The sequence below is a fragment of the Tachysurus fulvidraco genome, chromosome 1 (genome assembly GCF_022655615.1).
Source record: "Tachysurus fulvidraco isolate hzauxx_2018 chromosome 1, HZAU_PFXX_2.0, whole genome shotgun sequence".
NCBI lineage: Eukaryota > Metazoa > Chordata > Actinopteri > Siluriformes > Bagridae > Tachysurus > Tachysurus fulvidraco.
Genome location: NC_062518.1, coordinates 44389290 through 44674406, shown reverse-complemented (window position 1 = coordinate 44674406; position 285117 = coordinate 44389290). Strand labels below are relative to the sequence as shown.

At 38.9% G+C, this 285117-nt stretch overlaps 39 protein-coding genes, 4 long non-coding RNA genes and 5 pseudogenes across 56 annotated transcripts; 24 read left to right on the top strand and 24 right to left on the bottom strand.

The window, feature by feature from the left end:
* The first annotated feature begins 852 nt into the window (after window positions 1–852).
* LOC113662261 (golgin subfamily A member 6-like protein 2) lies at window positions 853–3327 on the top strand. Of its 2 annotated transcripts, none has more exons than XM_027177001.2 (2): window positions 853–1169; window positions 1252–3327. In XM_027177001.2, exon 2 carries the CDS (start codon window positions 1259–1261, stop codon window positions 2735–2737), a length of 1479 nt encoding a protein of 492 aa, XP_027032802.2. In that variant the 5' UTR covers window positions 853–1169; window positions 1252–1258; the 3' UTR covers window positions 2738–3327. The 2 variants fall into 2 exon arrangements, with proteins under 2 accessions (XP_027032802.2, XP_027032803.2); XM_027177002.2 differs by having other exon boundaries at window positions 1145–1276; window positions 1460–3327.
* A 5425-nt stretch (window positions 3328–8752) lies between these two features.
* LOC113662262 (myocilin-like) lies at window positions 8753–12747 on the bottom strand. 3 transcript variants are annotated; one of them, XM_047820292.1, is made up of 4 exons: window positions 12592–12747; window positions 11272–11512; window positions 10492–10587; window positions 8754–10316 (listed from the first exon to the last, which is right to left on the bottom strand). In XM_047820292.1, exons 1-4 carry the CDS (start codon window positions 12619–12621, stop codon window positions 9517–9519), a joined length of 1167 nt encoding a protein of 388 aa, XP_047676248.1. In that variant the 5' UTR covers window positions 12622–12747; the 3' UTR covers window positions 8754–9516. The 3 variants fall into 3 exon arrangements, with proteins under 3 accessions (XP_027032804.1, XP_047676248.1, XP_027032806.1); XM_027177005.2 differs by having other exon boundaries at window positions 8755–10316; window positions 11137–11512; XM_027177003.2 differs by lacking the exon at window positions 12592–12747 and having other exon boundaries at window positions 8753–10316; window positions 11137–11690.
* A 1002-nt stretch (window positions 12748–13749) lies between these two features.
* LOC125138709 lies at window positions 13750–20343 on the top strand. Its single transcript, XR_007137924.1, has 2 exons — window positions 13750–14438; window positions 18057–20343. It is a non-coding gene; the product is annotated as an uncharacterized LOC125138709 (long non-coding RNA).
* On the bottom strand, window positions 15095–18208 carry LOC113662259 (phosphoacetylglucosamine mutase-like). The gene is given in 2 exon segments (XM_047800875.1): window positions 15095–17325; window positions 18078–18208. A coding segment is annotated over 1 exon segment (1638 nt). The 5' UTR covers window positions 17129–17325; window positions 18078–18208; the 3' UTR covers window positions 15095–15490.
* Window positions 20344–21970: 1627 nt separating the features above from the next.
* LOC113662269 lies at window positions 21971–24897 on the bottom strand (annotated as a pseudogene).
* A 13187-nt stretch (window positions 24898–38084) lies between these two features.
* Window positions 38085–42022, bottom strand: LOC113662293. Its single transcript, XR_003445233.2, has 6 exons — window positions 41898–42022; window positions 41167–41260; window positions 40629–40952; window positions 40251–40309; window positions 38986–39052; window positions 38085–38138 (listed from the first exon to the last, which is right to left on the bottom strand). It is a non-coding gene; the product is annotated as an uncharacterized LOC113662293 (long non-coding RNA).
* A 3435-nt stretch (window positions 42023–45457) lies between these two features.
* LOC113662316 lies at window positions 45458–55638 on the top strand (annotated as a pseudogene).
* Window positions 55639–57067: 1429 nt separating this feature from the next.
* LOC113662270 (histone H3) lies at window positions 57068–57646 on the top strand. Its single transcript, XM_027177008.2, has one exon. It carries the CDS (start codon window positions 57189–57191, stop codon window positions 57597–57599), a length of 411 nt encoding a protein of 136 aa, XP_027032809.1. The 5' UTR covers window positions 57068–57188; the 3' UTR covers window positions 57600–57646.
* A 1548-nt stretch (window positions 57647–59194) lies between these two features.
* Window positions 59195–59666, bottom strand: LOC113662287 (histone H2B). Its single transcript, XM_027177021.2, has one exon. The coding sequence runs from the start codon at window positions 59616–59618 to the stop codon at window positions 59244–59246; it is 375 nt and encodes a 124-aa protein (XP_027032822.1). The 5' UTR covers window positions 59619–59666; the 3' UTR covers window positions 59195–59243.
* Window positions 59667–60156: 490 nt separating this feature from the next.
* Window positions 60157–60546, bottom strand: LOC113662296 (histone H4). Its single transcript, XM_027177031.2, has one exon. It carries the CDS (start codon window positions 60515–60517, stop codon window positions 60206–60208), a length of 312 nt encoding a protein of 103 aa, XP_027032832.1. The 5' UTR covers window positions 60518–60546; the 3' UTR covers window positions 60157–60205.
* A 3119-nt stretch (window positions 60547–63665) lies between these two features.
* LOC113662274 (histone H3) lies at window positions 63666–64244 on the bottom strand. Its single transcript, XM_027177012.2, has one exon. It carries the CDS (start codon window positions 64121–64123, stop codon window positions 63713–63715), a length of 411 nt encoding a protein of 136 aa, XP_027032813.1. The 5' UTR covers window positions 64124–64244; the 3' UTR covers window positions 63666–63712.
* An 854-nt stretch (window positions 64245–65098) lies between these two features.
* LOC113662285 lies at window positions 65099–65557 on the bottom strand (annotated as a pseudogene).
* Window positions 65558–80313: 14756 nt separating this feature from the next.
* On the top strand, window positions 80314–153769 carry LOC125138359 (ubiquitin carboxyl-terminal hydrolase 14-like). 4 transcript variants are annotated; one of them, XM_047810426.1, is made up of 4 exons: window positions 80314–80345; window positions 81547–81613; window positions 152432–152539; window positions 152950–153769. In XM_047810426.1, exons 1-4 carry the CDS (start codon window positions 80319–80321, stop codon window positions 153075–153077), a joined length of 330 nt encoding a protein of 109 aa, XP_047666382.1. In that variant the 5' UTR covers window positions 80314–80318; the 3' UTR covers window positions 153078–153769. The 4 variants fall into 4 exon arrangements, with proteins under 4 accessions (XP_047666382.1, XP_047666391.1, XP_047666389.1 ...); XM_047810435.1 differs by lacking the exons at window positions 80314–80345; window positions 81547–81613 and adding exons at window positions 150306–150347; window positions 151552–151618 and having other exon boundaries at window positions 152980–153769; XM_047810433.1 differs by lacking the exons at window positions 80314–80345; window positions 81547–81613 and adding exons at window positions 150306–150347; window positions 151552–151618 and having other exon boundaries at window positions 152974–153769.
* On the top strand, window positions 89739–90438 carry LOC113662266 (histone H1-like). The gene has a single exon (XM_047810306.1). It carries the CDS (start codon window positions 89780–89782, stop codon window positions 90416–90418), a length of 639 nt encoding a protein of 212 aa, XP_047666262.1. The 5' UTR covers window positions 89739–89779; the 3' UTR covers window positions 90419–90438.
* On the top strand, window positions 90930–91527 carry LOC113662277 (histone H2A-like). The gene has a single exon (XM_027177014.2). The coding sequence runs from the start codon at window positions 91087–91089 to the stop codon at window positions 91471–91473; it is 387 nt and encodes a 128-aa protein (XP_027032815.1). The 5' UTR covers window positions 90930–91086; the 3' UTR covers window positions 91474–91527.
* On the top strand, window positions 95337–95726 carry LOC113662295 (histone H4). The gene has a single exon (XM_027177030.2). It carries the CDS (start codon window positions 95366–95368, stop codon window positions 95675–95677), a length of 312 nt encoding a protein of 103 aa, XP_027032831.1. The 5' UTR covers window positions 95337–95365; the 3' UTR covers window positions 95678–95726.
* On the top strand, window positions 97059–97502 carry LOC113662289 (histone H2B-like). The gene has a single exon (XM_027177023.2). The coding sequence runs from the start codon at window positions 97078–97080 to the stop codon at window positions 97450–97452; it is 375 nt and encodes a 124-aa protein (XP_027032824.1). The 5' UTR covers window positions 97059–97077; the 3' UTR covers window positions 97453–97502.
* On the bottom strand, window positions 99886–100291 carry LOC113662301 (histone H4). The gene has a single exon (XM_027177037.2). It carries the CDS (start codon window positions 100244–100246, stop codon window positions 99935–99937), a length of 312 nt encoding a protein of 103 aa, XP_027032838.2. The 5' UTR covers window positions 100247–100291; the 3' UTR covers window positions 99886–99934.
* LOC125140754 (histone H3) lies at window positions 103641–104161 on the bottom strand. The gene has a single exon (XM_047810313.1). It carries the CDS (start codon window positions 104096–104098, stop codon window positions 103688–103690), a length of 411 nt encoding a protein of 136 aa, XP_047666269.1. The 5' UTR covers window positions 104099–104161; the 3' UTR covers window positions 103641–103687.
* On the bottom strand, window positions 105066–105677 carry LOC113662284 (histone H2A-like). Its single transcript, XM_047810358.1, has one exon. It carries the CDS (start codon window positions 105504–105506, stop codon window positions 105120–105122), a length of 387 nt encoding a protein of 128 aa, XP_047666314.1. The 5' UTR covers window positions 105507–105677; the 3' UTR covers window positions 105066–105119.
* Window positions 106179–106870, bottom strand: LOC113662314 (histone H1-like). Its single transcript, XM_047810298.1, has one exon. The coding sequence runs from the start codon at window positions 106823–106825 to the stop codon at window positions 106187–106189; it is 639 nt and encodes a 212-aa protein (XP_047666254.1). The 5' UTR covers window positions 106826–106870; the 3' UTR covers window positions 106179–106186.
* A 5441-nt stretch (window positions 153770–159210) lies between the features above and the next one.
* On the top strand, window positions 159211–159903 carry LOC113662268 (histone H1-like). The gene has a single exon (XM_047810301.1). It carries the CDS (start codon window positions 159257–159259, stop codon window positions 159893–159895), a length of 639 nt encoding a protein of 212 aa, XP_047666257.1. The 5' UTR covers window positions 159211–159256; the 3' UTR covers window positions 159896–159903.
* A 417-nt stretch (window positions 159904–160320) lies between these two features.
* On the top strand, window positions 160321–160919 carry LOC113662280 (histone H2A-like). The gene has a single exon (XM_027177017.2). The coding sequence runs from the start codon at window positions 160479–160481 to the stop codon at window positions 160863–160865; it is 387 nt and encodes a 128-aa protein (XP_027032818.1). The 5' UTR covers window positions 160321–160478; the 3' UTR covers window positions 160866–160919.
* Window positions 160920–161764: 845 nt separating this feature from the next.
* On the top strand, window positions 161765–162348 carry LOC113662273 (histone H3). Its single transcript, XM_027177011.2, has one exon. It carries the CDS (start codon window positions 161891–161893, stop codon window positions 162299–162301), a length of 411 nt encoding a protein of 136 aa, XP_027032812.1. The 5' UTR covers window positions 161765–161890; the 3' UTR covers window positions 162302–162348.
* Window positions 162349–168115: 5767 nt separating this feature from the next.
* On the bottom strand, window positions 168116–168559 carry LOC113662299 (histone H2B). Its single transcript, XM_027177034.2, has one exon. The coding sequence runs from the start codon at window positions 168538–168540 to the stop codon at window positions 168166–168168; it is 375 nt and encodes a 124-aa protein (XP_027032835.2). The 5' UTR covers window positions 168541–168559; the 3' UTR covers window positions 168116–168165.
* A 1321-nt stretch (window positions 168560–169880) lies between these two features.
* Window positions 169881–170295, bottom strand: LOC113662298 (histone H4). The gene has a single exon (XM_027177033.2). It carries the CDS (start codon window positions 170243–170245, stop codon window positions 169934–169936), a length of 312 nt encoding a protein of 103 aa, XP_027032834.1. The 5' UTR covers window positions 170246–170295; the 3' UTR covers window positions 169881–169933.
* Window positions 170296–173552: 3257 nt separating this feature from the next.
* On the bottom strand, window positions 173553–174068 carry LOC113662275 (annotated as a pseudogene).
* An 871-nt stretch (window positions 174069–174939) lies between these two features.
* On the bottom strand, window positions 174940–175409 carry LOC125140761 (histone H2A-like). Its single transcript, XM_047810378.1, has one exon. The coding sequence runs from the start codon at window positions 175378–175380 to the stop codon at window positions 174994–174996; it is 387 nt and encodes a 128-aa protein (XP_047666334.1). The 5' UTR covers window positions 175381–175409; the 3' UTR covers window positions 174940–174993.
* Window positions 175410–183835: 8426 nt separating this feature from the next.
* LOC113662292 lies at window positions 183836–192394 on the top strand. 3 transcript variants are annotated; one of them, XR_007140013.1, is made up of 5 exons: window positions 183836–183965; window positions 188840–188898; window positions 190129–190195; window positions 191074–191181; window positions 191621–192394. It is a non-coding gene; the product is annotated as an uncharacterized LOC113662292 (long non-coding RNA). The 3 variants fall into 3 exon arrangements; XR_007140012.1 differs by lacking the exon at window positions 183836–183965 and adding an exon at window positions 183985–184405 and having other exon boundaries at window positions 191615–192394; XR_003445231.2 differs by lacking the exon at window positions 183836–183965 and adding an exon at window positions 183985–184405 and having other exon boundaries at window positions 191621–192393.
* A 5276-nt stretch (window positions 192395–197670) lies between these two features.
* On the top strand, window positions 197671–198370 carry LOC113662267 (histone H1-like). Its single transcript, XM_027177007.2, has one exon. The coding sequence runs from the start codon at window positions 197724–197726 to the stop codon at window positions 198360–198362; it is 639 nt and encodes a 212-aa protein (XP_027032808.1). The 5' UTR covers window positions 197671–197723; the 3' UTR covers window positions 198363–198370.
* Window positions 198371–198768: 398 nt separating this feature from the next.
* On the top strand, window positions 198769–199385 carry LOC113662279 (histone H2A-like). Its single transcript, XM_027177016.2, has one exon. The coding sequence runs from the start codon at window positions 198947–198949 to the stop codon at window positions 199331–199333; it is 387 nt and encodes a 128-aa protein (XP_027032817.1). The 5' UTR covers window positions 198769–198946; the 3' UTR covers window positions 199334–199385.
* Window positions 199386–201258: 1873 nt separating this feature from the next.
* Window positions 201259–201824, top strand: LOC113662290 (histone H2B). The gene has a single exon (XM_027177024.2). It carries the CDS (start codon window positions 201400–201402, stop codon window positions 201772–201774), a length of 375 nt encoding a protein of 124 aa, XP_027032825.1. The 5' UTR covers window positions 201259–201399; the 3' UTR covers window positions 201775–201824.
* A 5243-nt stretch (window positions 201825–207067) lies between these two features.
* On the bottom strand, window positions 207068–207622 carry LOC113662291 (histone H2B-like). The gene has a single exon (XM_027177025.2). The coding sequence runs from the start codon at window positions 207575–207577 to the stop codon at window positions 207203–207205; it is 375 nt and encodes a 124-aa protein (XP_027032826.1). The 5' UTR covers window positions 207578–207622; the 3' UTR covers window positions 207068–207202.
* Window positions 207623–208020: 398 nt separating this feature from the next.
* LOC113662294 (histone H4) lies at window positions 208021–208401 on the bottom strand. The gene has a single exon (XM_027177029.2). The coding sequence runs from the start codon at window positions 208383–208385 to the stop codon at window positions 208074–208076; it is 312 nt and encodes a 103-aa protein (XP_027032830.1). The 5' UTR covers window positions 208386–208401; the 3' UTR covers window positions 208021–208073.
* Window positions 208402–210566: 2165 nt separating this feature from the next.
* LOC113662300 (histone H2B) lies at window positions 210567–211010 on the top strand. The gene has a single exon (XM_027177036.2). It carries the CDS (start codon window positions 210586–210588, stop codon window positions 210958–210960), a length of 375 nt encoding a protein of 124 aa, XP_027032837.1. The 5' UTR covers window positions 210567–210585; the 3' UTR covers window positions 210961–211010.
* A 2656-nt stretch (window positions 211011–213666) lies between these two features.
* Window positions 213667–214178, bottom strand: LOC113662271 (histone H3). Its single transcript, XM_027177009.2, has one exon. The coding sequence runs from the start codon at window positions 214122–214124 to the stop codon at window positions 213714–213716; it is 411 nt and encodes a 136-aa protein (XP_027032810.1). The 5' UTR covers window positions 214125–214178; the 3' UTR covers window positions 213667–213713.
* Window positions 214179–215101: 923 nt separating this feature from the next.
* Window positions 215102–215702, bottom strand: LOC113662281 (histone H2A-like). The gene has a single exon (XM_027177018.2). The coding sequence runs from the start codon at window positions 215531–215533 to the stop codon at window positions 215147–215149; it is 387 nt and encodes a 128-aa protein (XP_027032819.1). The 5' UTR covers window positions 215534–215702; the 3' UTR covers window positions 215102–215146.
* Window positions 215703–218196: 2494 nt separating this feature from the next.
* LOC113662317 lies at window positions 218197–218666 on the bottom strand (annotated as a pseudogene).
* A 3156-nt stretch (window positions 218667–221822) lies between these two features.
* LOC113662288 (histone H2B-like) lies at window positions 221823–222322 on the top strand. The gene has a single exon (XM_027177022.2). The coding sequence runs from the start codon at window positions 221898–221900 to the stop codon at window positions 222270–222272; it is 375 nt and encodes a 124-aa protein (XP_027032823.1). The 5' UTR covers window positions 221823–221897; the 3' UTR covers window positions 222273–222322.
* A 7703-nt stretch (window positions 222323–230025) lies between these two features.
* LOC113662278 (histone H2A-like) lies at window positions 230026–230595 on the top strand. The gene has a single exon (XM_027177015.2). The coding sequence runs from the start codon at window positions 230155–230157 to the stop codon at window positions 230539–230541; it is 387 nt and encodes a 128-aa protein (XP_027032816.1). The 5' UTR covers window positions 230026–230154; the 3' UTR covers window positions 230542–230595.
* Window positions 230596–231735: 1140 nt separating this feature from the next.
* On the top strand, window positions 231736–232219 carry LOC125140764 (histone H4). Its single transcript, XM_047810467.1, has one exon. It carries the CDS (start codon window positions 231859–231861, stop codon window positions 232168–232170), a length of 312 nt encoding a protein of 103 aa, XP_047666423.1. The 5' UTR covers window positions 231736–231858; the 3' UTR covers window positions 232171–232219.
* A 582-nt stretch (window positions 232220–232801) lies between these two features.
* On the top strand, window positions 232802–236771 carry LOC113662286 (histone H2B). Its single transcript, XM_027177020.2, has 2 exons — window positions 232802–233282; window positions 235119–236771. Exon 1 carries the CDS (start codon window positions 232907–232909, stop codon window positions 233279–233281), a length of 375 nt encoding a protein of 124 aa, XP_027032821.1. The 5' UTR covers window positions 232802–232906; the 3' UTR covers window position 233282; window positions 235119–236771.
* Window positions 236772–237615: 844 nt separating this feature from the next.
* LOC113662276 (histone H3) lies at window positions 237616–238201 on the bottom strand. Its single transcript, XM_027177013.2, has one exon. It carries the CDS (start codon window positions 238071–238073, stop codon window positions 237663–237665), a length of 411 nt encoding a protein of 136 aa, XP_027032814.1. The 5' UTR covers window positions 238074–238201; the 3' UTR covers window positions 237616–237662.
* Window positions 238202–238525: 324 nt separating this feature from the next.
* On the bottom strand, window positions 238526–239159 carry LOC113662283 (histone H2A-like). Its single transcript, XM_047810350.1, has one exon. It carries the CDS (start codon window positions 238964–238966, stop codon window positions 238580–238582), a length of 387 nt encoding a protein of 128 aa, XP_047666306.1. The 5' UTR covers window positions 238967–239159; the 3' UTR covers window positions 238526–238579.
* Window positions 239160–239345: 186 nt separating this feature from the next.
* On the bottom strand, window positions 239346–240348 carry LOC113662264 (histone H1-like). The gene has a single exon (XM_047810295.1). The coding sequence runs from the start codon at window positions 240279–240281 to the stop codon at window positions 239643–239645; it is 639 nt and encodes a 212-aa protein (XP_047666251.1). The 5' UTR covers window positions 240282–240348; the 3' UTR covers window positions 239346–239642.
* Window positions 240349–242907: 2559 nt separating this feature from the next.
* On the top strand, window positions 242908–244704 carry LOC113662302. Of its 2 annotated transcripts, none has more exons than XR_007138666.1 (2): window positions 242908–244121; window positions 244527–244704. It is a non-coding gene; the product is annotated as an uncharacterized LOC113662302 (long non-coding RNA). The 2 variants fall into 2 exon arrangements; XR_007138662.1 differs by having other exon boundaries at window positions 244246–244704.
* A 279-nt stretch (window positions 244705–244983) lies between these two features.
* Window positions 244984–245884, top strand: LOC125141153 (histone H1-like). The gene is made up of 2 exons (XM_047813129.1): window positions 244984–244990; window positions 245302–245884. The coding sequence occupies exons 1-2, from the start codon at window positions 244984–244986 to the stop codon at window positions 245745–245747; spliced, it is 453 nt and encodes a 150-aa protein (XP_047669085.1). The 3' UTR covers window positions 245748–245884.
* A 9449-nt stretch (window positions 245885–255333) lies between these two features.
* LOC113662256 (ubiquitin-protein ligase E3C-like) lies at window positions 255334–283430 on the top strand. Of its 5 annotated transcripts, XM_027176993.2 has the most exons (27): window positions 255351–255410; window positions 259101–259185; window positions 259292–259397; window positions 259485–259538; window positions 260592–260666; window positions 261518–261664; window positions 262763–262878; window positions 263263–263420; window positions 263512–263665; window positions 265605–265825; window positions 266005–266156; window positions 266429–266616; window positions 269612–269698; window positions 269840–269997; window positions 270510–270718; window positions 271949–272053; window positions 272566–272635; window positions 273280–273335; window positions 273422–273524; window positions 275629–275693; window positions 275888–276011; window positions 276396–276640; window positions 277802–278014; window positions 278413–278601; window positions 280270–280336; window positions 280663–280793; window positions 283045–283430. In XM_027176993.2, the coding sequence occupies exons 3-27, from the start codon at window positions 259332–259334 to the stop codon at window positions 283213–283215; spliced, it is 3324 nt and encodes a 1107-aa protein (XP_027032794.2). In that variant the 5' UTR covers window positions 255351–255410; window positions 259101–259185; window positions 259292–259331; the 3' UTR covers window positions 283216–283430. The 5 variants fall into 5 exon arrangements, 4 of the variants coding, with proteins under 4 accessions (XP_027032795.2, XP_027032794.2, XP_027032797.2 ...); XM_027176994.2 differs by lacking the exon at window positions 259101–259185 and having other exon boundaries at window positions 255334–255410; XR_007137931.1 differs by lacking the exon at window positions 259101–259185 and having other exon boundaries at window positions 255353–255410; window positions 278413–278612.
* The last annotated feature ends 1687 nt before the right edge of the window (window positions 283431–285117 follow it).

Here is a 285117-nt window from a genome sequence, read left to right as displayed (position 1 = left end):
TTAGTTGATGTTTTTTCTATAGTAAAAGACATTTTAAAAATAGGTCATATTTATAAATTGTAAGTTGTACAATACCCTGATATGGTTTATTAATTATTTTTAAACTGTAACTCGGCATATGTAAAGATTTAAATAATTATATTTAGTAATTATAGAACAATGAGGAACAAATAAATCAAATAAAATTATATTTCAGTCTAAATCACGGAGAGTAGATGAAGCATGAACAGGCCTAGTTACAAACACATACAGGCTAATGCTGACTAGCTTGTTAGCAACGCGGCTACTGGTTTACATAAACATAATGTTTAGCCCTGATGCTAACTAGCTTGTTAGCAACGCGGCTACTTATTTACATACACAATATTTAGCCTGATACCAAGTAGCTTGTTAGCAACGCGGCTACTGGTTACATAAACATAATATTTAGCCTGATGCTAACTAGCTTGTTAGTATCGCGTCTACTGGTTTACATAAACATGACATTTAGCCTGATGCTAAATAGCTTGTTAGCATCGCGGCTACTGGTTTACATAAACATGTTTAGCCTGATGCTAACTAGCTTGTTAGCAACGCGGCTACTTATTTACATACACAATATTTAGCCTGATGCTAACTAGCTTGTTAGCATCGCGGCTACTGGTTTACTTAAAAATATTTAGCCTGATGATAACTAGCTTGTTAGCATCGCGGCTACTGGTTTACATAAACATGACATTTAGCCTGATACTAACTAGCTTGTTAGCATCGCGGCTACTGGTTTACATAAACATAATATTTAGCCTGATGCTAACTAGCTTGTGATTCATTCAGAGATCTGAACAGTTTATATCATGAATGACTTTTATTAAACAACACACCAGATCCGTCTGAGGTCTAATGAATAAACCCCGTATTATGGTGACAGAATTAAATAAACTGGACAATCTGATGTCTGAAAGCATCCTTTAAACCTGTGCTGTGTTTTCTTTATAGTTTCGTGTGTTTCAGACAAACAGCTTCATGAGACGGATTAAAAACCTAAATAGCCACAAGTCTCTGAGGGCCCTCTAGTGGCTGAGTTACGGAGCTGCAGCTCCTCTGGTCCTTTGGACCTACTAATTCTAATTCTAATGATGGTGAACGGTGACGTCACATGGACAGAACTTCCACAGAACTTCCACACGACGGTAAAGCACAAGGTTTTGGACTAAACCTCATCAGAGATCTTCACAGTTTGTATTGTTTATTCATCCTGCATTTCTATTCCAGTGTAGAAATGGCTGATTTGGACAAAAACCCTAAACGGGAGGGAGAGCAATCAGAGCCAGTGGCCTCCTGCATCAGTCAGGAGCTTATGGAGAAAGACAGCATGCTGAAAACAATGCAGGAGGAAAAGGAAGTGATGGCTAAAAAGTTAAGAGAGCTTGAGGAGAATAAAGAGAGAATGGAAGAGATCAGAAAGGCAGAGCAGAGAAATAATCTGCGTGAAGAAATGAAGAGAGCTCTCGCAGATTTTAAGCAGGAACAGATGGAGAGAGATCGAGCTATTCAGATGCTCTTGGAGGAATTGATGAGGATGCTAAAGAATCTGAAAGAAACTCAGGCTCAAATAAATAAAGGGAAAGACACAAAAGCGAGAGACAGATCAGACGACAAGAATAAGGTAGTTACTCTGAAGTTGGGGCATGTGGAAACCATGTTTTTTGTAAGCAGAGAGCAGCAGGACAGAGAGGAGGCCGAGCTGGGGGACGAGAGGATACAAGAGCTTGAGAAGGAAAACCAGAAACAGAAGGAGCTCAGAAAGGTGGAGTTGAATAATCTGCAAGAAAACATGCACAGAGAATTTAGAGGATTAAAGAAAGAGCTGGAGGAGAGAGAAATGGTTCACCTGGTACAGACAGAGGAATTACTGATAAAGATAAAGAATCTGGAGCGAAACCAGTCTCAGATAGAAGAAGATCTGTCTGATGCTATGATGGACTCAGAAAAGCAGACTGGAGAGATGGAGGAACAAGACAACACAAAGGCGCGAGAGATGGAGGAGCAACTCACCCTGAAGGTGCGAGAGCTGGAGGAGAGGAACTCTGCACTTCTGCAACACATCTGTGAGCTTCAGGCTAACATCACACTCTTTGTGGAACGAGAAATGATAGCTGACTCGATGATACAGGTCTTAGAGAAAGACAAAATGGACCGAATGAAAGAGAGAGAGATCTGGAAGAAACAGAGAATGTTATGGAAGGAAGCGGCAGAAAAATGTTTGGAGGGAAGAAAGAGCTTAGAGAAAGAGAGGGAGATCTGGAAGAAGAAGCTACGTGAAGCTATGTTGGAAATTCAGTCTATGAAGTACACAAAGAGCAAAACGGATAAATGCAAGTTGAAGGAATTGGAACAGAGGAACGCTGAGCTCCATCAAAGCAACAGTGAGCTTCAGGCTTCCATCAAACAACTTCAGGAAGGAGCAGACATGGCAGTGATCGAACACATGGACAGAGAGAGAAAGAGCTGGGAGAAAGAGAGAAAGAGCTGGGAGAAAGACAGAGAGAGCTGGGAGAAAGAGAGAGAGAGTTGGGAGAAAGAGAGAGAGAGCTGGGAGAAAGAGAGAGAGAGCTGGGAGAAGAAGAAGGCCAGTGAGGATGAGTTGGGAAGTCACAAAGACGCAAAGAAGCAGACAGATCAGGGCACGCTTCAGCAAAATGTAACCGAGCTCCAGGATTCTTTCCAGCAACCTAAGGAAGTAACAGAAAGGCAGTGAGACAGAGAAAGACAAACAGAATGGAAAAGGGAATCTGAGGAAGTCATATTTTGATTCAAAAGAGAGAGAGAGAGAGAGAGAGAGAGAGAGAGAGAGAGAGAGAGAGAGAGAGAGAGAGAGAGAGAGAGAGAGAGAGAAGCAGCCGGCTTTGCATATCAATAAAATGTGTTTTTGTTCCTTTTATCAAAAACAAAAAATAGTGAGCAATCATCATTATCAACATCGTCATCATCATCATCGTCAGGTGTCATTTCGGATCATTGTTTTGTTTTTGTTTTTTTAGTATTTAGTGCCGATTACATACAGAGAAAAAAGAACAACAGTTAATTACAGGAGAAAACACGTTAACATCAAATCAAAAATTTAAACCAAATTTTTGTAAAGTTGGAAGTTTAAACTTGGATCTTAAGTGTAGAAATGTCACGGACAGTGGTTGCAAGAGTGGGGGCTCGGGGGCTTGAGCCACTCATGTATTGTCAAGACTGAAAACATTTTACATCACAAGGTCGTTAACTCAACTATACATGGAGAAACATGGAGTATATGTATCACATCGTGTGAGTTTATATTAAAAACAACTGTTCTCTGTGTTTCATGTAAAGATTTCTATATGATTTACTGTAGTGACTCAAACACCAACCTCAACGCATCAACGAATTAAAATAATGCTGACGCTTTGTACTCCATAAGGCTAAAGTTAGCCTTTGCATCCTCTACTCATAGGTATATAGCAGGGTTTTTAAGTATATAAAAGCATAACAACAGACGACCCAACTGTTACGGATCTCTGGGACATTTCCCTGCTAAACCACTAGTAGGCAACCTTGTACATTTTAACCGTACCCCTTTTTTTGTTTTGGTTGTTTCATTCTCTCTGTTAATAGCTAGCTGTTTTAAGCTCCTTAATCTGTACTATTTAGCTGTTTAGCTTCAGTTTGTAGTTTTGCATGAAACACATGGAACACTCAGCCACACAGACTGTGATATTTAAACGGGCACACGTTCCCTCCAGGCCCTTGTGTCTACTGTAAAGCTGTGAAATATAAGACAGAACTAAAGGTCAAAGATTTACAGCCATAACATTTGGTTAATGTGTTGTGTTGTAGTGTTGTGTTCATACTGACACTCTATAGCACTGGTCCCCAACCTTTTTTTTGCTGCGGACAATGTTTGATCATTTTACCGCGGCCCGTGGGGGGTGGGGGCTATACAATTAAATTAAAATAAATAATTTTTATTTAACTGTATTTAAACATGCCTTTTTAACTCACTACAACGCTAAATCAATGAGAACCCTGAGCTTGTTTCTTTGCAACGAGATGGTTCCATCTGGGGTAATAGGAGACAGTGACACCCGAAGTGTGTCGCTTATGTCCAGTTTATTCCGTTGTTTTGTTTTGGTTGCCGTCACTGCAGAAAACCCCGCTTCACACAGATAGCATGTCGGAAATGGCAATAGGGATTTAAGTGCTGTGGTGGCAATCTCAGGGTATTCCGCCATGACTTTAATCCAGAACACCGGCAGAGTTTCTAACTTCCTAAGGACGTCTGTTACGTACTCATTTTTGCTAATTTGTGGGTTAAATTTGAGCAAACACAATATACACGTACACCAAGCACTGTTAAACATGACAAAGTACCGGTGAACAGAGAGAAGAGCGATACACACCTCTCCACCAAAGCTACAACGCCGCAGCCGCTTGCAGCCGCTTGCAGCCGCTCAGCTCCAGATTTCACCTAAACCCGGCCCAATATCATGATATTTTGCGCATGCGCGGTATTGGTACGACTTTAGGTGACGTCTCTCAGCTCCCGGTTAACCTCTCATCCATGGTAAGTCGCACAAACCCGAGAGAATTACACCTCAGTAAATAAAATGGAAATAATTTAATGTTCCTTGGGCGGCCTGGTACCATTTGGTCCAAGGCCCGGTACCGGTCCGCGGCCCGGGGGTTGGGGACTACTGCTCTATAGTCTATTAAAAGTCATGGCACATCTTTACAGTGGGTCACTTCATAAGCAATGTGCTTCTACTGATCTTTCTCTTGTGTTTTGTAGTTACGCACATTGTTTAAATATACACATCAGAATGTCACATGTTGGATGGTTTGTTGTCTGTTTGGCCTTCTTACCCTACTGGGTCATGGGGAACCTGGAGTCTATTACATCGTACAAGGCAGGGTACAATTTAGAGATGCCAATCAGCATATAATTCCTGTCTTTGGACTGAAGGAGGAAACTGGGGAACCCTGAGGAAACCCTTAAATGGTGGAGGTAGAAATCAAACCCCCAAGGTGTGAGGCTGATGTGCTAACCACCGAGCCACCATGCCTCATTTACCTTCAGTCCACATCCAAGCTGTTTAAGCAATACAAGAACTGTAAAGTAAACCTACGCTATTGCTTGTGTGTTTGTATCTTTACACTGATTCTGCAAGACTAGTAATAAAACACAATTACACAGAGCCACACTGCTTATTCATGCTGAGAACACAATCTATACAGTGAAGCCCGGAGGTGGCAGCATCATGCTTTGGAGAAGCTTTTCATCAACAAAATGTTGTTGCAGATGTAAAAGTTGTAAGTGCATAAGTTGATTTAATTTAGTCTCAGCGTAACCAGTTATGTGCTATAATAAGCTTAATTCAGTGTGTTTTTTTTGTTGTTTGAATTAAATATCACATGATCTCACTACAGATACATGTTTATGGTTTATGGTACCCAGTTTATTTAACTAAACAAACAAGATGAATTCCAAGGAGCAATAAAAAAAGTCAAAGTCCTGGAAAAGTATGAATTGAGGTTTGATTATAAAACAATTGTACATTTTACACACACACACACACACACACACACACACACACACACACACACACACACACACACACACACACACACACACACACACACACACACACACACACACACACACACAAATAATTAAATAAAAAAATACATCATTAAAAATGTAAAAAATATGGTTCAACCATGTGTAGGCTAAATCAGTAAATAGGTAAAGAAGGGATTAGTTTGAGAAACCAAGATGCTACTTTGAAGACTCACTAATGAGATGTGAGAAGCTGTTCTCTGATTTTCTGACTGTAAATCGGAAAATCCACAAAGCTACACCTGAGAAGAAAAAGGTTTCTATAAGGCACTTTGGAGTCTTGGCAAACATTTTGCAGATGTTTGGCAGAAAAGCCTCTCTGCTCATTTGATTCAGTTCAATTCTATTTTATTTGTATAGCGCTTTTAACAATAGAAATGTCTCAAAACATTTCTAAAAAAATAAAATAAAATTCAGAATAAAAATGACTAAAACTGTTAAAATTTAGGTTTAGAATTATACCTAATGGACAAGCAGGAGACAACAGTGGCAAGTAAAAACCTCCAGAGATGATGAGAATAAAAAACCTGGAGAAGAACCAAACTGGAAGGGAATCCATCCTCACCTGGGTGACAGCGGAGAGCATCATTAACTAATTTCCTTCATACTCAAATGGAATTGTGTAACCAGGAGCATTTTGAGAAATATGAGCGTCGGCATGATTTCTGAATTCAATATAGAGTTAACGTGAATGTATTCATCCAGTGAAGCATGGTGGTGGTAGCATAATGTTGCTTATCATCTTTATGGAATTGTAGACTGTTCAGAGTTTGGGGCAAGATTAGCTGCATGATGTGAAAATCATGAAAGTCTTAGAAGAAATCCTTACTCGAAAAAACGACGACGGCCCTCAGCATATGGCCCAAACCTGCATGGATCACATTCAGAAACCTCATTGAGTTAAAATGGACAGACCAATTGATTAATCCTGTTAATAATCTGTGACAAGAGCTTTAGTCTGGCCATCCAGGCTGATAGAGGCTGAGGAATATTTTTAATTGATGAAGAAGAATGGGTAAAACTATCATCCTCAGGATGTGCAAACTTGATAAAGAGGACTAGAAACTGTAGAAAAGTTTCAAATTGTAGCAGATACAGTCACTTAATCAGCTTTAGCTACGTACACAGATTTTGGTGTGTTTTGATGCCTCAGAAGAAAAAAATCTCAGAACTTCATGTTCTGCTTCAGGAACTATTTGTGGATCTACAGTACTGCTCTAAATATCTGACGATTGTGTAATAGAAATAAAGCTTTATATCTAATGTGGCATGGCAGAATATCTCTAAATCTTCAAAGGTCATTGCAGACAATACCAGGCTTCTTAACCACCACTGCTTTCCTGTCAAGAAAACATTGTTTTTAAACTTTCTTTGATTCATGTCGATAGCAGACAAACTGAATTCACTATTTATGTGTCTTTCCTTCAGGGCTGGAGACAGATGTATAAAACGTTTTTCAGGATCCTGTTTACGTCCAGCCGAGTGACTATTAGCATTTCAGAGACCTGTATTTATGGCACAATGTTCCTCAAGGCCAAATTATATACTATTAGAAGCCGTTAAAGTGGAATTCCAAAACTTTAAGGAATTACCCCAGAGCTTGCAGTCTTGTGCTCAAAAAAAAAAAAAAAAAAAAAAACAAGATGGATGTAGAAAGATGAAACATCTTTGCTTGTCAATACCTGCATCATTGACACTTGATTACAGACAGCGGAGTAACCGCAAGCTGTCCGAGTAAAAACAAGCTGTCCGAGCTGCACCATCGCTCCCCTCCTTTACCCAGATGCAAAAGAGAAACCTGTTTACATCTCCTGCTGAACTTTACCTTTACCTCAAGCACGAACAAACCAGCAGGCTCATTCAATGTCCAGTGCTTACACATGCTCTGCCAAGGAGTAATGAACATGCCAATTAGCAGATCAGTGTATATGCTGTGACATACAATTGAAGGGACTGAGGGAAAATTTGTGAAAAGCCAGCAACAATCTCTCACCGTGTGAAAGCAAAGAGAGGAAATGAGACGAAGGATCAAAGAGATCCAAGCACAACCTGAAGCGACAGTAAATCAAGGGTCATCGTTTACATTTGACCTGTGACCTGACTGTTGCAAATAAAAAAAAGGCAATTTTGTCTTTTACACACACACAAACACACATACACACACACACACACACACACACACACACACACACACACACACACACACACACACACACACACACACACACACACACATATTAATAAACACGCTTCATCAATGTGTGTGTGTGTGTGTGTGTGTGTGTGTGTGTGTGTGTGTGTGTGTGTGTGTGTGTGTGTGTGTGTGTGTGTGTGTGTGTGTGTGTGTGTGTGTGTGTGTGTGTGTGTGTGAGAGAGAACTTGAACTTGTTGCATCACATTTTTCCTCCAAAACATTTAGATTATTTTTGCGAGTAATGAGACAGTACTGTATTTAAAAGTATATGAATGTGTGAGTAGAAGTAAATAAATTTATTGGGCCTTAATTGTTATTCTCTCTGGACACTATGGATGAGTCTGAGATGGAGAAGACTCACCTGACAAAACACATAGAGGAGCTGAAAGGATCATTTGAGGACATGGAGAAACAGCTCCTTGATAAACTATTGCAGTGTGTTGAACTTGTGAATGTAAGTGAGAAAAGCCTTGCACCGATCATCTCCTTTATCAAGACCATGAGAACTTTACTTCTGTTTAAGCATTAAGTGCTCAAATTAAACCTCATGTGTTTTCTGTATGTGTTTTAGGAGCGAGAGGCTCACAGCATCCTTCATGCAGAGAATGATGAGATGAAAAAGACCATCACTCAACTGGAGGAGAAAAACAGTGAGATGAAGAAGACTCTAATTCAGGAGTTACTGAAGGTAAATATTTCTTCTTATGAAACAATGATACTGTATTGAACCCTTTGTAAAAACTGTGTGTGTGTGTGTGTGTGTGTGTGTGTGTGTGTGTGTGTGTGTGTGTGTGTGTGTGTGTGTGTGTGTCGATGAACTGAAAAACGAGTTTGACAGAGTCTGATAAAGAATATGAACTAATGAACATAAGTGAGAAAAAACTTACATTAAGCATCTCCTTTTTTTTAATTCTTTAAAAAAATATATTATTAAATGATGCATGTATGAGGCAGGTAAAGAGTCCTACAGTAAGTGCAGGTAAAGGATTATTATCATAATTTGCCTTTTGTTCTCCTGTATTTCATGACGTCTCCTCTCCTTGTTATTTGGTCAATTTTCTTGGTAACACATCAATTTACAGCAAAATCCTTGCTTTCTGCTCAATGTTTTGCACATTTCCAATTTCATTAAATATATAAATTTGTATATACATTTATGGTTGTCGTTAATATTTTAAATTGTTATTCATTAACATAAATTTCCCTTAGTTCAGATGTTCATCAGATGCTTAAATGTTTTTCAAATGAAAATGTTTCATTTATTTCTAAATCTATATATTTGTCTTTTATTATTTATTAATTAATTATTCTAATGCATATATTTAATTTTCTTTATTTTAAAATTATAGGTTTATTTATTTAGATACAGAGGTGCATTTAACGCACTTATACAGGTTGTTAACATCAACAAAATACACTTCCATGTGAAGTTCCCTGTGGGATTCCTTTATCTGAAATCCACCTCTGTCTTTATTCACCGATTTTTTCTAAGCACATTTAGAGAACATACCACTTTCGTTAAGATGCTGGATCATTTTCATGAAGGATTATCATGGTGGAATGAAGGAGGCACCAGTAGAAGTTTTGGAAGCGCTTATGTTATCACTGTATTTACCAGAAAATGCCGCTAAGTTACACAATGTTATAAGAGTTGGGTTGTTTTCCCCCCTGCTGAAGAACAAAACCGAAAACATCTCTATTAGGGTGAGCTGCTGGTTTTGGCGAGTTTCACATCGTAGGTGACCATGTGGAAGTTGTCCCAGGAGTACAGCTTTCTTCTTGCAGCATTATAGTCGATCATGCTGTTGTAGCCGTAACGGTTACGAAACGGCATGTCCACCGCTTTGCTCTGCCCGCTAGCTGTGTCAAAAGTTAAGTTAATAGTGGTGTTGTTAGCTCTGTAACTTGCCACCGTGTACAGTCTTCCACACACCATGAAAGCGTTCGCCACTTTGTTCTTCTGGATGTTGGTCTCCCAGCTTCTGATCACTCTCAAGTTTTCAGGATCCAGCTGTGAGATAATGATGGCTCCACGAGCCTTTTCTGTGCTGTAAATGGCCCACAGTCCCTTCTCGTCCACAGCCAGGTCGATGTCGGTGTAGCCACCCCAGGAATAAGGATACTGGCCATGGAATCCTGGGTGTGGCAGCTCTCTCCGGGCCACGATGTTCTCAGCAGCAAGGTCATAACGCAGCAGCGTGGGGCTCTGTTTGTGTTGGTAGTAAAGCGATCCATGGTACACGGTGGCCCCGGTACTCTCCATTGACTCGGGTAAAAGCAGGACCTTTGTGGGGTAGCCACGGGCGAGCTGCTCCAGGTTTTCATAGGCGTACAGTTCTCGTACTTCACTGCTCACAGTGTCTATGCGCCACACCGTGTCTGGCCCATACGGAGCTCCTGGAGACTCTGGGTCCTGGAACCACATCCCATATTTTCCTGTGATGCTGTTGGCCTTCTGATGGGTCTCAGGCTCACCGACAGAAACAAGCTCCCCACAGCCTTTTATACACAGAATAAACAAAACAGATTATTATCATAAAAATCAAGTTGTTTGTAGGCACATTTCAAATGTCATGTCTATTTCATGTTTTTTTTTTTTTTTTTTTTTTTAATAGATTATAGATTTAAAGCCATTTTTTTATTGAAAAATCTTAAAAAAATGAAGCTGTCAGACCTGCATTGTCCTTAAGGTTCTCCTGGACTTTAGGAGGAACTGAAACTTCAGACACCTCAGCCTTCATCTCTTGGAATTTTCCGGACACAGCAGGACCTATGGGAAAAAGGTTATAAAAGCAGATCTAATATATGACAGAAAATAAATATCAAACATATTTAATTCCAAATTTTTTACTCCTTACAATTTCACTTAGACTTTAAAGACATGTTTATGGAAGGAGTCTCCAGTGTCAGTGCTTTGGAATGGTCAGAGTGAAGTGTTGTGTGTTTTTTGAGTGTGTGTGTGTGTGTGTGTGTGTGTGTGTGTGTGTGTGTGTGTGTGTGTGTGTGTGTGTGTGTGTGTGTGAGAGAGAGAGAGAGAGAGAGAGAGAGAGAGAGAGAGAGAGAGAGAGAGAGAGAGAGAGAGAGAGTGAGAGAGAGAGAAACAAAAGCTACAACAGGAGCTAACTTGTCTCGTGGATGTTCAACAACATAAATGAAAGTATGAAGGTTTGTGTGGTTTAAAATTTATTTTTTATGTTCAAACTTTGTATGGATACCAATGAATCATCTCAGCACAGTAAGTATTCTTGCCTATTCAATCTGACTTAATGTCTTCACACTCATCTCCAGATTCTCTCATAAGAGCAGATTGAATCCTCACCGCTGCCTCTGTTAGTGCTGAAGCTGTCCTCTGAGTCAGGAGGCAGTGAACAGGGTTTCTCTCTGAGCTTCTCTGTCTCTATCGTGAGCTCCTCTACTTGTCTCTGGAGCTCCTTCACTTGCCTGTCCAGCTGACCTTTGTCCAGAAGAAGCTGTCTGATCTCCTCCATCTCAGCCGGTGTCCTTGCCGTCTCCGGTGCTGCCTCAGCCCCTAGCACACGGCTCACCACTGCCTCCAGCAGCATGACACGAGCGCTCAGGTTTTCTGCCTCCATGGTACTGGGACAGCTGGGCTCCACTGGGCTGTCCACAGTGAAGGTGTACTGGCAACGGCCGTGGCGGTCATCTGTCCTGTGAAACGAGGCTCTCTCTTGACCCTGGACATCCACAAGTAAGCAGAAGGTGAACAGCATGAACCTCGTCCACATGATTAGGATAAAAAAACTCTGTATTTAAATAAAAAATCTGTGAATTAACTTCTGTTTAATTAACTGTTTGTTTTTCTGTGTAAGTAAGTGTTTCTTCTTTTAAAGTCTCTTCACCTGGGTGGATGCTGACTAAGCTTTGGTGGTAAATTGTGGAAGGTGGTAATTTATAAGAAAAACTCCTACTGAAATGTGGGAGGAGAAAGAATGCATGAGAGAGAGAGAGAGAGAGAGAGAGAGAGAGAGAGAGAGAGAGAGAGAGAGAGAGAGAGAGAGAGAGAGAGAGAGAGAGATATTTGAAAATCTTTACACCACAGCCTTGCTCTGGATCAGATCCATCCCAAATTTACAGTATATTCATACAGTTTTATGTTTACAATATATTTCAGTTACTGTGGAAACCACTCCACATAAAAGGATGCAAATAAGTGCAATTGTCAAATAATTTTGTAAGGACAGCTTTATTTAACATTAATGGAAGTTTTAACATGTTTTAAGATTTCCAAGAAGGTGAGAGTCTTCAAGACAGTAGAGAGAGAGAGAGAGAGAGAGAGAGAGAGAGAGAGAGAGAGAGAGAGAGAGAGAGAGAGAGAGATGAAGACTGAGACTAGAACAGGAACTACCATATTGCATGGACGTTTCAGCACATTAAATGTAACTATAAATGGATAAACTGTAAAAAATGATTGTTTTCCTTTAGCAGCATTAACAGTATGTTTTCATTTGGATAGAAAGTCATGTGACCGGATATAGACACTAAAAATTAGCTACTGTAACACAAAGTGTTTGTTAGCTACACTTTGTGTTTAAGGCAGTGTGATGAACAATCTTATACACACACTTATTTACACTTACACATCATATCCAGGGAAAAGAACCATCTATGGAAAATATTATTAGGCAACTTTCCGTACATGCAGTAAATAAATTCCTTTTCCCCCACACGGCGTGTTTTTTTTTTGTTTTGTTTACTTTTTTAAAATTGAATATGTTTCTGGACATAAGTCTAAAATAGCAAAATAAAAGTTTACCTGTAGAATAAGTTTGCTGCTTTTATACATTATAGAGCTGTTTTATTTTTCCTTGGAAACATCATCTGCTGGAGCGTAGAACAGCGGCCCAGAGGGGCACAGGGCTGAACAGTAGACCAGTCTATCGCAGAGCACAGTCAGACACACACACACACACACACACACACACACACACACACACACACACACACACACACACACACACACACACACACACAGAGAGAGAGAGAGACACACAGAGAGAGAGAGACACACACACACACACACCAATTTACATACAGTTTAAAAGATGCCTATCAGCCTTTAACACATGTCTTTGGACTGGGGAGGAAACCAGAGGAAACCCAGAGGAAACTCTGCGGTACTGATAGAACATGCAAACTGCACACACACACACACACACACACACACACACACACACACACACACACACACACACACACACACACACACACACCGAGGTTTAAACTTGAGGGCAAATGACACAAAAAGGAGACATTTAGTGTATTATTTTTTGGTGTGTGTGTGTGTGTGTGTGTGTATGTGTGTGTGTGTGTGTGTGTGTGTGTCCCTTAGTTCACATGTACATCAGATGTTTAAATGTTTTTCAAATGAAAATGTTTTATTTATTTCTAAATCTATATATTTGTATTTATTTATTTGTTTGTTTGTTTGTTTGTTTATTTATTAATTAATCGATTAATTAATTAATCGACTAATTAATTAATCGATTAATTAATTAATCGATTAATTAATTAATTATTATTTCTAATGCATATATTTAATTTTCTTTAATTTAAGACTCAGGGGGCACGGTGGCTTAGTGCATGGTTAGCAGGTTCGCCTCACACCTCCAGGGTTGGGGGTTCGATTCCCGACTCTGCTTTGTGTGTGTGTGGAGTTTGCATGTTCTCACTGTGCTTCGGGGGTTTCCTCCGGGTACTCTGGTTTCCTCCCCAAGTCCAAAGACATGTATGGTAGGTTGATTGGCATCTCTGGAAAATTGTGAGAATGTTTGTGTGCCCTGCAATGGGTTGGCACTCCGTTCAGGGCGTATCCTGCCTTGATGCCTGATGACCCCTGAGATAGGCACAGGCTCCCCGTGATCCGAGAAGTTCGGATAAGATGAACTTGGTAGAAAATGAACGAATGAATGAATGAATAAATAAATGAATGAATAATTTAAGACTCCATTTCCCTTGGTATCTTTTTAATTTGAATCACTTTGTTCTGCTGAAACATTATTGTAGCCCAGCTAGGGTTATATTAAGTATAATTTATTTTATTTTCATGTAATGGGGCATTTATATTTGTTTGTGGTTCATATAATATCATAACTGTGTCTGTGTATACTGATAAACTAATTGTGCACGTCCCCTTTAAGAGTTACTGCAGATCGGTGTGAGTTTTTTTTTTTTTTTTTGTCTCCTGCAGGTTTTAAGGCTAATATAGAGTAAATAACCACTGACAAAGTGTGTTAAAGCGCCTGTATTTGGCTGACTGAGTGTTATTACTACTTTTATTTATTTTATTTGTGTATATAATCTGTACAAGAGTAAAGTTTACGAGTTGTTTCTTCTGAGTGCTGCACAGAGCAGCCGAAGCTACGCTAATTCTCGTGACTATCTGACTGCTTTCCTACAGTCCAACATTGCGTTTAGTTTAGTTAACGATGTGACTGGGAGGAATTCATGGACCAGTTGGGACTTACCTCGGACGTTGCTATGGAGTATCGTTGCTATGGTGATAAAGGATCGCGCTGCTGTTCGGTAGATGAGGGACTACAGAAAGATGTACAGCTTCAGAGGAGGGAATTTCGTGTTCCAGCCGCCTGGGAATCCGTTCAGGTGATCTGTTTATTGTTTTATTTCAGCTCGTAAGGGTGAAGAGACCATTCGCTGTTTTAAAGGCCACCACGATATAAACCCTATGTCGAGTCACTTTGTGCTGTTATACACACAAAATTAAATATATTATATTTAATTCACATTAAAGCCTTTTTCAGTATAACACATAGCAAAACACATTCAGTAAAGAAGGAAAATCTCTTTATTGATATTTGGGTAGCTCTTAAAAGAGCTGTTGTGTTTATTTTGTTCGGTGTTGAACGTTTATCCGAAAAATACGTACAGAGGGCTATGGCCAGTGTTATGGACAGTTTTGTGGTCAGGGTCAAAGGTCCTGAGGCTGCACGATGATCGACCCCGCCTCGATGTTGTACTGTAGTCCGTCAGGTTGTGACCGTCACCCAGTACGGTGTCGCCCATGATCAGCCACTGGTGGTCCGGGGGAATCCCATTGAGGTCCTGGATCCTCTCTTTGACCCTCAGCATGGTGTCTCCCTCTTCGACCGCGAGGTGGAAATAGTTTTCAGTGAGGGTTTTCACCCTGATCAAAAAGAATTCTCCCATTGTAATCTATATGGAAAAATAATTAGAATTAGACACTACATTAATATACTACAAGTAACATAATAATATAATATAAACTAAGACACTACAAATAATATATATAATTTCCTCTGAGGAAAAAAAAACTTACATTCTGCTGCCAAATTTGAATGTGACTTTTATACTGTTCAACTCCAGTACGCAGTTTTACTATTTAAACGTGTGGAAAAGAAACAAACGTTGCACAATACACTTTTATCACTTCAGCATCCGCTGCTTTAATAATTCACATGGCAGAAGAACATTTTGTTTGTTTGTTTACGATATCATTATCTTTTATTGCTGATTTCAAAGATTTCTTTTTTCTTTAATATCATAGCACAAAAAAATAAACTTTTCACAGTTCATAAAAACATGAAGGCAAAGTGCAAACAAAGAAGTGCATTGTCAGCATCAAATCAGAAGATCATCTGAATCATCTATTAATGTAGTGTTTATGTTACTCAACATCACTTTAAAGGCTTGGGCTCTTCTCCAACTCCTCCAGCTAGTCGATATACTGCGAGACTCACTTGATGTGCCAAGCCATCGACACTCTCCTGCGTGTCAGCTTCAGCATACACTCTGACAACATCCTCAGTGCCAGAGGGTCGGACAAAGGCTCTGGCTTGTTTGTACTTCTTGACCAGAGCATCTATGGAGTCTTGTAGTCCTGCTGGTGTTACTGCCTTACTCTCTGCATCTGTTGTGTCTATCACACGCCTGTCCGCTACCTTGACTTTGAGCTGGCGATTGAGCAGGTCTGAGTATATGGCATCCCAATCCTGAACAGTTATCCCTCTGATCGCCAACACTGCTTCAATCAGCAGCATATCTGAAATGGCATCACCTGTAGCCTGGTTGATGAGGTTCACAATGTTCCTCAGAAGCTTTGCTGCATGTTTCTGCTCATCGCTTGTTTTTGTGTCTTTGGCTAGCTGCTGGATCTTCTCCTCTGCTTTTTTACTGAACAGAACAGTTCCATGGCCGTTGGCTTCGAAATAAACTCCGACGTCAAATTCCTGAGCGGCGTGATGGAGATGCTTCACTCCTGTCTTCGTACAGCACACAGAAACCTTCATGACGTTTTCAAGGTACTGTGTAGAACTTCCATTGGCATACGCTGTCTGAACCACAGCAACCTGCAGATTCAGCCCTGCCTGTGTCAAAAGCTCCTTGAGGTATGTGCTAATGAGAGTAGCAATTTTATCTCCATCCAAAAGATGGAAGTGTCTAGCAGAGTCCTTGTAATAGTAAACGATGCGATCAGCATCACCATCAAAGGAGCAGCAGCGCTGACCCGGCGTTATATCCATACCTTGTGGAGGTTTCTGCTGCACTTTCACATAATCAGCTCAACACAGATAGTTAAGTCTACCTCTGCTGCCGTCATTAAAGAGCTCCACCAGCAGCTCGGACTTGAGAAACACCTCCATTTCCCATATCTTTAATGCTCCGATCCCATTGGCAGCATCTACCAGCAGCCTCTTCTGGTCATCTGTGCGTTTCGGGGCATTCTTTGTGAGCTCAATGAAAGCCTTGGAGAGTTTCTCATAATATCCTTGTACTGTAGCATTACCATAGCAGCCGTTGGTGTTGCTACATAGAACCATGTAATGCAGCTGAGGTGTGGTCACCAGGCCGAAATCATGACTATGGCCTTGTAAGCAGGAAACCCCATCCAACACGGCCCGGGACAGGTTCTTGCTGCTTGGCCTAGTGTCACGGCCAGTGACGACGTTTGCTGCCTTGCTCATGTCGATGGATTCTTTCCCAATAATATCCTTAAGTACACTGCACAAATCATCCTGATCTGCATTAGCCAGCTCAGTGGCATAGCCTTCCCAAGCTGGAGTCACCATCTCTCCCATTGGGTCAATCAGCTTCACACCGTTGTCCCCCTCTGGATTGTGAGAGGCAGTAACCATGACACCAATGGTGGACTTGGTTTTTTTGGACCTCAGTGTGGCCAACAAGCCCATGCGGAACATCACATGGTCCAAATGATTTGCAGTGGTGCGAATCCCAGCTGTACCGTACTGCAAGGTCAGTCCTGTTAGTTTAGGATGGACAGCAGATTTCTGGGATACTTTCTCAAACTGTGCCATGGTTGGTCATTTGCTGTAAATCTCAGGTCTCACTTCCGGTTTGGTGATGTGGCTGTGTGACGTCAGCGGAAATAAGCCTCCCTTTATAGGTGCACTAGGTACAGTAGGGTGTGTTGTAATGTGTGGGGCAGGATGCCTTCCGTCTTCGGCAGACTTGACAAGCGCGTTGATGGAAGTCAAAGTCCATCAACAGAGAGCTAAAGAGAGACAGAGAGTCCATCAACAGAGAGCTTTTTTTGTTGCCTTTTTTATTAAATACTTGAAAGAACAGAAAAAGAAACTAACAACAATTGTCATCATTGCCATGTAACAATAAAACAATATGCCAGAGTTCAACAGTCTAAGTGCCAAGTCCTTAAATACGATTGTTCTCATAGCTTTCAGGTTTTTAGAAAATTCAATTATGTCAAAATACATTTTCATCTCATGTTTAAATCTTAAAAAGAGGGGTTTGCACTTTGAAAATTTACGTGATATTTTGCTAACAGACACACAAGGTTTATAAAATAAATATCATTTTTCTTTTCATATTCATGAAAGTCAAAAATCACATTTCTGTATGTAAATTTAAAATTTGGATAAACATAACAGTTAATATAGTCACAAAAGTCACACCAAAATGCCATTGTGTGAGAGCAAGTCCAAAATAAATGTAAAGTAGTTTCAGGGTTTTCTAAACAGAAAGAACAGAGGGTATTAATATCATTCTTAAGTCTTCTGAGAGAACACTTACCTGGGTAAAACCTATGAATTAACTTAAAAGTAATTTCTCTCACTTTGTTAGTTACTAAATACTTGTAAGGTAATGTCCAAACCTTTTTCCAGGGAATGGCACTAACAAGTCCATTCCAATAAGAAATTACATATGGCATAGAAACAGATTCCTCCTGAAACAAGACTCTAATTCTCTTATTGTTTTTTGTTTTAGATGAAGAAAAGCACTGTTTACCTGGAAATGTTTTACATGGATCCAATGCGGGACAAAAGGATGAAAAAGAAAACCCTTTAAAAAGCATAAGAACTCCTTGTGGCACTGCATCACTGCTTTAATAAGAACTCTGAATTATTTTTGTATCTAAGCTTTTCAATCAGAATGGTTCAATCTGTAATTCTATTTATCAGAATCAGAAAGAGCTTTATTGCCAGGCGTGTTTTCGCATGCAAGGAATTTGTTTTAGTGACAGAAGCTCCACAGTGTAACAGAATGACATATACAATATAGGCAAAATTGTATGTACACACTGACAGGTTGAAATGTGTAATTGAAATATACATACAGTATACAATTATAGGCAATTTGTATGTACTGATATGCAAGTGTGAAAATGTGCAATTGAAGTAAATACACACACACATGATAGCCTTTCAATAAAGAGAAAGAATTGCACCTATATAAAGCTAATTATAGATAAGCAATAAATATGCTTAATACCATTAAGATATTAGAACAAATATTTAGCTTTAGGCATCCATTCTTTTTTTTTCTTTTTTCTTATTAAAAAGAAAGAAAGAAAAAAAATAATAATGTAACACAAATCCTATGCAGAACTCACAATAATCCCTGGGGGAAAAGTCTTGTGAGGAAACCTTATTAGTGCTCTAAGTAACATTAGACCTGTTGACCAAATCTTTAGCCGTCAGTCTTTTACCCTCAATAACAGTGAAGGGACCGTGAGAGCCAGTCCGCTTTCCTTCTCTTCTCGCTTTCTCCACCATTGGCCACAAAAGAGCCCTTGCATCCTTGTCTTTCTGCGAAAGGTCCTCGAATACCTTAATCTTCTTCTCCCTGAGAACGGCTGAGGTTTTGCTGTCTTTCCAGACTTTGTCCCGCTGGGAACGTGATGAAAACAGGATTATTATACGAGGATTTTTCTGCAGCAGAATGAGGCCCCAGCCGATGAGCGATGTCAACTCCTCGGTGCAGATCAGCAGTGATGCTTGGGGAGACCTGGCTGAAGAGGTCGATGACCATCTGCTTCACGTTCTCTCCTAATTTCTCCAGAATACCAGCGACACGCAGATTCCATCTTCTCTTGTAAGCATCCAAATGGTCCCATTTGTCACGAAGTTCAACGTTTTCTTTCTCCAATTTTCCGATTTTTCTTTCCATTTCGTCAAATTTTTCTTTCAAACACTTCACTTGTTCACTGTGGAATTCGAGAGAGCTGATTATCTGCTTAATAGAACTCGAGTTCTCAATGACAATCTTTTCAACTCCTTGAATTCGGTGCAAAGTTCCATTCTCTGAATGAATCTCCTTAGCATAGCATCACTTACTGCTGGACTATCAGAACTCGGTTTGCTTTTTTTGGCAGGATTCGGTTCAGGTGTATCAGGTAAAGGCACGAGTCCACAGGACTGTCCAGCAACAGCATCCATATCAGAGCTCAGGGTTCTCCTTGCATATCTGTGCATAGCAACACTATATTGAATCACTTTATGCTGCTACAGTATATTGAATCACTTTGTACTGTTATAACACAGAGAAACGTGTGTTGAGACTACATCTGTATGACCTGCACTCATGAACCTAGACCTGTAGTGTTCCCAAGCCCTGGTGAGGTCGGACGAGTGTGAAAGGGCAATGCCTGCACTCTGAGCACCAATATACGTCAAGAAGGGTGAAGGTTCACTTAAAGTTTAGTGCTGTCCACATGAATCACACATCCTAAATATCCTGTCACCCAACATAAGTATACATTACTAGATTCAGTTGTTGAAATAAAATAAAGTAAAAATCTTTTTAATATTTCACTATTTTTTTTTTTTTAAAACAACAAATAAAAAAATGTGAAAATCGTGAAAAAATAGAACAAATAACAAATTAAAATGGAAAATAAACTAAAGGAAATGGGGAAACTCTTGAATGAAAAAGAAATTGAATGTATCTGATTACAACTGTGAAGAAGGGATCCAGAAGGAAGCTGATTCAACAACAGCAGGAACAGACACTGTACCTAGACAGTTGGATAAAGACCCATCTTGCTGAAAGAAGATTATTGAATTGTTATAAGTTTTCTTTTTTATTTTATAGAACGATAAGTTTTCTTTACCTTTTATATGAACTTATGTAATTGTTTATATGCTCAAGAAATGATATAATGTTCAGTAGCATGTTTAAATGTCAAGATAGAGAGTAACATTGAAAGCTTGATGTAAAATCTCAAGGTTTTGTGTCAGCAGTATAAAAAACACACAGTCGGCATAAAACCACAATCAACAGCGGCAAAACCTGAAGAAACATCACAGGATGTTGTTGCGAAACAAAGATCATGAGATCCCTGACAGGAGGCTGACAGAAGCATAATGATGTTATGGAATCATACTAACAAATGGTATAAAAAGGGTTTTAGAACTTTATTATTTGTAATTTTCTTTTATTTTACTTTACATATATTACACACATTTATCTGTATTACACTGCATTTAATAAAAACAAGGCCTCCCATTGTGAAGATCCTGAAAAGAAAAAAAGGTCTAAGTCTGAGTCCTTCATCTAAAGATTCAAACAATAGATTAGGTAGAAGAACCTGAAGAGGACAGAGGGACTTCGAATGACACCTGCATTCAAGGTAAAAACCAACTCTGATAGTTGATCTTGTGTTTTCAATACTAACCCAGTTAGGTAATAATAGTGTGGAAGGTTTTCTACATACTGTAGCTTTTGCACTGTCAAATTTATAATGTGTCATGGACTACAGACCAACTTCATATGCTGTACCGACGGTGTGCTTGTTAGCCAGTATTAACTAGCTAAGTATTAACTTTTCCCAAACCCATAAGAAAACTTGGCAAAACTGCTAAATGAAACTTTATATTAGCTACATTTAAGTAACGCAGGCCAAGGATATAAAAAATGAATAGTCGTGAAAATACAATATAAATACTTGTGACATGTTAGCAGAATGCTTGTGGGCTACGGGGCTCATCTTCACGATAGAATGTAGAGAGGAAGCTACAACCCAATTTTCCTCAAACTTTGCTTTCCTCCGTGGTGGACAAAATACACAAGTCTCTATGGGCAGAAGACTGAGAGACAGATTCCAAGGGACCAAACTGTTGATCTGGCCATTCTTAATGTTCCTGTTTTTGAAGCCTAATGATGGCCTGTTTGACTTGCATGGAGAGCTCCTTTGAACACATGATGTAAGTTGACAGAAACAGATTTCAAGAGCAAATATCACACTTAGAATCAAAAAAACTCACAATGGTTACAAATAGTTGCAGGTTACTATTATCACAGTTTACTACTACTGCTAATAATAATAATAATAATAATAATAATAATAATAATAATAATAATAATAATAATAATAATAAATATATAGCTGCAAGCAGCGATTCCGGGGTCAAGCCGATCAGATGCGCTCAGAACAACTCACTGATGAACCATACCAAGTTTCGTAGCGATATGGCATTGTATTCGTAAAATACTGGACTTAATGTGAAAATCTCATGGCCACTAGGTGGTGCTGTCACGAAACGTTGCGAAATGTGTGTGTTACTGTGGTGCTGATTCTGATTCTGGTTCTGATATTAGCACCCAATACATATTGTGTGCCAAACTGCCCCCAAGTTTTCTGGACTGATGGAGGTAGAGAGTTTGAGCTAGACACACCAAAGTTGCTATAGTAACTTATGACTGGCCTCTAAATGTGTGCCAAATTTCATAACTTTCCTACGTACGGTTCTATGGGCTGCCATTGACTTCAATGGCGGAATAATAATAATAATAATAATAATAATAATAATAATAATAATAATAATAATAATAATAACAATAGGTGTCTACGCCCCTTCGGGGCTTGACCCTTATAAAAATTCAGCCTTCTGCTTCTTCACTCAGTAAGGCTATAATCTTATTTTACCAGCTACATTTAGACTCAGCTAGTTAGTAAATCTGAATATTTAATGAAGCAATCTACTTACTAGATATACAACTACATGTGATCTTTGAGGAGATCCTCACCATCAATACAACATTGTCAAACTATACTTATAATCACACCACAGTCACCTTGTTCACCTCAGGCTGGTTCATTAGGAATAAATACATTTAAATAGAAGTCTAATATTTACCTTGTTTTTGTTTTAGCTTTATATTAATCTTTATAACTTTTTGTTTAATGGTTATGTTCTGTAAAGCTGCTTTGAGAAAATCTCCATTGTTAAAAGCACTATAGAAATGCATGTGAATTTATTTTCAATGACTCTTCTTATCCCTCAACACAATATTCCTAACACAAACACACTGTACTCTCTTTCTGTGAATCATTTCTCTAAAGCAGATTCACATTTACAGTACACGTGTGTTAATCACACAAACATTATATTACACCTCATATCTTTAGAAGCATGAGATATATATACACACATTTTAATTATATAGTGATGAGTATACGACAAACTCTTAGCTCACACACAAAGATTTGAAGAACTGCTCATTTTTCATAAAGAAGCATTGTGTACATTAGACAGAATTAAGGTTTAAGCATTCTATTCTACGCCACATGCCCCCCCACTCCCGTGTGTGTGTGTGTGAGAGAGAGAGAGACACTCTATGAGAGAGACACAGACAGACAGACAGTTTAGAAGACAGTAAAGACAAATGCACAGGAATTTAAAATGTAAACTGTCCAGTTTTTGTGAACATGAGGTACAGAATCCACTACAGAGTTGTACAGAGTGTTTAAGCAGATAAAGTCATCATGTTTATCAGTATATGAAACAGCTCTTTAAGGGAAAACATGGGTGGCTCTTAAAAGAGCCATTTGAGGAGTAAAAAACAGAAGAAACACGTTTACTTCTTCTTGGGAGCTTTTTTGGCCTTCGCCGCTTTGGGCTTTGAGGTCTTGGACTTTACAGCCTTTATCTTCTTGGGGGTCACCGGCTTTTTGGCCTTCTTGGGGCTTTTGGTGGCTTTCTTGGCGGCAGCGACAGGCTTGTTCGTCTTCTAGGGAGACTTATTTTTGGCGTCCGCCTTTGTCGATTTGGGCACGGCTTTCTTTGCGGGCTTCTTAACTTTGGTCTTCTTCTTGTTCAGCTTGAAAGATACAAATGCTATGGTCCCTTTGGTCTGCACCAAATTGCCTTTAGTAATGAGGCCCTTGACTGCGAGCTTGACGAGAGAGTTGTTCTTCTCCACGTCGTATCCGCCGGCAGCCAAAGCTTTCTTCAGGGTGGAAAGAGACATGCCACTCCTCTCCTTGACACCACACACACACACACAAACCTGCAAAAAAGTATTTTCAGGGAGGTATTCTGAAGTGTTTGGTGAGACATCTGACTCCTAAATTCTGGCTTGACATGACACACAATGCTGAATGCCCTTTCCACATCACAGTTAGAATTTGGCAGTACCAGTAGCACCTTCATAAATAGTATAAGCAGCTGCTAAACTGCTTTTATTTGTATTCCATTGCAACTTTAAACAGGTCTAAGGAGTTTGATGTTTGTATGTAGCCTTGGCATCTAGCCGACCTGAAAAATCTGCACATGAGCAGAAACGTGTTGAAGTCACGTAAAAGACGTGTTGATAATCATTTAACCCGCTACGGGCAATGCTGAAGTCACTGTTACAAACTGTACAGCGTGCATCATTATGTATTCATTAACACAAGAAACAGACTACTTAGAGAATTACTACTACTACTACTACTACTACTAATATTGATGTGGCGAGGGAGCTGTACAGGTAATCACGCACAAGCCCAAGTTTATCTACTTGTAGAAAATTACGCCACCTTGGAGGGTTTCACGTTTCACCCAAGGAAATAGAAATAAACCCCAGAGTTTGTTATGACATCACACAGGTCCGATTCTCTAATAAAGAAGTGTGGGCAGGAAACGTGAGCATCATATAAAAATACAAAGTTTATTCAAAACTTGAATTCAAGATAAAAAAAAAAAAATCACTTAAAATAGGCTCAATACTATGGTACCATTCATAGCAGTTCTCTCAGAACTCAGATCACACACTCGAAGCTAGAAATTGTTTGCAATACTTCATACCTGAAACGAAGGCAGTAAACAAATCAGCATCCGACAGGCGCGCGCGCGCGCGCACACGCACACACGCACACACACACACAGTACAAAAAAACGACACCGCTGTAGCAACAGAATAAGGGGAGGATACGGACATGACGCATCCCAGACTCAACCAACCCGCTCTAAATAGTGCATACTCGCTACTGATTGGTTGTCATGAGCGTCAATCACCATTCTTACCTCAATTCGTACGGTCACAATGACAACAAAAAGTTTGTGATGTTAAAAAACAACATAACTAAAGCAGTAAACCGAGTGACGTCATTACGTTGTGTAGATTATACAAACTCTCTACACGAGGGATATTTTCTCTAGTAAATAAATATTTTATTGACATTATAAACAATTTAAAATACAGTAACAGCCCGTTATGTCTACATATTTTACTGAATTGTGTCTTTTTACACAAACATTAGTGGTTTATTAAACGTGCAGCGCTGTATTAACACATAAAGTCATGTTTCTGTATGATGATATCTGTAATAAACTCACCGTGTGGAGTTTAAAACTCTATTAACTCTATTGTGGTCCGTGTAAAACTTTCTCACATATTTTCTCCTCTCACTTCAGGGAGAAGGAAACACACAGCTACCGGAAGCAGGGGGCACCACTGTCTCACCAATACCGGAAGTAAAGTCTGGTCAATTCAGTAATACGGATTTTATTCACATGTTCGGTTCTTCTAATAACTAATATAACAATTGTAATATCCGACATTGAAATGTGTGTTTAACACATTAGTAACTTGTATTATCGTTGATTGTAGTTCGGTAACTGTGTGAAAACTACATATCCCATGAACACTTGCGCTCCAGACGCGCTACTGTTAGCATGTGGCTAATGTTCGGTGTCATATATATCTACCCCTAGATGTCGCCTTGGCTACGGCAGTACATTGGAACGCATGCGTCAATAGAGCCGCCATCTTGGAACAGGGGACCACCCCCTCTTTAATGCATCAGTGTCAATGTAGGCAAAGATCTAACTGAAATAAAATCGCCATAAATCGTCATGAATGTCACAAGTTGTGTTAGTAACTTGTGTATTTATCATTGAGTCCAGAGAAAATTTATGGTTTGATATGAGGATAATCTATTTTTTCACAATATAATGCTGACGTCTGTTTTTATCAGTTGGGAATGTACAAAGATTCAGATTCAGATTATTTTATTTAATGCCATGTCAGCAATCAAAGCTATTTTCATGGCAAAAATTCAATTATAAAAACTTAAATATCATATAAACAGCAAGTCATATTATACATTTCTTTTATTTTAAGTAACATACGATTAAAATAAAAATAAAAATAAAAAATAATAAAAAATCCAAAACCTTCTCAGGCATAATGTCATTAAATATGCCGTTAAGTGAAGTAACTTAATAAGAGAGCATTCTGCTTGTGTTAAGTCCAGAATATGTTTGAAAGATAAGGGAATCTTACAGAACATACATAAAGTTGGGTCTTCACCTTTAACCCTCCTATTGTCCTCCTATACAAATTAGGAGCGCTAAGTCAACTTGCCCTTGTCTGTTTTGACTGCTAATAAAAAATGAAGTATACATGATAGCCTTTCCCCTTTTTAGTCTAACTTGTTTCCAATATATTAACATATATTTAGCAAAATAAATTAATATTAATATAGTGAGTATAAAATATTAATATATAGTATATATATATGTATATATATATGTATATATATATATATATATATATATATATATATATATATATATATATATATATATATATATATATTTTTTTTTTTTTCCTCACTATAGAGGCACAAAAGTTGATGCACAATTACAGGCTGGTATACTTCAAGGGCAGGAAATTGTTTTGAAACCATTTTGACCATTTTTAATGTCAGCAAATAATAAAACGGTTTTTTTTTTCCAGGACAAATTGACTTGAATGCTTATAAATCAAAAATTCTACAATTACCACCATTCTAGGTGTAATATCTATTATGCCCACCTGATGTCATCTGATCAACCAAAAACAGGCTACCACTGACTGATAAATGTCAAACATGACTCAGCATATCTCTAGGCCAAAGCTGACTGATGCAACTAAATTCATAAATAAGAGAGAGAAAACAAATATGATTTGAATATGAAAATACAACGTGTGTGTGTGTGTGTGTGTAAAGATTGTTGGTAGAAGAAGAAGAGAAGAGAAGATATTGTCCCCAGCTGGACAAATGCATATAAGTGTGAAATATTTACACTCACTCTCTCTCACTCATTTTCTACCGCTTTTTCCGAACTACCTCGGGTCACGAGCCTGTGCCAGGCGTCATCGGGCATAAAGGCAGGATACACCCTGGATGGAGTGCCAACCCATTGCAGGGCACACACACACTCTCATTCACTCACGCATTCACACACTACAGACAATTTTCCAGAGATGCCAATCAACCTACCATGCATGTCTTTGGACTGGGGGAGGAAACCGGAGTACCCGGAGGAAACCCCCGAGGCACGGGGAGAACATGCAAACTCCGCACACACAAGGCGGAGGCGGGGATCGAACCCGCAACCCTGAAGGTGTGAGGCAAACGTGCTACTTTTTTTTTGTCATAAAAGTTTTATTCTGTTCTTCAGATCAACCAGAAACTGAAGGATTATTTGAGGACAGAGAAAATCACAGGGAAATGGTGCAAATGACCATATGGAGTTGTGTTTCACAAGCTGAAAGAAGGAAATAATACTCCATTAGTAAATAAAGTCTGAGCTCTAAATCTGAACTTTTAAGGTCAATCTAGGTCAATTCTAATTTTGGACTGTTAATCTATTATATTTAGTATATTAGCATATTACGTATATGATGTTAAATCTCTTTCTATAAGACTTCAGAAAACATCTTGTGAGCAGACGTAATCAGTTCTTTTTACATTATTCAATCATTTTATTTGTATATTTTTTGTGATACTTTGGCAATGAAAATATTCATCTATTTATTGAGATTATTATTTATCACTTTAATTTTTAAATAAAAAAATTAGTACTTTAATTCCTCACTGTTTGTGTCCTTCTGTTGCACAAATGATTTGTAAAAGTGTTTGTATTTAAAAGGAATCCAATGTAAAGTCACATTAGAATTCATATGAGGAGTTTATTACAGGAATCATAACATAACATAATAACATAACATAACATTAAGAAAATTAACCACAATGTAAAACTAGCTGCATACCCTAGGCCAGTGGTTCCCAAACTGGGGTACGCCACGTGACGGAGGGGCTACACGAACAAAATGCTGAAATGTACTGTTAATGTAATTATACCGCACCTAATGTTCAACGAGACATGTATTTATCATGCCATTCTCAGACTAAATATAAAGATGTGCCCCCTCTAGTTTAATCACAGCAAAGTAGACAGGAAGTGCCATAAAAGGTCAAATTCATGACATACAATCAAATTACCCCATCTGCAGTCAACAAAAATCTGTGTCCACTCAAGTGTCATGAGTAAGTGCACGTCTTTCTGTATCGCATGTAATTCACACACAGTTTCACGTCACATCGCTGATATGGCAGAAGACGTTTTAAAACAATTATTGCTTCACATAAAATCCAGCGATTTCTACGCTTTACAAATCGACTGATGTAGCTGGCTTGGCTCAGTTGCTGGCATATGTCCGGTATATTTATGATGATATTTTCCAGAGACGGACAATGGATTCGCCAAACATTCCCTGCCACCCCCACAGCACACCTGTCCATTTCTGAGCAAGAGAGTCTCATTGAAATCTCTACGAGTGGCGCTTTGAAAATTTAGTTTACACAAAATATCACTAGCAGATTTCTGGATAGCTTTGTGTGCAGAGTATCCTGCCTTAGCAGATCGCACTTTGAAAACATTCTGCCCTTCTCAACAACATACCTGTGCGGAAGTGGGTTTTCAGCGCTTACCATCATAAAGAACAAATATGCATAGAGAATTATTTAAGGCTAAAACTCTCTCCTATACAACCAAACATCCCACAGTTATGCAAGTCATTTCAAGCACATACATCTCATTAAACGGTGAGGCATAAAAAATAATAAAAATAATAATAATAAAAAATATGATTTGTATACTAAAGTTGTTTGACCAAATAAGTTATTTTATGAAGGTACCGGTGTTTAAAATGCAGCTTTAAAAAAAAAAATCAAGCCCACAACAGGACAGACACGTCTCTGTAAAAAGATTGGGAACCACTGCCCTAGACTAAACTAACTAAAAGTACAGTGGGTTGCACCAGGACTTTTAGGTCTACATCAGGGTCATCTCTCTGCCCACCCGGTGTTTTTCCCTTTTTTTGTCCAATATTTATATCTGAACTGATAAACAGTGAACTGTAAATTCAGGTGGATTACAGACTTTAATAACATGAACCGTGAGTAAACATTTGAAGTGACGTTTCATACAAGAGCTCGTTCTGAGCTGAGATCTAGTGATTTTTTTATGCGAATATTCAAAGGTGGAAATGTCATATTCGCATCACTAGATCGGATCACTAGATTCGGATCACTAGATCTCAGCTCAGAACGAGCTCTTGTATGAAACGTCACTTCAAATGTTTACTCACAGTTCATGTTATTAAAGTTCTTCTCACTTACAGAGAGAGAGAGAGAGAGAGAGAGAGAGAGAGAGAGAGAGAGAGAGAGAGAGAGAGAGAGAGAGAGAGAGAGATTGCACCTTACCAAGTGTGGAAGACCAGATCATGACAAAGATATTGGGAGTCGCACACACACGGCATGAAAATGTCACCCATTTTGTAGAATGACACATGAATGTTGTAACCTGGAAGTATGTAAGAAAAACAGTCATTTATTCAATTCAGTTCAATTTAAGTTTATTTGTATAACGCATTTTACAATAGACATTGTCTCAAAGCAGCTTTACAGAACATAAACATAGAGCAGAAGTTAAACTTAAGGAATAATAAAAGAAATAATTAATAATAAAAGAAAAAGAATTAACAGAATAAAAATTCAAGATTATTATTAGTTGTATATAGTTCACAATGTCTATGTATTTATCCCCTATGAGCAAGTCTGAGGTGACTCAGGCAGCAGTGGCAAGGAAAAACTCCCTTAAATTGGTAAAGGAAGAAACCTTGAGACGAACCGGACTCAAGGGGTACCTCATCCTCATAGGGGTGACACTGGGGGTGTGATTGTAATATACAGTCAAACAATTGTTGTATTGTTGTAAGTATCATGGACTTCAGATCTCCTTAGTATCACAGCGTCTAACAGGAGATGTCTCAGGATTATTATAGTCGTCCTCGGCTCAGTGGACGTCCAAAGGCTTCGTCCCACAGAGGACGTTGGGAGCTGGTACAATGTCTGGATGCCTCGGGATGGGTACAAAGAGAGAAGCAGTGGAAAGGGATTAACATATCTGCTGTTCATAAAAATGTGCCGGTCTGATGTACTGGTGCATGACACTATAGGATGTATTATGTGTATGCCTGACTAAAGAGATGAGTATTTAATCTACATTTAAACTGGGAAAGTGTGTCTGAGCCCCGAACACTATCTGGAAGACTATTCCAAAGTTTGGGAGCTAAATACGAAAACGCTCTACCACCTTTAGTAGACTTAGATATTCTGGGAACTACCAGAAGTCCTGAGTTTTGTGATCTCAGAGGGCGTGAAGGATTGTAACGTGTTAGAAGACTAGTTAGATACATAGGATCTAAACCATTAAGAGCCTTGTACGTAAGTAGCAGCAGGTTGTAGTCAATTCTAAACTTAACTGGTAGCCAGTGTAGAGATGATAAAATTGGGGTTATATGGTCATACTTTCTTGTCCTAGTGAGAACTCTGGCAGCTGTATTTTGGACTAACTCTAACCCAATTTTTAAAGATGCAGGACATCCACCTAGTAATGCATTACAATAGTCCAGTCTAGAGGTCATGAATGCATGAACTAGCTTCTCAGCATCAGATACAGACAGGATGTTTATCAGCTTGGCAATATTTCTAAGGTGGAAGAAGGCTGTTTTTGTAGTATGGGTGATATGATTTTTAAAAGACAAGTTGCTGTCTAATATAACACCCAGGTCTTTCACTGTCGAGCTACTAGTAACAGTACATCCCTCTAAATGGAAGTTGAATTGGGAGAGTTTCTGTGTACTGGTTTTTGGGCCTATAAGTAGTATTTCTGTCTTATCGGAGTTTAACAACAGAAAATTGCAGTTCATCCAGTCTTTTATCTCTCTAAGGCTTTGAGTTAATTTGGACACTGTGGCTATTTCATCTGGTTTTGATGAGATATATAACTGTGTGTCATCAGCATAACAATGGAAACTAATCCCATGTCTTCTAATAATGTTCCCTAATGGAAGCATGTATATCGAGAAAAGCAGAGGTCCTAGAACTGATTCTTGACACAGAGCTCCTGTTTTAACGCATCACAAAGTACGGATTTTCGATCTAATGTATTTCAATAGGAAGCATCTTTCGTGTCTGCACCACATTTTTCTTTCCACCACTCGGAAGCAATTTTGCTCATTTGTTATTCATTTTTAAACTTTAAGCACTACATTACTCAACATTTAACCAGGAGATTTTAATCCTTGTTTTTATTGTTTTATATTCTGTAGGTTACAAACTATTGAACTATGGTTGCTTTTCTAAGAAAAGCCTTTTTGTCTATCGATTTGGTTGATCAAATTGGACAGTAAACTAAATACTACGTTACCCATGAGCCTTATCTACTTTTACTATGATGAAGACGTCAGTTAAAACTACCTGAAGACACACTGCCGATTCTCTTTTAATGATATCCTAATCTTTCTTTCAACACATAAACACAAAAGTGTGCTTGATAATTCAACAGTACGATGTCATGACCATCCGTTTTATTTGATTTTCCTGATTACTGCAGGCCGCGAATTCTCCTTCATTGCACTCCAAACCACTTCCCAGGTTAAAATGTTCTTTGAATGCAATGATCAAATTTAAATATGTATCTTATGTATACAAATGCCAGGTATACTGAATATTTTAAATGTTTAAATAATTATTTTTTTTAAATAATATATAATCTAAAGTGTGAACCTACCTGTGAAAACCAAGCTAAGGTAATTTTTTGGCCATTTAGGTTATTTTAGGGCTCTGTAAACAATAGATTTTTTTTCGACACTAAAGAGTTATAAATGTATGAAATTTTGTATTTAAATTTGTATTTAAATTTTAAATCTTGTCAGAAATTGAGCTACAAAACACATACGATGTTCCTGAAATGTTGGTGATGACACAAAAATATCTGCTCTGAATTAAGAAGTCACAATATCTGCCTTGCCTTCACTGACCCTTTTGTTGTTACTGTGTTTTAATATTATGGTCTGTTTACATTTTTAAATGACAGGAAATAGGTTCCTGAAACGAATGATATAAGAATCTTCAGGTGTTTCTGTGTCTAAAATGAATACAGAGCTGACCAAAGTCAATGCATACAAGTCAAGTTCAGGTATGTTTGTGCAGAAAAAAAAAAAGTGTAGTGTCTATAAAATCACTAATTTCAGTATTTTCATGTGATAAATAAAAGTGTGAGTATTGTATATTGATAGTTTAGTTTTTATGCTATCATTTACAGCAATAATCACTAATTGCATGTCATTTTATGGTCATGAATTCTTTGAAGCTCTAAATTTGATCATGTGACTTTAGCCAGGGTTTCACAGGCGGGGTCACAAATGATTCTCTGACATTATACTAAATGTGTTACCTGAATAAAATGCTGGAAGCAAAACTGAATGAGACATTTGTCAATATAGCTGTCAACAAAGTGTCCATCCTCTTTAATTTGTTCAAAATTATCCATCCAAAGCCGTATGCACTGGCTTCTCAGTGTGGACCACCATCATTCTATTCTTTGGTTTCTACAGTGCTTGGACCAAGTGAGGAATATTCTGCATTTGCAGCTTCTCTGAGAAATGTTTCCATGCCTGCTATATGAGGATTTTCAGTTCCATGGTCAATTCTAATTTTTCATAGGCATACATTATTTTCAGCAACAGCAATAACCAAATATCCTGCAATCAATTGTGGGTCATTGTTAGTTTAAGCCTAGAGCCAAATTACATTATTGGAAAATACACCAATACATCCATTTATATATTGTGTAAGGGTTTAATTTTTCCATACCCATCAATATGCCAAAAATAATTTGGCCCACAACTGTTATGTATGCATCAAACTAGATGACCTACTGAACAAAGATCCACACACACACACACACACACACACACACACACACACACACACACACACACACACACACACACACACACACACACACACACACACACACACACACACACACACTTCTTCTGTAAATATAGTAATTGTCTGTTTGCATAAAAAAAAAAAAAGTATGGAAGCCTCTCAGGATCGGCTCTGCATCCGATGCACATCCATGTCACTTCTTTACCTGTACAATCTGTTGCACCTTATAGTATTTATATATAAATATTACATATATTTACACATATACATATATGAGTAGATATTGCATATAATGTGTATTGCTACTGCAAGGATGCCCAATAGTACACTGTGTTTACTGACTATATGTATGAGCATATTGCACATGTTCACTGTTGATTTCATTATCTGTTTGTTAATTGTACATATTGTACACACATATTGTACTGACTATATATGTATGAGCAAATTGCACATTTTCACATGTCAACTCATTATCTATATCTTTATCTGTATTGTTCTACAATTCTGGAGTTTGCTCCTAGAATTTCACTCACCAATGCACATGTGCTGTGGTGATGTGACAATAAAAGTGACTTGACTTGATCTTATCTATCTTATCTTATCGCCCATGTTTGGACCTCTGCGGGTTTCCACCTTTCAATTCTTTTTTTTTCATGTTTGGATTGTCTGCTTGTGATTCCTGTAATAAACTCCTCATATGAATTCTAATGCGACTCCTACAGTGGATTCCTTTTAAAGACGAACACTTTTACAAATCATTTGTGCAACAGAAGGTCTAACAATGAGGAATTAAAGTAGTACATTTTTAATTAAAACATTAAAATGATAAATAACAATCTCCATAAATAGATTAATATTTTCATTGCCAAAGTATCACAGTCGCCTTTCTTGACCCAAGGTACAAGGGTACAAGAGAACTTCACCTGGTCACTCAACACCAGCTCCATCACCATGAAAGCCCAGCAGCATCTCTACTTCTTACGAAGTCTGAGAAAGGCACATCTCTTTCCCCCCATTCTGACTATGTTTTACAGAGGGACCAGTGAGAGCATTCTGAGTAGCTGCATCACTGTCTGGTTTGGGAACTGCACCATCTCGTATCGCAAGACCCTGCAGCGGATAGTGAGGACAGCGACCCCACACAACCCTCACACACACTCTTCACTCTACTGCCACCTGGAAAATGGTACCGAAGCATTTGGGCCCTCACAACCAGTTTCTTTCAGTTTACAGTAATATGTTTCTTTCCACAAGCCATCAGACTCCTTAATAACTGAACTGTACTAAGCACAACACACACATTCACACACACACACACACACACACACACACACACACCAACACACACACACACACACCAACTGTATGGACTTCACAGATTTACACTAAACACACACAGTTTCAATATATATCCCATCAACCGTTTACATTTTTTGCACCCATTTTTGCTATTTGCACATTCTGTCAGACATTTCAGTTGATTGATGCTGTTTTTGCCACAACCCTGTACAATATTAAGGTAGCTACTACTATAACAATGGGCTCATTCCAGTATTTCTGCACACATAATATTGTTTTTTAAACATACAGTATTTACACTCGGCGCTGTTTCTGTTATGTCTTTTGTGTATTGTCTTCTTTGTATTGCCCTTGTATTTTTTTGTCTGCAGTCTTTTGCCCTGCACTGTCTGTTGTCTTGTCCTGTACATTTGCCACCAGGTTGCCACAGTGCACTTTATGTGGCTAAAATGTTGCCGTCAACTGTTGCTATTGTATGTTTACAATAATCCACTTATTGTTTGACATCTGCTTATTTGCACAATGGTTCAAATACAGACTGCACACTGGTCTGCGCTATTTTATCGTACTGTAGGTGTATTGAGTTGTCTGGTCTGCTTTGTCTTTGCACTGTTGCAATAAGGGCACACTTGCAATGTAGTTAGGACAACTTAGGTTTCAGTCCTCAGCTCTGTTTTGCTCTATGTTGTGTTACCTAGCAGGATGGGTCCTGGAGAAACATTTTATTTCACTATGTGATTCTGATTCAGATTCTGATCTGATATGTACTATGTCAGCTAAGTATATGTGGTTGAAATGACAATAGATTCTTGATTTGACTGGTTATTCTTAGCAACATACAGATCATAACAATTGTATTCAGTTTTGAGTGCACACATTATAAATTATTTGGCAGTTAGTAAGTATATTAAATTACTTGAGCAGTTTGAATATACAAGATACTGATTAATATGGAAACAAGCTCTTATAACAGAACACCTTTACCTTGTAGGCTGATGTGAATTTGGTAGCTTAGTGGTTGAGATAATGGGCCATGCTTCAAAGGTTGTGGGTTTGAATCCAAGGTCCACCAAGTGTCCATTGCTTGTCCTTTAGCAAGGCAATTAACCCTAAATTGTATAAATATGATACCCTCTCTATAATTAATGTTTTTTTTTTTTTTTTTTTTTTTTTCATTGGTTGTTGCATTAAATCTTACCCAGATAGTGCTATATTCTTGATTCCTGCCCGGTTCCAAAGAGACGTCGATGTGGACAGATACATTTTGGCTCTGTGGCGTATTAAAAATATGATAAATAGTCAAAATGTTTTTCTGTGTGAGAAATACGATGTCTGGCAGGAGAGCGTGACAAAAGGCCGAAATGCATGACTGTCACTCTCAATGGATGATACTTGACAGCCCTGTGATGATGAACGGTGACATCACATGGACAGAACTTCCACAGAACTCCTTACACATGACAGAGAAGCACAACAAGGTTTTAGACTAAACCTCATCAGAGCTCTTCACAGACTGTATTGATTATCCATCCTGTATTTCTATTTCAGTTTAGAAATGGCTGATTTGGACAATCAGAGCCAGTGGCCTCCTGCATCAGTCAGGAGCTTATGGAGAAAGACAGCATGCTGAAAACAGATGGCTAAAAAGTTAAGAGAGCTTGAGGAGAATAAAGAGAATGGAAGAGATCAAACAGGCAGAGCAGAGAAATAATCTGTATGAAGAAATGGAGAGAGAACGAGCTATTCAGATGCTCTTGGAGGATTTGATGAGCGAGAGATAGAACAGATGACAAGAATAAGGTAGTTATTCTGAAGTCGGGGGAAGAGGAAACCATGTTTTTTTTGTAAACAGAGAGCAGCAGGACAGAGAGAAGGCCGGCTGGAGAACGAGAGCATACAAGAGCTTGAGAAGGAAAACCAGAGACAGAATGAGCTCAGAAAGGTGGAGCAGAATAGAAAGGATAGCTGACTCGATGATACAGGTCTTACAGAAAAACAAAGAGGACCAACTGAAAGAGAAAGAGATCTGGAAGAAACAGAGAATGTTATGGGAGGAGGCATCAGAAAGATGGGAGATAGACAGAAAGCAGATGGAGGAAGAGAAAGATAGACGGAAGAAAGAAAAAGAGTGCTTTGAGAAAGAGTGCTGGGAGTATATTAAGCAGAACTGGCAGAAAGATAGAGTTAACAGAATGAAAGAGAAAAAAGCCGAAAGAAGAGAAAAAGACGTATCTGGAAGAGAGACGATATATGAGAACTGCGTACAGTCCTATGTGGTTTTAGCGAGAGGAAGAAATGCACAAGTTTAATGCAGATTTTTCCATTTGTAAAAAGCTTTAATAAAATTCTTGACATTTCTTGTGTTTTTTTTTTTTTTTTTTGGACATTATACAGAGTTGGGGTTCAGGTAAAGTGTTGGGGTAAGAATTATTGTTAACAAATGCATTTGGTAATTTGTAGGATGTTATTTTGACTGAACTGTTTATTCAGGTCACTCTTGTGTTACATAGAATTGAAAAAAAAAAGGATCCGTAAAATCAACAATTATTTAAAAATGATTAATCTATTACCATTACGATCCTTTCATGAAATAGAGGACAGGGCAAATGTTAATTCAGGAGAAGAAGCTTTATTAAAACATCTAATAATGAATCAGATTTCGGAATAATAATGTATAGGATAGACTGATAGTTTATTGAAACTTTTTAAACTTTGCCATTAAATTGCCATAATTAAAACATTTAAATGATAAGACTCGAGTTAAGCTAAATTGTTAGCCAATGTAACTACTGGTTCATGTGATATATTTATCCTGATGCAAGCTAGCTTGTTAGCAAGCGAAGCTACTGGTGTACACTGTATGTTTTTATCCTGATGCTAACTAGCTTGTTAGCAATGCAGCTACTGATTTACATAAACATAATATTTAGCCTGATGCTATCTAGCTTGTTAGCATCGCGGCTACTGGTCTACATAAACATAATATTTAGACTGATGCTAACTAGCTTGTTATTCACTCAGATTATCAGTATAATTACTTTAATTATTGTAAACTGGTCTAAAGGAGCTTTTACACTGTAGACTGGATGACTATGTTTTTGACTCTCAATTGTTTATTTTGCAGTAAATCACTAAATAGTAGATTAAAGCACAAATCAGATGTTATAGCCTCAATCCAAAAAGTGGAGAGGTTATGTGATTAAAATTTTTGCCCTGCCCCACTAAAGTCCATGCTCATTAGAGCAATTACCTTAGAGGGGTTCTCAAGAATTGCCCTGTGAAATGTAGGCGTGTCTTCAAACATATACTAATATTTTTGCAGCTCATGTACAAAGATTAACTTACAGAGGTATTTGTGAATTCATAACATCTGTATTCCACTTACAATGCTTATTAAATGCTTTTTTTTTTGTTCATGTATAAAACTTTAATAAAAACATTATTTAAGGCACAAACAAAGTCATGTCAAGACATCAAAGCACACAGTGAGAGGAGATACAAAGCATCAGGTCATTTGTAAAGAATTAAATATGATCAATAAAGTTATATAAAGAAAAAATTCAAAAGCAACATGAATTTCAAAAAGAACTGTGTGTGTGTGTGTGTGTCTGTGTGTGTATGTGTCGGCACGTGCATGTGAGCGACAGATCATATATGAAATTATGATACACCATTAACATGCAGTCCTGAGGCAGATCACCAGGCAGACAGACGACCCCTCCTGGATGTTGTAGTCTGACAGGGTTCGATTATCCTCCAGGATGGTGTCGCCTAGGATCAGGATCTAGTGGGCTTGGGGAATCCCTCTTAGGGCAGATATACTGGTCTTTACGTCTTCAACCCTGCTTCCTGGCCAGACCTCTAGGGTAAGACGTCGCCGAACTGGGTCTCCACAAAGATTTCCATTGGAATCCATATGTAAAAATTAAAATTAGACACTACATTACCAAAAAAATATTAAGTGTTTGTTTACTAGTGACTACAAAAATATAAATATCATTTCCTCTGAGGAAAAAATTATTTACATTCCCCTGAAATTGAATTTGAAATTCGCACTTGGTTAACGTGCCCTACTTTTATACATGCTGTTTACGCGTGCCTTCTCTGTTTACGCCTGTGCTGACATCATATATTCATTCAGTCACACATTCACCCACTCACACATTCATCTATCCACTCATTTTCTCCTTTGAGTTCTACAGTAAGTGGGAACTGTGGCCAGACTGGTGGGAGCTGTGGCCTGACTGGTTACAGTGGAGTTCTGTGGGAGCTGTTTTAAGTTAGTTAAATATTTGTACTTTGATTTCTTTTGAGAAATCACCTTCTTTCCTCTTGACCCATCCGACATAATGGCTAGAGGAGCCTGAGCGGCCCTGATGCGTCGGGACAGCCCTGCAGGTCGTAGTAACTGCTATTATGGGAGGCCAGATCTGCAAAGCAATGAAACTTTATCACAATTCTCTAACCCATGTTTACATAAACATTTTGTGCTGTTGTGATCTTGTGTTCTTGTTCTGGTTTTGACTTCTGCCTGTTTTTGACTCTGAGCTTGGTTTACCCTTGTAATTGCTGCTGTGGTTACATGCACTTTGTGTGTGTGTGTTTGTGTATATATATATATATATATATATATATATATATATATATATATATATATATATATATCATCGGTAATATTGTTCGATGTGTCACTGGCAGTAGGCGAGTGGCTGCCTTATTTCTTTAGGACTGGGTTCCTTTTTCCCCCTGTGTGTTTAGGAGTCACTTCAGGGTGGACCCAGGCCAAAATAATGAACAAACAATTCTAATTGTTAGGTAACTATTCTTACCTGAAAGCAAAGAAAAGAAAAATACAGTGGGACTTCCCTAACTCCCTACCATTGTACTGTTGATTGTGTACACTGTTTATCTATTAAAATATACCAATACACTTATCTAGAAATTTTATTTTGTGTCTTTGATTTTGCCCATTTATAAAAGGTATCAAATCACTGAATCCAGAGCTATAACTCTATGCAGCCCAACCCTAGACTGGGTGGTAAACAGACCTCATGTGCACATCTCATACACGTCCAGCATGAGGGGGAATTTCACGTCCTATGTGCAAAATGATCAAAATTTAGCAGTATTTTCCTAGCTGTCGAACTAAAAGTACTGGGGGTGGAACCGTACCCTGTCTAATTTCACCTATAAACCTAAGCCCTAGTCCAGGACATACTGCACAACAAAGGGTGTATACCTGAGGTGGTGTACTGAGGATACGTAAAGAGATCTTACCTTGAGGACTTTGGTGTTGAGGACTCCCTCTTCTTGTCAGGTACCCTGGGAGATGACTGATTTTAGTCTGGAACGCACAGATAAACAAACAGGTATTGTAAAAACAACAACAACAACAACAAAAAAACACGCAAATAGTAATAATAATAACATTTTAGCATTGTAGTGATTTTGTATAGAGCGTCTCTCTGTAGAGATGGAAAAAAAATTGTTTCCTCTTGTAGTCGCTGTATTAAGAGAACAGAAAAATATTAATAAGATTAGTATAATCTCAGAAAAGAAAGAAAAGTCTGTTATACTTTTATTACAGCACATCCCTACTGTAAGTCCCTGTCAGTGAGCTGTTACTAGAAACAATAACATTATATGAACATTAGCATTCAAATGCTTTAATATAAACCTGTGCATCAATACAGAAAATTGGTCAAATTTTCTCCAATCAAAATGCAAAGTATCCCTCCTTCAGATACTCACCAATCTAATGCCGGTTGCTAGATATTTGATAAAAATATGCCGGTTGCTAGATATTTGATGAAGCAGCTGAGCTGCAGATTGCTCTCCATACCTACGACGGGTTCCTCGTTCTCTAACTCCATGCACTTCATTCTGCACATGAATGAGTTAAAGAGGAATGTGTGCACACATGGGTGCACCCCTAAAAGCACCCATACAAAGGAGCTCAGCACCCGTAAAAACTTGGAGTAAGAAATGTCATTATTCTAAAATTTTGTTCATCTTTTGCAAGGTTAAATAATGTCCAAAACATACTCCGTAGTTTGTGGTTTAAAATGTATGTACTGTATTAAGGATGAAAATGAAAACATCCCCCTTAGCAAATGGTGTCATCCCTCTTCTCTTCTACTTCTCCTCTCTACCTGCACCGCTTAGCACGACCGTCATCTAGCGCCAAACCTGTTATGTAGTGTTCTGAATCAACTAAGTTACCCCAAAGCTGTGTCTCACAGTTCTTTCCTTTTAACTTGTTCCAATTCCGAAACCATATCGGTGAGTACTTGAGTCAGTATCCTGAATCACCATGGTACACCTACTGTATAATAAGTGTTTATTTTCAGCCTATTTTAGTCCAGCAGGTTGCCGCCACTGTGGAGTAGTACAGGACCAGTGAGCAATGGACATACAAAGAAAAAAAGACAGATTCGGGTGAGAGACTGTCCTGTCTTGGGTCACTACTATGTTTTCTAAATCTGTGGTCGCCATGGTTTGTAGCACCGCCCACATTTCTGTCCTGAAAATAAGACACTGACCTGCTGTGATGTACTGAGATGGCACATTTTCTCCAGAGGACCTCAACACACCAGAATACCTGCACACACACACACACACACACACACACACACACACACACACACACACACACACACACACACACACACACACACACACAAATGTCAAGTTCCTCCACACACACAGTAAATGACAGTTCAGTCAGGACCACTTCGTAAATGAAGGTTAGCGAGCATATAGTTAGTGTTGGCAGAATGGTTCTGTTCTGGGAGAATTATCCCATGCGTCTGTCCGTGCGCATGCATGGACGGGGCAGGGAGGCAGCGCTGGGGAATGAATAGACCCCCTATTACAGCTCAGAATCAGAACCGAAATTGCGTGAGGTGCGAATTATTTACGTGAAGATTTTAATCGGCGCTGGCAACAGGTTCTGGCTGGAGGAGTCGGGGACGGAGGAGGGTGTCAAAGGCGAGGATTTGAAGGAGGGAAATTACGGAAGTCGTGCTGGATTGGTGCGCCTTGTGGACAGCTGATTAGCAGCTGATGCAGCTTACTGCGTGGCCTGCCTGAACTAACGCAATGCTTGATTTCTGTAATTAGGAGTTATTAGCGCACACACTCCTTGAGAGAGGTTCTGAGCTCAGGCAATGAGCGGAGACACTGCACTGTGGCATTCAGGTAGCACGTGATCCCCAATTCGTCAGTCCACATGGTAACTCCATCTACACACACAATATGGAGAGTTTAGGTTATCTCTGAAATAATAACATCAATAATACTGATTAATAAATGTAAAGTGTCTCATGGCTGAAGCAAGCTGCACCTCCGTCATGTCCTCTACAAACATCGGACGGACGGCTCTTCGGGCAGCGTGTCAGCCGATCGCACCATCAAGAAGGTCGCACCCCCCCACCACCACCACCACCACACACACACCTGAGTTTTTGTTCTTTCTCTGTTAATCTCTTCATCAGAAATTACTTTTAGCTGTACTCATGTTTTTGATCTTAATGTTTCCCCACTCCTCATCCTGAGAGAGAGAGAGAGAGAGAGAGAGAGAGAGAGAGAGAGAGAGAGAGAGAGAGAGAGAGAGAGAAAGATTTCACAGTGAAATAAAACGTTTCTCCAGGACCATCGTGCTAAGTAACACAACATAGAGCAACACAGAGCTGAGGACTGAAACCTAAGTTGTCCCAGCTACATAAAGTGCATAGTGTGCACTTATTGCAAACAGTGCAAGACAAAAGACAGCGCAGAAAGACAACTCAATACACTACAGGACATAAAACTACAAACTAGTGTGCAGTCTGTAATTGACCATTGAGCAAATAAGGAGATGTAAACATACAATAGCAACAGTTGATGGCAGCATTTTAATAGAGATGTGATTTGAATAGAACAGTTCTGTACAGAAGACTCACTAGCCATCTACTGGTTAAAGTCTAGTAATGAACATAAACATTATGAAGGTTGTAAACAACTGTACATTTAACCTGCTGTGACATGCTGCTCTGACCAAAAAGATATTACACCTGAAGTAATTTATACTGACGTACGTGTCCCTCAGTGACACTTGCTTTCGGATATGTAGAAAAACCTTCCACACCATTATTACCTAACTGGGTTAGTATTGAAAACACAAGATCAACTATCAGAGTTGGTTTTACCTTGAATGCAGGTGTCCTTCGAAGTCACTCTGTCCTCTTCAAGTTCTTCTACGTAACCTTATGTTTGAATCTTTAGACGGACTCAGACCTTTTTGTCTTTTCAGGATCCTCACAATGGGGGGCCTTGTTTTTATTAAAAGCTGTGTGTACAGTAATATATGTAAAGTAAAATAAAAGAAAATTACAACTAAAATCTGCTTCAAATAATCAAACAATTCCAGCATAAGTAGAAGAAATTAAAATGCAAAGATAATAACAAACCAAGAAACAGTCTCCAACAAACAGAAACAGAAACTATCAGCAATAACCGAGTGTAACACACAAGCTTGCCTCTAGGTGAATGCACACTAATAACTGGTTCTAAAACCCTTTTATACCATTTATTAGTATGATTCCATAACATCATTATGCTTCTGTCAGCCTCCTGTCAGGGATCTCATGATCTTTATGTTTCCCAACAACATCCTGTGAAATTTCTTCAGGTTTTTTGCCGCTGCTGATTGTGTTTTTATGCCGACTGTGTGTAGTGTATTTTCCATAGCTTCCTTCTTCCATGCTTTCTGTCTTTGTTGTCTTTTATTTGTTTTTTTTCTCTTTTTGCTGCATTAATTTCACTTTGTTTCTTTATTGTATTGGATGAGATGGTCACATAAGGATAACCGAATATTCATGGTATGGCAGTTACTCCACTCTTAAAATTTCTATGAACACACCGTGAAGGTTAATAATGCACTAAAGTGATGCTGGTGATCTATTTACTTTCAAATTAATTTTACAGCAGCACAAAAAGATTCAATATAGGGGTTTAGCAGATGTTACGATCCCAGGGGGTGTTTAGGGGTATGGATGGGATGTAACAACATGAAATGATTATAAGGTTTGATTTTTGTTGTGTATGTGGCAATCAATGACAAGGACAACAAATAGTGTGTAAACCTGTATCTATTAATATACAAGTGGTGGTGACAAGTGAAAAAAGGTGATGATAATATTTACAATATTTACAGAAAACAGACGAAGACACAAAAGGGGAAAGGGACACGAGCGGTGCCAAAACATAAGAAATAAGCAAAACAAAACCGCTCTAACTTGAATTTAACCCTCTAACTTAAGCTATAAAGGAAAAGTAATGAGACAAATCTTCAGCGTCGAACGACGCCCTAACTACCCTACACTACCTACCCAAACAAAACGTACAGAGGGTGGCACGCGCTCCTAACCTAGTGTGTCTAATACAGAAATGATTACCTACATGTTGCACAATGTATGTCACATGACGTACTTACCTGTCCACTTTCCCCAATATAAACAAAGTCACAGACACAGGGTGAATGAACACTAACATACAGATGCAGAACAAGTGACTAACAAGTTGGGTTACATGAACAGTCGGACATACAAATGGAAAAAACAACACAACACAACAAACAAATCAGCACACGTTATCAAACGGGGTCAAGGAAAACATAACTGGCATGAATGAACGGTAGCGGTTTAAATAGGCAAGATCGGGTGTTGATTGGTGGATCGACGTCACACAGGATAATCAAGATCGACAGGAAAGGTGTCCAATGGCAGTGATTTGAGGAGACAATCAGCAGAGCAAAGGGAGAGAGCGGGAAAGAACAAAAAACACACAACACTGAACCAACAAACACAGAACGTACTGTAACAGCAGCACAAAATGATTCAATATAGGGTTTTAGCAGCAGGGGTCGACAATTATGCTGGTGGTCCGTCTCAGGACCTGTGACATCAACATTGATGTGGTGTATGCCCTGAACACAATGGCTCTGAATGATCAAGAATGATCTTTACCCTAAAATTGATACCCCCACACCACCAGTGGCTGCTCCAAGAGGGGTCCATCATTATTCTGGTGCTCCGCCTCAGGAGTGGACAATAAGGACATGTCCTGCATTTATTTTATTTTTTTTTGTTCTTTGTTCACTTGTTTTAAAATAAAAAATAATTTAGTGAAATATTAAAAAGATTTTTACTTTATTTAATTTCAACAACTGAATCTAGTAATGTCTACTTATGTTGGGTGAAAGGAAATGTAGGATGTGTGTCAGGTGATCCATTTGGACAGCACTAAACTGTAAGTGAACCTTCACCCTACTTGACGTATATTGGTGCTCAGAGTGCAGGCATTGCCCTTTCGCACTCGTCCCACCTCACCGGGGCTTGGGAACACTACAGGTCTAGTCTCATGAGTGAGTTCGGGTCACACTGATGTAGTCTCAACACACGTTTCTCTGTGTTATAACAGCACAGTGATTCCATATAGCGTTATAGCAGCACAAAGTGATTCAATATAGCATTATAGCAGCACAAAGTGATTCAATTGATTATTCAGAAGATGCAGAAAAAATGAAAGAGCCAAAGAAGTTCCGGGAGGCAGTGGGAAGTTAAATCTGGTCGTGTTTTGTTGTCAGTAGACTATCTGAACATTTTGCTGAACCAACAGAACAACACTGGAACACAGTAAAACATGTGTTCAGATACCTGAAAGGTACAACAAAACAGGAACTATGCTTCAGAAGAAACGACACAGGGACTAGGTGTAAGAGTATATATGGATGCTGATTGGGCGTCAGATACAAAAGACAGACGTAGTATCTCAGGATACTGTGTCAATCTAAGTAAAGGAAGTTCTTTGATTTCCTGGAAAACAATCTACAGTGGCATTATCTACTCGTGAAGTGGAGTACATGTCCTTAGCGTCAGCCATGCAGGAATGTATCTACTTGAAACAGCTACTTAAGTGTATGGACACTTACCAATATACACAATCAAAAGTATATGAGGACAACCAAGGTACCATAGCACTAGCCAGAAACCCAATCTGTAGGCAGAGGTGCAAACACATTGACATCATTTTATAAGGGAAACTGTAAATTCTGGTAATTTTGGAGTATTGTCCCACAGAGAAAATGGTTGCTGACATGACGACAAAGCAAAAACTAAAGACATTTGTTCGAGATACGTTTGGCACTTAAAAATGTGAAAAGTGTATGTTTATTTATGTTAAAGTGAAGACTTGTTGTTTTGAGTATTATTTTTCTGATAACACAATGAGCTAAGAGTGAATGGGGGTGTTCAAGTACATCACGCATAACTGTGATAAAATGATAAGAGTGCAATCACTCTTATCATTTTATCACAGTTATGCGTGATGACATCGTGCTGCTACGTCATCACGTCGTTACGTGTTTCACGTTGTACGAAGTCCAGGCATGTTCTTCTGCCATGTGAGTTAATAAAGCAGCGGATGCTGAAGTGGTAAAAGTGTATTGTGCAACGTTTGTTTGTTTTCCACACGTGTAAATAGTAAAACTGTGTACTCGAGTTCAACAATATAAAAGTAGGTCACATATACCAGGTGCGCATTTCAAATTCAATTACGGCAGCAGAATGTAATTTTTTTTTTCCTCAGAAGAAATTATATTTATATTATTTGTAGTGTCTTAATATTATAAAATAAATTATTATATTACTTGTAGTATATTACTGTAGTGTCTAATACTAATTATTATTATTTTCCCATATAGATTACAATGGTGGAAATGTTTTTGATCAGGGTGAAAACCCTCACAGAAATCTATTTCTACCTCGCTGTCGAAGAGGGAGACACCATGCTGAGGGTCAAAGAGAGGATCCAGGACCTCACTGGGATTCCCCCGGAGCACCAGTGGCTGATCATGGGCGACACCGTACTGGGTGACGGTCACAACCTGACGGACTACAGTACAACATCGAGGCGGGGTCGATCATCGTGCAGCCTCAGGACCTTTGACCCCGACCACAAAACTGGCCATAACACTGGCCATAGCCCTCTGTACGTATTTGTCAGATAAACATTCAACACTGAACGAAATAAACACAACAGCTCTTTTAAGCTTAACGAAGAAAGCACATTAGTGAAAGTCAGGATGACAGGAGGTCTGGCCCCACAACTTTTGTTTGAAGGGTGCGATGATAAATATGACCTTTGCGAAACAAGATTCCTAGGCTGTTTACATACTCTAAAGCTAAAACAGACTATTTTGCATGAGCCCACTGATGCTAAAGCAGAACAGCCGTCCTACTGGTGATCTGCCTCAGGGCTGCGTGTTAACTAACACCCTTCACCAAACGACGTTAAACAACAGCTCTTTTAAGAGCTACCCAAAGATCCAGAAAGAGATTTTCCTTCTTTACTGAATGAGTTTTCCATGTGTTATACTAGATATAGGCTTTAATGTGAAATAAATATAATATTAAATTCACATTAAAGCCTATATTCAGTATATTTGATGTTGTATGTGTATAACAGCACAAAGTGACTCGACATAGGGTTTAAATCGTGGTGGCCTTTAAAACAGAAAATGGTCTCTTCACCCTTACGAGCTGAAATAAAACAATAAACAGATCACCTGAACGGATTCCCAGGCGGCTGGAACACGAAATTCCCCCCTCTGAAGCTGTACATCTTTCTGTAGTCCCTCATCTACCGAACAGCAGCGCGATCCTTTATCACCATAGCAACGATACTCCATAGCAACGTGCGAGGTAAGTCCCAACTGGTCCATGAATTCCTCCCAGTCACATCGTTAACTAAACTAAACGCAATGTTGGACTGTAGGAAAGCAGTCAGATAGTCATGAGAATTAGCGTAGCTTCGGCTGCTCTGTGCAGCACTCAGAAGAAACAACTCGTAAACTTTACTCTTGTACAGTTTATATACACAAATAAGTAGCAATAACAAATACAGACGCTTTAACACACTTTGTCAGTGTTACACTATATTAGCCTTAAAACCTGAAGAGAGACACACAAAAAAAGAAAAAAAAAACACACTGCAGTTCTAAACTCCACCCATTTATCCAATCATAATACTCAGTATAACCTGCAGAAGTGGGAATAAGTGGGAAAAGGGCCAATCACAATATAATGACCAAAAATCTAGGCAAAGCCACGTTTTGAGCCAGTGCATTACTAACAAACCTTATGCATGCAGTAACTCTTAAAGGGGACGCGCACAATTATTTTATCAGTATACACAGACACAGTTATGATATTATATGAACCACAAACAATCATAAATGCCACATTACATGAAAATAAAAAGACATGATACTTAATATAAAACTAGCTGGGCTGCATTAATGTTTCGGCAGAACATAGTGATTCAAATTAAAAAGATACCAAGGGAAATGGAAATCTGTCCATGCTTGCTAATTACTGCTGGAATCTCTGCATGGATGATCCTCAGTTCACAATAGACTAGCCAAAAACAATGGAACCTTTTAGTTTATTCAGCATGCTTGTGTGCTGAGGATATGGTTTATGTGCTAAAGTTGAATGCTAAAAAAAAAAAAAAAAAAATCACAGGTTTATACTGTACATGACACACACACACACACACACACACACACACACACACACACACACACACACACACACACACACACACACACACACACACACAAACAAATAATACACTGTGTCTCCTTTTTGTGCCAATTGCCCTCAGGTTTAAACCTATCTTGCCCCATGTGTGTGTTTTAGGAGGTGAGAGAAAGAGGCTCACAGAATCCTCCAAGAAGAGAAGAAGGAGATGTGCATGACAAGACAAACAAGACAGTGCAGGACAAAATACAGTGCAAACAGAAATACAGGGCAATACAAAGAAGACAATACACAAAAGACAATAAACAGAAACAGCGCTGACCAGTGTAAATACTGTATGTTCAAACAATATTCTGTGTGCAGAAATATTGGAATGAACCCACTGTTATAGCAGCAGCTACCTTAGATATTGTACAGGGTTGTGCAAAACAGCAATCAACTGAAATGTCCGACAGAATGTGCAAATAGCAAAAAGTGTGCAAAAAACAGCATGTAAACAGGCTGATGGATATATATTGGAACTGTGTGTATTTAGTGTAAATCTGTGCAGTCCATACAGTTGGTGTGTGTGTGTGTGTTGTGCTTAGTACTGTTCAGTTATTAAGGAGCCTGATAATTTGTGGAAAGAAACTGTTACTCAGTCTGGTCGTGAGGGCCCGATTGCTTCTGTACCTTTTTTCAGACGGCAATAGGGTGAAGAGTGTGTGTGAGGGCTGTGTGGGGTTATCCACAATGCTGTTGGCTTTGCGGATTCAGCGTGTGGTGTAAGTGTCCATGATAGAGGGAAGAGAGACTCCAATGATCATAATATAATAACTGCATTTACGTTACAAAAATTAAAATTCAATTCATATGTTTTTAACATTGTCTCAAAGCAGCTTTACAGAACAAAAACAAAATAAAAAGTTAATTTAAAGAATAATATAAAGATTAATATAATACAAAAACTCAAGATAAATGTATTTAAATTAGAGGAATAACATGTCATCTACATGTCATGTTTCCCAGCACGTGCAGATGTTCGAATGAAAGTTTTAAACAGGATTTTAACAGGACATGAGTGCTCTGGTTGTACAGTGTGTACCCTGCCTGTAGTCCAAGATGCTGGTATAGGCTCCTAATCCCTTGTGACTTTGCAGAAGATAAGATGTTTTGGAAAATGGATGGATGATGAATGGATGGACTGAAATTATTTGGTAATGTTGCAGTTATCTGACTACTATGGTGAATAATTTTACTGTGTACATTTTACATCAGTTTGATGACAAAACATCAAAGTATAACATAAGATGCATTAATTTTAACATTGTTAACTGATTATTAGAATGGTTTTATACTATTGGGGCAGTTTAGAGATCCATCTGTGTTAGATAAACATTCTGTGAAGAAGTTGGTCTATATCAGCTTTACTTATGCTGATAACATTAAAAGTAAATCTGACTACATCCATGTAAAGTATTAAATATTGAACAGTAATATCATACCTTGTTGACATGAAATGTTCTTCACACTAATTTTGAGGATGAAAGTTTACTGAAAGAGCACAGTAACAGATGCAGCACATTGTGTAGTTCACATACTGCAGTCAGATGTCCCCATCTAGTGGATGTGAAATGAGGCTTCCGATTTTTTTTTTTTTTTTTTATGCAAACAGCCAATTACAATATTTACAGAAGAGAAATTTGATGCAAAATACAAAGACCAACAAAACGAAAGTGTGTGTGTGTGTGTGTGTGTGTGTGTGTATATCTTGATTAACTTTACATAATTTGGCCCACGACTGTTATGTATGCATGAAACTAGATGACCTACTGAACAAAGAATTACATTTACCCCAGGTCCACCAAGCTACCACTGCTGGGCCCCTGAGCAAGGCCCTTATCCCTCAGTTGATTAGTTGTAAGTCACTCTGGATAAGGGTGTCTGCTAAATGCCGTAAATGTAAATCTTTGTTCAGTAGGTCATCTAGTTTGATAGTTTGTTAACAGTTGTGGGCCAAAATATGTTTGGCATATTGATGGGTATGGCAAATTAAACCCTTACACAATATATAAATGGATGCATGGGTGTATTTTCCAGTAAAATAATTTGGCTCTAGGCTTAAACTAACAATGACCCACAATTAATTGCAGGATATTTGGTTATTGCTGTTGCTGAAAATAATGTATGCCCACGAAAAATTTGAATTGACCATGGAACTGAAAATCCTCATATAGCAGGCATGGAAACATTTCTCAGAGAAGCTGCAAATGCAGAATATTCCTCACTTGGTCCAAGCACTGTAGAAACCAAAGAATAGAATGATGGTGGTCCACACTGAGAAGCCAGTGCATACGGCTTTGGATGGATAATTTTGAACAAATTAAAGAGGATGGACACTTTGTTGACAGCTATATTGACAAATGTCTCATTCAGTTTTGCTTCCAGCATTTTATTCAGGTAACACATTTAGTATAATGTCAGAGAATCATTTGTGACCCCGCCTGTGAAACCCTGGCTAAAGTCACATGATCAAATTTAGAGCTTCAAAGAATTCATGACCATAAAATGACATATGCAATTAGTGATTATTGCTGTAAATGATAGAATAAAAACTAAACTATCAATATACAATACTCAAACTTTTTATTTATAACATGAAAATACTGAAATTAGTGATTTTATAGACACTACACTTTATATTTAATTTTAGACACAGAAACACCTGAAGATTCTTATATCATTCGTTTCAGGAACCTATTTCCTGTCATTTGAAAATGTAAACAGACCATAATATTAAAACACAGTAACAACAAAAGGGTCAGTGAAGGCAAGGCAGATATTGTGACTTCTTAATTCAGAGCAGATATTTTTGTGTCATCACCAACATTTCAGGAACATCGTATGTGTTTTGTAGCTCAATTTCTGACAAGATTTAAAATTTAAATACAAATTTAAATACAAAATTTCATACATTTATAACTCTTTAGTGTCGAAAAAAAATCTATTGTTTACAGAGCCCTAAAATAACCTAAATGGCCAAAAAATTACCTTAGCTTGGTTTTCACAGGTAGGTTCACACTTTAGATTATATATTATTTAAAAAAAATAATTATTTAAACATTTAAAATATTCAGTATACCTGGCATTTGTATACATAAGATACATATTTAAATTTGATCATTGCATTCAAAGAACATTTTAACCTGGGAAGTGGTTTGGAGTGCAATGAAGGAGAATTCGTGGACTGCAGTAATCAGGAAAATCAAATAAAACGGATGGTCATGACACTTTCATGTTTATGTGTTGAAAGAAAGATGAGGATATCATTAAAAGAGAATCGGCAGTGGGTCATCTGTAAGCCTGTTAATCCAAAACGCTCTGGTCGCGCCGCAAATATTCCGTTAGTGTTCTGAAAACTGGAAACAGAAGTGCGCCATCATCTCGTTTTGCCGCTCTAACTCCTAATTGGGATATTCAAAAATTATATTCAAAGTCTACGTCATATTTATAGCCCAGGTCCTAACGAATCAAATAAGCCCTCATTTGAGCCAATCGGTGCTTGTATGGCAGAGATAGACGGCTGGGAAGCCAATGGTGGCATGACCTAATTTTTGGGAACCCGCCTTTGACTGACAATTACTCCTTCCAATAGCAATGAAATGGGCCGGGACCTATACAGCCGTTTTAGCCAATAAGCAGACGATTCCAACGGTATATGACATGCCTTACATTCTTTGACTGTGTCTGCGTGAACTGGATGCGCAGAAGAATTCTTGCGTAATCCCTGACCTTTTGTCCCTCTCACAGCTCAGGGTGTCAAGTTACAGGCCTGTTTTCACCCCAGAGTGATAGAGAGAGAGTCTAGGCTTATTTATGGCCTTTCAGACTGAGCCTGCAGCCTTTTATTTCAAAGTTATATAGTAAACAAGTACACAAAAACGCTGCACCAGACGACCAGGGCCGTAGAAAAATATTTTTATTGAGGCCATTTTGGGGTCTTTTGGCTTGAAAATTTTTTTTAGTGAAAGCCAAGACATGTGGCTATGACTCTCAGTTGTTATTTTGTCCCTAACATGTTCCAGAAAAATAAGATTAATCAGTTTATCAGGTAAACAACCCAGGCGGAAATGAAAACCTGCATTCAAACCCCTGTAACTTTTTGCCAGTAAGGCCTAGAATCAATCTGAAACTAGAGAATCTCTTCTTTCCAATGAGACCAGGCTCACCCCTGTGTGTCAAAGTATGTGGGAGCTGTACCACTTTTTATTGGGTAGGTCATGTAGGCAAAAAACCTGCAAAAGGGGGGGCGAAGCATAAAGGGGTTAATGGTTTAGATCCCATGTATCTAACTAGTCTTCTAACACGTTACAATCCTTCATGCCCTCTGAGATCACAAAACTTATATATTCTGGGAACTACCAGAAGTCCTAAGTCTACTAAAGATGGTAGAGCATTTTCGTATTAAGCTCCCAAACTTTGGAATAGTCTTCCAGTAATGTTCGGGGCTCAGACACACTTTCCCAGTTTAAATGTAGATTAAAAACTCATCTCTTTAGTCAGGCGTACACATAATACATCCTATAATATCATGCACCAGTACATCAGACCTGCACATTTTTATGAATAGCAGATATGTTAATCCCTCTCCACTGCTGCTCTCTTTGTACCCATCCCGAGGCATCCAGACATTGTACCAGCTCCCAATGTCCTCTGTGGTACGAAGCCTTTTGGACGTCCACTGAGCCGAGGCTGGCTCTAAGAATCCTGAGACATCTCCAGTTAGACTCTGTAATACTAAGGAGATCTGAAGTCCATGATCCTTACACCAATACAACAATTGTTTGACTGTATATTACAATCACACCCCCAGTGTCACCCTTATGAGGATGGGTTCCCCCTTGAGTCCAGTTCGTCTCAAGGTTTCTTCCTTTACCAATTTAAGGTAGTTTTTCCTTGCCACTGCTGCCTGTGTCACCTTCAGACTTGCTCATAGGGGGATAAATACATACACATTGTGAACTATATATATCTAATAATCATCTTGAATTTTTATTTTGTTAATTCTTTTTCTTTTATTATTAATTATTTCTTTTATTATTCGTTATGTTTACCTTCTGCTCTATGTTTATGTTCTGTAAAGCTGCTTTGAGAAAATGTCTATTGTAAAAAGTGCTATACAAATAAACTTGAATTGAACTGAATTGAATAATTAACTGTCTTTCTTACATACTTCCAGGTTTCATCTTCCACAACATTCATCTGTCATTCTACAAAATGGGTGACATTTTCACGTTGTAATCTTCAAAATCTTTATTAATAGCAAGCAAGCAAATAAATAAATAAATAAATAAATAAATAAATAAATAAATAAATAAATAAATAAATAAATAAATAAATAAAATATTCAAAAATATGTTAGTTCACCCAAATAACATATTTTCACAAAATTCTTGGAAGTCTTTGGGTTACGATGTCTGTCACTCTCTTTGGCTAACAATTTTTCAGGACTCTCTCTGCCTTTATGGTATGTGAGTTTAATTAGCCATTTCCCGTAAACAATTGTCATTATGTCCTTTTAACGTAAATAAGTCATTTAGTTTGTTTCAATACCTTGTCCTCCTGCATTATCTGTACAGTGGACACCAGGATATCTCTCTCTCTCTCAGAAAACAAATAAGGTCTTCCATTCTGAAACAAAATAAACAACAACAAATATATTACAAAACAAACATATATGGAAATATACTGGAAAATATTATACAATATTAAATAATACATTCTCTTTGTGTAAGGGCTTCTGCACTTTCTACCCAGAGCCGGATTAAATAAATGGACTACACTAGGCAGGCTGCATTTTTTGGGCCCCCCTCCATCGATGTTATTTATGAACTGAAATCTGAAACTTACCAAAGTTACTAATAAAGGTAAATTCACATTTTAATAGCCCAGTCTTTAGTTACAAATTGGTTATGTTGTATATTAAACAGTCTATCAGACTATTTTTTGATATTCATTATTTATACGTCATTACACGGCTCTATTAAATGCTATTAAATTATCCTCATCCATTGGGAGTGTCATTGTTAAGGCAGTAGTATCAGCAAATAACTAATAGGTGTCAGTAAACTATGTAAACAGAGCAAATACGTTTATTTGCTCTGTTTACATTTAATCAACACATTTAATTAAGATTTTCTGCAAAATGCAATAGCTTACAACATTTATAAATGTTGTAATTAAGAACAAGAAGGCAAACATGACCCCTTCACATTCATCAAGACCATTTATAAACTGTCTAACAATAAATAATAATAAATATAAGGATGGAGGATTTAAACTATGGAAAACTAAAGGTATCCAGACTATTAAAAACTTGTATCTTCCACCGCGTCTTCCGCCGCATTTCCCGCCGCATCTTCCACCGCGTTCACAGCTGTCAGACGGCTGCCCGACAGAAACTTTTGCAAAGCCCCCCGCTGTCTCTTCTTTTGTTCTTCTTCATTTTTTTCTTTTTACGTTTTGCCGCACCCGAAAGCATCTTCAAACTCAGCCTACTACTCAAAACACACCTGCCTGCTATATTTGTTGTCCCGCTCTGACGTCTGACCGCCGCGCAGCGTACGTCTCCTCGGACTTAAGTGGCTGGCGCCTCTATATAAATACAGTCTATGGTTTAAATAAACATCGTCACTATTTTTATTTAATTAATAAATAATGAAATAAATTGTAGATAGGACATTTGTACATTTTATTTTTATTTTTATTATAATTTACACACACACACACACACACACACACACACACACACACACACACACACACACACACACACACACACACACACACACATATATATATATATTTGGTCCCTCTGTCTGGGCCCCATCCCGCCAATCGGGCCCTAGGCACGTGCCTAGTTTGCCTTTGCGTTAATCCGGCTCTGTTTCTACCCCCTGTCTAAAAACATGCAGTTGAGGTAAATTCAGCTCACTATAAATTGTTCTTACAGTAGGTGTATAAGTGTAGTAACAGATGGAGCACATTGTGTGGTTCACATACTGCGGTCAGATGTCTCCATCTAGTGGATGTGTGTCGTAAGAAAAAAAACAGAGTTCTGAGATGTAAAGTCACTATTATTATTATTATTATTATTATTATTATTATTATTATTATTATTATTATTATTATTATTATTATTGAAAATTTTTTGAGCTAAACAAATTGAGAGGAAAGAAAAACTAGCTGCATCCCCAACGCTAAACGAACTAAAAGTACAGTGGATTGCACCAGGACTCAGCTCTACATCAGAGTCATCTCTCTGCCCACTGGTGTTTTTCTCTTTTGTCCAATATTTTACATGTCTGAACTGATAAACAGTGAACTGTCAATTCAGGTGGATTACAGACTTTAACATAAACTGTGAGTAAACATTTGAAGTGACATTTCATATAAGAGCTCGTTCTGAGCTGAGATCTAGTGAGTTTTTTATGTGAATATTCGAAGGTGAATATTTGAAATGGTAAGAATTTCAATTAAATTTGGAGATTCATAAGGAATTTGTCATACTGCAAGTGAAAAGTTTATTCTTTTTTCTTTACTGTTGCAAATTATTTTTAACTACTTTCATGTAATTGGTTACTCAAACAGAGGTAATATTTAATCATAAAAAACAACAACAACAGAGAGAGAGAAAGAGAGAGAGAGAGAGAGAGAGAGAGAGAGAGAGAGAGAGAGAGAGAGAGAGAGAGAGAGAGAGAGAGAGAGAGAGAGAGAGAGAGAGAGAGAGAGCTGAAGTCGCTCCCTCTCCCGCCGCGCCGGCCAAAGCGCCCAAGAAGAAGGCAGCTTCGAGAATCAAGTAAACCGGCCCTTAGCGTCGGCGAGCTCATCGTCAAGGCGGTTTCCTCGTCCAAAGAGAGGAGCGGCGTGTCTCTTGCCGCCCTGAAGAAAGCTTTGGCTGCCGGCAGATATGACGTGGAGAACAACTCTCGCGCCAAGCTCGCCGTCAAGGGCCTCGTTACTAAGGGCACTCTGGTGCAGACCAAAGGGACTGGAGTGTCTGGATCTTTCAAGCTGAACAAGAAGCAGACCGAAGTTAAGAAACCCGCAAAGAAAGCCACGCCCAAAGCAACAAAGGCGGCCGCCAAAACGCTCGCCGCAGCTAAGAAGCCCAAGAAAGTAGCGGCCAAGAAACCCGCAGCCAAGAAGCCCGTCGCTGCTGCCAAGAAAGCCACCAAAAGCCCCAAGAAGACCTCAAAGCCCAAAGCAGTGAAGGCCAAAAAGGCTCCCAAGAAGAAGAAAATGTGTTTCTTATGTTTTTTACTCCTCAAACGGCTCTTTTTTCAGAGCCACCCATATTTTCCCTTAAAGGGATGTTTCCTATTCTGATAAACATGATAAACTTGATAAAATGATGACTTTAGTGGATTCTGTATCGAGTGTTTAGCAGCTACAGACATGTATGTTCACGTTCACGTAAACGTATAAACAACTAGGGAGTATTGGACAGTTTACAGTTTAAATTCCTGTGGATTTGTCTTTACTCTTTTCTATACAATTGTATGCTTTAGATATAAAATCAGGGAATAATCAAGCTACTGATTATAAATCAGTTGACAAAATATTTTCTCTCTACAATGATGCATTTAGTATAATGATGCACTTTTTTTTAATTTTATTTCAATCTCTCTCTCTCTCTCTCTCTCTCTCTCTCTCTCTCTCACACACACACACACACACACACACACACACACACACCACACACACACACACACACACACACACACACACACACACACACACACACACACACACACACACACACACACACACACACACACACACACACACACACACACACACACACACACACAGAAAGGTTCTCGGGAGTGGGAGTGGCGTGTGGCGTAGAGTAGAATGATGGACTAACGCTGGAATTTGACGGCGTGTTTCGGATTGGTTCTTCCGTCACAATGATCTAAGCCAATAAGAGAGTTGACGTATTGGTTATATAAGAGAGTGCAAAAAGAACATCGCTATTATTTCGGTGTTGTTCTTAGAACGTATCTGAACTACAAGATGAGCGGGATAACCGTAACGAGATGGATAACCATCAATAATAACAATAATAATGAAACCTGCTCTCTACAGGACCTCTAACACAAACGCTGCAAATACAGAGCTGTTAAAATCAAGGACTCCAGTAATCATATTTTCACCTTGCTGTCATCTGGTAAGCGCTTCCGTAGCCTGATAGCAAAAAGCGAGAGACAATCAGGCTCCTAAACTCAAAACCAGCCTCTTAACATCATGCCTTCACTTAATATTCACTTTATCAGTAAGATATTCATCATTCACTACCTCACATTGTACATCCTTGTGTATCTTAATATTTAAGACTTCGGTTTACTTTCATGCACATTATTTTCCATTCTATATTTAATTCTACAGTATACATTATATTATTTTTAATGTTTACTTTTATTTCATTATTTCATAGTTATATTTATGTATATTTTCATCCGTGTTGTATTTTTAATAATTGCACTATCCATTTAGCGGACCTGACTCACATTTCACTGATGGTTATATGCTCTATATAATTGTGTATGTGACAAATAAAAATCTTGAATCTTGTCTAAATGACCGAAAGAGGCAGTAGGTTGCTGACCGAGAACAAAAGCGCTGTGCTACTGAGAGCGCCAACAAAACAGGGATGGACGGTTTGGGTTTCGAACTGTGTCCGTGACAGAGAACGATCCAATAGTCATCAGGTGACGTAACGCGTTCTATCCAATGGCAGACGTGTGCTTTCAATACGCCCAATGAGAGCAGGGCGGCGTTAGGGCTTAAAAAGACAGCGTTCGCTAGCGCCGTTTATTGTGTTTTTTTCCTCCGTGAAGTTCACAGCTCGACGCTATGGCAAGAACCAAGCAGACCGCCCGTAAGTCCACTGGTGGCAAAGCGCCCAGGAAGCAGCTCGCCACTAAGGCTGCACGCAAGAGCGCCCCGGCTACCGGCGGCGTGAAGAAGCCTCACCGTTACAGGCCCGGCACCGTGGCTCTGAGGGAGATCCGCCGTTATCAGAAGTCTACTGAGCTGCTTATCCGCAAGCTGCCCTTCCAGCGCCTGGTCAGAGAAATCGCTCAGGATTTCAAGACCGACTTGCGTTTCCAGAGCTCGGCCGTCATGGCCTTGCAGGAGGCTAGCGAGGCATACCTGGTCGGTCTGTTCGAGGACACCAACCTGTGCGCCATTCACGCCAAGCGAGTGACCATCATGCCTAAGGACATTCAGCTGGCCCGCCGTATTCGCGGGGAGCGCGCTTAAACCTCAAAACTGTCTAATGTACACAAAGGCTCTTTTAAGAGCCACCACATTATCTCTGAAAAATGAGCGCTTTTTCATATCTTTGTCTGTGAGCTCAGAGTTTGTTATTTATCTTTATATAAGGGATGAGCGAGTATAGCATTATCTGTATCTGTACTCGGAGTGGGTGGGGCCTAACCCGGAAGTAGGCTTGTATTGAAATGTGCGGGGCTTAAGCCGGTGTTATTTTAAGCATGCAAGTGATATCGGTTGATCAGAAATTGTTATTTATTAGAAATTAGAGAAATATTTACAGGACAATATTTCAGGATTGAGTTTCAGAATTGTGAAAGGTGCTATATAAATAAACTTTACTCACTTAATTAGATGTTTTAGATGTGTGTGATCCTGCATGTGACATCTTTTAACTCCTCACACAACTGCTATTCTAAATAAGGATACATAATGTAAGAAGTGTTTTTAAATGTTGCTCTCGTTGTTACCAAATGATAAGACGAACACATATATTGTGCTAAATAATACACAAACAATAGTATTGTGGATGGATGTTGACTTCCAGCATGTGGGAAACGCAGGTTACTCACACAATCGAAATATAATTTGTAATTATTATTAGTAGTAGTACTAGTAATTTATTAGGTTTTTTATATTTTTTTATTTACTACTTCTGCTAATAATAATTGTACTGCTACCAATCTTACACAATCAAACACTATGAAAGAATACAAGGTGTAAAAACAACAGCAGGAAGAGTGGTTAAGGTTACAGCTTATACTGATGATTATAGCAATTTTAATTAAAATTCGATATTTAATTCAATATTGAATTAAAGGTGATGAGAGATTTTAAAGAAATTTGAAGTAATATCTGTCACTAAACTGAATCAAAACAAAACAGAAGCAGTATGGATGGGTGTTGTTCCACCCATAGACACCTAAACCAACGAAGATGTGAAAGTATTAGGCTTAACAATTACAAACTGTAAATGTGCTAAATACAACTGGGAAGAGAGAATTTTAAATAAAAACTGAAAATGAAAACTGGAAATAGCTCATAATAAATCAATAATTCATTTAATTAAATCATTTGTATTATCTAAATTATTATCTTTCCCTCTGACAATAAAATGATAAAATCAAATAAAATGTGTAGGTATTAAATGGAGAAACAATAGAGAAGTTACAACACAAACATTTCTATACAAACCAACAAACCTACGAGGTCTGGGTGCTACTGTGCTGGGTAATAATTTAAACATAGCTTTTTGTAAACATGTGACACAGGCAATGGAAAGAAGGACTGAATTTAGCAAGAAAAAAAACTATAAATTAGTATACAGAGATTTTACATTTAAATAAATACTAATTAAATGCTGTAAATATAAATGATTTTAAAAAGAAGGAAAAAATGTACATCTTTTGATAAAATGTACATGATCAGCAGAAATATGGCATAAAGTAAAAAACCTAGATTTAAATATAAAAAACAAATGTACAGTAATACCGGTTATTTCGAGTTACTCTTATTTGTATGATTCCTGAATAATACAGCTCACTCACGCAGAAAGAAGATTTGCACCTTGTATGAAAAAGTGGGCGGCTCTTAAAAGAGCCTTTGTGTTGATAAAGACAGCGGTGACACGCTTTACTTGGAGCTGGTGTACTTGGTGACGGCCTTGGTGCCCTCAGACACGGCGTGCTTGGCCAACTCTCCGGGAAGCAACAGACGCACGGCAGTCTGGATCTCCCTAGAGGTGATGGTGGAGCGCTTGTTGTAATGAGCAAGACGAGAAGACTCACCGGCGATGCGCTCAAAAATATCGTTGACGAACGAGTTCATGATGCCCATGGCCTTAGAGGAGATCCCGGTATCAGGGTGCACCTGCTTCAGCACTTTGTACACGTAGATGGCGTAACTCTCCTTCCTGGTCTTTCTGCGCTTCTTGCCGCCTTTACCTGCCGTCTTGGTCACGGCCTTCTTGGAGCCCTTCTTAGGCGCGGTTTTAGCTGGTTCAGGCATGATGATGCTGCTCGAGTGAACTGCAAGAGAATGAGTAACACCCACCTAGCGGCTGCACTATTTATAGGCTGACATTGTAATCATGCACATGAGAACAAATGTGTGTTATTGGTCATAATCCCAAAGCTCCTGATGCGCAGCGCCTCCTCCCGCCCCTCCTAAACACTTACTCCTCCCCACTGTCCTCGCTGTACTTTGTTCCCCTCCCGCCGTTTTACACTCAGTTTTGCGCTTTAAGACAGAAGGAAAGAGGGGAAAAAAATTCCAGTTCTACCACCAGACTTTACACACACACACACAATATATATATATATATATATATATATATATATATATATATATATATAAAATAAAAAGAGTAATGTACGTAAAACAAATAACTTTACATTATATACAATATTAGAACTTATATATTGTACACAAGAGCACGTATTAAACAAATAGATATCGGATTTTGTTTTATACGGCTTTTGACGTCATATGCGTCTCTCCCACCCCAACACGAAATGAAGAAGGAACATCTCTTTGTAGATATTTGGGTGGCTCTTAAAAGAGCCTTTGTATTGATGTGGTTCGGTGTTGAACGTTTACCCGCCGAAGCCGTACAGAGTGCGCCCCTGGCGTTTCAGGGCGTACACCACATCCATAGCGGTGACGGTCTTTCTCTTAGCGTGCTCGGTGTAGGTGACAGCATCGCGGATCACGTTCTCCAAGAAGACTTTCAGCACACCGCGAGTCTCTTCGTAGATCAGACCAGAAATACGCTTAACACCGCCACGGCGAGCCAGACGGCGAATAGCCGGCTTGGTGATTCCCTGGATGTTGTCGCGAAGAACCTTACGATGACGCTTTGCGCCCCCTTTGCCGAGTCCCTTACCGCCTTTACCTCTTCCAGACATGATGTTGCTCTCTCGAAGTCAAGATGCTCAATAAAATACACCACCCAGAGGCCGAATATTTATCCTCCGTCTCCAGGACCCAGTTGAGAACAGGCGAGGAGGCGGGACTAAGACCAGCTGTACACACAATAGAACACGTACATGAACAAAGAGAAAGCCACAGCTTTTAACTTGTGTATTTTATCATCATTTGTAATTATTATTGTTATAATTCTTAGTAGTAACAGTAGTGGAATTTAACCCAAGGTATGCAAAGTGAGTATTTCAATAAAAATATACAGCCAAACACCCAGCAATGTATGGAGGTTAGTAAAAGCACTCTGTGGTTGTACAACATTAAACTTCGCTGTTTAGACGTAAATCGTCCATTTGATCACGTCTGTGGCTTGAGGTCTGTATTCTATACACCTAGGTCCACTACTTGGTATTCCCCGTTTGTCTGGGTACATTTTAAACCGATCCCAGATTAAACCCTGACAGTAGATTACAAGCAACACAAAAAGGAATGTAAAGACAACATTCAGGAGTCATGATATCAGCTGTGAAACACAAAAAGTAAACAATCTTTAAAGTTTATAGTCTAAGAGAGCTACACTTTCTCCAACACTAATCTCATTCTAAAACTCAGTGACATTCAGAAGTAAAGCAGAAGTATATATATATATATATATATATATATATATATATATATATATATATATATATATATATATATATATATATAGGTAGACTCTGATTGTTATACAAAAACAAGACAACAGCTGAACAACAGAGTCTGATACACTGTACACTGTTTTGGACTGAAAGCAGAGCAATGAAGTGTAATTCAAAGGGTGGACAAAGATTCAGAATTAAAGACAGAACCAAACAACACACAAACAATAAAAGAAAAAAGAAATCAAAAGCAGTACAGAATGTACAGACATAACTGAAACATGTTGTGTGTATATATATATAAGGCTTGATATGGTTGTATATAAATAAGTATATATGGTTTTAATCAAGTATTGCTTTCTAGTACTTTATACAACATGGTATGTATGTGTATACTGTATATATATATTTATTTTTATTTTATTTTTTTTTTCGGCTGAACGTCTGCTTTTCAAATGCATGGGAAAAAAACGTGAATACAAGGGGTTGAACAAAAATATCAAGCAAAATATTCAGGAACTACAACCGTTTTCATGCACAGTTCCCCCATTTTAGGGGGCTCAAAAGTAATTGGACAAATGAATATAATCATAAATAAAATGTTAATTTTTAATATTTTGTTGAAAATCCTTTGCAGGCAATGACTGCGTAAAATCTGGAGCCCATGGATATCACTAGAAACTGGGTTTCCTCCTTTCTGATGCTTTGCCAGGCCTTAACTGCAGCTGTCTTCAGTTGATCTTTGTTCATGGGTCTTTCTGCATTTACTCATCTACTACTGTTGTTTTCCGTGGACGACCAAGCCTTTTTATGTTGCTGAGTTCAACATTGCATTTTTTTTTCTCAGAATGTACCAAACAGTCCTAATGTTCCTGCTATATCTCTGATGGATTTGTTTTGTTTATGAAGCCTAATGATGGCCTGTTTTGACATGCATGAAGAGCTTTTTTGAACACATGATGTAGGTTGACAGAAACAGATTCCAAGTGCAAATATCACACTTAGAATCAACTCCAGACCGTTTACCTGCTTAATTGATGTAAGAAATAATAAAGGAATAACCTACACCTGTCCACGAAACAGCTTTTGATTTAACTGTCCAACTACTTTTGGTCCTTGAAAAGGGGGCTGGCTACTCTCAAGAGCTGTAATTCTTAAACCCTTCCTCCAATGTGGATTTAAATACCCTCAAATTAAAGCTGAGAGACTGCACTTTCAGCCCACTATACCTATGCAACTATAGCTTGAATATGTTTTGTTAAATACCTAAAAAACTAAACAAAAATTGTGCATGTGTCCAAATATATATGGACCTAATCTACTTTGTATTATTTGTATTGTAAATATATTATTGCAATTTTGAAATTTGGCCAATAATATATAAGATCAAATACTATTCGTAGCAGTAAGTTTAAATTATGTAATTTATTGTTTTTATATTAGTTTTCTTGTTGTTTTTGTTGATAGTAGTAGAAGCAATATTCAAAGATAAAAAAAACTACAACTAATAATAATAGTAACCTGCAACTATTTGTAACCATTTTGAGTTTTTTTGTTTGTTTTTTAATTTCAATTTACTACTACTACTACATACTACTACTACTACTACTACTACTACTACTACTAATAATAACATCGGCAGCAACAGCACTACTACTACTTAAAGGACCAAATTGTTAGAGCTCTGTACCTGAGGTCATAATTAGCTCATAATAATCAACACTGGTCATTTTCTCTCTCTTTCTGCTTAAATACAAAACATGTTAAAGAATAAACACTTTTTTACCCATGCGATTATATTTTAATATTTAATTACAAATTAGATAATAATACATAATTATTATTATTATAATTCATATTATTATAATTCAGCCTTCTGCTTCTTTACTCAGTAAGGCTCCAGTTTTACTCTGCTTCATTAAATATTCAGATATACTAAGAGAAGATGGCATGATCTACACGTGATCTTTGAGGACAACATCCTCATCATCAATACAACATTGTCAGACTGTATATTTATAATCACACTGTCCAGTGTCACCCACATAAGGATGAGGTTCCCCCTTAAGTCTGGTTCCTCTCAAGGTTTTTTCCTAAAGGTGATTTTCCTCACCACAATCACCTCAGGCTTGATGATTGGGAATAAATACGAACATATTTAAATGCAAGTCTAATATTAACCTTGAGTTTTTGTTTTATATTAATCTCTATATAACTTTATGGTGTGTTCATGTTCATAACTTTAAGCTGCTTTGAAACGTCCATTGCTAAAAGCACTATACAAATAAATGTGTATTTATTTATTTTCAATTACTCTTCTTATCCCTGAACACAATATTCCTAACACACTGTCGATAAATAATCTCTCTAAAGCAGATTCACATTTACATACATTTGTCAGTCACACAAACATAGTACACCTCCTGTCTTTTGAAGCATGAGACATATTAAACAGACAAAGATATGAAAAAGCGCTCATTTTTCAGAGATAATGTGGTGGCTCTTAAAAGAGCCTTTGTGTACATTAGACAGTTTTGAGGTTTAAGCGCGCTCCCCGCGAATACGGCGGGCCAGCTGAATGTCCTTAGGCATGATGGTCACTCGCTTGGCGTGAATGGCGCACAGGTTGGTGTCCTCGAACAGACCGACCAGGTATGCCTCGCTAGCCTCCTGCAAGGCCATGACGGCCGAGCTCTGGAAACGCAAGTCGGTCTTGAAATCCTGAGCGATTTCTCTGACCAGGCGCTGGAAGGGCAGCTTGCGGATAAGCAGCTCAGTAGACTTCTGATAACGGCGGATCTCCCTCAGAGCCACGGTGCCGGGCCTGTAACGGTGAGGCTTCTTCACGCCGCCGGTAGCCGGGGCGCTCTTGCGTGCAGCCTTAGTGGCGAGCTGCTTCCTGGGCGCTTTGCCACCAGTGGACTTACGGGCGGTCTGCTTGGTTCTTGCCATAGCGTCGAGCTGTGAACTTCACGGAGGAAATAAAAAACACAATAAACGGCGCTAGCGAACGCTGTCTTTTTAAGCCCTAACGCCGCCCTGTTCTCATTGGGCGTATTGAAAGCACACGTCTGCCATTGGATAGAACGCGTTACGTCACGTGATGACTATTGGATCGTTCTCTGTCACGGACACAGTTCGAAACCCAAACCGCCCGTCCCTATTTTATTGGCGCTCTCAGTAACACAGCGCTTTTGTTCTCGGTCAGCAACCTACTGCCTCTTTCGGTCATTTAGACAAGATTCAAGATTTTTATTTGTCTCACACACAATTATATAGAGCATATAACCATCAGTGAAATGTGAGTCAGGTCCGCTAAATGTATAGTGCATTAAAAATGCATTAAAAATACAACACAGATGAAAATATACATATAACTATGAAATAATGAAATAAAAGTAAACAATACAAATAGAAGAACATAATGTATATTGTAGAATTAAATATTGAATTGAAAATGTGCGTGAAAGTAAACCGAGGTCTTAAATATTAGGATACACAAGGATGTACAAGAGGCAAATGTACAAACAGGTTGACACTCTCACTATGTCAATGTGAGGTAGTGAATGATGAATATCTTACTGATAAAGTGAATATTAAGTGAAGGCATGAAGATGTTAAGAGGCTGGTTTTGAGTTTAGCAGCCTGATTGTCTCTCGCTTTTTGCTATCAGGCTACGGAAGCGCTTACTAGATGGCAGCAAAGTGAAAATATGATTACTGGAGTCCTTGATTTTAACAGCTCTGTTTTTGCAGCGTTTGTGTTAGAGGTCCTGTAGAGAGCAGGTTTCATCATCATTATTATTATTATTATTAATCCATCTTTGAAACAAGACCAATTATTATTAGATTTTGAAGCGTATTTGGGGAATTTCACATTCAGCGTTAATAAAAATTAGGATGAAATTGCACTTTTTCAGTAAAAGTGGGTGGCTCTTAAAAGAGCCTTTTTGGGTGGTGAAAAACGCAGCAGTGAGCGAGTTTACTTGGTCTTGATGGCCTTCTCGGTCTTCTTGGGCAGCAGCACGGCCTGGATGTTGGGCAGTACACCTCCCTGAGCGATGGTCACTCCTCCGAGCAGTTTGTTCAACTCCTCGTCGTTACGCACAGCGAGCTGCAGGTGGCGGGGAATGATACGGGTCTTCTTGTTGTCACGGGCGGCGTTGCCAGCCAACTCGAGGATCTCAGCAGTCAGATACTCGAGCACTGCGGCCAAGTAAACCGGAGCGCCGGCACCGACGCGCTCGGCTTACGCAGAAGCCTGTGCACACGACCCATGGGGAACTGCAGTCCGGCCCTGGATGAACGAGTCTTGGCCTTAGCCCTAGTTTTACCGCCAGTTTTGCCTCTTCCACTCATCTTGTAGTTCAGATACGTACTAAGAACAACGCCGAAATAATAGCGTTGTTCTTCTAGCACTCTCTTGTATAACCAACACGTCAACTCTCTTATTGGCTAAGATCATTTTTTATGATTAAATATTACCTCTGTTTGAGTAACCAATTACATGAAAGTAGTTAAAATAATTTGCAACAGTAAAGAAAAAAGAATAAACTTTTCACTTGCAGTATGACAAATTCCTTATGAATCTCCAAATTTAATTGAAATTCTTACCATTTCAAATATTCACCTTCGAATATTCACATAAAAAACTCACTAGATCTCAGCTCAGAACGAGCTCTTATATGAAATGTCACTTCAAATGTTTACTCACAGTTTATGTTAAAGTCTGTAATCCACCTGAATTGACAGTTCACTGTTTATCAGTTCAGACATGTAAAATATTGGACAAAAGAGAAAAACACCAGTGGGCAGAGAGATGACTCTGATGTAGAGCTGAGTCTGGTGCAATCCACTGTACTTTTAGTTCGTTTAGCGTTGTGGATGCAGCTAGTTTTTCTTTCCTCTCAATTTGTTTAGATCAAAAAATTTTCAATAATAATAATAATAATAATAATAATAATAATAATAATAATAATAATAATAATAATAATAGTGACTTTACATCTCAGAACTCTGTTTTTTTTTTTTGCGACGCACATCCAATAGATGGCGACATCAGACCGCATTGTGTGAACCACACATTGTGCTCCATCTGTTACTACACTTATACACCTACTGTAAGAACAATTTATAGTGAGCTGAATTTACCTCAACTGCATGTTTTTAGACAGGGGGTAGAAACAGAGCCGGATTAACGCAAAGGCAAACTGAGCACGTGCCTAGGGCCCGATTGGCGGGATGGGGCCCAGACAGAGGGACCAAATATATATATATGTGTGTGTGTGTGTGTGTGTGTGTGTGTGTGTGTGTGTGTGTGTGTGTGTGTGTGTGTGTGTGTGTGTGTGTGTGTGTGTGTAAATTATAATAAAAATAAAAATAAAATGTACAAATGTCCTATCTACAATTTATTTCATTATTTATTAATTAAATAAAAATAGTGACGATGTTTATTTAAACCATAGACTGTATTTATATAGAGGCGCCAGCCACTTAAGTCCGAGGAGACGTACGCTGCGCGGCGGTCAGACGTCAGAGCGGGACAACAAATATAGCAGGCAGGTGTGTTTTGAGTAGTAGGCTGAGTTTGAAGATGCTTTCGGGTGCGGCAAAACGTAAAAAGAAAAAAATGAAGAAGAACAAAAGAAGAGACAGCGGGGGGCTTTGCAAAAGTTTCTGTCGGGCAGCCGTCTGACAGCTGTGAACGCGGTGGAAGATGCGGCGGGAAATGCGGCGGAAGACGCGGTGGAAGATACAAGTTTTTAATAGTCTGGATACCTTTAGTTTTCCATAGTTTAAATCCTCCATCCTTATATTTATTATTATTTATTGTTAGACAGTTTATAAATGGTCTTGATGAATGTGAAGGGGTCATGTTTGCCTTCTTGTTCTTAATTACAACATTTATAAATGTTGTAAGCTATTGCATTTTGCAGAAAATCTTAATTAAATGTGTTGATTAAATGTAAACAGAGCAAATAACGTATTTGCTCTGTTTACATAGTTTACTGACACCTATTAGTTATTTGCTGATACTACTGCCTTAACAATGACACTCCCAATGGATGAGGATAATTTAATAGCATTTAATAGAGCCGTGTAATGACGTATAAATAATGAATATCAAAAAATAGTCTGATAGACTGTTTAATATACAACATAACCAATTTGTAACTAAAGACTGGGCTATTAAAATGTGAATTTACCTTTATTAGTAACTTTGGTAAGTTTCAGATTTCAGTTCATAAATAACATCGATGGAGGGGGGCCCAAAAAATGCAGCCTGCCTAGTGTAGTCCATTTATTTAATCCGGCTCTGGGTAGAAAGTGCAGAAGCCCTTACACAAAGAGAATGTATTATTTAATATTGTATAATATTTTCCAGTATATTTCCATATATGTTTGTTTTGTAATATATTTGTTGTTGTTTATTTTGTTTCAGAATGGAAGACCTTATTTGTTTTCTGAGAGAGAGAGAGATATCCTGGTGTCCACTGTACAGATAATGCAGGAGGACAAGGTATTGAAACAAACTAAATGACTTATTTACGTTAAAAGGACATAATGACAATGTTTACGGGAAATGGCTAATTAAACTCACATACCATAAAGGCAGAGAGAGTCCTGAAAAATTGTTAGCCAAAGAGAGTGACAGACATCGTAACCCAAAGACTTCCAAGAATTTTGTGAAAATATGTTATTTGGGTGAACTAACATATTTTTGAATATTTTATTTATTTATTTATTTATTTATTTATTTATTTATTTATTTATTTATTTATTTATTTGCTTGCTTGCTATTAATAAAGATTTTGAAGATTACAACGTGAAAATGTCACCCATTTTGTAGAATGACAGATGAATGTTGTGGAAGATGAAACCTGGAAGTATGTAAGAAAGACAGTTAATTATTCAATTCAGTTCAATTCAAGTTTATTTGTATAGCACTTTTTACAATAGACATTTTCTCAAAGCAGCTTTACAGAACATAAACATAGAGCAGAAGGTAAACATAACGAATAATAAAAGAAATAATTAATAATAAAAGAAAAAGAATTAACAAAATAAAAATTCAAGATGATTATTAGATATATATAGTTCACAATGTGTATGTATTTATCCCCCTATGAGCAAGTCTGAGGTGACTCAGGCAGCAGTGGCAAGGAAAAACTCCCTTAAATTGGTAAAGGAAGAAACCTTGAGACGAACTGGACTCAAGGGGGAACCCATCCTCATAAGGGTGACACTGGGGGTGTGATTGTAATATACAGTCAAACAATTGTTGTATTGGTGTAAGGATCATGGACTTCAGATCTCCTTAGTATTACAGAGTCTAACTGGAGATGTCTCAGGATTCTTAGAGCCAGCCTCGGCTCAGTGGACGTCCAAAGGCTTCGTACCACAGAGGACATTGGGAGCTGGTACAATGTCTGGATGCCTCGGGATGGGTACAAAGAGAGCAGCAGTGGAGAGGGATTAACATATCTGCTATTCATAAAAATGTGCAGGTCTGATGTACTGGTGCATGATATTATAGGATGTATTATGTGTACGCCTGACTAAAGAGATGAGTTTTTAATCTACATTTAAACTGGGAAAGTGTGTCTGAGCCCCGAACATTACTGGAAGACTATTCCAAAGTTTGGGAGCTTAATACGAAAATGCTCTACCATCTTTAGTAGACTTAGGACTTCTGGTAGTTCCCAGAATATATAAGTTTTGTGATCTCAGAGGGCATGAAGGATTGTAACGTGTTAGAAGACTAGTTAGATACATGGGATCTAAACCATTAACCCCTTTATGCTTCGCCCCCCCTTTTGCAGGTTTTTTGCCTACATGACCTACCCAATAAAAAGTGGTACAGCTCCCACATACTTTGACACACAGGGGTGAGCCTGGTCTCATTGGAAAGAAGAGATTCTCTAGTTTCAGAAACTAGTTTCAGATTGATTCTAGGCCTTACTGGCACAAAGTTACAGGGGTTTGAATGCAGGTTTTCATTTCCGCCTGGGTTGTTTACCTGATAAACTGATTAATCTTATTTTTCTGGAACATGTTAGGGACAAAATAACAACTGAGAGTCATAGCCACATGTCTTGGCTTTCACTAAAAAAAATTTTCAAGCCAAAGACCCCAAAATGGCCTCAATAAAAATATTTTTCTACGGCCCTGGTCGTCTGGTGCAGCGTTTTTGTGTACTTGTTTACTATATAACTTTGAAATAAAAGGCTGCAGGCTCAGTCTGAAAGGCCATAAATAAGCCTAGACTCTCTCTCTATCACTCTGGGTGTGAAAACAGGCCTGTAACTTGACACCCTGAGCTGTGAGAGGGACAAAAGGTCAGGGATTACGCAAGAATTCTTCTGCGCATCCAGTTCACGCAGACACAGTCAAAGAATGTAAGGCATGTCATATACCGTTGGAATCGTCTGCTTATTGGCTAAACGGCTGTATAGGTCCCGGCCCATTTCATTGCTATTGGAAGGAGTAATTGTCAGTCAAAGGCGGGTTCCCAAAAATTAGGTCATGCCACCATTGGCTTCCCAGCCGTCTATCTCTGCCATACAAGCACCGATTGGCTCAAATGAGGGCTTATTTGATTCGTTAGGACCTGGGCTATAAATATGACGTAGACTTTGAATATAATTTTTGAATATCCCAATTAGGAGTTAGAGCGGCAAAACGAGATGATGGCGCACTTCTGTTTCCAGTTTTCAGAACACTAACGGAATATTTGCGGCGCGACCAGAGCGTTTTGGATTAACAGGCTTACAGATGACCCACTGCCGATTCTCTTTTAATGATATCCTCATCTTTCTTTCAACACATAAACATGAAAGTGTCATGACCATCCGTTTTATTTGATTTTCCTGATTACTGCAGTCCACGAATTCTCCTTCATTGCACTCCAAACCACTTCCCAGGTTAAAATGTTCTTTGAATGCAATGATCAAATTTAAATATGTATCTTATGTATACAAATGCCAGGTATACTGAATATTTTAAATGTTTAAATAATTATTTTTTTTAAATAATATATAATCTAAAGTGTGAACCTACCTGTGAAAACCAAGCTAAGGTAATTTTTTGGCCATTTAGGTTATTTTAGGGCTCTGTAAACAATAGATTTTTTTTCGACACTAAAGAGTTATAAATGTATGAAATTTTGTATTTAAATTTGTATTTAAATTTTAAATCTTGTCAGAAATTGAGCTACAAAACACATACGATGTTCCTGAAATGTTGGTGATGACACAAAAATATCTGCTCTGAATTAAGAAGTCACAATATCTGCCTTGCCTTCACTGACCCTTTTGTTGTTACTGTGTTTTAATATTATGGTCTGTTTACATTTTCAAATGACAGGAAATAGGTTCCTGAAACGAATGATATAAGAATCTTCAGGTGTTTCTGTGTCTAAAATTAATACAGAGACGACCAAAGTCAATGTATACAAGCCAAGTTCAGGTATATTTGTGCAGAAATATAAAGTGTAGTGTCTATAAAATCACTAATTTCAGTATTTTCATGTTATAAATAAAAAGTTTGAGTATTGTATATTGATAGTTTAGTTTTTATTCTATCATTTACAGCAATAATCACTAATTGCATATGTCATTTTATGGTCATGAATTCTTTGAAGCTCTAAATTTGATCATGTGACTTTAGCCAGGGTTTCACAGGCGGGGTCACAAATGATTCTCTGACATTATACTAAATGTGTTACCTGAATAAAATGCTGGAAGCAAAACTGAATGAGACATTTGTCAATATAGCTGTCAACAAAGTGTCCATCCTCTTTAATTTGTTCAAAATTATCCATCCAAAGCCGTATGCACTGGCTTCTCAGTGTGGACCACCATCATTCTATTCTTTGGTTTCTACAGTGCTTGGACCAAGTGAGGAATATTCTGCATTTGCAGCTTCTCTGAGAAATGTTTCCATGCCTGCTATATGAGGATTTTCAGTTCCATGGTCAATTCTAATTTTTCGTGGGCATACATTATTTTCAGCAACAGCAATAACCAAATATCCTGCAATTAATTGTGGGTCATTGTTAGTTTAAGCCTAGAGCCAAATTATTTTACTGGAAAATACACCCATGCATCCATTTATATATTGTGTAAGGGTTTAATTTGCCATACCCATCAATATGCCAAACATAATTTGGCCCACAACTGTTAACAAACTATCAAACTAGATGACCTACTGAACAAAGATTTACATTTACGGCATTTAGCAGACACCCTTATCCAGAGTGACTTACAACTAATCAACTGAGGGATAAGGGCCTTGCTCAGGGGCCCAGCAGTGGTAGCTTGGTGGACCTGGGGTAAATGTAATTCTTTGTTCAGTAGGTCATCTAGTTTCATGCATACATAACAGTCGTGGGCCAAATTATGTAAAGTTAATCAAGATATACACACACACACACACACACACACACACACACACACTTTCGTTTTGTTGGTCTTTGTATTTTGCATCAAATTTCTCTTCTGTAAATATTGTAATTGGCTGTTTGCATAAAATCGGAAGCCTCATTTCACATCCACTAGATGGGGACATCTGACTGCAGTATGTGAACTACACAATGTGCTGCATCTGTTACTGTGCTCTTTCAGTAAACTTTCATCCTCAAAATTAGTGTGAAGAACATTTCATGTCAACAAGGTATGATATTACTGTTCAATATTTAATACTTTACATGGATGTAGTCAGATTTACTTTTAATGTTATCAGCATAAGTAAAGCTGATATAGACCAACATCTTCACAGAATGTTTATCTAACAGAGATGGATCTCTAAACTGCCCCGATAGTATAAAACCATTCTAACACTAGTTAACAATGTTAAAAACTAAAATTAATGCATCATTTGTTATACTTTGATGCTTTGTCATCAAGCTGATGTAAAATGTACACAGTAAAGTTATAGTAGTCAGATAACTGCAACATTATCAAATAATCTCAGTCCATCCATTCATCATCCATCCATTTTCCAAAATATCTTATCCTCTGCAAAGTCACAAGAGATTAGGAGCCTATACCACCATCTTGGGCTACAGGCAGGGTACACACTGTACAACCAGAGCACTCGTGTCCTGTTAAAATCCTGTTTAAACTTTCATTCGAACATCTGCACGTGCTGGGAAACATGACATGTAGATGACATGTTATTCCTCTAATTTAAATACATTTATCTTGAGTTTTTGTATTATATTAATCTTTATATTATTCTTTAAATTAACTTTTTATTTTGTTTTTGTTCTGTAAAGCTGCTTTGAGACAATGTTAAAAACATATGAATTGAATTTTAATTTTTGTAACGTAAATGCAGTTATTATATTATGATCATTGGAGTCTCTCTTCCCTCTATCATGGACACTTACACCACACGCTGAATCCGCAAAGCCAACAGCATTGTGGATAACCCCACACAGCCCTCACACACACTCTTCACCCTATTGCCGTCTGAAAAAAGGTACAGAAGCAATCGGGCCCTCACGACCAGACTGAGTAACAGTTTCTTTCCACAAATTATCAGGCTCCTTAATAACTGAACAGTACTAAGCACAACACACACACACACACCAACTGTATGGACTGCACAGATTTACACTAAATACACACAGTTCCAATATATATCCATCAGCCTGTTTACATGCTGTTTTTTTGCACACTTTTTGCTATTTGCACATTCTGTCGGACATTTCAGTTGATTGCTGTTTTGCACAACCCTGTACAATATCTAAGGTAGCTGCTGCTATAACAGTGGGTTCATTCCAATATTTCTGCACACAGAATATTGTTTGAACATACAGTATTTACACTGGTCAGCGCTGTTTCTGTTTATTGTCTTTTGTGTATTGTCTTCTTTGTATTGCCCTGTATTTCTGTTTGCACTGTATTTTGTCCTGCACTGTCTTGTTTGTCTTGTCATGCACATCTCCTTCTTCTCTTCTTGGAGGATTCTGTGAGCCTCTTTCTCTCACCTCCTAAAACACACACATGGGGCAAGATAGGTTTAAACCTGAGGGCAATTGGCACAAAAAGGAGACACAGTGTATTATTTGTTTGTGTGTGTGTGTGTGTGTGTGTGTGTGTGTGTGTGTGTGTGTGTGTGTGTGTGTGTGTGTGTGTGTGTGTGTGTCATGTACAGTATAAACCTGTGATTTTAGCATTCAACTTTAGCACATAAACCATATCCTCAGCACACAAGCATGCTGAATAAACTAAAAGGTTCCATTGTTTTTGGCTAGTCTATTGTGAACTGAGGATCATCCATGCAGAGATTCCAGCAGTAATTAGCAAGCATGGACAGATTTCCATTTCCCTTGGTATCTTTTTAATTTGAATCACTATGTTCTGCCGAAACATTAATGCAGCCCAGCTAGTTTTATATTAAGTATCATGTCTTTTTATTTTCATGTAATGTGGCATTTATGATTGTTTGTGGTTCATATAATATCATAACTGTGTCTGTGTATACTGATAAAATAATTGTGCGCGTCCCCTTTAAGAGTTACTGCATGCATAAGGTTTGTTAGTAATGCACTGGCTCAAAACGTGGCTTTGCCTAGATTTTTGGTCATTATATTGTGATTGGCCCTTTTCCCACTTATTCCCACTTCTGCAGGTTATACTGAGTATTATGATTGGATAAATGGGTGGAGTTTAGAACTGCAGTGTGTTTTTTTTTTCTTTTTTTGTGTGTCTCTCTTCAGGTTTTAAGGCTAATATAGTGTAACACTGACAAAGTGTGTTAAAGCGTCTGTATTTGTTATTGCTACTTATTTGTGTATATAAACTGTACAAGAGTAAAGTTTACGAGTTGTTTCTTCTGAGTGCTGCACAGAGCAGCCGAAGCTACGCTAATTCTCATGACTATCTGACTGCTTTCCTACAGTCCAACATTGCGTTTAGTTTAGTTAACGATGTGACTGGGAGGAATTCATGGACCAGTTGGGACTTACCTCGCACGTTGCTATGGAGTATCGTTGCTATGGTGATAAAGGATCGCGCTGCTGTTCGGTAGATGAGGGACTACAGAAAGATGTACAGCTTCAGAGGGGGGAATTTCGTGTTCCAGCCGCCTGGGAATCCGTTCAGGTGATCTGTTTATTGTTTTATTTCAGCTCGTAAGGGTGAAGAGACCATTTTCTGTTTTAAAGGCCACCACGATTTAAACCCTATGTCGAGTCACTTTGTGCTGTTATACACATACAACATCAAATATACTGAATATAGGCTTTAATGTGAATTTAATATTATATTTATTTCACATTAAAGCCTATATCTAGTATAACACATGGAAAACTCATTCAGTAAAGAAGGAAAATCTCTTTCTGGATCTTTGGGTAGCTCTTAAAAGAGCTGTTGTTTAACGTCGTTTGGTGAAGGGTGTTAGTTAACACGCAGCCCTGAGGCAGATCACCAGTAGGACGGCTGTTCTGCTTTAGCATCAGTGGGCTCATGCAAAATAGTCTGTTTTAGCTTTAGAGTATGTAAACAGCCTAGGAATCTTGTTTCGCAAAGGTCATATTTATCATCGCACCCTTCAAACAAAAGTTGTGGGGCCAGACCTCCTGTCATCCTGACTTTCACTAATGTGCTTTCTTCGTTAAGCTTAAAAGAGCTGTTGTGTTTATTTCGTTCAGTGTTGAATGTTTATCTGACAAATACGTACAGAGGGCTATGGCCAGTGTTATGGCCAGTTTTGTGGTCGGGGTCAAAGGTCCTGAGGCTGCACGATGATCGACCCCGCCTCGATGTTGTACTGTAGTCCGTCAGGTTGTGACCGTCACCCAGTACGGTGTCGCCCATGATCAGCCACTGGTGCTCCGGGGGAATCCCAGTGAGGTCCTGGATCCTCTCTTTGACCCTCAGCATGGTGTCTCCCTCTTCGACAGCGAGGTAGAAATAGATTTCTGTGAGGGTTTTCACCCTGATCAAAAACATTTCCACCATTGTAATCTATATGGGAAAATAATAATAATTAGTATTAGACACTACAGTAATATACTACAAGTAATATAATAATTTATTTTATAATATTAAGACACTACAAATAAAATAAATATAATTTCTTCTGAGGAAAAAAAAATTACATTCTGCTGCCGTAATTGAATTTGAAATGCGCACCTGGTATATGTGACCTACTTTTATATTGTTGAACTCGAGTACACAGTTTTACTATTTACACGTGTGGAAAACAAACAAACGTTGCACAATACACTTTTACCACTTCAGCATCCGCTGCTTTATTAACTCACATGGCAGAAGAACATGCCTGGACTTCGTACAACGTGAAACACGTAACGACGTGATGACGTAGCAGCACGATGTCATCACGCATAACTGTGATAAAATGATAAGAGTGCACTTTACATTTTACGTATGCGTGAGTACTGAACACCCCCATTCACTCTTAGCTCATTGTGTTATCAGAAAAATAATACTCAAAACAACAAGTCTTCACTTTAACATAAATAAACATACACTTTTCACATTTTTAAGTGCCAAACGTATCTCGAACAAATGTCTTTAGTTTTTGCTTTGTCGTCATGTCAGCAACCATTTTCTCTGTGGGACAATACTCCAAAATTACCAGAATTTACAGTTTCCCTTATAAAATGATGTCAATGTGTTTGCACCTCTGCCTACAGATTGGGTTTCTGGCTAGTGCTATGGTACCTTGGTTGTCCTCATATACTTTTGATTGTGTATATTGGTAAGTGTCCATACACTTAAGTAGCTGTTTCAAGTAGATACATTCCTGCATGGCTGACGCTAAGGACATGTACTCCACTTCACGAGTAGATAATGCCACTGTAGATTGTTTTCCAGGAAATCAAAGAACTTCCTTTACTTAGATTGACACAGTATCCTGAGATACTACGTCTGTCTTTTGTATCTGACGCCCAATCAGCATCCATATATACTCTTACACCTAGTCCCTGTGTCGTTTCTTCTGAAGCATAGTTCCTGTTTTGTTGTACCTTTCAGGTATCTGAACACATGTTTTACTGTGTTCCAGTGTTGTTCTGTTGGTTCAGCAAAATGTTCAGATAGTCTACTGACAACAAAACACGACCAGATTTAACTTCCCACTGCCTCCCGGAACTTCTTTGGCTCTTTCATTTTTTCTGCATCTTCTGAATAATCAATTGAATCACTTTGTGCTGCTATAATGCTATATTGAATCACTTTGTGCTGCTATAACGCTATATGGAATCACTGTGCTGTTATAACACAGAGAAACGTGTGTTGAGACTACATCAGTGTGACCCGAACTCACTCATGAGACTAGACCTGTAGTGTTCCCAAGCCCCGGTGAGGTGGGACGAGTGCGAAAGGGCAATGCCTGCACTCTGAGCACCAATATACGTCAAGTAGGGTGAAGGTTCACTTACAGTTTAGTGCTGTCCAAATGGATCACCCGACACACATCCTACATTTCCTTTCACCCAACATAAGTAGACATTACTAGATTCAGTTGTTGAAATTAAATAAAGTAAAAATCTTTTTAATATTTCACTAAATTATTTTTTATTTTAAAACAAGTGAACAAAGAACAAAAAAAAATAAATGCAGGACATGTCCTTATTGTCCACTCCTGAGGCGGAGCACCAGAATAATGATGGACCCCTCTTGGAGCAGCCACTGGTGGTGTGGGGGTATCAATTTTAGGGTAAAGATCATTCTTGATCATTCAGAGCCATTGTGTTCAGGGCATACACCACATCAATGTTGATGTCACAGGTCCTGAGACGGACCACCAGCATAATTGTCGACCCCTGCTGCTAAAACCCTATATTGAATCATTTTGTGCTGCTGTTACAGTACGTTCTGTGTTTGTTGGTTCAGTGTTGTGTGTTTTTTGTTCTTTCCCGCTCTCTCCCTTTGCTCTGCTGATTGTCTCCTCAAATCACTGCCATTGGACACCTTTCCTGTCGATCTTGATTATCCTGTGTGACGTCGATCCACCAATCAACACCCGATCTTGCCTATTTAAACCCGCTACCGTTCATTCATGCCAGTTATGTTTTCCTTGACCCCGTTTGATAACGTGTGCTGATTTGTTTGTTGTGTTGTGTTGTTTTTCCATTTGTATGTCCGACTGTTCATGTAACCCAACTTGTTAGTCACTTGTTCTGCATCTGTATGTTAGTGTTCATTCACCCTGTGTCTGTGACTTTGTTTATATTGGGGAAAGTGGACAGGTAAGTACGTCATGTGACATACATTGTGCAACATGTAGGTAATCATTTCTGTATTAGACACACTAGGTTAGGAGCGCGTGCCACCCTCTGTACGTTTTGTTTGGGTAGGTAGTGTAGGGTAGTTAGGGCGTCGTTCGACGCTGAAGATTTGTCTCATTACTTTTCCTTTATAGCTTAAGTTAGAGGGTTAAATTCAAGTTAGAGCGGTTTTGTTTTGCTTATTTCTTATGTTTTGGCACCGCTCGTGTCCCTTTCCCCTTTTGTGTCTTCGTCTGTTTTCTGTAAATATTGTAAATATTATCATCACCTTTTTTCACTTGTCACCACCACTTGTATATTAATAGATACAGGTTTACACACTATTTGTTGTCCTTGTCATTGATTGCCACATACACAACAAAAATCAAACCTTATAATCATTTCATGTTGTTACATCCCATCCATACCCCTAAACACCCCCTGGGATCGTAACATCTGCTAAACCCCTATATTGAATCTTTTTGTGCTGCTGTAAAATTAATTTGAAAGTAAATAGATCACCAGCATCACTTTAGTGCATTATTAACCTTCACGGTGTGTTCATAGAAATTTTAAGAGTGGAGTAACTGCCATACCATGAATATTCGGTTATCCTTATGTGACCATCTCATCCAATACAATAAAGAAACAAAGTGAAATTAATGCAGCAAAAAGAGAAAAAAAAACAAATAAAAGACAACAAAGACAGAAAGCATGGAAGAAGGAAGCTATGGAAAATACACTACACACAGTCGGCATAAAAACACAATCAGCAGCGGCAAAAAACCTGAAGAAATTTCACAGGATGTTGTTGGGAAACATAAAGATCATGAGATCCCTGACAGGAGGCTGACAGAAGCATAATGATGTTATGGAATCATACTAATAAATGGTATAAAAGGGTTTTAGAACCAGTTATTAGTGTGCATTCACCTAGAGGCAAGCTTTGTGTGTTACACTCGGTTATTGCTGATAGTTTCTGTTTCTGTTTGTTGGAGACTGTTTCTTGGTTTGTTATTATCTTTGCATTTTAATTTCTTCTACTTATGCTGGAATTGTTTGATTATTTGAAGCAGATTTTAGTTGTAATTTTCTTTTATTTTACTTTACATATATTACTGTACACACAGCTTTTAATAAAAACAAGGCCCCCCATTGTGAGGATCCTGAAAAGACAAAAAGGTCTGAGTCCGTCTAAAGATTCAAACATAAGGTTACGTAGAAGAACTTGAAGAGGACAGAGTGACTTCGAAGGACACCTGCATTCAAGGTAAAACCAACTCTGATAGTTGATCTTGTGTTTTCAATACTAACCCAGTTAGGTAATAATGGTGTGGAAGGTTTTCTACATAATCCGAAAGCAAGTGTCACTGAGGGACACGTACGTCAGTATAAATTACTTCAGGTGTAATATCTTTTTGGTCAGAGCAGCATGTCACAGCAGGTTAAATGTACAGTTGTTTACAACCTTCATAATGTTTATGTTCATTACTAGACTTTAACCAGTAGATGGCTAGTGAGTCTTCTGTACAGAACTGTTCTATTCAAATCACATCTCTATTAAAATGCTGCCATCAACTGTTGCTATTGTATGTTTACATCTCCTTATTTGCTCAATGGTCAATTACAGACTGCACACTAGTTTGTAGTTTTATGTCCTGTAGTGTATTGAGTTGTCTTTCTGCGCTGTCTTTTGTCTTGCACTGTTTGCAATAAGTGCACACTATGCACTTTATGTAGCTGGGACAACTTAGGTTTCAGTCCTCAGCTCTGTGTTGCTCTATGTTGTGTTACTTAGCACGATGGTCCTGGAGAAACGTTTTATTTCACTGTGAAATCTTTCTCTCTCTCTCTCTCTCTCTCTCTCTCTCTCTCTCTCTCTCTCTCTCTCTCTCTCTCTCTCTCTCTCTCTCTCTGAGGAGTGGGGAAACATTAAGATCAAAAACATGAGTACAGCTAAAAGTCATTTCTGATGAAGAGATTAACAGAGAAAGAACAAAAACTCAGGTGTGTGTGTGTGTGGTGGTGGTGGTGGTGGGGGGGGGGGGTGTGACCTTCTTGATGATGGGATCGGCTGAGACGCTGCCCGAAGAGCCGTCCGTCCGTCCAATGTTTGTAGAGGACATGACGGAGGAGCAGCTTGCTTCAGCCATGAGACACTTTACGTTTATTTATCAGTATTATTGATTTTATTATTTCAGAGATAACCTAAACTCTCCATATTGTGTGTGTAGATGGAGTTACCATGTGGACTGACGAATTGGGGATCACGTGCTACCTGAATGCCACAGTGCAGTGTCTCCGCTCATTGCCTGAGCTCAGAACCTCTCTCAAGGAGTGTGTGCGCTAATAACTCCTAATTACAGAAATCAAGCATTGCGTTAGTTCAGGCAGGCCACGCAGTAAGCTGCATCAGCTGCTAATCAGCTGTCCACAAGGCGCACCAATCCAGCACGACTTCCGTAATTTCCCTCCTTCAAATCCTCGCCTTTGACACCCTCCTCCGTCCCCGACTCCTCCAGCCAGAACCTGTCGCCAGCGCCGATTAAATTCTTCACGTAAAAAATTCGCACCTCGCACAATTTCGGTTCTGATTCTGAGCTGTAATGGGGGGTCTTTTCATTCCCCAGCGCTGCCTCCCCGCCCCGTCCATGCATGCGCACGGACAGGCGCATGGGATAATTCTCCCAGAACAGAACCATTCCGCCAACACTAACTGTATGCTCGCTAACCTTCATTTACGAAGTGGTCCTGACTGAACTGTCATTTACTGTGTGTGGAGGAACTTGAAATTTGTGTGTGTGTGTGTGTGTGTGTGTGTGTGTGTGTGTGTGTGTGTGTGTGTGTGTGTGTGTGTGTGTGTGTGTGTGCAGGTATTCTGGTGCGTTGAGGTACTCTGGAGAAAATGTGCCATCTCAGTACATCACAGCAGGTCAGTGTCTTATTTTCAGGACAGAAATGTGGGCGGTGCTACAAACCATGGCGACCACAGATTGAGCCAACAGAGTAGTGACCCAAGACAGGACAGTCTCTCACCTCAATCTGTCTTTTTTTCTTTGTATGTCCATTGCTCACTGGTCCTGTACTACTCCACAGTGGCGGCAACCTGCTGGACTAAAATAGGCTGAAAATAAACACTTATTATACAGTAGGTGTACCATGGTGATTCAGGATACTGACTCAAGTACTCACCGATATGGTTTCGGAATTGGAACAAGTTAAAAGGAAAGAACTGTGAGACACAGCTTTGGGGTAACTTAGTTGATTCAGAACACTACATAACAGGTTTGGCGCTAGATGACGGTCGTGCTAAGCGGTGCAGGTAGAGAGGAGAAGTAGAAGAGAAGAGGATGACACCATTTGCTAAGGGGGATGTTTTCATTTTCATCCTTAATACAGTACATACATTTTAAACCACAAACTACGGAGTATGTTTTGGACATTATTTAACCTTGCAAAAGATGAACAAAATTTTAGAATAATGACATTTCTTACTCCAAGTTTTTACGGGTGCTGAGCTCCTTTGTATGGGTGCTTTTTAGGGGTGCACCCATGTGTGCACACATTCCTCTTTAACTCATTCATGTGCAGAATGAAGTGCATGGAGTTAGAGAACGAGGAACCCGTCGTAGGTATGGAGAGCAATCTGCAGCTCAGCTGCTTCATCAAATATCTAGCAACCGGCATATTTTTATCAAATATCTAGCAACCGGCATTAGATTGGTGAGTATCTGAAGGAGGGATACTTTGCATTTTGATTGGAGAAAATTTGACCAATTTTCTGTATTGATGCACAGGTTTATATTAAAGCATTTGAATGCTAATGTTCATATAATGTTATTGTTTCTATAGTAACAGCTCACTGACAGGGACTTACAGTAGGGATGTGCTGTAATAAAAGTATAACAGACTTTTCTTTCTTTTCTGAGATTATACTAATCTTATTAATATTTTTCTGTTCTCTTAATACAGCGACTACAAGAGGAAACAATTTTTTTTCCATCTCTACAGAGAGACGCTCTATACAAAATCACTACAATGCTAAAATGTTATTATTATTAGTATTTGCGTGTTTTTTTTTTTGTTGTTGTTGTTGTTTTTACAATACCTGTTTGTTTATCTGTGCGTTCCAGACTAAAATCAGTCATCTCCCAGGGTACCTGACAAGAAGAGGGAGTCCTCAACACCAAAGTCCTCAAGGTAAGATCTCTTTACGTATCCTCAGTACACCACCTCAGGTATACACCCTTTGTTGTGCAGTATGTCCTGGACTAGGGCTTAGGTTTATAGGTGAAATTAGACAGGGTACGGTTCCACCCCCAGTACTTTTAGTTCGACAGCTAGGAAAATATATTTGGGTTCTGCTAAATTTTGATCATTTTGCACATAGGACGTGAAATTCCCCCTCATGCTGGACGTGTATGAGATGTGCACATGAGGTCTGTTTACCACCCAGTCTAGGGTTGGGCTGCATAGAGTTATAGCTCTGGATTCAGTGATTTGATACCTTTTATAAATGGGCAAAATCAAAGACACAAAATAAAATTTCTAGATAAGTGTATTGGTATATTTTAATAGATAAACAGTGTACACAATCAACAGTACAATGGTAGGGAGTTAGGGAAGTCCCACTGTATTTTTCTTTTCTTTGCTTTCAGGTAAGAATAGTTACCTAACAATTAGAATTGTTTGTTCATTATTTTGGCCTGGGTCCACCCTGAAGTGACTCCTAAACACACAGGGGGAAAAAGGAACCCAGTCCTAAAGAAATAAGGCAGCCACTCGCCTACTGCCAGTGACACATCGAACAATATTACCGATGATATATATATAATATATATATATATATATATATATATATATATATATATATAATATATATTACACAAACACACACACACAAAGTGCATGTAACCACAGCAGCAATTACAAGGGTAAACCAAGCTCAGAGTCAAAAACAGGCAGAAGTCAAAACCAGAACAAGAACACAAGATCACAACAGCACAAAATGTTTATGTAAACATGGGTTAGACAATTGTGATAAAGTGTGCTGTGCAGATCTGGCCTCTAAATAGCAGTTACTACGACCTGCAGGCTGTCCCGACGCATCAGGGCCGCTCGAGCTCCTCTGGCCATTATGTCGGATGGGTCAAGAGGAAAGAAGGTGATTTCTCAAAAGAAATGAAAGTACAAATATTTAACTAACTTAAACAGCTCCCACAGAACTCCACCGTAACCAGTCAGGCCACAGCTCCCACCAGTCTGGCCACAGTTCCCACTTACTGTAGAACTCAAAGGAGCAAATGAGTGGATAGGTGAATGTGTGAGTGTGTGAATGTGTGACTGAATGAATATATGCATGTCAGCACAGGCGTAAACAGAGAAGGCACGCGTAAACAGCATGTATAAAAGTAGGGCACGTTAACCAAGTGCGAATTTCAAATTCAATTTCAGGGGAATGTAAATAATTTTTTCCTCAGAGGAAATGATATTTATATTCTTTGTAGTCACTAGTAAACAAACACTTAAAAAATTTTGGTAATGTAGTGTCTAATTTTAATTATTATTATTTTTCCATATGGATTCCAATGGAAATCTTTGTGGAGACCCAGTTCGGCGACGTCTTCCCCTAGAGGTCCGGCCAGGAAGCAGGGTTGAAGACGTAAAGACCAGTATATTTGCCCTAAGAGGGATTCCCCAAGACCACTAGATCCTGATTCTAGGCGACACCATCCTGGAAGATAATCGAACCCTGTCAGACTACAACATCCAGGAGGGGTCGACTGTCCACCTGGTGATCTGCCTCAGGACTGCACGTTAACACCCGTTCAACGCCGAACAAAGTAAACACGATGCCTCTTTTAAATGTAGGGTCTCCGTTGTTTGAGAAATGCTTCAGAAAACTGAGTCGGGACGACAAACTAAACAAAAATCAAAACAGACGTGTAGCAATGAGCAGAAAGGGGGGGCACATGTGTGACATTAGCAGAAAGCGGTTTCAACATTGACATCGAGGATAAAAACAAAGAAAGAAAGCGAAGAAAGGCTTACGATAAGGCAAGAAGTAGGACGTGTTAATATAGAATCAGCTTTCCAGCGCTGGAGAGAACTGAAGGAGCAGGAAGTTGGCCACATATTTACAGGTGCTAAACGCTGTTACTATACAAATAACACCTCTTTTCTATCGTAGTAATGTAGAGAGGCAGCTACACCCGCGTTTTGTTTAATAACAGTTTTAGCTCGGGAGTTATTGACTCGGGAAACTCCAACCTGTAAATATGTGGCCAACTGTACTTAAGATGTCGAGGCGCTTTTTTCCTTCTCGATAGTTGAGTAACGTTGGTTTTGCTTTGTTACACAGAACTAATATATGCCTTTGTCCTTTTCATGATTATGCTTGTGTATCATTTTTGCTTGTTTGTTTATCTGCAATCGTATTGTTCTTCCCTTCAGCTATGATAAAGACACATTTCTTTCCATTAGTTACCAGGGTTACGTATGTATGTGTGGGCAGAGCTATCAATACAGGGGTGAGACCCATTTGGGTTCGGGGCGTGTTTGTTTTGGTGATTTCAAATGTCAACATTGGCTTTCAAACATCGGAGACCCTGCCTTTAAGGTTAAACCTTAATCTTTAGGCTTTGTTCATAGACCTTCAAGTCATATTTTACAATTTTGTAAATCTGTTTTTGTTTTTTAAACTAGATCCCTCAAACATCTATCAGTGATATAATGAATACACTGAATGATATTCTGATACTCAATTGTGCATCATATAATTTCATATATGATCTGTTCCTCACATGCACGCATGCACGTGTAGACACACACACACACACACACACACACACACACACACACACACACACACAACCACACACACTTCTTTTTGAAATTCATGTTGCTTTTGAATTTTTTCTTTATATAACTTTATTGATCATATTTACTTCTTTACAAATGACCTGATGCTTTGTATCTCCTCTCAGCGTGTGCTTTGATATCTTGACATGACATTTTTGTGCCTTAAATAATGTTTTTATTAAAGTTTTATACATGAACAATAATTAAAAAAAGCATTTAATAAGCATTGGAAGTGGAATACAGATGTTATGAATTCACAAATAGCTCTGTAAGTTAATCTTTGTACATGAGCTGCAAAAATATCAGTATATGGTTGAAGACACACCTTCATTTCACAGGGCAATTCTCGAGAACCCCTCTAAGGTAATTGCTCTAATGAGCATGGATTTTAGTGGGGCAGGGCAAAATTTATAATCACATAACCTCTCCACTTTTTGGTCTGAGGCTATTACATCTGATTTGTGCTTTAATCTACTATTTAGTGATTTACTGCATAATAAACAATTGAGAGTCCAAAACATAGTCATCCAGTCTACAGTGTAGCAGCTCATTTAGACCAGTTTACAATAATTAAAGTAATTATACTGATAATCTGAATGAATAACAAGCTAGTTAGTATCAGGCTAAATGTTATGTTTATGTAAACCAGTAGCCGCGATGCTAACAAGCTACTTAGCATCAGGCTAAATATTATGTTTATGTAAAACAGTAGCTGCGTTGCTAACAAGCTAGTTAGCATCAGGATAAAAACTTATACAGTGTAAACCAGTAGCTTCGCTTGCTAAATAGCTACAGTAGCTTGCATCAAAAAAAATATTATATCACATAAACCAGTAGTTACATTGGCTAACATTTTAGCTTAACTCGAGTATTATCATTTAAATGTTTTAATTATGGCAATTTAATGGCAAAGTTTAAAAAGTTTCAATAAACTATCAGTCTATCCTATACATTATTATTCCGAAATCTGATTTATTATTAGATGTTTTAGATTGTTTGTCTGGAGTTAAAGCTGCTTCTACTGAATTAACATCTGCCCTGTCCTCTATTTCATGAAAACGATCGTAATAATAATAGATTAATCATTTATTAAATAATTGTTGATTTTACTGATCCTTTTTTTCCCCTATGTAACACAAGAGTGACCTGAATAAACAGTTCAGTCAAAATAACATCCTACAAATTACCAAATGTGTTTGTTAACAATAATTCTCACCCCAACCCTTTACTTGAACCCCATTTCTGTATAATGTCAAAAAAAAAAAAAACACCCCAGGAAATGTCAAGAATTTTATTAAAGCTTTTTACAAATGGGAAAATCTGCATTAAACTTGTGCATTTCTTCCTCTCGCTAAAACCACATAGGACCGTACGCAGTTCTCATATAACGTCTCTCTTCCTGATACGTCTTTTTCTCTTCATCCCAGGCTTTTTTCTCTTTCATTCTGTTCTCTCTCTCTTTCTGCCAGTTCTGCTTAATATACTCCCAGCACTCTTTCTCTTTCTCCCAGCACTCTTTTTCTTTCTTCCGTCTATCTTCCTCTTCCTCCATCTGCTTTAGGTCTATCTCCCATCTTTCTGATGCCTTCTCCCATAACATTCTCTGTTTCTTCCAGATCTCTTTCTCTTTCAGTTGGTCCTCTTTGTCTTTCTGTAAGACCTGTATCATCGAGTCAGCTATCATTTCTATTCTGCTCCATCTTTCTGAGCTCATTCTGTCTCTGGTTTTCCTTCTCAAGCTCTTGTATCCTCTCGTTCTCCAGCCGGCCATCTCTGTCCTGCTGCTCTCTGTTTACAAAAAAACATGGTTTCCACGTCCCCCGACTTCAGAATAAGTACCTTATTCTTGTCGTCTGTTCTATCTCTCGCTCATCAAATCCTCCAAGAGCATCTGAATAGCTCGTTCTCTCTCCATCTGTTCCTGCTTAAAATCTGCGAGAGCTCTCTGCATTTCTTCATACAGATTATTTCTCTGCTCGGCCTTTTTGATCTCTTCCATTCTCTTTATTCTCCTCAAGCTCTCTTAACTTTTTAGCCATTTATTCCTTTTCCCACTGCATTGCTTTCAGCATGCTGTCTTTCTCCATAAGCTCCTAACTGATGCAGGAGGCCACTGGCTCTGATTGCTCTCTCTCCAGTTCAGGGATTTTGTCCAAATCAGCCATTTCTACACTATAATAGAAATACAGGATGGATAAACAATACAGTCTGTGAAGAGCTCTGATGAGGTTTAGTCTAAAACCTTGTTGTGCTTCTCTGTCATGTGTAAGGAGTTCTGTGGAAGTTCTGTCCATGTGATGTCACCGTCAATCATCACAGGGCTGTCAAGTGTCATGCATTGAGAGTGACAGTCATTTCGGCCTTTTGACACGTTCTCCAGCCAGACATCATATTTCTCACGCAGAAAAACATTTTGACTATTTATCATGTATTTAATGTCACAGAGCCCAAAATGTATCTGTCTGCACCGCCGTCTCTATGGAACCAGGCAGGAATCAAGCGCATCTCAGTTCTTAGTCGAGCCTGACACTTATCAGCCAATCAAAAAAAGGAGGCTACACAATAGCCAATCAGAATATAGCACTATCTGGGTAAGATTTAATGCAACAACCAATGATTTAATGCAACAACCAATGAAAAAAAAAAAAATAAAAAAAAAAAAAAAAAAAAAAAAAAAACCTTAATTAGAGAAGGTATCATCTTTATACAATTGAGGGTTAAGTGCCTTGCTAAAGGACAAGCAATGGACACTTGGTGGACCTTGGATTCAAACCCACAACCTTCCAACCATGGCCCACTATCTCAACCACTAAGCTACCACATTCACATCAGCCTAGAAGGAAAAGGTGTTCTGTTATAAGAGCTTGTTTCCATATTAATCAGTATCTTGTATATTCAAACTGCTCAAGTAATTTAATATACTTACTAACTGCCAAATAATTTATAAAGTGTGCACTCAAAACTGAATACAATTGTTATGATCTGTATGTTGCTGAGAATAACCAGTCAAGTCAAGAATCTATTGTCATTTCAACCACATATACTTAGCTGACATAGTACATATCAGATCAGAATCTGAATCAGAATCACATAGTGAAATAAAACGTTTCTCCAGGACCATCCTGCTATGTAAAAAAAAATAGAGCAACACAGAGCTGAGGACTGAGACCTAAGTTGTCCTAACTACATAAAGTGCATAGTGTGCACTTATTGCAAACAGTGCAAGACAAAAGACAGCGCAGACAGACAACTCAACTCAGGGTTGTGCAAAACAGCAATCAATCAACTGAAATGTCAGACAGAATGTGCAAATAGCAAGAAGTGTGCAAAAAACAGCATGTAAACAGGCTGATGGATATATATTGGAACTGTGTGTATTTAGTGTAAATCTGTGCAGTCCATACAGTTGGTGTGTGTGTGTGTGTGTGTGTGTGTGTGTGTGTGTGTGTGTGTGTGTGTGTGTGTGTGTTGTGCTTAGTACAGTTCAGTTATTAAGGAGTCTGATGGCTTGTGGAAAGAAACTGTTATTCAGTCTGGTTGTGAGGGCCCAAATGCTTCGGTACCATTTTCCAGGTGGCAGTAGAGTGAAGAGTGTGTGTGAGGGGTGTGTGGGGTGAAGAGTGTGTGTGTGTGAGGGGTGTGTGGGGTCATCCACAATGCTTTGCGGATGCAGCATGTGGTGTAAGTGTCCATGATAGAGGGAGGAGAGACTCCAATGATCTTCTCAGCTGTCCTCACTATCCGCTGCAGGGTCTTGCGATCCGAGATGGTGCAGTTCCCAAACCAGCTGCTCAGAATGCTCTCACTGGTCCCTCTGTAAAACATAGTCAGAATGGGGGGAAAGAGATGTGCCTTTCTCAGACTTCGTAAGAAGTAGAGATGCTGCTGGGCTTTCATGGTGATGGAGCTGGTGTTGAGTGACCAGGTGAAGTTCTCTTGTACCCTTGTACCTTGGGTCAAGAAAGGTGGCTGTGATACTTTGGCAATGAAAATATTAATCTATTTATGGAGATTGTTATTTATCATTTTAATTTTTTAATTAAAAATGTACTACTTTAATTCCTCATTGTTAGACCTTCTGTTGCACAAATGATTTGTAAAAGTGTTCGTCTTTAAAAGGAATCCACTGTAGGAGTCGCATTAGAATTCATATGAGGAGTTTATTATAGGAATCACAAGCAGACAATCCAAACATAAAAAAAAAAAAGGAATTGAAAGGTGGAAACCCGCAGAGGTCCAAACATGGGCGATAAGATAAGATAAGATCAAGTCAAGTCACTTTTATTGTCACATCACCACAGCACATGTGCGTTGGTGAGTGAAATTCTTAGGAGCAAACTCCAGAAATTGCAGAACAGTTATACAGATAAAGATATAGATAATGAGTTGACATGTTAAAATGTGCAATTTTTCTCATACATATAGTCAGTACAATGTGTGTGTACAATATGTACAATTAACAAACAGATAATGAAATCAACAGTGAACATGTGCAATATGCTCATACATATAGTCAGTACACACAGTGTACTATTGGGCATCCTTACAGTAGCAATACACATTATATGCAATATCTACTCATATATGTATATGTGTAAATATATGTAAATATATTATATATAAAATACTATAAGGTGCAACAGATTGTACAGGTAAAGAAGTGACATGGATGTGCATCGGATGCAGAGCCGATCCTGACCTCCTTGGTTCCCTAAGCAAAATTCTGCAAAGTGGCCCTCCTACCTGAACCGTGAGCCAATTCACTCTTGACAGCATCTCCTCTCCTAACAAATTTCAGCATAGCACCTGTAAGTTATAGATAACTACTATTATTAATTTTATTAATTACACACAGATGGCAACAGAACAACAGCAACAAGTCTAAACAAACAAACAAAAACAAAGACACATGCAAATGGCCACCCACAACTCGCACTGACTGGCTGTCTCTCTCTAGTATACATGTGCTTTATGCAGCCTAAGCGGTGCTCATTTTCAATTACTACACACAACATTCAGGCGCTACATATACATAAGGATTATTCACAAGGTTCTCCCGCAACTCGACAAACACGACTTACAAGCCCAGTGTCTCTTTTTGTCTAGTTTTTAGACGCCAAATCGCCCCAAATGCGCTGCAAGCCGGAGCGAGTCCCAGATGCACCGTACACATTTGTGCTCGCTGCGCGACATTGTTGCTCGCTACGAGCTCGCATCGGGTCTCGGGAAAAAGGACAAAGTCTCTGCTCAACAAACATGTCGCTGAACGCTCGGGATCTTGTCTGTGGCGTCGTATTTTCGCCGAGAAACGCCGTGAGAAAACACACTTGTCACTGTGTCTCGGAAGCGCAGTCATTCAGCTACGGTTGGTTGAGTCTATAACGTTCTCATGCTTACTTTTAAGGCCAGCCCCTCGGTCGAGAGGAGGAAGGTTCCTGTGTTCCTGTGAGGATCCTGTGCGTCACACTTGTTTATTCTACTATTAGCTTCCAGAGAGAGATAGAGATGGCTGAAGTCGCTCCCGCTCCCGCCGCCGCCGCGCCGGCCAAAGCGCCCAAGAAGAAGGCAGCTTCGAGGACCAAGAAAACCGGCCCTAGCGTCGGCGAGCTCATCGTCAAGGCGGTTTCCTCGTCCAAGGAGAGGAGCGGCGTGTCTCTTGCCGCCCTGAAGAAAGCTTTGGCTGCCGGCGGATACGACGTGGAGAAGAACAACTCTCGCGTCAAGCTCGCCGTCAAGGGCCTCGTTACTAAGGGCACTCTGGTGCAGACCAAAGGGACTGGAGCGTCTGGATCTTTCAAGCTGAACAAGAAGCAGACCGAAGTTAAGAAGCCCGCAAAGAAAGCCGCGCCCAAAGCGACAAAGGCGGCCGCCAAAAAGCCCGCTGCGGCTAAGAAGCCCAAGAAAGTAGCGGCCAAGAAACCCGCAGCCAAGAAATCTCCCAAGAAGACGAAGAAGCCCGTCGCTGTCGCCAAGAAAGCCACCAAAAGCCCCAAGAAGGCAAAAAAGCCGGTGACCCCCAAGAAGGCAGCCAAGAGCCCTAAGAAGGCCAAAAAGCCGGCGACCCCCAAGAAGGTGAAGGCTGTGAAGCCCAAGACCTCAAAGCCCAAAGCGACGAAGGCCAAAAAGGCTCCCAAGAAGAAATAACCGTGTTTCTTATGTTTTTTACCTCTCAAACGGCTCTTTTAAGAGCCACCCATATTTTCCCTTAAAGAGCTGTTTCCTATTCTGATAAACAGAATGATGACTTTAGTGGATTCTGTGCCGAGTGTTTAGGCAGCTACAGAGTTGTACGTTCACGTTCACATAAACGTATGGACAAATAGCGAGAATTGGACAGTTTACATTTTAAATCCATGTGCATTTGTCTTAATTCTATACTAATATATGCTTTATAGGTATAAAATCAGTGAATAATCAAGCTACTGATTATAAATCGGTTGAAAAAAATAGTTTCTCTCTACAATGATATGCATTTAGTCTTTAATTTTTATTTAATATCTCTCTCTCACACACACACACACACACACACACACACACACACACACACACACACACACACACACACACACACACACACACACACACACACACACACACACACACACACACAAACAGTGTCTCGGGAGTGGGAAGGGCGTGTGTAGAATAGAATGATGGACTGACGCTGGAATTCGACGGCGTGTTTCGGATTGGTTCTTCCGTAACAATGATCTTAGCCAATAAGAGAGTTGACGTGTTGGTTATATAACAGAGTGCTAGAAGAACAGTGCTGTTATTTCGGTGTTGTTCTTAGAACGTATCTGAACTACAAGATGAGTGGAAGAGGCAAAACTGGCGGTAAAACTAGGGCTAAGGCCAAGACTCGTTCATCCAGGGCTGGACTGCAGTTCCCCGTGGGTCGTGTGCACAGGCTTCTGCGTAAGGGTAACTATGCCGAGCGCGTCGGTGCCGGCGCTCCGGTTTACTTGGCCGCAGTGCTCGAGTATCTGACTGCTGAGATCCTCGAGTTGGCTGGCAACGCCGCCCGTGACAACAAGAAGACCCGTATCATTCCCCGCCACCTGCAGCTCGCTGTGCGTAACGACGAGGAGTTGAACAAACTGCTCGGAGGAGTGACCATCGCTCAGGGAGGTGTACTGCCCAACATCCAGGCAGTGCTGCTGCCCAAGAAGACCGAGAAGGCCGTCAAGACCAAGTAAACTCGCTCACTGCTGCGTTTTTCACCACCCAAAAAGGCTCTTTTAAGAGCCACCCACTTTTACTGAAAGTGCAATTTCATCCTAATTTTTATTAACGCTGAATGTGAAATTCCCCATATACGCTTAAAAATCTAATAATAATAATAATAATAATAATGAAACCTGCTCTCTACAGGACCTCTAACACAAACGCTGCAAAAACACAGCTGTTAAAATCAAGGACTCCAGTAATCATATTTTCACTTTGCTGCCATCTAGTAAGCGCTTCCGTAGCCTGATAGCAAAAAGCGAGAGACAATCAGGCTGCTAAACTCAAAACCAGCCTCTTAACATCTTCATGCCTTCACTTAATATTCACTTTATCAGTAAGATATTCATCATTCACTACCTCACATTGACATAGTGAGAGTGTCAACCTGTTTGTACATTTGCCTCTTGTACATCCTTGTGTATCCTAATATTTAAGACCTCGGTTTACTTTCACGCACATTTTCAATTCAATATTTAATTCTACAATATACATTATGTTCTTCTATTTGTATTGTTTACTTTTATTTCATTATTTCATAGTTATATGTATATTTTCATCTGTGTTGTATTTTTAATAAATGCACTATCCATTTAGCGGACCTGACTCACATTTCACTGATGGTTATATGCTCTATATAATTGTGTGTGAGACAAATAAAAATCTTGAATCTTGTCTAAATGACCGAAAGAGGCAGTAAGTGTTCAGGGATAAGAACAGTAATTACAAATAAATGTGTATTTATTTATTTATTTTTATAGTACTTTTAGCAATGGATGTTTCAAAGCAGCTTAAAGTTATGAACATGAACACACCATAAAGTTATATAGAGATTACTATTAAAAAAAAAAAAACCTCCAGGTTAATATTAGACTTGCATTTAAATATGTTCGTATTTATTCCTAATCAACAAGCCTGAGGTGATTGTGGAGAGGAAAAACACCTTTAGGGAGAAACCTTGAGGGGAACCTCATCCTCATGTGGGTGTCACTGGACAGTGTGATTATAAATATACAGTCTGACAATGTTGTATTGATGATGAGGATCACGTGTAGATCATGCCATCTTCTCTTAGTATATCTGAATATTTAATGAAGCAGAGTCCAACTGGAGCCTTACTGAGTAAAGAAGAAGAAGGCTGTAATAATAATAATAATAATAATAATAATAATAATAATTATTATTATTATTATTATTATCTAATTTGTAATTAAATATTGAAATATAGTCGCATGGGTAAAAACGTGTTTATTCTTTGTTTTGTGTTTAAGCAGAAAGAGAGAGAAAACGACCAGTGTTGATTATTATGAGCTAATTCTGACCTCAGGTACAGAGCTCAAGAAGTACGATGAATGTTTGACATTTTTGCTTCTATTTGCTCTTACAATTTGGTCCTTTAAGTAGTAGTGCTGTTGCTGCCGATGTTATTATTATTATTATTATTATTATTATTATTATTAGTAGTAGTAGTAGTAGTAAATTGAAATTAAAAAACAAACAAAAAAAAAAAACTCAAAATGGTTACAAATAGGTTTAAACAGGTTACTATTATTATTAGTTGTAGTATTTTTTTAACCCAGTGCTATATTTGCACATTTTTGAATATTGCTTCTACTATCAACAAAAACAACAACAAGAAAACTAATATAAAAACAATAAATTACATAATTTAAACTTACTGCTACGAATAGTATTTATAGTATTTAATCTTATATATTATTGGCCAAATTTCAGAGATAATGTGGTGGCAAAATTGCAATAATACATTTACAATACAAATAATACAAAGTAGATTAGGTCCATATATATTTGGACACACGCACAATTTTTGTTTAGTTTTTTAGGTATTTAACAAAACATATTCAAGCTATAGTTGTACAGGAATAGTGGGCTGAAAGTGCAGTCTCTCAGCTTTACTTTGAGGGCATTTAAATCCACATTGGAGGAAGGGTTTAAGAATTACAGCTCTTGAGAGTAACGAGTCCCCTTTTTCCAAGGACCAAAAGTAATTAGACTTTTATAAAGATAAAAAGACAGTTAAATCAAAAGCTGTTTCTTGGACAGGTGTAGGTTATTCCTTCATTATTTCTTCATCTATTAAGCAGGTAAACGGTCTGGAGTTGATTCTTAGTGTCATATTTGCACTTGGAATCTGTTTCTGACAACCTACATCATGTGTTCAAAAAAGCTCTTCATGCAAGTCAAAACAGGCCATCAATAGGCTTCATAAAAAAAAAAAAAATCCATCAGAGATATAGCAGGAACATTATCATTGAAAAAAATGCAATGTTGAACTCAGCAATATAAAAAGGCCTGGCCGTCCACGGAAAACAACAGTAGTAGATGAGTAAAGGCAGAAAGACCCATGAACAAACATCAACTGAAGACAGCTGCAGTTAAGGCCTGGCAAAGCATCAGAAAGGAGGAAACCCAGTCTCTGGTCATATCCATGGGCTCCAGATTTTACGCAGTCATTGCCTGCAATGGATTTTCAACAGAATATTAAAAATGAACATTTTATTTATGATTATATTCATTTGTCCAATTATGTTTGAGCCCCTAAAAATGGGGGAACTGTGCATGAAAATGCTTGTAGTTTCTGAAAATTTTGCTTGATATTTTTGTTAAACCCCGTGAATTAAAGTTGAACTTCTGCTCTTCAAATGCATGAAAAAAAAATTCACGTCGTTCAGACGTTCAGCAGAAAAAAAAAAAATAAAAATAAATATACAGTAAAGTATATATATATATATATATATATATATATATATATATATATATATATATATATATATATATATATATACACAACATGTTTCAGTTATGTCTGTACATTCTGTACTTTTGATTTCTTTTTTCTTTTATTGTTTGTGTGATGTTTGGTTCTGTCTTTAATTCTGATTTAATTATTGTTATTGTTGATGTCTTTAATTCTGGTTTTGTCCTTAATTCTTTGTTCACCCTTTGTTTGAATACGGCATGTCACGGTGATTAATAACCAATTTACATGTTTATTTCCAGATTCTGGTAGTCACACACAACTATCAGAATCACACTTCATTGCTCTGCTTTCAGTCCAAAAGAGTGTACAGAGTATCAGACTCTGTTGTTCAGCTGTTGTCTTGTTTATGTATAACAATCAGTGTCTACTTATATACATGTAAGGCCACCTAAATCTCATTTACAGTGAGGCATTTCAAGTAGAACAGGGACTTTCTGTTTTTACCCACATTTGATATTTTAATTTTGACTACAATGAGCTTTCCTTCTGAAAGTCACTGTTTTAGAATGAGATTAGTGTTGGAGAAAGTGTAGCTCTCTTAGACTATAAACTTTAAAGATTGTGTACTTTTTGTGTTTCACAGCTGATATCATGACTCCTGAATGTTGTCTTTACATTCCTTTTTGTGTTGCTTGTAATCTACTTTCATGGTTAAATGTGGGATCGGTTTAAAATGTACCCAGACAAACGGGGAATACCTAATAGTGGACCTAGGAGTATAGAATACAGGCCTCAAGCCACAGACATGATCAAATGGACGTTTTACGTCTAAACAGCTTAGTTTAATGTTGTACAACCACAGAGTGCTTTTACTAACCTCCATACATTGCTGGGTGTTTGGCTGTATATTTTTATTGAAATACTCACTTTGCATACCTTGGGTTAAAGTCCACTACTGTTACTACTAAGAATTATAACAATAATAATTATAAATGATGATAAAATACACAAGTTAAAAGCTGTGGCTGGTCTTAGTCCCGCCTCCTCGCCTGTTCTCAACTGGGTCCTGGAGACGCAGGATAAATATTCGGCCTCTGGGTGGTGTATTTTATTGAGCAACTTGACTTCGAGAGAGCAACATCATGTCTGGAAGAGGTAAAGGCGGTAAGGGACTCGGCAAAGGGGGCGCAAAGCGTCATCGTAAGGTCCTTCGTGACAACATCCAGGGAATCACCAAGCCGGCTATTCGCCGTCTGGCTCGCCGTGGCGGTGTTAAGCGTATTTCTGGTCTGATCTACGAAGAGACTCGCGGTGTGCTGAAAGTCTTCTTGGAGAACGTGATCCGCGATGCTGTCACCTACACCGAGCACGCTAAGAGAAAGACCGTCACCGCCATGGATGTGGTGTACGCCCTGAAACGCCAGGGGCGCACTCTGTATGGCTTCGGCGGGTAAACGTTCAACACCGAACCACATCAACACAACGGCTCTTTTAAGAGCCACCCAAATATCTACAAAGAGATGTTCCTTCTTCACTTTGTTGGGGGTGGGAGAGACGCAAATGACATCAAAATCCGTATAAAACAATATCCGATATATATTTGTGTAATATGTGCCATTGCGTACATTATTATATAATTTATAATATTGTATATTGTTATATTATATAATTTATAATATTGTATATAATATAAAGTTATTTTTTACGTACTCTCTTTTATTTATATTTTTATATATATATATATATATATATATATATATATTGTGTGTGTGTGTGTGTGTGTGTATAATGTTTGGTGATAGATACAGAATTCCCCCCCCTCTTTCCTCCTCCTTCTTCTTCTTCTTCTGACTTTTATGGCGGATAGCAAACCAACTTTTGGTGCATTTACCGCCACCAATTGGACTGGACTGTGAAGCACTACTAGGCATAAAATATGCAGGAAAATAAATAAATATATAAATAAATTCTATCAAAAATTCCGATTTCTTTGAAGAATTTTGTTATATAACCATAGATGATACTTTGCTGTTCTTGATCTTTCAACAGGCCTATCACATTGAATGATTCAACACCTAGGTTTTTAACTGCCTTAATTAGTTTCAACCTTTCTCTTCCATATTTTTTTTAAATTTTATTAAAAATGTTCTATGGTTTCTGGCTGATCACAATAAACACACAGTCCCGATTCATGTTTTCCTATTTTGATTGATTTAATCCAGTGTGACCTATTCGTATACGTGAAATAATTGTATCTTTTTTTCTGTTCCTGACAAAATATCTTCCATTTCCTACTTGCTGTTGAATATTATACATTTCCCGACCCTTGCTATCACCATTCCAAGCCTTTTGCCATTTGTTATTTATGAATTCTTTAATTTTCCCTTTAACTTCATTTTTGCTTAGAGACACGTGGATATCTATTACCGAGTGTTTAAGAGCTTCCTTGGCTAGTTTATCTACCATTCATTTGCCTCCACTCCCACATGAGCAGGAACCCACAAAAATGTTATCAAGCTTACTTTGCTGATTCTTAATAAACTTGAAAGTATCTCATATATAATGTCCTGTCTTGATTATTTTAGTCCACATGTAAGACTCGATAATGCTGCGTAGGAATCAGAACAACTGAGCTTGGACCTTTTGTCTCAAAGCGCAAAGCTGAGTGTAAAACGGCGGGAGGGGAACAAAGCACAGCGAGGGGCGGGAGGAGGCGCTGCGCATCAGGAGCTTTGGGATTATGACCAATAACACACATTTGTTCGCTTGTGCGTAATTACAATGTCAGCCTATAAATTGAGGAGCCGCTAGGTGGGTGTTACTCATTGTCTCACTTCATTTGAGCAGCGACACCATGCCTGAACCAGCTAAGACCGCGCCTAAGAAGGGCTCCAAGAAAGCCGTGACCAAGACAGCCAGCAAAGGCGGCAAGAAGCGCAGAAAGACCAGGAAGGAGAGTTACGCCATCTACGTGTACAAAGTGCTGAAGCAGGTGCATCCTGATACCGGGATCTCCTCTAAGGCCATGGGCATCATGAACTCGTTTGTCAACGATATTTTTGAGCGCATCGCCGGTGAGTCTTCTCGTCTTGCTCATTACAACAAGCGCTCCACCATTACCTCTAGAGAGATCCAGACTGCCGTGCGTCTGTTGCTTCCCGGAGAGTTGGCCAAGCACGCCGTGTCTGAGGGCACCAAGGCCGTCACCAAGTACACCAGCTCCAAGTAAAGCGCTTCACCGCCGTCTTTATCAACACAAAGGCTCTTTTAAGAGCCGCCCACTTTTTCATACAAGGTGCAAATCTCTTCTGCGTGAGTGAGATGTATTATTCAGAAATCATACAAATAAGAGTAACTCCAGATTGCAGGAACTGGTTTTGTTTATTCCACCGGGGACATCCATCACATACAAGTTACCAACTCTTCTTTACTCAATTCACCCACTTATATACTACCCATTACTGCCACCTATTGGGCCAAACAACATCCCACTCATTACATGAGAGAGAAACAAACAAAGGATAATCCCTTTTTTTCACGTATGTATTCCATCAGTGCTACATAATTTTAAAATTACCAGTTTACCAAAACAAGGTTTTTTTTTCCTTTTAAACTTTATTGAAAGATTTCAAAGAATTGTTCATTCACAAGTATACCATGTGTTTTTGAATAATACATTTGAATAATAAAAAAGACCAGTTACAAAAAAAAAAAAACACAGAAATTTAGTCTTATCTGCTTTAAAAATATATACATATTTACAAGCAACTATCAGCAAAACATTTTTAATACAGTCCAAATTAATTTGTTCTGATTGTCAGTTCTTTTGTGTTTTTATCTCAAAATTTGTTTGTACCCTACATTAGCAGGAATATGGCACTGGTTACTAACCATTTAATATCTGTTTTTCCAAAATTTAGAATTGACAATACAAAAAAAAAAAAAAAAAAAAAAAAAAAATAGCCAGTAAATTTCCATCACATTTTTGTTAGCTTGGGGGCAAAAAAATACACTATTAAAATATATAACAGAACATTTGTTTTTTTTTTTTTTGTACATTTCATTCACATTTATATTTAATTCTAGGTTTTTTACTTTATGCCATATTTCTGCTGATTGTGTACATTTTATCAAAAGATGTTCATTTTTTCCTTCTTTTTAAAATCATTTATATTTACAGCGTTTAATTAGTATTTATTTAAATGTAAAATCTCTGTATACTAATTTATAAAAAGTTTTTTTCTTTCTTGTCCTTCTTTCCATTGCCTGTGTCACATGTTTACCAAAAGCTATGTTTAAATTATTACCCAGCTCAGTAGCACCCAGACCTCATAGGTTTGTTGGTTTGTATGGAAATGTTTGTGTTGTAACTTCTCTATTGTTTCTCCATTTAATACCTACACACATTTTATTTAATTTTATTATCATTTTATTGTCAGAGGGAAAGACAATAATTTAGATAATACACACGATTTAATTAACTGAATCCTTGATTTATTATGAGCTATTTCCAGTTTTCATTTAAAATTCTTTCTCTTCCCAGTTGTATTCAGCACATTTACTGTTTGTAATTGTTAAGCCTAATACTTTCACCTCTTCTTTGGTTTGGGTGTCTAGGGGGTGGAATATTATATATTATATGACAACATAGTAAGCCAATAGTTATGGTATAATTTAAAATTGCAAAAGTGGACAACAGTATACATTTTATCTAGGAAATGTAGTGGACTGTGCAATGTATGTATGTATGTATGTATGTACACAAGTTGTTTGCTAAAAATTGCAACAATACATAAGATCAAATAGTATTCATAACAGTAAGTTTTAATTATGCAACTTATTGCTTTTATATTATTTTTGGTGTTGTTGATGTTGATAGTAGTAGCAGTAGTAGAAGCACTATTCTAAAATGTGCAAAAGTAGCACTGGGTAAAAAAAAATAATACTAATACTAATATTTGTTACAAATTAGATGTCTCTAACCAGTAACCAGACACTGAGTATCTGACACGTTTTTGCTGTATTTCATAAAAACATAAAGGTAGTAAGCTAGTGTTATAAATATTCCAAATTAATTATTAAGCACACACACCCACCTGAGGTGGAAAAATAAAGAAAAGAAGCGAAAAAAAAAGTGATCATAAAAAAAATTAAAAGTCAAAAAAGAAAGGTGTGTGGTTCAGTACATTTTACTTCATAATTGCACTGCATTGTTTTCATTGTTGCAAAACTTGAAAAAAAAAAATTTTTTTCTAATCATTCATCTATGCCTAGTAGTGCTTCACAGTCCAGTCCAATTGGTGGCGGTAAATGCACCAAAAGTTGGTTTGCTATCCGCCATGAAAGTCAGAAGAAGAAGAAGAAGAAGAAGAAGGAAAGAGGGGGGGAATCCTGTATCTATCACCAAACATTATACACACACACACACACATATATATATATATATATTATATAATTTATAATATTGTATATAATAAAGTTATTTTTTTTACGTACTCTTTTATTTATATATATATACACAATATTATAAATTATATAATGTACTCAAGGGCACATATTACACAAATATATATCGGATATTGTTTTATACGGATTTTGATGTCATTTGCGTCTCTCCCACCCCCAACAAAGTGAAGAAGGAACATCTCTTTGTAGATATTTGGGTGGCTCTTAAAAGAGCCGTTGTATTGATGTGGTTCGGTGTTGAATGTTTACCCGCCGAAGCCGTACAGAGTGCGCCCCTGGCGTTTCAGGGCGTACACCACATCCATGGCGGTGACGGTCTTCCTCTTAGCGTGCTCGGTGTAGGTGACAGCATCGCGGATCACGTTCTCCAAGAAGACTTTCAGCACACCGCGAGTCTCTTCGTAGATCAGACCAGAAATACGCTTAACACCGCCACGGCGAGCCAGACGGCGAATAGCCGGCTTGGTGATTCCCTGGATGTTGTCGCGAAGAACCTTACGATGACGCTTTGCGCCCCCTTTGCCGAGTCCCTTACCGCCTTTACCTCTTCCAGACATGATGTTGCTCTCTCGAAGTCAAGATGCTCAATAAAATACACCACCCAGAGGCCGAATATTTATCCTGCGTCTCCAGGACCCAGTTGAGAACAGGCGAGGAGGCGGGACTAAGACCAGCTGCAGCTTTTAACTAAGACCAGCCACAGCTTTTAACTTGTGTATTTTATCATCATTTATAATTATTATTGTTATAATTCTTAGTAGTAACAGTAGTGGAATTTAACCCAAGGTATGCAAAGTGAGTATTTCAATAAAATTATACAGCCAAACACCCAGCAATGTATGGAGGTTAGTAAAAGCACTCTATGGTTGTACAACATTAAACTTCGCTGTTTAGACGTAAATCGTCCATTTGATCATGTCTGTGGCTTGAGGCCTGTATTCTATACACCTAGGTCCACTATTAGGTATTCCCCGTTTGTCTGGGTACATTTTAAACCGATCCCACATTTAACCCTGAAAGTAGATTACAAGCAACACAAAAAGGAATGTAAAGACAACATTCAGGACTCATGATATAAGCTGTGAAACACAAAAAGTACACAATCTTTAAAGTTTATAGTCTAAGAGAGCTACACTTTCTCCAACACTAATCTCATTCTAAAACTCAGTGACTTTCAGAAGGAAAGCTCATTGTAGTCAAAATTAAAATATCAAATGTGGGTAAAAACAGAAAGTCCCTGTTCTACTTGAAATGCCTAACTGAAAATGCGATTTGGGTGGCCTTACATGTATATAAGTAGACTCTGATTGTTATACATACACAAAACAACAGCTGAACAACAGAGTCTGATACTCTGTACACTCTTTTCGACTGAAAGCAGAGCAATGAAGTGTGATTCTGATAGTTGTGTGTGACTACCAGAATCTGGAAATAAACATGTGAATTGGTTATTAATCACCGTGACATGCCGTATTCAAACAAAGGGTGAACAAAGAATTAAAGACAGAACCAGAATTAAAGACATCAACAATAACAATAATTAAATCAGAATTAAAGACAGAACCAAACATCACACAAACAATAAAAGAAAAAAGAAATCAAAAGTACAGAATGTACAGACATAACTGAAACATGTTTTGTATATATATATATATATATATATATATATATATATATATATATATATATATATATATATATATATATATATATACTTTACTGTATATTTATTTTTATTTTATTTTTTTTCGGCTGAACGTCTGAACGACGTGAATTCTTTTTCATGCATTTGAAGAGCAGAAGTTCAACTTTAATTCACGTGGTTTAACAAAAATATCAAGCAAAATTTTCAGGAACTACAAGCATTTTCATGCACAGTTCCCCCATTTTTAGGGGCTCAAACGTAATTGGACAAATGAATATAATCATAAATAAAATGTTCATTTTTAATATTCTGTTGAAAATCCATTGCAGCCAATGACTGCGTAAAATCTGGAGCCCATGGATATGACCAGAGACTGGGTTTCCTCCTTTCTGATGCTTTGCCAGGCCTTAACTGCAGCTGTCTTCAGTTGATGTTTGTTCATGGGTCTTTCTGCCTTTACTAATCTACTACTGTTGTTTTCCGTGGACGGCCAGGCCTTTTTATATTGCTGAGTTCAACATTGCATTTTTTTCAATCCTAATGTTCCTGCTATATCTCTGATGGATTTGTTTTTTTTATGAAGCCTAATGATGGCCTGTTTTGACTTGCATGAAGAGCTTTTTTGAACACATGATGTAGGTTGTCAGAAACAGATTCCAAGTGCAAATATGACACTAAGAATCAACTCCAGACCGTTTACCTGCTTAATCGATGAAGAAATAATGAAGGAATAACCTATACCTGTCCAAGAAACAGCTTTTGATTTAACTGTCCAATTACATTTGGTCCTTGGAAAAAGGGGACTCGTTACTCTCAAGAGCTGTAATTCTTAAACCCTTCCTCCAATGTGGATTTAAATGCCCTCAAAGTAAAGCTGAGAGACTGCACTTTCAGCCCACTATTCCTGTACAACTATAGCTTGAATATGTTTTGTTAAATACCTAAAAAACTAAACAAAAATTGTGCGTGTGTCCAAATATATATGGACCTAATCTACTTTGTATTATTTGTATTGTAAATGTATTATTGCAATTTTGAAATTTGGCCAATAATATATAAGATCAAATACTATTCGTAGCAGTAAGTTTAAATTATGTAATTTATTGTTTTTATATTAGTCTTCTTGTTGTTGTTTTTGTTGATAGTAGAAGCAATATTCAAAAATGTGCAAATATAGCACTGGGTTAAAAAAATACTACAACTAATAATAATAGTAACCTGTTTAAACCAATTTGTAACCATTTTGATTTTTTTTTGTTTGTTTGTTTTTTAATTTCAATTTACTACTACTACTACTACTACTAATAATAATAATAATAATAATAATAATAATAATAATAATAATAATAATAATAACATCGGCAGCAACAGCACTACTACTACTACTTAAAGGACCAAATTGTTAGAGCAAATAGAAGCAAAGATGTCAAACATTCATCGTACTTCTTGAGCTCTGTACCTGAGGTCATAATTAGCTCATAATAATCAACACTGGTCATTTTCTCTCTCTTTCTGCTTAAATACAAAACATGTTAAAGAATAAACACTTTTTTACCCATGCGATTATATTTTAATATTTAATTACAAATTAGATAATAATAATAATAATAATAATAATAATAATAATAATAATAATAATAATAATAATTATTATTATTATTATTATTATTATAACACAGCCTTCTTCTTCTTTACTCAGTAAGGCTCCAGTTGGACTCTGCTTCATTAAATATTCAGATATACTAAGAGAAGATGGCATGATCTACACATGATCTTTGAGGACAGCATCCTCATCATCAATACAACATTGTTAGACTGTATATTTATAATCACACCGTCCAGTGTCACCCACATGAGGATGAGGTTCCCCCTTAAGTCTGGTTCCTCTCAAGGTTTCTTCCTAAAGGTGTTTTTCCTCACCACAATCACCTCAGGCTTGTTCATTGGGAATAAATACGAACATATTTAAATGCAAGTCTAATATTAACCTTGAGTTTTTGTTCTATATTAAACTCTATATGACTTTATGGTGTGTTCATGTTCGTGTTCATAACTTTAAGCTGCTTTGAAACATCCATTGCTAAAAGCACTATACAAATAAATGTGTATTTATTTATTTATTTTCAGTTACACTTCTTATCCCTGAACACAATATTCCTAACACACTGTCTATAAATAATCTCTCTAAAGCAGATTCACATTTACATACATGTCAATCACACAAACATAGTACACCTCCTGTCTTTTGAAGCATGAGACATAAACAGACAAAGATTTGAAGAAGCGCTCATTTTTCAGAGATAATGTGGTGGCTCTTAAAAGAGCCTTTGTGTACATTATAGAGTATTGAGGTTTAAGCGCGCTCCCCGCGAATACGGCGGGCCAGCTGAATGTCCTTAGGCATGATGGTCACTCGCTTGGCGTGAATGGCGCACAGGTTGGTGTCCTCGAACAGACCGACCAGGTATGCCTCGCTAGCCTCCTGCAAGGCCATGACGGCCGAGCTCTGGAAACGCAAGTCGGTCTTGAAATCCTGAGCGATTTCTCTGACCAGGCGCTGGAAGGGCAGCTTGCGGATAAGCAGCTCAGTAGACTTCTGATAACGGCGGATCTCCCTCAGAGCCACGGTGCCGGGCCTGTAACGGTGAGGCTTCTTCACGCCGCCGGTAGCCGGGGCGCTCTTGCGTGCAGCCTTAGTGGCGAGCTGCTTTCTGGGCGCTTTGCCACCAGTGGACTTACGGGCGGTCTGCTTGGTTCTTGCCATAGCGTCGAGCTGTGAACTTCACGGAGGAAAAAACACAATAAACGGCGCTAGCGAACGCTGTCTTTTTAAGCCCTAACACCGCCCTGCTCTCATTGGGCAGATTAAAAGCACACGTCTGCCATTGGATAGAACGCGTTACGTCACGTGATGACTATTGGATCGTTCTCTGTCACGGACACAGTTCGAAACCCAAACCGCCCGTCCCTATTTTATTGGCGCTCTCAGTAGCACAGCGCTTTTGTTCTCGGTCAGCAACCTACTGCCTCTTTCGGTCATTTAGACAAGATTCAAGATTTTTATTTGTCTCACACACAATTATATAGAGCATATAACCAGCAGTGAAATGTGAGTCAGGTCCGCTAAATGGATAGTGCATTTATTAAAAATACAACACAGATGAAAATATACATATAACTATGAAATAATGAAATAAAAGTAAACAATACAAATAGAAGAACATAATGTATATTGTAGAATTAAATATTGAATTGAAAATGTGCGTGAAAGTAAACCGAGGTCTTAAATATTAGGATACACAAGGATGTACAAGAGGCAAATGTACAAACAGGTTGACACTCTCACTATGTCAATGTGAGGTAGTGAATGATGAATATCTTACTGATAAAGTGAATATTAAGTGAAGGCATGAAGATGTTAAGAGGCTGGTTTTGAGTTTAGCAGCCTGATTGTCTCTCGCTTTTTGCTATCAGGCTACGGAAGCGCTTACTAGATGGCAGCAAAGTGAAAATATGATTATTGGAGTTCTTGATTTTAACAGCTCTGTTTTTGCAGCGTTTGTGTTAGAGGTCCTGTAGAGAGCAGGTTTCATTATTATTATTATTATTATTATTATTATCTACCATCTTTAAAACAAGATCAATTATTATTAGATTTTTAAGCGTATATGGGGAATTTCACATTCAGCGTTAATAAAAATTAGGATGAAATTGCACTTTCAGTAAAAGTGGGTGGCTCTTAAAAGAGCCTTTTTGGGTGGTGAAAAACGCAGCAGTGAGCGAGTTTACTTGGTCTTGACGGCCTTCTCGGTCTTCTTGGGCAGCAGCACGGCCTGGATGTTGGGCAGTACACCTCCCTGAGCGATGGTCACTCCTCCGAGCAGTTTGTTCAGCTCCTCGTCGTTACGCACAGCGAGCTGCAGGTGGCGGGGAATGATACGGGTCTTCTTGTTGTCACGGGCGGCGTTGCCAGCCAACTCGAGGATCTCAGCAGTCAGATACTCGAGCACTGCGGCCAAGTAAACCGGAGCGCCGGCACCGACGCGCTCGGCATAGTTACCCTTACGCAGAAGCCTGTGCACGCGACCCACGGGGAACTGCAGTCCAGCCCTGGATGAACGAGTCTTGGCCTTAGCCCTAGTTTTACCGCCAGTTTTGCCTCTTCCACTCATCTTGTAGTTCAGATACGTTCTAAGAACAACACCGAAATAACAGCACTGTTCTTCTAGCACTCTGTTATATAACCAACACGTCAACTCTCTTATTGGCTAAGATCATTGTTACGGAAGAACCAATCCGAAACACGCCGTCGAATTCCAGCGTCAGTCCATCATTCTATTCTACACACGCCCTTCCCACTCCCGAGACACTGTTTGTGTGTGTGTGTGTGTGTGTGTGTGTGTGTGTGTGTGTGTGTGTGTGTGTGTGTGTGTGTGTGTGTGTGTGTGTGTGTGTGTGTGTGTGTGTGTGTGTGTGTGTGTGTGTGTGTGTGAGAGAGATATTAAATAAAAATTAAAGACTAAATGCATATCATTGTAGAGAGAAACTATTTTTTTCAACCGATTTATAATCAGTAGCTTGATTATTCACTGATTTTATACCTATAAAGCATATATTAGTATAGAATTAAGACAAATGCACATGGATTTAAAATGTAAACTGTCCAATTCTCGCTATTTGTCCATACGTTTATGTGAACGTGAACGTACAACTCTGTAGCTGCCTAAACACTCGGCACAGAATCCACTAAAGTCATCATTCTGTTTATCAGAATAGGAAACAGCTCTTTAAGGGAAAATATGGGTGGCTCTTAAAAGAGCCGTTTGAGGAGTAAAAAACATAAGAAACACGTTTATTTCTTCTTGGGAGCCTTTTTGGCCTTCGTCGCTTTGGGCTTTGAGGTCTTGGGCTTCACAGCCTTCACCTTCTTGGGGGTCGCCGGCTTTTTGGCCTTCTTAGGGCTCTTGGCTGCCTTCTTGGGGGTCACCGGCTTTTTTGCCTTCTTGGGGCTTTTGGTGGCTTTCTTGGCGACAGCGACGGGCTTCTTCGCCTTCTTGGGAGATTTCTTGGCTGCGGGTTTCTTGGCCGCTACTTTCTTGGGCTTCTTAGCCGCAGCGGGCTTTTTGGCGGCCGCCTTTGTCGCTTTGGGCGCGGCTTTCTTTGCGGGCTTCTTAACTTCGGTCTGCTTCTTGTTCAGCTTGAAAGATCCAGACGCTCCGGTCCCTTTGGTCTGCACCAGAGTGCCCTTAGTAACGAGGCCCTTGACGGCGAGCTTGACGCGAGAGTTGTTCTTCTCCACGTCGTATCCGCCGGCAGCCAAAGCTTTCTTCAGGGCGGCAAGAGACACGCCGCTCCTCTCCTTGGACGAGGAAACCGCCTTGACGATGAGCTCGCCGACGCTAGGGCCGGTTTTCTTGGTCCTCGAAGCTGCCTTCTTCTTGGGCGCTTTGGCCGGCGCGGCGGCGGCGGGAGCGGGAGCGACTTCAGCCATCTCTATCTCTCTCTGGAAGCTAATAGTAGAATAAACAAGTGTGACGCTGTACGCTGTGTAACACAGGAACCTTCCTCCTCTCGACCGGGGGGCTGGCCTTAAAAGTAAGCATGAGAACGTTATAGACTCAACCAACCGTAGCTGAATGACTGCGCTTCCGAGACACAGTGACAAGTGTGTTTTCTCACGGCGTTTCTCGGCGAAAATACGACGCCACAGACAAGATCCCGAGCGTTCAGCGACATGTTTGTTGAGCAGAGACTTTGTCCTTTTTCCCGAGACCCGATGCGAGCTCGTAGCGAGCAATAATGTCGCGCAGCGAGCACAAATGTGTACGGTGCATCTGGGACTCGCTCCGGCTTGCAGCGCATTTGGGGCGATTTGGCGTCTAAAAACTAGACAAAAAGAGACACTGGGCTTGTAAGTCGTGTTTGTCGAGTTGCGGGAGAACCTTGTGAATAATCCTTATGTATATGTAGCGCCTGAATGTTGTGTGTAGTAACTGAAAATGAGCACCGCTTAGGCTGCATAAAGCACATGTATACTAGAGAGAGACAGCCAGTCAGTGCGAGTTGTGGGTGGCCATTTGCATGTGTCTTTGTTTTTGTTTGTTTGTTTAGACTTGTTGCTGTTGTTTTGTTGCCGTGTGTAATTAATAAAATTAATAATAGTAGTTATCTATAACTTACAGGTGCTATGCTGAAATTTGTTAGGAGAGGAGATGCTGTCAAGAGTGAATTGGCTCACGGTTCAGGTAGGAGGGCCACTTTGCAGAATTTTGCTTAGGGAACCAAGGAGGTCAGGATCGGCTCTGCATCCGATGCACATCCATGTCACTTCTTTACCTGTACAATCTGTTGCACCTTATAGTATTTTATATATAATATATTTACATATATTTACACATATACATATATGAGTAGATATTGCATATAATGTGTATTGCTACTGTAAGGATGCCCAATAGTACACTGTGTGTACTGACTATATGTATGAGCATATTGCACATGTTCACTGTTGATTTCATTATCTGTTTGTTAATTGTACATATTGTACACACACATTGTACTGACTATATGTATGAGAAAAATTGCACATTTTAACATGTCAACTCATTATCTATATCTTTATCTGTATAACTGTTCTGCAATTTCTGGAGTTTGCTCCTAAGAATTTCACTCACCAACGCACATGTGCTGTGGTGATGTGACAATAAAAGTGACTTGACTTGATCTTATCTTATCTTATCGCCCATGTTTGGACCTCTGCGGGTTTCCACCTTTCAATTCCTTTTTTTTTTTTTATGTTTGGATTGTCTGCTTGTGATTCCTATAATAAACTCCTCATATGAATTCTAATGCGACTCCTACAGTGGATTCCTTTTAAAGACGAACACTTTTACAAATCATTTGTGCAACAGAAGGTCTAACAATGAGGAATTAAAGTAGTACATTTTTAATTAAAAAATTAAAATGATAAATAACATTCTCCATAAATAGATTAATATTTTCATTGCCAAAGTATCACAGCCACCTTTCTTGACCCAAGGTACAAGGGTACAAGAGAACTTCACCTGGTCACTCAACACCAGCTCCATCACCATGAAAGCCCAGCAGCATCTCTACTTCTTACGAAGTCTGAGAAAGGCACATCTCTTTCCCCCCATTCTGACTATGTTTTACAGAGGGACCAGTGAGAGCATTCTGAGCAGCTGGTTTGGGAACTGCACCATCTCGGATCGCAAGACCCTGCAGCGGATAGTGAGGACAGCTGAGAAGATCATTGGAGTCTCTCCTCCCTCTATCATGGACACTTACACCACATGCTGCATCCGCAAAGCATTGTGGATGACCCCACACACCCCTCACACACACACACTCTTCACCCTACACACCCCTCACACACACTCTTCACTCTACTGCCACCTGGAAAATGGTACCGAAGCATTTGGGCCCTCACAACCAGACTGAATAACAGTTTCTTTCCACAAGCCATCAGACTCCTTAATAACTGAACTGTACTAAGCACAACACACACACACACACACACACACACACACACACACACACACACACACACACACACACCAACTGTATGGACTGCACAGATTTACACTAAATACACACAGTTCCAATATATATCCATCAGCCTGTTTACATGCTGTTTTTTGCACACTTCTTGCTATTTGCACATTCTGTCTGACATTTCAGTTGATTGATTGCTGTTTTGCACAACCCTGAGTTGAGTTGTCTGTCTGCGCTGTCTTTTGTCTTGCACTGTTTGCAATAAGTGCACACTATGCACTTTATGTAGTTAGGACAACTTAGGTCTCAGTCCTCAGCTCTGTGTTGCTCTATTTTTTTTTACATAGCAGGATGGTCCTGGAGAAACGTTTTTATTTCACTATGTGATTCTGATTCAGATTCTGATCTGATATGTACTATGTCAGCTAAGTATATGTGGTTGAAATGACAATAGATTCTTGACTTGACTGGTTATTCTCAGCAACATACAGATCATAACAATTGTATTCAGTTTTGAGTGCACACCTTATAAATTATTTGGCAGTTAGTAAGTATATTAAATTACTTGAGCAGTTTGAATATACAAGATACTGATTAATATGGAAACAAGCTCTTATAACAGAACACCTTTTCCTTCTAGGCTGATGTGAATGTGGTAGCTTAGTGGTTGAGATAGTGGGCCATGGTTGGAAGGTTGTGGGTTTGAATCCAAGGTCCACCAAGTGTCCATTGCTTGTCCTTTAGCAAGGCACTTAACCCTCAATTGTATAAAGATGATACCTTCTCTAATTAAGGTTTTTTTTTTTTTTTTTTTTTTTTTCATTTGTTGTTGCATTAAATCATTGGTTGTTGCATTAAATCTTACCCAGATAGTGCTATATTCTGATTGGCTATTGTGTAGCCTCCTTTTTTTGATTGGCTGATAAGTGTCAGGCTCGACTAAGAACTGAGATGCGCTTGATTCCTGCCTGGTTCCATAGAGACGGCGGTGCAGACAGATACATTTTGGGCTCTGTGACATTAAATACATGATAAATAGTCAAAATGTTTTTCTGCGTGAGAAATATGATGTCTGGCTGGAGAACGTGACAAAAGGCCGAAATGACTGTCACTCTCAATGCATGACACTTGACAGCCCTGTGATGATTGACGGTGACATCACATGGACAGAACTTCCACAGAACTCCTTACACATGACAGAGAAGCACAACAAGGTTTTAGACTAAACCTCATCAGAGCTCTTCACAGACTGTATTGTTTATCCATCCTGTATTTCTATTATAGTGTAGAAATGGCTGATTTGGACAAAATCCCTGAACTGGAGAGAGAGCAATCAGAGCCAGTGGCCTCCTGCATCAGTTAGGAGCTTATGGAGAAAGACAGCATGCTGAAAGCAATGCAGTGGGAAAAGGAATAAATGGCTAAAAAGTTAAGAGAGCTTGAGGAGAATAAAGAGAATGGAAGAGATCAAAAAGGCCGAGCAGAGAAATAATCTGTATGAAGAAATGCAGAGAGCTCTCGCAGATTTTAAGCAGGAACAGATGGAGAGAGAACGAGCTATTCAGATGCTCTTGGAGGATTTGATGAGCGAGAGATAGAACAGACGACAAGAATAAGGTACTTATTCTGAAGTCAGGGGACGTGGAAACCATGTTTTTTTGTAAACAGAGAGCAGCAGGACAGAGATGGCCGGCTGGAGAACGAGAGGATACAAGAGCTTGAGAAGGAAAACCAGAGACAGAATGAGCTCAGAAAGATGGAGCAGAATAGAAATGATAGCTGACTCGATGATACAGGTCTTACAGAAAGACAAAGAGGACCAACTGAAAGAGAAAGAGATCTGGAAGAAACAGAGAATGTTATGGGAGAAGGCATCAGAAAGATGGGAGATAGACCTAAAGCAGATGGAGGAAGAGGAAGATAGACGGAAGAAAGAAAAAGAGTGCTGGGAGAAAGAGAAAGAGTGCTGGGAGTATATTAAGCAGAACTGGCAGAAAGAGAGAGAGAACAGAATGAAAGAGAAAAAAGCCTGGGATGAAGAGAAAAAGACGTATCAGGAAGAGAGACGTTATATGAGAACTGCGTACGGTCCTATGTGGTTTTAGCGAGAGGAAGAAATGCACAAGTTTAATGCAGATTTTCCCATTTGTAAAAAGCTTTAATAAAATTCTTGACATTTCCTGGGGTGTTTTTTTTTTTTTGACATTATACAGAAATGGGGTTCAAGTAAAGGGTTGGGGTGAGAATTATTGTTAACAAACACATTTGGTAATTTGTAGGATGTTATTTTGACTGAACTGTTTATTCAGGTCACTCTTGTGTTACATAGGGAAAAAAAAGGATCAGTAAAATCAACAATTATTTAATAAATGATTAATCTATTATTATTACGATCGTTTTCATGAAATAGAGGACAGGGCAGATGTTAATTCAGTAGAAGCAGCTTTAACTCCAGACAAACAATCTAAAACATCTAATAATAAATCAGATTTCGGAATAATAATGTATAGGATAGACTGATAGTTTATTGAAACTTTTTAAACTTTGCCATTAAATTGCCATAATTAAAACATTTAAATGATAATACTCGAGTTAAGCTAAAATGTTAGCCAATGTAACTACTGGTTTATGTGATATAATATTTGTTTTGATGCAAGCTACTGTAGCTATTTAGCAAGCGAAGCTACTGGTTTACACTGTATAAGTTTTTATCCTGATGCTAACTAGCTTGTTAGCAACGCAGCTACTGTTTTACATAAACATAATATTTAGCCTGATGCTAAGTAGCTTGTTAGCATCGCGGCTACTGGTTTACATAAACATAACATTAGCCTGATACTAACTAGCTTGTTATTCATTCAGATTATCAGTATAATTACTTTAATTATTGTAAACTGGTCTAAATGAGCTGCTACACTGTAGACTGGATGACTATGTTTGGACTCTCAATTGTTTATTATGCAGTAAATCACTAAATAGTAGATTAAAGCACAAATCAGATGTAATAGCCTCAGACCAAAAAGTGGAGAGGTTATGTGATTATAAATTTTGCCCTGCCCCACTAAAATCCATGCTCATTAGAGCAATTACCTTAGAGGGGTTCTCGAGAATTGCCCTGTGAAATGAAGGTGTGTCTTCAACCATATACTGATATTTTTGCAGCTCATGTACAAAGATTAACTTACAGAGCTATTTGTGAATTCATAACATCTGTATTCCACTTCCAATGCTTATTAAATGCTTTTTTTAATTATTGTTCATGTATAAAACTTTAATAAAAACATTATTTAAGGCACAAACAATGTCATGTCAAGATATCAAAGCACACGCTGAGAGGAGATACAAAGCATCAGGTCATTTGTAAAGAAGTAAATATGATCAATAAAGTTATATAAAGAAAAAATTCAAAAGCAACATGAATTTCAAAAAGAAGTGTGTGTGGTTGTGTGTGTGTGTGTGTTGTGTCGGCACGTGCATGTGAGCGACAGATCATATATGAACTTATGATACACCATTAACATGCAGTCCTGAGGCAGGACACCAGGCAGACAGACGACCCCCTCCTGATGTTGTAGTCTGACAGGGTTCGAATATCCTCCAGGATGGTGTCGCCTAGGAATCAGGATCTAGTGGGCTTGGGGAATCCCTCTTAGGGCAGATATACTGGTCTTTACGTCTTCAACCCTGCTTCCTGGCCAGGACCTCTAGGGTAAGACGTCGCCGAACTGGGTCTCCACAAAGATTTCCATTGGAATCCATATGTTAAAAATTAAAATTAGACACTACATTACCAAAAAAATATTTAAGTGTTTGTTTACTGTGACTACAAAAAATATAAATATCATTTCCTCTGAGGAAAAAATTATTACTTCCCCTGAAATTGAATTTGAAATTCGCACTTGGTTAACGTGCCCTACTTTTATACATGCTGTTTACGCGTGCCTTCTCTGTTTACGCCTGTGCTGACATGCATAATTCATTCAGTCACAATTCACCCACTCACACATTCATCTATCCACTCATTTTCTCCTTTGAGTTCTACAGTAAGTGGGAACTGTGGCCAGACTGGTGGAGGAAGCTGTGGCCTGACTGGTTACGAGTGGATTCTGTGGGAGCTGTTTAAGTTAGTTAAATATTTGTACTTTGATTTCTTTTGAGAAATCACCTTCTTTCCTCTTGACCCATCCGACATAATGGCTAGAGGAGCTGAGCGGCCCTGATGCGTCGGGACAGCCTGCAGGGTCGTAGTAACTGCTATTAGGGAGGCCAGATCTGCAAAGCAATGACACTTTATCACAATTCTCTAACCCATGTTGTACATAAACATTTTGTGCTGTTGTGATCTTGTGTTCTTGTTCTGGTTTTGACTTCTGCCTGTTTTTGACTCTGAGCTTGGTTTTACCCTTGTAATTGCTGCTGTGGTTACATGCACTTTGTGTGTGTGTGTTTGTGTATATATATATATATATATATATTATATATATATATATATCATAATATTATATATATTATATATATATATATATCCTCGGTAATATTGTTCGATGTGTCACTGGCAGTAGGCGAGTGGCTGCCTTATTCTTTCGGACTTGGGTCCTTTTTCCCCCTGTGTGTTTAGGAGTCACTTCAGGGTGGACCCCAGGCCAAAATAATGAACAAACAATTCTAATGTTAGGTAACTATTCGTTACCTGAAAGCAAAAGAAAAGAAAATACAGTGGGACTTCCCTAACTCCTACCATTGTACTGTTGATTGTGTACACTGTTTATCTATTAAAATATACCAATACACTTATCTAGAAATTTTATTTTGTGTCTTTGATTTTGGCCCCATTTATAAAAGGTATCAAATCACTGAAGTCCAGAGCTATAACTCTATGCAGCCCAACCCCTAGACTGGGTGGGTAAACCAGGACCTCATGTGCACTCTCATACACGTCCAGCATGAGGGGGAATTTCACGTCCTATGTGCAAAATGATCAAAATTTAGCAGAACCCAAATATATTTTCCTAGCTGTCGAACTAAAAGTACTGGGGGTGGAACCGTACCCTGTCTAATTTCACCTATAAACCTAAGCCCTAGTCCAGGACATACTGCACAACAAAGGGTGTATACCTGAGGTGGTGTACTGAGGATACGTAAAGAGATCTTACCTTGAGGACTTTGGTGTTGAGGACTCCCTCTTCTTGTCAGGTACCCTGGGAGATGACTGATTTTAGTCTGGAACGCACAGATAAACAAACAGGTATTGTAAAAACAACAACAACAACAACAAAAAAACACGCAAATAGTAATAATAATAACATTTTAGCATTGTAGTGATTTTGTATAGAGCGTCTCTCTGTAGAGATGGAAAAAAAATTGTTTCCTCTTGTAGTCGCTGTATTAAGAGAACAGAAAAATATTAATAAGATTAGTATAATCTCAGAAAAGAAAGAAAAGTCTGTTATACTTTTATTACAGCACATCCCTACTGTAAGTCCCTGTCAGTGAGCTGTTACTATAGAAACAATAACATTATATGAACATTAGCATTCAAATGCTTTAATATAAACCTGTGCATCAATACAGAAAATTGGTCAAATTTTCTCCAATCAAAATGCAAAGTATCCCTCCTTCAGATACTCACCAATCTAATGCCGGTTGCTAGATATTTGATAAAAATATGCCGGTTGCTAGATATTTGATGAAGCAGCTGAGCTGCAGATTGCTCTCCATACCTACGACGGGTTCCTCGTTCTCTAACTCCATGCACTTCATTCTGCACATGAATGAGTTAAAGAGGAATGTGTGCACACATGGGTGCACCCCTAAAAAGCACCCATACAAAGGAGCTCAGCACCCGTAAAAACTTGGAGTAAGAAATGTCATTATTCTAAAATTTTGTTCATCTTTTGCAAGGTTAAATAATGTCCAAAACATACTCCGTAGTTTGTGGTTTAAAATGTATGTACTGTATTAAGGATGAAAATGAAAACATCCCCCTTAGCAAATGGTGTCATCCTCTTCTCTTCTACTTCTCCTCTCTACCTGCACCGCTTAGCACGACCGTCATCTAGCGCCAAACCTGTTATGTAGTGTTCTGAATCAACTAAGTTACCCCAAAGCTGTGTCTCACAGTTCTTTCCTTTTAACTTGTTCCAATTCCGAAACCATATCGGTGAGTACTTGAGTCAGTATCCTGAATCACCATGGTACACCTACTGTATAATAAGTGTTTATTTTCAGCCTATTTTAGTCCAGCAGGTTGCCGCCACTGTGGAGTAGTACAGGACCAGTGAGCAATGGACATACAAAGAAAAAAAGACAGATTCGGGTGAGAGACTGTCCTGTCTTGGGTCACTACTATGTTTTCTAAATCTGTGGTCGCCATGGTTTGTAGCACCGCCCACATTTCTGTCCTGAAAATAAGACACTGACCTGCTGTGATGTACTGAGATGGCACATTTTCTCCAGAGTACCTCAACGCACCAGAATACCTGCACACACACACACACACACACACACACACACACACACACACACACACACACACACACACACACACACACACACACAAATGTCAAGTTCCTCCACACACACAGTAAATGACAGTTCAGTCAGGACCACTTCGTAAATGAAGGTTAGCGAGCATATAGTTAGTGTTGGCAGAATGGTTCTGTTCTGGGAGAATTATCCCATGCGTCTGTCCGTGCGCATGCATGGACGGGGCAGGGAGGCAGCGCTGGGGAATGAATAGACCCCCTATTACAGCTCAGAATCAGAACCGAAATTGCGTGAGGTGCGAATTATTTACGTGAAGATTTTAATCGGCGCTGGCAACAGGTTCTGGCTGGAGGAGTCGGGGACGGAGGAGGGTGTCAAAGGCGAGGATTTGAAGGAGGGAAATTACAGAAGTCGTGCTGGATTGGTGCGCCTTGTGGACAGCTGATTAGCAGCTGATGCAGCTTACTCTGTGGCCTGCCTGAAATAACGCAATGCTTGATTTCTGTAATTAGGAGTTATTAGCGCACACACTTCTTGAGAGAGGTTCTGAGCTCAGGCAATGAGCGGAGACACTGCACTGTGGCATTCAGGTAGCACGTGCTCCCCAATTCGTCAGTCCACATGGTAACTCCATCTACACACAATATGGAGAGTTTAGGTTATCTCTGAAATAATAACATCAATAATACTGATTAATAAATGTAAAGTGTCTCATGGCTGAAGCAAGCTGCACCTCCGTCATGTCCTCTACAAACATCGGACGGACGGACGGCTCTTCGGGCAGCGTGTCAGCCGATCGCACCATCAAGAAGGTCGCACCCCCCCACCACCACCACCACCACACACACACCTGAGTTTTTGTTCTTTCTCTGTTAATCTCTTCATCAGAAATTACTTTTAGCTGTACTCATGTTTTTGATCTTAATGTTTCCCCACTCCTCATCCTGAGAGAGAGAGAGAGAGAGAGAGAGAGAGAGAGAGAGAGAGAGAGAGAGAGAGAGAGAGAGAGAGAGAGAAAGATTTCACAGTGAAATAAAACGTTTCTCCAGGACCATCGTGCTAAGTAACACAACATAGAGCAACACAGAGCTGAGGACTGAAACCTAAGTTGTCCCAGCTACATAAGTGCATAGTGTGCACTTATTGCAAACAGTGCAAGACAAAAGACAGCGCAGAAAGACAACTCAATACACTACAGGACATAAAACTACAAACTAGTGTGCAGTCTGTAATTGACCATTGAGCAAATAAGGAGATGTAAACATACAATAGCAACAGTTGATGGCAGCATTTTAATAGAGATGTGATTTGAATAGAACAGTTCTGTACAGAAGACTCACTAGCCATCTACTGGTTAAAGTCTAGTAATGAACATAAACATTATGAAGGTTGTAAACAACTGTACATTTAACCTGCTGTGACATGCTGCTCTGACCAAAAAGATATTACACCTGAAGTAATTTATACTGACGTACGTGTCCCTCAGTGACACTTGCTTTCGGATTATGTAGAAAACCTTCCACACCATTATTACCTAACTGGGTTAGTATTGAAAACACAAGATCAACTATCAGAGTTGGTTTTACCTTGAATGCAGGTGTCCTTCGAAGTCACTCTGTCCTCTTCAAGTTCTTCTACGTAACCTTATGTTTGAATCTTTAGACGGACTCAGACCTTTTTGTCTTTTCAGGATCCTCACAATGGGGGGCCTTGTTTTTATTAAAAGCTGTGTGTACAGTAATATATGTAAAGTAAAATAAAAGAAAATTACAACTAAAATCTGCTTCAAATAATCAAACAATTCCAGCATAAGTAGAAGAAATTAAAATGCAAAGATAATAACAAACCAAGAAACAGTCTCCAACAAACAGAAACAGAAACTATCAGCAATAACCGAGTGTAACACACAAAGCTTGCCTCTAGGTGAATGCACACTAATAACTGGTTCTAAAACCCTTTTATACCATTTATTAGTATGATTCCATAACATCATTATGCTTCTGTCAGCCTCCTGTCAGGGATCTCATGATCTTTATGTTTCCCAACAACATCCTGTGAAATTTCTTCAGGTTTTTTGCCGCTGCTGATTGTGTTTTTATGCCGACTGTGTGTAGTGTATTTTCCATAGCTTCCTTCTTCCATGCTTTCTGTCTTTGTTGTCTTTTATTTGTTTTTTTTCTCTTTTTGCTGCATTAATTTCACTTTGTTTCTTTATTGTATTGGATGAGATGGTCACATAAGGATAACCGAATATTCATGGTATGGCAGTTACTCCACTCTTAAAATTTCTATGAACACACCGTGAAGGTTAATAATGCACTAAAGTGATGCTGGTGATCTATTTACTTTCAAATTAATTTTACAGCAGCACAAAAAGATTCAATATAGGGGTTTAGCAGATGTTACGATCCCAGGGGGTGTTTAGGGGTATGGATGGGATGTAACAACATGAAATGATTATAAGGTTTGATTTTTGTTGTGTATGTGGCAATCAATGACAAGGACAACAAATAGTGTGTAAACCTGTATCTATTAATATACAAGTGGTGGTGACAAGTGAAAAAAGGTGATGATAATATTTACAATATTTACAGAAAACAGACGAAGACACAAAAGGGGAAAGGGACACGAGCGGTGCCAAAACATAAGAAATAAGCAAAACAAAACCGCTCTAACTTGAATTTAACCCTCTAACTTAAGCTATAAAGGAAAAGTAATGAGACAAATCTTCAGCGTCGAACGACGCCCTAACTACCCTACACTACCTACCCAAACAAAACGTACAGAGGGTGGCACGCGCTCCTAACCTAGTGTGTCTAATACAGAAATGATTACCTACATGTTGCACAATGTATGTCACATGACGTACTTACCTGTCCACTTTCCCCAATATAAACAAAGTCACAGACACAGGGTGAATGAACACTAACATACAGATGCAGAACAAGTGACTAACAAGTTGGGTTACATGAACAGTCGGACATACAAATGGAAAAACAACACAACACAACAAACAAATCAGCACACGTTATCAAACGGGGTCAAGGAAAACATAACTGGCATGAATGAACGGTAGCGGTTTAAATAGGCAAGATCGGGTGTTGATTGGTGGATCGACGTCACACAGGATAATCAAGATCGACAGGAAAGGTGTCCAATGGCAGTGATTTGAGGAGACAATCAGCAGAGCAAAGGGAGAGAGCGGGAAAGAACAAAAAACACACAACACTGAACCAACAAACACAGAACGTACTGTAACAGCAGCACAAAATGATTCAATATAGGGTTTTAGCAGCAGGGGTCGACAATTATGCTGGTGGTCCGTCTCAGGACCTGTGACATCAACATTGATGTGGTGTATGCCCTGAACACAATGGCTCTGAATGATCAAGAATGATCTTTACCCTAAAATTGATACCCCCACACCACCAGTGGCTGCTCCAAGAGGGGTCCATCATTATTCTGGTGCTCCGCCTCAGGAGTGGACAATAAGGACATGTCCTGCATTTATTTTTTTTTTTTGTTCTTTGTTCACTTGTTTTAAAATAAAAAATAATTTAGTGAAATATTAAAAAGATTTTTACTTTATTTAATTTCAACAACTGAATCTAGTAATGTCTACTTATGTTGGGTGAAAGGAAATGTAGGATGTGTGTCAGGTGATCCATTTGGACAGCACTAAACTGTAAGTGAACCTTCACCCTACTTGACGTATATTGGTGCTCAGAGTGCAGGCATTGCCCTTTCGCACTCGTCCCACCTCACCGGGGCTTGGGAACACTACAGGTCTAGTCTCATGAGTGAGTTCGGGTCACACTGATGTAGTCTCAACACACGTTTCTCTGTGTTATAACAGCACAGTGATTCCATATAGCGTTATAGCAGCACAAAGTGATTCAATATAGCATTATAGCAGCACAAAGTGATTCAATTGATTATTCAGAAGATGCAGAAAAAATGAAAGAGCCAAAGAAGTTCCGGGAGGCAGTGGGAAGTTAAATCTGGTCGTGTTTTGTTGTCAGTAGACTATCTGAACATTTTGCTGAACCAACAGAACAACACTGGAACACAGTAAAACATGTGTTCAGATACCTGAAAGGTACAACAAAACAGGAACTATGCTTCAGAAGAAACGACACAGGGACTAGGTGTAAGAGTATATATGGATGCTGATTGGGCGTCAGATACAAAAGACAGACGTAGTATCTCAGGATACTGTGTCAATCTAAGTAAAGGAAGTTCTTTGATTTCCTGGAAAACAATCTACAGTGGCATTATCTACTCGTGAAGTGGAGTACATGTCCTTAGCGTCAGCCATGCAGGAATGTATCTACTTGAAACAGCTACTTAAGTGTATGGACACTTACCAATATACACAATCAAAAGTATATGAGGACAACCAAGGTACCATAGCACTAGCCAGAAACCCAATCTGTAGGCAGAGGTGCAAACACATTGACATCATTTTATAAGGGAAACTGTAAATTCTGGTAATTTTGGAGTATTGTCCCACAGAGAAAATGGTTGCTGACATGACGACAAAGCAAAAACTAAAGACATTTGTTCGAGATACGTTTGGCACTTAAAAATGTGAAAAGTGTATGTTTATTTATGTTAAAGTGAAGACTTGTTGTTTTGAGTATTATTTTTCTGATAACACAATGAGCTAAGAGTGAATGGGGGTGTTCAAGTACTCACGCAAACTGGATAAAATGATAAGGTGCAATCATCTTATCATTTTATCACAGTTATGCGTGATGACATCGTGCTGCTACGTCATCACGTCGTTACGTGTTTCACGTTGTACGAAGTCCAGGCATGTTCTTCTGCCATGTGAGTTAATAAAGCAGCGGATGCTGAAGTGGTAAAAGTGTATTGTGCAACGTTTGTTTGTTTTCCACACGTGTAAATAGTAAAACTGTGTACTCGAGTTCAACAATATAAAAGTAGGTCACATATACCAGGTGCGCATTTCAAATTCAATTACGGCAGCAGAATGTAATTTTTTTTTCCTCAGAAGAAATTATATTTATATTATTTGTAGTGTCTTAATATTATAAAATAAATTATTATATTACTTGTAGTATATTACTGTAGTGTCTAATACTAATTATTATTATTTTCCCATATAGATTACAATGGTGGAAATGTTTTTGATCAGGGTGAAAACCCTCACAGAAATCTATTTCTACCTCGCTGTCGAAGAGGGAGACACCATGCTGAGGGTCAAAGAGAGGATCCAGGACCTCACTGGGATTCCCCCGGAGCACCAGTGGCTGATCATGGGCGACACCGTACTGGGTGACGGTCACAACCTGACGGACTACAGTACAACATCGAGGCGGGGTCGATCATCGTGCAGCCTCAGGACCTTTGACCCCGACCACAAAACTGGCCATAACACTGGCCATAGCCCTCTGTACGTATTTGTCAGATAAACATTCAACACTGAACGAAATAAACACAACAGCTCTTTTAAGCTTAACGAAGAAAGCACATTAGTGAAAGTCAGGATGACAGGAGGTCTGGCCCCACAACTTTTGTTTGAAGGGTGCGATGATAAATATGACCTTTGCGAAACAAGATTCCTAGGCTGTTTACATACTCTAAAGCTAAAACAGACTATTTTGCATGAGCCCACTGATGCTAAAGCAGAACAGCCGTCCTACTGGTGATCTGCCTCAGGGCTGCGTGTTAACTAACACCCTTCACCAAACGACGTTAAACAACAGCTCTTTTAAGAGCTACCCAAAGATCCAGAAAGAGATTTTCCTTCTTTACTGAATGAGTTTTCCATGTGTTATACTAGATATAGGCTTTAATGTGAAATAAATATAATATTAAATTCACATTAAAGCCTATATTCAGTATATTTGATGTTGTATGTGTATAACAGCACAAAGTGACTCGACATAGGGTTTAAATCGTGGTGGCCTTTAAAACAGAAAATGGTCTCTTCACCCTTACGAGCTGAAATAAAACAATAAACAGATCACCTGAACGGATTCCCAGGCGGCTGGAACACGAAATTCCCCCCTCTGAAGCTGTACATCTTTCTGTAGTCCCTCATCTACCGAACAGCAGCGCGATCCTTTATCACCATAGCAACGATACTCCATAGCAACGTGCGAGGTAAGTCCCAACTGGTCCATGAATTCCTCCCAGTCACATCGTTAACTAAACTAAACGCAATGTTGGACTGTAGGAAAGCAGTCAGATAGTCATGAGAATTAGCGTAGCTTCGGCTGCTCTGTGCAGCACTCAGAAGAAACAACTCGTAAACTTTACTCTTGTACAGTTTATATACACAAATAAGTAGCAATAACAAATACAGACGCTTTAACACACTTTGTCAGTGTTACACTATATTAGCCTTAAAACCTGAAGAGAGACACACAAAAAAAGAAAAAAAAAAACACACTGCAGTTCTAAACTCCACCCATTTATCCAATCATAATACTCAGTATAACCTGCAGAAGTGGGAATAAGTGGGAAAAGGGCCAATCACAATATAATGACCAAAAATCTAGGCAAAGCCACGTTTTGAGCCAGTGCATTACTAACAAACCTTATGCATGCAGTAACTCTTAAAGGGGACGCGCACAATTATTTTATCAGTATACACAGACACAGTTATGATATTATATGAACCACAAACAATCATAAATGCCACATTACATGAAAATAAAAAGACATGATACTTAATATAAAACTAGCTGGGCTGCATTAATGTTTCGGCAGAACATAGTGATTCAAATTAAAAAGATACCAAGGGAAATGGAAATCTGTCCATGCTTGCTAATTACTGCTGGAATCTCTGCATGGATGATCCTCAGTTCACAATAGACTAGCCAAAAACAATGGAACCTTTTAGTTTATTCAGCATGCTTGTGTGCTGAGGATATGGTTTATGTGCTAAAGTTGAATGCTAAAATCACAGGTTTATACTGTACATGACACACACACACACACACACACACACACACACACACACACCACACACACACACACACACACACACACACACACACACACAAACAAATAATACACTGTGTCTCCTTTTTGTGCCAATTGCCCTCAGGTTTAAACCTATCTTGCCCCATGTGTGTGTTTTAGGAGGTGAGAGAAAGAGGCTCACAGAATCCTCCAAGAAGAGAAGAAGGAGATGTGCATGACAAGACAAACAAGACAGTGCAGGACAAAATACAGTGCAAACAGAAATACAGGGCAATACAAAGAAGACAATACACAAAAGACAATAAACAGAAACAGCGCTGACCAGTGTAAATACTGTATGTTCAAACAATATTCTGTGTGCAGAAATATTGGAATGAACCCACTGTTATAGCAGCAGCTACCTTAGATATTGTACAGGGTTGTGCAAAACAGCAATCAACTGAAATGTCCGACAGAATGTGCAAATAGCAAAAAGTGTGCAAAAAAACAGCATGTAAACAGGCTGATGGATATATATTGGAACTGTGTGTATTTAGTGTAAATCTGTGCAGTCCATACAGTTGGTGTGTGTGTGTGTGTTGTGCTTAGTACTGTTCAGTTATTAAGGAGCCTGATAATTTGTGGAAAGAAACTGTTACTCAGTCTGGTCGTGAGGGCCCGATTGCTTCTGTACCTTTTTTCAGACGGCAATAGGGTGAAGAGTGTGTGTGAGGGCTGTGTGGGGTTATCCACAATGCTGTTGGCTTTGCGGATTCAGCGTGTGGTGTAAGTGTCCATGATAGAGGGAAGAGAGACTCCAATGATCATAATATAATAACTGCATTTACGTTACAAAAATTAAATTCAATTCATTTTTTTTTAACATTGTCTCAAAGCAGCTTTACAGAACAAAAACAAAATAAAAAGTTAATTTAAAGAATAATATAAAGATTAATATAATACAAAAACTCAAGATAAATGTATTTAAATTAGAGGAATAACATGTCATCTACATGTCATGTTTCCCAGCACGTGCAGATGTTCGAATGAAAGTTTAAACAGGATTTTAACAGGACACGAGTGCTCTGGTTGTACAGTGTGTACCCTGCCTGTAGCCCAAGATGGTGGTATAGGCTCCTAATCTCTTGTGACTTTGCAGAGGATAAGATATTTTGGAAAATGGATGGATGATGAATGGATGGACTGAGATTATTTGATAATGTTGCAGTTATCTGACTACTATAACTTTACTGTGTACATTTTACATCAGCTTGATGACAAAGCATCAAAGTATAACAAATGATGCATTAATTTTAGTTTTTAACATTGTTAACTAGTGTTAGAATGGTTTTATACTATCGGGGCAGTTTAGAGATCCATCTCTGTTAGATAAACATTCTGTGAAGATGTTGGTCTATATCAGCTTTACTTATGCTGATAACATTAAAAGTAAATCTGACTACATCCATGTAAAGTATTAAATATTGAACAGTAATATCATACCTTGTTGACATGAAATGTTCTTCACACTAATTTTGAGGATGAAAGTTTACTGAAAGAGCACAGTAACAGATGCAGCACATTGTGTAGTTCACATACTGCAGTCAGATGTCCCCATCTAGTGGATGTGAAATGAGGCTTCCGATTTTATGCAAACAGCCAATTACAATATTTACAGAAGAGAAATTTGATGCAAAATACAAAGACCAACAAAACGAAAGTGTGTGTGTGTGTGTGTGTGTGTGTGTGTGTGTGTATATCTTGATTAACTTTACATAATTTGGCCCACGACTGTTATGTATGCATGAAACTAGATGACCTACTGAACAAAGAATTACATTTACCCCAGGTCCACCAAGCTACCACTGCTGGGCCCCTGAGCAAGGCCCTTATCCCTCAGTTGATTAGTTGTAAGTCACTCTGGATAAGGGTGTCTGCTAAATGCCGTAAATGTAAATCTTTGTTCAGTAGGTCATCTAGTTTGATAGTTTGTTAACAGTTGTGGGCCAAATTATGTTTGGCATATTGATGGGTATGGCAAATTAAACCCTTACACAATATATAAATGGATGCATGGGTGTATTTTCCAGTAAAATAATTTGGCTCTAGGCTTAAACTAACAATGACCCACAATTAATTGCAGGATATTTGGTTATTGCTGTTGCTGAAAATAATGTATGCCCACGAAAAATTTAGAATTGACCATGGAACTGAAAATCCTCATATAGCAGGCATGGAAACATTTCTCAGAGAAGCTGCAAATGCAGAATATTCCTCACTTGGTCCAAGCACTGTAGAAACCAAAGAATAGAATGATGGTGGTCCACACTGAGAAGCCAGTGCATACGGCTTTGGATGGATAATTTTGAACAAATTAAAGAGGATGGACACTTTGTTGACAGCTATATTGACAAATGTCTCATTCAGTTTTGCTTCCAGCATTTTATTCAGGTAACACATTTAGTATAATGTCAGAGAATCATTTGTGACCCCGCCTGTGAAACCCTGGCTAAAGTCACATGATCAAATTTAGAGCTTCAAAGAATTCATGACCATAAAATGACATATGCAATTAGTGATTATTGCTGTAAATGATAGAATAAAAACTAAACTATCAATATACAATACTCAAACTTTTTATTTATAACATGAAAATACTGAAATTAGTGATTTTATAGACACTACACTTTATATTTCTGCACAAATATACCTGAACTTGGCTGTATACATGACTTTGGTCGTCTCTGTATTAATTTTAGACACAGAAACACCTGAAGATTCTTATATCATTCGTTTCAGGAACCTATTTCCTGTCATTTGAAAATGTAAACAGACCATAATATTAAAACACAGTAACAACAAAAGGGTCAGTGAAGGCAAGGCAGATATTGTGACTTCTTAATTCAGAGCAGATATTTTTGTGTCATCACCAACATTTCAGGAACATCGTATGTGTTTTGTAGCTCAATTTCTGACAAGATTTAAAATTTAAATACAAATTTAAATACAAAATTTCATACATTTATAACTCTTTAGTGTCGAAAAAAAATCTATTGTTTACAGAGCCCTAAAATAACCTAAATGGCCAAAAAATTACCTTAGCTTGGTTTTCACAGGTAGGTTCACACTTTAGATTATATATTATTTAAAAAAAATAATTATTTAAACATTTAAAATATTCAGTATACCTGGCATTTGTATACATAAGATACATATTTAAATTTGATCATTGCATTCAAAGAACATTTTAACCTGGGAAGTGGTTTGGAGTGCAATGAAGGAGAATTCGTGGACTGCAGTAATCAGGAAAATCAAATAAAACGGATGGTCATGACACTTTCATGTTTATGTGTTGAAAGAAAGATGAGGATATCATTAAAAGAGAATCGGCAGTGGGTCATCTGTAAGCCTGTTAATCCAAAACGCTCTGGTCGCGCCGCAAATATTCCGTTAGTGTTCTGAAAACTGGAAACAGAAGTGCGCCATCATCTCGTTTTGCCGCTCTAACTCCTAATTGGGATATTCAAAAATTATATTCAAAGTCTACGTCATATTTATAGCCCAGGTCCTAACGAATCAAATAAGCCCTCATTTGAGCCAATCGGTGCTTGTATGGCAGAGATAGACGGCTGGGAAGCCAATGGTGGCATGACCTAATTTTTGGGAACCCGCCTTTGACTGACAATTACTCCTTCCAATAGCAATGAAATGGGCCGGGACCTATACAGCCGTTTAGCCAATAAGCAGACGATTCCAACGGTATATGACATGCCTTACATTCTTTGACTGTGTCTGCGTGAACTGGATGCGCAGAAGAATTCTTGCGTAATCCCTGACCTTTTGTCCCTCTCACAGCTCAGGGTGTCAAGTTACAGGCCTGTTTTCACACCCAGAGTGATAGAGAGAGAGTCTAGGCTTATTTATGCCTTTCAGACTGAGCCTGCAGCCTTTTATTTCAAAGTTATATAGTAAACAAGTACACAAAAACGCTGCACCAGACGACCAGGGCCGTAGAAAAATATTTTTATTGAGGCCATTTTGGGGTCTTTGGCTTGAAAATTTTTTTTGGTGAAAGCCAAGACATGTGGCTATGACTCTCAGTTGTTGTTTTGTCTCTAACATGTTCCAGAAAAATAAGATTAATCAGTTTATCAGGTAAACAAACCAGGCGGAAATGAAAACCTGCATTCAAACCCCTGTAACTTTGTGCCAGTAAGGCCTAGAATCAATCTGAAACTAGTTTCTGAAACTAGAGAATCTCTTCTTTCAAATGAGACCAGGCTCCCTGTGTGTCAAAGTATGTGGGAGCTGTACCACTTTTTGTTGGGTAGGTCATGTAGGCGAAAAAGCTGCAAAAGGGGGGGCGAAGCATAAAGGGGTTAATGGTTTAGATCCCATGTATCTAACTAGTCTTCTAACACGTTACAATCCTTCATGCCCTCTGAGATCACAAAACTTATATATTCTGGGAACTACCAGAAGTCCTAAGTCTACTAAAGATGGTAGAGCATTTTCGTATTAAGCTCCCAAACTTTGGAATAGTCTTCCAGTAATGTTCGGGGCTCAGACACACTTTCCCAGTTTAAATGTAGATTAAAAACTCATCTCTTTAGTCAGGCGTACACATAATACATCCTATAATATCATGCACCAGTACATCAGACCTGCACATTTTTATGAATAGCAGATATGTTAATCCCTCTCCACTGCTGCTCTCTTTGTACCCATCCCGAGGCATCCAGACATTGTACCAGCTCCCAATGTCCTCTGTGGTACGAAGCCTTTGGACGTCCACTGAGCCGAGGCTGGCTCTAAGAATCCTGAGACATCTCCAGTTAGACTCTGTAATACTAAGGAGATCTGAAGTCCATGATCCTTACACCAATACAACAATTGTTTGACTGTATATTACAATCACACCCCCAGTGTCACCCTTATGAGGATGGGTTCCCCCTTGAGTCCAGTTCGTCTCAAGGTTTCTTCCTTTACCAATTTAAGGGAGTTTTTCCTTGCCACTGCTGCCTGAGTCACTTCAGACTTGCTCATAGGGGGATAAATACATACACATTGTGAACTATATATATCTAATAATCATCTTGAATTTTTATTTTGTTAATTCTTTTTCTTTTATTATTAATTATTTCTTTTATTATTCGTTATGTTTACCTTCTGCTCTATGTTTATGTTCTGTAAAGCTGCTTTGAGAAAATGTCTATTGTAAAAAGTGCTATACAAATAAACTTGAATTGAACTGAATTGAATAATTAACTGTCTTTCTTACATACTTCCAGGTTTCATCTTCCACAACATTCATCTGTCATTCTACAAAATGGGTGACATTTTCACGTTGTAATCTTCAAAATCTTTATTAATAGCAAGCAAGCAAATAAATAAATAAATAAATAAATAAATAAATAAATAAATAAATAAATAAATAAAATATTCAAAAATATGTTAGTTCACCCAAATAACATATTTTCACAAAATTCTTGGAAGTCTTTGGGTTACGATGTCTGTCACTCTCTTTGGCTAACAATTTTTCAGGACTCTCTCTGCCTTTATGGTATGTGAGTTTAATTAGCCATTTCCCGTAAACAATTGTCATTATGTCCTTTTAACGTAAATAAGTCATTTAGTTTGTTTCAATACCTTGTCCTCCTGCATTATCTGTACAGTGGACACCAGGATATCTCTCTCTCTCTCAGAAAACAAATAAGGTCTTCCATTCTGAAACAAAATAAACAACAACAAATATATTACAAAACAAACATATATGGAAATATACTGGAAAATATTATACAATATTAAATAATACATTCTCTTTGTGTAAGGGCTTCTGCACTTTCTACCCAGAGCCGGATTAAATAAATGGACTACACTAGGCAGGCTGCATTTTTTGGGCCCCCCTCCATCGATGTTATTTATGAACTGAAATCTGAAACTTACCAAAGTTACTAATAAAGGTAAATTCACATTTTAATAGCCCAGTCTTTAGTTACAAATTGGTTATGTTGTATATTAAACAGTCTATCAGACTATTTTTTGATATTCATTATTTATACGTCATTACACGGCTCTATTAAATGCTATTAAATTATCCTCATCCATTGGGAGTGTCATTGTTAAGGCAGTAGTATCAGCAAATAACTAATAGGTGTCAGTAAACTATGTAAACAGAGCAAATACGTTTATTTGCTCTGTTTACATTTAATCAACACATTTAATTAAGATTTTCTGCAAAATGCAATAGCTTACAACATTTATAAATGTTGTAATTAAGAACAAGAAGGCAAACATGACCCCTTCACATTCATCAAGACCATTTATAAACTGTCTAACAATAAATAATAATAAATATAAGGATGGAGGATTTAAACTATGGAAAACTAAAGGTATCCAGACTATTAAAAACTTGTATCTTCCACCGCGTCTTCCGCCGCATTTCCCGCCGCATCTTCCACCGCGTTCACAGCTGTCAGACGGCTGCCCGACAGAAACTTTGCAAAGCCCCCCGCTGTCTCTTCTTTTGTTCTTCTTCATTTTTTTCTTTTTACGTTTTGCCGCACCCGAAAGCATCTTCAAACTCAGCCTACTACTCAAAACACACCTGCCTGCTATATTTGTTGTCCCGCTCTGACGTCTGACCGCCGCGCAGCGTACGTCTCCTCGGACTTAAGTGGCTGGCGCCTCTATAAATACAGTCTATGGTTTAAATAAACATCGTCACTATTTTTATTTAATTAATAAATAATGAATAAATTGTAGATAGGACATTTGTACATTTTATTTTTATTTTTATTATAATTTACACACACACACACACACACACACACCACACACACACACACACACACCACACACACACCACACACACACACACACACACATATATATATATTTGGTCCCTCTGTCTGGGCCCCATCCCGCCAATCGGGCCCTAGGCACGTGCTCAGTTTGCCTTTGCGTTAATCCGGCTCTGTTTCTACCCCCTGTCTAAAAACATGCAGTTGAGGTAAATTCAGCTCACTATAAATTGTTCTTACAGTAGGTGTATAAGTGTAGTAACAGATGGAGCACATTGTGTGGTTCACATACTGCGGTCAGATGTCTCCATCTAGTGGATGTGTGTCGTAAGAAAAAAAACAGAGTTCTGAGATGTAAAGTCACTATTATTATTATTATTATTATTATTATTATTATTATTATTATTATTATTATTATTATATATTATTATTGAAAATTTTTTGAGCTAAACAAATTGAGAGAAAGAAAAACTAGCTGCATCCCCAACGCTAAACGAACTAAAAGTACAGTGGATTGCACCAGGACTCAGCTCTACATCAGAGTCATCTCTCTGCCCACTGGTGTTTTTCTCTTTTGTCCAATATTTTACATGTCTGAACTGATAAACAGTGAACTGTCAATTCAGGTGGATTACAGACTTTAACATAAACTGTGAGTAAACATTTGAAGTGACATTTCATATAAGAGCTCGTTCTGAGCTGAGATCTAGTGAGTTTTTTATGTGAATATTCGAAGGTGAATATTTGAAATGGTAAGAATTTCAATTAAATTTGGAGATTCATAAGGAATTGGTCATACTGCAAGTGAAAAGTTTATTCTTTTTTCTTTACTGTTGCAAATTATTTTAACTACTTTCATGTACTTGGTGACACAAAGAGAGGTAATCAATAATCATAAAAAATAACAACAACCATGTTGTCAAAAGCAGGAGGTGTGTGAGTGTCATTAGAGGCCTGATGATGGTTATGTAGGGATTATACAGTGTACTGCAGTTTAACATATACAAGATTAGACACTTAGTACTGGATCTGCTTGTTATAATGAAAGAAAATGAACACAGAAGATAACAGAACTGTCTAACATCATATGTCTGCAGCATATGATCCTTTTTTACTGTGCTCTTGTTTATCTTTATTTATATGTTCATGTTGTCTTGCCTTTTGAATATATTTAAATATTTATTATTTAATATTTTTCCTATTTCATTTAGCTAATTCCAATAACATGAACAAAGTGGCTTTCACAAAAGTTTCAGTAATTGAACTATTAGTGTAATTAAATAGATAAATTATTTTAATATATTATTATATTATTTATATATAAACAATCAAGTTTTGGGTTAGTTCTTACGCAAAATAATGACACACACACACACACACACACACACACACACACACACACACACACACATTCTGCAGTGTTAAAGCATCTCTAATTGCGTTAAATTCAAAACTTTTAAAGTGTCTATATTGATTCACACTAAAACAAAGTTGGTCAGTAGTTGATATATAACACTGGCAGTGAAATTTAAACAACTCTAATGTCAAGTGGTAACTGTAATGAGTCTGTCTGTGTTTTCCTTTCTTTCTGTCTGCTGCCTTGCCCTGTTAATTGTTTGCTCCGCCCACTCATTTCTTAACATGGACACTAATTGCATTCCATCTCTTCCCCAGGTGTTTTGTCTTTGTCTCTGATTGTCTCCGCTTTGTGATTGGTTCCTGTTTACTACATTTACTCTGTTTGTTCACTTCCCTGGTGTTAGTCGTTGTTAGTGTGTGCATGTCCATGTTCCCGTTTCCTGTTTTGTTCCGCGTTGCCTGCCTGTTCATTTGTGTTTTGTTTATTAAACCTTAAACTGCATTTGGATCCTCACTCACCTTTGTCTCACCATGTCTCACCGTGACAGAACGACTAACCTAAATGGATCCAGCAGATATCCTGTTTTGCCTACGCCAGGAAGATTCCTCAATTGAGGAATAAGCCGAGGTCTTTTTGGACCTATGTAACCAGGTGGACTTTGGGGAGAAGGCCCTGAAAGACATCTTCAGGCATGGACTGGAGAGCAAGGTACGTTACTTAATGCCGGCTGGCCGAGAGATCGAATCATTCTCGGACTTCGTCAACTTGGCGTTGCTCCTGGGTGGGTACGCATTAACCTTGAGCAGTGCAGAGACGGAACCTGATGGAACAAACCGACCAGGTCGACGGAACCGACCGGGTCGACGGAACCAGCCGAACCGGCCGGGTCGACGAAATGACTGAGTCGGAGAACGCAGTCGACATGGTTACACCTAAACTCCCTGAACTCTCTGCCTGGCCTGAACCTATTAATGTTCCTGTGGTATCTGTCCTGTGTCCTGTTTCACTAGATTTGCCATCCTTTCTACCTCCTGTCCCTATTTACAGGCTCAGAGCGCCTCCAGCACCACCTTGGCCGCCAACTCCGCTTTGGTCCCTGGCTCAACCTGTGGCACCACCCTGGTCTCCAGTCCTTCTCTGGTCTCTGTAATGAGTCTGTCTGTGTTTTCCTTTCTTTCTTTTGCACAAAAAATATAAAAATTTTGAACAAAATGAACAAATCAAGTAAATCAACTTTTACTTTAAACAAGCACACCATATACAAGTACACCATATATACAACACACAGTACTACAAAAACACATTTGATCTGTATTACTCATTGAGTCCTTTTATTGATAAAAATATACCTTCTGTCAGCTGCCCCACCAGGTTCCGCCATAATGGTTGCTTGGGTTGCATGTGTATGTGTGGGGGACAACTTGATAATTTTGCTATATTTGGCACTTTGGTACTATATTGTTGTTATTTACACAAGAATGCTCATCACAGGAAGAAAAGAGAGTTTCGCTGTGCTTCTCTCGCTTCTTCAGAAACACATATCACAGATCCGTCAGAACAACTCTGGCCAGTGCTGAATTCAAAATGAGAATTTAATCCATTCATACTCAGATAAATAAAGTCTAGTGAATAAATTTCCTTCACTTTGCTTTCCTCTAATACACTACACAATGTAAAGATTTGGAATATTTCACATTAGGGTTGTTGCTGTATCCCAGTTTCACTGTTCATGAGCAAATGATAAATTTACCAAAACTGGTTCAAAATATTTATTTAAATGCATTCCTCTCAAATTTTGACATACTTTCTTCCACCTATCTGTATCTGATGCTGAGAAGCTAGTTCGTGCATTCATGGCATCCAGACTAGACTAATGCATTAATAGGTGGTTGTCTTGCATTTTCAACAAATACAGTAAGCTATAATTAGTCTGCAAGAGTTCTTACCAGAGCACAAAAATATAATCATATAACCCCAATTTCATCAACTCTACATTTTCTATCTGTTAAGATTAGAATTGGTAGTCATGCCTGTAGCTGCATTAGAATAGGTGAAAACCAGTTCCAGAACATTTCTTTCCTTGTGTGTGGAGAGTCAGCTGTTGAAAGTCAAGGACAGGGAATCCAAAAATGTCAGGAGGACAAGAAGACCGAAGCTTGTCAGAGGAGAGCCTGAAATCGCCAAGCACTGTCAAAGGAGTACTGTCAGAAGTGAAAGCACTGAGGAGTGTGTCTAATTCTTTCAGGAATTCTCCTATGAGACCAGAAGGATGGTAGATGACAATGATGATGAGGTTAATTGAAGAGGTGCAGTAACTGAAACTGCATAGAATTCAAAAGAGGAGATGGTGTTTCACATCTATCCCCTTTTCTCATTTAACCATCACCTTGACAAAGGTAGGCCTGTACCACCACCCCTGCCTGTCTCTCGTGGTGAGTGAGAGAGAGCATAGGCAGAAGATAGAGCAGCCAGTGTAGCAGTGTTCTTTGGGGATATCCAAGTCTCAGTTAGCGCCAAAAATCGTAGATGATGTGTATGTGATATACCAGTATATGTGACGTGATGTGGGCTGTGGAGGAGAGAACCCGCATCTGTAATCTTCCTTGTCAACTTTTGACACCTTTTGTCACCCATTGTTATCGCCTGTTGCTGCAAATAGATGAAAGACCAAACCTTTGATTTGTATAAATACTCACTCTGTCTCAGTAAACTTTGGAGAGCTACTCAAACACGTTCTTTGTGCTTCTTTAAGCACTCTATTCCTTGATATTACTGTTTGGACAGACGCGTCAGTATCAGTGAAACTCTAATTCTATCCATGAGCGTGTGTGTGTTTACAATTCAATTGTTGTAAATACCATCTCACTATGTTCTTCCTCACAATACCACACTCAACTCTGTTCTATTTTGCACACATACTTTATCTGATGTTGGGCTTCCGCCATTTCCCTTTTTCTATTTTGAGTGAGAAGACCTTCTGTGTCAGGTCTGCACTTGCACAACAAGCAATCTCATCCAGAATGAAGCCGGATGAATTGTCTTGAACTTCTCCAAGTTCTCCCTCAACACCTTTTTTTGCTATGTTCCATCCACTGGTTTTCTGTAGCTGCTGCATCAGATATAAAATACTGACATTCATCTACAGAGCAAAAAACAGAAAAGTAACTGCCAAACCTAAAGCTCTTGTCATACCCTACACCAAAGATCTACAACTACACATTTTTCTTGAACCTGATGGAAATTTCATGAAGCTTATTGTAATTTAATATAATATTATTAAACGGTAAATTATAATTTAATGATATTCCCCTCTTTGGGGGGCTCATAATAGAACCATGTCATCATCTAGGTGACCACAGACAATACAGTTGACTTGAGTAAAAAAATATATATATATATATATATATATATATATATATATATATATATATATATATATATATATATATATATATACAACCTTTTAGTCTACAGAACACTGTGCTAGATTTGTATCAGTTCTTGATTCTTCAATACTGTTCTTGAAAATGTTTGTAGTTCAGTATAATGAGCTCTTTTTTGAACTGAACTGTATCATTCTTTCTCAAATTACACATTAAATACAACTCAATAAACATATCTACAATTCTCTTTTTTTTTTCCCATTCATGCCTTATCTGTCTCAAATTTACATTCAATCTGTTTTGCAAAGGAAATGGAGGAGGAGGTGGAGGTTTGCATTTGCAGTAAAAGAAGACAAATAATAACTCATTTAGTCAGATACTGCAGAACATCTCTGAAAGTCACTGAGATCTACAAAAACTACAATACAGAGTTTACCTTCTTCACATTTCGGGTATGGGTCAGTTATTTACTAAAATATTTGTTATTTCCTAACACTTCATTAAGGAAATGGTTTATAGAGCTTGAAATGTGGGATAATGAATGCATTAGTATAGTGGTGTTCTTTAGAGCAGGGATGAGCACCAAAAATGCTTACAGTTAAAACAAGAAAGTCTTGAGCATAACAATCAGATCCAATGATAAAGTTACATTAGATAGTCTAATGCTGTGTAATATATCTAGGTATATAGAACTTTATTTATGAATTATTATTTGCAATTCAGAATTATTTACTTAGTAAAGTATTAGAAGATTAAAACAATAAGATAAGATAAATCACATTTAAGATAATCACATTAAATAACCAGTGACCACTAATGAACTGACTAAATCTATGAAGATTACTACAGTCATGAAAATAAGTATAACACGTGTCCACGTGTAACACTATGATTTTTTTACAAATTTTTTTTTATTACCTTTTCCTTGTTTGTTGTTTACACCAATTGCAACTCTACCTGTGGTACATGGCAATTCTATCAAACAAACATATATGCAGAATTTTTGACTTGTTTCTAATCTTGAAATGATGGTGGCTTAGTGGTTTGCACATTCGCCTCACACCTGCAGGGTCGGGGTTTGATTCCCACCTTCACCTTGTGTGTGTGGAGTATGCATGTTCTCCCCATGCCTCGGGGGTTTCCTCCGGGTACTCCGGTTTCCTCACCTGGTCCAAAGACATGCATTGTAGGTTGATTGGCATCTCTGGAAAATTGTTCATAGTTTTTGAGTGAATGAGAGTGTGTTTGCTCTGCTATGGGTTGGCACTCCTGATGCCCGATGACGCCTGAGATAGGCACAGGATCCCCGTGACCTGAGAAGTTTGGATAAGCGGTAAAATGAGTGAGAGAGTGATTGATTTATGATCTAGATGAGACTTGCTACACTTCTACGGTAAAACGCTGGCAGCTGGGGTTGCCAAAATGACAGCTAAAACCGTATTTTCTTTTACGGTTGGCAGGCATTGTCATTGTTGTTTCTATGGTTAAATCTGGTGCTGGAGTCAATGTTTTACTGTAAAAGAAATAGTTTTGACTTAAGGAAAATGTTTTTCCTTTAAATGAACAAGTAAACAACCTATAAAATTAAGTTTGTGCCACAAATTCCCTTTATCAAAAATGATAAAATACAATACAATTTTATTCTGTAAAAATTCCCAGAATTTATAAAAAAAAATGCTTTGCAGTTTCCCCTTTTTAATAATTATGATTAAGAATAATTTAGAGATGACATGGAAATCTTATGATCTATCATAGTGTTTACCTGATGGAATATATGGAATATGGTCACCTTTTGCTGGTTATTTCACTATGAATGATCAACTACTACCTCATTTCATGCATACAAATAATTTTTAAGGTTGTTATTTTTTATGATTAATTATTACCTCTCTTTGAGTAACCAATTACATGAAAGTAGTTACAAATAATTTGCAACAGTAAAGAAAAAAGAATAAACTTTTCACTTGCAGTATGACCAATTCCTTATGAATCTTAAAAATTAATTGAAATTCTCACCATTTCAAATTTTCACCTTCGAATATTCACAAACTTACTAGATCTCAGCTCAGAACGTGCTCTTATATGAAATATCACTTCAAATGTTTACTCACAGTTTATGTTAGTCTGTAATCCACCTGAATGGACAGTTCACTGTTTATCAGTTCAGACATGTAAAATATTGGACAAAAGAGAAAAACACCAGTGGGCAGAAAGAAGACCTTGATGTAGAGCTAAGAGTCCTGGTGCAACCCACTGTACTTTTAGTTAGTTTAGCGTTGGGGATGCAGCTAGTTTTTCTTTGCTGTCAATTTGTTTAGCTCAAAAAAATTTAAGTAATAATAATAATAATAATAATAATAATAATAATAATAATAATAATAATAATAATAATAATTGTGACTTTATATCTCAGAACTCTGTTTTTTTTCTTACGACACACATCCACTAGATGGAGACATCTGACCGCAGTATGTGAACCACACAATGTGCTCCATCTGTTACTACACTAATACACCTACTGTAAGAACAATTTAGTGAGCTGAATTTTCCTCAACTGCATGTTTTTAGACAGGGGGTAGAAACAGAGCCGGATTAACGCAAATGCAAACTAGGCTCGTGCCTCGGGCGCGCTTGGCGGGCTGGGGCCCAGACAGAGTGACCAAATATATATATATTTGTGTGTGTGTGTGTGTGTGTGTGTGTGTGTGTGTGTGTGTGTGTGTGTGTGTGTGTGTGTGTGTGTGTGTGTGTGTGTGTAAATTATAATAAAAATAAAAATAAAATGTACAAATGTCCTATCTACAATTTATTTCATTATTTATTAATTAAATAAAAATAGTGACGATGTTTATTTAAACCATAGACTGTATTTATATAGAGGCGCCAGCCACTTAAGTCCGAGGAGACGTACGCTGCGCGGCGGTCAGACGTCAGAGCGGGACAACAAATATAGCAGGCAGGTGTGTTTTGAGTAGTAGGCTGAGTTTGAAGATGCTTTCGGGTGCGGCAAAACGTAAAAAGAAAAAAATGAAGAAGAACAAAAGAAGAGACAGCGGGGGGCTTTGCAAAAGTTTCTGTCGGGCAGCCGTCTGACAGCTGTGAACGCGGTGGAAGATGCGGCGGGAAATGCGGCGGAAGACGCGGTGGAAGATACAAGTTTTTAATAGTCTGGATACCTTTAGTTTTCCATAGTTTAAATCCTCCATCCTTATATTTATTATTATTTATTGTTAGACAGTTTATAAATGGTCTTGATGAATGTGAAGGGGTCATGTTTGCCTTCTTGTTCTTAATTACAACATTTATAAATGTTGTAAGCTATTGCATTTTGCAGAAAATCTTAATTAAATGTGTTGATTAAATGTAAACAGAGCAAATAAACGTATTTGCTCTGTTTACATAGTTTACTGACACCTATTAGTTATTTGCTGATACTACTGCCTTAACAATGACACTCCCAATGGATGAGGATAATTTAATAGCATTTAATAGAGCCGTGTAATGACGTATAAATAATGAATATCAAAAAATAGTCTGATAGACTGTTTAATATACAACATAACCAATTTGTAACTAAAGACTGGGCTATTAAAATGTGAATTTACCTTTATTAGTAACTTTGGTAAGTTTCAGATTTCAGTTCATAAATAACATCGATGGAGGGGGGCCCAAAAAATGCAGCCTGCCTAGTGTAGTCCATTTATTTAATCCGGCTCTGGGTAGAAAGTGGTGTAGCATAAGCCCTTACACAAAGAGAATGTATTATTTAATATTGCATAATATTTTCGAGTATATTTCCATATATGTTTGTTTTGTAATATATTTGTTGTTGTTTCAGAATGGAAAACCTTATTTGTTTTCTGAGAGAGAGAGATATCCTGGTGTCCACTGTACAGAGAATGCAGGAGGACAAGGTATTGAACCACACTAAATGCCTTATTTAAGTTAAAAGGACATAATGACAATTGTTTACTGGAAATGGCTAATTAAACTCACATACCATAAAGGCAGAGAGAGTCCTGAAAAATTGTTAGCCAAAGAGAGTGACAGACATCGTAACCCAAAGACTTCCAAGATTTTTGTGAAAATATGTTATTTGGGTGAACTAACATATTTTTGAATATTTTATTTATTTATTTATTTATTTATTTATTTATTTATTTATTTATTTATTTATTTATTTATTTGCTATTAATATAGATTATGAAGATTACAACGTGAAAATGTCGCCCATTTTGTAGAATGACAGATGAATGTTGTAACCTGGAAGTATGTAAGAAAGACAGTTAATTATTCAATTCAATTCAAGTTTATTTGTATAGCGCTTTTTACAATAGACATTTTCTCAAAGCAGCTTTACAGAACATAAACATAGAGCAGAAGGTAAACATAAGGAATAATGAATAATAAAAGAAAATGAATTAACAGAATAAAAATTCAAGATTATATATATATATATATATACATATATATATAATATATATCATAGATATATATATATAGTATATATATATAGTTCACAATGTGTATGTATTTATCCCCCTATGAGCAAGTCTGAGGTGACTCAGGCAGCAGTGGCAAGGAAAAACTCCCTTAAATTGGTAAAGGAAGAAACCTTGAGAGGAACCGGATTCAAGGGGGACCTCATCCTCATAGGGGTGACACTGGGGGAGTGATTGTAATATACAGTGTAATATAAATGTTGTATTGGTGTAAGGATCATGGATTTCAGATCTCCTTAGTATTACAGAGTCTAACTGGAGATGTCTCAGGATTCTTAGAGTCGGCCTCGGCTCAGTGAACGTCCAAAGGCTTCGTACCACAGAGGACGTTGGGAGCTGGTACAATGTCTGGATGCCTCGGGATGGGTACAAAGAGAGCAGCAGTGGAGAGGGATTAACATATCTGCTGTTCATAAAAATGTGCAGGTCTGATGTACTGGTGCATGATATTATAGGATGTATTATGTGTACGCCTGACTAAAGAGATGAGTTTTTAATCTACATTTAAACTGGGAAAGTGTGTCTGAGCCCAAAACACTATCAGGAAGACTATTCCAAAGTTTGGGAGCTAAATACGAAAATGCTCTACCATCTTTAGTAGACTTAGGACTTCTGGTAGTTCCCAGAATATATGAGTTTTGTGATCTCAGAGGGCATGAAGGATTGTAACGTTTTAGAAGACTAGTTAGATACATGGGATCTAAACCATTAACCCCTTTATGCTTCGCCCCCCCTTTTGCAGGTTTTTTGCCTACATGACCTACCCAATAAAAAGTGGTACAGCTCCCACATACTTTGACACACAGGGGTGAGCCTGGTCTCATTGGAAAGAAGAGATTCTCTAGTTTCAGAAACTAGTTTCAGATTGATTCTAGGCCTTACTGGCACAAAGTTACAGGGGTTTGAATGCAGGTTTTCATTTCCGCCTGGGTTGTTTACCTGATAAACTGATTAATCTTATTTTTCTGGAACATGTTAGGGACAAAATAACAACTGAGAGTCATAGCCACATGTCTTGGCTTTCACTAAAAAAAATTTTCAAGCCAAAAGACCCCAAAATGGCCTCAATAAAAATATTTTTCTACGGCCCTGGTCGTCTGGTGCAGCGTTTTTGTGTACTTGTTTACTATATAACTTTGAAATAAAAGGCTGCAGGCTCAGTCTGAAAGGCCATAAATAAGCCTAGACTCTCTCTCTATCACTCTGGTGTGAAAACAGGCCTGTAACTTGACACCCTGAGCTGTGAGAGGGACAAAAGGTCAGGGATTACGCAAGAATTCTTCTGCGCATCCAGTTCACGCAGACACAGTCAAAGAATGTAAGGCATGTCATATACCGTTGGAATCGTCTGCTTATTGGCTAAACGGCTGTATAGGTCCCGGCCCATTTCATTGCTATTGGAAGGAGTAATTGTCAGTCAAAGGCGGGTTCCCAAAAATTAGGTCATGCCACCATTGGCTTCCCAGCCGTCTATCTCTGCCATACAAGCACCGATTGGCTCAAATGAGGGCTTATTTGATTCGTTAGGACCTGGGCTATAAATATGACGTAGACTTTGAATATAATTTTTGAATATCCCAATTAGGAGTTAGAGCGGCAAAACGAGATGATGGCGCACTTCTGTTTCCAGTTTTCAGAACACTAACGGAATATTTGCGGCGCGACCAGAGCGTTTTGGATTAACAGGCTTACAGATGACCCACTGCCGATTCTCTTTTAATGATATCCTAATCTTTCTTTCAACACATAAACATGAAAGTGTCATGACCATCCGTTTTATTTGATTTTCCTGATTACTGCAGTCCGTGAATTCTCCTTCATTGAGCTCAAACCACTTCCCAGGTTAAAATGTTCTTTGAATGGAATGATCAAATTTAAATATATATCTTATGTATACAAATGCCACATATACTAAATATTTTAAAAGATTAAATAATTAATTTTTATAAAATAATATATAATCTAAAGTGTGAGCCTGCCTGTGAAATCCAAGCTAAGGTCATTTTTTGACCATTTACGTTATTTTAGGGCTCTGTAAACAATAGATTTTTTCGACACTAAAGAGTTTTTAAATATATGAAATGTATGAAATTTTAAATGTGGTTATCTTGTCAGAAATTGAGCTACAAAACACATAAATTGTTCCTGAAATGTTGGTGATGACACAAAAATATCTGCTCTGAATTAAGAAGTCACAATATCTGCCTTGCCTTCACTGACCCTGTTGTTGTTATTGTGATTTAATATTATGGTCTGTTTACATTTTCAAATGACAGGAAATAGGTTCCTGAAACGAATGATATAAGAATCTTCAGGTGTTTCTGTGTCTAAAATGAATACAGAGACGACCAAAGTCAATGCATACAATCCAAGTTCAGGTATATTTGTGCAGAAAAAAAGTGTAGTGTCTATAAAATCACTAATTTCAGTATTTTCATGTTATAAATAAATGTTTGAGTATTGTATATTGATAGTTTAGTTTTTATTCTATCATTTACAGCAATAATCACTAATTGCATATGTCATTTTATGGTCATGAATTCTTTGAAGCTCTAAATTTGATCATGTGACTTTAGCCAGGGTTTCACAGGCGGGGTCACAAATGATTCTCTGACATTATACTAAATGTGTTACCTGAATAAAATGCTTGGAAAAAAAACGGAATGAGACATTTGTCAATATAGCTGTCAACAAAGTGTCCATCTTCTTCTGTCCAAAATTATCCATCCAAAGCCGTATGCACTGGCTTCTCAGTGTGGACCACCATCGTTCTATTCTTTGGTTTCTACAGTGCTTGGACCAAGTGGGGAATATTCTGCATTTGCAGCTTCTCTGAGAAATGTTTCCATGCCTGCTATATGAGGATTTTCAGTTCCATGGTCAATTCAAATTTTTCGTGGGCATACATTATTTTCAGCAACAGCAATAACCAAATATCCTGCAATCAATTGTGGGTCATTGTTAGTTTAAGCCTAGAGCCAAATTATTTTACTGGAAAATACACCCATGCATCCATTTATATATTGTGTAAGGGTTTAATTTGCCATACCCATCAATATGCCAAACATAATTTGGCCCACAACTGTTAACAAACTATCAAACTAGATGACCTACTGAACAAAGATTTACATTTACGGCATTTAGCAGACACCCTTATCCAGAGTGACTTACAACTAATCAACTGAGGGATAAGGGCCTTGCTCAGGGGCCCAGCAGTGGTAGCTTGGTGGACCTGGGGTAAATGTAAACAGTCGTGGGCCAAATTATGTAAAGTTAATTAAGATACACACACACACACACACACACACACACACACACACACACACACACACACACACACACACACACACACACACACACACACTTTCATTTTGTTGGAATTTGTATTTTTCATCAAATTTCTCTTCTGTAAATATAGTAATTGTCTGTTTGCATAAAAAAAAAAAAAGTATGGAAGCCTCATATTACATCCACTAGATGGGGACATCTGACCGCAGTATGTGAACTACACAATGTGCTGCATCTGTTACTGTGCTCTTTCCGTAAACTTTCATCCTCAAAATTAGTGTGCAGAACATTTCATGTCAACAAGGTATGATATTACTGTACAATATTTAATACTTTAAACGTAAATCTGACTACATCCATGTAATGTTATCAGCATAAGTAAAGCTGATATAGACCAACTTCTTCACAGAATGTTTATCATCCATCCATTTTCCAAAACATCTTATCTTCTGCAAAGTCACAAGGGATTAGGAGCCTATACCAGCATCTTGGACTACAGGCAGGGTACACACTGTACAACCAGAGCACTCATGTCCTGTTAAAATCCTGTTTACATCTGCACGTGCTGGGAAGCATAACATGTAGATGACATGTTATTCCTCTAATTTAAATACATTTATCTTGAGTTTTTGTATTATATTAATCTTTATATTATTCTTTAAATTAACTTTTTATTTTATGTTTTTGTTCTGTAAAGCTGCTATGAGACAATGTCAACTGTTAAAAGCGCTATACAAAAACATTTGAATTGAATTTTAATTTTTGTAATGTAAATATAGTTATTATATTATGATCATTGGAGTCTCTCTTCCCTCTATCATGGACACTTACACCACACGCTGAATCCGCAAAGCCAACAGCATTGTGGATAACCCCACACAGCCCTCACACACACTCTTCACCCCACACACTGCACACACACACTCTTCACCCTACTGCCGTCTGAAAAAAAGGTACAGAAGCATTCGGGCCCTCACAACCAGACTGAGTAACAGTTTCTTCCCACAAACCATCAGACTCCTTAATAACTTAACTGTACTAAGCACAACACACACACACACACACACACACACACACACACACACACACACACACACACACACACACACACACACACACACACACAAACACACCAACTGTATGGAATGCACAGATTTACACTAAATACACACAGTTCCAATATACATCCATCAACCTGTTTACATTTTGCTATGTGCACATTCTGTCGGACATTTCAGTTGATTGATTGCTGTTTTGCACAACCCTGTACAATATCTAAGGTAGCTGCTGCTATAACAGTGGGTTCATTCCAATATTTCTGCACACATAATGTTCATATTGTACATACACTATGTATTTGAACATACAGTATTTACAGTACACTGGACAGTGCTGTTACTGTTTATTGTCTTATATGTATTGTCTTCTTTGTATTGCCCTGTATTTTTCTGTTTGCACTGTCTTTTGTCCTGCACTGTCTTGTTTGTCTTGTCATGCACTGTTTGCCATGTGCCAGAGTCTTCATCATCTCCTTCGTCTCTTCTTGGAGGATTCTGTGAGCTCTTGCTCTCACCTCCTAAAACACACACATGGGGCAAGAGAGGTTTAAACCTGAGGGCAATTGGCACAAAAAGGAGACACAGTGTATTATTTGTTGGTGTGTGTGTGTGTGTGTGTGTGTGTGTGTGTGTGTGTGTGTGTGTGTGTGTGTGTGTGTGTGTGTGTGTATGAGCCATGTACAGTATAAACCTGTGATTTTTTTTTTAGCATTCAACTTTAGCACATAAACCATATCCGCAGCACACAAGCATGCAGACTAAACGACAGGGTCCCATTGTTTTTGGCTAGTTTATTGTGAACTGAGGATCATCCCTGCAGAGATTCCAGCAGTAATTAGCAAGCATGGACAGATTTCCATTTCCCTTGGTATCTTTTTAATTTGAATCACTTTGTGCTGCTGAAACATTAATGTAGCCCTGCTAGGGTTACATTAAGTTTCATGTCTTTTATTTTTATGTAATGGGCATTTATGATTGTTTGTGGTTCATATAATATCATAACTGTGTCTGTGTATACTGATAAAATAATTGTGCACGTCCCCTTTAAGAGTTACTGCATGCATAAGGTTTGTTAGTAATGCACTGGCTCAAAACGTGGCTTTGCCTAGATTTTTGGTCATTATATTGTGATTGGCCCTTTTCCCACTTATTCCCACCTCTGCAGGTTATACTGAGAATTATGATTGGATAAAGGGGTGGAGTTTAGAACTGCAGTTCGGTGTGAGGTTTTTTTTTTTTTTTTGTGTGTGTCTCTCTTGCAGGTTTTAAGGCTAATATAGTGTAACACTGACAAAGTGTGTTAAAGCGTCTGCATTTGTTATTGCTACTTATTTGTGTATATAATCTGTACAAGAGTAAAGTTTACGAGTTGTTTCTTCTGAGTGCTGCACAGAGCAGCCGAAGCTACGCTAATTCTCGTGACTATCTGACTGCTTCCCTACAGTCCAACATTGCGTTTAGTTTAGTTAACGATGTGACTGGGAGGAATTCATGGACCAGTTGGGACTTACCTCGCACGTTGCTATGGAGTATCGTTGCTATGGCGATAAAGGATCGCGCTGCTGTTCGGTAGATGAGGGACTACAGAAAGATGTACAGCTTCAGAGGGGGGAATTTCGTGTTCCAGCCGCCTGGGAATCCGTTCAGGTGATCTGTTTATTGTTTTATTTCAGCTCGTAAGGGTGAAGAGGCCATTTTCTGTTTTAAAGGCCACCACGATATAAACCCTATGTCGAGTCACTTTGTGCTGTTATACACATACAACATCAAATATACTGAATATAGGCTTTAATGTGAATTTAATATTATATTTAATTCACATTAAAACCTATATCTAGTATATCACATAGAAAACTCATTCAGTAAAGAAGGAAAATCTCTTTCTGGATCTTTGGGTAGCTCTTAAAAGAGCTGTTGTTTAACGTCGTTTGGTGAAGGGTGTTAGTTAACACGCAGCCCTGAGGCAGATCACCAGTAGGACGGCTGTTCTGCTTTAGCATCAGTGGGCTCATGCAAAATAGTCTGTTTTAGCTTTAGAGTATGTACACAGCCTAGGAATCTTGTTTCGCAAAGGTCATATTTATCATCGCACCCTTCAAACAAAAGTTGTGGGGCCAGACCTCCTGTCATCCTGACTTTCACTAATGTGCTTTCTTCGTTAAGCTTAAAAGAGCTGTTGTGTTTATTTCGTTCAGTGTTGAATGTTTATCTGACAAATACGTACAGAGGGCTATGGCCAGTGTTATGGCCAGTTTTGTGGTCGGGGTCAAAGGTCCTGAGGCTGCACGATGATCGACCCCGCCTCGATGTTGTACTGTAGTCCGTCAGGTTGTGACCGTCACCCAGTACGGTGTCGCCCATGATCAGCCACTGGTGCTCCGGGGGAATCCCAGTGAGGTCCTGGATCCTCTCTTTGACCCTCAGCATGATGTCTCCCTCTTCGACCGCGAGGTAGAAATAGATTTCTGAGAGGGTTTTCACCCTGATCAAAAACATTTCCACCATTGTAATCTATATGGGAAAATAATAATAATTAGTATTAGACACTACAGTAATATACTACAAGTAATATAATAATTTATATTATAATATTAAGACACTACAAATAATATAAATATAATTTCTTCTGAGGAAAAAAAAATTACATTCTGCTGCCGTAATTGAATTTGAAATGCGCGCCTGGTATATGTGACCTACTTTTATACTGTTGAACTCGAGTACACAGTTTTACTATTTACACGTGTGGAAAACAAACAAACGTTGCACAATACACTTTTACCACTTCAGCATCCGCTGCTTTATTAACTCACATGGCAGAAGAACATGCCTGGACTTCGTACAACGTGAAACACGTAACGACGTGATGACGTCGCAGCACGATGTCATCACGCATAACTGTGATAAAATGATAAGAGTGCAATTACTTGAACACCCCCATTCACTCATAGCTCATTGTGTTATCAGAAAAATAATACTCAAAACAACAAGTCTTCACTTTAACATAAATAAACATACACTTTTCACATTTTTAAGTGCCAAACGTATCTCGAACAAATGTCTTTAGTTTTTGCTTTGTCGTCATGTCAGCAACCATTTTCTCTGTGGGACAATACTCCAAAATTACCAGAATTTACAGTTTCCCTTATAAAATGATGTCAATGTGTTTGCACCTCTGCCTACAGATTGGGTTTCTGGCTAGTGCTATGGTACCTTGGTTGTCCTCATATACTTTTGATTGTGTATATTGGTAAGTGTCCATACACTTAAGTAGCTGTTTCAAGTAGATACATTCCTGCTAAGGACATGTACTCCACTTCACGAGTAGATAATGCCACTGTAGATTGTTTTCCAGGAAATCAAAGAACTTCCTTTACTTAGATTGACACAGTATCCTGAGATACTACGTCTGTCTTTTGTATCTGACGCCCAATCAGCATCCATATATACTCTTACACCTAGTCCCTGTGTCGTTTCTTCTGAAGCATAGTTCCTGTTTTGTTGTACCTTTCAGGTATCTGAACACATGTTTTACTGTGTTCCAGTGTTGTTCTGTTGGTTCAGCAAAATGTTCAGATAGTCTACTGACAACAAAACACGACCAGATTTAACTTCCCACTGCCTCCCGGAACTTCTTTGGCTCTTTCATTTTTTCTGCATCTTCTGAATAATCAATTGAATCACTTTGTGCTGCTATAATGCTATATTGAATCACTTTGTGCTGCTATAACGCTATATGGAATCACTGTGCTGTTATAACACAGAGAAACGTGTGTTGAGACTACATCAGTGTGACCCGAACTCACTCATGAGACTAGACCTGTAGTGTTCCCAAGCCCCGGTGAGGTGGGACGAGTGCGAAAGGGCAATGCCTGCACTCTGAGCACCAATATACGTCAAGTAGGGTGAAGGTTCACTTACAGTTTAGTGCTGTCCAAATGGATCACCTGACACACATCCTACATTTCCTTTCACCCAACATAAGTAGACATTACTAGATTCAGTTGTTGAAATTAAATAAAGTAAAAATCTTTTTAATATTTCACTAAATTATTTTTTATTTTAAAACAAGTGAACAAAGAACAAAAAAAAAATAAATGCAGGACATGTCCTTATTGTCCACTCCTGAGGCGGAGCACCAGAATAATGATGGACCCCTCTTGGAGCAGCCACTGGTGGTGTGGGGGTATCAATTTTAGGGTAAAGATCATTCTTGATCATTCAGAGCCATTGTGTTCAGGGCATACACCACATCAATGTTGATGTCACAGGTCCTGAGACGGACCACCAGCATAATTGTCGACCCCTGCTGCTAAAACCCTATATTGAATCATTTTGTGCTGCTATAAGCTTATATTGAATCATTTTGTACTGCTGTTACAGTACGTTCTGTGTTTGTTGGTTCAGTGTTGTGTGTGTTTTGTTCTTTCCCGCTCTCTCCCTTTGCTCTGCTGATTGTCTCCTCAGATCACTGCAATTGGACACCTTTCCTGTCGATCTTGATTATCCTGCGTGACGTCGATCCACCAATCAACACCCGATCCCGCCTATTTAAACCCGCTACCGTTCATTCATGCCAGTTATGTTTTCCTTGACCCCGTTTGATAACGTGTGCTGATTTGTTTGTTGTGTTGTGTTGTTTTTCCATTTGTATGTCCGACTGTTCATGTAACCCAACTTGTTAGTCACTTGTTCTGCATCTGTATGTTAGTGTTCATTCACCCTGTGTCTGTGACTTTGTTTATATTGGGGAAAGTGGACAGGTAAGTACGTCATGTGACATACATTGTGCAACATGTAGGTAATCATTTCTGTATTAGACACACTAGGTTAGGAGCGCGTGCCACCCTCTGTACGTTTTGTTTGGGTAGGTAGTGTAGGGTAGTTAGGGCGTCGTTCGACGCTGAAGATTTGTCTCATTACTTTTCCTTTATAGTTTAAGTTAGAGGGTTAAATTCAAGTTAGAGCGGTTTTGTTTTGCTTATTTCTTTGTTTTGGCACCGCTCGTGTCCCTTTCCCCTTTTGTGTCTTCGTCTGTTTTCTGTAAATATTGTAAATATTATCATCACCTTTTTTCACTTGTCACCACCACTTATATATTAATAGATACAGGTTTTGCCCACTATTTGTTGTCCTTGTCATTGATTGCCACATACACAACAAAAATCAAACCTTGATCATCATTAATAATCATTATCATTGATAATCATTTCATGTTACATCCCATCCATACCCCTAAACACTCCCTGGGATCGTAACAACTGCTAAACCCCTATATTGAATCTTTTTGTGCTGCTGTAAAATTAATTTGAAAGTAAATAGATCACTAGCATCACTTTAGTGCATTTTTAACCCTCACGGTGTGTTCATAGAAATTTTAAGAGTGGAGTAACTGCCATACCATGAATATCCGGTTATCCTTATGTGACAATCTCATCCAATACAATAAAGAAACAAAGTGAAATTAATGCAGCAAAAAGAGAAAAAAACAAATAAAAGACAACAAAGACAGAAAGCATGGAAGAAGGAAGCTATGGAAAATACACTACACACAGTCGGCATAAAAACACAATCAGCAGCGGCAAAAAACCTGAAGAAATTTCACAGGATGTTGTTGGGAAACATAAAGATCATGAGATCCCTGACAGGAGGTTGACAGAAGCATAATGATGTTATGGAATCATACTAATAAATGGTATAAAAGGGTTTTAGAACCAGTTATTAGTGTGCATTCACCTAGAGGAAAGCTTTGTGTGTTACACTCAGTTATTGCTGATAGTTTCTGTTTCTGTTTGTTGGAGACTGTTTCTTGGTTTGTTATCTTTGCATTTTAATTTCTTCTACTTATGCTGGAATTGTTTGATTATTTGAAGCAGATTTTAGTTGTAATTTTCTTTTATTTTACTTTACATATATTACTGTACACACAGCTTTTAATAAAAACAAGGCCTCCCATTGTGAGGATCCTGAAAAGACAAAAAGGTCTAAGTCTGAGTCCGTCTAAAGATTCAAACACAAGGTTACGTAGAAGAACTTGAAGAGGACAGAGTGACTTCGAAGGACACCTGCATTCAAGGTAAAACCAACTCTGATAGTTGATCTTGTGTTTTCAATACTAACCCAGTTGGGTAATAATGGTGTTGAAGGTTTTCTACATAATCCGAAAACAAGTGTCACTGAGGGACACGTACGTCAGTATAAATTACTACAGGTGTAATATCTTTTTGGTCAGAGCAGCGTTGCACAGCAGGTTAAATGTACAGTTGTTTACAACCTTCATAATGTTTATGTTCATTACTAGACTTTAACCAGTAGATGGCTAGTGAGTCTTCTGTGCAGAACTGTTCTATTCAAATCACATCTCTATTAAAATGCTGCCATCAACTGTTGCTATTGTATGTTTACATCTCCTTATTTGCACAATGGTCAATTACAGACTGCACACTAGTTTGTAGTTTTATGTCCTGTAGTGTATTGAGTTGTCTTTCTGCGCTGTCTTTTGTCTTGCACTGTTTGCAATAAGTGCACACTATGTACTTTATGTAGCTGGGACAACTTAGGTTTCAGTCCTCAGCTCTGTGTTGCTCTATGTTGTGTTACTTAGCACGATGGTCCTGGAGAAACGTTTTATTTCACTGTGAAATCTTTCTCTCTATCTCTCTCTCTCTCTCTCTCTCTCTCTGAGGAGTGGGGAAACATTAAGATCAAAAACATGAGTACAGCTAAAAGTCATTTCTGATGAAGAGATTAACAGAGAAAGAACAAAAACTCAGGTGTGTGTGTGGTGGTGGTGGTGGTGGGGGGGTGCGACCTTCTTGATGGTGCGATCGGCTGACACGCTGCCCGAAGAGCCGTCCGTCCGTCCGATGTTTGTAGAGGACATGACGGAGGTGCAGCTTGCTTCAGCCATGAGACACTTTACATTTATTAATCAGTATTATTGATGTTATTATTTCAGAGATAACCTAAACTCTCCATATTGTGTGTGTAGATGGAGTTACCATGTGGACTGACGAATTGGGGATCACGTGCTACCTGAATGCCACAGTGCAGTGTCTCCGCTCATTGCCTGAGCTCAGAACCTCTCTCAAGGAGTGTGTGCGCTAATAACTCCTAATTACAGAAATCAAGCATTGCGTTAGTTCAGGCAGGCCACGCAGTAAGCTGCATCAGCTGCTAATCAGCTGTCCACAAGGCGCACCAATCCAGCACGACTTCCGTAATTTCCCTCCTTCAAATCCTCGCCTTTGACACCCTCCTCCGTCCCCGACTCCTCCAGCCAGAACCTGTTGCCAGCGCCGATTAAAATCTTCACGTAAATAATTCGCACCTCACGCAATTTCGGTTCTGATTCTGAGCTGTAATAGGGGGTCTATTCATTCCCCAGCGCTGCCTCCCTGCCCCGTCCATGCATGCGCACGGACAGACGCATGGGATAATTCTCCCAGAACAGAACCATTCTGCCAACACTAACTATATGCTCGCTAACCTTCATTTACGAAGTGGTCCTGACTGAACTGTCATTTACTGTGTGTGTGGAGGAACTTGACATTTGTGTGTGTGTGTGTGTGTGTGTGTGTGTGTGTGTGTGTGTGTGTGTGTGTGTGTGTGTGTGTGTGTGTGCAGGTATTCTGGTGTGTTGAGGTCCTCTGGAGAAAATGTGCGATCTCAGTACATCACAGCAGGTCAGTGTCTTATTTTCAGGACAGAAATGTGGGCGGTGCTACAAACCATGGCGACCACAGATTTAGAAAACATAGTAGTGACCCAAGACAGGACAGTCTCTCACCCGAATCTGTCTTTTTTTCTTTGTATGTCCATTGCTCACTGGTCCTGTACTACTCCACAGTGGCGGCAACCTGCTGGACTAAAATAGGCTGAAAATAAACACTTATTATACAGTAGGTGTACCATGGTGATTCAGGATACTGACTCAAGTACTCACCGATATGGTTTCGTAATCGGAACATCTCTAGATAAAAGGAAAGAACTGTGAGACACAGCTTTGGGGTAACGGTTGATTCACAACACTATATAACAGGTTTGGCGCTAGATGACGGTCGTGCTAAGCGGTGCAGGTACAGAGGAGAAGTAGAAGAGAAGAGGATGACACCATTTGCTAAGGGGGATGTTTTCATTTTCATCCTTAACACTGACTGTACATTTTAAATCACAAACGACGGAGTATGTTTTGGACATTATTTAACCTTGCAAAAGATGAACAAAATTTTAGAATAATGACATTTCTTACTCCAAGTTTTTACGGGTGCTGAGCTCCTTTGTATGGGTGCTTTTTAGGGGTGCACCCATGTGTGCACACATTCCTCTTTAACTCATTCATGTGCAGAATGAAGTGCATGGAGTTAGAGAACGAGGAACCCGTCGTAGGTATGGAGAGCAATCTGCAGCTCAGCTGCTTCATCAAATATCTAGCAACCGGCATATTTTTATCAAATATCTAGCAACCGGCATTAGATTGGTGAGTATCTGAAGGAGGGATACTTTGCATTTTGATTGGAGAAAATTTGACCAATTTTCTGTATTGATGCACAGGTTTATATTAAAGCATTTGAATGCTAATGTTCATATAATGTTATTGTTTCTATAGTAACAGCTCACTGACAGGGACTTACAGTAGGGATGTGCTGTAATAAAAGTATAACAGACTTTTCTTTCTTTTCTGAGATTATACTAATCTTATTAATATTTTTCTGTTCTCTTAATACAGCGACTACAAGAGGAAACAATTTTTTTTCCATCTCTACAGAGAGACGCTCTATACAAAATCACTACAATGCTAAAATGTTATTATTATTAGTATTTGCGTGTTTTTTTTTTTGTTGTTGTTGTTGTTTTTACAATACCTGTTTGTTTATCTGTTCGTTCCAGACTAAAATCAGTCAACTCCCAGGGTACCTGACAAGAAGAGGGAGTCCTCAACACCAAAGTCCTCAAGGTAAGATCTCTTTACGTATCCTCAGTACACCACCTCAGGTATACACCCTTTGTTGTGCAGTATGTCCTGGACTAGGGCTTAGGTTTATAGGTGAAATTAGACAGGGTACGGTTCCACCCCCAGTACTTTTAGTTCGACAGCTAGGAAAATATATTTGGGTTCTGCTAAATTTTGATCATTTTGCACATAGGACGTGAAATTCCCCCTCATGCTGGACGTGTATGAGATGTGCACATGAGGTCTGTTTACCACCCAGTCTAGGGTTGGGCTGCATAGAGTTATAGCTCTGGATTCAGTGATTGATACCTTTTATAAATGGGCAAAATCAAAGACACAAAATAAAATTTCTAGATAAGTGTATTGGTATATTTTAATAGATAAACAGTGTACACAATCAACAGTACAATGGTAGGGAGTTAGGGAAGTCCCACTGTATTTTTCTTTTCTTTGCTTTCAGGTAAGAATAGTTACCTAACAATTAGAATTGTTTGTTCATTATTTTGGCCTGGGTCCACCCTGAAGTGACTCCTAAACACACAGGGGGAAAAAGGAACCCAGTCCTAAAGAAATAAGGCAGCCACTCGCCTACTGCCAGTGACACATCGAACAATATTACCGTGATATATATATATATACACAAACACACACACACAAAGTGCATGTAACCACAGCAGCAATTACAAGGGTAAACCAAGCTCAGAGTCAAAAACAGGCAGAAGTCAAAACCAGAACAAGAACACAAGATCACAACAGCACAAAATGTTTATGTAAACATGGGTTAGAGAATTGTGATAAAGTTTCATTGCTTTGCAGATCTGGCCTCCCATAATAGCAGTTACTACGACCTGCGGGCTGTCCCGACGCATCAGGGCCGCTCAGGCTCCTCTAGCCATTATGTCGGATGGGTCAAGAGGAAAGAAGGTGATTTCTCAAAAGAAATCAAAGTACAAATATTTAACTAACTTAAACAGCTCCCACAGAACTCCACTGTAACCAGTCAGGCCACAGCTCCCACCAGTCTGGCCACAGTTCCCACTTACTGTAGAACTCAAAGGAGAAAATGAGTGGATAGATGAATGTGTGAGTGGGTGAATGTGTGACTGAATGAATATATGCATGTCAGCACAGGCGTAAACAGAGAAGGCACGCGTAAACAGCATGTATAAAAGTAGGGCACGTTAACCAAGTGCGAATTTCAAATTCAATTTCAGGGGAATGTAAATAATTTTTTCCTCAGAGGAAATGATATTTATATTTTTTGTAGTCACTAGTAAACAAACACTTAATATTTTTTTGGTAATGTAGTGTCTAATTTTAATTTTTACATATGGATTCCAATGGAAATCTTTGTGGAGACCCAGTTCGGCGACGTCTTACCCTAGAGGTCTGGCCAGGAAGCAGGGTTGAAGACGTAAAGACCAGTATATCTGCCCTAAGAGGGATTCCCCAAGCCCACTAGATCCTGATCCTAGGCGACACCATCCTGGAGGATAATCGAACCCTGTCAGACTACAACATCCAGGAGGGGTCGTCTGTCTGCCTGGTGATCTGCCTCAGGACTGCATGTTAATGGTGTATCATAATTTCATATATGATCTGTCGCTCACATGCACGTGCCGACACATACACACACAGACACACACACACACACAGTTCTTTTTGAAATCCATGTTGCTTTTGAATTTTTTCTTTATATAACTTTATTGATCATATTTAATTCTTTACAAATGACCTGATGCTTTGTATCTCCTCTCACTGTGTGCTTTGATGTCTTGACATGACTTTGTTTGTGCCTTAAATAATGTTTTTATTAAAGTTTTATACATGAACAAAAAAAAAAGCATTTAATAAGCATTGTAAGTGGAATACAGATGTTATGAATTCACAAATACCTCTGTAAGTTAATCTTTGTACATGAGCTGCAAAAATATCAGTATATGTTTGAAGACACGCCTACATTTCACAGGGCAATTCTTGAGAACCCCTCTAAGGTAATTGCTCTAATGAGCATGGACTTTAGTGGGGCAGGGCAAAAATTTTAATCACATAACCTCTCCACTTTTTGGATTGAGGCTATAACATCTGATTTGTGCTTTAATCTACTATTTAGTGATTTACTGCAAAATAAACAATTGAGAGTCAAAAACATAGTCATCCAGTCTACAGTGTAAAAGCTCCTTTAGACCAGTTTACAATAATTAAAGTAATTATACTGATAATCTGAGTGAATAACAAGCTAGTTAGCATCAGTCTAAATATTATGTTTATGTAGACCAGTAGCCGCGATGCTAACAACCTAGATAGCATCAGGCTAAATGTTATGTTTATGTAAACCAGTAGCCGCGATGCTAACAAGCTAGATAGCATCAGGCTAAATATTATGTTTATGTAAATCAGTAGCTGCATTGCTAACAAGCTAGTTAGCATCAGGATAAAAACATACAGTGTACACCAGTAGCTTCGCTTGCTAACAAGCTAGCTTGCATCAGGATAAATATATCACATGAACCAGTAGTTACATTGGCTAACAATTTAGCTTAACTCGAGTCTTATCATTTAAATGTTTTAATTATGGCAATTTAATGGCAAAGTTTAAAAAGTTTCAATAAACTATCAGTCTATCCTATACATTATTATTCCGAAATCTGATTCATTATTAGATGTTTTAAATTGTTTGTCTGGAGTTAAAGCTTCTTCTCCTGAATTAACATTTGCCCTGTCCTCTATTTCATGAAAAGGATCGTAATGGTAATAGATTAATCATTTTTAAATAATTGTTGATTTTACGGATCCTTTTTTTTTTCAATTCTATGTAACACAAGAGTGACCTGAATAAACAGTTCAGTCAAAATAACATCCTACAAATTACCAAATGCATTTGTTAACAATAATTCTTACCCCAACACTTTACCTGAACCCCAACTCTGTATAATGTCCAAAAAAAAAAAAAAAACACAAGAAATGTCAAGAATTTTATTAAAGCTTTTTACAAATGGAAAAATCTGCATTAAACTTGTGCATTTCTTCCTCTCGCTAAAACCACATAGGACTGTACGCAGTTCTCATATATCGTCTCTCTTCCAGATACGTCTTTTTCTCTTCTTTCGGCTTTTTTCTCTTTCATTCTGTTAACTCTATCTTTCTGCCAGTTCTGCTTAATATACTCCCAGCACTCTTTCTCAAAGCACTCTTTTTCTTTCTTCCGTCTATCTTTCTCTTCCTCCATCTGCTTTCTGTCTATCTCCCATCTTTCTGATGCCTCCTCCCATAACATTCTCTGTTTCTTCCAGATCTCTTTCTCTTTCAGTTGGTCCTCTTTGTTTTTCTGTAAGACCTGTATCATCGAGTCAGCTATCCTTTCTATTCTGCTCCACCTTTCTGAGCTCATTCTGTCTCTGGTTTTCCTTCTCAAGCTCTTGTATGCTCTCGTTCTCCAGCCGGCCTTCTCTCTGTCCTGCTGCTCTCTGTTTACAAAAAAAACATGGTTTCCTCTTCCCCCGACTTCAGAATAACTACCTTATTCTTGTCATCTGTTCTATCTCTCGCTCATCAAATCCTCCAAGAGCATCTGAATAGCTCGTTCTCTCTCCATTTCTTCATACAGATTATTTCTCTGCTCTGCCTTTTTGATCTCTTCCATTCTCTTTATTCTCCTCAAGCTCTCTTAACTTTTTAGCCATCTCTTCCTTTTCCCCCCTGCATTGTTTTCAGCATGCTGTCTTTCTCCATAAGCTCCTGACTGATGCAGGAGGCCACTGGCTCTGATTGTCCAAATCAGCCATTTCTAAACTGAAATAGAAATACAGGATGGATAATCAATACAGTCTGTGAAGAGCTCTGATGAGGTTTAGTCTAAAACCTTGTTGTGCTTCTCTGTCATGTGTAAGGAGTTCTGTGGAAGTTCTGTCCATGTGATGTCACCGTTCATCATCACAGGGCTGTCAAGTATCATCCATTGAGAGTGACAGTCATGCATTTCGGCCTTTTGTCACGCTCTCCTGCCAGACATCGTATTTCTCACACAGAAAAACATTTTGACTATTTATCATATTTTTAATACGCCACAGAGCCAAAAATGTATCTGTCCACATCGACGTCTCTTTGGAACCGGGCAGGAATCAAGAATATAGCACTATCTGGGTAAGATTTAATGCAACAACCAATGAAAAAAAAAAAAAAAAAAAAAAAACATTCATTATAGAGAGGGTATCATCTTTATACAATTGAGGGTTAAGTGCCTTGCTAAAGGACAAGCAATGGACACTTGGTGGACCTTGGATTCAAACCCACAACCTTTGAAGCATGGCCCATTATCTCAACCACTAAGCTACCAAATTCACATCAGCCTACAAGGTAAAGGTGTTCTGTTATAAGAGCTTGTTTCCATATTAATCAGTATCTTGTATATTCAAACTGCTCAAGTAATTTAATATACTTACTAACTGCCAAATAATTTATAATGTGTGCACTCAAAACTGAATACAATTGTTATGATCTGTATGTTGCTAAGAATAACCAGTCAAATCAAGAATCTATTGTCATTTCAACCACATATACTTAGCTGACATAGTACATATCAGATCAGAATCTGAATCAGAATCACATAGTGAAATAAAATGTTTCTCCAGGACCATCCTGCTAGGTAACACAACATAGAGCAAAACAGAGCTGAGGACTGAAACCTAAGTTGTCCTAACTACATAAAGTGCATAGTGTGCACTTATTGCAAACAGTGCAAGACAAAAGCAGACAGACAACTCAATACACTACAGTACATAAAATAGCGCAGACCAGTGTGCAGTCTGTAATTGACCATTGTGCAAATAAGCAGATGTAAACAATAAGTGGATTATTGTAAACATACAATAGCAACAGTTGACGGCAACATTTTAGCCACATAAAGTGCAACTGTGCAACCTGGTGCAAATAGTACAGGACAAGACAAACAAGACAGTGCAGGGCAAAAGACTGCAGACAAAAAAATACAGGGCAATACAAAGAAGACAATACACAAAAGACAATAAACAGAAACAGCGCCGAGTGTAAATACTGTATGTTAAAACAATATTATGTGTGCAGAAATACTGGAATGAGCCCATTGTTATAGTAGTAGCTACCTTAAATATTGTACAGGGTTGTGCAAAACAGCAATCAATCAACTGAAATGTCTGACAGAATGTGCAAATAGCAAAATGTGTGCAAAAAACAGCATGTAAACAGGTTGATGGATATATATTGGAACTGTGTGTGTTTAGTGTAAATCTGTGAAGTCCATACAGTTGGTGTGTGTGTGTGTGTGTGTGTGTGTGTGTGTGTGTGTGTGTGTGTGTGTGTGTGTGTGTGTGTGTTGTGCTTAGTACAGTTCAGTTATTAAGGAGTCTGATGGCTTGTGGAAAGAAACATATTACTGTAAACTGAAAGAAACTGGTTGTGAGGGCCCAAATGCTTCGGTACCATTTTCCAGGTGGCAGTAGAGTGAAGAGTGTGTGTGAGGGTTGTGTGGGGTCGCTGTCCTCACTATCCGCTGCAGGGTCTTGTGATACGAGATGGTGCAGTTCCCAAACCAGACAGTGATGCAGCTACTCAGAATGCTCTCACTGGTCCCTCTGTAAAACATAGTCAGAATGGGGGGAAAGAGATGTGCCTTTCTCAGACTTCGTAAGAAGTAGAGATGCTGCTGGGCTTTCTTGGTGATGGAGCTGGTGTTGAGTGACCAGGTGAAGTTCTCTTGTACCCTTGTACCTTGGGTCAAGAAAGGCGACTGTGATACTTTGGCAATGAAAATATTAATCTATTTATGGAGATTGTTATTTATCATTTTAATGTTTTAATTAAAAATGTACTACTTTAATTCCTCATTGTTAGACCTTCTGTTGCACAAATGATTTGTAAAAGTGTTCGTCTTTAAAAGGAATCCACTGTAGGAGTCGCATTAGAATTCATATGAGGAGTTTATTACAGGAATCACAAGCAGACAATCCAAACATGAAAAAAAAAGAATTGAAAGGTGGAAACCCGCAGAGGTCCAAACATGGGCGATAAGATAAGATAAGATAAGATCAAGTCAAGTCACTTTTATTGTCACATCACCACAGCACATGTGCATTGGTGAGTGAAATTCTTAGGAGCAAACTCCAGAAATTGTAGAACAATACAGATAAAGATATAGATAATGAGTTGACATGTGAAAATGTGCAATTTGCTCATACATATATAGTCAGTACAATATGTGTGTACAATATGTACAATTAACAAACAGATAATGAAATCAACAGTGAACATGTGCAATATGCTCATACATATAGTCAGTAAACACAGTGTACTATTGGGCATCCTTGCAGTAGCAATACACATTATATGCAATATCTACTCATATATGTATATGTGTAAATATATTATATATAAAATACTATAAGGTGCAACAGATTGTACAGGTAAAGAAGTGACATGGATGTGCATCGGATGCAGAGCCGATCCTGACCTCCTTGGTTCCCTAAGCAAAATTCTGCAAAGTGGCCCTCCTACCTGACCTACCGTGAGCCATGTAAACCATTTGCCACACATTCACACTTGACAGCATCTCCTCTACTAACAAATTTCAGCATAGCAGCTGTAAGTAATAGATAACTACTATTATTCATTTTATAAGCTGCATTAGGCCCCACTTAAACTGCCTCCCTCAGATTCCTCTTTATCCATTTTCAAATATAAAATACTATTTATAATTTGACTTGTCTCTTGCAATATTCAACTAGAGAATATGCAATAGCAGATATCAGAAATTATTTTTTTCTGAGAGAGAGAGAGAGAGAGAGAGAGAGAGAGAGAGAGAGAGAGAGAGAGAGAGAGAGAGAGAGAGAGGTTGCGCCAGACCAAGTGTGGAAGACCTGATCAAAGATCTCGGGAGTCTCTCTCTCTCTCTCTCTCGCGCGCGCGCACACACACACACACACACACACACACACACACACACACACACACACACACACACAGCAACAGAACAACAACAACAACAAGTCTAAACAAACAAACAAATACAAAGACACATGCAAATGGACACCCACAACTCGCACTGACTGGCCGTCTCTCTCTAGTATACATGTGCTTTATGCAGCCTAAGCGGTGCTCATTTTCAATTACTACACACAACATTCAGGCGCTACAAATACATACGGATTATTCACAAGGTTCTCCCGCAACTCGACAAACACGACTTACAAGCCCAGTGTCTCTTTTTGTCTAGTTTTTAGACGCCAAATCGGCCCAAATGCGCTGCAAGCCGGAGCGAGTCTCAGATGCACCGTACTCTTTTGTGCTCGCTGCGCGACATTGTTCCTCGCTACGAGCTCGCATCGGGTCTCGGGAAAATGGACAAAGTCTCTGCTCAACAAACATGTCGCTGAACGCTCGGGATCTTGTCTGTGGCGTCGTATTTTCGCCGAGAAACGCCGTGAGAAAACACACTTGTCACTGTGTCTCGGAAGCGCAGTCATTCAGCTACGGTTGGTTGAGTCTATAACGTTCTCATGCTTACTTTTAAGGCCAGCCCCTCGGACGAGAGGAGGAAGGTTCCTGTGTTACACAGAGTACAGCGTCACACTTGTTTATTCTACTATTAGCTTCCAGAGAGAGATAGAGATGGCTGAAGTCGCTCCCGCTCCCGCCGCCGCCGCGCCGGCCAAAGCGCCCAAGAAGAAGGCAGCTTCGAGGACCAAGAAAACCGGCCCTAGCGTCGGCGAGCTCATCGTCAAGGCGGTTTCCTCGTCCAAGGAGAGGAGCGGCGTGTCTCTTGCCGCCCTGAAGAAAGCTTTGGCTGCCGGCGGATACGACGTGGAGAAGAACAACTCTCGCGTCAAGCTCGCCGTCAAGGGCCTCGTTACTAAGGGCACTCTGGTGCAGACCAAAGGGACCGGAGCGTCTGGATCTTTCAAGCTGAACAAGAAGCAGACCGAAGTTAAGAAGCCCGCAAAGAAAGCCGCGCCCAAAGCGACAAAGGCGGCCGCCAAAAAGCCCGCTGCGGCTAAGAAGCCCAAGAAAGTAGCGGCCAAGAAACCCGCGGCCAAGAAATCTCCCAAGAAGACGAAGAAGCCCGTCGCTGTCGCCAAGAAAGCCACCAAAAGCCCCAAGAAGGCAAAAAAGCCGGTGACCCCCAAGAAGGCAGCCAAGAGCCCTAAGAAGGCCAAAAAGCCGGCGACCCCCAAGAAGGTGAAGGCTGTGAAGCCCAAGACCTCAAAGCCCAAAGCGACGAAGGCCAAAAAGGCTCCCAAGAAGAAATAAACGTGTTTCTTATGTTTTTTTACCTCTCAAACGGCTCTTTTAAGAGCCACCCATATTTTCCCTTAAAGAGCTGTTTCCTATTCTGATAAACAGAATGATGACTTTAGTGGATTCTGAGCCGAGTGTTTAGGCAGCTACAGAGTTGTACGTTCACGTTCACATAAACGTATGGACAAATAGCGAGAATTGGACAGTTTACATTTTAAATCCATGTGCATTTGTCTTAATTATATACTAATATATGCTTTATGGGTATAAAATCAGTGAATAATCAAGCTACTGATTATAAATCAGTTGAAAAAAATATTTTCTCTCTACAATGATATGCATTTAGTCTTTAATTTCTCTCTCTCTCTCTCTCTCTAACACGCACACAAAAACAGTGTCTCGGGAGTGGGAGGGGCGTGTGGCGTATAATAGAATGATGGCCTGACTATGGTATTCGACGGCGTGTTTCGGATTGGTTCTTCCGTCACAATGATCTTAGCCAATAAGAGAGCTGACGTGTTGGTTATATAACATAGTGCTAGAAGAACAATGCTGTTATTTCGGTGTTGTTCTTAGAACGTATCTGAACTACAAGATGAGTGGAAGAGGCAAAACTGGCGGTAAAACTAGGGCTAAGGCCAAAACTCGTTCATCCAGGGCTGGACTGCAGTTCCCCGTGGGTCGTGTGCACAGGCTTCTGCGTAAGGGTAACTACGCCGAGCGCGTCGGTGCCGGCGCTCCGGTATACTTGGCCGCTGTGCTCGAGTATCTGACTGCTGAGATCCTCGAGTTGGCTGGCAACGCCGCCCGTGACAATAAGAAGACCCGTATCATTCCCCGCCACCTGCAGCTCGCTGTGCGTAACGACGAGGAGTTGAACAAACTGCTCGGAGGAGTGACCATCGCTCAGGGAGGTGTACTGCCCAACATCCAGGCCGTGCTGCTGCCCAAGAAGACCGAGAAGGCCGTCAAGACCAAGTAAACTCGCTCACTGCTGCGTTTTTCACCACCCAAAAAGGCTCTTTTAAGAGCCACCCACTTTTACTGAAAAAGTGCAATTTCATCCTAATTTTTATTCTGTGAATGTGAAATTCCCCAGATAGGCTTTAAAGTCTAATAATAATAATTGGTCTTGTTTTAAAGATATTTGATGATGATAATAATAATAATAATAATGAAACCTGCTCTCTACAGGATCTCTAACACAAACGCTGCAAAAACAGAGCTGTTAAAATCAAGAACTCCAGTAATCATATTTTCACTTTGCTGCCATCTGGTAAGCGCTTCCGTAGCCTGATAGCAAAAAGCGAGAGACAATCAGGCTGCTAAACTCAAAACCAGCCTCTTAACATCTTCATGCCTTCACTTAATATTCACTTTATCAGTAAGATATTCATCATTCACTACCTTACATTGACATAGTGAGAATGTCAACCTGTTTGTACATTTGCCTCTTGTACATCCTTGTGTATCCTAATATTTAAGACCTCGGTTTACTTTCACGCACATTATTTTCAATTCAATATTTAATTCTACAATATACATTATTTTTTAATATTTTTATTGTTTACTTTTTCATTATTTAATAGTTATATTTATGTATATTTTCATCCGTGTTGTATTTTTAATAATTGCACTATCCATTTAGCGGACCTGACTCACATTTCACTGCTGGTTATATGCTCTATATAATTGTGTTATGTGACAAATAAAAATCTCGAATCTTGTCTAAATGACCGAAAGAGGCAGTAGGTTGCTGACCGAGAACAAAAGCGCTGTGCTTCTGAGAGCGCAAATAAAACAGGGACGGGCGGTTTCGGTTTCGAACTGTGTCCGTGACAGAGAACGATCCAATAGTCATCAGGTGACGTAACGCGTTCTATCCAATGGCAGACGTGTGCTTTCAATACGCCCAATGAGAGCAGGGCGGCGTTAGGGCTTAAAAAGACAGCGTTCGCTAGCGCCGTTTATTGTGTTTTTCCTCCGTGAAGTTCACAGCTCGACGCTATGGCAAGAACCAAGCAGACCGCCCGTAAGTCAACTGGTGGCAAAGCGCCCAGGAAGCAGCTCGCCACTAAGGCTGCACGCAAGAGCGCCCCGGCTACCGGCGGCGTGAAGAAGCCTCACCGTTACAGGCCCGGCACCGTGGCTCTGAGGGAGATCCGCCGTTATCAGAAGTCTACTGAGCTGCTTATCCGCAAGCTGCCCTTCCAGCGCCTGGTCAGAGAAATCGCTCAGGATTTCAAGACCGACTTGCGTTTCCAGAGCTCGGCCGTCATGGCCTTGCAGGAGGCTAGCGAGGCATACCTGGTCGGTCTGTTCGAGGACACCAACCTGTGCGCCATTCACGCCAAGCGAGTGACCATCATGCCTAAGGACATTCAGCTGGCCCGCCGTATTCGCGGTGAGCGCGCTTAAACCTCAAAACTGTCTAATGTACACAAAGGCTCTTTTAAGAGCCACCACATTATCTCTGAAAAATGAGCACTTCTTCAAATCTTTGTCTGTGAGCTCAGAGTTTGTTATTTATCTTTATATAAGGGATGAGCGAGTATAGCATTATCTGTATCTGTACTCGGAGTGGGTGGGGCCTAACCCGGAAGTAGGCTTGTATCGAAATGTGCGGGGCTTAAGCCGGTGTTATTTTAAGCATGCAAGTGATCAGAAATTATATTTATAGCTGATTAGAAAGATATTTACAGGACAGCATCAGAGTTGAGTTTCAGATTAATGGTTTTGATCACAATAGCAACCGAACTATATTACAGAAGTTTTGCAACAATGAAAACAAAACAATGCAGTGCAACTTTGACTTTTATTTTATTTTTTATGATCAGTCTGTTTTTTTCATTTTTATCTTTTTGCTTTTTTATTTATTTATTTTTATTTCCTCACCAGGTGGGTGTGTGTGTGTGTGTGTGTGCTTAATAATTAATTTGTAATATTTACAACACTAGCTTACTACCTTTATGTTTTTATGAAATACAGCAAAAACATGTCAGACACTCAGTGTCTGGTTACTGGTTAGAGACATCTAATTTGTAGCAAATATTAGTATTATTTTTTTTTACCCAGTGCTACTTTTGCACATTTTAGAATATTGCTTCTACTATTTCCTATCAACATCAACAACATCAAAACTAATATAAAACTTACTGTTATGAATACTATTTGATCTTATATGTTGTTTGCTAAAAATTGCAACAATACATTTTGCAACAATACATGTGTACATACATACATACATACATACATACATACACACAGTGTTGTAATGTAATGGAGTACAGAGTTACCGTACCGAGAAATTTCACGTATCTGTACTTTACTTCGCTATTTAAATTTTCACTTTTACTCCACTACATTTCCTAGATAAAATGTATACTGTTGTCCACTTTTGCGATTTTAAATAATAAAAATAACTATTGGCTTACTGTGTAGTCATATAATATATAATATAAAACTCTTCTTGTTTTAAATTCTCACTGAGGGCTAAACCCCCAAAGATGAAATCCTAGAACCGCCCCTGCTTTAGTAGCTGCAGTATTTGGTTTTCAGTGTAATAATACGTAAACACACGTTAAATATAGAGGGGGAGAGAGATGGCGCCTGTGTTTGGCTTTGCTGTCGCTCCTTTTTTGTTTGTGATTGTACTTGTATTATTTGTTGCTGTATCAGCCCTGTCAGCTAACTATTGTGTGTCGGCTGCTATTAAGTATGATCGGCACACGTTGTTTCATATCAGAGACCATATTATGGAGGACTATGGTAATTGGACCTGGTACAAACCGATTTTTTCGCCTGTCTTTGAGTGCTCGTTGATGTCGCCGGAGTATTTACTGCTGTCTAATGGACGTGGCCGGAGGAAAAAGCGAGGCTCCAGAGCGGGGGTTCAGACGAGTTCGAGGCGATACCGGGCATCTACGTTTACCCCGAGTGGGTCCGGACTGGAACAGGTAGAGCGGTGCCTGCGGCAGGTTCCAATTAGCACGTCGGGATATGGTGTAGTCGTAGTCACGCCACCTCGCTATGATGCACACTACAGCCGAGCTTTTACAAATCGACAGGCCCAGATACCGGGCTTACGGGAGCGGGTCCTGCTCCCCGTGTCTCTGTGTGGGGAAAGAAATGGAGCGGAACCTATTGCCCATACGCCCCAGTCAGCTGGTGTTAACGTAAACTGGATTCGGGTTGCCTTGTTGAATGCTCGCTCTATAGTGAATAAAGCGTTTATATTGAATGATGTTTTTATCAAGGAATGTTTAGACATTATGTGCCTGACCGAGACCTGGCAGCGCGAGTCGGATTACGTCCATTTGAATGAACTCCGTCCTCCAAACTGTTCTGTGTTTGGTACAGCCCGCAAAACGGGTCGTGGAGGTGGTCTTGCCATTGTGCACCGGGACTGTTTCTCTTGTAGGCAACTGAGTCAGGATTCCTTCAGCTTGTTTGAATACCAAATGTCTAAGGTTGGCACTACAGAGTCTTTCTATTGTGTTTTAATTTACAGACCTCCTGGCCCTGCGTGTGTGTTCTTAGATGAGTTTGGTGAGTTTTTATCTAATATTATTAAATTGGAGTCCGTGTTAATAGTTGGTGATTTTAACATTCACATAGATGACGCTTCCTGTAACACGGCATTAGAATTATTATCTTTGACCGAGTCTTTTAACTTTACACAGCATGTCTCTGGTCCCACACACACAAAGGGCCATACAGTACATTGGACTTGGTTTTTAGTTTGGGCCTGTGTGTGGATCAAATATCTATTAACGATATTCAAGTGAGTGATCACAGTTGTATTTTCTTTAATCTTTCTTTTTATTTGGAGTCAAATCCGTCTAAGGTGAGTACTCAACGACGTATTATAAATCAAGTTGCTGTTGATAAGTTTTGTTTTTTATTTGATCCTAGTTCTTTTAATGAGTGTACTGATGCTGAGTCATTAGTTCAGTCATTTAATAATCATTGTGTGTCTGTTTTAAATAATGTGGCACCGTTTAAACACAGTCTTATTTCCCCACAAAAACACTGTCCTTGGCTGAATGAAAGCATCTTTAGTCTCAGGAGAACTTGTCGTAAAGTGGAGCGTTTATGGAAAACTTCTAAACTTGAAGTACACAGATTACATTTTAAGGAGCTGATCACAGCTCTTAATGTTATGATTAAACAGGCCAGATCTGATTATTTCACAAATCTTATTGTTGCAAATAAGAAAAATCCGAAAGTCCTGTTTGACACCATTAAAAATATTGTTTCGCCCCCAGCTCCACAAGTATCTCTATACTCATCAGCTGACTGTAACAGATTTTTACATTTCTTTGTCAGTAAAATGCAGGACATTAGGGACAGTATTTCTCCTTCCTCGCACACCTATAATAGAGGTTCTCCTCTCCACTCTTGGGACTGTTTTTCCCCTGTCAGTCTACAGGACATTAAGGTTTCATTAAAAAAGTTGAAACCTTCTTCTAGCCCTGCTGACATTGTCCCAAGGACTCTTCTGTTAAATGCTACTGATACGCTTGCTCCCTGTCTGGTAAATATGATAAACTTGTCTCTTTCTACTGGCACGGTTCCCTCCTTTTTTAAACAAGCTGTAGTGAACCTACCTTAAAAAAAGCCAAACCTGGATCCTGCTGACCCTGTAAACTACCGGCCCATATCTAAATTGCCGTTTATTTCCAAAATTTTAGAAAAAGTGGTAGCTAATCAACTTTCCACTTATCTGCATTACCATCAAATTTTGGATAACTTTCAATCAGGTTTCCGCAAATTGCACTCAACTGAGACAGCACTTCTTAAAGTGTCAAGTGACATTTTGATGGCAGCAGATGCGGGCCAGTACACAGTGTTGGTTCTACTGGATCTAACCTCAGTGTTTGATACAGTTGACCATAAAATTTTGCTAAACTGTTTGCAAAATGTTATTGGTTTATCTGGGTCTGTACTTCAGTGGTTTTCTTCTTATCTTACTGATAGAACTTTTTCTGTGGCGATAAATCAGATAGATCAGTATTAGGTCCTTTGCTGTTTTTACTGTATATGACACCGCTTGCTCAGAAAATCCGAAAAAGACGGAAACTTTGATCATTGCCCCAGATAAGAAAATTCCACAGATCAGGCAACATCTTGGTTCTTTGGGCTCTTCTGTTCAGTCAAGCCTCAGGAACCTTGGTGTTGCATTTGATAAATCCATGTCTTTAGGTCAACATTCAGGACAGTTGGTTAAAAGCTGTTTTTATCACTTACGGAATGTTTCTAAAATGAGGAAAATGTTGTCCAATGCAGATCTAGAGATGATTATACATGCTTTTTTCTCTTCACGTTTGGACTATTGTAATTCACTTTTTACCTGTCTTAACAAACGTGTTCTAAATCGTCTTCAGATTGTTCAGAATTCAGCAGCGAGGCTTTTAACTGGGACCAGCAGAAGATCTCACATCACACCAGTTTTATACTCTCTTCACTGGTTACCAATCAAATATAGAATTGATTTTAAAATTTTGGTCCTCACTTATAGAGCCCTTCATGGGAATGCCCCTGGTTACATCACTGACCTGTTGACCCCTTATGGCTCTTCGAGAGCATTGAGGTCATCAGGTCAAAATCTGCTTGTGGTCCCTAAAACCCATTTTAAAACTCGGGGGGGATCTTTCTTTTCAGTCTGTGGCCCCCAGATTGTGGAATGCGTTGCCCCTGTCTCTGCGTGTGGCTGATTCTGCTGATTCCTTTAAAAAGCAACTGAAGACACTCTTATTTAGACAAGCTTTTAGCTGATTGGGCTTTTATGGTTTCATCTCTGTTGTAGTGTGTTTTTATTGTTTTATAATTGTAGTTTTATCATCTCTATAAATTTCTCTTTTTACTTTGTAAGATTGTTTTATTGTACTTCTAAGTTTTATTGTTATATTTTGTAAAGCACTTTGTGATTCTATCTGTGAAAGGTGCTATATAAATAAACTTTACTTACTTACAGTGTAATAATAAATTAGATGTTTTTCATTAAATGTGTGTGTGTGTGTGTGATCCTGCATGTGACATCTTTTAACTCCTCACACAACTGCTATTCTAAATAAGGATACATAATGTAAGAAGTGTTTTTAAATGTTGCTCTCGTTGTTACCAAATGATAAGACGAACACATATATTGTGATAAATAATACACAAACATAATAGTATTGTGGATGGATGTTGACTTCCAGCGTGTGGGAAACGCAGGTTACTCACACAATAGAAATATAATTTGTAGTAATTATTATTATTATTAGTAGTAGTAGTAGTAATTTATTAGTTGTTTTTTTTTTATTTACTACTTCTGCTAATACTAATTGCACTGCTACCAATCTTACACAAAATCAAACACTATGAAAGAATACAAGGTGCAAAAACAACAGCAGGAAGAGTGGTTAAGGTTACAGCTTATGCTGATTATAGCGATTTTAATTAATATTCACTTTGAATTAAAGGTGATGAGAGATTTTAAAGAAATATGAAGAAATATCTGTCACTAAACTGAATCAAAACAAAACAGAAGCAGTATGGATGAGTGGTGTTCCACCCCTAGACACCCAAACCAAAGAAGAGGTGAAAGTATTAGGCTTAACAATTACAAACAAAAAATGTGCTTGAATACAACTGGGAAGAGAGAATTTTAAATAAAAACTGAAAATGAAAACTGGAAATAGCTCATAATAAATCAATAATTCATTTAATTAAATCATTTGTATTATCTAAATTATTATCTTTCCCTCTGACAATAAAATGATAAAATCAAATAAAATGTGTGTAGGTATTAAATGGAGAAACAATAGAGAAGTTACAACACAAACATTTCTATACAAACCAACAAACCTACGAGGTCTGGGTGCTACTGTGCTGGGTAATAATTTAAACATAGCTTTTTGTAAACATGTGACACAGGCAATGGAAAGAAGGACTGAATTTAGCAAGAAAAAAAAACTATAAATTAGTATACAGAGATTTTACATTTAAATAAATACTAATTAAATGCTGTAAATATAAATGATTTTAAAAAGAAGGAAAAAATGTACATCTTTTGATAAAATGTACATGATCAGCAGAAATATGGCATAAAGTAAAAAACCTATATTTAAATATAAAAAACAAATGTACAGTAATACCTGTTATCTCGAGTTACTCTTATTTGTATGATTCCTGAATAATACAGCTCACTCACGCAGAAAGAAGATTTGCACCTTGTATGAAAAAGTGGGTGGCTCTTAAAAGAGCCTTTGTGTTGATAAAGACAGCGGTGACACGCTTTACTTGGAGCTGGTGTACTTGGTGACGGCCTTGGTGCCCTCAGACACGGCGTGCTTGGCCAACTCTCCGGGAAGCAACAGACGCACGGCAGTCTGGATCTCCCTAGAGGTGATGGTGGAGCGCTTGTTGTAATGAGCAAGACGAGAAGACTCACCGGCGATGCGCTCAAAAATATCGTTGACGAACGAGTTCATGATGCCCATGGCCTTAGAGGAGATCCCGGTATCAGGGTGCACCTGCTTCAGCACTTTGTACACGTAGATGGCGTAACTCTCCTTCCTGGTCTTTCTGCGCTTCTTGCCGCCTTTGCTGGCTGTCTTGGTCACGGCTTTCTTGGAGCCCTTCTTAGGCGCGGTCTTAGCTGGTTCAGGCATGGTGTCGCTGCTCAAATGAAGTGAGACAATGAGTAACACCCACCTAGCGGCTCCTCAATTTATAGGCTGACATTGTAATTACGCACAAGCGAACAAATGTGTGTTATTGGTCATAATCCCAAAGCTCCTGATGCGCAGCGCCTCCTCCCGCCCCTCGCTGTGCTTTGTTCCCCTCCCGCCGTTTTACACTCAGCTTTGCGCTTTGAGACAAAAGGTCCAAGCTCAGTTGTTCTGATTCCTACGCAGCATTATCGAGTCTTACATGTGGACTAAAATAATCAAGACAGGACATTATATATGAGATACTTTCAAGTTTATTAAGAATCAGCAAAGTAAGCTTGATAACATTTTTGTGGGTTCCTGCTCATGTGGGAGTGGAGGCAAATGAATGGTAGATAAACTAGCCAAGAAAGCTCTTAAACACTCGGTAATAGATATCCACGTGTCTCTAAGCAAAAATGAAGTTAAAGGGAAAATTAAAGAATTCATAAATAACAAATGGCAAAAGGCTTGGAATGGTGATAGCAAGGGTCGGGAAATGTATAATATTCAACAGCAAGTAGGAAATGGAAGATATTTTGTCAGGAACAGAAAAAAAGATACAATTATTTCACGTATACGAATAGGTCACACTGGATTAAATCAATCAAAATAGGAAAACATGAATCGGGACTGTGTGTTTATTGTGATCAGCCAGAAACCATAGAACATTTTTAATAAAATTTAAAAAAAATATGGAAGAGAAAGGTTGAAACTAATTAAGGCAGTTAAAAACCTAGGTGTTGAATCATTCAATGTGATAGGCCTGTTGAAAGATCAAGAACAGCAAAGTATCATCTATGGTTATATAACAAAATTCTTCAAAGAAATCGGAATTTTTGATAGAATTTATTTATATATTTATTTATTTTCCTGCATATTTCATGCCTAGTAGTGCTTCACAGTCCAGTCCAATTGGTGGCGGTAAATACACCAAAAGTTGGTTTGCTATCCATAAAAGTCAGAAGAAGAAGAAGGAGGAGGAAAGAGGGGGGGGAATCCTGTATCTATCACCAAACATTATACACACACACACACACACACACACACACATATATATATATATATATATATATATATATATATATAAATAAAAGAGAGTACGTAAAAAATAACTTTATATTATATACAATATTATAAATTATATAATAACAATATACAATATTATAAATTATATAATAATGTACTCAAGGGCACATATTACACAAATATATATCGGATATTGTTTTATACGGATTTTGATGTCATTTGCATCTCTCCCACCCCCAACAAAGTGAAGAAGGAACATTTCTTTGTAGATATTTGGGTGGCTCTTAAAAGAGCCGTTGTGTTGATGTGGTTCGGTGTTGAACGTTTACCCGCCGAAGCCATACAGAGTGCGCCCCTGGCGTTTCAGGGCGTACACCACATCCATAGCGGTGACGGTCTTTCTCTTAGCGTGCTCGGTGTAGGTGACAGCATCGCGGATCACGTTCTCCAAGAAGACTTTCAGCACACCGCGAGTCTCTTCGTAGATCAGACCAGAAATACGCTTAACACCGCCACGGCGAGCCAGACGGCGAATAGCCGGCTTGGTGATTCCCTGGATGTTGTCGCGAAGAACCTTACGATGACGCTTTGCGCCCCCTTTGCCGAGTCCCTTACCGCCTTTACCTCTTCCAGACATGATGCTGCTCTCTCGAAGTCAAGATGCTCAATAAAATACACCACCCAGAGGCCGAATATTTATCCTGCGTCTCCAGGACCCAGTTGAGAACAGGCGAGGAGGCGGGACTAAGACCAGCTGCAGCTTTTAACTAAGACCAGCCACAGCTTTTAACTTGTGTATTTTATCATCATTTATAATTATTATTGTTATAATTCTTAGTAGTAACAGTAGTGGACTTTAACCCAAGGTATGCAAAGTGAGTATTTCAATAAAAATATACAGCCAAACACCCAGCAATGTATGGAGGTTAGTAAAAGCACTCTGTGGTTGTACAACATTAAACTAAGCTGTTTAGACGTAAAACGTCCATTTGATCATGTCTGTGGCTTGAGGCCTGTATTCTATACTCCTAGGTCCACTATTAGGTATTCCCCGTTTGTCTGGGTACATTTTAAACCGATCCCACATTTAACCATGAAAGTAGATTACAAGCAACACAAAAAGGAATGTAAAGACAACATTCAGGAGTCATGATATCAGCTGTGAAACACAAAAAGTACACAATCTTTAAAGTTTATAGTCTAAGAGAGCTACACTTTCTCCAACACTAATCTCATTCTAAAACAGTGACTTTCAGAAGGAAAGCTCATTGTAGTCAAAATTAAAATATCAAATGTGGGTAAAAACAGAAAGTCCCTGTTCTACTTGAAATGCCTCACTGTAAATGAGATTTAGGTGGCCTTACATGTATATAAGTAGACACTGATTGTTATACATAAACAAGACAACAGCTGAACAACAGAGTCTGATACTCTGTACACTCTTTTGGACTGAAAGCAGAGCAATGAAGTGTGATTCTGATAGTTGTGTGTGACTACCAGAATCTGGAAATAAACATGTAAATTGGTTATTAATCACCGTGACATGCCGTATTCAAACAAAGGGTGAACAAAGAATTAAAGACAGAACCAGAATTAAAGACATCAACAATAACAATAATTAAATCAGAATTAAAGACAGAACCAAACATCACACAAACAATAAAAGAAAAAAGAAATCAAAAGTACAGAATGTACAGACATAACTGAAACATGTTGTATATATATATATATATATATATATATATATATATATATATATATATATATATATATATATATATATATATATATATACTTTACTGTATATTTATTTTTATTTTATTTTTTTTCGGCTGAACGTCTGAACGACGTGAATTCTTTTTCATGCATTTGAAGAGCAGAAGTTCAACTTTAATTCACGGGGTTTAACAAAAATATCAAGCAAAATTTTCAGAAACTACAAGCATTTTCATGCACAGTTCCCCCATTTTTAGGGGCTCAAACGTAATTGGACAAATGAATATAATCATAAATAAAATGTTCATTTTTAATATTCTGTTGAAAATCCATTGCAGCCAATGACTGCGTAAAATCTGGAGCCCATGGATATGACCAGAGACTGGGTTTCCTCCTTTCTGATGCTTTGCCAGGCCTTAACTGCAGCTGTCTTCAGTTGATGTTTGTTCATGGGTCTTTCTGCCTTTACTCATCTACTACTGTTGTTTTCCGTGGACGGCCAGGCCTTTTTATATTGCTGAGTTCAACATTGCATTTTTTTCAATGCTAATGTTCCTGCTATATCTCTGATGGATTTGTTTTTTTTATGAAGCCTAATGATGGCCTGTTTTGACTTGCATGAAGAGCTTTTTTGAACACATGATGTAGGTTGTCAGAAACAGATTCCAAGTGCAAATATGACACTAAGAATCAACTCCAGACCGTTTACCTGCTTAATAGATGAAGAAATAATGAAGGAATAACCTACACCTGTCCAAGAAACAGCTTTTGATTTAACTGTCCAATTACTTTTGGTCCTTGGAAAAAGGGGACTCGTTACTCTCAAGAGCTGTAATTCTTAAACCCTTCCTCCAATGTGGATTTAAATGCCCTCAAAGTAAAGCTGAGAGACTGCACTTTCAGCCCACTATTCCTGTACAACTATAGCTTGAATATGTTTTGTTAAATACCTAAAAAACTAAACAAAAATTGTGCGTGTGTCCAAATATATATGGACCTAATCTACTTTGTATTATTTGTATTGTAAATGTATTATTGCAATTTTGAAATTTGGCCAATAATATATAAGATCAAATACTATTCGTAGCAGTAAGTTTAAATTATGTAATTTATTGTTTTTATATTAGTTTTCTTGTTGTTGTTTTTGTTGATAGTAGAAGCAATATTCAAAAATGTGCAAATATAGCACTGGGTTAAAAAAATACTACAACTAATAATAATAGTAACCTGTTTAAACCAATTTGTAACCATTTTGATTTTTTTTTGTTTGTTTGTTTGTTTGTTTTTTAATTTCAATTTACTACTACTACTACTACTACTACTACTACTACTACTACTAATAATAATAATAATAATAACATCGGCAGCAACAGCACTACTACTACTACTTAAAGGACCAAATTGTTAGAGCTCTGTACCTGAGGTCATAATTAGCTCATAATAATCAACACTGGTCATTTTCTCTCTCTTTCTGCTTAAATACAAAACATGTTAAAGAATAAACACTTTTTTACCCATGCGATTATATTTTAATATTTAATTACAAATTAGATAATAATAATAATTATTATTATTATTATTATTATTATTATAACACAGCCTTCTTCTTCTTTACTCAGTAAGGCTCCAGTTGGACTCTGCTTCATTAAATATTCAGATATACTAAGAGAAGATGGCATGATCTACACATGATCTTTGAGGACAGCATCCTCATCATCAATACAACATTGTCAGACTGTATATTTATAATAACACGTCCAGTGTCACCCACACGAGGATGAGGTTCCCCCTTAAGTCTGGTTCCTCTCAAGGTTTCTTCCTAAAGGTGATTTTCCTCACCACAATCACCTCAGGCTTGTTCATTGGGAATAAATACGAACATATTTAAATGCAAGTCTAATATTAACCTTGAGTTTTTGTTTTATATTAATCTCTATATGACTTTATGGTGTGTTCATGTTCGTGTTCATAACTTTAAGCTGCTTTGAAACATCCATTGCTAAAAGCACTATACAAATAAATGTGTATTTATTTATTTATTTTCAGTTACTCTTCTTATCCCTGAACACAATATTCCTAACACACTGTCTATAAATAATCTCTCTAAAGCAGATTCACATTTACATACATGTCAATCACACAAACATAGTACACCTCCTGTCTTTTGAAGCATGAGACATATTAAACAGACAAAGATTTAAAGAATTGCTCATTTTTCAGAGATAATGTGGTGGCTCTTAAAAGAGCCTTTGTGTACATTAGACAGTATTGCGGTTTAAGCGCGCTCCCCGCGAATACGGCGGGCCAGCTGAATGTCCTTAGGCATGATGGTCACTCGCTTGGCGTGAATGGCGCACAGGTTGGTGTCCTCGAACAGACCGACCAGGTATGCCTCGCTAGCCTCCTGCAAGGCCATGACGGCCGAGCTCTGGAAACGCAAGTCGGTCTTGAAATCCTGAGCGATTTCTCTGACCAGGCGCTAGAAGGGCAGCTTGCGGATAAGCAGCTCAGTAGACTTCTGATAACGGCGGATCTCCCTCAGAGCCACGGTGCCGGGCCTGTAACGGTGAGGCTTCTTCACGCCGCCGGTAGCCGGGGCGCTCTTGCGTGCAGCCTTAGTGGCGAGCTGCTTCCTGGGCGCTTTGCCACCAGTGGACTTACGGGCGGTCTGCTTGGTTCTTGCCATAGCGTCGAGCTGTGAACTTCACGGAGGAAAAACACAATAAACGGCGCTAGCAAACGCTGTCTTTTTAAGCCCTAACGCCACCCTGCTCTCATTGGGCGTATTGAAAGCACACGTCTGCCATTGGATAGAACGCGTTACGTCACGTGATGACTATTGGATCGTTCTCTGTCACGGACACAGTTCGAAACCCAAACCGCCCGTCCCTATAATATTGGCGCTCTCAGTAGCACAGCGCTTTTGTTCTCGGTCAGCAACCTACTGTCTCTTTCGGTCATTTAGACAAGATTCAAGATTTTTATTTGTCACATACACAATTATATAGAGCATATATAACCAGCAGTGAAATGTGAGTCAGGTGTGCTAAATGGATAGTGCAATTATTAAAACTACAACACAGATGAAAATGTACATAAATATAACTATGAAATAATGAAATAAAAGTAAACAATAAAAATATAAGAATATAATGTATACTGTAGAATTAAATATAGAATGGAAAATAATGTGCATGAAAGTAAACTGAAGTCTTAAATATTAAGATACACAAGGATGTACAATGTAAGGTAGTGAATGATGAATATCTTACTGATAAAGTGAATATTAAGTGAAGGCATGAAGATGTTAAGAGGCTGGTTTTGAGTTTAGGAGCCTGATTGTCTCTCGCTTTTTGCTATCAGGCTACGGAAGCGCTTACCAGATGACAGCAAGGTGAAAATATGATTACTGGAGTCCTTGATTTTAACAGCTCTGTAGTTGCAGCATTTGTGTTAGAGGTCCTGTAGAGAGCAGGTTTTATTATTATTGTTATTATTGATGGTTATCCATCTTTAAAACACGACCAATTATTATTAGATTTTTAAGCGTATTTGGGGAATTTCACATTCAGAGTTAATAAAAATTAGGATGAAATTGCACTTTCAGTAAAAGTGGGTGGCTCTTAAAAGAGCCTTTTTGAGTGGTGAAAAACGCAGCAGTGAGCGAGTTTACTTGGTCTTGACGGCCTTCTCGGTCTTCTTGGGCAGCAGCACTGCCTGGATGTTGGGCAGTACACCTCCCTGAGCGATGGTCACTCCTCCGAGCAGTTTGTTCAACTCCTCGTCGTTTCGCACAGCGAGCTGCAGGTGGCGAGGAATGATACGGGTCTTCTTGTTGTCACGGGCGGCGTTACCAGCCAACTCGAGGATCTCAGCAGTCAGATACTCGAGCACGGCGGCCAAGTAAACCGGAGCGCCGGCACCGACGCGCTGGGCATAGTTGCCTTTACGCAGAAGTCTGTGCACACGACCCACGGGGAACTGCAGTCCGGCCCTGGATGAACGAGTCTTGGCCTTTGCCCTAGTTTTACCGCCGGTTTTGCCTCTTCCGCTCATCTTGTAGTTCAGATACGTTCTAAGAACAACACCGAAATAATAGCGATGTTCTTTTTGCACTCTCTTATATAACCAATACGTCAACTCTCTTATTGGCTAAGATCATTGTGACGGAAGAACCAATCCGAAACACGCCGTCAAATTCCAGCGTCAGTCCATCATTCTATTCTACGCCACACGCCACTCCCACTCCCGAGAACCTTTCTTTGTGTGTGTGTGTGTGTGTGTGTGTGTGTGTGTGTGTGTGTGTGTGTGTGTGTGTGTGTGTGTGTGTGTGTGTGTGTGTGTGTGTGAGTGTGAGTGAGAGAGATTGAAATAAAATTTAAAAAAGTGCATAATTATACTAAATGCATCATTGTAGAGAGAAAATATTTTGTCAACTGATTTATAATCAGTAGCTTGATTATTCCCTGATTTTATATCTAAAGCATACAATAGATTACAATAGATATTATCGATTTGTGTCATTAAAGTTTTGTTCTGTTCTTCAGATCAACCAGAAACTGAAGGATTATTTGACAACAGAGAAAATCACAGGGAAATGGTGCAAAAAACCAGATGGAGTTGTGTTTCACAAGCTGAAAGAAGAAAATAATACTCCATTAGTAAATAAAGTCTGAGCTCTAAATCTGAACTTTTAAGTTATCTAGGTCAATTCTAATTTTGGACTGTTAATCTGTTATATTTAGTATATTCGCATAATACGTATATGATGTTAAATCTCTTTCTATAAGACTTCAGAAAACATCTTGTAAGCAGACATAATTAGTTCTTTTTACATTATTCAATCATTTTATTTGTATATGTTTTTGTGATACTGAAAATAATCATCTGTTTATTGAGATTGTTATTCATCACTTTAATTTTAAAATAAAAAATTACTACTTTAAGTCCTCATTGTTTGCGTCCTTCTGTTGCACAAATGATTGGTAAAAGTGTTTGTCTTTAAAAGGAATCCACTGTAAAGTCGCATCAGAATTCATGTGAGGAGTTTATTACAATAATCACAAGCAGTCAATCCACTCTCTCACTCATTTTCTACCGCTTATCCGAACTTCTCGGGTCACGGGGAGCCTGTGCCTATCTCAGGCGTCATCAGGTATCGAGGCAGGATACACCCTGGACGGAGTGCCAACCCATCGCAGGGCACACACACACTCTCATTCACTCACACACACACACTACGGACAACTTTCCAGACATGCCAATCAACCTACCGTGCATGTCTTTGGACCAGGGGAGGAAATCGGAGTACCCGGAGGAAACCCCCGAGGCACGGGGAGAACATGCAAACTCCACACACACAAGGTGGAGGTGGGAATCGAACCCCCAACCCTGGAGGTGTGAGGCAAACGTGCTAACCGCTAAGACCCCCCCCCCCACACACACACACACACACACACACACACTATCCAAACATAATAAAAAGAACTGAAAAGTAGAAACAGGCAGAGATCCAAATATGAGCTAGATAAAATAAGATAAGCTAAAATTTATATGTTACAGCAGCAAAGGAAAGAAAAAAATATGGAACCTTGTTTCCCCCTCATTTTAAGTAATAATAATAATAATGCTGATAATAATAATAATAATAATAATAATAATAATAATAATAATAATAATAATAATAATAATAATGATGATGATGACGACGACGACGACGACGACGACGACGACGACGACGACAACGACAACAACACCAACAACAACAATAATAATAATAATAATAATAATAATAATAATAATAATAATAATAATAATAATAATAATAATAATTGTGACTTTATATCTCAGAACTCTGTTTTTTTTTTTTGCGACGCACATCCACTAGATGGCGACATCTGACCGCATTGTGTGAACCACACAATGTGCTCCATCTGTTACTACACTAATACACCTACTGTAAGAACAATTTAGTGAGCTGAATTTTCCTCAACTGCATGTTTTTAGACAGTGGGTAGAAAGTGGTGTAGCATAAGCCCTTACACAAAGAGAATGTATTATTTAATAATGCATAATATTTTCCAGTATATTTCCATATATGTATATGTTATATGTAATATATTTGTTGTTGTTTTAGAATAGAAGACCTTATTTGTTTTCTGAGAGAGAGATAGAGAGAGAGAGAGAGAGAGAGAGAGAGAGAGAGAGAGAGAGAGAGAGAGAGAGAGAGAGAGAGAGAGAGAGAGATATCCTGGTGTCCACTGTACAGAGAATGCAGGAGGACAAGGTACTGTATTGAACCAAACTAAATGACTTATTTAAGTTAAAAGGACATAATGACAATTGTTTACTGGAAATGGCTAATTAAACTCACATACCATAAAGGCAGAGAGAGTCCTGAAAAATTGTTAACCAAAGAGAGTGAAAGACATCATGACCCAAAGACTTCCAAGATTTTTGTGAAAATATGTTATTTGGGTGAACTAACATATTTTTGAATATTTTATTTATTTATTTATCTATCTATCTATCTATCTATCTATCTATCTATCTATCTATCTATCTATCTATCTATCTATCTATCTATCTATCTATCTATCTATCTATCTATCTATCTATCTATCTATTTATTAATTTATTTATTTATTTATTTGCTTGCTTGCTATTAATATAGATTTTGAAGATTACAATGTGAAAATGTCACCCATTTTGTAGAATGACACATGAATGTTGTAACCTGGAAGTATGTAAGAAAAACAGTCATTTATTCAATTCAGTTCAATTTAAGTTTATTTGTATAACGCATTTTACAATAGACATTGTCTCAAAGCAGCTTTACAGAACATAAACATAGAGCAGAAGTTAAACTTAAGGAATAATAAAAGAAATAATTAATAATAAAAGAAAAATAATTAACAGAATAAAAATTCAAGATTATTATTAGTTGTATATAGTTCACAATGTCTATGTATTTATCCCCTATGAGCAAGTCTGAGGTGACTCAGGCAGCAGTGGCAAGGAAAAACTCCCTTAAATTGGTAAAGGAAGAAACCTTGAGACGAACCGGACTCAAGGGGTACCTCATCCTCATAGGGGTGACACTGGGGGTGTGATTGTAATATACAGTCAAACAATTGTTGTATTGTTGTAAGTATCATGGACTTCAGATCTCCTTAGTATCACAGCGTCTAACAGGAGATGTCTCAGGATTATTATAGTCGTCCTCGGCTCAGTGGACGTCCAAAGGCTTCGTCCCACAGAGGACGTTGGGAGCTGGTACAATGTCTGGATGCCTCGGGATGGGTACAAAGAGAGAAGCAGTGGAAAGGGATTAACATATCTGCTGTTCATAAAAATGTGCCGGTCTGATGTACTGGTGCATGACACTATAGGATGTATTATGTGTATGCCTGACTAAAGAGATGAGTATTTAATCTACATTTAAACTGGGAAAGTGTGTCTGAGCCCCGAACACTATCTGGAAGACTATTCCAAAGTTTGGGAGCTAAATACGAAAACGCTCTACCACCTTTAGTAGACTTAGATATTCTGGGAACTACCAGAAGTCCTGAGTTTTGTGATCTCAGAGGGCGTGAAGGATTGTAACGTGTTAGAAGACTAGTTAGATACATGGGATCTAAACCATTAAGAGCCTTGTACGTAAGTAGCAGCAGGTTGTAGTCAATTCTAAACTTAACTGGTAGCCAGTGTAGAGATGATAAAATTGGGGTTATATGGTCATACTTTCTTGTCCTAGTGAGAACTCTGGCAGCTGTATTTTGGACTAACTCTAACCCAATTTTTAAAGATGCAGGACATCCACCTAGTAATGCATTACAATAGTCCAGTCTAGAGGTCATGAATGCATGAACTAGCTTCTCAGCATCAGATACAGACAGGATGTTTATCAGCTTGGCAATATTTCTAAGGTGGAAGAAGGCTGTTTTTGTAGTATGGGTGATATGATTTTTAAAAGACAAGTTGCTGTCTAATATAACACCCAGGTCTTTCACTGTCGAGCTACTAGTAACAGTACATCCCTCTAAATGGAAGTTGAATTGGGAGAGTTTCTGTGTACTGGTTTTTGGGCCTATAAGTAGTATTTCTGTCTTATCGGAGTTTAACAACAGAAAATTGCAGTTCATCCAGTCTTTTATCTCTCTAAGGCTTTGAGTTAATTTGGACACTGTGGCTATTTCATCTGGTTTTGATGAGATATATAACTGTGTGTCATCAGCATAACAATGGAAACTAATCCCATGTCTTCTAATAATGTTCCCTAATGGAAGCATGTATATCGAGAAAAGCAGAGGTCCTAGAACTGATTCTTGACACAGAGCTCCTGTTTTAACGCATCACAAAGTACGGATTTTCGATCTAATGTATTTCAATAGGAAGCATCTTTCGTGTCTGCACCACATTTTTCTTTCCACCACTCGGAAGCAATTTTGCTCATTTGTTATTCATTTTTAAACTTTAAGCACTACATTACTCAACATTTAACCAGGAGATTTTAATCCTTGTTTTTATTGTTTTATATTCTGTAGGTTACAAACTATTGAACTATGGTTGCTTTTCTAAGAAAAGCCTTTTTGTCTATCGATTTGGTTGATCAAATTGGACAGTAAACTAAATACTACGTTACCCATGAGCCTTATCTACTTTTACTATGATGAAGACGTCAGTTAAAACTACCTGAAGACACACTGCCGATTCTCTTTTAATGATATCCTAATCTTTCTTTCAACACATAAACACAAAAGTGTGCTTGATAATTCAACAGTACGATGTCATGACCATCCGTTTTATTTGATTTTCCTGATTACTGCAGGCCGCGAATTCTCCTTCATTGCACTCAAACCATTTCCCAGGTTAAAATGTTCTTTGAATGCAATGATCAAATTTAAATATGTATCTTATGTATACAAATGCCAGGTATACTGAATATTTTAAAAGTTTAAATAATTAATTTTTATAAAATAATATATAATCTAAAGTGTGAGCCTGCCTGTGAAATCCAAGCTAAGGTAATTTTTTTGGCTATTTAGGTTATTTTAGGGCTCTGTAAACAATAGATTTTTTCCACACTAAAGAGTTTTTAAATGTATGAAATGTATGAAATTTTAAATGTGGTTATCTTGTCAGAAATTGAGCTACAAAACACATAAATTGTTCCTGAAATGTTGGTGATGACACAAAAATATCTGCTCTGAATTAAGAAGTCACAATATCTGCCTTGCCTTCACTGACCCTTTTGTTGTTACTGTGTTTTAATATTATGGTCTGTTTACATTTTTAAATGACAGGAAATAGGTTCCTGAAACGAATGATATAAGAATCTTCAGGTGTTTCTGTGTCTAAAATGAATACAGAGCTGACCAAAGTCAATGCATACAAGTCAAGTTCAGGTATGTTTGTGCAGAAAAAAAAAAAGTGTAGTGTCTATAAAATCACTAATTTCAGTATTTTCATGTGATAAATAAAAGTGTGAGTATTGTATATTGATAGTTTAGTTTTTATGCTATCATTTACAGCAATAATCACTAATTGCATGTCATTTTATGGTCATGAATTCTTTGAAGCTCTAAATTTGATCATGTGACTTTAGCCAGGGTTTCACAGGCGGGGTCACAAATGATTCTCTGACATTATACTAAATGTGTTGCCTGAATAAAATGCTGGAAGCAAAACTGAATGAGACATTTGTCAATATAGCTGTCAACAAAGTGTCCATCTTCTTTAATTTGTTCAAAATTATCCATCCAAATCCGTATGCACTGGCTTCTCAGTGTGGACCACCATCGTTCTATTCTTTGGTTTCTACAGTGCTTGGACCAAGTGAGGAATATTCTGCATTTGCAGCTTCTCTGAGAAATCTTTCCATGCCTGCTATATGAGGATTTTCAGTTCCATGGTCAATTCTAATTTTTCATAGGCATACATTATTTTCAGCAACAGCAATAACCAAATATCCTGCAATCAATTGTGGGTCATTGTTAGTTTAAGCCTAGAGCCAAATTACATTATTGGAAAATACACCAATACATCCATTTATATATTGTGTAAGGGTTTAATTTTTCCATACCCATCAATATGCCAAAAATAATTTGGCCCACAACTGTTATGTATGCATCAAACTAGATGACCTACTGAACAAAGATCCACACACACACACACACACACACACACACACACACACACACACACACACACACACACACACACACACACACACACACACACACACACACACACACACACACACTTCTTCTGTAAATATTGTAATTGCTTGTTTGCATAAAAAAAAAAAAAAAAGTATGGAAGCCTCATTTCACATCCACTAGATGGGGACATCTGACCGCAGTATGTGAACTACACAATGTGCTGCATCTGTTACTGTGCTCTTTCCGTAAACTTTCATCCTCAAAATTAGTGTGAAGAACATTTCATGTCAACAAGGTATGATATTACTGTACAATATTTAATACTTTAAAAGTAAATCTGACTACATCCATGTAATGTTATCAGCATAAGTAAAGCTGATATAAACCAACATCTTCACAGAATGTTTATCTAACAGAGATGGATCTCTAAACTGCCCCAATAGTATAAAACCATTCTAATACTAGTTAACAATGTTAAAAACTAAAATTAATGCATCATTTGTTATACTTTGATGCTTTGTCATCAAGCTGATGTAAAATGTGCACAGTAAAGTTATAGTAGTAAGATAACTGCAACATTATCAAATAATCTCAGTCCATCCATTCATCATCCATCCATTTTCCAAAACATCTTATCCTCTGCAAAGTCACAAGAGATTAGGAGCCTATACCACCATCTTGGGCTACAGGCAGGGTACACACTGTACAACCAGAGCACTCATGTCCTGTTAAAATCCTGTTTAAACTTTCATTCGAACATCTGCATGTGCTGGGAAACATGACATGTAGATGACATGTTATTCCTCTAATTTAAATACATTTATCTTGAGTTTTTGTATTATATTAATCTTTATATTATTCTTTAAATTAACTTTTTATTTTATGTTTTTGTTCTGTAAAGCTGCTTTGAGACAATGTCAACTATTAAACGCACTATACAAAAACATTTGAATTGAATTTAAATTTTTGTAAAGTAAATGCAGTTATTATATTATGATCATTGTAGTCTCTCTTCCCTCTATCATGGACACTTACACCACACGCTGAATCTGCAAAGCCAACAGCATTGTGGATAACCCCACACAGCCCTCACACACACTCTTCACCCACACACGCCACACACACACTCTTCACCCCACACAGCCCTCACACACACTCTTCACCCCACACACACACACTCTTCACCCTACTGCCGTCTGAAAAAGGGTACCGAAGCAATCGGGCCCTCATGACCAGACAGAGTAACAGTTTCTTTCCACAAGCCATCAGGCTCCTTAATATCTGAACTGTACTAAGCACAACACACACACACACACCTTCTGTATGGACTGCACAGATTTACACTAAATACACACAGTTCCAATATATATCCATTAACCTATTTACATGCTGTTTTTTGGCACACATTTTGCTATTTGCACATTCTGTCGGACATTTCAGTTGATTGATTGCTGTTTTGCACAACCCTGTACAATATCTAAGGTAGCTGCTGCTATAACAATGTGTTCATTCCAGTATTTCTGCACACAGAATATTGTTTGAACATACAGTATTTACACTGGTCAGAGCTGTTACTGTTTATTGTCTTTTGTGTATTGTCTTCTTTGTATTGCCCTGTATTTTTCTGTTTGCACTGTCTTTTGTCCTGCACTGTCTTGTTTGTCTTGTCCTGCACTATTTGCCATGTGCCAGAGTCTTCATCATCTCCTTCTTCTCTTCTTGGAGAATTCTGTGAGCCTCTTGCTCTCACCTCCTAAAACACACACATGGGGCAAGAGAGGTTTAAACCTGAGGGCAATTGGCACAAAAAGGAGACACAGTGTATTATTTGTTTGTGTGCATGTGTGTGTGTGTGTGTGTGTGTGTGTGTGTGTGTGTGTGTGTGTGTGTGTGTGTGTGTGTGTGTGTGTGTGTGTGTGTGTGTGTGTGTGCCATGTACAGTATAAACCTGTGATTTTTTTTTAGCATTCAACTTTAGCACATAAACCATATCCTCAGCACACAAGCATGCAGAATAAACGACAGGGTTCCATTGTTTTTGGCTAGTCTATTGAGAACTGAGGATCATCCCTGCAGAGATTCCAGCAGTAATTAGCAAGCATGGACAGATTTCCATTTCCCTTGGTATCTTTTTAATTTGAATCACTATGTTCTGCTGAAACATTAATGTAGCCCAGCTAGGGTTATATTAAGTATCATGTCTTTTATTTTCATGTAATGTGGCATTTATGATTGTTTGTGGTTCATATAATATCATAACTGTGTCTGTGTATACTGATAAAATAATTGTGCGCGTCCCCTTTAAGAGTTACTGCATGCATAAGGTTTGTTAGTAATGCACTGGCTCAAAACGTGGCTTTGCCTAGATTTTTGGTCATTATATTGTGATTGGCCCTTTTCCCACTTATTCCCACTTCTGCAGGTTATACTGAGAATTATGATTGGATAAATGGGTGGAGTTTAGAACTGCAGTTCGGTGTGAGTTTTTTTTTTTTTTTTTTGTGTGTGTGTGTGTGTGTCTCTTGCAGGTTTTAAGGCTAATATAGTGTAAATAACCACTGACAAAGTGTGTTAAAGCGTCTGTATTTGTTATTGCTACTTATTTGTGTATATAATCTGTACAAGAGTAAAGTTTACGAGTTGTTTCTTTTGAGTGCTGCACAGAGCAGCCGAAGCTACGCTAATTCTCGTGACTATCTGACTGCTTCCATACAGTCCAACATTGCGTTTAGTTTAGTTAACGATGTGACTGGGAGGAATTCATGGACCAGTTGGGACTTACCTCGGACGTTGCTATGGAGTATCGTTGCTATGGCGATAAAGGATCGCGCTGCTGTTCGGTAGATGAGGGACTACAGAAAGATGTACAGCTTCAGAGGGGGGAATTTCGTGTTCCAGCCGCCTGGGAATCCGTTCAGGTGATCTGTTTATTGTTTTATTTCAGCTCGTAAGGGTGAAGAGACCATTTTCTGTTTTAAAGGCCACCTCGATATAAACCCTACACTCAAAAAAATGATTTGTTCATCTTACTTAATTCAATTATGGACAGTGGTTCCACACAAGCAACTTGTGTTTCATTAACATTAATGGAATGTTTTGAATCTATGTAAACTTCTTGTGTTGTGACAACACAACAGAATAGGGATTAATCTATGTAAAATAGTCCAACCAAATCAGTGGAATTGCTTCCTTGTAACTTAAAATAACTTTGCAGTCTTTTGATTCAAACACAAAGTCAGAAGGTGAAAATTAAAACTCTGCTAGCAAGATAACTACAATTAAATAAAATACATTTACAAGTAAGAAAAAAAAAATGTCCAGATGTGTAAAGATGTCTAACAATTATTAAACGCCATATATCACTGCTAAAATGAACTAAAAATCTTTTATGGAAACTAACAGATGAAGCAACAAATAGGCAGATTGAAAGTGTAACAATTTAAACCACAACTCTGATTAGGGGAAGAAAAAAAACAAATCTGGTTTCATTTTGCTTTCTACACCTAATGATGTTGCACGAGTGTGAGTATGCATTGGAAATAATGAACCCTATTAAAACTGACAAAATGTATAGGTCAAATTCAAACTCCTGTTGAAAATAATAACCAGCTGTTTTTGTAAGTTTTTACGACTGCTGAAGCAATGGTCTGCAAAAAGATTAAAAACCATGTACAGGATCTTACTGTTGTAAGCTATCAGTTAAGAGAGAGTTACAAAATAATTACAAAATAACAAGAACAATTTTGAACATGTACATAAAAAAGTGACCTGCACTTTTTTTTATAAACACAACATTTTGGTATCCAAGGAACAGTCCTTAAACACAGAAGAGCTTGCTCTTTAGTGTTTGCACTTTGTTTGACAACTTATTGCCATCAAGCTCCAAGATCAACTTTTGAAGTGCTTCAAAAGTGTACCTCAATTCAGGAGGGTAGCTTAAATTTAGTCCATATATTAGTCCCATTAACATGGCTGCTGCATATGGGACACTGCAAAGGTTTTGAAGAACCTTATGCCCCTCCAACACCACTCCAACATCTCCTAGGCTATCTTCCATTCCTGCACCTTCAAGCCGTGTGACACAAATCCCCATCACAGTCTCCTGGATCGCCTCCTGTGCAGTGGCATTGTCTGTATCCTAGAGTGGATATATTTAAAAAAAAAAACAACATTACTCTTAAATTCCTGTTTATCAGCTTTAAAAAAAAAAAAGCATTAAGAATCCATTTTAAAAAGCATATACTCACAAAACACTCCTGAAACAATCTGGTAGGTTCTTCATTAAGGTAGGCACAAAGAGCTTTGGTTACACACTATCTCTTCACTTCAATGTCATCAGTCTAAAGATTTTCAAATATGAACAAAGTTTTAAAATTCCAGGCTGTTGTGCTGGGGTAAATTTGAGCTAAACTATGCAGAACAGTGTCCATATCCAGTAGTGTTATACATGAAACATCTGTCTAAATAGGAAACTTTTGGAACATGTGGACATGCAAAATGGGTTCAATTTGAACGTCTGACTAGGACACCTTATGGACGTCTGTGGACATGCAAAAGTGGTTCAATATCTGAACATCTGAATATGGACCCTCTTGGACATAGGTATGCAATTCGATATTTGAACACAGGACACGTGACGGAAATTTCATTGTTTGGATGAACTAACCCTTTAAACCTACGGTTTTGTTGAGCGTAGTTTTTCATACCTGTGTAGAGGGCACCAAGAGGTGTTTAATTTTTTGTCCAATTACTCCTCCTCTGTTTGCAAAGAGCTTCATCAGCTTTCCGGAGTATCCATCCAGCTTGGAAAAGAACGTTGATGCCAATGGAACTTTTGTAATTCTCTCAAATTCTGCACAAATCTACAAACACATGAAAAGTAATTTGTTACCAAAACAGCCATATAGTCTAACAATGAACAAATTTCACTTAAAAACTTTCACTTACCTCTTCTGTTTTGAAAAGAGCAGGCCACCTTATTTTGAAGTCTGAAATAAGTGGTTCCTTGATCACCTCATGCCTCCTAATTGACAAAGTCTTGTCCATAAGCATTCTTATATTGTTCTCATTGTTCTTCTTTTTTACTTCAATCAGAAGTGTTTTTCTGACTTCCTCAAGAGTTTCTTCAGTTTCACCTTGTGGATGGGGAGGGCAGTAATTCACCTCAGCCTTGCGTGGTTTTTTTACACGGTATGCAGGACTGGATATACCATCAGGCTTGTGCTTCACTGAATTGATGGTCACTTTTGTTCTATAGTTGGCAAGTTTATTTTTTAAACTGGTTTTCCATCCACTGTATCCAGTAACAGAACCTCTGTCCTTCAAGCAAGGGTGCTTTTGAATGAGTGCAGCAGCTACCTGACCGTATTCTGCATCAATAGGGTACACTTTGTACTTAACCATTTCTTCTGCAAGGCCATCTAAGATGGAACTTTTCAGTTTTGGGTCAGGACTACGAAAAATGCCCTGAGTTTTGAAAGCTGCATTACCTTGTTCCAGTTTCAGCTCTGCATCATATGTGAAACGAGGTACCATGAAAACAGCAGGCCATGTGGAGGACTTCATGCTAGAGGATGACTCAGAAGAAAAACTCACAGAAAGTTCAGAGTTTGTTGAAGTAGACGGAGAAGAGCAAAGTATAAGTGCATCACAGGATGAGAGTGACTGAGCTGATGAGGAGCACGCACTTCCACTTTGAGATGCGTTCACATGTGGTATGGATAAGTCATTAAGGTCACTTAATGCGGTCAGAAATACCACCTTTAAGGTACTTTTGTCTTGGATTTCGGATGTGGACATGAGATTCATGAAGTCATTGTCAAATTCAGGGTCCATGAATTGCAATCTAAAATTTTCTTGGAGATTACACTGCTTTGCAATTTCCTTTGTTAGATCACCAACAGAAGCAGGCATGCCATCCTGAAGGATCACCTTCTGAGAGTTGTTTTCTCCAAAGATAATTTTTAGCCGGATTGAAGTAGTCATTGTGGTAATTCTGTATAAAAAAGGAGATAAATTTGTAGTAAGTTTTCATTTAAAAGGCAACAAAATTAATGGTTCAAAGGAACCAGATAATCAGTTTTTAAATGCAGCCAGTCACCTTTTATGCATGTACTTGTCTTTTTAAAGTCACCATACGCAATGGACCAACCATGTAGTCAGCCAAAGGATAATCGTCTGCTAAATCACCATGTTCAACAAAGAACATCTCTCTTGTCGGTGATGCACAAAGTTCAAAAGCCCTGAAGTGTTCCCTGTACCAACCACAGAATCGTTTCATTATGAAGCACAATTTCTTTTGAACTATACAAATCTGAACAACTTCTCCGAAGTCAGGGAGTCCACTTGTAGTTCCATGTGCCAGGATCATACCACTTCTGAAGTTCAAGCCATTGTTAGACACATTCTTAGCCAAATGGACCTCTGATACATTTGGGTATTTATCTTTGATCATCTGATCAACTTCTGTATGCAAAACATCAAGAGGAACCGTTGAGGCAGTCAAAACTTCCAGTGTATGTTTTTCCTGTGTACTTTTCAAGTGGTAGGAAATCATCAGCTGATGTTTTACAGCGAGTGAGCAGGGAACATTTTTGAAGCAATTTGTGTGTCGTGCAACCTGTTTAAAAAAGCTGTGTTTTGCTTCAAAACGCATTGTCCATAGACTGACAAGAGGACCAAACAATTTTAGCATCCCAGGGTAATGTTCCAAAAACTGGTGCTTTGGCAGAAGTTTGACATTGGGGAAGAGTTCTTGGTACCTCAGAACCTCAGAAGCTCAGAACCTCTCTCAAGAAGTGTGTGCGCTAATAACTCCTAATTACAGAAATCAAGCATCGCGTTAGTTCAGGCAGGCCACGCAGTAAGCTGCATCAGCTGCTAATCAACTGTCCACAAGGCGCACCAATCCAGCACGACTTCCGTAATTTCCCTCCTTCAAATTCTCGCCTTTGAGCGCACCTCCGCATCACCGCTGCTGCGATCGAACACCCTCCTCCGTCCCCGACTCCTCCAGCCAGAACCTGTCGCCAGCGCCGATTAAATTCTTCACGTAAAAAATTCGCACCTCACGCAATTTCGGTTCTGATTCTGAGCTGTAATAGTGGGTCTATTCATTCCCCAGCGCTGCCTCCCTGCCCCGTCCATGCATGCGCACGGACAGACGCATGGGATAATTCTCCCAGAACAGAACCATTCTGCCAACACTAACTGTATGCTCGCTAACCTTCATTTACAAAGTGGTCCTGACTGAACTGTCATTTACTGTGTGTGTGGAGGCACTTGACATTTGTGTGTGTGTGTGTGTGTGTGTGTGTGTGTGTGTGTGTGTGTGTGTGTGTGTGTGTGTGCAGGTATTCTGGTGTGTTGAAGTCCTCTGGAGAAAATGTGCCATCTCAGTACATCACAGCAGGTCAGTGCCTTATTTTCAGGACAGAAATGTGGGCGGTGCTACAAACCATGCCGACCACAGATTGAGCCAACAGATTAGTGACCCAAGACAGGACAGTCTCTCACCTGAATCTGTCTTTTTTCTTTGTATGTCCATTGCTCACTGGTCCTGTGCTACTCCACAGTGGCGGCAACCCGCTGGACTAAAATAGTCTGAAAATAAACGCTTATTATACAGTAGGTGTACCATGGTGATTCAGGATACTGACTCAAGTACTCACCGATATGGTTTCGGAATTGGAACAAGGTAAAAGGAAAGAACTGTGAGACACAGCTTTGGGGTAACTTAGTTGATTACATAACAGGTTTGGCGCTAGATGACGGTCGTGCTAAGCGGTGCAGGTAGAGAGGAGAAGTAGAAGAGAAGAGAATGACACCATTTGCTAAGGGGGATGTTTTCATTTTCATCCTTAATACAGTACATACATTTTAAACCACAAACTACGGAGTATGTTTTGGACATTATTTAACCTTGCAAAAGATGAACAAAATTTTAGAATAATGACATTTCTTACTCCAAGTTTTTACGGGTGCTGAGCTCCTTTGTATGGGTGCTTTTTAGGGGTGCACCCATGTGTGCACACATTCCTCTTTAACTCATTCATGTGCAGAATGAAGTGCATGGAGTTAGAGGACGAGGAACCCGTCGTAGGTATGGAGAGCAATCTGCAGCTCAGCTGCTTCATCAAATATCTAGCAACCGGCATATTTTTATCAAATATCTAGCAACCGGCATTAGATTGGTGAGTATCTGAAGGAGGGATACTCTGCATTTTGATTGGACAAAATTTGACTAATTTTCTGTATTGATGCACAGGTTTATATTAAAGCATTTGAATGCTATTGTTCATATAATGTTATTGTTTCTATAGTAACAGCTCAGTGACAGGGACTTACAGTAGGGATGTGCTGTAATAAAAGTATAACAGATTTCTTTCTTTCTTTTCTGAGATTATACTAATCTTATTAATATTTTTCTGTTCTCTTAATCCAGCGACTACAAGAGGAAACAATTTTTTTTTCCGTGTCTACAGAGAGACGCTCTATACAAAATCACTACAATGCTAAAATGTTATTATTATTATTATTATTATTATTATTATTATTATTATTATTATTATTATTATTATTATTAGCGTGTTTTTTTTTTGTTTTGTTTGTTTAAACCTGTTTGTTTATCTGTGCGTTCCAGACTAAAATCAGTCATCTCCCAGGGTACCTGACAAGAAGAGGGAGTCCTCAATACCAAAGTCCTCAAGGTAAGATCTATTTACGTATCCTCAGTACACCACCTCAGGTATACACCCTTTGTTGTGCAGTATGTCCTGGACTAGGGCTTAGGTTTATAGGTGAAGTTAGACAGGGTCCGGTTCCACCCCCAGTACTTTTAGTTCGACAGCTAGGAAAATATATTTGGGTTCTACTAAATTTTGATCATGTTGCACATAGGACGTGAAATTCCCCCTCATGCTGGACGTGCATGAGATGTGCACATGAGGTCTGTTTACCACCCAGTCTAGGGTTGGGCTGCATAGAGTTATAGCTCTGGATTCAGTGATTTGATACCTTTTATAAATGGGCAAAATCAAAGACACAAAATAAAATTTCTAGATAAGTGTATTGGTATATTTTAATAGATAAACAGTGTACACAATCAACAGTACAATGGTAGGGAGTTAGGGAAGTCCCACTGTATTTTTCTTTTCTTTGCTTTCAGGTAAGAATAGTTACCTAACAATTAGAATTGTTTGTTCATTATTTTGGCCTGGGTCCACCCTGAAGTGACTCCTAAACACACAGGGGGAAAAAGGAACCCAGTCCTAAAGAAATAAGGCAGCCACTCGCCTACTGCCAGTGACACATCGAACAATATTACCGTGATATATATATATATATATATATATATATATATATATATATATATATATATATATATATATATATATATATATATATATATACATACACACACACACAAAGTGCATGTAACCACAGCAGCAATTACAAGGGTAAACCAAGCTCAGAGTCAAAAACAGGCAGAAGTCAAAACCAGAACAAGAACACAAGATCACAACAGCACAAAATGTTTATGTAAACATGGGTTAGACAATTGTGATAAAGTTTCATTGCTTTGCAGATCTGGCCTCCCATAATAGCAGTTACTACGACCTGCAGGCTGTCCCGACGCATCAGGGCTGCTCGAGCTCCTCTTGCCATTATTTCGGATGGGTCAAGAGGAAAGAAGGTGTTTTCTCAAAAGAAATGAAAATACAAATATTTAACTAACTTAAACAGCTCCCACAGAACTCCACTGTAACCAGTCAGGCCACAGCTCCCACCAGTCTGGCCACAGCTCCCACTTACTGTAGAACTCAAAGGAGCAAATGAGTGGATAGGTGAATGTGTGAGTGGGTGAATGTGTGACTGAATGAATATATGCATGTCAGCACAGGCATAAACAGAGAAGGCACGCGAAAACAGCATGTATAAAAGTAGGGCACGCGGATTTCAAATTCAATTTCAGGGAAATGTAAATCATTTTTTTCCTCAGAGGAAATGATATTTATATTTTTTGTAGTCACTAGTAAACAAACACTTATTTTTTTTTGGTAAAGTAGTGTCTAATTTTTAATTATTATTATTTTTACATATTGATTCCAATGGAAATCTTTGTGGAGACCCAGTTCGGTGACGTCTTCCCCTAGAGGTCCGACCAGGAAGCAGGGTTGAAGACGTAAAGACCAGTATATCTGCCCTAAGAGGGATTCTCCAAGACCACTAGATCCTGATCCTAGGCGACGCCATCCTGGAGGATAATCGAACCCTGTCAGACTATAACATCCAGGAGGGGTCGACTGTCTGCCTGGTGATCTGCCTCAGGACTGCACGTTAACACCCGTTCAACACCGAACAAAGTAAACACAATGCCTCTTTTAAGGTTAAACCTTAAACCTTATGCTTTGTTCATAGAACTTCAAGTCATTTTTTATACAATTTTGTAAATCTGTTTTTGTTTTGTAAACTAGATCCCTCAAACATATGATGAATACACTGAATGAATACACTGAATGATATTCTGATACTCAATGGTGCATCATATAATTTCATATATGATCTGTCGCTCACATGCACGTGCCGACACATACACACACAGACACACAACCACAAACACTTCTTTTTGAAATTCATGTTGCTTTTGAATTTTTTCTTTATATAACTTTATTGATCACATTTACTTCTTTACAAATGACCTGATGTATCTCCTCTCAGCGTGTGCTTTGATATCTTGACATGACATTGTTTGTGCCTTAAATAATGTTTTTATTAAAGTTTTATACATGAACAATAATAATAAAAAAAAGCATTTAATAAGCATTGGAAGTGGAATACAGATGTTATGAATTCACAAATACCTCTGTAAGTTAATCTTTGTACATGAGCTGAAAAAATATCAGTATATGGTTGAAGACACACCTACATTTCACAGGGCAATTCTTGAGAACCCCTCTAAGGTAATTGCTCTAATGAGCATGGATTTTAGTGGGGCAGGGCAAAAATTTTAATCACATAACCTCTCCACATTTTGGTTTGAGGCTATAACATCTGATTTGTGCTTTAATCTACTATTTAGTGATTTACTGCAAAATAAACAATTGAGAGTCAAAAACATAGTCATCCAGTCTACAGTGTAAAAGCTCATTTAGACCAGTTTACAATAATTAAAGTAATTATACTGATAATCTGAATGAATAACAAGCTAGTTAGCATCAGGCTAAATATTATGTTTATGTAGACCTGTAGCCGCGATGCTAACAACCTAGATAGCATCAGGCTAAATGTTATGTTTATGTAAACCAGTAGCCGCGATGCTAACAAGCTAGATAGCATCAGGCTAAATATTATGTTTATGTAAATCAGTATCTGCGTTGCTAACAAGCTAGTTAGCATCAGGATAAAAACTTATACAGTGTAAACCAGTAGCTTCGCTTGCTAACAAGCTAGCTTGCATCAGGATAAATATCATATCACATAAACCAGTAGTTACATTGGCTAACAATTTAGCTTAACTCGAGTCTTATCATTTAAATGTTTTAATTATGGCAATTTAATGGCAAAGTTTAAAAAGTTTCAATAAACTATCAGTCTATCCTATACATTATTATTCCGAAATCTGATTTATTATTAGATGTTTTAAATTGTTTGTCTGGAGTTAAAGCTGCTTCTCCTGAATTAACATCTGCCCTGTCCTCTATTTCATGAAAAGGATCGTAATGGTAATAGATTAATCATTTTTAAATAATTGTTGATTTTACGGATCCTTTTTTTTTCAATTCTATGTAACACAAGAGTGACCTGAATAAACAGTTCAGTCAAAATAACATCCTACAAATTACCAAATGCATTTGTTAACAATAATTTTTACCCCAACCCTTTACCTGAACCCCAACTCTGTATAATGTCCAAAAAAAAACCACAAGAAATGTCAAGAATTTTATTAAAGCTTTTTACAAATGGAAAAATTTGCATTAAACTTGTGCATTTCTTCCTCTCGCTAAAACCACATAGGACTGTATGCAGTTCTCATATATCGTCTCTCTTCCAGATACGTCTTTTTCTCTTCATCCCAGGCTTTTTTCTCTTTCATTCTGTTATCTCTATCTTTCTGCCAGTTCTGCTTAATATACTCCCAGCACTCTTTCTCCCAGCACTCTTTTTCTTTCTTCCATCTATCTTTCTCTTCCTCCATCTGCTTTCTGTCTATCTCCCATCTTTCTGATGCCTCCTCCCATAACATTCTCTCTTTCTTCCAGATCTCTTTCTCTTTCAGTTGGTCCTCTTTGTCTTTCTGTAAGACCTGTATCATTGAGTCAGCTATCATTTCTATTCTGCTCCATCTTTCTGAGCTCATACTGTCTCTGGTTTTCCTTCTCAAGCTCTTGTATCCTCTCATTCTCCAGCCGGCCATCTCTGTCCTGCTGCTCTCTGTTTACAAAAAAACATGGTTTCCACGTCCCCCGACTTCAGAATAACTACCTTATTCTTGTCATCTGTTCTATCTCTCGCTCATCAAATCCTCCAAGAGCATCTGATTAGCTCGATCTCTCTCCATCTGTTCCTGCTTAAAATCTGCGAGAGCTCTCTGCATTTCTTCATACAGATTATTTCTCTGCTCTGCCTTTTTGATTTCTTCCATTCTCTTTATTTTCCTCAAGCTCTCTTAACTTTTTAGCCATCTCTTCCTTTCCCCCCTGCATTGCTTTCAGCATGCTGTCTTTCTCCATAAGCTCCTGACTGATGCAGGAGGCCACTGGCTCTGATTGCTCTCTCTCCAGTTCAGGGTTTTTGTCCAAATCAGCCATTTCTACACTGAAATAGAAATACAGGATGGATAAACAATACACTCTGTGAAGAGCTCTGATGAGGTTTAGTCTAAACCTTGTTGTGCTTCTCTGTCATGTGTAAGGAGTTCTGTGGAAGTTCTGTCCATGTGACGTCACCGTCAATCATCACAGGGCTGTCAAGTGTCATCCATTGAGAGTGACAGTCATGCATTTCGGCCTTTTGTCACGCTCTCCCGCCAGACATCGTATTTCTCACACAGAAAAACATTTTGACTATTTATCATATATTTAATATGCCACAGAGCCCAAACTGCACCGTCATCTCTATGGAACCGGGCAGGAATCAAGCGCATCTCAGTTCTTAGTCAAGCCTGACACTTATCAGCCAATCAAAAAAAGGAGGCTACACAATAGCCAATCAGAATATAGCACTATCTGGGTAAGATTTAATGCAACAACCAATGGAAAAAAAAAAAAACATTAATTTGAGAAGGTATCATCTTTATACAATTGAGGGTTAAGTGCCTTGCTAAAGGACAAGCAATGGACACTTGGTGGACCTTGGATTCAAACCCACAACTTTCCAATCATGGCCCACTATCTCAGCGCAGACAGACAACTCAATACACTACAGGACATAAAATAACGCAGACTAGTGTGCAGTCTGTAATTGACCATTGTGCAAATAAGCAGATGTAAACAATAAGTGGATTATTGTAAACATACAATAGCAACAGTTGATGGCAGCATTTTAATAGAGATGTGATTTGAATAGAACAGTTCTATACAGAACTACTGGTTAAAGTCTAGTAATGAACATAAAGACTTTCAGAATGTCAAGAGTCAAGCCAAAAAGCTTTTATTGTCATTTCAAGCATATATAGCTGTTGCAGTACATAGTGAAATAAGACAATGTTTCTCTCTAGGATCATGGTGCTACATAAAACAAAGACAGTCCAAAGAATTTAGTAAGTAAGTCTTAGCCACATAAAGTGCAACTGTGCAACCTGGTGCAAATAGTGCAGGACAAGACAAACAAGACATTGCAGGACAAAAGACAGTGCAAACAAAAAAAATACAAGGCAATACAAAGAAGACAATAAACAAAAGACAATAAACAGAAACAGCGCCGAATGTAAATACTGTATGTTCAAACAATATTATGTGTGCAGAAATACTGGAATGAACCCATTGCTATAGCAGTAGCTACCTTAAATATTGTACAGGGTTGTGCAAAACAGCAATCAATCAACTGAAATGTCAGACAGAATGTGCAAATAGCAAGAAGTGTGCAAAAAACAGCTTGTAAACAGGCTGATGGATATATATTGGAACTGTGTGTATTTAGTATAAATCTGTGCAGTCCATACAGTTGGTGTGTGTGTGTGTGTGTGTGTGTGTGTGTGTGTGTGTGTGTGTGTGTGTGTGTGTGTGTGTGTGTGTGTGTGTGTGTTGTGCTTAGTACAGTTCAGTTATTAAGGAGTCTGATGGCTTGTGGAAAGAAACTGTTACTCAGTCTGGTTGTGAGGGCCCAAATGCTTCGGTACCATTTTCCAGGTAGCAGTAGAGTGAAGAGTGTGTGTGTGTGAGGGTTGTGTGGGGTATTCCACAATGCTGTTGGCTTTGCGGATGCAGCATGTGGTGTAAGTGTCCATGATAGAGGGAAGAGAGACTCCAATGATCTTCTCAGCTGTCCTCACTATCCGCTGCAGGGTCTTGCGATACGAGATGGTGCAGTTCCCAAACCAGACAGTGATGCAGCTACTCAGAATGCTCTCACTGGTCCCTCTGTAAAACATAGTCAGAATAGGGGGAGGGAGATGTGCTTTCTCAGACTTCGTAAGAAGTAGAGATGCTGCTGGGCTTTCTTGGTGATGGAGCTGGTGTTGAGGGACCAGGTGAAGTTCTCTTGTACCCTTGTACCTTGGGTCAAGAAAGGTGGCTGTGATACTTTGGCAATGAAAATATTAATCTATTTATTGAGATTGTTATTTATCAATTTAATTTTTTTTATTAAAAATGTACTACTTTAATTCCTCATTGTTAGTGTCCTTCTGTTGCACAAATGATTTGTAAAAGTGTTCGTCTTTAAAAGGAATCCACTGTAGGAGTCGTATTAGAATTCATGTGAGGAATTTATTACAGGAATCACAAGCAGACAATCCAAACATAAAAAAAAAAAAAGAATTGAAAGGTGGAAACCCGCAGAGGTCCAAACATGGGCGATAAGATAAGATCAAGTCAAGTCACTTTTATTGTCACATCACCACAGCACATGTGCGTTGGTGAGTGAAATTCTTAGGAGCAAACTCCAGAAATTGCAGAACAGTTATACAGATAAAGATATAGATAATGAGTTGACATGTTAAAATGTGCAATTTGCTCATACATATAGTCAGTAAAATGTGTGTGTACAATATGTACAATTAACAAACAGATAATGAAATCAACAGTGAACATGTGCAATATGCTCATACATATAGTCAGTAAACACAGTGTACTATTGGGCATCCTTGCAGTAGCAATACACATTATATGCAATATCTACTCATATATGTATATGTGTAAATATATGTAAATATATTATATATAAAATACTATAAGGTGCAACAGATTGTACAGGTAAAGAAGTGACATGGATGTGCATCGGATGCAGAGCCGATCCTGACCTGGTCGCCCTCCTACCTGACCCACTTGCCACACATTCACACTTGACAGCATCTCCTTTCCTAACAAATTTCAGCATGGAACCTGTAAGTTATACATGACTACTATTATTAATTTTATTAATTACACACACGGCAACAGAACAACAGCAACAAGTGTAAAAAAACAAACAAAAACAAAGGCACATGCAAATGGCCACCCACAACTCGCACTGACTGGCTGTCTCTCTCTAGTATACATGTGCTTTATGCAGCCTAAGCGGTGCTCATTTTCAATTACTACACACAACATTCAGGCGCTACAAATACATACGGATTATTCACAAGGTTCTCCCGCAACTCGACAAACACGACTTACAAGCCCAGTGTCTCTTTTTGTCTAGTTTTTAGACGCCAAACCGGCCCAAATGCGCTGCAAGCCGGAGCGAGTCTCAGATGCACCGTACTCTTTTGTGCTCGCTGCGCGACATTGTTCCTCGCTACGAGCTCGCATCGGGTCTCGGGGAAAAGGACAAAGTCTCTGCTCAACAAACATGTCGCTGAACGCTCGGGATCTTGTCTGTGGCGCCGTATTTTCGCCGAGAAACGCCGTGAGAAAACACATTTGTCACTGTGTCTCGGAAGCGCAGTCATTCAGCTACGGTTGGTTGAGTCTATAACGTTCTCATGCTTACTTTTAAGGCCAGCCCCTCGGTCGAGAGGAGGAAGGTTCCTGTGTTACACAGCGTACAGCGTCACACTTTGTTTATTCTACTATTAGCTTCCAGAGAAAGATAGAGATGGCTGAAGTCGCTCCCGCTCCCGCCGCCGCCGCGCCGGCCAAAGCGCCCAAGAAGAAGGCAGCTTCGAGGACCAAGAAAACCGGCCCTAGCGTCGGCGAGCTCATCGTCAAGGCGGTTTCCTCGTCCAAGGAGAGGAGCGGCGTGTCTCTTGCCGCCCTGAAGAAAGCTTTGGCTGCCGGCGGATACGACGTGGAGAAGAACAACTCTCGCGTCAAGCTCGCCGTCAAGGGCCTCGTTACTAAGGGCACTCTGGTGCAGACCAAAGGGACCGGAGCGTCTGGATCTTTCAAGCTGAACAAGAAGCAGACCGAAGTTAAGAAGCCCGCAAAGAAAGCCGCGCCCAAAGCGACAAAGGCGGCCGCCAAAAAGCCCGCTGCGGCTAAGAAGCCCAAGAAAGTAGCGGCCAAGAAACCCGCGGCCAAGAAATCTCCCAAGAAGACGAAGAAGCCCGTCGCTGTCGCCAAGAAAGCCACCAAAAGCCCCAAGAAGGCAAAAAAGCCGGTGACCCCCAAGAAGGCAGCCAAGAGCCCTAAGAAGGCCAAAAAGCCGGCGACCCCCAAGAAGGTGAAGGCTGTGAAGCCCAAGACCTCAAAGCCCAAAGCGACGAAGGCCAAAAAGGCTCCCAAGAAGAAATAAACGTGTTTCTTATGTTTTTTACCTCTCAAACGGCTCTTTTAAGAGCCACCCATATTTTCCCTTAAAGAGCTGTTTCCTATTCTGATAAACAGAATGATGACTTTAGTGGATTCTGAGCCGAGTGTTTAGGCAGCTACAGAGTTGTACGTTCACGTTCACATAAACGTATGGACAAATAGCGAGAATTGGACAGTTTACATTTTAAATGCATGTGCATTTGTCTTAATTCTATACTAATATATGCTTTATAGGTATAAAATCAGTGAATAATCAAGCTACTGATTATAAATCAGTTGAAAAAAATATTTTCTCTCTACAATGATATGCATTTAGTCTTTAATTTCTCTCTCTCTCTCTCTCTCTCTAACACGCACACAAAAGCAGTGTCTCGGGAGTGGGAGGGGCGTGTGGCGTAGAATAGAATGATGGCCTGACTATGGTATTCGACGGCGTGTTTCGGATTGGTTCTTCCGTCACAATGATCTTAGCCAATAAGAGAGCTGACGTGTTGGTTATATAACATAGTGCTAGAAGAACAATGCTGTTATTTCGGTGTTGTTCTTAGAACGTATCTGAACTACAAGATGAGTGGAAGAGGCAAAACTGGCGGTAAAACTAGGGCTAAGGCCAAGACTCGTTCATCCAGGGCTGGACTGCAGTTCCCCGTTGGTCGTGTGCACAGGCTTCTGCGTAAGGGTAACTATGCCGAGCGCGTCGGTGCCGGCGCTCCGGTTTACTTGGCCGCAGTGCTCGAGTATCTGACTGCCGAGATCCTCGAGTTGGCTGGCAACGCCGCCCGTGACAACAAGAAGACCCGTATCATTCCCCGCCACCTGCAGCTCGCTGTGCGTAACGACGAGGAGCTGAACAAACTGCTCGGAGGAGTGACCATCGCTCAGGGAGGTGTACTGCCCAACATCCAGGCCGTGCTGCTGCCCAAGAAGACCGAGAAGGCCGTCAAGACCAAGTAAACTCGCTCACTGCTGCGTTTTTCACCCCCAAAAGGCTCTTTTAAGAGCCACCCACTTTTACTGAAAAAGTGCAATTTCATCCTAATTTTAACTCTGTGAATGTGAAATTCCCCAAATACGCTTAAAAAGCGAAAAATAATTGGTCTTATTATTGGATAACCATTATTATTATTATTATTATTATTATTATTATTATTATTATTATTATTATTAACGAAAAATGCTCTCTACAGGACCTCTAACACAAACGCTGCAAAAACAGAGCTGTTAAAATCAAGGACTCCAGTAATCATATTTTCACTTTGCTGTCATCTGGTAAGCGCTTCCGTAGCCTGATAGCAAAAAGCGAGAGACAATCAGGCTGCTAAACTCAAAACCAGCCTCTTAACATCTTCATGCCTTCACTTAATATTCACTTTATCAGTAAGATATTCATCATTCACTACCTTACATTGTACATCCTTGTGTATCTTAATATTTAAGACTTCTTTTTACTTTCATGCACATTATTTTCCATTCTATATTTAATTCTAAAGTATACATTATATTATTTTTAATGTTTACTTTTATTTCATTATTTCATAGTTATATTTATGTATATTTTCATCCGTGTTGTATTTTTAATAATTGCACTATCCATTTAGCGGACCTGACTCACATTTCACTGCTGGTTATATGCTCTATATAATTGTGTGTGAGACAAATAAAAATCTTGAATCTTGTCTAAATGACCGAAAGAGGCAGTAGGTTGCTGACCGAGAACAAAAGCGCTGTGCTACTGAGAGCGCCAATAAAATAGGGACGGGCGGTTTGGTTTCGAACTGTGTCCGTGACAGAGAACGATCCAATAGTCATCACGTGACGTAACGCGTTCTATCCAATGGCAGACGTGTGCTTTCAATACGCCCAATGAGAACAGGGCGGCGTTAGGGCTTAAAAAGACAGCGTTCGCTAGCGCCGTTTATTGTGTTTTTTATTTCCTCCGTGAAGTTCACAGCTCGACGCTATGGCAAGAACCAAGCAGACCGCCCGTAAGTCCACTGGTGGCAAAGCGCCCAGGAAGCAGCTCGCCACTAAGGCTGCACGCAAGAGCGCCCCGGCTACCGGCGGCGTGAAGAAGCCTCACCGTTACAGGCCCGGCACCGTGGCTCTGAGGGAGATCCGCCGTTATCAGAAGTCTACTGAGCTGCTTATCCGCAAGCTGCCCTTCCAGCGCCTGGTCAGAGAAATCGCTCAGGATTTCAAGACCGACTTGCGTTTCCAGAGCTCGGCCGTCATGGCCTTGCAGGAGGCTAGCGAGGCATACCTGGTCGGTCTGTTCGAGGACACCAACCTGTGCGCCATTCACGCCAAGCGAGTGACCATCATGCCTAAGGACATTCAGCTGGCCCGCCGTATTCGCGGGGAGCGCGCTTAAACCTCAATACTCCATAATGTACACAAAGGCTCTTTTAAGAGCCACCACATTATCTCTGAAAAATGAGCACTTCAAATCTTTGTGTCTACAAACATTTAGTGTCTGTTTTAGGAATATTGTGTTCAGGGATATAAAGAGTAATTTGGAAGAAAAAAAAAAAGGTATAGTGCTTTTAGCGTTGAATGTTGTCTCAAAGCAGAACACGAAACACAGTTATATAGAGATAACTATAAAACAAAAGCTCAAGGTTGACATTAGACTTGTATTTTAAAGCGGTAGGAATGGAATTGTGTGTGTGTGTGTGTGTGTGTGTGTGTGTGTGTGTGTGTGTGTGTGTGTGTGTGTGTGTGTGTGTGTGTGTGTGTGTGAAATTTGGTGGTAGAAGTAGGATCTTTTCCCTCTTTCCTTTTGTCATAAAGAGCAAAGCTGAGTGTAAAACGGCGGGAGGGGAACAAAGCACAGCGGGGACAGTGGGGAGGAATAAGTGAGTAGGAGGGGCGGGAGGAGGCGCTGCGCATCAGGAGCTTGGGATTATGACCAATAACACACATTTGTTCTCTTGTGCGTAATTACAATGTCAGCCTATAAATAGAGCAGCCGCTAGGCGGGTGTTACTCGTTCTCTCTCACTTCATTCGAGCACCGAGACTATGCCTGAACCAGCTAAAACCGCGCCTAAGAAGGGCTCCAAGAAAGCCGTGACCAAGACGGCAGGCAAAGGCGGCAAGAAGCGCAGAAAGACCAGGAAGGAGAGTTACGCCATCTACGTGTACAAAGTGCTGAAGCAGGTGCACCCTGATACCGGGATCTCCTCTAAGGCTATGGGCATCATGAACTCGTTTGTCAACGATATTTTTGAGCGCATCGCCGGTGAGTCTTCTCGTCTGGCTCATTACAACAAGCGCTCCACCATCACCTCTAGAGAGATCCAGACTGCCGTGCGTCTGTTGCTTCCCGGAGAGTTGGCCAAGCACGCCGTGTCTGAGGGCACCAAGGCCGTCACCAAGTACACCAGCTCCAAGTAAAGCGCGTCACCGCTGTCTTTATCAACACAAAGGCTCTTTTAAGAGCCGCCCACTTTTTCATACAAGGTGCGAATCTTTCTGCAAGTGAGCGTGAGAGACAGAAAAACGTTATTTCACGTATGATTCCATCAGTGCTACTGTATCTTAATTTGTAATTACAATTACCAGCTTTGCCGCCTTCCCCCCCCCCCTTTTTTTTAAATGAAATTCTCATTCAGAAGTACATGTTTTACAATCATACATTTGAATGTTTAGTCATATCTGCTTCAAAATGTTCCACATTTACAAGCATCTATTAGCAAAACATTTTTAGTAAAGTCCAAGGTAATGTGTTTTGATAGTCAGTGCATGTTCTTCTGTGTTTTTATCTCACAATTTGTTTGTATCCTACATTAGCCGGAATATTGCACTGGTTACTAACCATTTTACATCTAGTTTTCCAAGTTTTAGAATTGACAATACAATTAGCCAGTAAAGTTCCATAACATTTATGTTAGCTTTGTGTTGAAAATTAAATTACAATATATTACAAAATGTTTTTCTTTCGTTCACATATTTAAATTTAGCTTTTTACGTTATGCCATATTTCTGCAGAATGTGTACAATTTATCAAAAGATATTACATATTTTCATCCTCTTTAAAATCATTTGCATTTACAGCATTTGGCAGAAACCCTTATCCAGAGCGACGTACATAAGTGCATAAATCTCTATCATTGTTCAAAGTTACAATGAAGAATTTTTTCTTTTGTAAATTAACTCTATAAACAAGTTTAGGCCTAATCGTTAGAGAGCAAGTCGTGGCCTAATGGTTAGAGAGTCTGACTCGTAATCCTAAGGTTGTGGGATTGAGTCTCGGGTCGGCCACAACTGAGGTGCCCTTGAGCAAGGCTCCGAAACCCCCAACTGCCCCCCAGGCGCCGCAGCATAATGGCTGCCCACTGCTCTGTGTGTGTGTGTGCACTTTGGATGGGTCAAATACAGAGAATTAATTCTGAGTATTGTTCACCATACTTAGCCGTATGTCACTTCACTTTCATATTTATCTACACATCTCACAGCAAGTCTTCAAACAGTTACAAGCCATATAACATAACTAATGTTTTCGTATAAGCTTTTAGTTTACATTTTTAATACATTGTTCACTTTCATTTGAAGTAAAATGTTTATATTTCACTAGACTCGTACTTATTTTCACATATCTACTTTTGTTAGATTGTTTAAACCAGTCTTTATATTTAAATGTAGAATCTCTTTATACTAGTTTATAATAAAAAGGTAAGCTTTTTCTTGCTCGTCCTATCCTTTTTCTTAATGAGTTCATATCTCTTATCCATTCAGTCATTTTTTTCCATTGCCTGTGTCACGTGTTTACAAAAAGCTATGTTTAATATATAATCCAGCTCAGTAGCACCCAGACCTCCTAGGTTTGTTGGTTTGTATAGAAATGTTTGTGTTGTAACTTCTCTATTGTTTATCCATATAAAACCTACACACGTTATTTCATTTTATTATAATTTCATTGTCAGAGGGAAAGACAATAATTTAGATAATACATACGATTTAACTGAATCCTTGATTTAAACATTTACTGTTTGTAATTGTTAAGCCTAATACTTTCACCTCTTCTTGGATTTGGGTGTCTAGGGGTGGAACAACACTATTGCTCATCCATACAACTTCTGTTTTGTTTTGATTCAGTTCAGTACTAGGTATTTCTTTATATTTCTTAAAATGTCTCATCACTTTTTATTCAAAATCAATATTAATTAAAATTATCATCAGCATGAGCTGTAACCTTAACCACTCTTCCTGAAATTGTTTTTTTGTAGTTTATATTGTGTGAGTAACCTGCACATCCTAAACCTGGCCACACGATGGCGGTCAAAATCAATCCACAATACTATTACACACAGATTCAGTGGAAACGTTCAAATTTATTTTTACTGTTTTTGTATTGTTGTAAAGTAATAAAATGTTACAACTCTGTGTTCAGCAGGTCGGTAGTTAATAAAGAGCTTTTAAACTCAAGTTATAGTGCCATCAGGACATGTACTTCAAATTATTTTATCCTGCATCTAACGCACTGAGCTGCTGATGTTAATGAGAAACGTCCTCATCTGGCACTACTGCTTCTTATTAAGTGAAGTAGAAGTGTTATGTTCTTACATATTCATGATGTGTTAAACACAAAGGAAGTATATCATGAAATCTCTGTACATCCTTGATTTGAAACAGAAATCATGTTGCCTAATTGTTATTTTTGTCCACAAGTTTGTGGGGCACCCAGAATAACATGCAATAATATAAAAATATAAGTAACATTTCTTTACAATCATGGCCCCTTATGAATTATAGTTCCACCTTGTGACTTAAATGAGTGCCAGAGTGAATGGGACAATTAAACTGAAGACAGATAGACAACATAAGGTGTAATCAGCTTAACAAAAATATTTATATGAAAGCTGTATATTCAATTCAAAATGATATGTAAACAATGAACAAATGAAATACATATCAGCAGATTTCAAAATCCAATAAAATTAAATCCAGATGTTATACTTGATTTAGGTTTGGCCTAGTTGTTGTTCCTATTTTATAAAATCAGACCTAAATTAATGTTTGACCTACTTATAATTTAAATTTTCTAATCTATTTACTTGATCTAATTTTAAATGGCTATAATGTATATACCCAACACTTTTAGTTTTTTCAGATTTGTTTTACATTTAAACCCTGGTAAATCGACAAAGGTAAGAAAAATGGAAAACAATACAGCAGTATGCAGAACAACAATTAAAATTCAAATTCAAATTCAATTAAATGTATAAACAGTTCTGAGATGATTAGTCACTTCACTTTTCCAATATCAGTTCCTACAGAAAGTTATCCAGTGCAGTGAGGTTAGCTGAATGTTCACCTGAAGTCCTGTTGACCAAAAATGAGTAAAGAAATCTCTCTTGAGGAGAAAAAGTTGTGTTGTCCTTTCAACAGTTTTATTCATCGACGGGGAAAAAAAAAAATAAAATAAAATAAAAAATACAGTTTAACACAACAAATCCCAGTGTTACTGGCTATTATTGGGTGGATAACCTGAGCTCTTTTTCATTTTACTGAAAATCTTAAACTTAATCTGGTTGTCTTATCTCTGATTTACATTGAGTATGGGCTGTAATGATAATTAAATATATTAAACTGACAGGTACCAAGAAGTGTGAAATGCAATTCAATATTATAAATATCAGTGTTGTGTAAAGTATTAGAAAGCAATACTGTACTTGAGTAAAAGTACAAGTATCGTACTAGAAAAAGACAAAGTAATTTTCTGATATGTAATGTACTATGTGTTTGAAGTAATAGTAAACATTATTTTTATTTATTTATTTATTTATTTATTTATTTTATTTTTGTAAAACCAAGCGGTTGGAACTATGATTGTGAACGTTATTGTGAACTTTCTTATAGTAAAGCATAAAGCATCATCAGGTTTCACATACAGTATCTTCTTAATCTCATCTCACTCATTTAGGCCAAACCTAAATCAAGTATAACATCTGGATTTAATTTGATTAGATTTTGAAATTTGCTTATATGTATTTTATGTGTTCATTGTTTACATACCATTTTGGATTGAATATACAGCTTTTTTTTTTTGTTAAGCCTATTACACCTTATCTTGTCTGACTGTCTTCCGTTTCTCACCACTGCTCCTCTCGAACCTACACATTGGCCCACTTACTCTTTAATTGTCCCATTGACTCTGGCACTCATCTAAGTCACAGGGTGGAGCTATAATTCATAAGGGGCCGTGGTTGTAAAAAAAAAAATTATTTATATATTTATATTATTGCATGAAAAGTTTCTGAAATACTCAAACTAGCTGATCTTGTACCAAAGAATAAGCCACTGTGTCACTCAGATCATATTTTTCTACATTCTGATATTTGATCTGAATAATAACTGAAGCACTTGACCTGTATCTGTTTAATTTTATCCATAGCACTGCTGATGTTTCCTTATTCATTCATGTTTGTACCCTCTATTATTATATGTGCTGCGTTTCTTACAGTTGCATGTTTTGTTTTTTTGTCTGTGATTAACTGATAAAAATTAGTGTTTTTTTTTTTTTTTTTTTAAGAAACCTCTTGCACATGGCTATGAAATTTTGTATAATTTTTGTACAGCCTGTCACTGACTCTGTATTATGTCTGTGTTATGTTTCTAAAAGAACAGTGATAAAGTACAGAATCTGAGAGCTTTAGACTTCTGTTAATAAGTTTAGAGTCTCTGGTTGTTTCTGACTCAAACAGTGCTGTATGTGCTAAACTTCACATGTTTCTAGAAGACCACACCCAGGAAGTGACACTGTAGAGAGAGAAGTAGCGCCGGTTACTATGTTCTTCCACAAGACGCATGCAGTTCTGTTTATTAACTGCTAGTGTGTGAAAAAAAAACAGCAGCGCGACAAATAAACTGCGTGCCTGTGCAGTGCGTATGTGTGTCTCTGTTGGTAAAGTTTATCATTAATGTGATACTCATTTTAACAATCGGGAGTCATGTAAACATGACGTCATGTGTGTCTTTTCTGGTCAGTCATTATGGAAACATGAAGCCCTGGCGTTTGGACCAGAGTGAAAATAAACGACAGATCACTGTATACAACCAGTATGTGTGAAAACACTCACTGCGGCTTTTAAATGAGTTGTTATTCATTCCTAGAGTTAGATCCGTTATTTTTCAGTTGTGGCTGACTATCAAACTAGACAATAAAAGAAAGTTTAATGGTTTTCTTTTGCTGTATTTATTCATTCCACACACTCAGAGGATTTAACCTGAACCAGGCTTAACTCCTGAACTCCTAGCATTACCCTAACCCTTAGCTTCAGCACCCCTATAAAGGAGCTCAGCACCCCTAAAGCTCTGACCCTAGAATTGCCCCTGCTGTGTAGATGACATTTTGAAGCAGAGTTATTCAGCTGGCCATGAAAAGAGAAAGAAAGAAAAATAAATTGTGAGATAAAAACAAGAGAACATGCACTGACAATCAAAAAACAAATTACAGTGGACTTTATTAAAAATGTTTTGCTGATAGATGCTTGTAAATATGTAAATGTGTCAAATCTTGACAGATGTGATTAAATTTGTTTTTTTGGTAACTGATGTAAGTTTTATATTTTTGAATTCAAATGTATAATTGTAAAACATGATGTACTTTCGAATAAGAATTTTAATTGCAATCATTCAATAAAGTTTGTAAAAAAAATTGTTATTACAAATTAAAATACATTAGCACTGACAGAATATATACGTGAAATGTTTTTTTCTGTCTCTCACGCTCGCTCAAAGAAAGATTTGCACCTTGTATGAAAAAGTGGGCGGCTCTTAAAAGAGCCTTTGTGTTGATAAAGACAGCGGTGACGCGTCAGCTTTACTTGGAGCTGGTGTACTTGGTGACGGCCTTGGTGCCCTCAGACACGGCGTGCTTGGCCAACTCTCCGGGAAGCAACAGACGCACGGCAGTCTGGATCTCCCTGGAGGAGATGGTGGAGCGCTTGTTGTAGTGAGCAAGACGAGAAGACTCACCGGCGATGCGCTCAAAAATATCGTTGACGAACGAGTTCATGATGCCCATAGCCTTAGAGGAGATCCCGGTATCAGGGTGCACCTGCTTCAGCACTTTGTACACGTAGATGGCGTAACTCTCCTTCCTGGTCTTTCTGCGCTTCTTGCCGCCTTTACCTGCCGTCTTGGTCACGGCCTTCTTGGAGCCCTTCTTAGGCGCGGTTTTAGCTGGTTCAGGCATGATGATGCTGCTCGAGTGAACTGCAAGAGAATGAGTAACACCCACTAGCGGCTGCTCTATTTATAGAGTGACATTGTAATCATGCACAAGAGAACAAATGTGTGTTATTGGTCATTAAGCTCCTGATGCGGAACGCCTCCTCCCTCCTGTCTGAATCAGAATCAGCTATATTGGCAAAGTGTGTTGAAACACACAAGGAATTTGGTTCCAGCAGTTTATGACTCTCAATGGTACAGACATAAATAACCCTATACAAGAAAACAATGCAGTTGATGAGATACAATATAGACGGGATGAGTTTAAAATATAGATTGAATAAAATATAAATATTGAGTATGAACGATCAATAATGTACATAAAGTGTGGGAATGCTCTAAATAGTACAGCTTTAGGCGTCATTTGCGTCAAACATGCAGTAAAGAAGGAACATCTCTTTGTGGATATTTGGGTGGCTCTTAAAAGAGCCGTTGTGTTTACGTGGTCGGTTGTTGAATGTTTACCCGCCGAAGCCATACAGAGTGCGCCCCTGGCGTTTCAGGGCGTACACCACATCCATAGCGGTGACGGTCTTTCTCTTAGCGTGCTCGGTGTAGGTGACGGCATCGCGGATCACGTTCTCCAAGAAGACTTTCAGCACACCGCGAGTCTCTTCGTAGATCAGACCAGAAATACGCTTAACACCGCCACGGCGAGCCAGACGGCGAATAGCCGGCTTGGTGATTCCCTGGATGTTGTCTCGCAGGACTTTACGATGACGCTTTGCGCCCCCTTTGCCGAGTCCCTTACCGCCTTTACCTCTACCAGACATAATGCTACTCTCTCCAAGTGAAGCCACTCAATAAAACACACCACCCAGAGGCCGAATATTTATCCTCCATCTCCTGGACCCAGTTGAGAACAGGCGAGGAGGCGGGTCTAAGACCAGCGGTATACACAATAGAACACGTTCATAAACAAAGAGAAAGCCACAGCTTTTAACTTCTCATCAAAACCAGATGAAATAGCTAAATTGTCCAAATTAAGTCAGTGCCTTAGAGAGATAAAAAATTTAATGAGCTGTAATTTTCTGTTGTTAAACTCTGATAAGACAGAAATACTACTTATCGGTCCAAAAACCAGTACACAGAAATTCTCACAATTCAACTTCCATTTAGAGAGATGTAGTGTTACTAGTAGCTACACAGTGAAAGACCTGGATGTTATATTAGACAGCAACTTGTCTTCATCCTGTCTGTATCTGATGCTGAGAAGCTAGTTCATGCATTCATGACTCTAGACTGGACTGTTGTAATGCATTACTAGGTGGTTGTCCGGCATCTTTAATAAATAGGCTACAATTAGTGCAAAATGCAGCTGCCAGAGTTCTCACTAGGACAAGAAAGTATGATCATATAACCCCAATTTTATCATCTCTACATTGGCTACCTGATAAGTTTAGAATTGATTACAAACTGTTGTTACTTACATACAAGGTTCTTAATGGTTTAGATCCCATGTATCTAACTAGTCTTCTAACACGTTACAATCCTTCACGCTTTCTGAGATCACAAAACTTATTACTTCTGGTAATTCCCAGAATATCTAAGTCTACTAAGCGGTAGAGCATTCTTATATTTAGCTCCCAAACTTTGGAATAGTCTTCCTGATAGTGTTTGGGGCTTAGACACACTTTCCCAGTTTAAATATAGATTAAAAACTCATCTCTTTAGTCAGGTGTACACATAATACATCCCCATAATTCTTTACACTATTATATCAAACTTGCAAATATTATGAATAGCAGATATGTCAATCCCTCTTCACTTCACCAGCTCCGATCGTCTTCCGTGCGATTAAGGCTTGAGGCTTGTATTCTATACTCCTAGGTCCACTACTAGGAGGCCCGGTGTTCCCTGTTCATCTGGGTACATTATAAACATTCAGGAGTCATGATATCAGCTGAAAAAACAAAATATTACAGAATCTTTAAAGTTCATAGTCTAAGAGAGCTACATTTTCTCCAACATTAATCATTCTAAATTTGTTCGTGGGTTGTTCTTTCTGCCTTTAGTTTTGCTTTCAGCAAGTGAAATTCATGTTCAATTGGTTTGAGTTCAGGTGATTGACTCAGCCATTGCAGAATATTCCATTTCTTTTTGTCAAAACCTCCTGCAGTGTGTTTTGGATCATTGTCCATCTGTACTGTGAAATACCATCCAATCAATTTTGCTGCATTTGGCTTAATCTGGGCAGACAGTATAATCCTATACACTTTCGAATTCATCCGGCTGCTTTTGTCACATCATCAATAAACACCAGTGACCCAGTGCTACTGGAACCCATGCATGCCCATGCCATTAGACAGCCTCCAATATGTTTTACAGATTACGTCGTATGCTTTGGAGCATGAGCTGTTAAAAGCCTTCTCCATACTTTTCTCATCATTCTGGTAAAGGTGATCTTAGTTTCATCGGTCCAAAGAATGCTTTTCCAGATCTGGTCGGGCTTTTTTGGATGTTTTTTTGGCAAAGTCTAATCTGGCCTTTCTATTCTTGAGGCTAATGAACAGTTTGCGGTCATCTACTATTGTTGTCTTCCGTGGATGGCCAGGCCTTTTTATGTTGCTGAGCTCAACAATGCACTATAGCTTGAATATTTTTTGTGAATATGTATATATATTTGTGTGTGTGTGTGTGTGTGTGTGTGTGTGTGTGTGTGTGTGTGTGTGTGTGTGTGTGTGTGTGTGTGTGTGTAAAGTCTGGTGGTAGAAACAGGATTGTTTTCCCATTTTTTCTTTTGTCTTAAAGCGCAAAGCTGAGTGTAAAACGGCGGGATGGGAACAAAGCACAGCGGGGAGGAATAAGTGTGTAGGAGGGGCGGGAGGAGGCGCTGCGCGTCAGGAGCTTTGGGATTATGACCAATAACATACATTTGTTCTCTTGTGCATAATTACAATGTCAGCCTATAAATAAAGCAGCCGCTAGGTGGGTGTTACTCAGTCTCTTGCAGTTCACGCGAGCAGCAACACCATGCCTGAACCAGCTAAAACCGCGCCTAAGAAGGGATCCAAGAAAGCCGTAACGAAGACGGCAGGCAAAGGTGGCAAGAAGCGCAGAAAGACCAGGAAGGAGAGTTACGCCATCTACGTGTACAAAGTGCTGAAGCAGGTGCACCCTGATACCGGGATCTCCTCTAAGGCTATGGGCATCATGAACTCGTTTGTCAACGATATTTTTGAGCGCATCGCCGGTGAGTCTTCTCGTCTGGCTCATTACAACAAGCGCTCCACCATCACCTCTAGAGAGATCCAGACTGCCGTGCGTCTGTTGCTTCCCGGAGAGTTGGCCAAGCACGCCGTGTCTGAGGGCACCAAGGCCGTCACCAAGTACACCAGCTCCAAGTAAAGCGCGTCACCGCTGTCTTTATCAACACAAAGGCTCTTTTAAGAGCCGCCCAATTTTTCATACAAAGGTGCAAATCTCTTTTCTGCGTGAGTGAGATGTATTATTCAGGCATCATACAAATAAAAGTAGAGCGAAAGTTAGAATTTTTCCAAAATTTAGAATTGACAATACAAAATAAATAAATAAATAGCCAGTAAATTTCCATCACATTTTTGTTAGCTTTGTGTCAAAAAATACACTATTACAATATATTACAGTGCATTTGGTTTTTTTCATTCACATTTATATTTAAATCAAGGTTTTTTACTTTATGCCTTATGCTGATTGTGTACATTTTATCAAAAGATATTCATTTTTTTTCCTTCTGTTTAAAATCATTTACATTTACAGCATTTAATTAGTCTTTATTTAAATGTGAAATCTCTGAATACTAATTTATAAAAAGTTTTTTCTCGCTCCATTCAGTCCTTCTTTCCATTGCCTGTGTCACATGTTTACAAAAAGCTATGTTTAGATTATTACCCAGCACAGTAGCACCCAGACCTCATAGGTTTGTTGGTTTGTATAGAAATGTTTGTTGTATCTTCTCTATTGTTTCTCCATTCAATGCCTACACACATTTAATTAAATTTTATCATTCTATTGTCAGAGGGAAAGGCAATAATTTAGAAAATACAAACGATTTAATTAACCGATTTCTTGATTTATAATGAGCTATTTCCAGTTTTCATTTTCAGTTTTTATTTAAAACTCTTTCTCTTCCCAGTTGTATTCAGCACATTTACTGTTTGTAATTGATAAGCCTAATACTTTCACCTTCTTTGGTTTGGGTGTCTAGGGATGGAACAGCACTCGTCCATACTGCTTCTGTTTTGTTTTGATTCAGATTAGTGACAGATATTTCTTCATATTTCTTAAAATCTCTCATCACCTTTAATTCAAAGTGAATATTAATTAAAATTGCTATAATCATCAGCATAAGCTGTAACCTTAACCACTCTTTCTGCTGTTGTTTTTACACCTTGTATTCTTTCATAGTGTTTGATTTTGTGTAAGATTGGTAGCAGTACAATTAGTATTAGCAGAAGTAGTAAATAAAAAAAAATTAAAAAAAAAAAACTAATAAATTACTACTACTACTACTACTACTACTACTACTACTAATAATAATAATAATAATAATAATAATAATAATAATAATAACTACAAATTATATTTCTATTGTGTGAGTAACTTGCGTTTCCTAAATTTGGCCACACGCTGGAGGTCAACATCCATCCACAATACTATTATGTTTGTGTATTATTTAGCTTATAAATTATTTAATCTATGTGTTCTTCTTAGCATTTGGTAACAACGAGAGCATTTAAAAACACTTCTTACATTATGTATCCTTATTTAGTATAGCAGTTGTTTGAGGAGTTAAAAGATGTCACATGCAGGATCACAGACACATTTAATGAAAAACATCTAATTCATTATTACACTGGAAAACCAAATACTGCAGCTACTAAAGCAGGAGCAGTTCTAGGATTTCATCTTTGGGGGTTTAGCCCTCAGTGAGAATTTAAAACAAGAAGAGTTTTATATTATATATTATATGACTACACAGTAAGCCAATAGTTATTTTTATTATTTAAAATCGTAAAAGTGGTATACATTATGTATACATTGGTACCAGTATACATTTTATCTAGGAAATGTAGTGGAGTAAAAGTGAAAATTTAAATAGCGAAGTAAAGTACAGATACGTGAAATTTCTCGGTACGGTAACTCTGTACTCCATTACATTACAACACTGTGTGTATGTATGGTATGTATGTATGTACACATGTATTGTTGCAAAATGTATTGTTGCAATTTTTAGCAAACAACATATAAGACCAAATAGTATTCATAACAGTAAGTTTTAATTATGCAATTTATTGCTTTTATATTAGTTTTGTTGTTGTTGTTGATGATGGTAGTAGTAGTAGTAGTAGTAGTAGTAGTAGTAGAAGCAATATTCTGAAATGTGCAAAAGTAGCACTGGGAAAAAATAATACTAATAATAATATTTACTTCAAATTAGATGTCTCTAACCAGTAACCAGACAATGAGTGTCTGACACGTTTTTGCTGTATTTCATAAAAACAAAGGTAGTAAACTAGTGTTATAAATATTACAAATTAATTATTAAGCACACACACCTGGTGTGGAAATAAAAAAAAAAAAAAGAAGCAAAAAAAAAAAATCAGACTGATCATAAAAAATTAAGTCAAAAAGAAAGTTATGTTGTTCATTGCACTTCATAATTGCACTGCATTGTTTTGTTTTAATTGTTGCAAAACTTGTTCTGTAATATAGTTTGTTTGCTATCGTGATCAAAACCATTGATCTGAAACTTAATCCTGATGCTGTCCTGTAAATAACAATTTCTGATCAACCCATATGATTTGCATGCTTAAAATAACATACCGGACATTTCAAGACAAGCCTACTTCCGGGTTAGGCCCCACCCACTCCGAGTACAGATAATGCTGTACTCATTCATAAGTTATATATATATATATATATATATATATATATATATATATATATATATATATATATATATATATATATATATATATATATATATATATATATATATAAAAATAAATGTGCAAACAAAATCTGAGCTCACTGACAAAAATTTGAAGAAGTGCTCATTTTTCAGAGATAATGTGGTGGCTCTTAAAAGAGCCTTTGTGTACATTATGGAGTATTGAGGTTTAAGCGCGCTCCCCGCGAATACGGCGGGCCAGCTGAATGTCCTTAGGCATGATGGTCACTCGCTTGGCGTGAATGGCGCACAGGTTGGTGTCCTCGAACAGACCGACCAGGTATGCCTCGCTAGCCTCCTGCAAGGCCATGACGGCCGAGCTCTGGAAACGCAAGTCGGTCTTGAAATCCTGAGCGATTTCTCTGACCAGGCGCTGGAAGGGCAGCTTGCGGATAAGCAGCTCAGTAGACTTCTGATAACGGCGGATCTCCCTCAGAGCCACGGTGCCGGGCCTGTAACGGTGAGGCTTCTTCACGCCGCCGGTAGCCGGGGCGCTCTTGCGTGCAGCCTTAGTGGCGAGCTGCTTCCTGGGCGCTTTGCCACCAGTGGACTTACGGGCGGTCTGCTTGGTTCTTGCCATAGCGTCGAGCTGTGAACTTCACGGAGGAAATAAAAAACACAATAAACGGCGCTAGCGAACGCTGTCTTTTTAAGCCCTAACACCGCCCTGTTCTCATTGGGCGTATTGAAAGCACACGTCTGCCATTGGATAGAACGCGTTACGTCACGTGATGACTATTGGATCGTTCTCTGTCACGGACACAGATCGAAACCCAAACCGCCCGTCCCTATTTTATTGGCGCTCTCAGTAGCACAGCGCTTTTGTTCTCGGTCAGCAACCTACTGCCTCTTTCGGTCATTTAGACAAGATTCAAGATTTTTATTTGTCTCACACACAATTATATAGAGCATATAACCAGCAGTGAAATGTGAGTCAGGTCCGCTAAATGGATAGTGCAATTATTAAAAATACAACACGGATGAAAATATACATAAATATAACTATGAAATAATGAAATAAAAGTAAACATTAAAAATAATATAATGTATACTTTAGAATTAAATATAGAATGGAAAATAATGTGCATGAAAGTAAAAAGAAGTCTTAAATATTAAGATACACAAGGATGTACAATGTAAGGTAGTGAATGATGAATATCTTACTGATAAAGTGAATATTAAGTGAAGGCATGAAGATGTTAAGAGGCTGGTTTTGAGTTTAGCAGCCTGATTGTCTCTCGCTTTTTGCTATCAGGCTACGGAAGCGCTTACCAGATGACAGCAAAGTGAAAATATGATTACTGGAGTCCTTGATTTTAACAGCTCTGTTTTTGCAGCGTTTGTGTTAGAGGTCCTGTAGAGAGCATTTTTCGTTAATAATAATAATAATAATAATAATAATAATAATAATAATAATAATAATAATATTATTATTATTGGTTATCCAATAATAACAAGACCAATTATTTTTCGCTTTTTAAGCGTATTTGGGGAATTTCACAATCACAGAGTTAAAATTAGGATGAAATTGCACTTTTTCAGTAAAAGTGGGTGGCTCTTAAAAGAGCCTTTTGGGGGTGAAAAACGCAGCAGTGAGCGAGTTTACTTGGTCTTGACGGCCTTCTCGGTCTTTTTGGGCAGCAACACTGCCTGGATGTTGGGCAGTACACCTCCCTGAGCGATGGTCACTCCTCCGAGCAGTTTGTTCAGCTCCTCGTCGTTACGCACAGCGAGCTGCAGGTGGCGGGGAATGATACGGGTCTTCTTGTTGTCACGGGCGGCGTTGCCAGCCAACTCGAGGATCTCGGCAGTCAGATACTCGAGCACAGCGGCCAAATAAACCGGAGCGCCGGCACCGACGCGCTCGGCATAGTTACCCTTACGCAGAAGCCTGTGCACACGACCCACGGGAAATTGCAGTCCGGCCCTGGATGAACGAGTCTTGGCCTTTGCCCTAGTTTTACCACCAGTTTTGCCTCTTCCACTCATCTTGTAGTTCCGATACGTTCTAAGAACAACACCGAAAGACCAGCGCTGTTCTAGCACCAACTGTTCTACATAACCAACACGTCAGCTCTCTTATTGGCTAAGACCATTGTGACGGAAGAACCAATCCGAAACACGCCGTCGAATTCCAGCGTCAGTCCATCATTCTATCTACGCCACACGCCCCTCCCACTCCCGAGACACTGTGTGTGTGTGTGTGTGTGTGTGTGTGTGTGTGTGTGTGTGTGTGTGTGTGTGTGTGTGTGTGTGTGTGTGTGTGTGTGTGTGTGTGTGTGTGTGTGTGTGTGTGTGTTTGTGTGTGTGTGTGTGTGTGTGTGTGTGTGTGTGTGTGTGTGTGTGTGTGTGTGTGTGTTGTGTGTGTGTGTGTTTGTGTGTGTTTGTGTGTGTGTGTGTGTGTGTGTGTGTGTGTGTGTGTGTGAGAGAGAGAAAATGAAATAAACATGAAAATAAAAGACTAAATGCATATCATTGTAGAGAGAAAATATTTTGTTAACTGACTTATAATCAGTAGCTTGATTATTCACAGATTTTTTTTATCTATAAAGCATATATTAGTATAGAAGACAATAAAGACAGATGTCTGTGCATGCGTGTGTGTGTGTGAGAGAGAGAGAGAGAGAGAGAGAGAGAGCGTGTGTGTGTGTGTGTGTGTGTGTGTGTGTGTGTGTGTGTGTGTGTGTGTGTGTGTGTGTGTGTGTGAGAGAGAGAGACTTTTACATCCTTTATTTGCACAAGTAACATAACGACAACAATCAGAGTGACTCAACAACTATGTAAATAAATAAGAGTATGAAAATAACTCAAGTAAATTAGGTTAACTGATAATAATAGTCATCATTAGCTTAGATCTGGTGCAAAACTTAGTTCTCCTTCAATGACATCGCATAGAACATTCTGGCAACACTGATTGAAACATGTGCAGGTTATTCATGCTTTTATAGAAATTAAAATCTGTCAGTACTCTTGATTTAATAAGTCTGGAGAAGATGGCTTTAGACTCACTGTCTGTATTCTGAGTAATTTTGTTTCTTCGGCTCAGGTATATTGCCATTTTTGCCTGACCAAAGATAAAATTGATCAGTTGGCACCTGAACCTGTCTCTCCTGACATATTTAAAACCAAGAATAAAACACTGAAAAGTAAAATCAACATTAAAAGACCTTAAGAAGCTCAGTAAAAACACAAAGAAAGACTGTAACCTGGAGCAGTGAATAAAAACATGAAAAACAGTTTCTCTCTGTGAACAGAAAGACAGTCGTGTGTAACATCAGGGTTTAAAATGGAAATAAAAGAGTTCACAGAGACAATACAGTGTAAAATCCTCCATTGGAGGTCAGCAGCTTAACAGTGGTTTGTACAGTGCCCTCCACTCTTTAATAATAATATCATTATTAAAACCAAGTACATTTCTCCATGAGGTGTCTACACTCCCACTCAGTTTTTTCTTATTTAAAACCTTAACACAGGCTCTGTAGAGCAGCTTCCTTGACACTGTCCCAAAGTCCATCTCTGCCTCAAACCGACACTCCAGGAGGGGACCTTCACACCCATCGAGGTCAGGAGCAATGAACAGATGATAAAAAGGTTCCTCCACTGTCGGACCAGTCTCTGTATACAGTACTGATAGTCCCTCAGCCGAACACGCTCCTCAGATGTTGAGGAGGACCTCCAGCAGTGTAAGAGTTGAAAGACAACACGCAGGGCCCGTATTCCCATATGTGCTGCCAGGTCCTCCACCTTCGACAGGTCAGCTCCCGGAGTGTCACAATGCCTGCCAAGATAAGAGTCCTGGACAGTGCAGAGACGGCCACACTGGAGATGTCCATCCGCCCGCCATACACCAGAGGCTCCTCCAGCAGCCAGTATAGTGTTCCACTGCCTTTGTTCTGTTTTTTGAGACAGAGAGAGAGAGAGAGAGAGAGAGAGAGAGAGAGAGAGAGAGAGAGAGAGAGAGAGAGAGAGAGAGAGAGAGTACAGGCACATGTGTGTGAGGGAGAGAGTGCATGCGCGTGTGTGTGGGAGAGAGAAAGAGAGAGAGAGAGAGAGAATGTGTGTGTGAGTGTGTGTGTGTGTGTGTGTGTGTGTGAGAGAGAGAGAGAGAGAGAGTGTGTGTGTGTGTGTGTGTGTGTGTGTGTGTGTGTGTGAGAGAGAGAGAGAGAGAGAGAGAGAGAGAGAGAGAGAGAGAGAGAGAGAGAGAGAGTTTGTGTGTACAGTATGTGCGTGTGTGAGATAGAATGAATGAAAATGTGAGATAAAGGCATATCATTGTAGAGAGAAAATACTTTGTCAACTGATTTATAATCAGTAGCTTGAATATTAATTGATTTTATATCTATAAAACATATAGAAATTTAAAATGTAAACTGTCCAATTCTCCCTAGTTCTTCATACGTTTATGTAAACATGAACGTACAACTGTGTAGTTGCCTAAACACTCGGTACAGAATCCACTAAAGTCACCATGAAGTCATTATTTTGTTTATCATGTTTATCAAAATAGGAAACGGCTCTTTAAGGGAAAATATGGGTGGCTCTTAAAAGAGCCGTTTAAGGAGTAAAAAATATGAGAAGAAACACATTTACTTCTTGTTGGCCATCGCCACTTTGGGCTTTGAGGTCTTGGGCGTTACAGCCTTTACCTTCTTGAGTGTCACCAACTTTTTGGCCCACTTGGGGCTCTTGGATAACTTTTTGGGGGTTGCCGGCTTTTGGGCCTTCTTAGGGCTTTTTTGATAGCTTTCTTCTTGGTGGCAGCTAAGGGCTTCTTCGTCTTCTTGGGAGACTTTTTGGCTGCGGGCTTCTTGGCGGCCGCCATTGTTGCTTTGGGTGCGGCTTTCTTTGAAAGATCTAGATGCTCCGGTCCCTTTGGTCTGCACCAGAGTACCCTTAGTAACGAGGCTCTTGACGCGAGAGTTGTTCTTCTCCACGTCGTATCCGCCGGCAGCCAAAGCTTTCTTCAGGGTGGCAAAATACACGCCGCTCCTCTCCTTGGACAAGGAAACTGCTTTGACGATGAGCTCGCAGACGTTAGGGCCGGTTTTCTTGGTCCTCGAAGCTGCCTTCTTCTTGGGCGCTTAGACCGGCGCGCGGCGGGAGCAGGAGTGACTTTAGCCATCTCTCTCTCTCTCTCTCTCTCTAGGGGCTAATAGTAAAGTAAATGAGTGTAACGATGTATAACACAGGAACCTCCCTCATCTCGACCAGGAGGCTGGTCTTAAAAGTAAACATGAGATCGTTGGAGACTCAACCCGGCCGTAGCTGAATGACTGCGCTTCCGAGAAACAGTGACAAGTTTGTTTTCTCACAGCGTTTCTCCATCTGGTTGTTTGCACCATTTCACTGTGATATACTGATGTCATATCTATTAATATAAGAGGTGAAAATCATAAAAATTTAAGATGAGGAAAAGCCGCTATGGACAGATCATTGCTTTAGTGATCCAAACGAGAACATGAGGACTTGGGACACAAAGGGACAGGGGAGCTAGACTCACAAAAGCTAGGTGAACACGGACAGTGTAAAGAAATGAAAAGAATTAAAAACAGAGCCTCATGTAGTCTTTTTTTTTTAGCTAAAGAAATTAACAGCAAAGAAAACTAGCTGCACAACCTAGGCTAAACTAATTAAAAGTACAGTGTGTGGCACTTGGTCTCTTCAGATTAACATTTCAGAATTACCTGTCTATAGTCAGACAATCAAAAAGCATCACTGCTTTAAAAACACAAACAATAGCTGCAGCTCTAACAGCCTGGTAGGAGATCAAGGACAGTGTAAAGAAATGAACAGATTTAAAAACAGAGCCTAGTGTAGCCCTGTTTTTTATTTTATTTATTTTTTTTATATAAAAAAAAATTAACCACAAAGAAAAACTAGCTGCATACCCTAGGCTAAACCAACTAAAAGTACAGTGGGTTGCACCAGGACTTTTAGCTCTACATCAGGTTCATCTTTCTGCTCACTTGTGTTTTTTTTTCTCTTTTGTCCAATATTTTATATATCTGAACTGATAAAGAGTGAACTAACAATTCAGGTGGTTTACAGACTTTATAACGTGAACTGTGAGTAAACATTTGAAGTGATGTTTCATACAAGAGCTCTTTCTGAGCTGAGATCTAATGATTTTTGTAATGTGAAAATTCAAAGGTGAAAATATGAAATAGTAAGAATGTCAATTAATTTTGAAGATTCATAAGGAATTTGTCATACTGCAAGTGAAAAGTTTATTCTTTTTTCTTTACCATTGAATTTTATGATTATTTATTACCTCTGTTTAAATAGTTTTTAATTTCTTTATCACTATCTGCAGTTTTACTGAGAACTGTCAGGGCGTCTCACTTACAGAGAGAGAGAGAGAGAGAGAGAGAGAGAGAGAGAGAGAGAGAGAGAGAGAGAGAGAGAGAGAGAGAGTTGTGCCAGACGGAGTGTGGAAGACCAGATCATGACAAAGATATCGGGAGTCACACACACACACACACACACACACACACACACACACACACACACACACACACACACACACACACGGCAACACAACAACAGCAACAAGTCTAAACAAACAAGCAAACAAACAAACAAAAACAAAGACACATGCAAATGGCCACCCACAACTCGCAATGACTGGCTGTCTCTCTCTAGTATACATGTGCTTTATGCAGCCAAATACATAAGGATCATTCACAAGGTTCTCCCAGAACTCTACAAACACGACTTACAAGCCCAGTGTCTCTTTTTGTCTAGTTTTAAGACGCCAAAACATCATAAACTTTATAAACGGATGGCTTTGATGATAATAATTATGACCGAAAGATGCAGTAGGTTGCAGACAGAGAACAAAAGCGCTGTGCTACTGAGAGCGCCAATAAAATAGGGGCGGGCGGTTTGGGTTTCGAACTGTGTCCGTGACAAAGAACGATCCAATAGTCATCACTTGACGTAACGCGTTCTATCCAATGGCAGACGTGTGCTTTTAATCTGCCCAATGAGAGCAGGGCGGTGTTAGGGCTTAAAAAGACAGCGTTCGCTAGCGCCGTTTATTGTGTTTTTCCTCCGTGAAGTTCACAGCTCGACGCTATGGCAAGAACCAAGCAGACCGCCCGTAAGTCCACTGGTGGCAAAGCGCCCAGGAAGCAGCTCGCCACTAAGGCTGCACGCAAGAGCGCCCCGGCTACCGGCGGCGTGAAGAAGCCTCACCGTTACAGGCCCGGCACCGTGGCTCTGAGGGAGATCCGCCGTTATCAGAAGTCTACTGAGCTGCTTATCCGCAAGCTGCCCTTCCAGCGCCTGGTCAGAGAAATCGCTCAGGATTTCAAGACCGACTTGCGTTTCCAGAGCTCGGCCGTCATGGCCTTGCAGGAGGCTAGCGAGGCATACCTGGTCGGTCTGTTCGAGGACACCAACCTGTGCGCCATTCACGCCAAGCGAGTGACCATCATGCCTAAGGACATTCAGCTGGCCCGCCGTATTCGCGGGGAGCGCGCTTAAACCTCAATACTCCATAATGTACACAAAGGCTCTTTTAAGAGCCACCACATTATCTCTGAAAAATGAGCGCTTCTTTAAATCTCTGTCTGTGTATATATATATATATAACATCATGCTTCTAAAGATACGAGGTGTACTATGTGTGATTAACACATGTATGTAAATGTGAATCTGCTTTAGAGAAATGATGTAGTGTCTGTTTTAGGAATATTGTGTTCAGGGATATAAAGAGTAATTGAAAAAAAAAAAAAAAAAAACATGTATTTGAATAGTGCTTTTTGCAATGAACGTTGTCTCAAAGCAGAACACGAAACAAAGTTATATAGAGATAAATATAAAACAAAAACTCAAGGTTAATATTAGACTTGTATTTTAAAGCGGTAGAAATGGAATTGTGTGTGTGTGTGTGTGTGTGTGTGTGTGTGTGTGTGTGTGTGTGTGTGTAAAGTCTGTACAATACTATAAGTACAAAATTACATAATGTTGTATATAATAAGTTGATTGCTTTACCTACATAACTGTGTGTGTGTGTGTGTGTGTGTGTGTGTGTGTGTGTGTGTGTGTGTGTGTGTGTGTGTGTGTGTATAACACACCCCCCCCCCACCCCCCACACACTCTTTTCTTTTGTCTTAAAGCGCAAAGCTGAGTGTAAAACGGCGGGAGGGGAACCAAGCACAGCGAGGACAGTGGGGAGGAATAAGTGTGTAGGAGGGGCGGGAGGAGGCGCTGCGCATCAGGTGCTTTGGGATTATGACCAATAACATACATTTGTTCTCTTGTGCGTAATTACAATGTCACTCTATAAATAGAGCAGCCGCTAGTGGGTGTTACTTATTCTCTTGCAGTTCACTCGAGCAGCATCATCATGCCTGAACCAGCTAAGACCGCGCCTAAGAAGGGCTCCAAGAAAGCTGTAACTAAGACGGCAGGTAAAGGCGGCAAGAAGCGCAGAAAGACCAGGAAGGAGAGTTACGCCATCTACGTGTACAAAGTGCTGAAGCAGGTGCACCCTGATACCGGGATCTCCTCTAAGGCCATGGGCATCATGAACTCGTTCGTCAACGATATTTTTGAGCGCATCGCCGGTGAGTCTTCTCGTCTGGCTCACTACAACAAGCGCTCCACCATCTCCTCCAGGGAGATCCAGACTGCCGTGCGTCTGTTGCTTCCCGGAGAGTTGGCCAAGCACGCCGTGTCTGAGGGCACCAAGGCCGTCACCAAGTACACCAGCTCCAAGTAAAGCGCGTCACCGCCGTCTTTATCAACACAAAGGCTCTTTTAAGAGCCACCCACTTTTTCATATGAGGGTGCAAATCTTTATGCAAGTGAGCGTGAGAGACAGAAAAACGTTATTTCACGTATATATTGTCAGTGCTACTGTATTTTAATTTGTAATTACAATTACTAGCTTTCCCGGTGGATTTTTTTTTTTCCCAAACTTTATTGAGAATTTTTTTTTATTATATAAAATTTTTATTCACAAGTACATAATGTGTCTCACAATCATACGTTTGAATAATAAAAAACTTACAAAAAAAAAACAGAATTTCAGTCATATCTGCTTTAACATTTTAGACAAATTTACAAGCATCTATCGGCAAAACATTTTTTATGTAGTTCAAGGTAATTTGTTTCGATTATCAGTTCATGTTCTTTTGTGTTTTTATCTCACAATTCTTGTACCCTACATTAGCAGGAATCTGGCACTGGTTACTAACCATTTTACATCTGTTTTTCGAAATTTTAGACTGACAATACAAAAAATTAGCCAGTAAAGTTCCATCACATTTTTGTTAGCTTTGTGTTAAACACACTATTACAATATATTACATTGTTTATTCATTCACACTTATTTAAATCTAGGCTTTTTATTTTATGCCATATTTCTGCTGATCGTATACAATTTATCAGTTATTTTTTCCCTTCTGTTTAAAATCATTTACATTTACAGCATTGAATTAGTCTTTATATTTAAATGTTATATATATATATATATATATATATATATATATATATATATATATATATATATATATATATATATACTAGTTTATAAAGTTTTTTTTTTTCTTGCTTATCCTATTCTTTCTCTAGGAGCTCAGTAGCACCCAGACCTCCTAGGTTTGTTGGTTTGTATAGAAGTGTTTGTGTTGTAACTTCTCTATTGTTTCTCCATTTAATACCTACACACATTATTTAATTTTATCATTTTACTGTCAGATGGAAAGGCACTAATTTAGATAATACAATTGATTTAATTAACCGATTTCTTGATTTATTATGAGCGCTATCCAGTTTTCAATTTCGGATTTTATTTTAAATTCTTTCTCTCCCCAGTTGTGTTCAGCACATTTACTGTTTGTAATTGTTAAACCTAATACTTTCAACTCTTCTTGAGTGTCTAGGGGTGGAACAACACTCATCCATACTGCTTCTGTTTTGTTTTGATTCAGTTTAGTGCCAGACATTTCTTCATATTTCTTAAAATGTCTCATCACCTTCAATTCAAAGGGAATATTAATTAAAAGTTCTATAATCAGCATAAGCTGTTACTTTAACCACTCTTCCTGCCGTTGTTTTTACACCTTGTATTCTTTTATCATGTTTGATTTTGTGTAAGATTGGTCTAATTGCAGTAGTATTAGTATTAGCAGCAGTAGTAGTAGAGGTCTTCACGGGTCCACTTAGATCCGAAAACCCGAGGTCCGACCCAAGCGGGTTCGGGTCTAAAAGTTTCACGTGTGCCTCGGACACGGGTCGGGTATAATAATAGCGGCATTGGGTCTTGGGTAATTTAAAATTAATGTGTTTTTACTGAACGGACCCGAGAAGACCCGAACTACTGTATCTCGTGTATCGACTCGTCCTTTTCCAACCTTTCTTCTGTTTGCCAAGACATGTGGCTGGCAGCAAGCTAATTTCAATCAATTACCTGTCAATCAATTTTTAATCCACTCTGTAGCGGTTACTTTAATGTAGAGTTATGCAACATTCTTAAAAAAAAAAATTGCCGTCCGGTCGGACTGCGGTCTAATTTTTTCGGGTTTGTCTCGGGTTGGGTCTTTCTTAAAAAATAAATAAATAAAAATTACACTTGTCTGGTTCAGGTAAAAAGTGATTCGGTTCACTTCGGGTCGGGTACATTTCTTTAGACCCAAGAAGACCTCTAAGTAGTAGTAAATAAATAAAAAAATGAACTAATTAATTACTGAATAATAATAATTACTACAAATTATATTTCTATTGTGAGAGTTACCTGCATTTCCTAAACGTGACCACACAATGTCGGTCAACATCCATCCACAACACTATGTTTGTGTATTATTTAAACAAACTAAAATACATAAACAAACATTTAAAAACACTTCTCACATGTATCAGCATCACTTCCTGGGTGTGGTCTTCTAGAGACATGTAAAGTTTAGCACCTCAGCACTATATGAGTCAGAAACATCCAGAGACTATTGAACTTATCAGGCATCTAAAGCTCTCAGATTCTGTACTTTATCACTGTTCTTTTAGAAACGTAACACAGACATAATACAGAGTCAGTGACGGGCTGTACAGAAACTATACAAAATTTCATAGACACATGCAAGCGGTTTCTAAATAAAAAAAACATAACTGTTTATCAGTTAACCACAGACATAAAAAAAAAAAACATGCAGCTGTAAGAAATGCAGCAAATAAAAATAGAGGGTACAAACATGAATGAATAAGGAAACATCAGCAGTGCTATGGATAAATTTAAACAGATACAGGTCAAGTGCTTCAGTTATTATTCAGATCAAATATCAGAACGTAGAAAAATATGATCTGAGTGACACAGTGGCTTATTCTTTGGTACAAGATCAGCTAGTTTGAGTATTTCAGAACCTTTTCATGCAATAATATAAATATATATATAAATAAAATTTCTTTACAATCATGGCCCCTTATGAATTATAGCTCCACCCTGTGACTTAGATGAGTGCCAGAGTCAATGGGACAATTAAAGAGTAAGTGGGCCAATGTGTAGGTTTGAGAGGAGCAGTGGTGAGAAACTGAAGACAGACAGACAACATAAGGTGTAATCAGCTTAACAAAAATATTTGGCTGTATATTCAATCCAAAATGGTATGTAAACAATGAACAAATAAAATACATATCAGCAGTTTTCAAAATTTAATCAAATTAAATCCAGATGTTATACTTGATTTAGGTTTGGCCTATTCATAAAGTCATTCCTAATTTATAAAATCAGACCTAATTATAATTTATAATTAATGTTTGACCAACTTATAATTAAAATTTTCTAATCTAATTATTTGATCTAATTTTAAATGGCTATTATGTATATACTTTACCCAACACTTTTAGATTTTTCTGATTTGTTTTAGATTTAAACCCTGGTAAATCGACAAAGGTAAGAAAAGAAAAACTGGAAAACAATAAAAATATAGCAGTATGCAGAACAATTAAACAACAATATACATCGATAACAATTCAAATTCAATTAAATGTATAAACAGTTCTGAGATGATTAGTCACTTCACTTTTCCAATATCAGTTCCTATAGAAAGTGACCCAGTGCAGTGAGGTTAAGCTTAAGGATAAACTTAATCTAGTTGTCTTATCTCTGATTTACATTGAGTATGGGATCTACTGACAATTAAATACTGACAGGTATCAAGAATTGTGAAATGCAATTCAATATTATAAATATACACACACATCACAACATAAATGATACGAACAGTATGTGATGTATATATGATGTTGTGCAAATTATTGTCCAAATTACTGTTCAAACTCAAGGTCAGTTTCAAAAGGGTTAGGGTTAGTATCCCACTTCTTAATCAAAAAATGGCCATAAAATAAATAATAAAACCAGCAAAAGTAAACGCAAACTTAATTAGAGGCTCTCAGTCTAACAGTTGCAGGCCTATACTGTATGTTGCTGGGGTTTGTGGAAGCCAAACAAAATGGCTACTTCACCGTGAGGGCCACAAAAGGGGAAATATTACTTTTGAAGTAACTACATGAAGATGGTTGGACATTGTACATGAAGTTATTATTATTATTATTATTATTATTATTATTATTATTATTATTATTATTATTATTATTATTATTATTATTATTATTATAGTAAATAAACCCGTGAGGTTATGTTGTTCACCATCACATTCCCAATACCCCAACACTTCCACCAAAATTCTGTTTTTGTAAGGTTTTGTAAAGTAGGACAAAGAGACTGAGTGCTTTGCATAAGCCATTTTGCTTAGAAGAAAACAAAAAAAGTAGCTCTGATTATCACCAAATGGAAAAAAAAGGCCTGACAGTCAGTGATAAAATAAGACCATAATATTGGACCTTGTTTATTTATTATAGAAAATATTTGTAAATGCATAATATTGAAATTTTGAACATTAATATTCTACATATCCATGTGTGTCAAGGTAGGATTCTGACTTCTGTGAACTATCTGTTGTTGTTCCTATAGTGTTAGTCTATGCTTATTAGTTCTCTCAGGTGATTAATGAAAGTAATGTCAGTCTCCATTGTGGACAGAGTTTATGAATCAGTTCTGGAGCGGTAATACCTCCATTCTGTACTTCTTAGGATTATAATCTTAATAAAATAGCATTAATCATAAATTAGGAGCAGTGAACACTGAACACTTCACACAGGATACAGGAGAGTTAAGATGAACTTTCTTATTTACAAATGTATTTCCAGTCTTTGGTTTAATAAATAGTTCATTATCAGTTTATCATTTAAGATGTTTAATTTGTTGTTCTGTGTTCTCTCTGCTTATGATGTTACTAATCCTCATGTTCTGTGTTCTCTGTTTTGACCACAGCCTGTGTTTTTGCTTTCACAGTCTGGTTCAGATCTATCTGTTGTCTGCAGTTTTAGAGGTTTATCTCCCTTCAGATTAGTATTTAGATATAATGAAAGCTCTCCAGTACAATACTCTGCTTGAAGAATGATATACATACAATAATTACATGAGTTCACCTCCCTTGAACTGATCAGAGGGATTTTAATCACATTTCTTTCTTTTATCTTTTGAGTTTATCTACATATGATCAGGATGAAGTTGCACAATCAAATGAAGGAAAATTATGAGAAGAGTTCATTAAAATAAGTAAAATTTGAGACTGAGCTAATATTGCATAAAATGTTTAAAATGTATCCACAGGATTCGTTCCTCTCGTCCTGTTTGTCCCTCGTCAGTACTATCTGATATAGCAGGGGAAAATCTGGAGTGATGCTCAGGCTTACTGCATAGCCACACACACTGACCTGGCTATCATGGACAGTAATGACAATATGGTCCGACTTCAGAATGAAGCACGGAGACAACAATTCAGTTCCAGTGCTTCAAATGGACGCAGCTGGCGCTGGTCCATGGAAAATATAGTGGGAAGCACGAGATGGAGTTAAGGTGAACCCAACAACAAGGGTGGACATGTGAAGTGTGGTGCGATTTCTCCCTAGGGTTGGGTGGATGTGATCTGTAATTACTTACTCCCCGCTGTCTGTTTTGATGGTAAGAATCTACAGAATGATCACTTTCCTATTTCTCAGTAGAGAATGTTGATTTGTAATAAAAATTCTGAACTGTGTATTTTTTTTTTAATATACTCATTGGGTTGAAATGGGAAAAATATTTAACAGAACATCTTATACTGTAGCACTTTTCAGACACTGGGGAAATACTTACTTATTCAGTCTACCCAGATTTGCATTTGTGTCATGTTCTTGCTGTTCTGTCAGTAACTTTTAAGGAATTTCCTTTTTGGGTTTTGATGTTGTAATCTGTGTATTTTTTTTTTAATTTTGAACTTTCCATAAACCTATGTTTCAATCTGTGTTTTTTCTTATGCTCATAGGCAGGTACAGTATACTGGAAATCAGAGGTACAGTACATTTACATTTCTACTACTATGACATGGCTTGAAGCTCAGGCTTACTGTAGAAAGCATCACACAGACTTGTCAAGCTCAAGAGATGCAAATGAAGACTCAGTTATAAAGGCAATGATCTCAGGCAGAACTTGGTTTGGTCTGTTCAGAGACTCCTGGAAGTGGACAGACCAAAACAATTGTCTTTACCACCTCAGCTGGATGACTGTAAAACCTGATAATGCCCTGAAGAATAAAAACTGTGGTTATACAGTATAAATAACGGTCAGGCTGTTGATGCTCTGTGCTCAGACATAATGCCTTTCTTCTGTTATTAAGGTGAGTTAATGTTTTATTCAGTCTTACATTTAGGCAAATTAAATATTATGTCATTTTAATTGTGTGTTATTGTTTTTGTTTCTGCATTTAGATGTCACAGGAAAACAACAAACACTAAGAGTGAAAGTCCGATCCAAAGAGGATGTGAATGATCCTGCAGTGATGACAGTGATAATGTTTTTTATAAAATATAAAAATACTGAAATTAGTGATTTTATAGACACTACACTTGTACTACACTACAAATGACAGACTTATTTAATATTAAATATTAAATCACAATAACAACAATAGCGTCAGTGAAGGCAAGGCAGATATTGTGACTTCTTAATTCAGAGCAGATCTTTTTTGTGTCATCACCAACATTTCAGGAACATTTTATGTGTTTTGTAGCTCAGTTTCTGACAAGATAACTGATGGTCATGACATCGTACTGTTGAATTATAAAGCACACTTTCATGTTTATGTGTTGAAAGAAAGATGAGGATATCATTAAAAGAGAATCGGCAGTGGGTCATCAGGTAATTTTAGCTGACTGCTTCATCATAGTAAAAGCAGATAAGGCTCATGGGTAATGTAGTATTTAGTGTACTGTCCAATTTGATGAACCAAATTGATAGAAAAAAAATGGCTTTTCTCAGAAAAGCAACCATAGCTCAATGTTTTGTAACCTACAGAATATAAAATAATAAAAACAAGGATAAAATCTCCTGGTTAAATGTTGAGTAATATAGTGCTTAAAGTTTAAAAATGAATAACAAATGAGCAAAATTGCTTCCGAGTGGTGGAAAGAAAAATATGGTGCAGACACGAAAGATGCTTCCTATTGAAACACATGAAAGTGACGTGACATATGGCTAAGTATGGTGTCCCATACTCAGAATTCGTTCTCTGCATTTGACCCATCCAAAGTGCACACACACACACACACACACACACACACACACACACACACACACACACACACACACGTGGAGCAATTGGGGGGTTCGGTGCCTTGCTCAAGGGCACCTCAGTTGTGGCTGGCCTGAGACGCGAACCCAGAACCTTAGGATTACAAGTCAGACTCTCTAACCATTAGGCCACGGCTTGCCCCAATGAACACGAATCAAATAGATTTGATTCCATGAACACGAATCAAATAGATTACATTTCGTGACCTATGTGACAAACTGCCATGAGACTGGGTTGGTCATTCACATTGTTTAAGCTTGTGATAAAGCGGGGTGCACAATGTTTGAGAAAACTGAAGATTCTGTAACTGTCTGACCATTTCTCCACCTTTTATAATGAACTGTGTCTTTCTTACATACTTCCAGGTTACAACATTCATGTGTCATTCTACAAAACGACTGACATTCTCACTTTGTAATCTTCAAAATCTATATTAATAGCAAATAAATAAATAAATAAATAAATAAATAAATAGATAAATAAATAAAACATTCAAAAAGATGTTAGTTCACCCAAATAACATATTTTCACAAAAATCTTGGAAGTCTTTGGGTTACAATGTCTGTCACTCTCTTTGGCTAACAATTTTTCAGAACTCTCTCTGCTTTTATGGTATGTGAGTTTAATTAGCCACTTCCCGTAAACAATTGTCATTATGTCCTTTTAACTTAAATAGGTCAATTAGTTTGGTTCAATACCTTGTCCTTCTGCATTCTCCACACACACAAAAAGAAAGAACGGTGTCTCGGGAGTGGGAGGGGCGTGTGGCGTAGAATAGAATGATGACGTTGGAATTCGACGGCGTGTTTCGGATTGGTTCTTCCGTCACAATGATCTTAGCCAATAAGAGAGTTGACGTGTTGGTTATATAAGAGAGTGCTAGAGGAACAACGCTGTTATTTTGGTGTTGTTCTTAGAACGTATCTGAACTACAAGATGAGTGGAAGAGGCAAAACCGGCGGTAAAACTAGGGCAAAGGCCAAGACTCGTTCATCCAGGGCCGGACTGCAATTCCCCGTGGGTCGTGTGCACAGGCTTCTGCGTAAGGGTAACTACGCCGAGCGCGTCGGTGCCGGCGCTCCGGTTTACTTGGCCGCTGTGCTCGAGTATCTGACTGCTGAGATCCTCGAGTTGGCTGGCAACGCCGCCCGTGACAACAAGAAGACCCGTATCATTCCCCGCCACCTGCAGCTCGCTGTGCGTAACGACGAGGAGTTGAACAAACTGCTCGGAGGAGTGACCATCGCTCAGGGAGGTGTACTGCCCAACATCCAGGCCGTGCTGCTGCCCAAGAAGACCGAGAAGGCCGTCAAGACCAAGTAAACTCGCTCACTGCTGCGTTTTTCACCACCCAAAAAGGCTCTTTTAAGAGCCACCCACTTGTACTGAAAAAGTGCAATTTCATTCTTTTTTTTTTTATTAATACTGAGTGTGAAATTCCCCAAATAAGCATTAGAATAATAATTTATATATATATATATATATATATATATATATATATATATATATATATTACACATACATACCGTGTTGTGTATATAGTACTAGAAAGCAATACTTCATTAAAAATACAAGCATATATACATACACACAACCTGTTTCAGTTATGTCTGTACATTCTGTACTGCTTTTGATTTCTATTTTTCTTTTATGGTTTGTGTGGTGTTTGGTTCTGTCTTTAATTCTGAATCTTTGTTCACCCTTTGTTTGATCACGACATGTCACGGTGATTAATAACCAGTTTACATGTTGATTTCCAGATTCTGGCAGTCACAACTAGCAGAATCACACTTCATTGCTCTGCTTTCAGTCCAAAAGAGTGTACAGTGTATCAGACTCTGTTGTTCAGCTGTTGTCTTGTTTATGTATAACAATCAGAGTCTACTTATATATATATGTAAGGCCACCAAAATCTCATTTACAGCGAGGCATTTCAAGTAGAACAGGGACTTTTTGTTTTTACCCACATTTGGTATTTTAATTTTGACTACAAAGAGCTTTCCTTCTGAATGTCACTGAGTTTTAGAATGAGATTAGTGTTGGAGAAAATGTAGCTCTCTTAGACTATAAACTTTAAAGATTGTGTACTTTTTGTGTTTCACAGCTGATATCATGACTCCTGAATGTTGTCTTTACATTCTTTTTTGTGTTGCTTGTAATCTACTCTCAGGGTTAAATGTGGGATCGGTTTATAATGTACCCAGACGAACGGGGAACACTGGGCCTACCTAGGAGTATAGAATACACGCCTCAAGCCACAGACGTGATCAAATGGACGATTTACGTCTAAACAGCGAAGTTTAATGTTGTACAACCACAGAGTGCTTTTACTAACCTCCATACATTGCTGGGTGTTTGGCTGTATATTTTTATTGAAATACTCACTTTGCATACCTTGGGTTAAATTCCACTACTGTTACTACTAAGAATTATAACAATAATAATTATAAATGATGATAAAATACACAAGTTAAAAGCTGTGGCTTTCTCTTTGTTCATGTACGTGTTCTATTGTGTGTACCGCTGGTCTTAGACCCGCCTCCTCGCCTGTTCTCAACTGAGTCCTGGAGACGGAGGATAAATATTCGGCCTCTGGGTGGTGTATTTTATTGAGCATCTTGACTTCGAGAGAGCAGAATCATGTCTGGTAGAGGTAAAGGCGGTAAGGGACTCGGCAAAGGGGGCGCAAAGCGTCATCGTAAGGTCCTTCGCGACAACATCCAGGGAATCACCAAGCCGGCTATTCGCCGTCTGGCTCGCCGTGGCGGTGTTAAGCGTATTTCTGGTCTGATCTACGAAGAGACTCGCGGTGTGCTGAAAGTCTTCTTGGAGAACGTGATCCGCGATGCTGTCACCTACACCGAGCACGCTAAGAGAAAGACCGTCACCGCCATGGATGTGGTGTACGCCCTGAAACGCCAGGGGCGCACTCTGTATGGCTTCGGCGGGTAAACATTCAACACCGAACCACGTAAACACAACGGCTCTTTTAAGAGCCACCCAAATATCCACAAAGAGATGTTCCTTCTTTACTTTGTATGTGTGTTGGGGGACATAGACGCAAATGACGTCATAAAGCCGTATAAAACAATATCAGATGTATCTTTATGTTATACGTGGCCTTGAGTACAATATTATATAAGTTAATTGCTTTACATACGTAATTTTATATTTTATATATGTATTTGTATATATAATTAATAAATATATAAATATAATATAATTGTGACAGAAGAACCAACCAGCGTCAGTCCATCATACTATGATACGCCACACGCCCCTCCCACTCCCGAGACACGTGTGTGTGTGTGTGTGTGTGTGTGTGTGTGTGTGTGTGTGTGTGTGTGTGTGTGTGTGTGTGTGTGTGTGTGTGTGTGTGTGTGTGTGTGTGTGTGTGTGTGTGTGTAAGGTCTGGTGGTAGAAACAGGTTTTTTCCCTCTTTTCTTTTGTCTTAAAGAGCAAAGCTGAGTGTAAATCGGCGGGAGGGAAACAAAGCACAGCGACGACAGTGGGGAGGAGTAAGTGTGTAGGAGGGGCGGGAGGAGGCGCTGCGCATCAGGAGCTTTGGGATTTTGACCAATAACACACATTTGTTCTCATGTGCATAATTACAATGTCAGCCTATAAATAGTGCAGCCATTAGGTGGGTGTTACTCATTCTGTTGCAGTTCTCTCGAGCAGCAACACCATGCCTGAACCAGCTAAGACCGCGCCTAAGAAGGGCTCCAAGAAGGCCGTGACCAAGACGGCAGGTAAAGGCGGCAAGAAGCGCAGAAAGACCAGGAAGGAGAGTTACGCCATCTACGTGTACAAAGTGCTGAAGCAGGTGCACCCTGATACCGGGATCTCCTCTAAGGCTATGGGCATCATGAACTCGTTTGTCAACGATATTTTTGAGCGCATCGCCGGTGAGTCTTCTCGTCTGGCTCATTACAACAAGCGCTCCACCATCACCTCTAGAGAGATCCAGACAGCCGTGCGTCTGTTACTTCCCGGAGAGTTGGCCAAGCACGCCGTGTCTGAGGGCACCAAGGCCGTCACCAAGTACACCAGCTCCAAGTAAAGTGCGTCACTGCCGTCTTTATCAACACAAAGGCTCTTTTAAGAGCCGCCCACTTTTTCATACAAGGTGCAAATCTTCTTTCTGTAAGTGAGCGTGAGAGACAGGAAAACACGGTATCTTACGTATGTATTCCACCAGTGCTTCTGTATTTTAATGTGTGATTACAAGTACCAGCTTTATCGTCGGCTTTGCTTTTTTTTTCCCTTAAACTTTATTGAGAAGTTTATATATACTCGCATTCACAAGTACATGTGTTTTTTACAATAGTCTTTTTTTTTAAATACAAACATATAAAACTTGCATCATTTACTGAAAATAAAACAAATTTAGTCATATCTGCTTCAAAATGTTCCACATTTACAAGCATCTATTAGCAAAGCATTTTTAATTAAGTCCAAGGTAATTTGATTTTTGATTGTCGGTGCATGTTCTTCTGTGTTTTTATCTCACAATTTGTTTGTACCCTATATTAGCCGGAATATGGCACTGGTTACTAACCATTTTACATCTGGTTTTCCAAATTTTAGAATTGACAATACAATTAAGCAGTAAAGTTCCATAACATTTTTGTTAGCTTTGTCTTGAATTAAATTACAATATATTACAATTTTTTTTTCTTTCATTCACATTTATATTTAAATTTAGCGCTTTGTTATGCCATATTTCTGCAGATTGTGTACAATTTATCAAAAGATGTTACATATTTTCATCTTCTTTAAAATTATTTGTATTTACAGCAGTTGGCAGACCCTCTTATCCAGAGTGACATAAATAAGTGCTTAAATCTGTCATTGGATACATTAATACTGGTTCTCTAGGTTACATATTTAAGATACCATGAGTTTAAAACATTGTTCAAAGTTACTATGATAAAGTTTTAAAGTTCCCTGTTAATTTACAGGGCATTCTTTTGTAAATTAACTATATAAACAAGTATATTTATCTACTTTATACATCTCACAGCAAGTCTTCAAACAGTTACAAGCCATATTACATAATGTTTTCAGATATAAGCTTTTAGTTTACATTTTTAATACATTGTTCACTTTCATTTACAGTAAGATGTTTATATTTCACTAGACTGTACTTATTTTTCACAAATTTACTTTTGTTAGATTGTTTAAACCAGTCTATATTTAAATGTAAAATCTCTGTATACTAGTTTATTAAAAAAAATGTTCTTGCTCTTCCTATCCTTTCTACATGAGTTCATATCTCTTATCCATTCTGTCCTTCTTTCCATTGCCTGTGTCACGTGTTTACAAAAAGCTATGTTTAATATATTATCCAGCTCAGTAGCACCCAGACCTCCTAGGTTTGTTGGTTTAGAAATGTTTGTGTTGTAACTTCTCTATTGTTTATCCATATAAAACCTATACACGTTATTTAATTTAATTATAATTTTTGTCAGAGGGAAAGACAATAATTTAGATAATACACATGATTTAATTAACTTAATCCTTGATTTATAATGAGCTATTTCCTGTTTTCAATTTCAGATTTTATTTAAAATCCTTTCTCTCCCCAGTTGTGTTAAGCACATTTACTGTACTGTTTGTAATTGTTAAATATATATATATATATACACACTGTACAATTTGCATACTTTTGGCTATGCCACCAGAATAAACTGAAAATGCATTTTCATGCATTTGAAGAGCAGATGTTCAGCTTTAATTCAAGGGGTTGAACAAAAATATCAAGTAAAATATTCAGGAACTGCAACCATTTTCATTCACAGTTCCCTCATTTTCAGAGTCTCTCATGTAATTGGACAAATGAATATAATCATAAATAAAATGTTCATTTTTAATATTTTGTTGAAAATCCTTTGCAGGCAATGACCGTGTGAAGTCTGGAGCCCATGGATATCACCAAAGACTGGGTTTCCTCCTTTCTGATGCTTTGCCAGACCTTAACTGCAGCTGTCTTCAGTTGATCTTTGTTCATGGGTTTGCTCTGTGTTTAGTTTTGCCTTCAGCAAATGAAATGCATGTTCAATTTGGTTGAGATCAGGTGATTGACTCTGCCATTGCAAGCTATTCCATTTCTTTCCCTTAAAAACCTCCTGGGTTATTTTTGCAGTGTGTTTTGGATCATTGTCCATCTGTACTGTGAAGTGCCATCCAATCAACTTTGCTGCATTTGGCTTATTAATCTGGGCAGACAGAATATTCCTATACAATTCAGAATTCGTCCAGACGCTTCTGTCTTCTGTCACATCATCAATAAACACCACTGACCCAGTGCCACTGGAAGCCATGCATGTCCGTGCCATTACACTGCCGCCACTATGTTTTACAGATGACGTTGTATGCTTTGGATCATGAGCTGTTCCAAGCCTTCTCCATCCTTTTCTCTTCCCGTCATTCTGGTAAAGGATGATCCTAGTTTCATCTGTCCAAAGAATGCTTTCCAGAACTGGACAGGCTTTTCTAGATGTTTTTTTTTTTTTTTTTTTTTCTTTTTTTCCCCAAAGTCTAATCTGGCCTTTCTATTCTTGAGGCTAATGAATGGTTCGCGATCATCTACTACTGTTGTCTTCTGTGGACAGCCAGGCCTTTTTATGTTGCTGAGCTCAACATTGCATTTTTTTTCCCTCAGAATGTACCAAACTGTTGATTTGGCCTCCTATCACCATCACTGGCCACTCCTAATGTTCCTGTTATCTCTTTAAAGGATTTGTTTTGTTTATGAAGCCTAATGATGGCCTGTTTTGACTTGCATGGAGAGCTTTTTTGAACACATGATGTAGGTTGACAGAAACAGATTCCAAGTACAAATATCACACTTAGAATAAACTCCAGACCTTTTACCTGCTTAATTGATGAAGAAATAATGAAGGAATAACCTACACCTGTCCATGAAACAGCTCTTGATTCAATTGTCCAATTACTTTTGGTCCTGAAAACGGGGGTGGCTACTCTCAAGAGCAGAAATTCCTAAACCCTTCCTCCAATGTGGATTTAAATACCCTCAAATTAAAGCTGAGACTGCACTTTCAGCCCACTATACCTATACAACTATAGCTTCAATTTTTTTTATTTTTTTTTTTGCAAATACCTAAGGAAAAAAAGCAAAAATTGTGCATGTGTCCAAATATATTTGGACCTAACTGTATATGCAATTTGTAATCTAGGTTGAAAGATTATCAGTCAAGAAATAAATGTATTGTTGCAATTTTGAAATTTGGCCAACAACATATAAGATCAAATAGTATTCATAACAGTAAGTTTTAATTATGTAATTTATTGCTTTTATTTTAGTTTTCTCATTGTTGTTGATAGTAGTAGTAGTAGTAGTAGTAGTAGTAGTAGTAGAAGCAATATTCTAAAATGTGCAAAAGTAACACTGGGTAAAAAAAATACTAATATTTGCTACAAATGAGATTTCTAAGGTGTGAGCAACCTTCATTTCCATGGCCACATAGTGTTGTGGATGGATATTGACCACCATTGTTATATATTTGTTTTTTTGTTTGTTTTTTAGCATATTAATGATTTAATATGTGATCTACTACTACTATTTCCACCACTACAACTACTACTAATAATAATTATAATAACATCAGCAGCAACAGCACTAAAGGAGCAAGTTGTAGGAGCAAATAGAAGCAAAAATGTCAAACATTCGGCATAATTCTTGAGCTCTGTACCTGAGGTCATAATTTGCTCATAATAATCATCACCAGTGATTCTCGCTCTCTATCTGTTTAAACACAAAACACTTTTTTTTCTTTAACATATTCTGTCCATGCTACTATATTTTAATTTGTAATTATAAATTAGATAATAATAACAATAACGCAGTCTTCTACTTCTTTACTCAGTAAGGCTATGTTCTTATTTTACCATCTCCAGTGGGACTCTGCTTCATTAAATATTCAGATATACTAAGAGGAGGTAATAACTACATGATCTTCAATACAACATTGTCAGACTGTATATTTATAATCATACCATCCAGTGTCACCTACATGAGGATGAGGTTCCCCCTTAATCTGGTTCCTCTCAGGATTTCTCCCTAAGGGTTTTTCCTCACCCCAGACACTTTGTTCACCTCAAGCTTGTTCATTAGGAATAAATACAAACACATTTAAATATAAATCTAATATTAAGCTTGGGTTTTTGTATTATATTAATCTTTATAGAACTTTTTTGTTTTATGTGTATGTTCTGTAAAGCTGCTTTGAGACACTGTACATTGCTATTCAGATTCACCTCAAATGTTTAGAAGCATGAGATATATATACACACACACACAAAGGTAGCTTCATACGACAAACGCTGAGTTCACAAAAGGTTTGAAGAAGCGCTCATTTTTCAGAGATAATGTGGTGGCTCTTAAAAGAGCCTTTGTGTACAATATAGAGTATTGAGGTTTAAGCGCGCTCCCCGCGAATACGGCGGGCCAACTGAATGTCCTTAGGCATGATGGTCACTCGCTTGGCGTGAATGGCGCACAGGTTGGTGTCCTCGAACAGACCGACCAGGTATGCCTCGCTAGCCTCCTGCAAGGCCATGACGGCCGAGCTCTGGAAACGCAAGTCGGTCTTGAAATCCTGAGCGATTTCTCTGACCAGGCGCTGGAAGGGCAGCTTGCGGATAAGCAGCTCAGTAGACTTCTGATAACGGCGGATCTCCCTCAGAGCCACGGTGCCGGGCCTGTAACGGTGAGGCTTTTTCACGCCGCCGGTAGCCGGGGCGCTCTTGCGCGCAGCCTTAGTGGCGAGCTGCTTTCTGGGCGCTTTGCCACCAGTGGACTTACGGGCGGTCTGCTTGGTTCTTGCCATAGCGTCGAGCTGTGAACTTCACGGAGGAAAAAAACACAATAAACGGCGCTAGCGAACGCTGTCTTTTTAAGCCCTAACACCGCCCTGCTCTCATTGGGCGTATTGAAAGCACACGTCTGCCATTGGATAGAACGCGTTACGTCACGTGATGACTATTGGATCGTTCTTTGTCACGGACACAGTTCGAAACCCAAATCGCCCACCCCTGTTTTATTGGCGCTCTCAGTAGCACAGCGCTTTTGTTCTCTGTCTGCAACCTACTGCATCTTTCGGTCATAATTATTATCATCCTTATTATTATTGTCAAAGCCATCCGTTTATAAAGTTTATGATATAAACAAGGCCAGTTATTATTAGTGTTTTAATAATTATTATTTTAATACATATTTGGGGAATTTCACATTCAGAGTTAATAAAAATTAGGATGAAACTGCACTTTTTCAGTAAAAGTGGGTGGCTCTTAAAAGAGCCTTTTTGGGTGGTGAAACACGCAGCAGTGAGCGAGTTTACTTGGTCTTGACGGCCTTCTCGGTCTTCTTGGGCAGCAGCACGGCCTGGATGTTGGGCAGTACACCTCCCTGAGCGATGGTCACTCCTCCGAGCAGTTTGTTCAACTCCTCGTCGTTACGCACAGCGAGCTGCAGGTGGCGGGGAATGATACGGGTCTTCTTGTTGTCACGGGCGGCATTGCCAGCCAACTCGAGGATCTCAGCAGTCAGATACTCGAGCACAGCGGCCAAATAAACCGGAGCGCCGGCACCGACGCGCTCGGCATAGTTACCCTTACGCAGAAGCCTGTGCACACGACCCACGGGAAATTGCAGTCCGGCCCTGGATGAACGAGTCTTGGCCTTAGCTCTAGTTTTACCGCCAGTTTTGCCTCTTCCGCTCATCTTGTAGTTCAGATACGTTCTAAGAACAACACCGAAATAACATCGATGTTCTTCTAGCACTCTGTTATATAACCAAAACGTCAACTCTCTTATTGGCTAAGATCATTGTGACGGAAGAACCAACCAGCGTCAGTCCATCATTCTATGATAAGCCACACGCCCCTCCCACTCCCGAGACACGTGTGTGTGTGTGTGTGTGTGTGTGTGTGTGTGTGTGTGTGTGTGTGTGTGTGTGTGTGTGTGTGTGTGTGTGTGTGTGTGTGTGTGTGTGTGTGTGTGTGTGTGAGAAAGAGAGAGAGAGAGAGAGAGAGAGAGAGAGAGAGTGTTAAATAAAAATTAAAGACTAAATGCATATCATTGTAGAGAGAAAATATTTTTTTCAACTGATTTATAATCAGTAGCTTGATTATTCACTGATTTTATACCTATAAAGCATATATTAGTATAGAATTAAGACAAATGCACATGGATTTAAAATGTAAACTGTCCAATTCTCGCTATTTGTCCATACGTTTATGTGAACGTGAACGTACAACTCTGTAGCTGCCTAAACACTCGGCTCAGAATCCACTAAAGTCATCATTCTGTTTATCAGAATAGGAAACAGCTCTTTAAGGGAAAATATGGGTGGCTCTTAAAAGAGCCGTTTGAGGAGTAAAAAACAGAAGAAACACGTTTACTTCTTCTTGGGAGCCTTTTTGGCCTTCGTCGCTTTGGGCTTTGAGGTCTTGGGCTTCACAGCCTTCACCTTCTTGGGGGTCGCCGGCTTTTTGGCCTTCTTAGGGCTCTTGGCTGCCTTCTTGGGGGTCACCGGCTTTTTTGCCTTCTTGGGGCTTTTGGTGGCTTTCTTGGCGACAGCGACGGGCTTCTTCGCCTTCTTGGGAGATTTCTTGGCTGCGGGTTTCTTGGCCGCTACTTTCTTGGGCTTCTTAGCCGCAGCGGGCTTTTTGGCGGCCGCCTTTGTCGCTTTGGGCGCGGCTTTCTTTGCGGGCTTCTTAACTTCGGTCTGCTTCTTGTTCAGCTTGAAAGATCCAGACGCTCCGGTCCCTTTGGTCTGCACCAGAGTGCCCTTAGTAACGAGGCCCTTGACGGCGAGCTTGACGCGAGAGTTGTTCTTCTCCACGTCGTATCCGCCGGCAGCCAAAGCTTTCTTCAGGGCGGCAAGAGACACGCCGCTCCTCTCCTTGGACGAGGAAACCGCCTTGACGATGAGCTCGCCGACGCTAGGGCCGGTTTTCTTGGTCCTCGAAGCTGCCTTCTTCTTGGGCGCTTTGGCCGGCGCGGCGGCGGCGGGAGCGGGAGCGACTTCAGCCATCTCTATCTCTCTCTGGAAGCTAATAGTAGAATAAACAAGTGTGACGCTGTACGCTGTGTAACACAGGAACCTTCCTCCTCTCGACCGGGGGGCTGGCCTTAAAAGTAAGCATGAGAACGTTATAGACTCAACCCACCGTAGCTGAATGTCTGCGCTTCCGAGACACAGTGACAAGTGTGTTTTCTCACGGCGTTTCTCGGCGAAAATACGACGCCACAGACAAGATCCCGAGCGTTCAGCGACATGTTTGTTGAGCAGAGACTTTGTCCTTTTTCCCGAGACCCGATGCGAGCGCGTAGCGAGCAACAATGTCGCGCAGCGAGCACAAATGTGCACAGTGCATCTGGGACTCGCTCCGGCTTGCAGCGCATTTGGGGCGATTTGGCGTCTAAAAACTAGACAAAAAGAGACACTGGGCTTGTAAGTCGTGTTTTTCGAGTTGCGGGAGAACCTTGTGAATAATCCTTATGTATTTGTAGCGCCTGAATGTTGTGTGTAGTAATTGAAAATGAGCACCGCTTAGGCTGCATAAAGCACATGTATACTAGAGAGGTAGCCTTGTGATTAAAGTGTTGGGCCAATCGGAAGGTTGTGAGTTCGATTCCTACGTCCACCAAGCTGTCACTGCTGGGCAAGGCCCTTAACCCTCAATTGCTCAGTTGTATAAAAATGTATGTTGCTCTGGATAAGGGCATCTGCTAAATGCTGTAAATGTAGAGAAAGACAGACAGCCAGTCAGTGCGAGTTGTGGGTGGCCATTTGCATGTGTTTTTGTTTGTTTTTTAGACTTGTTGCTGTTGTTCTGTGTGTGTGTGTGTGAGTGAGTGAGTGAGTGAGTGAGTGAGTGAGTGAGTGAGTGAGTGAGTGAGTGAGTGAGTGAGTGAGTGAGTGAGTCCCAATATCTTTGTCATGATCTGGTCTTTCACACTTGGTATGGCAAAACTTCTCTCTCTTAATAAACTTTTTACTTGCAGTATGACAAATTCCTTATGAATCTTCAATTTTAATTGAAATTCTGCTTCTTCACCTTTGAATATTCACAAAAAAAATATATGAAACGTCACTTCAAATGTTTACTCACAGTTCATGTTAAAGTCTGTAATCCACCTGAATTGACAGTTCACTGTTTATCAGTTCAGTCATATAAAATACTTGACCCGGATGTTGAGCTAAAAGTCCTGGTGCAACCCATTGTACATTTTAGTTAGTTTAGCCTAGGGTATGCAGCTAGTTCTTCTTTGTGGTTCATTTGTTTGCTAAAAAAAAAAAAAAAAACCAGACTACATGAGGCTCTAATTTTAATTCTGTTCATTACTTTACACTGTCCGTGTTCTGCTAGTTTTGTGAGTCTAGCTCCCCTGTCCCTTTGTGTCCCGAGTCCTCATGTTCTCGTTTGGATCATTAAAGCAATAATATGTCCATAGGTGCTTTTCCCCCCCCTCCTAAATTTTTATGATTTTCACCTCTTATATTAATAGTGTGAAAATTTTAGGAGTGAAGTAACTGCCATATTACGTGTAACTGCCATACAACGTGTACCTGGCTATCCTCATGTGACAATCTCATCCAATAAAATAAAGAATTTGTTCTAGTGCAGAAGCTCCACAGTGTAAAAACAGAATGGCATTGATAAGACATGAACACATATATAATAAATGCAGTTGTATGTACAGTGGATAAATGTGCAAATTGAAATATAAACAAGTAATTATGTGTAAATAATGTAAGAATAGAGTTTGTTCTGTGTATGTTAAGTGTTCCTCAGATGGATAGCCTGAGGGAAGAAACTGTTCCTATCTCTGGTCGTTCTGGTGCTCAGGGCTCTGTAGCGTCGACCAAATGGCAGCGGTTCGAAGAGTGTGTGATGGATGTGAGGGGTCCTTAGTGATTTTATTTGCCCTTTTGCTTACTCTGGAGAAGTATAGATCTTGGAGAGTGGGGAGAGTTGTGTCAATTATTCACTCAGCAGTCCGGACTACCTTCTGTAGTCTTCTGAGGTCGGATTTGGTAGCTGAGCTGAACCAAAGAGTCACTGAAGTGCAGAGGATGGATTCAGCGATTGCAGTGTAGAACTGTTTCAGGAGATCCTGTGGCAGGTTGAACCTCCTCAGCTGGCGAAGGAAGTGCAACCTCTGCTGGGCCTTTTTCACAATGGAGTTTGAGAAAGTCCCATTTCAGGTCCTGGGAGATTGTGGTACCCAGAAATTTGAATGACTCCACTTCTGTAACAATGCTGTCCATGATGGTTAGTGGGGGGAGAGCAGGAGGTTTCTCCTGAAGTCCCCGAACATTGTATGTTAATTAAAATAAAAAATTAAAATATATATATATATAATTTGACTTGTTTATATCTGTTTTGTTTTTATTGTATTATTGTATTGTGTTTTTGTGATTGAATTTTTGCCATTTGATTGGCATTGAATAAAATAATCTAAATCTGAATCTTTGTAGATTCCCAAGTGATAAGCAGAGACGTCAGCATTATATTGTGAAAAAATAGATTTTCTCTGCACTCAATGATAAATACACGTCTGACCATTGGAATGAACCAAAAGAAAAAAATTGAAACTCGCATTCATGAATATTTATGGTGATTTTATTTCAGTTAGACCTTTGCCTGTATTGACGCTGATGCATTAAAGAGGGGGTGGTCCCCTGATCCAAGATGGCGGCTCTATTGACGCATGCGTTCCAATGTACTGCCGTTGCCAAGGCGACATCTAGGGGTAGATATATATGGCACCGAACATTAGCCACATGCTAACAGTATAGCACGTCTGGAGCGCAAGTGTTCATGGGATATGTAGTTTTCACACAGTTACCGAACTACAATCAGCGATAATACAAGTTACTAATGTGTAAAACACACATTTAAAATGTCGGATATTACAATTGTCATATTAGTTATTAGAAGAACCGAACATGTGAATAAAATCCGTATTACTGAATTGACCAGACTTTACTTCCGGTATTGGTGAGACAGTGGTGCCCCCTGCTTCCGGTAGCAGTGTGTTTCCTTCTCCCTGAAGTGAGAGGAGAAAATATGTGAGAAAGTTTTACACGGACCACAATAGAGTTAATAGAGTTTTAAACTCCACACGGTGAGTTTATTACAGATATCATCATACAGAAACATGACTTTATGTGTTAATACAGCGCTGCACGTTTAATAAACCACTTATGTTTGTGTAAAAAGACACAATTCAGTAAAATATGTAGACATAACGGGCTGTTACTGTATTTAAAATTGTTTATAATGTCAATAAAATATTTATTTACTAGAGAAAATATCCCTCGTGTAGAGAGTTTGTATAATCTACACAACGTAATGACGTCACTCGGTTTACTGCTTTAGTTATGTTGTTTTTTAACATCACAAACTTTTTGTTGTCATTGTGACAGTACGAATTGAGGTAAGAATGGTGATTGACGCTCATGACAACCAATCAGTAGCGAGTATGCACTATTTAGAGCGGGTTGGTTGAGTCTGGGATTGCTCGTTTGTTGTACCCTTTGCTTGTCTTTTCATCTGTCTTTGTCTTTGTGTGTGTGTGTGTGTGTGTGTGTGTGTGTGTGTGTGTGTGTGTGTGTGTGTGTGTGTGTGTGTGTGTGTGTGTGTGTACACGCACGCGCGCGCGCCTGTCGGATGCTGTTTTGGATTTGTTTACTACCTTCGTTTCAGGTAGGTGGAAGTTGTATTGCAAACAATGTCTAGCTTCAATGCCGGTCGGGTGGCGTGAGTAATGTGCAGTCCTTGTACTTTAGTTTAACAGCGGGTTATTTGAAGGCTGCGTATCCTGAACGATGAACTGATTGTAAAAACCCCTCTATCCTCATTGGGTAAGCTTTGTTTTTTGTTTGCTAGCGGAAATTTCGGCGTGTGATGTGCAAATAATAATAATAATAATAATAATAATAATAATAATAATAATAATAATGTTTGCATCCTTCATATTTGTTATAGGATTCTCCCTTTTGTCCCGGGCGATTATTATTGCAGCCCCGGTGCATTTATCGGGGCTGGTCTAAGGACGACGTGGCCGCTCATTTGTGTCCTGTTTTCCTCAAAACTTTTTAACACAGTTTTTTTCGTTTGTTTTTCTTTTTAAGATTTGTGTATTGTGACTCATACTGTGCTGTGGTGACTGTTGCCCGTCGTGTTACGGTGGAATTGTGACTTCAATTTGCTTTTCATTCATTTCTGTTTGAGATTTGTTTATTGATTTAGTTTTTGATTTCTTTCAGGAGCTGTGGAATCCCACGGGAATCTTTGGTGCTGCTTCAGCGTTTGCCATGTGACACTTTTGAAGTGGACGAGTGTGTGATCTGAGAGAACTGCTATGAATGGTACCATAGTATTGAGCCTTTTTTAAGTGATTTTTTTTTTTAATTTGAGTTTTGAATAAACTTTGTTTTTATATGATGCCTACGTTTCCTGCCCACACTTCTTTATTAGAGAATCGGACCTGTGTGATGTCATAACAAACTCTGGGGTTTATTTCTATTTCCTGTTTGAAACCCTCCAAGGTGGCATAGTAGAATTTTCTACAAGTAGATAAACTTGGGCTTGTGCGTGATGACCTGTACCGCTCCCTCGCCACATCAATAGTAGTAGTAGTAATTCTCTGTGTCTGTTTCTTGTGTTAATGAATACATAATGATGCACGCTGTACAGTTTGTAACAGAGACTTCAGCATTGCCCATGGCGGGTTAAATGATTGTAAAAGACGTGTTGACTTCAACACTTTTCTGCTCATGTGCAGATTTTTCAGGCCGGCTAGATGCCAAGGCTACATACAAACATCAAACTCCTTAGACCTGTTTAAAGTTGCAATGGAATACAAATAAAAGCAGTTTAGCAGCTGCTTATACTATTTATGAAGGTGCTACTGGTGCTGCCAAATTCTAACTGTGATGTGGAAACGGCATTCAGCATTGTGTATCACATCAAGACAGAATTTAGGAGTCAGATGTCTCAACAAACACTTCAGAATACCTCCCTGAAAATACTTTTTAGCAGGTTGGGATGTGTGTGTCAAGGAGAGGAGTGGCATGTCTCTTTCCACCCTGAAGAAAGCATTGTTTGCCGGCGGATACGACGTGGAGAAGAACAACTCTCGCGTCAAGCTCGCCATCAAGGGCCTCGTTACTAAAGGCACTCATGTGCAGACCAAAGGGACCGGAGGGTCTGGATCTTTCAAGCTGAACAAGAAGCAGACCGAAGTTAAGAAAGCCGCACCCAAAGCAACAAAGCCGGGCCGCCAAAAAGTAGTCTCACAAGAAGACGAACAAGCCTGTCGCTGCCGCCAAGAAAGCCACCAAAAGCCAAAAGTGACCAAGAAGATAAAGGCTGTAAAGTCCAAGACCTCAAAGCCCAAAGCGGCGAAAATCAAAGAAGTAAATGTGTTTCTTCTGTTTTTTACTCCTCAAACGGCTCTTTTAAGAGCCACCCATATTTTCCCTTAAAGAGCTGTTTCATATTCTGATAAACATGATGACTTTAGCTGCTTAAACACTCTGTACAACTCTGTAGTGGATTCTGTACCTCATGTTCACAAAAACGTATGAGCAACTAGGGAGAATTGGACAGTATACATTTTAAATTCCTGTGCATTTGTCTTTATTGTCTTCTATACTGTCTGTCTCTCTCACAGTGTCTTGCACACACACACACACGGGAGTGGGGGGGGGCATGTGGCATAGAATAGAATGCTTAAACATTAATTCTGTCTAATGTACACAATGCTTCTTTAAGAAAAATGAGAAATTCTTCAAATCTTTGTGTGTGAGCTAAGAGTTTGTCGTATACTCATCACTATATAATTAAAATATGTGTGTATATATCTCTTCTTCTAAAGATATGAGGTGTAATATAATGTTTGTGTGATTAACACACGTGTACTGTAAATGTGAATCTGCTTTAGAGAAATGATTCACAGAAAGAGAGTACAGTGTGTTTGTGTTAGGAATATTGTGTTGAGGGATAAGAAGAGTCATTGAAAATAAATTCACATGCATTTCTATAGCGCTTTTAACAATGGAGATTTTCTCAAAGCAGCTTTACAGAACATAACCATTAAACAAAAAGTTATATAAAGATTAATATAAAGCAAAAACTAAAACAAAAGCAAGGTAAATATGAGACTTCTATTTAAATGTATTTATTCCTAATGAACAAGCCTGAGGTGAACAAGGTGACTGTGGTGTGATTATAAATATACAGTTTGACAATGTTGTATTGATGGTGAGGATCTCCTCAAAGATCACATGTAGTTGTATATCTAGTAAGTAGATTGCTTCATTAAATATTCAGATTTACTAACTAGCTGAGTCTAAATGTAACTAATATAAAGTTTCATTTAGCAGTTTTGCCAAGTTTTCTTATGGGTTTGGGAAAAGTTAATACTTAGCTAGTTAATACTGGCTAACAAGCACACCGTCGGTACAGCATATGAAGTTGGTCTGTAGTTGTAAATTTGACAATGCAAAAGCTACAGTATTTAACAGAAGGTCCTTCGAGTGAACGGAATCAGTGCAAGTTTTACCAGGAGTGGTGCTGGTTACTTTTAACAAACTAAAAAAACAAAAAAAAATTTGGATCAATTCAGTGTAGAAACATACTTTAAAAGAATGACAAAGCTCTTTCATTTTTTTCAGTGTACTCTAACCTGCTGTGACAAGCTGCTCTGACCAAAAATATATTACATCTGAAGTAATTTATACTGACGTACGTGTCCCTCAGTGACACTTGTTTTCAGATTATGTAGAAAACCTTCCACACTATTATTACCTAACTGGGTTAGTATTGAAAACACAAGATCAACTATCAGAGTTGGTTTTACCTTGAATGCAGGTGTCCTTCGGAGTCCCTCTGTCCTCTTCAAGTTCTTCTACCTAATCTATTGTTTGAATCTTTAGATGAAGGACTCAGACTTAGACCTTTTTTTTCTTTTCAGGATCCTCACAATGGGAAGCCTTGTTTTTATTAAATGCAGTGTAATACAGATAAATGTGTGTAATACTGTACATGTAAAGTAAACTAAAAGAAAATTACAAATAATAAAGTTCTTAAACCCTTTTATACCATTTATTAGTATGATTCCATAACAGCATTATGCTCCTGTCAGCCTCCTGTCAGGCATCTCATGATCTTTATGTTTCCCAACAACATCCTGTGAAGTTTCTTCAGTTTTTTTGCCCCTGCTGATTGTGGTTTTATGCCGACTGTGTGTTTTATACTGCTGACACAAAACCTTGAGATTTTACATCAAGCTTTCAATGTTACTCTCTATCTTGACATTTAAACATGCTACTGAACATTATATAATTTCTTGAGCATACAAACGATTACATAAGTTTGTATAAAAGGTAAAGAAAACTTATCGTTCTATAAAATGAAAAAGAAAACATAATTTAATAATCTTCTTTCAGCAAGATGGGTCTTTATCCAACTGTCTAGGTACAGTGTCTGTTCCTCCTGTTGTTGAATCAGCTTCCTTCTGGATCCCTTCTTCACAGTTGTAATCAGATATATTCAATTTCAATTTCTTTATTTCATACAGCAGTTTCCCCATTTCCTTTTTTTATTTTCCATAGCTTCCTTCTTTCTTGCTTTCTGCCTTTGTTGTCTTATTTTATTTTTTCTCTTTTTGCTGCATTAATTTCACTTTGTTTCTTTATTATTTACATTGCATTCATTATGTATAACAAGTTTCACCTACAGAACTAGTCTCTTACACTAAAATTACAGGGGAACATGCAAAAGGAGATTATATAATTCATATTTATAGCACAAATATGAACTGGACTAAAAGTGATAAAAAAAAAAAGATTAAAGTGCAATATATAATAGTAAAATCAGTTTGTGTACAAATCTCACACTGCCCTTAGAAAAGAAAGGAATTAACTAATATTAGCCATTAGCTAACATCACTGCTGTTTCTGTGGCAGTAACATTCCATTCAGATGCCTCACCAATGACGTAGTGCAGAAAACAACCCAACCAACCAATCAGCACTGTGTCCCTGCATATTGGGCGCGAATTTTAAAAAACACTGTTAAAAAAAAACACCGTAATGTACAGCTGTAAGTATTTTTTTTTCCTCAGAGGAAATGATATTTATACAGACAAACATAGTTAAATATTACGATATGCTTTGTAGGATTAACAGCCGTTAATATATTTCATGGAAATGTAAATATAAAGATATGCTTTGGTGGATGTAATGTTTTTGTGTGAATCAATGAGTTGATCAATAGGTTATAGGCAGACATCACAAGTCCCGCATATTGATAGCTGCGCCCTGATGCCCGCAAATTAGTTAAAATCTCCCGAAATCTAGAGCGAGCGAGCAGGAGCTAAAGTGATCTACATATTTTAATATAATTAACAAATAATTGGGTAACACTTTACACTTTTTTTGGGGGGGGGGGAGACAAAAATTTTGTTTAACTTATAAGTAATAAATGTGATTTAATTAATGTTATAAACATTTCCGATGGACTTTCCCATGTTTTCTGAGGTAATCTTAACAGTCATGTGTAACTAGGCACGAGCGCCGCAGATCTGACCAATTAAAAAAGAGCTGTAAGTCACCAAGGTGTCTCTGATTGGCTCTCGTGGCAGAATGACAGCACGAGCGTAGAGAGTATAAAAGTAGGTCACATGAACCAAGCGCACATTTCAAATCCAATTTCTAGATGGATAATATATTTGTGGAGACCCAGTTCTGCGACATCTTCCCCATCCCCGTACAGCTAGAAAGTGTCTTCCCCAGCTAGGAGGCAGGATTGAAGACGCCAAGACCGCCATAACTGCCCTAAAAGGGATAGTATGCGACACCGTCCGGAAGGACCATCGCACCCTCTGTCTGACTACAACATCTAGGCTGGGTCGACCGTCCGACCTGGTGGTCCGCCTCAGTACGTGCTGACCTGAGAGATATACTGTGTACCGCTTCGGCAAATAAACGTTCAACACTGAACGAAGTAAAACACAACGGCTCTTTTAAGAGCCACCATTTTTAAATATCAATAAAGAGATTTTTTTTCCCTTTTTTACTGAATGTGTTTTGCTGTGTGTGTTTTTTTTTTTAAATCTGTTATTTGTTCTATTTGTTCACTTGTTTTAAAGTAAAAAAAAAATAAAATAGTGAAATATTAACAAGATTTTTACTTTATTTCAATAACTGAATCTAGTAATGTCTACTTATGTTGGGTGACAGGAAATTTAGGATGTTTGATCCATGTGGACAGCACTAAACTTTAAGTGAACCTTCACCCTTCTTGACGTATATTGGTGCTCAGAGTGCAGGCATTGCCCTTTCGCACTCGTCCCACCTCACCGGGGCTTGGGAACACTACAGGTCTAGGCTCATGAGTGAAAGCGGGTCATACAGATGTAGTGTCAACACACGTTTCTCTGCGTTATAACAGCACAAACTGATTCAATATAGTATTATAGCAGCACAAAGTGATTCAATATAGTCTTATAGCAGCACAAAGTGATTCAATATAGACTTATAGCAGCACAAAGTGATTCAATATATGCTTACAGCAGCACAAAGTGATTCAACTGATTATTCAGAAGATGCCAAAAAAATGAAAGATCCAAAGAAGTTCAGGGAGGCAGTGGGAAGTTTAATCTATTTGTCCACTTGCACACGACCAGATTTAAGTTTTGTTGTCAGTAAACTATCTCAACATTTTGCTGAACCAACAGAACAACTTGAACACAGTAAAACATGTGTTCAGCTACCTTAAAGGTACAACAAAACAGGAACTACAGTATAATGACACAGAGAAACTAGGTGTAAGAGTATATATTGATTCTGACTGGGTGTCAGATACAAAAGACAGACGTAGTACCTCAGGATATTGTCAATCTAAGTAAAGGAAGTTCTTTGATTTCCTGGAAAACCAGAAAACAAACTATGGCCTTATCTACTTGTGAAGCGGAGTACATGTCATTAGCTACTTCCACACAGTTTTTGAAGATTTTTCTTTTGTTTGCTCACTTTGAATTTTGTAAATTGACAGAAATAAACACTCATTATTTATATTTTTGAAAGCATTCTTTGTTTACATCATTTTTTCACATCGGCCTAAAACTGTTGCACAGTACTCTATCTACATGAAACAGCTACTTAAGTGTATGGACACTTACCAATATACACAACCAAAAGTATATGAGGACAACCAAGGTACAATAGCACTAGCCAGAAACCCAATCTGTAGGCAGAGGGGCAAACACATTGACATCATTTTATGCCGCTACGTGGTTCACGTTGTACGAAGTCCAGGCATGTTCTTCTGCCATGTGAGTTAATAAAGCAGCGGATGCTGAAGTGGTAAAAGTGTATTGTGCAACGTTTGTTTGTTTTCCACACGTGTAAATAGTAAAACTGCGTACTCGAGTTCAACAGTATAAAAGTAGGTCACATGAACCAAGCGAGCATTTCAAATTCAATTACGGCAGCAGAATGTATTTTTTTTTTTCCTCAGAGGAAATTATATTTATATTATTTGTAGTGTCTTAGTTTATATTATATTATAATATTATGTTACTTGTAGTATATTAATGTAGTGTCTAATTCTAATTATTATTTTCCCATTTAGATTACAATGGCACAGGGTGCACGGTGGCTTTGTGGTTAGCACATTCGCCTCACACCTCCAGGGTTGGGGGTTTGATTCCCACCTCCGCCTTGTGTGTGTGGAGTTTGCATGTTCTCCCCGTGCCTCAGGGGTTTCCTCCGGGTACTCCGGTTTCTTCCCCCAGTCCAAAGACATGCATGGTAGGTTGATTGCCATCTCTGGAAAATTGCCCGTAGTGTGTGTGTGTGTGTGTGTGTGTGTGTGTGTGTGTGTGTGTGTGTGTGTGTGTGTGTGTGTGTGTGTGTGTGTGTGTGTGTGTGAGTGAATGAGAGTGTGTGTGCCCTGCGATGGGTTGGCACTCCGTCCAGGGTGTATCCTGCCTCGATGCCCGATGACGCCTGAGATAGGCACAGGCTCCCCGTGACCCGAGAAGTCCGGATAAGCGGTAGAAGATGAGTGAGAGAGCGAGAGACAGAGAGAGAGATTACAATGGCAGATTTCTTCATTTTTGTGAAAACCCTCACTGAGATATCTTTCAACCTCGGTGTCGAAGAGGGAGACACAATCGTAAGGGTAAAGGAGAAGATCCAGGACCTCACTGGGATTCCCCCGGAGCAACAGTGGCTGATCAGGGGCAATATATAGTCCTGTGTGACGGCCAAACTCTTAGCTATTATAACATCCAGGCGGATTCGACCGTTACGCTGGTGCTTCGCCTCAGGACCTATGACCCTGACTATGAAAAGCCGGTCAGTCAAACTGACCTTAGCCTTCTATACGGCTTAGTCCGATAAATGTGCAACACCAAACTAAATAAACACAACAGCTATATTAAGAGCTACCCAAATATCCAGAAAGAGATTATTTTCCTTCTTTACAGAATGTGTTTTGCTATGTGTTATACTGATAAAGGCTTTAATGTAAGTTAAATATAATATATTTGATGTTGTATGTGTATAACAGCACAAATTGACTCGATATAGGGTTTATATCGTGGTGGCCTTTAAAACAGCAAATGGCCTCTTCACCCTTACAAGCTGAAATAAAACAATAAACAGATCACCTGAACAGACTCCCAGGCGCCTGGAACACGAAATTCCCTCCTCTGAAGCTGTACATCTTTCTGTAGTCCCTCATGTACCGAACAGCAGCACGATCCTTTATCGCCATAGCAACGATACTCCCAACTAGTCCATGAATTCCTCCCAGTCACAACTAAACTAAACGCAATGTTGGACTGTAGGAAAGCAGTCAGATAGTCACGAGAATTAGCGTAGCTTCGGCTGCTCTGTGCAGCACTCAGAAGAAACAACTCGTAAACTTTTCTCTTGTACAGATTATATACACAAATAAAATAAATAAAAGTAGTAATAACACTCGGTCAGCCAAATACAGATGCTTTAACACACTTTGTCAGTGGTTATTTACTCTATATTAGCCTTAAAACCTATAGGAAACAAAAAAACCTCTCAGACTGATCTGCAGTTCTAAACTCCACCCCTTTATCCAATAATAATTCTCAGTATAACCTGCAGAGTTGGGAATAAGTGGGAAAAGGGCCAATCACAATATAATGAACAAACTGCTATGTAAAGCCACGTTTTTAGCCAGTGCATTACTAACAAACCTCATGCATGCAGTAACCCTTAAATGGGAAGTGCACAATTAGTTTATCAGTTTAAACAGACACAGTTATGATATTACATGAACCACAAACAATCATAAAAATAAAAGACATGATACTTAATATAACCCTAGCAGGGCTACATTAATGTTTCAGTAGCACAACGTGATTCAAATTAAAAAGATACCAAGGGAAATAGAGTCTGTCCATGCTTGCTAATTACTGCTGGAATCTCTGCAGGGATGATCCTACTTCAGTTCACAATAGACTAGCCAAAAATGATGGAACCTTTGTGTTCATTCTGCTTGATTGTGTGCTGAGGATATGGTTTATGTACTAAAGTTGAATGTTAAAAAAAACACAGGCTTATAAATGGTGTGTACACACACACACACACACACACACACACACACACACACACACAAAAAAAAAAAAAAAAAAAGAAAGAAAAACAACAAATAATACCCTATATGTATCCTTATTGTGTCAAGGTCTAAGCCTCTCTTGCCCCATGTGTGTGTTTTAGGAGGGTGAGAGCGAGAGACTCACAGAATCCTCCAAGAAGAGAAGAAGGAGATGATGAAGACTCTGGCACATGGCAAACAGTGCATGACCAGACAAACAAGACAGTGCAGGACAAAATACAGTGCAGGACAAAAGACAGTGCAAACAAAAACATACAGGGCAATACAAAGAAGACAATACACAAAAGACAATAAACAGAAACAGCGCTGACCAGTGTAAATACTGTATGTTCAAACAATATTGTGTGTGCAGAAATACTGGAATGAACACATTGTTGTAGCAGCAGTTACCTGAGATATTGTACAGGGTTGTGCAAAACAGCAATCAATCAACTGAAATGTCCGACAGAATGTGAAAATAGCAAAATGTGTGCAAAAAACAGCATGTAAACAGGTTGATGGCTATATATTGGAACTGTGTGTAAATCTGTGCAGTCCATACAGTTGGTGTGTGTTTTGTGCTCAGTACAGTTCAGTTCAGTTATTAAGGAGTCTGATGGCTTGTGGAAAGAAACTGTTAAACAGTCTGGTCGTGAGGGCCCGAATGCCTCGGTACCCTTTTTCAGACGGCAGTAGGGTAAAGAGTGTGTGTGTGCGGTGTGTGGGGTGAAGAGTGTGTGTGAGGGCTGTGTGGGGTGAAGAGTGTGTGTGTGGGGTGTGTGGGGTGAAGAGTGTGTGTGAGGGCTGTGTGCACATGACAGGGACTAGTATGTACATTTACATTTACAGCATTTGGCAGACGCCCTTATCCAGAGCGACATACATAAGTGCTTAAATCTCTACATTGAATACATTAATGTTGGTTCACTAGGTTACATACTTAAGATACCATGAGTTTAAAACATTTGTTCAAAGTTACAATGAAAAAGTGTGAAAGGTTAGTAGCTCTTCAACCGCCGCTTGAAAATAGCCAGTGACTCAGCTGTCTGGACCTCTAGGGCAGTGGTCCCCAACCTTTTTTTCGCCGCGGACCGGTCAATGTTTGATCATTTTACCGCGGCCCGCTGGGGGTGGGTGTGTGGGGTGGCGGCTATAAAATTAAATAAAATTTAATAATTGTAATTTAATTGTATTTAAACATGCCTTTTTTAACTCATTACAACGCTAAATCAATGAGAACCCTGAGCTTTTTTCTTTGCAACGAGACGGTTCCATCTGGGGTAATAGGAGACAATGACACCCGAGGTGTGTTGCTCATGTCCAGTTTATTCCGTTGTTTTGTTTTAGTTGCCATCACTGCAGAAAACCCCGCTTCACACAGATAGCATGTCGGAAATGGCAATAGGGATGTAAGTGACAATCTCAGGGTATTCCGCCATGACTTTAATCCAGAACACCGGCAGAGTTTCTAACGACGTCTGTTTCGTGCTCATTTTTGCTAATTTGTGGGTTAAATTTGAGCAAACACAATATACACGTACACCAAGCACTGTTACACATGACAAAGTACCAGTGAACAGAGAGAAGAGCGATACACACCTTCTCTCTCCACCAAAGCTACAACGCCACTGCCGCTTGCAGCCGCTCAGCTCCAGACGTCACCTAAACCCGGCCCGATAGCATGATATTTTGCGCATGCGCGGTATTGGTGCGCCTTTAGGTGACGTCTCTCAGTTAACCTCTCGTCCATGGAAAGTCGCACAAACCCGAGAGAAATACACCACAGTAAATAAAATGGAAATAATTTAATGTTCCTTGGGCGGCCCGGTATCATTTGGTCCACAGACCGGTACCGGTCCGGGGCCCGGGGGTTGGGGACCACTGATTTATACCATAACATCCTACTGCCCCCTAATCCAGCTTTGATGCAACCGGATCAGTGATCAATTGAGCCAGGATCACCAAGATATCCCGACTTAATCCCTTATACTAGTTTTGTGCAACATGCCCCAGCTGTGAAAAGGAGAAAAAAACAGCTTTGTTTTTGTTTTATTTTCTGTTATTTTTTTCTCTCCTTCCGCTAATCTGAATCACTGTTCAGTAAAACATGTAAAATATTTGTAAAAGCATGAAAAAATCTGAACAGAAGTCACTACTGAAGTGGAAGGCAGTGTGCTAATGCATTAGCTCTGGCTTAGCTAATTAGTACTTTTACAGGTTATAACTGTATAGTTTTAAAATACTTTATATTGTTTTTTTTTCTCTGTACAGTTTTACTAACTGATCTTTTTTTAAACTTTTATATATCTAGTGTTTTGTACCTAGCTAACCGAATCAGATTCAGAATCAGAATCAGTTTTATTGGCCAAGTGTGTTGATGTTGACACACACACGGAATTTGGTTCCAGCTGTTTCTTACTCTCAAAAGTACAGACATAAATAACACTATACTATACATTTAGCTCGGACTATACAACACAAGACAATACAGACAATATATGACAGGTCAGTTATGTACATAAAGTGTGAGAAGTGCATGGTAGTGCAAATAACAGTATTGCGCAATATTATGATTTTTGTACAATATATAGCAGCAGTAGTGTGTGTAATGTATACGGATGATGTGGTGACTGACAGTTCTGATAATGCAGTACTTAAATACATGATGCAGGGAATATAATTATGTTGAGTTTTTAATCAGGGTGATTTGTCTGGTGAAAGAAACAGTTCCTGTGTCTGGCAGTTTTGGTAAACAAAGCTCTGTAGCACCTGAGAGAAGGAAGGAGCTGAAAGAGGTTATGTCCAGGGTGTGAATGGTCAGTAGTGATTTCTCCTGCCCTAAAATCTGTTTTTTGTATCATACAAGTCCTGGGGACTGGGCAGGGCTGGGCACCTTTTTTTTCTGCTGTTTTTACCGTCCGTTGCAGTCTGTTTTGTTGCTGCTCCAAACCAGATGGTGATGGATGTGCACAGGATAGATTCAATGACTGCAGCATAGAACTGCATCAACAGCTCCTGTGGCAGACCAAACATCCTTAACTGATGTAAAAAGTATATCCTCTGCTGGGCCTTTTTGCTGATTTCAGGACTTGGGAAATGGTAGTGAGCAGAAACTTGAAGGTTTTCACAGATTACACAGGGCTGTATTGTGAGGGGGAGTTGTGTTGAGTGTTCTTTCCTAAAGTCCACTTTAATTTCCACAGTTTTGAGGGTGTTTAGCTCTAGGCTGATCTGACTGCACCATAGCACCATAGCTTTACCTCCTGCTGATATGTAGACTCAACGCTATCCTGGATGAGACCGATTAGCATAGTATCATCTGCAAATTTCAGGAGTTTAACAGTTGGGTCACTTGAAGTGCAGTCATTAGTATAGAGGGAGAATAGAACTGGGAAGAGGACACATCCCTGAGGAGCACCTGGAAGTAATACCTCTCAATCTCACCTGTTGTTTCCTGTTTGTCAGGAAGCTGGTGATCCACTTACAGATGGCAGGAGGTATATTGAGATTTAGGGGTTTGAAGTGGAGAAATTCTGGAATTATTGTATTAAAAGCCGAACTGAAGTTGACAAACAGAATCCGGGCATACTGTATGTCCCTATCCAGTCAAGGTGTTGCAGAATGTAATGCAGCCCAATGTTGTCCACCGATCTGTTTGCTCGGTAGTAAAACTGTAGGGAATCCATCAGCTGTTTTGGGAAAATACCAGCTGATTAACGGTCTTAGAGCGACATTCCTGTGGGGGATGACCACCAACACCATGGTCATTTAACTAACTTTTTGTGCTTTTGGCAGTGTGGGCAGGTGCCAAATCCTGTGGGAAAATAAAATCAACATCTTTTAAAAGCTAGTCAGCAGAAGAAAGCATGAAGTGCTCTAAAATTTCTTGGTAAACATGTGCAGTGACTTTGGTTTTCAAAAGACACAGTGGACCAAAACCAGCAGATGACATTGCACCACAAATCATCACAGACTGTAGAAACTTAACACTGGACTTCAAACAACTTGGGCTATGAGCTTCTCATTTACATTTACAGCAGTTGGCAGATGCCCGTATCCAGAGTGATGTACATAAGCGCTTAAATCTCTATCATTGGATACATAAATGCTGGCCCACTAGGTTACATACTTAAGATACCATGAGTTTAAAACATTGTTCAAAGTTACAATGAAAAAGTGTCAAAGGTTGTGTTTTTTAACGCAAAAGATAGGGAAAGAAGTGCTAGTTGAAGTGTTTCCTCTAGGGGAAGTTCTTTATATCACCTTGGTGCCAGAACAGAGAAGAGTCTTGTAGTATACTTTTCCACCCTTCCTCCAGACTCTAGGACCTTGGTTTGGTTAGTATGAAATACTAAACTTGCTCTCATCTGAAAAGAGGACTTTGGACCACTGGTCAACAGTCCAGATCTTCTTCTCCTTAGCCCAGCTAGCGGACATTTTCTGTGGTTTAGGAGTGGCTTAACTAGAGGAATAAGACAACTGTAGCCAAATTCCTTGACATGGCTGTGCATGGTGGCTCTTGGGGCCTTGACCACAGCCTCAGTCCATTCCTTGTAAAGTTCACCCAAATTCTTGAAAGGATTTTGCTTGAAAAGCCTTTCAATGCTCGTTTGGTTGTGCATCTTGTTCTTCCACACTTTTTCCTTCCACTCAACTTTCTGTTAACATGCTTGGATACAGCCTCTGTGAACAGCCAGCTTCTTTGGCAATTGTGGCTTACCCTCCTTGTGGAGAGTGTCAATGATTGTCTTCTGGATTACTGACAGATCAGCAGTCTTCCCCAAGATTGTGTAGCCTAGTGAACCAAACATTATATCAACATTATATGAACCTTAGGATAGAATTGATTAAACACATTTTTTTGTTTGTTTGTTTTTTTGTGGGGAAAAATCACATCTCCCTATGAATGACTGCTCATCAGTTAAAGCTCAATCGTAGCAAAACTGAACTGCTGTTCATCCCAGGTGATTCATCCCCAGGTCATGATCTTGCTATATCCTTGCACAACGATCTGATCTCCCCTTCAGCCACAGCTCGCAACCTTGGGGTAACCATGGACAATCAACTGTCCTTTTCCTCTCATGTTGCTAATGTGACTCACTCATGTCGGTTTCTTCTCTACAACATTAGAAGGATTCGGGCATTTTTGTCCAAACAGACTACTCAGGTACTTGTTCAGTCTCTTGTCATTTCTAGACCGGATTACTGCAATGCACTGCTGGCAGGTCTACCTATGAACGCAATCCGTCCTCTGCAAATGATCCAAAATGCAGCTGCCCGGCTTGTTTTCAACCTGCCAAAGTTCTCGCATACCCCCCCTCTGCTGCAATCCCTCCACTGGCTTCCGGTAGCTGCACGCATCCGATTCAAAACACTGATGCTGGCCTACAAAGCCAAAAATGGACCAGCTCCCACTTACCTCAAAGCCCTCATCATTCCTCGCACTGCACCCCGCACCCTCCGATCTACCAGCACTGCTCGACTGGTTCCACCATCTCTCAGAGTAAGAGGCAAGTATACTACAAGACTCTTCTCTGTTCTGGCACCAAGGTGGTGGAATGAACTTCCCCTAGAGGTCCGGACAGCTGAGTCACTGGCTATTTTTACGCGGTGGTTGAAGACCTACTTATTCAGGAAACACTTCAACTAGCACTTCTTTCCTTATCTGTTGCATTGAATAAAAAAAAAAAACAACCTTTGATACTTTTTCATTGTAACTTTGAACAAATGTTTTAAACTCATGGTATCTTAAGTATGTAAACTAGTGAACCAGCATTAATGTATTCAGTGTTAGAGATTTAAGCACTTATGTACGTCGCTCTGGATAAGGGCATCTGCCAAATGCTGTAAATGTAAATGTAAATGTAAATGAATGAGCTGTTACTATGGAAACTAGTATGTATTGGACAGAGTGTGTTAATACTGATAGCTTATAGTCTGCTGTTATACAAAACTAATCAGCACCACCTGACCAATCAGAATCCAGAATTCAGCATAATCAACAAATGTAAATTATGTTCTAAACACAGTCATGAGCCAAGATTCTTAGGTGATTTCACTCAGAAGACGAGTCCTGTGTGTGTTTTAAAGTGAAAGTATAAGAGGAATTTTACTGAGCAATTGAGGCCGCTAGTTGCTTGTAGACATCACAGCATTGGTGTATACTTTTTCTATAATAACAGCTCTTTTGTACAGTATCCATGCCACACAGAGTCGTGGAAGAAGTCTCCATGAAAAATGTAACCATAAATGGATAAAATGTACATCATGTCCTTCTTTGGTGAGTGGTGTAAGAGGAATGCAACACTTGTGTAATCCCTGTAGCCACATTACTGCCCTGTCTGTGGCAGTTTCTGTCTCATCCTCATCTGTCTTTTTGCACACAGGACATTGTGCCCGGTGCAGCTCAATGGGAAAAGTGTAGCCATGTTCAGCTTCGAGGGAGATTTCAGGCGGACGCCCAAAGTGTCCTTTGGAGGGGCAAGTAATAAGGTGTGCTGCCATGCCTCATCCATCACTTCCTCCTGAGCAGCACTCAGTGTTTTCACACGTGTGTTAACGAGCTGGTTTGTTTTGTAGGAACAGAAAGCGTCACTTCTTCACCGGACGCAGGAGGAAAGACTCAAGCGAGAGGTTTGTATTCTGCCGTTGTAACACTTTCCCTCGTAACGTTTTATGCTGGGGTGCCAGACAGAGATAAGTACTCTGTCAATTATAGTAAGGTTTTGTTAGTCCAGTTAGAAGGAGAGTGAACAAAGGACACATGTACCTTAATGTATGAACATCACATATATCCCAAAAGTTGGAAGAGTAAACCAAATACTGAAGAACACAAACTTTTCACCATAATTTCCAGTGTATTCAATAATAACAGTGCACCAATTCAATCACACCACAAAACAAAACAGATTATTTAGCAATAAACATCAGTATAAACAACATCATTATCATCAACGGCAAAATTATTCATGTCACAACTGTTCAGCACAGTTCAAATAGTTCAAATAGTCTGGAAAGATTGTACAATAAGGAGTAGGGGAAAGTCACAGTCGCCAGTTCATCACTAGTTCAGCCATTGCTTCCGGTGTTAAGCAAAGTCAAAGACAGTTTAGTAGCGCTTGTTTAAGAGTTTCCCGTGCTCACACCTCCACCAGCTTTCCGACGTAAAGAGCAGCTCCCAATCCTCCGTTCGTGTTAATCTGCATTACAGGAACAGCAACATACTCCATACCCCATGAATTAATATCCGTTCGCCGCCGTTCGTCGTCGCAACACACAATAACTCGGTTTCCGGTGCACTTCCGGTGAATTTGCTCGCTCCCTGTTATCTCCACCATGGCTCTTTTAAGCACCTCTAGTGCCTACGTCATCTTGCATCCGGAAATACCCAAGCGAACCAACATAGGCGCCATCTTTGTTGCGGCCACTTTTGCCACTATCCTTCGATTAATGAACTGCGCCATATTAAATCACAATTTGTAAAATTACATCTTGAATTGGGTGCTGTTGAAGGTGCACTGTCACACCGTGTTTGTGACTTAGGATGAGAGTAGTATACTGTATGTCACGATCATACTCATGTCTCTTCTCTTCTCTTCTCTTATCTTATCTTATCTTCTCTTCTCTTCTCTTCTCTTCTCTTCTCTTCCCTTCCCTTCCCTTCCCTTCCCTTCCCTTCCCTTCCAGGTTGATAGGAGAAGGCTGAAAAATGCAATAATCATCCAGTCTTACATTCGAGGCTTCCAAGAGAGAAAACGTCAAGTATGGAAAACGTTCTAGGAGAAAAACTGATCAAAAGTATTTCCACCTTGACCATCAAACCCATATATGGTTTTTCCTCTTGAAAGCACACTATTGTATAGCATATTTCTGTAGGTTGTGGTGCTACCTTTTTTCCTTCACCGGAGCTTAAACACGCTCCAAAATCTATAGGAAAGCGGAAAGCCTTCTCAGAAGATAAGAGTGGAGCTTATTAACAGTAAAGGAGAATTAAATCTGGAATCATGTGTTCATCATATGGGTGTAATGGTCAAAGGTGCACAAACTTTGTGTTTATATATATTTGGATTCATTCATTTTCTACCGCTTTATCCGAACTACTTGGGTCACAGGGAGCCTGTGCCTATCCCAGGCGTCATCGGGCATCAAGGCAGGATACACCCTGGACGGAGTGCCAACACATCGCAGGGCACACACACACTCTCTCATTCACTCACACACTACGGACAATTTTCCAGAGATGCCAATCAACCTACCATGCATGTCTTTGGACCGGGGGAGGAAACCGGAGTACCCGGAGAAAACCCCCGAGACACAGGGAGAACATGCAAACTCCGCACACACAAGGCGGAGGCGGGAATCGAACCCCGCCCCTGGAGGTGTGAGGCGAACATGCTACCCACTAAGCCACCGTGCCCCCTTATATTTGGATTATATAGTATGTAAACCATCACATAAGTGCTTCATTTACTGACTGTAAACAACAATCTGGGATGAGGGTAGAGCTCTGTTGTGTATCAGAATTTTAAACAGATTATATTTTCCTCTATTTTATTAAAATATGTTTGATAAGCTTGCTTTATTTCTGTGTGTGTTTGTGTGTATGTTTATAGTATGGCATTCAGCGGAGCTATTTCGACCACTGTGTGTGTGAGAGTCAGTGTTCTTCCGGATCCACACTCCCGGACTCTAGTCTGCTCACCCTGCTCATCCGCCATCTGCTCTTCTTCTATGACAACAGCAAGGACATACCCCGGCTGGTGAGCACACACACACACACCCCCACACACAGCAGCACACACCTCATAATAGCTCAAAAAGCACCTTTCCAAAGCTCTACGCCGTAATCAGCACATATCACAGCAGGACACAAACTGTAAGATGTCAGGTTGTGATTCTAAACCTGTTTAATTAACATTTATTTTATCTAATAATATTAAAAGTGTGTGGCTACAGGATTAAACTGTTCGGTTCTGGATGAGAAGGTGCTGGTTGTTCTCTGTTCCTGCAGCTCAAATCACAGCTTTATGTTAAATCTTCAAATATTTTACAGTTTATATAGAAACAGCAACTCACAGGAACTCCTACAGACACAAACGCTAAGACTAATAGTGAAGAGATTGTTTATTTAATAAAACCTGCATTCTTGTCTCACTCACTCATTTTCTACCGCTTTATTCGAACTACCTCGGGTCACGGGGAGCCTGTGCCTATCTCAGGCGTCATCGGGCATCAAGGCAGGATACACCCTGGACGGAGTGCCAACCCATCGCAGGGCACGCATTCTTGTCTCCTCCTGTGAAATTCAGTAATATTCTGTGGTCCATTTGAAAGTGATGGACTTGATGTTCTTTTGTTTGAGCCAATGACAAATCAGACTTATCTGTGATGTTTATTTAAAAGAAAAACAGTTTCACAACTTGCACTTGAGATGCCATTAAACTAAGACATTTGACAGTAGCTGCAGTTTAGTAAAGGTTTGCTTTACCTTCCAGTTGTACATATCTTTCACATATACTGTATAGCAAACTGTCCTTTGAGGTGTAATTCTACTTCACTGATTAAATGACAGAGTTAATTGTTTAGTGCCTCTTCATCACCTTTTTCACTAGCATATGATATGTTGAAATTTTATTTAAGGAAATGTTTATTTAAAGTCTCTGGACAGAGTCTCTAGCATCAGAGCTTAGGACCAGTCAGAGGTACAGCTGTAAGATTAAAAACAAAGATTAAAAAGTAAAAAAAAAAAAAAAAAAAACAAGCAGTGTGTAAATCCACTGTAACTGTATTAAAGTAATAATCGTGCTGTGACCCGGGTGTCCTCTATCACTGATTCTTAGGTGTGTTTCTTGTTGCAGATCTGGCTGTGTCAGAATGTCTTGAAGCATCATGCTCAGTTTGTGAAGCTGCTGGCCGGACCTGAGAGAAGCATGTGCGTGTTCCAGATCAAGAGGCTTCTTGGACAATGCTGCAGGTGCCAAAACCTCTGTGTGTTTATACATGTATATGTGTGCTAGTGTATGAGGTTCCACCAAACAAGGTTCTTTAGAACTGAGGGGGTAGATAAACAATGAATACTCCCTGTACAGTATGTGCTGCAGTCCATGTCAGAGGAAACATACACACACACACACACACACACACACACACACACACACACACACACACACACACACACACACACACACACACACACACACACACACACATTCTCATCTTGGGCCAGTTTAGGGTATCCAATCCACCTCCTGACATGTTTTTGGGAGATTGGAGAAAACCGGAATTCCCAGGGGATGGAAAAACCCAATGTGAGCAATCTGATGTGATTTGTTCTGTTTGTTTGGTGTGTTTGTGTCAGACTCCTGCAGCTGTGTGAGGATGAAGGTGTGAATGTGGCTGTCCCCATGCACATGCTGGAGGTGTTTACCTCAGAGAGGACCTACCTACCCCCTCTGCAGGACGACAGCACAGCTGCTGCGCTCATAGAGCAGGTTTTGCACTATATGGTTCAGAAAGGTACTTTGCCCAGTCCCACTTTTATTCCAAGCCTTAGACACAACGAGGCTTCTTTCATTCACTCGTCTCCCTTCTCATTTTCCTTCTGCAGGATACTACAGGATGCTGTACGTATTGGCCAATCACAAGTTACCGTCCAGTCTGGATTACAGTGACGCCCCCTCGCTTCCTCTGGCATACACACTGCTGGAACACACACTCAAACCACTGCACTTTATGTACAGCTCCTGTCCCAAGGGTGCCAGGTACACACACACACACACACACACACACACACACACACACACACACACACACACACACACACACACACACACACACACACACAAACAGATTGCCAGACAGTTTCAGATATTTGATATCACTCAGATATATTGATAGATTGTGTATTAGATTATTGTGTGTGTTTATGGTGAGCAGTAAAAGAGTGTGTGTATTTGAGTGGTCATGTTTGCTCAGTGTGTGGTCTCTGAGATCCAGTGTGAGAGAGAAAGAGCTTCCACACACATCTCCTACTGTTTGTTAATTTTCTTTCTCTCTCACACACACACACACACACATACACACAGCTAGATGATCCCAGTGGATGTGTAACAAAGTAATTAATAAAGTTAATACTTGCATTATGTTATACATTATTAAATTAGTTAACTTCGATGCAACTTGTTTCAAATGTATTGTTTATATAATGTTTTCATTACTTTACAATTGGTTCTGCTAGAGAGCACTCGTTGATCGTTTTTGGTGGGGCACAAATTAGTGGTACTTGAAGTGCAATACTGAATTCTTCAGCATATGCATGGTTAATGTTCATGACTTTGTTCTCATGTATATCATGTTTGCTTTGGTTAATATGAGGTTTTTGTCAAAATTCATTTTGCATAATGTTATATAGACTTGTAGCATTTGAAATATGCATTTGTTTAGTGGACGTCTTCAGTGTTGTAATGTAACGGAGTACAAATACTCCGTTACTGTACTTAAGAGGAAATTTCACGTATCTGTACTTTACTTTGCTATTTAAATTTATGTCAACTTTCACTTTTACTCCACTACATTTCCTAGATAAAATGTATACTTTTACTCCGTTATTTTCCACTAAGCATCTTCGTTACTCGTTACTACAAAATAAAATCAGAAGAAATGTGTGTGACTGCAATAAGGGAGGTTTGGCGAATCACTGCTCGTAGACTGCATTACGCACATCCGCGCGCGCTACGGAGAAGCACAGGTACGCACAGCGTGCACGCGCAGTCAGAGCTGGAGGCATTTACTGTATCTATAACGTTAATCGGCAGAAAGCCGCAAAGACGGCAACCAAAAGCAGTGAAATGTCACTATTCTTATTACCAGAGTTGATAGAACAAACTTAATATTAATGCAAACAATCCATTCAATACTAAATAAAAATAACATTTATTGATTTGGTCTTTGTTTTGTGAATTTTTTTTTTATTAATGACTGCATTCATTGGACACACTGTTTGTAGAGAATGCACACATACATGAACTGATTTGATTCAAGACTGGCATCATTACATCATGCATAAAATTTTAGTGTCCACTTTTGCCATTTAATAATACCATAACTTTTGGCTTACTATGTAGTCATATAATATATAATATAAAACTCTTCTTGTTTTAAATTCTCACTGAGGGCTAAAACCCTAAAGATGAAATCCTAGAACTGCCCCTGCTCTTATGCCTACCGAAAATCACTGAAATTTTACTTTTTACTTTTACTTCAAATACTTAAGTACATTAAATATCAGAAAATTAATTTTGATACTTAAGTTACTTATCAGATACTTTAAGACTTTTACTTGAATAATATTCTAAAAGGTAACTTTCACTTCTACCAAAGTCTTTTTCTAGTACAATACTTGTACTTTTACTCAAGTATTGCTGTATCATACTTTATACAACACTGGTGGACTTGTACTATTGTACTATTAATTTGTTCCTTTTCTTCCGTATTTGGGTGCTTGTGCAGGGAACGAAACATTTGCAATGTTGCTGTGTAAACTAATTTGTCCCCATTCTATTTGTTAAAGGGAAATATGTCCTGATCTTCATTACTCCTGCCCTTGTGTCTGTGCATTGTCCCTTCGTGAGCTGTTTGAAGTCTGCTACACATGTCTAAAACCTCTCTCTTTCTCTCTCTCTCTTTCTCTCTCACTCACAGGCAGTTAGTGTTCTCAGCCTTTACAGAAGACTTCATCTCTCCTCCATTCACTGAACAGATGTTTCACTTTTTCGTGCCGGCGCTGGCAGACCGAAGACTCAGTTTCCCGTTTCAAGACTTCCTGTTCTCCCTGCAGGCCACCATCTCCTTGTCAGACCAGGCCCAGTGTCATGCCCCATGGCTCTTCTACTTTGTTCTGTCACTCGGTGAAATGGGCCTCGGTGAGCTGGAGTGTGTGTCCTCCAAAATCCATGTCTGCTGTTGTGTCTCCATACTCTGGTTTTACTCAGTATGTGTGTGTGCGTGTGTGTGTGTGTGTGTGTGTGTGTGTGTGTGTGTGTGTGTGTGTGTGTGTGTGTGTGTGTGTGTGTGTGTGTGTGTGTGTGTGTGTGTGTGTTAGGCTCTCTGTCAGAAGAAGGGCTGCTGTTGTATCTGAGCTCTCTGCAGGCTCTGCTCCCTCTGCTTCCTGTGAGTGAGAGCGACACCAGTGATGACATTGCAAGTGACTCTGTGGATGAAGATAACAACTCTACACAACCTCCTCCTGTACAGGTACACACACACACACACACACATCACATCAGCCTTGTGATTAGATTTCACCCTACCACATATCTGTATTCAGTTCTCACATCTATCTATCTATCTATCTATCTATCTATCTATCTATCTATCTATCTATCTATCTATCTATCTATCTATCTATCTATCTATCTATCTATCTATCTATCTATCTATCTATACATATATATTTATTTATGTGTGTGTGTGTGTGTGTGTGTGTGTGTGTGTGTGTGTGTGTGTGTGTGTGTGTGTGTGTGCAGGATGACAACAGGATGTCAGTGCAGTTGATCACACAGCTGTGTATGCAGAAGTTGGACTCAGAGCTGCAGACGAACGCTCTGCTGTCACTGGTGTTAAGAGACTCGTCGAGCGAGGACATCTTCATCATGATGGCAACTATCTGCTACACCCTCATGGTGCAGCACTGCAAGATGGTGTCCAAAGTCAGGTTGGCACACACATGCACATATGTTGTATAGACTGATATTAACAGAAGGACCAATTGAAGTTTTCTTTCATCATGCATATGGTTCATTAGGTCTGGGAGGTTATTTGGGTCACGGCACCATGAATGTTGACTATCATATCAGCAATATCATCTCAGCCATGTGTAATGTGTAGAAAGGATCAATCTGGTAACAGGACATTGAGGCAGATGAGATTTAAGGCCTACACAACACCCAGCAAACTTTACATTAACATTTCCATAACTTACTATATGTAACCATGTGGACAACCTTTCTGGACAACCTTTCTGTCCAACTTCCCATATATTACTAACATTTTTTATTATTGATTCATATTTTTTCAAAGAAAAGCTGTAGGTTTAATAGAAACTTACATTATTGAATAAGATGATAAGTGTTCTCTAAAATATTAGCATTGGGCTAAGGTTTGATTCTTAGGGAGGACATCAAATACTCACACACACTTTTATAATTAATCTTGTATTGGAATTTAAAAATCTTCTCTTACAGCAACTATCAACTTTCTGGGAAAATAAAATGACATCATGTAAATAAAGTATGTAAATGCATTTAAAACAGATTAGTAGGTGGGAATATGAGTGCTTTTTAGGTCTGTTTGTTGGATGGATGGATATATACAGTAGATAGACAAATACTGTAGATAGATAGATAGATAGATAGATAGATAGATAGATAGATAGATAGATAGATAGATAGATAGATAGATAGATAGATAGATAGATAGATAGATAGATAGATAGACAGTTCAGTCACAGGGACTTCACATGAATGGATGAAGAAAAAACTGTTCTGATTTATAACTAAAACAATTATACTATTTTTTATTTTAAAAAAGTATAATTGTTGACTACGATGATATTTTAGCTCTGAAGTTATGTTAAGCACAACATGCTGTTTATTAATAAATAAAACTTGTTTATTGTGGGATTTTTAAGAAAAATATAACCAACGTCTGGAGAGTTTTTTTCTCTTCTTCAGAACCTTTTTCATTCATTTTATAATGTCTGATTATTATTATTATAATTCTTAGATATAAACATTAAAATTACATCTCATTAGAAGCACAACAAAAATAGGTTGTTGTATTAACCCTAAAATACATGGTGTTGGTTAATGATCACACACACACACACTCACAGACACACACACACCCACACACACACACACACACACACACACACACACACACACACACACACACACACACACACACACACACACACACACACTCACACACACACACACAGTAATAAATAGAAAATGTTGAAAACGTTGCATTTTAGATGTTACAGCTGTAAACTGCTCCTTCACGTCATGACATCCTATCAGGTTTTGATATGTTGTTATTTTTTTTTCTCTGCTATTTAAAAACTTTTTTGTTATTTCATTTGCCAATCATAGTTAGAGCAGTTGCTGTGGCAGCCACCTGTAAAAAAAATGGCAGTAGAACCACAATGTTACCCACTAAAACTACAAAATTACATTAAAAGCACCCTGTTAGATTTTTGACCACCAGACAGCTCCCTTTTTAAAGCTCAAGATGAAGCTCATTCCTCAGAAATGTCTGGAAAACGCTCCCCTTGTGGCTGTTTGGAAGATGGACTGTATAAATATGGTGGAAATCAGCAGTTAAAAGACTTTTTATATCCACTGACTTTAATTGTAAAATAAATCTCTCTCATCATCAGTATGGATTTTGTTTTATTTCCCCAACATTTGTTTTATTTCTTGAGCTCCTGAGCTCTCTTTGGTGCTTGAACCACCTAACATTTAGAACAGAATATCAGCAGGGTGTTTTCTCACACTTCCGTGTCAGCTTTGCGAGTCAGCGTGTCAGATCACACACTCTTTGTGCTGTTTGGGGATTAATTACTGTGGCATCGTCTCTTTACGAGCCTGCAGAGCATCAACGCTTTACTAGTGGGAGCCTTAGTAAAGCTTAAGAGCTCCTTTCATTCGTCCTGCTGTTGAGTAGAGCGACCGGCTTGGACCGTTTTTTTTCCACCTTTCTGAACTTTGTTTGGGGTCCTGGAGGTGGTGGCAGGCAAGAAGAACACTGATTGGACTCTCACTGGAACACCACATTATCAGTGATGGACGGGCGAGTGGCTGCAGCCAGTGCCATTGTTTTTAACTAGCAGAGAAAAAAAGTGCTTGGTTTAAAAACATGCATGTTATAGTAAACAAATAGGTTTTTTTACTTTTTTGTGTCTTTACAAAGGATGAATAGGAAATCAAACAAACTATTATTCGATAGTCAGAGGAGATTTCTGCATATTTGTAATCGCATGACATCAAGAATCCTGGGCTTGTGCTTTCATTAATTACATTTTTACTCACAGAAAAATGACAGGAGAAACAAGGAGCGTAATTACATTTTTAAAAGAAAAAGAAACAATTGCATCAAACATTTATGGCAACAAACACAACAAAACAAAAAAAAGCAAAAAACAAACAAAAAACGTAATCAGAAAGTCTGTTTAATACCCTGAACTCCACCAGAATCTGTTTAATAGAAATCTTTTACATGGAAGAAAACAGCTTGAAGATTGTAATAGATGAGTCCAGGAGGAGTGATGAAGATTAATCTGACTGTTGTTTTCTCTGACAGCATAACTTGAACTGATTTATTATCATATGATACTGTACGTAAAGATACTGTCGACCAAAAAAAAAAAAAAAAAACTTTTCCAAGATTTGAAACTCTTTCATGCACAAATCAGTTGCATTGTATAAATATGGAAAAACAAAACATTTCAGTCTCTTCACATGAAAACAATTTTGAATGTGAATTTTCAAATATGATTCCAAACTTTGACATTTGTTGCAGGAACTAATACGCAACCAATTATAAAAAACAAAAAAGTAATAATAATTTCTGTTTAATATTCGTGTTTTCAAATGATTTTTATTATAATAATGTTACTTAATTTATTATCATTTTGTCCTCTCCAGGCTACTGTACAGTTTGGCCTTCAACGCTCGCTTCCTCAGACACCTGTGGCACTTGATAACGTCCATGAGGACCAAAATGATCACAGGGTGAGTGTTAGCACTGCTGACATCATGCCTCGAGAAGCTCCAAACACAAGTGGATAATTGTGTGTGTGTGTGTGTGTGTGTGTGTGTGTGTGTGTGTGTGTGTGTGTGTGTGTGTGTGTGTGTGTGTGTGTGTGGGGACAGGTCTCTGGTGCCGTTGCTGCAGCTGATGTCTCGTGGCTCTCCCATGTCTGCTGAGGACTCCAGCAGGATCATCCCTCTCATCTACCTTTTCAGCTCCCTGTTCAGCCACTCGCTTATCTCTATCCATGACACCGAGATCTTTGGGGAAGCCATGGATGGTAATAGTGCACACACACACATACATACAAACACACACACAGAGTGAGAGAACTGGTTCTCTAGATATGTAGCTGTAAATGGGTAAAAGTATGACATAATGTCTAGTGAATAAACCTGTCACTGGAGTAGAAGAGGACACACCCACTCAGGGACGTGTTGTTATTCAGGGTGTCATACTTAGCCTACGAGGGTGGAACACAACACTCAAGGCTTTATGACAGTTCACTTTTTATTAACCGTGCTCTTCAACCAAAGCATACATTTTCAAAGAAAAGAAAACTCTCAATACAGTGAAAGGAAAATTGTCTGTAGTGTGTGATTGCGTGAGTGAATGAAGGTACTGTATGTGTGCCCTGCGATGGGTTGGCACTCCATGCAGGGTGTATTCTGCCTCGATGCCCAATTATGCCTAGATAGGCACAGGCTCCCAGAGTAGTTCGGATAAGCGGTAGAAGATGAATGAATGAATCACTGCAGTAAATTGTCTTTCCTGTTGTTTGTTGTTGTGCAGGTCAGAGGCAGGCGTCCATGTTGCCGTTCTCTCTCCCTGAGTTGGTGACTCTGTCACGATGTTTGCGTGACGCGTGTCTGGGGATCATCAAGCTGGCGCATCCCAGGGCTAAGAACGGCCACAGCGAGGAATATGCAGCCGCTTTCCGCAGCGTTGGTGTCAAAACCAGCAGCCAAGTGCAGCAGAAACGCTGGGTCCAGCTGTTCAAGGTCACAACGCAGCCCACACGACCTTTACAGTGTTATCATAAACATCACGTCTTTTGCTGTCTATCTCGCTCTCTGTTGCTTTCTCTCTGCTGTGTTTTATCACCCCTATTGTCCAGCCATCCATTTAATTGAAAGAAGCTAATTGAATGAAAATGTTCAACTAAGCTCGTATTAATATTGCTATTGGAAGCCTGCCTCTTGGCTGTGTTTGGAGAAGCCTGTTACGGCCTGCACTTAACCAGCACTCATTTATTCATTCATTATTTATTCCATTGGAATATTGGAAGAAGCTGTTTGGGAGATGATCACGCCATCACTGTGCAGTATGGATACGCTAAGAGCCTTTGAAATAGCTGAGAATTCTGGGTAAATTTGGGCTGTAGTCAGATTGTTCAAACCTCTTTCACAACTACAGGACATTAGAGTTCAGAGGTAATCAAAGTTATAATGAAAAAGTTTCAAAGTTGTTTTTTTTTTTTTTAAATAAATGCAAAAGACAGGAAAGTGATAGTGATAGTGATAGTACCGGTACGGGTCCGCGGCCCTGGGGTTGGGGGGAGGGCAGTAGATAACAATGATAACAACGTAGATTGGAGATGTGACTGAAATGGCATGGAATTCAAAAAAGGAGATGGTTAAATGAGACAAGAGGAGAGGTGTAAAGCACCATCTCTTTGACAACAATAAACCTGTACCACCACCCCTGCCTGTTTCTCATGTTGAGTGAGAGAAAGCATAGGCAGAGGATAAAGCAGCTGGTGTAGCAGTGTTCTGTGGGGATATCTGGGTTTCCTTGAGCACAAGAAAATCAAAGTAATGGGAAGTTAAAGCAGAGATAAAATTCTTTACTGCAGACTGGAAATTCCAGAGCCCACCTACCACCACTGTTTGAGACTTACACAACAGAGAAGGGTAGATGAGGTTACTGGGATTGTGACCTCTGCTCTGTGGATGAGCATCTGTGACAGTAGGAATTGAGTGCAGAGATGGGTTTGAGGCACATATCTGCAGTCAGCCAAGAGTGAGATTTTAGGTATTGTAGAGTATATCAACAGTACTAGATACTTATGTTAGTGTTAGAGAGATACTTACAAAAGTTTATCTCTTTACGCCTCGATTGAGGCGATCAGAAGGTCAGCCATTGAACAAATAACATGATTTAAAACTGGGGTACCTGTGTTTTTATTATGCACAGTTTATTGCATCATTTTTTATTTTTTTTTGTCTCAGGTGAGTGCCAACCTAGTGAAGATGTTGAAGGCGAGGGACATCAGCAGGCCGTTCTGCCCCAAGGGTCACTGGCTGTCCGACGAGGTCCAGATCAATGCTGATAAGGTGCACACACTCGTCATATGTCTCTGTTAACCAAAGTAATCCAGAGAATAAACAACAGAGCTGCATTTTGATTGGCCAGCTCTGACTGTAGTGCAGCTGCAAATTATAATACACTCTGTGTAATGTTATTGTTTCCGTAGTAACAGCACACTCACAGTGTGAATGTTGATACGATTAAATTTTCTTTAAGGAGATCTTTATTTTACCTTTAGGGAAGTAGTCTCTGTTTATAACAAATTCACCCAAAACTAACAACAATTAAAACTGAGATTAAAACTAAATCCCAAGTTAACCATTTAAATTAAGACTGGAAAAAAAGCTGAACAACAAATATTTAGATTTAATATGACTTTTTCTTAAAAAATAATTAATTCTGTGTTAGCATGATGAATTTATGTATAAATTTGATTAACATGTAAATTATTAAAATGCAGCGATGTGAAAACAACTCTATTTGTTTTCTTGCTGAACATCTCGACAGCCGTATCCTTTTTTGTCTTTGTTCTAAACAGGTCATTTTGTACATTCCTTCTGCTCGACAAGTGTGGAGGACAAGGCGTATGGACCAGTTCGATCTAAATCGTGAGATCCTGCTGTGTTTATTATTCTGTGTGATTTACTGATAATGTGTCACAACCAGGAAGGAGGAAGTCAGACCCGTATGCATTATAGCTTCAAAAGAATGAGGTTTAATAACTGATAAAGACAAAACAGTAAAAGACGATAACTAAAACAATACAAAGGACGAGGAAATAATAAGGTAACAGAGACGACACTTAACTAGACATTCACATTCATCTAATGATTCCGCCCTGCCATCGGCAAAACGGCTCAGATAAATACACATGACAGTGATTAACAATAATGAACAGGTGTTGAGACAGGGACGAGTAAATGAAGGCGGGGCAGACACGTGACACGGAACAACAACAACAACAACAACAACAACAACAACAACAACTGCACATGACCAAAATTCCTGACAGTAACAAAGCCGAAAACTTCACCTCCTGGAAGTGTATACCATAATTGCCACATTTGTATTTTTGACAATATTTTTTGGAATCAAATGAGGAATTTTTTTAATGGTTTATTTATAGAATCTCTTATAAATAAGATCTTTTGTCTTAATTAATGGAAAACATAAATAGACACGTAGATGATTAAAGCTTTTTTTGCATTCTTTCTTCTCCATGGTTTGCTTGGATTTGGGCGGTCTGTTTCAGATGAGATAGTCCTGGCTAAGCTGCCCTTTGTCGTACCCTTCATGGACATAGGGAAGGTATAGAAGTCTATTTCCCATGTGTTGGTGTACCAATTTATTTAATGAACAAATCTTTACTATTTGGTACTCTCTGTCTCTTGCAGGACTTCCAGAGGATGATCCATGCTAATAAAAAGCCTAAATGTATGCACAAATTTTTAAGTAGTAACTACAAGGATACATATAAAAAATTGTCTCCGGAGAAAGGTATGATCAAACACAGATCTATCAGACTGCTCCAGTGAGCTGTTGCTATAAAAATGCTAAGTTTTATTACTTGCACAGATGACCTGGAAGATATGTATAATAAAAACAACAATAACAGTAGATTAAGCCATAACTTTAGCAGAAGTGTCTTTGGGAATTCGGTATTTAAAAGTCCTTGTTTGTGTTAGGATGCACCTCAGCTCAGATATTTATCTTACCGTTAGAGACCTTGGGATAAAAAAAAAACCCTAATCTTATCTAAAGTACATTTACTCTCTTGTACTTTAGGAAAACTTGCTCTTATTCTTACACACTCGATAGACCATTGGCAGGAAATTTTGCGGTGACCCCGTTGCCTTGTCTAATGAGTGTAAAATCTCCTGCTCCTGGTTTCAGAGCCTGATCTAAAGAAGCATATCCAGGTGCAACTGCTTAATGACCATGGCCAGGAGGAAGTTAGCATTGTCGGAGGGATGATATGCTGGGGGTTATTCAGCAAGATTTAGCAGAAGCATCTTTGTGAATTCTGTATTTAAAAGTCCTTGTTTGTGTTAGGATGCACCTCCTCTCAGTTATTTTATCTTATCGTTAGAGACCTTGGGATAAAAACAAACGGTGGGGGACACTGATACAGGTGGACAACACTATTAAAGGTGGGAGACACTGTTACAGGTGGGGACACCGGTGCAGGTAGTGGCATTTGTACAGGCGGGGGATACTCTTACAGGCAGAGGACACTGTTGCAGGGGAGGGACACTGTTGCAGGCGAGGGACACTGTTGCAGGCGAGGGACACTGTTGCAGGAGGGAGGCACTGTAAAAAGTGTATCATGAGAGTTTATAAACTATCTATCTACTTGAATTGTTCTGTATGATCTTAAGCGATTTGATGAAGTTAAATGACATGTGTTGGCTGTGATGTTGGCCTACTTACTGGGGTCATGAGTTCCAACCCCAGCTCTGCCGATCTGCCACTGCTGGGATCTTGAGCAAGGCCCTAACCTCACCTGCTCACTGGTGTAAATGAGTTAAATATAAGTCACTCTGGATAAGGATGTCTGCTTCGCTGTTCGTAGACTTGTTGTCTCTCTTACAGTAGCGTATCCTTCTAGTACTAATATCCACATGTTGGCTTTTATGTTTGAGATGTTTGAGATGTTTCACTAGGTAACTTGTCGAGCTATGTGATATGATGATATTGAGATTGTAACACATTACTTTGCATTTTGAGCAAAATGTTTCTATTATTATTATTATTATTATTATTATTATTATTATTATTATTATTATTATTATTATTATTTAATATGTACATATTTTAAAAGAATTAGAAAACAGACTAGAAGAAGCTGATTTGACATTAAATTTTTGTATGTAGTTTTTAAAATCATAAATATACATTTTTAAATATTAATTTTATTTTTAGAATTGGAATATGATAAATTGTTATATTGTTAAATTGTCATCCCAACCTGTTTACTTATTTTAGGAAGATTCTGTAGTTCCTCTTGTTTATATGTACCCAAATTTCCCCTTGGGGTTAAAGTCTGTCCATCCATCCATCAATCCATCTATCCATTTATCTGTCTGTTTTTTGACAGGTCACGGTTTGTATTTATCTCTGCTTTGCTTGTTAATCGTTTGTCCAGATTGTTTTATTTCATCAGTATAGTCACTCATTTTGAGATGTCAGGTCATATTTTTGGAGTAAACTATACACGATCAAACCGATCCCCAACACCACAATGGATCACTATCACTGCAGCCCTGATAAGCACAGATCTGAGAGTGGCTGAGTGAGTTGGATACGTAAGTGGATTGAGTGAGTGTTTATTAGCCTAATAGCCTGTTTGTGTATGTCTGGTGTCAAAACTCCCCAATAACAGTGTCTTGTTTAATTGTTCAAAACTTTAATTAGCCTAAGGCAGGTCACACCTGGACCCCTGTTTGTCTGAAGCTCGTTCATTCCCTAAATGGACTCTCTTTCATTTCCCTTGTGTCTTAATTAATGGAAAATATTAATAGATACGTAGATGATTAAGTAAAGTTTTTTTTTGCTTTCTTTCTCCTTCACGGTTTTCTTGGATTTACACGGTCTGTTTCAGAGCACAGACACCTGGCCATCCTCAATGAGCTGCACTTTGTCGTCCCCTTTGAGGAGAGAGTGAAGGTATAGAAGTTTATTTCCCACATGTTGGTGCAACAATTTATTTAATGATCGAATTTGACCTTTAGAAAATACTTCCTGCACAATGAGGTCTTCTAATGCTGCCTCTTGGTTCACTTCCTGTTAGAGGAAAAATGATTGCTTATGCAAGCGATGACGACAAATTTTTACTCTCTGGTACTGTCTGTCCTTTGCAGATGTTTCAAAGGCTGATCTACGCTGATAAAGGGGATGTACAGTGGCACATCTCTTTCATCAACATCACCATCCGGATGAACTACATCTACGAGGATGTATATGACAAACTGTCTCTGGAGAAAGGTACGATCAAACACAGCTCTAACAGACTGCTCCAGTGAGCTGTTGCTATAAAAATGATCAATTTTATTACTTCTACAGATGACCTGGAAGATACGTATAACAAAAACAGTAGATTAAGCCATAGATTTAGCAGAAGTGTCTTTGGGAATTCTATATTTAAAAGTCTTGTTTGGGTTAGGATGCACCTCCTCTCAGATATTTTATCTTACCATTAGAGACCTTGGGATAAAAAAACCCTAATCTTATCTAAAGTACCTTTACTCTCTTGTACCTTGGAAAAAATATGCTCTTAATCTTACAAACTCGCAGTGATAAACTTCGGCAGGAAATTTTGTGGTGACCCCGTTGTCTAATGAGTGTAAAATCTCCTGCTCCTGGTTTCAGAGCCTGATCTAAAGAAACGTATCCGGGTGCAATTGCTTAACGATCACGGCCAGGAAGTCAGAATTGTCGGAGGAACGATATGCTGCAGGTTTTTCAGTGATCTGCTCAAGTCAGGGTTCCATCCCAACCAGGGCTTTTTCAGGACCACCGACGAGGGTCTGCTGTACCCGAGTCCCACGGCCGAGATGGTCTTTGGAGAGAGCTTCACGCGCCATTACTACTTCCTGGGCCGGATACTGGGTAAGGTGCGTTTGTGGGAGGGGCATTGGATTGGGTTTAGTTCAGATAACTGATAAGTTTTATGCATTTTGCATAGGAGCTTTTAACATCAGCATATGACATTCTCCATCCTGTCCTATAGAGGGCAACAAAAACCTTATCTTCAATCAGAATGAGTCAGTGGTGAGATTGGATAGCAATGTCAAATTTAAGACGTGTCATTATTTCACAGCACATTACAGTTCTTAAACTTTGTTTTGTTCTTTACAGAGAAAGGTTTCTCAGGGACAGAGAAGGTCACACTCTGACTGATGGCTTCAACATTCTTGTCATATATATTTTTTAATTGATTCATAATGTTGTAAATTAACAAATCCAACTGGCACTGATGGACCTGTGTTTTGCATTAATTACCCTGCTCTGCACTCACTGATATTAAAAGCCACCTTTGCCATTACTCCTTTTAACTTCCTGTAAATCCATCCATAAATTCACAATTGGCACAATTTTTAGCAATAAATACCATAAATAAACAGTGATAAATAATAGTCGGTGTAAGAACAGATTCTGTTTGTGTTTGTATGTCTCTATGTTTGTTATTGATGGGTATCAAGGGGTCTCACGTATGTCGCATATGTTCCCACTCTTTCGTCAGAATGAAGGCTAGTTGCTGCTAAGTGGGTTATAAAATAATACAAAAAATTTACCCTCCCTGCTTCCGATTCTCACGGTTAACCTGTGTTTAGAAAAATGCACTGATTTATGTGCCTGTGTGTTTTCGAAGCATGCATTAAGGAAATTTGGGAAATTTATAATTAATTTTGTTGATATGGCCAGGGGGGTGAGTGCAATCCATCATACAAGCTTAGTGTAGTTTAATGTCCCGAAATGGGACAATACTGATGTTGGGAAAGTTTTTGGGACTGCTGATCCTCCATATCCTTATTTTTCCCTTTGTGTTATGTAAAAGCCAGTGAGCAAGAACATGGCAAATACATTTTCACAGCACTGTGCACAGTAGATAAAGGTTTCTTTACTTTTCTCCTTCAACGGCTGTCAGCCCACGTTTTTTTCTCCCTGGTGATTTCAGTGTGAAGCAACAGCTAAGGGGAATAAAGAAGACTAGGTTGTGTGCATGCTGATTTATTTAGAAGGTTAATGATCCATGTATCTCTGTGCTTCCTCAGGCTCTGTATGAGAACATGTTAGTGGAGTTGCCATTTGCCAGTTTCTTCCTGGCTAAGCTGCTCGGGACCAGCGCTGATGTGGACATTCATCACATGGCCTCGCTCGATCCCGAGATGTACCGGAACCTTCTGTTTCTCAAGAGCTACGAGGGAGATGTGGAGGATCTGGGGCTCAACTTCACCATCGTCAACAATGACCTAGGAGAGGCTCAGGTTATATATCTCTCTCATTTTATGTTTGTTTTTTGCTTTCTGTCTCTCTCTCATTTTGAATTTTGCGTCTTTACTTTTTTGCGGTTAGGTTAATGATTGAGCCTGACTCTGACTGTATGACCAGCAGATAAAGCATCTCTCTCTCTCTCTCTCTCTCTCTCTCTCTCTCTCTCTCTCTCTCTCTCTCTCTCTCTCTCTCTCTCTCTCTGAAGCTATTATCCTCACAACAACTGCTAAATAGCATCTGCATTATATTCATACAACACAATAACTTTTTTTTTTAATCCAGTATTCTGGTTATAGTTTAACAATTAAACTGCTGGAATAGAGTGACACTTTGTTGTTGTTATGAAAGACCTTCATCACACCATAAAGTTTCACTCTGTCTGCTTTTCCAGGTGGTTGAGCTGAAGCCAGGAGGGAAAGACATCCCGGTTACCATGGCGAACCGCATTGCCTACATCAATTTAGTGGCCGATTACCGGCTGAACAAACAGATCCGAGCTCACTGCCTGGCATTCAGAGAGGGTCTGGCCAACATGCTCAACCTCGAGTGGCTGCGCATGTTTGACCAACAGGAGATCCAGGTACTGCTCAAGTGAGCACACACACACGTACACACACACACACACACACACACACACACACACACACACACACACACACACACACACATAGCTGTAATTTTTCTACCAAAAATCTGATCATTCTTCAACATGACAAACATTGATGTTGGCTTAATGAAGCAAGTATTCGCAAAGGCCGGTGCTATTTGAAGGTGACTAGACATAAGGGAATGTGTGACTTTTTGAAGCAAGTGGACAGAAAGCTTGTGGAAGCTAGTGGACCACTAGGGTGCTAAAAAATTTTGGAAGTGGAGACGAGGATGTGAAGCCATCTGAAAACCTGTGACACAATTCCCCTCCTTGGGCTGAGTGTTTTGATATATCACATGCCCATTTTGTGCTAATTTTTTTAATTTCATGTGACATCACGTGATGTCACATGACATCAGAATACCCGTGAGGAAGTTCCCCTCATAGTTCTGAGTGTTTTGTTATGTCACATGTCAATGTTGTAAAAAGTTTTTTGATTTTGCATATTTTGGGGGCACAGCTGCAGAACAACCAGATGGCCAGTCGGTACACCAATTTAAAAGTTTGTTCAGAGTATCACTCTAAAGGAGCTGGCCGAGTTTGGTTTAGATAGTTCAAAAGCTTGCCGAGTTATAAACCTCCAAATTTTATAATGGGAGTCTATTTGAAAAAAGGCCACTTTAAGACCCCGTACCGGAAGTACTGGTACTCGGATCACTTATAAAAGTCATAGCACACCTCTCTTAATAAGCCGGTCAATTGGACACCTCATTCATGGGTCTAGGACAAAAGCTGCGGGAGAAGTTATGCGCCGAAGTTTTGTCTGGAAGAGTATGAACAATAGTAAGAATGTTGCTTTGCAAGCACCATTAATAATAATAATAATAATAATAATAATAATAATAATAATAATAATAATAATAATAATAATAATAATAATAATAATAAATAGGAAGACAGAATGTTGGCTTCTACAAAGCCAACATAATAAGATTAGGAAAACAGAATGTTAAAAAAATAATATAACATCCACTAAATATATGTATTGTGATTTCCTGACATTATTTCCCTTATTGTCCCTCAGTATTCTTTTCATTTTAGTTCATAGTTTAGTTGAGTCACTGATGACTAATTTTTCAGAGTCATAACTATGACTCTTGTTGTAAATCATCACCACTGGCATTTATCTACAACAGACATTCAGACATTTTTTTACTGTTTAAAGTACATTAAAATTACATTTATAGATTTTGGAGTTGTATTGATGATTAAAACCTTAAAAGTCAAACAAACTTGCTTTTGGGGTGCATTGTGGGATATTTTTTCCCTGATGCGCACCCTGAGTACTAAACTGGACTGGATTCATTTGACTTGTCAGATGGGTTAGGATTGGGTGTGACTATGGAGCATCTTGGACCCTACTGGTTGTACAGTTAAATGCTTCAAAATTCTTTTTAAGACTTCCGGTTTCAAAAAGAAACGCATCACCATACAGAATCGGTTTTACCGCATTAGATATGGTGTTAAACACTTTGTGTGTGTGTGTGTGTGTGTGTGTGTGTGTGTGTGTGTGTGTGTGTGTGTGTGTGTGTGTGTGTGTGTGTGTGTGTGTGTGTGTGTGTGTGTATATGGTCTGATTGATTTGATAATATTTCACAGGTTTTGATCTCTGGTGATAATATGCTTATCTGTCTGGATGACCTGAAGAAATTCACCAAATACTCAGGTAACACACACTCACACACGTTACTTAATCTGAGCACTTCAGTTCTGATGACTCGAGTCCCACCACAAACATTAATAAACATAAACAGTGCATCTGGGGTGGGTGAATGAGTGAGTGGGTGAGTGAGTGGTTGAGTGAATGGGCAAGTCATTGAGTGAGTGGGTAAATGTGTGACAGGGTGAGTGAATAAATGTGTGAGTGGGTAGGTAGATGAATGAGTGGGTGAATGAATGAATGAATGAATGAATGAATGAATGAATAAATAAGTAACTGAGTGAATGATGAATGTGACTGACTGAATGATGAATGTGACTGGTGCTGTGCAGGAGGATACTTTCCCACTCACCCAGTCATCAAGATATTTTGGGACGTGGTGGAGAATTTCAGCAACGAGGAGAAACACAGGCTGATCATGTTTGTCACCGGCTTCTCACGTCCTCCTGTGCTGGGATTTAAAGTCAGTATACTGTACACACACAAAACAACAAAAAGACTTGAATACAATACTGTATACATATGTATACATGGGGAATTACTTATTTAAAATGTATGTACAGTGGTGTGAAAGTCAGATCATCAAACAAATGTAATAAACATATTAGTCAAAGATAACACAAGTAAACACAACATGCAGTCTTTAAGTGAAGGCTTTTATTATTAACAGAAAACAAAATCCGAACCTACAGTACATGGCCTTGTGTGAAAAAGTGCTTGCCCCTAAACCTAATAACTGGTTGGGCCACATGTAGCAGCAAAAACTGCAATCAAGCATTTGCGATAACTTGCAGTGAGTCTGTCACAGCACTGTGGGGGAATTTTGGACCACTCATCTTTGCAGAATTGGTGTAATTCAGGCACATTGAAGGGTTTTTGAACCGCACATTGAACCGCCCTTTTAAGGTCATAGCATCTCTATAGGATTTAGGTCAGGACTGGTGTTTTTTTATATCATTGTCCTGCTGCAGAACCTAAGTTCACTTCAACTTGAGGTCATGAACAGATGGCCACACATTGTCCTTCAGGAGTTTTTGGTAGATAGCAGAATTCATGGTTCCATTTATCACAGCAAGTCTTCCAGGTCCTAATGGCCCTAAAGCAGCAAAACAGCCCCAGACCATCACACTACCACCACCATATTTTACTGCTGGTATGATGTTCTTTTTTCTGAAATGCAGTGTTTACTTTTACACCAGATGCCTTTATGTTCTTTTTGCTCAGCAGCGATTTTTGGTCTTTGTCATTTTTGCCCAGTCTCTTTCTTATGGTGGAGTCATGAACACTGACCTTTGTCAGTGTCAGTGTCAATGTCAATGTCTATAGAGATAAACGTTCCTAGCTTTCTAAAATCTTATGATAATTCTTATAATCGTTTAAGTTTATGATGTGAAAGGAATGGAAGGAAAGAATGGAAGGGCAAGAGTGTGGTGAAGGTAAAGGGTTTAATCTAATTCTAATGTTTTCTGATCACAAAGCCCCTCTCTGTACATGGTGAAGCTCTTAGAGAAATCATGGAGGAAAGGTTCTGCAAAAAATGTGTGAACTTTAACTGGCAAGAATTAGAGAGATGCTTTTTAATGAATTGGACTTTGGTGCAGACAGAGAGAAAGGTCCGAGCCAATTTGCCCTCTCATCTCTACCTCATCTCCAGCCATCGTGGCCTTAATTAGGTGCCGTTAAACAACCAGAGATTCATTAAGGGAGAATTGGCAGAGGAAGCCATTTAAAAACATGATGAAAATCCTTTTCTCAAAGCGATGGCTCCTGCTCCAGCACTTTCTTCATAAGCAATAATACTTTAATACATTATTTGTTAGAAAAATGGCACAGTTAAAGCAGAACCCTGAGATGGGTTTTAATTGGGCTCTAACCATAGCACTCACACACTCGCTAACAGACCCAGAGAATTGCTAAGGGATCTGGTTGCAGCAATGACCTTCTGAATCATTAGCCATCACTCATACTCAGTGCTGATTCCAATTATGCATGCCATCCCATCAGCCTCATGCAGATATACAGCTCTCATAGGGCTGTGTTCCTGACCTGCTTCAATTGACAGGAAAATAAAATAAAATAAGAATTTTAGACACACTGCTAAAACATGCACTATAAAAACATGTTTGGTCAACGTCGGATGGAAGGAAAGAAGCAAGGAAGGATGGAAGGACAGGGAAAGGGACAGGGGCAGACTGGAATGGATAGTATAGTAAAGTAGAATATAAGGAGGAAATTGAAAGAAGGAAGGAAGGGAATCAAACTGTAGACATGTGCAGATTTCATTGGTCTGTGTTGATCTGCTTCAAGTCAAGTCAAGAAGCTTTTCAGGTGATGAAAGAAATATGAATCTTGGACATAAAGTAAGGAAGAAAGAATAGAGAGCGGGAAATACAGAAAGAAATAAGAAAATGAGGGAGGGAATGACAGAGAGTAAGTAAAACAGATGTAAAGCATGATGATAAGGAGGGAGGAAAGGAAGGATAAAAGGGAAGTTAGGGAGGAAGGAAGGAAAGGATGAAGGAAGAAAAAAGGAATCATGTTTCCTCCTAGCTGCTTTCATTTATCTTGCACAGCAGTTTCTTATTTGTACACAGAATTTAGATGTTACTGAAACTAAGTTCAGCTGTGAGATCTGTTGGTACTGTGCTGTTGAATCTATCATCTCCATGCTCGTGTGTGATGTGTTGTCCTATGTGTCTCCTATTCATCTTCAGGAGCTCGACCCTGCCTTCTGTATCCATAACAGAGGGAACAATCTGGAGCGCCTTCCCACTGCAGGCACCTGCATGAACATTCTCAATCTGCCCGAGTTCGATGACCAGCAGCTGATGAGGATCAAGTTACTCCAAGCCATCAATTTGGTCGAGGGCTTTGAGTTATACTGAGAGCCGAGTGGAAAGCAGTTGCCATGGTGACAAACATGGCGGGATTTTTATTAGTAAACATGAGCCGAAAGGAAACAGAAAGCTTGACACCTTGACAGGCTCGAACACTGAGGAAACCAGTGACACTGAGATTTGAATATAAATATTGAACACTGATGAGGAAGTGACTGTACTGCTCGAAAAAATTAAAATAATAAATAACAAAATGAAACATATAATGCATAACTCAACACGTTATTCTTCCTTGCAATTTGCTGTTTATTCTCCATCCATTTGAAGATGGATGTTTCTATATAGCAATGTATAACAGTGATTTGCTCAAAGTCAACAATACTGATTCTTAATGAATATATTATTATACGGTGATTATACGGTCAACCAAAAAATATGTGCTCCTGCACTCACCTCCATGCTTCCAAAGCTGCACACAGGTGTTTTAACCTTACATAATTACTGACGCCCCTATTCTCCCACGGTAACTCGACATACACTTAACGTGGCTCCTACACTAACCCTAAACCTAACCGTATTTTTTGGTTGTTTATTTGTTTTCGAAAATAGCTTAACTGTAAGATAAAGCATAATATATATAAACTAAAATGGTACATTTCCTGAAGAAAATGTGAATGGTGCTTGCAAGTGGCAAGTTCTCCTCATCGGGCTGAGTGTTTTGATATATGACATGTCCATGTTGTGCTAACTTTTTGATTTCGCTTATTATGTGGGTGGGCCTACACGTGACGTCACGTGACGTGACCAAAACACGCGTGAGGCACTTCCCCTCATCTCTGGCACCTCAACTATCTAACTTTCACATTATGTTCTTCTCAAATTTGTGTATCATATTTATTAAACCAATACAATTTAAATGTTTAAATTAACATGTATAGTCACACCATTGTAGCAGTGTTGCATGCAGTAGGCTGTAAGGTAAGTAGCGATTGTTCATTTGAAATTTACTCAAGTGGAAGAATGTAAGTAATAAACTTACACCTACTAGCACTATGCATTATATTTTGAAAAAGTAGATTATCTTAATGCCTTGATGCTCGATGACACCTGAGATAGGCACAGGCTCCCCGTGACCCGAGGTAGTTCGGATAAGCGGTAGAAAATGAGTGAGTGAGTGAGAGAGATTATCTTATTATCAAAACCTTAAATTTTCTCTGGACTTGATGATAAATACATCTCTGACCGTTGGAATGAACCAAAATAAAAAAAAACTAGAAAAACACATTCATGATGATTTATGGTGATTTTATTTCTTTGCCTACATTGATGATGATGCATTAAGAGTTGGGGGTCCCCTGTACCAATAGACATAATTGACGCATTCGTCCCAATGTACTGCTGTACCCAAGGCGACATCTAGTGTAGATATCTATGGTTTCAGGCAAACAGCTTCATGAGACTGATTAAAAACCTAAATTGCCACAAGTCTCTTAGGGCCCCCTAGTGGCTGAGGCCCGGAGCTGCAGCTCCTCTGGTCCTTTGGACCTACTAATTCTAATGATGATAAACGGTGACGTCACATGGACAGAACTTCCATAGAAGTTCTTACACACGACGGTGAAGAACAACAAGGACTTACACTAAACCTCATCAGAGCTCTTCACAGTTTGTATTGTATATTCATCCTGTATTTCTATTCCAGTGTAGAAATGTAGATGTAAATGTAGTGGACAAAAACCCTGAACTGGAGAGAGAGCAATCAGAGCCAGTGGACTCCTGCATCAGTCAGGAGTTTCTGGAAAAAGACAGCATGCTGAAAACAATGCAGGAAGAAAAGGAAGTGATAGCTAAAAAGTCAGGGTATGTGGAAACCATGTTTTTTGTAAGCAGAGAGCAGCAGGACAGAGAGGAGGCCGAGCTGGAGGACGAGAGGATACAAGAGCTTGAGAA

What these genes read in the sequence shown, in the direction of transcription:
- LOC113662295 (XM_027177030.2), top strand. Translation starts at nt 95,366, where the DNA reads ATGTCTGGAAGAGGTAAAGGCGGTAAGGGACTCGGCAAAGGGGGCGCA.
- LOC113662296 (XM_027177031.2), bottom strand. Translation starts at nt 60,517, where the DNA reads ATGTCTGGAAGAGGTAAAGGCGGTAAGGGACTCGGCAAAGGGGGCGCA.
- LOC113662283 (XM_047810350.1), bottom strand. Translation starts at nt 238,966, where the DNA reads ATGAGCGGAAGAGGCAAAACTGGCGGTAAAACTAGAGCTAAGGCCAAG.
- LOC113662298 (XM_027177033.2), bottom strand. Translation starts at nt 170,245, where the DNA reads ATGTCTGGAAGAGGTAAAGGCGGTAAGGGACTCGGCAAAGGGGGCGCA.
- LOC113662262 (XM_027177003.2), bottom strand. Translation starts at nt 11,563, where the DNA reads ATGTGGACGAGGTTCATGCTGTTCACCTTCTGCTTACTTGTGGATGTC. An exon ending in CAGCACTAACAGAGGCAGCG is followed by an intron (nt 10,588 to 11,136) that starts GTGAGGATTCAA and finishes TTTTTCCCATAG; the next exon opens with GTCCTGCTGTGTCCGGAAAA. An exon ending in GAACCTTAAGGACAATGCAG is followed by an intron (nt 10,317 to 10,491) that starts GTCTGACAGCTT and finishes TGTGTATAAAAG; the next exon opens with GCTGTGGGGAGCTTGTTTCT.
- LOC113662290 (XM_027177024.2), top strand. Translation starts at nt 201,400, where the DNA reads ATGCCTGAACCAGCTAAAACCGCGCCTAAGAAGGGCTCCAAGAAAGCC.
- LOC113662267 (XM_027177007.2), top strand. Translation starts at nt 197,724, where the DNA reads ATGGCTGAAGTCGCTCCCGCTCCCGCCGCCGCCGCGCCGGCCAAAGCG.
- LOC113662287 (XM_027177021.2), bottom strand. Translation starts at nt 59,618, where the DNA reads ATGCCTGAACCAGCTAAAACCGCGCCTAAGAAGGGCTCCAAGAAGGCC.
- LOC113662280 (XM_027177017.2), top strand. Translation starts at nt 160,479, where the DNA reads ATGAGTGGAAGAGGCAAAACTGGCGGTAAAACTAGGGCTAAGGCCAAA.
- LOC113662294 (XM_027177029.2), bottom strand. Translation starts at nt 208,385, where the DNA reads ATGTCTGGTAGAGGTAAAGGCGGTAAGGGACTCGGCAAAGGGGGCGCA.
- LOC113662314 (XM_047810298.1), bottom strand. Translation starts at nt 106,825, where the DNA reads ATGGCTGAAGTCGCTCCCGCTCCCGCCGCCGCCGCGCCGGCCAAAGCG.
- LOC113662299 (XM_027177034.2), bottom strand. Translation starts at nt 168,540, where the DNA reads ATGCCTGAACCAGCTAAGACCGCGCCTAAGAAGGGCTCCAAGAAAGCC.
- LOC113662270 (XM_027177008.2), top strand. Translation starts at nt 57,189, where the DNA reads ATGGCAAGAACCAAGCAGACCGCCCGTAAGTCCACTGGTGGCAAAGCG.
- LOC113662301 (XM_027177037.2), bottom strand. Translation starts at nt 100,246, where the DNA reads ATGTCTGGAAGAGGTAAAGGCGGTAAGGGACTCGGCAAAGGGGGCGCA.
- LOC113662286 (XM_027177020.2), top strand. Translation starts at nt 232,907, where the DNA reads ATGCCTGAACCAGCTAAGACCGCGCCTAAGAAGGGCTCCAAGAAGGCC.
- LOC113662274 (XM_027177012.2), bottom strand. Translation starts at nt 64,123, where the DNA reads ATGGCAAGAACCAAGCAGACCGCCCGTAAGTCCACTGGTGGCAAAGCG.
- LOC113662266 (XM_047810306.1), top strand. Translation starts at nt 89,780, where the DNA reads ATGGCTGAAGTCGCTCCCGCTCCCGCCGCCGCCGCGCCGGCCAAAGCG.
- LOC113662300 (XM_027177036.2), top strand. Translation starts at nt 210,586, where the DNA reads ATGCCTGAACCAGCTAAAACCGCGCCTAAGAAGGGATCCAAGAAAGCC.
- LOC113662273 (XM_027177011.2), top strand. Translation starts at nt 161,891, where the DNA reads ATGGCAAGAACCAAGCAGACCGCCCGTAAGTCAACTGGTGGCAAAGCG.
- LOC113662276 (XM_027177013.2), bottom strand. Translation starts at nt 238,073, where the DNA reads ATGGCAAGAACCAAGCAGACCGCCCGTAAGTCCACTGGTGGCAAAGCG.
- LOC113662288 (XM_027177022.2), top strand. Translation starts at nt 221,898, where the DNA reads ATGCCTGAACCAGCTAAGACCGCGCCTAAGAAGGGCTCCAAGAAAGCT.
- LOC113662291 (XM_027177025.2), bottom strand. Translation starts at nt 207,577, where the DNA reads ATGCCTGAACCAGCTAAAACCGCGCCTAAGAAGGGCTCCAAGAAGGCC.
- LOC125140761 (XM_047810378.1), bottom strand. Translation starts at nt 175,380, where the DNA reads ATGAGCGGAAGAGGCAAAACCGGCGGTAAAACTAGGGCAAAGGCCAAG.
- LOC113662284 (XM_047810358.1), bottom strand. Translation starts at nt 105,506, where the DNA reads ATGAGTGGAAGAGGCAAAACTGGCGGTAAAACTAGGGCTAAGGCCAAG.
- LOC113662256 (XM_027176994.2), top strand. Translation starts at nt 259,332, where the DNA reads ATGTTCAGCTTCGAGGGAGATTTCAGGCGGACGCCCAAAGTGTCCTTT. An exon ending in AGGACCAAAATGATCACAGG is followed by an intron (nt 269,699 to 269,839) that starts GTGAGTGTTAGC and finishes GTGTGGGGACAG; the next exon opens with GTCTCTGGTGCCGTTGCTGC. An exon ending in CCTTCATGGACATAGGGAAG is followed by an intron (nt 273,336 to 273,421) that starts GTATAGAAGTCT and finishes TGTCTCTTGCAG; the next exon opens with GACTTCCAGAGGATGATCCA.
- LOC125140764 (XM_047810467.1), top strand. Translation starts at nt 231,859, where the DNA reads ATGTCTGGTAGAGGTAAAGGCGGTAAGGGACTCGGCAAAGGGGGCGCA.
- LOC113662281 (XM_027177018.2), bottom strand. Translation starts at nt 215,533, where the DNA reads ATGAGTGGAAGAGGCAAAACTGGTGGTAAAACTAGGGCAAAGGCCAAG.
- LOC113662271 (XM_027177009.2), bottom strand. Translation starts at nt 214,124, where the DNA reads ATGGCAAGAACCAAGCAGACCGCCCGTAAGTCCACTGGTGGCAAAGCG.
- LOC113662268 (XM_047810301.1), top strand. Translation starts at nt 159,257, where the DNA reads ATGGCTGAAGTCGCTCCCGCTCCCGCCGCCGCCGCGCCGGCCAAAGCG.
- LOC125138359 (XM_047810426.1), top strand. Translation starts at nt 80,319, where the DNA reads ATGTGCCATCTCAGTACATCACAGCAG. An exon ending in ATCTCAGTACATCACAGCAG is followed by an intron (nt 80,346 to 81,546) that starts GTCAGTGTCTTA and finishes TGTGCGTTCCAG; the next exon opens with ACTAAAATCAGTCATCTCCC. An exon ending in ATGGGTCAAGAGGAAAGAAG is followed by an intron (nt 152,540 to 152,949) that starts GTGATTTCTCAA and finishes TTTTACATATGG; the next exon opens with ATTCCAATGGAAATCTTTGT.
- LOC113662279 (XM_027177016.2), top strand. Translation starts at nt 198,947, where the DNA reads ATGAGTGGAAGAGGCAAAACTGGCGGTAAAACTAGGGCTAAGGCCAAG.
- LOC113662264 (XM_047810295.1), bottom strand. Translation starts at nt 240,281, where the DNA reads ATGGCTGAAGTCGCTCCCGCTCCCGCCGCCGCCGCGCCGGCCAAAGCG.
- LOC113662289 (XM_027177023.2), top strand. Translation starts at nt 97,078, where the DNA reads ATGCCTGAACCAGCTAAGACCGCGCCTAAGAAGGGCTCCAAGAAAGCC.
- LOC113662277 (XM_027177014.2), top strand. Translation starts at nt 91,087, where the DNA reads ATGAGTGGAAGAGGCAAAACTGGCGGTAAAACTAGGGCTAAGGCCAAG.
- LOC113662261 (XM_027177001.2), top strand. Translation starts at nt 1,259, where the DNA reads ATGGCTGATTTGGACAAAAACCCTAAACGGGAGGGAGAGCAATCAGAG.
- LOC113662278 (XM_027177015.2), top strand. Translation starts at nt 230,155, where the DNA reads ATGAGTGGAAGAGGCAAAACCGGCGGTAAAACTAGGGCAAAGGCCAAG.
- LOC125140754 (XM_047810313.1), bottom strand. Translation starts at nt 104,098, where the DNA reads ATGGCAAGAACCAAGCAGACCGCCCGTAAGTCCACTGGTGGCAAAGCG.